The sequence below is a fragment of the Ursus arctos genome, unplaced genomic scaffold, assembly GCF_023065955.2.
Source record: "Ursus arctos isolate Adak ecotype North America unplaced genomic scaffold, UrsArc2.0 scaffold_5, whole genome shotgun sequence".
NCBI classification, from domain to species: domain Eukaryota; kingdom Metazoa; phylum Chordata; class Mammalia; order Carnivora; family Ursidae; genus Ursus; species Ursus arctos.
This window is the reverse complement of record NW_026623067.1, coordinates 63,910,026-64,139,991: the sequence shown is the minus strand read 5'-3', so window position 1 is coordinate 64,139,991 and position 229,966 is coordinate 63,910,026. Positions and strand designations below refer to the sequence as shown.

Here is a 229,966-nt window from a genome sequence, read left to right as displayed (position 1 = left end):
GTACTTAATTTTTTGACTTTCAATTGCTCACTGTTAATATATAGTAGTGTGATTGATTTTAATGTTAACAGTGCATCCTCCATGGTAACCACACTAATTAGTTCTAGCAGCTTTTTTGTAGATTCCTTTGCAAATTGATTGTGAATAGAGCAAGTTTTGCTTTCTCCTTTGTAATCTGTACATCTCTTATCTCTATTTCTTGCCTTATAATACTGGCCAGGACGTATGATGTTAAATAGAAATGCTGAGAACAGACATTCTTTTCTTCTCCAAATTAGGAAAAAGCATTTTGGTCCTTCACCATTAAAAATGATGTTATCAGTCAGTTTTTTATAGCTGTCCTTTATTAATTTAAGGAAATTTTATTATATTCCTAGTTTGTGGAGGGTTTTTTGTTTTGGTAAAGAATGGATGCTGAATTTTGTCAAGTGCATTCTCTGCATCGATTGATATGACCATGTTGTTTTTATAGTCTGTTAAGATGGCAGATTACATTGATTTTCAAAAGTAGTACCAGCCATGCATTCCTGGGATAAATCCCACTCGGCTTTGATGCATTTTGCTTTTATTCAGTTTGCTAATAATTTGTTAAGGATCTTTTTGTTTATGTTCAAGATACTAGTTTTGTCTTTGAAATGTCTTTCTCTGGTTTTGGTACTGGAGTAGTGCTGGCTTTCAAAATGAGTTGGGAAATATCTCTTCCTCTTCGATTTTCTGGTGGGGGTTGTGTAGAATTGATATTATGTTTTCCTTAAATCTGGGCCTGGATTTTCTTTGTTGGAAGGTTTTTAACTACAAGTGTAATACCTTCAAAGGATATAGGTGATTCAGATTATCTGCTTCTTCTCATGTGAGCTTTAGTCATTTATGTCTTTCAAGAAAGTGGTCCATTTAATCTATGTCAAACTTAATGTACAGAGACTTGTTCATAGTTATTTCCATATTATCTACCCTTTTAGTGTTTGTGTGTTCTATACTGCTATTATATCTTTCTAATATTGACATTTTGTGTCTTTTTTCTTTGATCAGTCTGGCTAGAAGTTTATCAGTTTTATTGATCTTTTCATAGAACTAGCTTTCGGTTTCATGAGTTATCTCTATTGTTTCCTTCCTTTTGCTTGCTCTGGGTATTGTTCACTTTTTTTCTAGTTTCTTAAAATGGAAGCTTAGATTATCGATCTATTTATTTTCTAATATAAGCCTTTAATGCTACAAATCTCCCTAAAGGTACTGCTTCAGCAGTTTAGTCACTTCAAAATATTTTCCAATCTCTCTTGGGACTTTGTCTTTGGTCCATGGATTATTTAGAAGTGTGCTATTTAATACCCATATATTTGGGGGAATTCCAGGTATTTTTGTTACTGATTTCTAGCATGATTCCATTTTAATGAGAACATATTTTGTATTCTTTCAATTCTTTTAGATTTGTTAAGGTTTTATGACCAAGGATATGTCTATCATGGCCCATATTACATGTACGCTAGAACAGAAGGTATATTCTGCTATTTTGGGGTGGAATGTTCTATAAAAATCAATTAGATCAAGTTGGCTGCTGATATCATTCAGGCCTCCTATATTCTTACTGATTTCGGAATACTTGTTTTACTGATTCCTGGAAGGAATGTTGAAGCTCACATCTGTATTTGTGGATTTATCTATTTTCTCCTTTCAGTTCTATCAGTTTTTGTTTCATGTATTTTGAAGCTCTGTTGTTGGGCAGCATACAGTTCAGGATTGTTACGTCTTCTGAGTGAATAGACAATTTTGTTATTAAATCACATATTTACTTCTTATACTTGTTAATTTTCTTTGTTCTGAAGTCTATTTTGTCTGATTAATATGGCCACTCCAGAATTCTTTTAGTCTGTGCGTGGTGTATCTTTTTCCATCCTTCTCCTTTCTAGCTACTTATATTATTTAAAGTGGACTTCTTGTAGATAGTATATAATTGGGTCTTTATTTTTAAACAAAATGACAAACTGTCTTTTAATTGGTGTTTCCAGAATATTTCCATTTAATGTAATTGTTGACATGGTTGGACCTATAATTTTATTATTTCTTTGCAGTTTCTCCTTTTTCTTCCTTTCTCTGTTTTTCCTTTTCTGGTTTCTTTAGAATTATTTGAATATATTTTAGTTTTCTATTTTAACTTATCTCTTGGCTATTTAAACTCTATACTTTGCATAATATTTATAATGACTGCTCTAAGGATTAAAACATACTTTAGTTTTATAATCCACTTATTAATATTTAATTATTCCAATAAAATGTAGGATTGTCATATAGGCCCCTTTACATTACACATAATGTTGTAGTTATCATATGTATTACATCTATGTACACTAAAAATCCTACCATTTAATATATTGTTTTCTTGCAACCATTATACATATTTTAAGGAACTCAAGAGGAGTAGAACAGTATTATATTCACCCATGTACTTCTTATTTCTGTTGCTCTTTATTCCTGAAGTTTCAAGTTTCCCTCCTGGATCATTTCCCTTAGACTTGAAGAACTTCCTTTGAAATTTATTTTACAGCAGGTGTATTTGTAACAAATTCTTTTCATTTCCCTTCATCTGAAAAACCTTTATTTTGCCTTCATTATTGAATAATATTTTTTCAAAATATAGAAATCTGGGTTAACATTTTTTTTTCAGCATTTAAAAAATGTTCTAAAAACAAAAAAAGTTGTTCCACTGATTTCTATCCCTTGATTTCTGATGAGAAATCCACAATATTTTGGTCATTTTGCGTCTTATACATAATGTGCCGCTTTCCTCTGACTTCTTCAAAGTTTTTCTTTAATTTTAAGCAGTTTGGCTATGATGCATCTGGGTAGTTTTTTTTTATTTTGGCTTACCTTGTTTGGAATTTATGGAAGTTCTTGAATCTTTAGAATCGTGTTTTTGCCAAGTCATCCTTTATTTCTTTTAATATTTAGTTGCATCAATCTCTTTCTCCTCTCTTTCTTGGACTGCAAACACATGTGTGTTATATACATACACACAGACACAGACACAGACACACACCATATATATATATACATACACACACGCGCGCCAGTGTAGTTAACGTTCAGTGTTCTATTAGTTTCAGGTGCACAATATAGTGATTCAACAATTCTATATATTACTCAGTGCTCACCAAGATAAGTGTAGTTCTCAGTGTACATATCCATTTGGTTCTCCCCCACTCTAAAACATGCTTTATTTTTACTTAGAAATATATTATGTATATATTCCCAGCTAAGTACATAACAATTTATTCCTTTTTTAAAAAAGTTGTGGTAAAATACACGTTAAATTTACCATCTTAATAATTTGTAAGAGTACAGTTCAGTAGTGTTAAACACATTGACATATTTGCACAACCAATATTCAGAACTCTTTATCTTGCAAAATTGAAACTCTATACCCATTAAACAACTTCCCATTCCCCACTGCCCCCATGGTTCTTTCTTATAGCTTCTATTTCTCTACAGAGAATTTCTGCCTTTACATTCATTTCAAGAGTGCTGTCTCTTACTTCTTGGAGTTTGGCTATGCTAGCTGCTTTAAAGTCACTGTCTGGTAAGTCTAACATTTGAGCCATCTTGAGGTTGGCTTTTCTTGCAAGTTGTTGAGATTTTTATATTTTATATGACTTTTTAAAAGATACTAAATGGCAGGGCCAGCACCAGAAGTGGTCTGTTAATTGTCCAGTGCTCTTCGCACTGATCCATGGAACCTTACTTGTATGCACATCGCATTCAGTCTCATTCATATTTTTTTATTTATAAAGATTTCATTTATTTATTTGACAGAGAGAGAGAGAGCACAAGCAGGAGGAGCAGCAGGCAGAGGGAGAAGCAGGCTCCCACTGAGCAAGGAGCCCGATGCAGGGCTTGATCCCAGGACCCTGGGATCATGATATGAGCCAAAGGCAGATGCTTAACCGACTGAGCCACTCAGGCACCCATCATTCATACTGTAATGAATGATCAGGCAAGTCATAATTAGAGGGTTGTCTTTGGAGCCAAAGTAAAAGCTGCTTAGTGCTATTTCTGCATATCATCATTTCAGGTAGAAATCTTGAGCTCAGTGAACAATTTTTCTTTCCTCCTTCTATAATGAATACTAGATGTCATGAAAAATGGTCCTTCTGGTTCCCATTTGGATATTTCTCTTGGTAAAAACAATACTCGGTGATACATACATACACACACACACACACACACACACACACACACACACACACACACCAAGGCAACCAAGATTCAGAGGCTGAATTCCAAGAACCCCTTTCTACCCAAAAGCTGTAAGTTGCTCAGCAAGTTCACTCAATGAGAAGCCAGAGGGAAAGGCATTTTAGGAAAGCAACCATCACAGATGTGAGACAATAAGAAAAGGTAGAGGAATGGCAGCTGGCATGTAAGGGTAATGACCTAGGCAGGAGCAAAGAGCATCACTCATGAGGTTATGAATTATTCACTAAAAGAGGATGAGGGGAAACAGAGAAAGAAGGGATAGACACATTCAGTGGGCATTTTAACCATCAATTCCCACAGCTATGTGCAGAGCAATCTTGCTTCATTAAGTGTGACAGTGCAGAGCTGATGAGGTCTTCTCACTTCTCCTCCACTTTAGGGGGATATGAACACCAGCAGGTGCTGCCATCCCTGTGACAGGAATATATTCTCTTTCATCTAGATATTTAGTCAAAAGCTCAAGGATAACCTGCTCAATCTGTGTAATGGAGCCAAAGAATAAACTGTATATACCAAGTCTTCTAGATCAACTCACACATCTACATTAAAGCAAGGGAATTTAGAACGCAGGTAAAAACCAAAAAGTACTGGACCACTGTAACATTTTCCCAGTTGCGTGATTTGAGAAAATTGTTATTCACTAAGAAGAAAAGACTCTGCCATTTCTGTCCCATCAGGATTTCTTTCTGTAACTACTCAAAAGATTTAATCTTAAATAAGAGTATAAGGATCTATCCTTATTAGTACACTTATTCCCAGTAGTATCTAGTTTTATTCCATTCCCCTAGAAATTGTAAAAAGTTTTTCCATATTACTTTATATACATTTTAACACTAACTCTGCATTCATCATTTAAAGACTTTAACAATTCATAGAAACCCTAAGATTTCATCAAGTTCATTGTATGGTAAATGAAAAAGTACTTCTATTTCTCTATACCAATCAAAAATTTTTATCTTTTAGTTAATTTCCCTTTCAAATTTAAGATGTTACTGAATCTATAGATTGGGCAGAACGTTCTGGAATTCAGGTACTTCACTAACTCAGAAGGGTATGTGGGGCTACGGCTCCAGTGAGGATGAACCAGTAAAGTTCTTTATTTCTAGGCGGCCCAGTGTATTTATATATTGTGCAAACATCCAGCATTTTCAGGAAACCAGATCAATCACCTGTACTGGTGCTAAAAGTTGCATGCAAGCTTGTAGCTCCTTCTGAGTAAAGTGAAGCTGCCATTCTGGACAGAACTGACTGAACAGAGTGGCTGCTTGATCTAAGGGTTGCTGCTTTTCAGGCTAGTCAGCTTGCCCGTGAGGTGGCCCAAGCTGAAACTACCTGAAAGGACTAATCACGACACACTGAGCCAATCAGGTCTGCCTTCCTAGGATGGCTGAAGAACAAAGTAAGTAAGAAACTGGGAGTAGGGACAGAAATGGACATTTCTGGAGAAAAGGCAATAAGTATAAGTGACGGGAAATCAGAGGCCAGAGAAAAGAGATAAAGCAGAGCAGAAAATATGTCAGAAGTAGCGGAAACAAAGACAGAGAAAAGCTGATTCACTGAAATGACTGAACAGCTGTCAAGTAGGAAGAAACAGAAGCCTATTGCTGATGAAGTAACAAATACAAGAAACAGAACTGTATATGCTGTATTCTGAAAATTATTCCAACTTATCATCTTCTATTAGCTCCAGTTAAGCTGCTCTGTTTTCCTCACTTTCCACGTTTCCTTAGGTGTCTTTCTGTTCTTGCAACTTAAAAGAAGAGTCTACCACTATTAACTAAGTTTGCAATTATTCGTTTATGCACAGATCATTAAGTTTATGATAAATTGTTATTCTGAAGGAATCATTTTAATTTCAAAAGATCTTAACTCTGGTTGGGCATTTATGTAACATTTTATTTCTTCGGTTTTGGGGCTAGTAACTTAACTACCTGAATATATTTAGGTGCCTTGAAATTGGCCACCTATACTCACCTGCCACTAATAAATGTATTTTTATATTTAAACCAGATGCCTTGCAGCGTCTGGTACTTACCTCTGTAGAAAAGTTAATATTTTCAGCTTGCTCCTCCTCATAAATAAAGAATTGCTCTTTGTTACTGTAAGAGAACACTAACTCAAAAACTTTTTAATTCAAACCTTCCTCCAAGGTTTCTACTTGACATAGGAGTGATTGTTCTGGGAGCAGTAATACTTCAAGTATAAGTTACACCACTGCCGACCAGCATTAATTTACACTGGGACCTGTTTACCTGTTGCTTACAAGGTGTGAGTCAATTCTTGGGTTAATTTCTGACTAAGGCCATTCTGTTTTTGTACCTACAGTGAAAGAACGTTTTAGAATCTAGCTTGTGTACTGATAGCAAAGCCACTGATTGCTGGAAAACTGTAGTGTTTGAGGTCATAAAACAGAGATGGTGCTTGGGAACACTCTCACTGACCCCATTCCTGATTATTCTATACATTGGTTTGATTACTTAGAATATCACGAAACATTATCAGTATTTGAATGACAGACTACCATTAGAATACCACTATAGCAGAAAGCTTACGAACAGTTTAAGGAATCATGCATGCTCTTTCTAGACACTCCTTTAAACCTCATAACACAAAAACGCAACTTTAAATGTACGCTTTTGCCTTGTACTCTGTTAAAAAGAAACCCAAAGAGTTTGGAGAAGTTAAAGTAATTTGCAAAAGTGGCTTCTTCTGATGAAGAAGAATTTGAGGCATTATGGCCATGCTTCTTGACACTCTTTATTCTTTAAAATAAAGTTTTCTCTCTGTACTTTCTGCTTAATTTTGCTGTGAAACAAAAACTGTGCTCTAAAACTAAAGTCTATTTTAAAAAATGAATCTAGATATAGACCTTACACCCTTCACAAAACTTAACTCAGATGATCATAACCCTAAATGTCAAATGCAAAGCAATACATCTCCCAGAAGAGAAAATCGAGATGATCTTGGTATGCCAACGACTTTTTAGATGTAACACCAAAGGCAGCATTCATGAGGGAAATAGCTGATAAGCTAGACTTCATTAAAATTAAAAACTTCTGCTCTGCAAGACACAATCAAGAGAATGAGAAGACAAGCCACAGACTGGGAGAGAATATTTGCAAAAGACACATCTGATAAAAGGGCTGTTATCCAAAATATGCAAGAACTCTTAGAAGAAAATGAACAACCCAATTAAAAAATGAGCAGAGGGCCTGAACAGACACCCCACCAAAGATATACACGTGGCAAATCAGCATTTGAAAAGACATGCAGCATCCTGTCAGCAGGAAAATTGCGAACTAAACAAAGAGATTCTACTAAATGCCTATTAGAATGGCCAAAATCCAAAATACTGACAACACCAAATGCTGGCAAGGATGCGGAGTAAAAGGAACTCTCGTTCCGTGCTGGGAGCAATGCAAAATGGCACAACCACTTTGGAAAACAGTTTGGCAGTCTACACTGAATATACTCTTACCATATGATCCAGCAATTGCATTTTGGTATTTACCCAAATGAACTGAAAACTATGTCCACACAAAAACATGCGTGTGGATATTTATAGTAGCTTTATTCATCATTGCCAAAATTTGGAAACAATTACAATGTCCTTCAGCAGGTGAATGGGTAAACTGTGGCACACCCAGACAATGAAATATTATTTGGTACTAAAAAGAAATGAGCTGTCAAGCTGTGAAAAACATGGAAGAAACTTAAATACATATTACTAAGTGAGAGAAGCCGATCTGTAAAGGCTGTATGATCTCAATTGTGTAACATTCCGGGGAAGGCAAAACTATGGAGACAGTAAAAAGATCAGTGGTTGCCTGTGGTCAGAGGAGAGGAAGGGTTAAATAGGAGGACTACAGAGGACTTTTTGGGCAGACTTTTGTATGATACTACAATGCTAGATACATGTCATTATGCATTTGTCCAAACCCACAGAGTGTACAACACCAAGAATGAACCCCAAGATATACACTATATGCTTTTGTATGATACTACAATGCTAGATACATGTCATTATGCATTTGTCCAAACCCACAGAGTGTACAACACCAAGAATGAACCCCAAGACATACACTATATGCTTTAACTAAGTGCCAATGTAGGGCCATCAATTGTAACAAACACAGCACTCTGGCAAGGGGTGTTGACAACGGAAGACGTAGTGCTTGGGGGAGGAGCAGAGAGTACAGAGGATCTCTGTACTTCTGCTCAGTGTTGCTGTGAGCCTAAAACTGCTTTAAAAAATAAAGTCTATTTTAAAAATAATAAAGTTCCCTGGGCCCCAAGCCAGCCCTACCGAATCAAATAGAATCTTATAAAGGGGTGAAGATCTAAGGAATATGATTTTTAGCAAATGGTTTTGGAGACAAGATTACTAACATGGTGGGAGAGGTGAGAAAGGAAAAGGGGAGAGAAAAATGGAGAAGAGATGAGGACAGAAATTAACACTGACTGACGTTTCCATGTCCTAACCTTAAAGATTAAGATTCAGTGCAGTGAGAGTGGTGCCTAGAAATATGCATTTGAAAAACTCCTTAGGTGATTCTGATAAAGGGAAGGGCACACCCAATCCAGTGAGGGGGATTCAGGGAAGTGGGGCTTAATAAAAAAGAAGTAAAATGGCATGCAATATTTCTGATGTAGAAATAAACTGTTCTGAATGTCCAAAAAAAAAAAAGAAAAGAAAAAAAAGAGGATATAGTCAAAGGCAATGAAGGGAGTATTTGAGCAAAGGTTAAAAAAACCCAAGAAAAGAGTCTTCCTTCCAAGCTCAATAATTATTTCTGCAAGAAGACAGCCCTGATGTGTGTCTTACACAAAGTCATGTAGGTGCACATTCTTCACCACGATTTCATAGAAACAAGGCAGATGACAAGTAATCTTCAGGAATGTAGTCTCAAAAGTAGACTAGGGGGGTGCCTCGGTGGATCAGTTGGTTAAGTGTCTGACTCTTGATCTCAGGGTTGTAAGATGGAGGCTTGCCTCGGGCTACGCACAGGGAGTCGGCTTGCCATCTCTCTCTCTCCCTCTGCCCCTCTTCCCCTCTCTTCTCTCTCTCTCTTTCTAAAATAGATTACAGAACAAAACTCTAACATGCCAATTATCAGAGAGTCCTATTTTCTAAATGCCACAATACAAAGCATTTACTATAAACAGAAAAAACAAATAAAAATCAGTTCATACAATGAGTAAGAAAAAAATGGATTTTTTAAGATGATATTTAAAATCTATCAAGTAGGTAAAGTTTACCCATGAAGTAGGATCTATAACTGGGGCAACTATATAATGTATTATCTAAAACGGGACATTTGGGACTGAAAGAGACTTCCAGTAACTATGCCAGGAAAACAGGTGTAGACCAAGACTGTCCCAACCAAACCAGAAAGGATATTCCCCTCATGGTAATACTTCTCAGGGCATAATGAACCTAACAATAATCATATATGCTAACTATAAAATGCTCCAAAGAGAATTGACCTTAATTATAAAGTTAGAAATCACAGATGGCATTAATTCAAGTTTCTTTCTCTCTCTACCCATATCCTTGGTAGAGAGCATCAAATAGCACTTTTATAATTACATAGCCCAGCGGTAATTAATATTGATTTTGGAACTTAGTAAAGGTCAACATTAATTTGTGTACCATACTGCATTTCAATCTGGCCTTTACTTTGGAATTCGTTCAGTGGGCACTGTTTCACCAGCCCCATTACCACCCCAACCATGACAACAGGCTCAAACTTGAATAAAATGTCAGAATAAATTTTTTAAAATTTTAAGATGTAGTACACTTTTGTATGGATCTTGACTCCCTAATGAAATGGTATCTTGATTATGAAAAGAGTCTTTTCCTTGAGTTTCTACTCTGAAAGGGTTTGGGTTTTCTTTTCGCTTTCAATAAATAAGTATTGGGGGTGGTCTATAGTATGGCACACTTTCTCCTAAGTGACAGATAAGGCAGAGGAGAGAGAGAGCAAATAATGGTCAATCCAATGAGAAATAGTTTTGCCATTTGTCATCATGGAGAACAATGGCTCACAAACCTGACTGCACATTTGAATTATTTGGGGGAGCTTTAAAAAAGCAACCCCGCAGCTTGCCACATAAAACATTCACAACAGAATTACTCATAAAAGCCAAAAAACGGAAACAACTCAAATGTGCCTCAGCTGATGAACTAACAAATAAAACGAAGTACCTGAAGCAGAGCAGTTTGTAATAACAAAAAAGAATGAAGTCCCCTTACCTGCTACCACATGAATGAAGCCTGAAAACAAAACACTAAATGATAGAAGCCAGACACAAAAGACCGTATAGTGTAATGACTCCATTCAGGTGAAAGGTCCAGAATAGGAAAATCTATAGAGACACAAAGCAGATTAATGGCTGTCTAGGACTACGGATTTGGGGGAGGAATGAAGACAGACTGCTAATGAGCACAGGTTTCTTTTTTAAAGTAATGATAATGTTCTAAAACTGACTGTAATCATCAGGGAAATGCAAATCAAAACCACAGTAAGATATCACTTCACACCTGCTAGAATGGTTATTATCAAAAAGACAAGTAATAACAAGCATTGGTGAGGATGCAGAGTACAGCCATTATGCAAAACAGTGTGGAGGTTCCTCAAAAAATTAAAGACAGAAGTACCATGTGATCCAGCAATTCTACTTCTGCATTTCTATCGAGAGGAAATGAAATTAGTATCTGGAAGACATTAGAACTGCACGCCTCAGTTTGGTTATCTGCAGTATGTACCCAATCAATTGCATTTTTCCTGCCAATCTTCATGGCCTTTGTGCTATCTTCCTAACTGGGACTCTGCCCCAACTTACCCTTCAATGTCTCAGCTACCTGGCCAGGGAGGGGCCTCACTTGGAAATGCAGTTCAGCAGTGCTGGCCTTCTCCTCACCAGGCCTGACCTCTTGCACACTGAATGGCTGGCTGATATCCCGCCTCATGTTAAAGAATCGACCTTGTAATATAGTCCACATTGTCACTTGCCAGACACTGTGTATTGCCACTGCTTGGACACACTGCTTCGGGAGCTCATACCTGTTTACATGCTGACGCTGGCCTGCCCAAGCCAGAGATGGCTCGAAATGTCCCCTTGGACATTACCACTGATTGCTGGTCCCTGCAGCTCCCTCAGGCAGGGGCATGACATTCCTGGATTCATCTCCTTTTCTTGCTGGCCTGCCAGTAAGGTTACGGCACTACCTCCAAAATCTTGTTAGAAAGAATATAAAACATTTATAATCATACAGAGTATTAAAACACTATTTAAGAAGTATTGTTCTTTTTAAAATTTTGATAGTAAATCCCAAGAGTAAACTCTACTGTGAGACATTCTTGAGGATTTCACTGTGTTAGTACTTCTGAAGGGACTGTGGGATCAATCAGGTGGTATACTCTTAACTTCAAAAAGGCTAGGAATCAAGGGGCTACCGCGTGAGTGATTCGAAAATACAGCAACCAACCACCCTTCCGCCTGGGGAGATTACACTGACTCCTGTGTCCAGGGGTCACTCTTAGGACCACTGGAGGAAACAAACTAAAGAAGGAGTTAGAAATCTGTCCGTCAAATGTGGGGAAGACATTTAATGATCAGGAATAACAAATGGGTGCGAAATAGGATGGAGAGCCTTTTTGCAAGATCACAGATCTACAAACAAAACCACACGGTGATGAGAAGTCAGGTTGTAAGTGCTGCTAAAACCTCAGGGATACAGATGAATACATGTCATCCTAACAACGTAGGGAGGGAGTGTGGTTAACTATCAACAAAGCTACATACTTCAATACTGGGGAGGTCATACGTTTTCTATACTGATTAACAGAAATGTCCAAAATAAATGAGCTCAGTTCTGTGTATCTGGTAGGAGCAGCAATCTTGGTTCCATAATTAAACCTAAAAAGTAGCAACTGCCAGACAGTTGAAAAACCCAAAATTCAACAAGGAAAAAAATCATTATTTTTAGCAAGTACTCATGAAATGTTTATTACCTGAATGAATGACAAATAATTTCATCAATAATCTTTAAATTATTTAAAACTGTGAGAGCATTTAACTTTTTCAAATTTCATATGATCTTATTCTTTCTGTGCTCACTTTCTAAAAGCATGATAATCTTTTTCCATTTCTCATCAAAAATTCTTATGCTCACAGTGAATAAACTGGTGGCATTATAAAATTTCTTTAGTTCAAATGAAAAGGTGTATTTCTGCTAGACATCTCACCCAGTTGCAAATTAATCTGAACTGGAAGAAATAAAAATATGAATTAAATTTTTCTATCACTCTCTAAAAGTTTATGTCAGGCTTCATTTAGGAGGTCAGATTTTATATGAATCTTATTATTCATGAAGTTTTCTAACTATGTCGCAGAAGTCTTAATATTCAAAACTGTTTATACTTTTGTAAGTCAGGATGACAGAACCTGGAACAGACCTTCTACACAAAAGGTCTGTTTCCAATGGGAATATACCATAGTTCTGATTTTATGCTCACATCACGCAAAGATAGGCTGTTACTGGAGAGTTGTTTTGTACAGATGGTATTTTTAATCTCCATGTTTTGTCCAAAAATGTCTTCGTTTTAATCAAGAAGAGAAGCCTGGAATTTCTTCCATTTCAAACTCGTCTCTCCATTTCTGTAGGTCTTTTGCATCATTTATCATCCATAACTTTGCAAAACACTTTAGCCTTTTCCTGGAGAGAAAGAAAATACCATTTATTTTACAAATGAAATTGTTGGGGTACAATACATTTCACTGAAAGCTATAAAAGGTCTATGACAGGGGCGCCTGGGTGATGCAGTTGGTTAAGCATCTGACTCTTGGTTTCGACTTGGGTCATGATCTCAGGGTTGTAAGATCGAGTCCCATCTTGGGCTCCGTGCTAGGGGCAGAGTCTGCATGAGATTCTCTCTCCCTCTGCCCCTCCTGCTTGCATGCTCTTTCTCTCTTTCTCAAATAAATAAATCTTTAAAAAAAAAAAAAAAAAGGTCTATGACATTAGAATACCAGGCAGGGCTCTGTGGTTACAAGCTATGTCAGCGTCAGCCTTCTGGTGATGCTGCTGGAATCATGGACTGAAGGTGCTGACTGCCACTACTATCTTCAAGGAGGGGAGAAGCCAGTTCGCTCTCCTTCTAACTCGGGCCAGAGGCTATATGTGCTCACAGGAGGAAAAGTAAAACTGATTGAATAAAGTAAAGCTAGCTAATTAAAGAGCAGAATGCAACATAACCTAGACATATTTTTTCTGTGGAAGACCAACCAATTAAATGTTGAGGGTCTAGAGCCAGAGTGAGTTCAACTAACTGCTTCACCACTGACTAGTTACTGGACCCTGACATCCTGGTCGATTTCCTGCCCTTGTGTGGCCTCATTTTCCCAAACTATGATATGGGGATAACGCCAGTACCGGTATCTCACAAGGTTGTCATAAGGACTGAATTAGTACATGTAAAGTGGTGAGAACAGTAACTGGCACCTGTCTGCCTGGGCTGCTGCAAATGACTGTGTAGACTTGTACAGTAAGCATTCAATAAATACTAGCTGTTATCACAAACCCCCATAAAGGTACAGGATTCCTTTTGGTTTCTTTGATCTTGCCAATGGGACTGATGTGATGAGCACTTTCAGTAAAAGGGTAAAAATAATGAATATAGTGTCCTAATAAATGATCAGATTCTACCCCATTGCAACCTCTTTTGACAATTCTCTGTCTTGTCAAGGTTATAGATTTCAAAATGCCACACGGTAGTTGGAAGAGTTAAAATATTACAACCTGTGAATGTTATTGCTCTTCTATTATATAAGCTATGTAGCAGCAGTAGTATAAACTCCCTTATTTTACTGCCGTCTCGCATATATACATATCCGTTTGTAGTAAAGTTTTTTTTTTTTTTAAAGATTTTATTTATTTATTTGACAGAGATAGAGACAGCCAGCGAGAGAGGGAACACAAGCAGGGGGAGTGGGAGAGGAAGAAGCAGGCTCATAGTGGAGGAGCCTGACGTGGGGCTCGATCCCGTAACGCCGGGATCACGCCCTGAGCCGAAGGCAGACGCTTTAACCGCTGTGCCACCCAGGCGCCCCTGTAGTAAAGTTTTATTCTAGTTTCTCTAGGGAAGAAGAAAAATAATAATAAGATAACAAAAGAGGATTTAAGTTTGTCTTTGGACTTTGTGGAGAACTAAGGGCTTCTCTTTGAACTCTCATAATAAATAATTACTTTTCTAATTTGGCATGGTGGAAATGATCCAAAAGAGAATGCCAACTGAGGAAGCTACATGTCATGCCATTTGCAGTATTCCAGCACTTTGGACTTGGTCAACCACCATTTACCACTGCTAAGTATAGAGTGGCAAGGCAGAACCACAAGAGGAAAGAAATGGAGAAGTTGGTTGCACAACCGTACTTCAGTATACAAGTTGGTAATTGTTTAATTAATATTAGGTATTGCTATTTCAATATTTAAATTTGGTAATGATTTCCAGGACTACGAATTTTTCTTGTAGTATGGTGACCAGCCAAGATTTTCTATTTGACCAACCATCTGTTCCCTCGTGGTCACATGGTTATCAACCAGGGCAGTAATGTCTTGCCCCAGGCATATCAGACTTTCTAGGTAGCACAGGAGTGGGGCAGGAGATGGATGAAGAGCTTATGTCCTTTTATCATATAATCTTGTATTTGGGGGGAAAAAGGCTGTAACTTATTATTTTCTAATATATTTTTCTAGGAATATCTTTCTTCCAAAGTATACCTCAGATAGATATTAAGATCAGTTAATATACTGACTGCATGCTGGCTGTATATCAAGGGTAAAAGAATGCATTCATGTAAGCATTCTAAGTGACAGAGAGAAGGCAGTTTAAAGATTTATTTATTCATTTCAGAGAGAAAGAGTGAGCAAGATGGGGGAGGGGGGAGTGGGAGAGTGAGATGAGTCTTTAAGCAGATTCTTCACTGAGCACGGAGCCCAACAGGGGCCTCAGTCTCACAACCCTGAGATCATGACCTGAGTCGAAACCAAGAGTTGGACGCTTAACTGACTGTGCCACACTGGTGCCCCAATAAAGCTGTTCCTTTCTTTTTTTTTTTTAAGATTTTATTTATTTATGTGACAGAGAGACAGCCAGCGAGAGAGGGAACACAAGCAGGGGGAGTGGGAGAGGAAGAAGCAGGCTCCCAACGGAGGAGCCCGATGTGGGACTCGATCCCGGAATGCCGGGATCATGCCCTGAGCCGAAGGCAGACGCTTAACGACTGCGCTACCCAGGCGCCCCCCCCCTTTTTTTAAAAGTAGACTCCACGCCCAGTTGGAGCCCAACATGGGGATTGAATTCATGACCCTGATATCAAAACCTGAGGTGAGATCAAGAGTCGGGCGCCCAACCAACTGATCTACCCAGGTGCCCCGCAGGTAGTTCAGAATGAAAAATTTGTCACAATCCACAAAAGAAGTGACAGGGGGATGCCGACTACAATTACATCGTTATATAATACTATTATTTTCATTCATGTCCTGACAGAATTCTTATCTTCTGAATGCAATATACGAACAAAGGAAGTACTCTAAAGGTTTTAAATGTCATGGTTTCTTTCAGTAATTAGTTGTATAACTGAATGCTTTAAGCAACTAATGTGTTGGCACACAGGAAGGAGTTAACTTAGTTCTTTAGAAAAATGACTGAAAAACCAATTTAGCAACTTAACAGATAAAGATCTGAGTAGAGAAGGCGGACTAAATTCACATGAGCTTTTCAAAGATCTGTTTTCATTTTATTTTAATTAAATGTTTCAGAATATTTGAAAAAATGCTTAAAGGTAAATCTGACATTCATTTACGTGACACTCCTCTTCCTTGGACAACTTGGAAGGTTTCATTATAAACCAAAAAAGGCAACACAATCATTCTGACCTCTTCATATTTACTAATCCTTCTAACTCTTTTGACTTGCTAGCTGCTTTCGTTAAAATTTCTCCAGGAACATCTGCTAGTTTAGCCACATTTAGTCCATAACTCCTTGCTGCAATTCCTCTGGTTATTTGATAAAGAAAAGTGACAAAATCAGGGACTTGTTCTTCACCTACAAAATAAAAAAAAAAAAAAGAGGAGATAAAGAAAACCATGCCTGCAAGCTCAAAGAAGATTACATAAGACATGTAAGTTCTTACAACTTCATTCAATTAAAATTTACAATCTGAAAAAGAAATACATTGTTCCTAATCACCTCTTAGTTCCATTTATCAATAGTACATATCTAGGAAAAGGGGAAATACTGTTTTGAAAATTTTCTTGCATTTAGGACCTTGTAGCTCATCTAAAAGGGTCTTTTTTGTTTGTTTGTTTGTTTGTTTTAAGATTTTGTTTTTAAGTAATCTCTACGCCCAATGAGGGGTTCAAACTTACAACCCCGAGATCAACTCTGCAGACTGAGCCAGTCACATGCCCCGCCCTACAAGAGTTTTTAACAATGACTTGGTGTAAGGTAAAGATTTGTTTTATGCTGCTTACTAAAAAAATTTCAACTGAACTGCTATTATGAGGGAATGATTCTGATACACAGTATAATACAATTTTTCCTGTAAAAACAGACCAAAAAAGTGTTATTTCAGTGAATGTGCTCACTGAACAGTCTAGTATGTAATACACTCTGTAAAGTAACACACATAAGAGATGTTTCTAAGAATGCTAAAGACAAAACAACAGCAAAAAATGCATAAGGAAATATAACATGTTGCACAGTTTAAATAAAGATATTGAGAAATTCTAGTTTATTAAATGTACTGGATTAACTAAGAGTTCGATATATTCAAGTGGATGCTGTTCAGTTCCCCCCAGCTCCCAATTAGGACTAAAGGGTTTACTGCCTCAGCTGTCAGAAGGTTGTCAGCCCACAATCCTCAGCTGTATCCCCTCTTTGGGAGTCACCTCAACTTAAGAAGAGACCTGCTTCATCTGAGGTCATGTCCTGTCTTGGGCAGCCTGCACCGTGACTGGTTGCTCTGGGAGTTGGTAGGCAGCTTCTAAGATGGCCACCAAAGACCCCTGCCTCCTGATATTCATGCCCTGAGTGTGTGCAGGACCTAGTAACTTGCTTCTAACAAATAAAATACGGCAAAAATGTTTTCTTGTCACTTCTGAGATTAGATTACAAAATACTGTGGCTTCTGTCCTGGGCACTTTCATTTTCTTGCTTATTTGCTCTGAGGGAAGCCAGCTGCCATATTGTGGGCTGCCTTAAGAAGAAGCCCACATGGAAAGAAACTAATGTCTCTGGCCAACAGCCATATGAGTGAACTTGGAAGTAGACATTCTAAAGCTTGCCAGCACCCATGTAAGAGGTCTGGGTAGTAAATTCTCCCCGTGAAACCGTGAGGTGACAACTGACCTATCCAACCTTGACTGTAGCCTTGGGAGAAACCGTGAGGTAAAAGTGGTCATCTAAGCTGCCCCTGTATTCCTGACCCAGAGAAATGATAAGATGATAAGTGTTTGTTGTTTTAAGCTATGTTCGGGGGTAATCTGCTGGGCAACAATAGCTAGCTAATAAAGGGTATAAAGGCCAGGCTCCCTCACCCCAAGCTGAAGTAATTCTGAAAGACCAATCCCATCCTAGAGCTCTCTGTAGGGTTGGCTGAAGCCTTACAACCACAAAACAGCCCCATCGTACCCAGTCCTGCCCTCAGGTGTTGATCATAGGAGCACGCCCAGTCAACACCTGGCACAAAAATCTCAGACTCTGCTTCCTGGCTATCATACAAATACATACATATCAATTAAAAACTTCCAAAGAATTGGGATACAATGAAGTACTATAACAGAAAGACAAAGCTGCATACTGTTTAATCTTTGATAAATCTAAAGCACCTCAGGATTATGCAGCTTTTATTATGAAATTCAATCTCATTACACCGCGTTGCAAAAATACCCAAAAATGAACCAGATTTTTAATAATTTCTGAGATCCCAATAAACTTACTATAAGTTTATCAAGAGCTTTTTCTCATACATTATGTCATTTGATAAATGTATGTGCTTTATTCTTTTATCAGCTCAAAACTAAAAAGCATAACTGAGAAAAAGGGTAATGGAATTTTCTTTAACCTCCCCTAAGAATTCAGCAACAAATAACACCTTTCTAAGGCTGGGTGCTGGAAGTGGGAGGTGGAGAGAATGCTGGCACTCTCAGGAATACAGCCTAAAACTCACATTACAAAGCACTAAGAATACCTTTTGCCTCCAAATAAAACTCCAGGAACATAAAGAACAGGTGAGGAGGTGGGTGGAAAGAGACTAGGAAAGAAGCAAGGAGAAAACAGCGCCTGCTAACCCAGGTAATTTTTTGTTACTCTCTGATGCGCACATGACCAAAAGTGAAGCAAACAGCAGCAGGCAATCAAAAGGGCAAACTCTTCTCATCCTCAAGATAAAAAACAGTCTTTATCACTTCAACTGGCTTAGTTCTAACTGATGTACCTACCTCCAGCCTCTCCTCTCCTTTATAATCTAGCCTCCATGCTGGTCTTTCCAAAAAAAAAAAAAAAAATTCATTCATCTGTCTGTCCATTCATCATCCATCCATCCATCCTTCTATCCTTTTCTGGAAGCCCACTAATGCCACAAAACCCTCTTAGTTAAAATTTGCTTTGCTGATGGCTTTTTTTTTTTCTTTATATATATAACATAGAGTATGTATACATATACATAGCTATAAAATATACAGATATATTTTATAGATATATAATATAAAATATTATACTGCTCTGAATAACTTAACATACCTTAGTAAAACAGTTGCTCAATTTGTCATCATATCCTGGTCTCCATGTAGTACGAATTATGGTAGTTGTCACACCAACAAGGTAAATAATGTGACCATTCTTCTGTAATCACATTAGGGTTTGTTTGTTTTTTTAAGATTTATTTATGTATTTGAGAGAGAGAACTCATGAGCAGGGGGAGGGGCAAAGGGAGAGAGAATCTCAAGCAGACTCACCGCTGAGCGCAGAGCCCGACATGGGACTTGATCCCACCATCCAATGAGATCATGACCTGGGCCGAAACCAAGAGTCGGATGTTCAACTGACTGAGCCACCCAGGCACCCCCTCTCTTTAGGGAGTTTTTAGAGTTATGTTCTACATCAGGACTGTCCTTTGCCTCTCTCAGAGGGGAGAAGGGTAAAGAGTGTGAGCGTGTGTGATGGAAATGTGGCGGCAGACAAAGCCAGACAGGACAGAAGATGGTAAATAAAAGTTCTTGGTGAGGACTTTACTTATAACTTATAACCATTTCCTAGATGGATACTACTGAAAAATTTATATGACGCTGCTTAGAGTCAGAGAAAGTAATAATTCATGTTTCTGCTTGTTACAGGGGAACCTAGCAAAATCTGTTTGAAAGCCAAACTTCTGTAGGCAGTTATTGAAGAAATATGTGCTGATCAAATAGTCTCTGAAGTCACTGTTGGGACTGATTCATAACATTTTAGAGGTGGATGAGGTTAGGTAACTTGTCCAAGATTTTATAGACTGGAATAAAGTACACGTTTCTTACTGCTAGTCCGCTTTATCTACCTCGCCATGGGAAATAACAGAGTATCTTAAAAGCCACCCAAAAGGTCTTTGAGGCGCTTGACTGATGACCTACACAGCGGCCTCTAACTCAAGACAGCAGAGGAGTTAGGTTAAAAGTAATGGATGAAACACAGATGTAGCTGGAACAGCACTGGAAGTAAGAAGACAATGCACCAATGCTTCAAATTCTGAGTGATTATTATTTTCAACCTAAAATTCTAGCCCTAGTGAAATTATAAATCAAGTATGAAGGTATATTGGAGACATTTTCATTCCTGCAAAAATCTCAAAACTTTTACCTCCTTTAGTTGATATTATTAGTAGCCTATTCAAAATCTCCTCCAACCCTAAGAAAACCCTGATTTCATATGGAATTAACTCACTGACCATTTAACTGAGGGGGTAATGTCTTCATACCAAGCTCCAAAAGTTGATCCTGATGAAGCTAGGCTGATCAAAGTCACCCCTGTCATTGTCACTTCTAGCAAATGGTTTAAGAGTGAGCACGGGATTCAATTCTGAAAAGGAGAGGGGACAATGATGACATGCTAGTGAGCATCTAAGAAAAGCTCCCTGGCTCCTAAGAAGAGTCACAGGGAACACTGGTCCCCTTTTTTCCTTTGGACACTGTCAATTCTGGGTTTGACGCATGAAAGAACTGCAGCCACCCTGTCACTAGCCTGATGATGAAGCCAGCAGGGCAGGAAGACAAAGCCTGGAGAAGTGCAAAGAAGAGTAGCTGAAGCCCACTCTTCCTCTGAGGCTCCTGTAATGTGAGATTATTTCTATTCTTAGTGTTGGAGCCCCTGTGAATTCCAGTGTCCTGTTACCTGCAATCAAATGCACAGAAGGCGGGATGAGAGAATCCCAGGATGATGGTAAAGGCCGGTCTCAGGACAACAGCTGTGCAGCAGGCCTAGGGAGCAACCAGTTCAGATGAGCAGGACAAAGGGCTCCAGAGGAATGATTCCAGCAAGGAGAAGTGGAACCAGCAGTTGGATCACGTGGAAAAAAGTCTAGAGAGGTGTTTCACAAAGCTACTGGAGGGTACAGGGAAAGTCAGATATAGACTCAAATAAAAGAATGGAATGAAAACCAGGCAATTATTGCCTTCAAAAACACAGAAAACAAAAAGGTTGCCAAAGAAAGAAAATGCACTTGTCCTCATACCTGGCTCATGATTAAGCAACACTTACTGGCAATAACAGTGAAAACTATGAAGAGGAATGAGGCAGAAGGAACCTGGAATGAGTACACTGGAGATCAGAGCAGGAAAGGCTGAAGACTCCCATCCAGCACAGTGAGAAGCCAAGCAGTAATGTGTCAAGACGCTGAGCTGAGAGATGGGCTTATAAGCATATTCATTAGAGATATGGAAGAAAGCAATGGAAGAGCTGAAACCAGCTGCCTTGGGACCGGATGGGGAAGGGACATGGAGGGAAGGGACAGAAGCAAGGGTCTACTGCCTGCTAGCGTGAGCCTTTTAGCATCATTTAATGTTTAAAATTATGTTCATGAATATAAATTTCAATCAGTAAGATAAAATGCCAGAACGCTTTTAGCGTTCAGTTAGCAGTCAGTTAGCAGTCAGTTAGCAGTCAGTTCACATAAACGCTTATCAGTGACCCTTCCCCTGCTGGTGAACTCTTGTTTATCCCACTGGGTTTTAGCTTATAAGCTCCTCCTGTCACTTTGGACGCAGATTAATGGACATGAAACTGCTTCCATGGGAGAATTTATGATGTGTTTTTCAAGACTACATGGTGGTGAAAGGAAAGGATTGCCTAACATTACATTTATCTCAGGTCCAGTGCTTTGTTTCATTTGGGCCAGCTGCCTGATTTCTTTTTCAGGTCCATCTTTATTACTTTTCCAAAATAAAATTTGGACTCTGGAGTGTCTTGGGTAATGGATTTTCCATTGTAGCACACCAACTGTGTAAACCATCACTGGCCCACAGGCTGGGAGCTTAAAAAAATTACTACTGAACAGGAAAATAAAATTATACTAAAATTGACTATATTACTTACAGCACTTGAATTTATTTCTATTGGCTAATGATGTTCTTTTTTATGAAACGTCTCATTTCTGTGGCTATGGTACGGGGTGGAAAGGCTAGGAAAAATAGTGTAGATCCCACATACCAGTTCTAGCAGTAGGAAAGAACCTGAAAGCACAGTCCAAGATTCTAGGTTCAGTTCAGCCCCCACCCAGGTGGCCCACATGGGAAACCACTTGACCCAATGTTCAGTTTCCTTGTCAAGTTAAGATAAAACGTATGCCCAGTATAGGATACTGGGGATGATATTTAGGGAAATATATCAGACATTTTGAAAGATGACCAATATACTTGACTCTTAGGGCATCCTTCCTGAGATGAATCTAAGAGTAAAATCTATATATCCCCCCTGACCCCATCTTCTTCTTGTAGAAAAATGAGGTAAGAAAGACCAGAGAAGCACTCAGAGATGGCAAAGAGAAATGTAAATTCCACTTGACCCTGAGCTTAGAGAAAATGAATTTGGACAAATGTCATTTATAATCAACATTCACAGCTTTTATTTTTAATAAGCAATAAGTTCACGTATTCATGAATTTTGAGTTATCAAACATGAAAACCAACAACAGTCTAGTTGTACTTACTGCATGTGTGTATTTCATACCTGGATCCTCTTTGCTTTCATCCTCATTCACCAAGAATCCCATGTGATAATTTCCCACCTGTTGTAAGTAACTTTTTTCTAATTCACAAACTGGTGGATAATGGGTGACAAACAGGGTTAAGGATTTCACCTAAAGCAGTAAGACATGACAAACATTATTATATTTTTATTTTATTTATTTTAAAGGATTTATTTATTTATTTGTCAGAGAGAGAGAGAGCACAAGCCGGGGAAGGAGCTGGCAGAGGGAGAAGCAGGCTCCCCCCTGAGCAAGGAGCCGGATCCAGAACTCAATTCCAGGACCCTGGGGTCATGACCTGAGCTGAAGGGAGATGCTTAACCAACTGAGCCACTCACGCGTCCCCGTTATTTTATTTTAAAATTTTCTTTAAACTTTTCTCCAACTTTTGTTTTGAGAAAGTTCAAACCTTCATAAACATTGTAAGAAAAGTACAATGAACATTTGTATATTCTTTACCTAGACAACTGTTACAATTTTGCCATAACACACACGTTCTTTTTTTCCTGAATCATTTGAAAACTGCAGACATGACACTTCATCCCTAAATACCTAAAATTCTATCTCTTAAGAACAAAAACATTCTCCTACTAACCAGAATAAAATTAGTACACTCAAGAAATTTAACAGTGATATATTACTATTACCTAACATTAGTCCACAAATGTCCTTAACTGTCCCAGTAATATACTCTTTATAAATATTTTCTATATTAAAAAAAAAAAATCAAGGATCATGCACTTAGTCATGTCTCTTTAGTCTCCCTCAATCTAGAAGAGTTCCCAGCCTTTCTTTTACGTCTTTTAAGACACTAATGTTTTTGAAATATCCAGGAGTTGTTTTGTATAACATCCCTCCATTCGGATTTGGCTGATTGTTTTCTCCTAATAAGATTAAACCTTATTGCCAGAAATATTACATATTTATGTAGGTGCCATACTCTTTGCAGTACATCATATCAGGAGGCTGATGTCAATTTGGCCCCATTACTGGGAATGCTAAATTTGCTTATTTGGTTTAAGTGAGTGCCCAGATTTCTCTACTATAATGACACCTATGTCCTTTGTAATTAATAACTTGTGCAGTAATACTTGGAGATTGTGTGAATATTCTTTTTTCCAATGATCTTTCATCTTGAAGTTTTGTCATCTATGGATCATCACTGCCTGATGATGTGGTGACCAGTAAATGCTGATTTAAAAAAATTCCCTCCATATTTATTAGTTGGCATTCTGTAAAGAAGAGCTTTCTTTTCTCCCCACCCTAACCCCGCTATTTTAAATTTTATTTTTGTTTTGTTAGTATTAATATGCATTTATGGATTCTTTTATTTTAAAGCATAAGTTATTATGTATTCTAGAAATCCCTAATTTCTTAAATCTTAAAAGAAGCAGATGCCAAATCTTGGCCTAAAAATTAGCAGAAGAGGAGCCTGGGTGGCTCAGTCAGTTAAGCAACCTACTCTTGATTTCAGCTCAGGTCATGATCTCAGGGTCCTGGGATCAAGCCCTGCACTGAGCTCCATGCTCAGCGGGGAGTCTGCTTGAGGAGTCTCTCTCTGGCCCCCTCCTCACTGCTCGCACATTCCCTCTTTCTCAAATAAATAACTTTAAAAAAAAGATAAAAATCAGCAGAAGAGAGTAATTAAATCAGAGAACTTCAGTTTTGATTCATCTGCCATTCACCTCATTAAAAGTCAGAACATGTGCCTTCTCTCCTATAACAATTACAAGAAACCTATTAAGGCAAGATTTCTCTGATGAGCTGCTCTTAGAATCTGCCCTGAAGTATCTTTGGACCAGCTGTCTCCATGATGCCCCTTCCCTGAGCAGACAGGCATTTCCTGCCAGCAGACCTAAGGGTTTGGGTTACAATACTGCTCTCCTCAAGGCTATTTTCAGCTTGCAGCCACAACACAGAGCCTCCCCATTCTTCTGTCTGCTCTCTCTACCCCATCCCAGCAATCAAAGACACCATAAAAGTACAGATTTTCATCCATAAAAAGGGTAGAGATTCCTTGCTCCTGAAGAATCAATCCTCTTCAATGACTTACCTTGAACATACATTTTATTTAAAAATAATACTTTCTTCATTAACATTTAAAACATCAAAAAACTGCTATAGAACCAATGAAAACAGAAGCGACAAATTTAATTCTGTCATAATTTGTTCCTGAGGGTTCTTAGAGGAATCTTTAAAATATTGCCAAACTGCTTTTGGTAGCCAGCCTCCAACATGGCCCCCAAGTTCTTTACCTCCCAATGTTTGTGCTCTTGAGTAATCTCTTCCCACAACGAATCAAGGCTGGCCCTTGGGCACAACAGAATATGATGGCAGTGACAGCGTATGGCTTGTAAAGCTACGTCAGAAAATGCAATTTCTCATAAATGCATAAAATACTTCGGCCTCTTGGAATGGTTCCTCTGGGGAAAGCCAGAAGCCACTCAGATTCAAACAGCCCTATGGAGAGGTGCACAGGGAAAGGAAGTGAGAGTCCTGGCCAACTGCCAGCACTAATTAGCCAGTAGCAGGTGAGCCACATTGGAAGAGGGTCCTCCAGCCTCAGTCAGGCCTTCAGATGATGCCAGCTCTGGCTGATAACTCTACTGCAACCTCAGGAGAGAGCCTGAGCCAAAACCACCCAGCTAAGGTGCTCCCAAATTCCTTACCTCCGGACACCATGAGAGATCTAACAGATGATTACTGTTGTTTTAAGCCATTTAGTCTTGGGGTAATTTGTTATACAGTCATAGTAACTGATAAGCAGCTACAGAGTAGGAACAACGAAATCAAGCTCAGAGGTGGCAAACTCAGTCTGTCATAATTCATTCCTGAAGGCTCTTAAATCAATGTTTAAAATGTGTTTTGGAGGCAGTAACAGGACTTTACTGAACCTGAGATATGCAGTTTCTATAATAATTAAAGAGACGTTCCCGAGCTCTATCTTCTTGCAAATAATTTTTTAAAGAAAAATTAGAAATATTTATTTTAAAGTAGAAAACATGCCATCATTAACTATGTAATCTAACTAAATGTTCAAACAAAAAACTGAGGCCCATAGAAGTTTAAAGAAAAGGGGAGTTATTTTTGCATCCTATGCTGTGCAAAGAAATAAGACTAAAAAATTTGCTTTTATTGGCTATGTAAGGAAGAGAAGAAGAAATGAAAATGGAGGAAAGACACAAAGGAAAGAGTTTTAAAAGTGGAGAACAAAATACAGAAAGAAAAACCAAAGAACAGACAAGGTTTGGGGCAGGTGCCAAGAAGGAGAGACAGAAGAGGAGAGACCAGAATGTACAAAGAGAGAGAGTGTTAAAGGGGAGGGTTTGATGGAGATGACAGGGATGGAGCATTTAACACAAACAAAACTTCGCACCAAGATGCTCAGAACTGCACTCTGGAAAAACCAGATATGCACTGAAAGAGTACACAGAAAGACACAGTCATGAGATCAAAGGCCTTCTATTGAGGTCCTGTAGGATATTGCTGAAAAAAGGATTTCATAGGTAAAAATGGCTCTATCTCCTTTTTGTTCTTTCCTTCTGGACTGGGTTGCAGGGTGGGGGTGTCCCTGCACTTGACTTAGAGTTTGCCAAGGATAATAACAAACTGTTTTGGGGGGGAAACAGTTTCCAGAGAGGCCTTTATCCTACTGACCAGGTTTATTTTGCTTCAGCAAAAGCAAAGACGACACATCAGGGAATTACAGACAGGATTTAGGGCCAATCCATCAAAGTTCAATGTATAGTGTTTTAATAGTCAATTGCAGGTATAGGGTCACTTATAATAAGTAAAGATAATTTTGACTATCTAGAAGCTGAGGCCAGAAAAACAATTTATGTATTATGCACCATTCACATACATAAAGGTGTGCAAGATACTCACATCTCTAATAAAATGCTCGAGTGTAGCATAAGCAATGGCGATTCCATCATGAGTACTCGTCCCTCTTCCCAATTCATCCAAGATAACCAAGGACTGGGATGTTGCTTGTCTTATTATTTCTGCTGTGTCAGTCAGCTCTTCCATAAAGGTACTCTGTCCTTTATATATATTATCTGCAGCACCCATCCTACAAATTAGATGAAGACACCTTGATTTTTCCTCTAAACCTTATTATTCGGAAGCCAAGCATTACTGTAAGAACAATAAAGGATCCCTAAGGGTCTATATACTTTGAGCCAATAATAGCTGAAATCATATTAAACAAAAGAAAACGTGTTGGATATAAAAGAGTGCCTAATGTCAAACTGCACCCTGTAGAAATATTGTGGATAGTCTGAGGTGTTGGACAGAGCTCCCCAAAAGCAGGGAAACCTGTGACCCCCACCTTCTGAGCAATCATTCCAAACCAAAGTTTTGGTATTCACGAGGGAAAATAATGCTTCTCCCTGTTGCTGTGTTTAAAAATCCATGAGTACAAGAAATTTATATAAAGGGTTTTTTTCTAGTATTGCCTTAAGAAGATTCCACAATGCTTTACAAATTACAGGACCATGTTGAAATAATTTATTTATATAGGTTAAAAATTTTTACTAGGATCATAGATGTTTAGTAATCTCAGACACCTAAAACAGGTTCCTAGAGTGGACTTCATGGAACACAGTTCTTAGAGATGTCAAGAAATGAGTACAAAAAGATGTAAAGGGTTTCCTTTCTGTAAGACTTCCCTGATCCTTTAATATGCTACTACACATTGTGCATTTTCTAGAGAAGGGTCTACTATACACTATTTCTCTAAGTCATTTAACTGTGGACCCTAAAACTCCCAGAGCACCTTGTGGCAATAATGGTCTCTACAGAACACATTTGGGAAAATGTCCATTTAGTCCAAAAGGATTCTGGGGGGGGGGGGAGGAGTGTGTTGGGGGAGAATCATTAAGCAATACTCAGTTAATAGCAAAACTCAGAATTCAGGTTTTTGACCCGCTAACCAGCTTTGTGAGTTCTGGTTAACTACTTTCTCAACAAAATACCTTCATCAATGTAGTTTTGCTCTAATAGTTCACATGTGGCCTACAGCAGCATAATGTAACTTTTCTTTCTGGAGAAAGTCATGGTGAAATCCAGCCTTAACCATCTCCAGGCTAGAGCCTTGTACTGGGCGGGGAAGATGGAGTACAATGTTTTTCCCACAGATTGGAAGACCCTTAGGAGAACTACTTCAGGAATCAGTGCCATTTAGAAATGGTATGTAACTCCATCTAGGATAACTCTACCATAGATGGGGTTAGTAAGGTTTCATAGAAAGTGTTTAATTTTATACATTTTAAAATCATTAACTATAAAACATAATTTCTGAAATGTTGCTAACTTATGAGCATTCTGGAGACTTCCTTAAAGTTCAAATATTGTTATTTATATCAACTTTCTATGTTTATTACTATTTTTCCCCACCACAAAGATTGAACTTTCCTATCTCTGAAACCACTCTGAATTCTTTAGAATCATAATGTTTGACCCCCATTTAACGTGGTTGCTTTTACTCCTGACAGGTTGCAAGCTGACAAAAAGAATGAATCTTTAGCTGATAACGAAGTGCTCTGATAAGGCAAACGGTGAGGGGAAGGGTCTTTGATTCTCAAGAATTAGAATAATAAGCAAGCACTAAATAAGATTTAACACAAACTATTAAGTATTACACTTATGTGTTTTCTGGAAACAGTAGGGGTCTGGCTAGAAATTTCATGAACTGTAGGATGCTCTTGGGAAGATATTTTTAGGCAGATACACACATACACATATAAAACATTTAGGATATGACAAGGGAGAGATTTCTTTTTTTTTTTTAAAGATTTTATTTATTTATTCGACAGAGACAGAGACAGCCAGCGAGAGAGGGAACACAAGCAGGGGGAGTGGGAGAGGAAGAAGCAGGCTCCCAGCGGAGGAGCCTGATGTGGGGCTCGATCCCACAACGCCGGGATCACGCCCTGAGCCGAAGGCAGACGCTTAACCGCTGTGCCACCCAGGCGCCCCAAGGGAGAGATTTCTAATCAGTAAGGGAGGAAAGGATGAATGATCAAACCACAAAAACATGCCAGCTAGTTGGTTATTTCAAAAACAAAACAAAATAGAGGTGCCCCTGCTCAAATTACATTCCAAAATAAATTCATGTGGCTTTAAAAGTTTAATGTAATAAAAGAAACCATAAACATACCAAGAGGTATAAACCAGATTTAATGTCTGCATAGGTAGATGGGGGCTTTATAAACCTAGTACCAATACATATGTACAGCAAAAAACACAAAAGAAAAAGTTAAAGGCAAACCACAAACTGACACCAATATTTGCAACATGTATAAAAAAGGGTTAATATTCCTAAAACAAATACTCTCATAAAGCAAAACAAAATGGTGAACATTCCAACAGAGACAGGCAAAGGACAGGAAGAGTCAATTCACGCACACAAAAACTCATGAAAATATTCACATATTATGCAAGTTCAAACAGGAATAAAATGCTACCTTATATATAACAATTAGCAAAGAGATGAAAAAGAATGATGATATCTACCACTGTTGAGAGTGTAGGGAAAAGAGTATTCTTATGTGAGATTGAGAGTTGTTACAATCTCTCAAAACGCAATTTAGTGATGTCTGTCAGAACTCTTTCACAGCCCATAAATTTCACTCAAGGAATTAACACTACGGAAATTATCGCAGAGGTATGAAAAATGCATGTACAAATATATTCCTTAATGTTATCCAGTGAAAAACTGGAAAAATCTAACGCCTAAAGAAAAAAAAAGGGGTGGGGCGCCTGGGTGGCTCAGTCGTTGTGTCTGCCTTCGGCTCAGGTCATGATCCCAGGGTCCTGGGACCCAGCCCTGCATCGAGCTCCCTGCTCAGCAAGAAGCCTGCTTCTCCCTCTCTCACTCCCCCTGCTTGTGTTCCCTCTCTCGCTGTATCTCTCTCTGTCAAATAAATAAAATCTTTGAAAAAAAAAGAGCAATAATACTATGATGGAAAACTCTGCAACCAGTAGAACTGGCAAGTTTGAATTTATGACATTGGAAAATGGTCGCAATATATCTTATGTGAAAACACCAGGTCACCAGAAAGTGTCTAGATTTAGTGGAGGGATGTGCTAGGGCAAGAGGCCAGCCCAACTGCTGAGGAAGCACGTGCCAGTGCTAAGAACACCTGAAGTAGTGTTCCGTTTACACACATGAACAGCATCCAAAATTAAAGAAAAATCTGAGGAGAATTGAAGAAAACCGACAGGATGAAAGAGGAGAACTGAGAACAACCAACAAAACAACTACCGCAGAGGAAATGAATAAAAATATAATTCACTAAACAGAATTAAAACAAACAAAACCTCTATTTGGTATCCTCAGAGAGATTAAGAACACTGCAGCCTTAAAATAAAACAGTCTACCAAAAAAAGGAACAGCTGGAGAACAAAAAATCTTGTAAATTAAAAATATGATCACTGAAAAAATTCACTGTATAGGCGGGATTAAAATTAGATACTGTGGAGGACCAAGATTTAAATCTGAAAGTTAAATTCAAAGAAATCTCTGAGCACAGTAAACAGATCAAGCAATGAAAACACACACAAATAACTGTAACATAGCCAGTTCCCGAGGGTTTAAAGTCCACCCAATAGGAAGTACAGAAGGTAGACACAACAAAAGTAGTAATATCATAGAAGAAATTACTACTACACTGAAATAAGACATGCATCTTTAAATGGAAAGTTTCCACAAAATGCCAAGTAAGATTAATAAGATTAATAAGATGAATAAGAAAAGACTTACAACTATTCACTACATCTCTATCTTTGGGGTAAATACCCAGTAGTGCACTTGCTGGGTCATACGGTAGCTCTATTTTTAATTTTTTAAGGAACCTCCACTGTTTTCCAAAGTGGGTGTACCAGCTTGCATTCCCACCAACAGTGTAAGAGGGATCCCCTTTCTCCGCATCCTCACCAGCATAGATGTGATCCATATATACAAGGGAATATTACTCAGCCATCAGAAAGAATGATTACCCAACATTTGCATCAACACGGATGGGACTGGAGGATATTATGCTAAGTGAAATAAGTCAAGCAGAGAAAGACAATTATCATATGGTTTCACTCATTTGTGGAACATAAGGAATAGCAGGGAGATCATTAGCAGACAGAAGGGAAAAATGAAGCAGGGGAAAACGGAGGGTGAGATGAACCATGAGAGACTATGGACTCTGGGAAACAAACTGAGGGCTTCAGAGGGGAGGGGAGTGGGGGGGATGGGCTACCCCAGTGATGGGTATTAAGGAGGGCAAGTATTGCATGGTGCACTGGGTGTTATACGCAAACAATGAATCATGGAACACTACATCAAAAGCTAACGATGTACTGTATGGTGACTAACATATCATTAAAAAAAAATAGCAGGTACATATTAGACCCTCAGTAAGTACTAGCTGAATATATACTTAGTCCAAGTATTCTGAAAAAACGAAACTTTTATAGCCTAGATTAGTTTGAAGACCCACACTGAATACTTGTTATTAAATATATATGTATATCCATATAATATAGCTATGTTAAAACATTTCTGGATAGAAAATAAAATATTGGAGGTAGAAATTAAAAAAAGACTTTCAACTAGAAACATACCAGTAAAATTTTAGAAATGACAGAAATTTTTTAAAAAATCCTGAACACTTCAGAGAGAGAAAAAAACATTCCTAACAAAAGGATGAAAATAAGATGCCATGAAACTTCATATCTAGAATGAACGCCAAACTAGAAGATAAGGGAGCAACTCCTTTACATTTAGAATCTGGGAGTGTATATTCATTTAAACTTTCAAAACAGGTATGAAGACAAAATAAAGCTTATCTTAGACTTTCAAGAACTCAGAAACTTTGCCACTGTGAGTCCTCACGAATAAACTGCTCAAAAAGAGATAGAGACCAAAAAGGGAAAATAGCATTCGAGAGGAAAACATAAGACAGAGAACAACAGAAGTGAAAAAAGCTAAAAAGTGAGAATTTTAGACTGGGATGCTTAGGAGGGGCCCCTCTGACAGTCTAACACCTTAAGGGTTACACAGTTTTTTTTTTTTTTTAAAGATTTTATTTATTTATTTGACAGAGATAGAGACAGGCAGGGAAAGAGGGAACACAAGCAGGGGGAGTGGGAGAGGAAGAAGCAGGCTCATAGCGGAGGAGCCTGATGTGGGGCTCGATCCCTCAACGCCGGGATCACGCCCTGAGCCGAAGGCAGACGCTTAACCGCCGTGCCACCCAGGCGCCCCAAGGGTTACATACTTTTTAAGCTCTCAAGTGAATGTGGATGTAACATATACACAAATCCTAATAACACAAATGCTGATTATTGGGTCTTTTGTAAACTAGCCTATGAAAAAGAATGAGATAATTATAGCAGGACAGATGCTGATAGCTTTTGGAAAGGTACAAGTAAGAACAGTTTCAAAAATGGGAAGGCTCATGGAGTGATAAATGATTTCTTTGTATTTGTAGCCAGAAGTTCAACAGATACTGTCTCAAGTAAACAAATCTAAAATTAGGGCGAGGAATATTTTAGAGACATTGTAAGGTTAACTACCAGCAGAACACAGGTGGGACCCCTCGGAGCGACTGCTTCGAGTGCACGGGTCTAGGGTTCAGTGCCAGAGGTGTGAGGAGGTCGGGGGGAGCCTTTTAGTTTTCAACCTGTACTGTTTGAGTTCCCTTCTACTGTGACAGGCCTTGCTTCTGTAATGATAGTTTTTTAAAAAAATGTTATGTCATTTTTATTAAAAATTACCTGTGCAGAAAAAAATATAGAAGGTTATCAACACGTTAGAGTTATTGTCTCAGGGTGGGAGAATTACTGGTCATTTAGTGACCCCTTCTCTTCCTCCAAGCACCTAGCAAAACACCTGGTACAAGGATGGAGAATGATAAAAGAATATTAAATCAAGTTTTCTTTCCCAACACCAGTGGATTAAGACATGTAGGAAATATTGGCCTAACATGGCTGCTAACAAGATTCTATGTTTTTTAAGTGTTCATTTCATTACTATCATTGAGGGGCTTTTAGGAGTCAGTTCAAAATAAAATATAGAGTCAATAATTACAGATATATGTATACATACAAGCCGGTAATTTAAATTTACATTTAAAGAAGCAAATCACATTTTATACGATAGAGATGTTCAGAAAGGCAGAATTTTAGTCACTAGAGACAGGTGAATTCTTATTTTAGGCCTTAGGCCTTGAACTTGAACTTTCTATATATCTATCTCTTGGCATTAAAAAATTAGCTGTCACATTGAAAAAGGAAGTTCTGGCCTAGAAGATGGAGTGAAAACTTTTAAAAAGTCATGCAATTTATAAATTATGTTATGTAGCTAAATATGGTAGAAGTAGTAACTTGAGGGAAGAGACCAGTGCTCTAGTCCTGGCTTGGCCACTAAGTACTGTGTCATCTTAGCCAAGTTAGGTAACTTTCCTGTGTGGTCCTAGCTTCCTTATCTGTGAAATGGGGAGGCTGGAATAGTAAATCTCTATGGGCCCATCCTCTTCTCAAGTCCCACAATTTTCACGAATGTGTTCTTTTATGCTCATACTGGCACAGCAGAAAGTCCATTAGATTAAGTTTCAAATTCTGAATATCAACTTCGACTTATTTAACTTGGGCATATCCTTCAATTGAAACTTAACTTTTCAATTAGTTATTCTTCATAGCGGCTGAAGCTCAAATGTGATAATGCGTGTGAGAAAGAGTGAGCATTTTACTGTGTTCTGGGCACTCACCTGAGTGTATTACCCGCATTATTTCACTGATTTCTAACACCACATGAGATAGACCTTTATCCTCATTTACAGACGAGGAAACAGGTTTAGTGACCAAAAGTCATGGAGTCAGGAATCAAATCCAGGTCCGTCCAATGCCAGAATGTACACTCTGATCTCCTTGCTGTACACGTTGTAAAAGGCTGGAAGTATGTGTGGTAGACACACAATAAAGTGACCCCAGTGAACTCTGCATTCTGGTGTTTACCCCCTTGCATGATTCCACCTCCCCTGAGTGTGGGTGGGGCCCGTGACTTGCTTTCAATTAACAGAATACAGCAAAAGTGATGGATTTTACTCCCTAGATTATATGATGTTATATGAGACTGTGTCTTGCTACGAGACTGACACTGGAGACTTTCTCCCTAGCTGGCTTTGAAGAAGCATGCTGCCATACTGTGAGAGGACCATGTGAAAAGGATGTGTGAGTGGTCTCTAGCAACTGAGAGCAGTCCCTAGCCTACAGCCAGCAAGAAACTAGGGAGCTCAGTCCTGTCACCTCAAGGTGAAGGATTCTGCCAACAACCTGAATGAGCTTGCAGGTGGATCCCCCCCAGTTTAGCCTCCAGATGAGAACTCTGCACAGGACCCACCTAAATTATGCCTGAACTCCCAAACCACAGAAACTCTGAAATAATACGGTGTTTCTTTTACCTGTTGAATGTGTGACAATTTGCTACACAACACAGAAAACCAATTAGTACCTTTACTCTGTAAGTATGAAAAATGAGAATTTGGTGTTCTCTTTGGATTCTTCTTACTCTCTTAACCTACAATATCCAGTCCTTAGTACTCTTCTTTCAATCCCACTGACATTTCACTAATTTATAATCTTTGATCTGAGTTATTCTGATAACGTAACTTTTCTATCTTTACTTTCTCTAACACCTATTCTATTTTCCACCTTACCAGCAGACTCCTATTTTAAAATCAACTGAGTCATATTGAAATAAGTATAATAAGTCAGTCACAGAAGAACAAATACTGCCTGACACCACTTATGTGAGGTCTGTAAAATAAACAAACTCAGGGCGCCTGGGTGGCTCAGTCAGTTAAGCGGCTGCCTTCGGCTCATGTCATGATCCAGGAGCCCCAGGATCGAGCCCCACATTGGGCTCCCCAAAAAATCTTTTAAAAAATTAAAATAAAATAATATAAAACTCATAGAAACATAGAAGTAGAATGGGGATTGCCAAGGGCTGGGGTGGGGGTGGGGAAAAAATGGGAGTTGCTAATCAACAGGCATATAGTTTCCATTACACAACTTGACTACGTGATAGAGATCTGCTGCACAACACTGTTCCTATAGTCAACAAACATGTGTTGTACACTTAAAAACTTGTTAAAAAGGTAGATTTCATGTTATCTGTTCTTACAAAGCATTTTTTTAAGATCTATCATAAAAGAAAAATAAGAAGGTGTCCTAAACTGGACAATAGCTTTTTCTGCAATGTCAGTTAACAGTTGATGTTGCATTAATGAATTTAAAAGTTTATATGTACTTTTTTCTTATCTTACTACTAATTACTGAGTTTAATCACGAACAACTGCTGCATATACATACAGACTGAATCCTATCCAAGAGGAGGCAGGACACAATGGCTGAGTGTACGAGTCCCAGTGCGCCATGCTTCAGTTTCCCCATCTGTAAACAGTGACGATAATAGTGCCTGCTTTTCCACTTCTTATGATGGTCATGAGAAATAAACATGTTAATATTTATAATTTTTTAAAAACAAAACAAACTTACAATGGTTTCCTAATGTCTGGAAAATGAAACCCTAAATTCCTAGCATGGTTTACAAGGCCTTCTGAGTCTCTGTCCTTAAACCTCTCTCCAATCTCTTCTCCTTCTACCCAACCCAAATGAGTCAAGAGTAAACAACAACGTCAATGTCCAAACTTAAAGTTAACAAAGGACTGACTGATCATTTGTGGCAAAAGTTGCAAGGAGTGAAAGGATTTAAACTTATATTCTCCTTTGTGCTTCCATATAAATTAGGGTTATCCCTGTACACTGTTGCTGAATTTATTCTAAAATTATAATGATAAATCTAAGGAACATGAGAGAAAGTTAAGTTTTTAATGGATATAAAAATTAATGTTAAATATTTTCATATAAAGCTTATTACAATAATATGGTACCTGGTAATTAAAAACTAGCACACAATTGTGGATATTGCTGCTATGAACACTGGGGTGCAGATGAATGGATAAAGATGTGGTTCATATATACAGTGGAATATTACTCAGCCATCAGAAAGGATGAATACCCACCATTTGTATCAACATGGATGGAACTGGAGGGGATTACGCTAAGTGAAATAAGTCAAGCAGAGAAAGACAATTATCATATGGTTTCACTCATATGTGGAATATAAGGAATAGCATGGAGGGCATTAGGCGAAGGAAGGGAAAAACGAAGGGGGGGAAGTTGGAGGAGGGGACCAAACCATGAGAGACTATGGACTCTGGGAAACAAACGGAGGGTTTCAGAGGCGAGGGGGGTGGGGAGATGGGTTAGCCTGGTGATGGGTATTAAGGAGGGCACATATTGCAATGAGCACTGGGTATTATATGCAAACATAAAAAACTAATGAAGTACTGTATGGTGACTAACATTACATAAAAAAAAAAAAAAAAACTAGCACACAACCTCAACATAATTCACCTGTATTTTCCACTCAGTTTAAAGACACTGCATTTAAAAGAGTAATTCCAATTCTTATGATAACCTATTTCATGTAAAAATGCTTTTCCTATGCTAAATTTTTAGTGGTAAAGTCAAATTCATGCTGATGAAGTGTAATTTTTAAAAATGCTATTTAGTTTCTGCTTATCCAAACTACCCCTGCTAATGTCTTCAAGGCCTTCCTGAGAAGACTAAGAAATCACCCATTCTCCATCCTGACCTTCTTGGATTTTGTCACTGATGATGACCAATTGTTCTTTAATGATCTTAGCATCAAAGCCCAGAGAGCCTCTCAGTCACCTCAGACTCCACACTGAGCATGGAAGCCCAACGTGGGCTCAGTCCCGTGCCCGTGAGATCATGACCTGAGCCAAAATTGGGAGTTGGACGCTTAACTGACTGAGCCACCCAGAAGCCCCCCTCAGTCACCTTTTATCCAAAGCCCTTGCTGCTCTCACTGAATCTGTCCTGTAGGATCTGTTTGCTCACATGAGCTGTAGACACCAAAAGATGATTGCTTCAAACAGATTTACTTTCCCTTCCCCTAGTTTTGTTTTTTTTTCTTCTTTCTATGTCCACATTCCCTACAGAGAACTGGGTCACTTCTTTCTCCAATGGTTCCTTCCACTTTGATAGAAGGTTAGAGCCTGCATGATAGCAAAGAATTTTCCATTAGCAAACCAAGAGAAAGAGTCAAAAAAGTCTTATTGCTGGCCAAGTTGGTAGTAATCATTTTATACTCTCATTTTACAGATGAGGGAAGACACTTCAAACATCAAGTCACTTTCCCAAGGTGACATGGTGAATTCTTGGCAGAGAAGAAAAAAAATACACAGGCCTTCAGATTCCCCGCTTGCAGCTGAATTACCCCAATGTGCCTCATGGTATTACTGGGTTTCTGCCCTTAAGGACAGCAGACCAGATTTCAGGGGATCTTAGATGTACTTTTATTATGCAATGGACCTAACTCTACCCTTAGGCCAATGATTTCTGTATTTCTTTTTAGCTGTTAAATCCCTTGCTCAAATGAAATTTCACAGAGAAACACTACAGATTAGATAAAAGGAATGCTGATTTGGTCACAACATAGCACTGTTAGGCCCCATTTCCTCATTCAGAGGGGGCTCTGGGGGACTCTAAACACCCTGCACAACAGCTTGAAAGCCATTGCCTTAGCAGGCAACACATTTTCTATTACAATTCTATTTTTCCACAGCACATGATGAGAGAGGAACAGTGCTGCCCAGCAGACATTAAAGAAACGCCAGCTTGTTAAACCGTCACTGAGGCTACGAGGGAAGCGTGTGCTTTTAACTGTGGCAAATGTTTACTGATAAAAATATTTTCTGCTAACTCCCTTTAAGAAATATAGTTTATTTTTCCAATAAATTTCAGCACTATAATGATTCCGATGGACACAGAATTTTATAACTAAACACATTTTCCTTTTCACCTTGGTTACTAATAACTAACACTTTATAATAACAAACAGCAACTCTCACTTTCTTATTTCTCCATCCTTACTATCTTATGTTTCTCTCCTTATTTTCTCTTTATTCCAGGGTCTTTAGATACCATTCTACTCTCTTTTTTTTTTATTATCCTGCTATATTGTACATATCCCGAGAAAGCACCAAAAGTAAGTTTTTGAAGCAAGACATTATAAATTAAGAAAAATTTTTATAACTTTTTATTACTTCAACAAGCATTTTACAAGACACAATACTGGACAATGATTCTGAATTTTTTCAAATGTTGAAATATGTTAAGAGATTTAAGGAATCGTAGAGCACATGTAATTATTATTCTGTCTGTATTTATATTCAAAAGTAGTAAAAAATGGAAAATGCATTCTTTAGGTTTCATCTTAGAGTTAGTTTGCTCTGAGTAGGCAGGTTACAGTTATGTGATTAAGAAAAAAAAAATCACTCTGATATTTTTAGGAGTGGCGGTTGACTAATCTTTCTAATCCCCTACTCCCTCCTTGCCTATAACCCTTATATAGGTCAACAAAGCTTAATAAAGCATTAATGGAGAAAAGAAATTAATAGTTTTAAAAATCAGTTTCTAAAATAAAGAACACTTACATGAAAATTTGAACAAGAGTTTGTTTTTATGAGATCTTGATATTTGGAGAGAACGTTCTAGATGTTTTTCAATTGTAGCTAATGGGGTGGGTCTCTGTCCCCTCAAATCACAATTTCTGGGTCTTACACAAGGAAAATGCTAGCATGAGGGGGAAGTACTGCAATTAACAAAGAAAAATGATTTTTCATATTGAATGATCAATACTGGAGCTCAAATATCAAAATTACTGAATAGAGGCAATAATTATTGTATTGCATTAGGATTTTTGGACATACTTGAGCGCTTCAAAAATTGTGGTAAAAATATATATAAATAAAATTTACCATTTAACATTTTCAGGTATACGATTCAGTGGCATTAAGAAGCACATTCAAATGTTGTGTAGCCATCACCGCGATCCATTACCAGATCTTTTCATCATCCCAAAAAAGAAATTCTGTACTCATTAAAAAACAAACTCCCTAGTGTCTCCTTCCCGCCAGTCCATGGTAACCTCTATTCTACTTTCCATCCCTATGAATTTGCCTATTCTAGCCTCCTCAGGTAAGCGGAATACCTTACTTGTCCTCTAAGTGCTCTGTGCAGGAGGAGGACTTCTATGTTAGGTTATTTTGCCTTCTTTTTGAAATTGAAGATGTTCTTACTTACTTCACTTCGTTAAAAAGTTAACAGAATTCTACACAGAATACATGTCTAAGCTTCTTATTTTTTGAATAATATGTAAATGTACACAAGGAAAATAATCTCCTAAGTAACAAAGAACTCTAACTTTTCAGGAGGGTGGTATAAGAAAGAAAAATTTAAAAATTACAGTCCAAGAAAAGAAAAAGCCACAAAAGGATACCAATTACTACAAGATGTGTAGATATTGGACAGTACTTAAAAGGCATTTTTTAAAAAATTGCGTTGCATTTAATTAAACATAAACATTAACCCAGAAATGGAATGAAGTCACCAATGATTTACCACTACATTGTATGCATTTTTAAAAGAACCTGAAAAGCCAAATACCTAAACGATTTCCAGGTGGTAGAATTACAGGTGATTTAAATTTCTTCCTTTTTTGAGCTTTTCTATTTTTAAATTTGCACAGTGAACAAGCATTACAGTGTAATTAGAAAACGTGTTATTTTTAAAAATCACAAATGATACATTTAAGAATACTTTTATTGTACCGTTACTTTAAGACAAGGGAAAAAGAAGGTAATTACCAGGTTAAATAAGCAGCTTTCTTCTAGCAACATCAAAAAACACTTTATTAGCAGCAATAAAATTATTATAAAAGACAAGAAAAAAGTTTCTTTCTTTCATATAATTGTTTCTAACGGTTGCAGTCAGATCACACTACAGTATTTAAAATTAATTTATAAAAGTTGTAACACTGAACTGCATATATAAAACCAAGCAAAAAATACTGTTAGCAATCTTTCAATTTCAATGGAAACACTGCTGAGAATCAAGACAGCAATCCAGGAAAATGCCAAACTTGTGTTGGCTCTCATGAAACCATGTTCACTGCAAGTATCTACAATCACATGCAGGCCACTTATGAAGGACATGGGCATTTTCCTATCAAAGGGAACCCAGGATGTGCTGACTCGGGCAAACTATTCTCTAACACATCTATTAGTCCACTCTGGGGGAAAGTCCCAAGAATTTCAAAGGAAAATAATTAACAGGGCAAATGTTCCTTCCCAACCTTAACTGTATCTGTGAAAGCTACAAATAATTAAGGCCATCAAAAGAAAAAGAAGATTAATCAGTCATCAGGAATAAGATTAATCAGATTAATTAATATGATTAATAGAGGGGAACCTGACATAACCAGAGGGATGCATCCTTATAATTAAACACACATTATGAGCTCAGGCAGGCAAAATCACAATCTCTCTGATTCTGCTGTTCTCTTTGCAAAATGTCAGGAGCTGAAATTGAACAATGGCTCCTAAATCTGGATATGAGGTTCTTAAACAGAGAGTCCAAGAGTCCCCTTCATCACACCAATTACAAAACTATCTCCAGGGGATCTGTGTTCAAGGGAACTGCCGAGGGTCTGCATTTCAAACCAAACCAAATCCTCAGGTGACTGAAGTATTAAATTCATACAACCACTTCCTATCAAAAGATGAAGTGAGGCATCTCCTGTTTGGCAAACACAGCTGTGGGAACTAAATAAACAACAGAGATATTCATAGGCAACACTTCTGATGCCAATAGAATTCGTAACAGCCTACTCATTTAGTAAAATATCACTTATCATGTGGTTTTTAGTGCTGGTATTTACTACCAACTAGAAAACATGCACTGATTCAAGATGTTCTCTTTCTGTCCAAGGAGGATCTATATCTATCTTTATCTATATATAAAATATATATTAGGATATATACATATATATATAAAATATATATTAGGATATATACATATATATAAGTATATACAAATATATATTATATATATTTAACAGAGTACAAATACTCCACAGTAGGTGCTCAATCAATATTTGCTGAATTAAACTAGACTGGGCAAACAAATCAGTAATCATCCGCACAGTCAAAAGCAAATATTTAAAATAAGTTAAGCATTTGAATGCCTGTTACTCTCCAATTCTCTATCAAAATAAACACACTGTTGCCATTTTGAGTACACAGCATTCTTGAAGTGAGGGGGCCATAACAGAGTTTACTTGGGTAACATGGCAAGAAAATTATTAACCAAGGGCCACTTAATGTAAATACCCCTCCTACCAACATTTAATTGACATAAAAGAAGTAAATTATGCTGAGAGAAGCCAATTGTTTTGCTTTTTTCAAACCAGACTTAATAATTCATTGCTTTTCTAAAAATAAGTTTCTAAAAAGCTGAATAAGGTTTAAGTTTGCATTTATCAGGATAATAAACAACAAGTCTTATATTTTAGTGATGCACTCAAACATGTTAATGATCCTTGGAAATATGTGTCTAGAAATATTTCACTGATAAATACATGTATCACAATATACTGATATAAATATCCTAATTAGAGCCACATGTATATGTTTGCCAAAATTCTACTTTTAAAAATAATGTTCTTATTCAGGAAAAGGCTTTTACAAGGTTACAATACCCAGTAAAAAATATTCCTAAAGCCTGTCTGTTCACAGCTTTTCACATATTTATTTATTCCTCTTACAGCACAGCACATGGCACACAGTAGGCACTCAATGACTATTTACAGAATCCATGAATTTAAACCCAGTGTCATAAATGTCCAATCAATAATACAAAAATAACCAATTTAAAGATAAAAGTTTGGAGCCAAATTTTATGCATATATCTCACTCTGCTAGATTTTCAGTATTTCTTCCATTGGGTACAAAAAGGATTTGCAATGATTTAGAATAACAACATATCTATAATGGAAGAATTACAATGAATATGAAACTAAGATCATAAGCCACATAGTAAATCTTCACATTTAAGACAGCACATTTTACATGAGCTTTGAAAATGCTAATTTTGGGGTCTCATCTTAGAGATTCCAATTTAATAGGTCTCTGATACAGAGCTTAGAAAGTTTTAAACGTTTGAAACAAGCATCTCTATGATTCTGAGGCAGCTGTTATTAAGAACCGTATTAGAGAAATACTCCCATGTATGAGAAGGGGAAAACTGAACCAAATTTGTTTCTGCACCTGAGCCTTGAATTTAGCTCTTGCTTTCCTGGCAGCCAAGACAAAAAGGAATTAAAGAGGAAGCAACTATTGGCTCACGAGAGGAGGCCTGGCAGTTTGTCAGAGAAGGCCAATAAATCGCTTCAAATCTTTTTGTAAATAGGCACAGCATGCACATGGAGGGAAAACAATTCCCCAACATTAACAAAAAATGAGTTATCAGATGGCACTTCATGTAAAAGACAGTAAATAATAAAAATGAAAATTTATTTATGAGCAATTCTGAAGACTATATAGAAACATCATCAAATGGGTATGTCTAATTTTATTTTATGTATTTATTTTTGAAACAGAGAAAGCGCACGCACACACATGCAAATGCATGCCCACATGCCTGTGCTAGTGGCGGGGGGTGGGGGGTGTGGGACAGAGAGAGAGGGAGAGAGAATCCTAAGCAGACTCCACACACAGCATGGAGCCGGATGCAGGGCTCTATCTCACGACTATGGGATCATGACCTGAGCCAAAATCAAGAGTCAGATGCTTAGCTGACTGAACCATCCAGACACCCCTAATTTAATTTTAAAGTACAAGTACAAACTTTTACATACTGCTGGCAGCCTCTCTGAAGAACAAGAAAGATGCACATTCCTTACATTCCACAGTCCCACTCCTAGATAATAGCCTGGATTCAGAAAACTCATTCATGTGCACCAGAAGATGTGTGTAAGACAAGTACCAGTACTGTTTGCATTTGCCGCAAATCTGAATCATGTTAAGTATCAATCAAGGAAAATAGATAAACTGTGGTAGGTGCGTACACAATGGAATATCCATAATTACAGCAAAATGAGTAAGCTAGAATTTATGTATCCATGCGGATGAATTTCATAAATATAATACTGGGGGGGGGAGCCACTTGCAGAAAAATACACAGTGCTATGTGATACATATAAAGTGTAAAAGCATACCCAATAACTCTGTGTTGTCTCAAAAACATACCTATGTAGTAAAAATACAGAGAAATGCATGGGATGAAAACTATAGTCAAGAAGGGCAGCTCCTCTAGATGGGGTGGAAGGGAAAAGAATTAGGGAGAATTATGGGTTCAGTAGTATTGGCAATGTTTTATTTCTTTAGTAGGGTGGTAGTTATCTGGGGGATTGTTATATGTCCGAATTATTTCACAATAAACAAATGAAAAATATGAAAGCATAATATCACTCCATATTTTAGTAAGGATCTAGGATATAAATGAATGTGGTCCATGCAGATTCCTTTCCAATTATAACAGGAAGAGAGGGTGAGGACAGAAGAAAAGACAGGGAACGCGGTCCTTATACTAAAGTAGTGCATCCCAGATACAGCCCTCTGGGGTTAGAGATATCTGCATAGCAGATACCTTGCAGCCATTAAGACATGTGAGATTAATCAGCATGAACTGATAGAGAAGTATGTCCCGCAAATATTAGGAAATAAAAGCAAGTTGCATAGCAGTAATGCTTAGTATAAGACCATTTATATAAGAGATTTACATATACTTGTACATTTGTGGAAACTTATACTAAGAACATTAATAGTTGTTGACCTGGGCAGAAGGCAAAAGTTCCACTTTATGCCCTTTATATTATCAAGCTGTTTTCATATTAAGCATTCATAATTTTTAAATTAACTTTTTTTTTTTGTTAAAGATTTTATTTATTTGAGACAGAGAGAAAGAGAGCACAAGCAGGGAGGAGGGTCTGAGGGAGAGGGAGAACCAGACTGTCCGTCGAGCAGGGAGGCTGATGTGGGGCTCGATCCCAAGACCCCAAGATCATGACCTGAACCGCAGGCAGCCACTTAACCGACTGAGCCACTCAGGCACCCCTAAATTAACTTTTATAATTAAACAACTGAGCTCTCCAGCAAGGGCTTGGGGAAATGCTTCTCAACCTCAGCTGTACTTCAAAACCATCTGGATGCTTACATAACTCAACTTTCAGACCCCAGTCCAACTCAGAACCTCTGAGGGTAGGGCCCAAGTATCACTATTTTTTAAAAGCTCCATTACAAAAAAAGTCTAATGGGGGTGCCTCGGTGGCTCAGTGGGTTAAATGTTGGACTCCTGATTTCAGCTCAGGTCATGATCTCAGGGTCGTGAGATTAAGTAAGCCCTATTTGTCTTGGGCTTTGTGCTGGGTGTAGAGCCTGCTTTAAGATCTACTCCCCCCCAGTTCCTCTGCCCCTCCCCACCTTTGTGTGCACATGCACACTCTTTCTGTCTCAAAAAAAAAGTGTAATGTACATTAAGGGTTAAAACTCATTGTTTTAGATGTTACATGTGCAAATGACAATGTGAGTTATGAAAATTAAAGACATTAATCTTGTATACTGATCCAGACAAGAAAACCATCAATGCCTAAAGGAGGAAGAACTAAGGTTATATATGTAGGGTGGGTTAAAAACTTTTTGGAAAAGCTCTGATATACTGAAGTACCTGGGAAGGTTTACACTCAGAACCCCAATTCCATTCTATTGAGTAGGGAAGAAAAATTCGCCCTGGAAAAAAGTGTTCCCAGACAGTGACCGGATAAGCATTTCACTAGACTCCTATAAAACATCTCATTTCGACTGATACCGCCCTTAATTTGAGGTTGTATCTCTGTTACATATTTATTTCAGATTTTTAAAAATATTAATAAGCAGAAGAAAAGAACACTCACCATAATCCCATATCCCTCATGATATTTTGGAATATAAGCCTTCTATTTAGATGATTTTCTCTGCATATATTTACATACATAATTTCTCATACAAAAGTGGAATTATACTGAATGTCAGGCTTTGTAACCAGCTCTTTTTTGTGTATTATAACAAGAATACTCTTTCATGTAATACTGCCTCTGGATGGGCCCATCAGGACCAGGTAACTGTAAAATGTATCCCCAAGTAGCTGAAAAAAACTGACATTTGTGGAGTTAATTCCGAATGAAAACTACTCTACCGAAACAAAGAATTTGGTGTTTGCAAGGTTTACAGCTTAGTTGTTGCATTACGCAGTGACTGGTAATCGGCCCAGCTCCTCAAGCTGCTCCTGGTTCACGAGATAAAGGCACGTTATCACGCCATCAGCACGGAGGGAGAAGCTCATGTGCCACACGAGCACCTTCCAGGCCAGCTACTAGCGGTCTTATTGCTACAAATCGTTGTCTAACACAATCAAGAGGTTTCTTTAAGCTGTTTTGTTTAGCAATTTATTTGTTTTTCTAGGTACTGCGAACTATTTTAAATGAACAAGTTTACCTTTGTGGAAACCTCTGAGACAAATCTGTGGCTTCCCCACCACAGTGTTGGTGATAAATATTTTAAGCTTCATTGCTGGCTCCATTTTAAGCCCTCACCCTCATTTTTACTTATGCTATTTGGAATCTTCTGCAAACCAACACTTAGTTCCTTTCTGGAAGATGGCAGGATAAATATGAATGAACGAGCAAGCAAATAAAGACACATATACAATCACTTCTCCAGCACTGCATGGTCTTACTGCATTGTAATGCCTTGTGGCTCCATGTCCCTTACCACACCCGAGTTTCTGGAGGGCAGGTCAAGTGGTCTCATTTGGCTTTGTATCCCTAAGGCCTAGCATCAAACTCTGACACACGGTAAAGTTTTAAGAAAAATACGCGTTCAGCACACTAGAGTTTTGGCCTCGTTATTGAACGACTGCTCAAGTGTCCTAACGGCCTATAGTTTGTGCTTACAACACAGAAATGTAATGGCCATCTTACAAAGTAGCTTCCTTGCTGTGCTACACGTTACCAGTTAAGATCACTTCCGAAATCAGATCCTCCTCTTGAATTTCTCAGTGTTACTGACAAGCACCACCATTCACTCCTCTTGGTCACCGAGGCCTGATGCCTCCTTGTCTCTAGTTCTTCATCTATCTCTCTTCACCCACTGGAGTTACTAGGGCCTGTCAGTTCCAACCCTGCAACATCTTTCCTCTGCCCCTTGTCCCCTTCCATTTCTATCAGTCTAATTAAGATGCTTAGGACCTCCCCAAGAATTACTGCATGATATCATCCCTTTGAATAGTCTGTCTTTCACAGCATGGCCAGATTAATCTGCCTAGAACCTCAAAGGTAACTCTGATCACATCACTTTCCCACTCCTATGTCTTCAAGGACTTTCCACTGCCCATGGGATTAGCTTCCATTTGCCTGATCTTGACTTAAAGTTCCATTCATTCAAAAGCCCTGTTCTTGAGTATCTGTAATGTATGTACAAGTAGAGAGAGGTCCAGATTTGCCGAGGGAGAAGGGAAATGTACACAACAGGAAACTCATCTTCTGGGACTGGACCACACAACAGTAGAGGTAGACCTGTACATGAAGAGCTATGGAGCTAAAAGTGGTAAGAGCTTTAAAACAAGGCAAATACATGGATAATGGAAGTACAGAGATGAGAAAGAAATTCTGGCTATGGGAATCAAGGAAGACTTCATGAAGGAAGTGGAATTTTAACAAAAAAAAAATTAGCAGAAGTATTTCTGGCAGAGGAAATAATATAAACTGAAAAAAAGACAAATGGGAAAGTACATAATAGCTTCCTGGAATTCAAAAGGAAGTGCTGGGTCGACACATAGGTAGGTAAGGGAAAGAAACCGAAAACAAGACTGAAAACGTTGGAGGTCATCTGGTGGTTCCTGACTGACATGCTTGGACACCTGCATTCACTGTTAGAGGTTTAGCAGCAGAAAGACCTGATCATAGCTGTGCTCAGAGAGGCACCTCACAAAGGCTTGAAAACTGACTGGGGAGAGGAAAAAAGAAAGAGTGAGAGAGCAGAGAACCAGTTTCTGCAATAATATGTAGTAAGTAATGGGTGCCAGGATTAGACGTGAAGCAGGAAAAATGCATCATCATTGGCCAAAGTGTGCTCAGCAATACCCACTGGGGTCAATGCAGTCACACTCATGCATATTTTATCTGTTTCTTTCCTGCTTGACTGAGTTGCTCCTGAGTCCAGATGACACAGGAGGCATCTCAAGTTTAAAGGCCACAACCAGCCAGCCCAGTTAGGCTGCAATGTGTGGCACCTACAGCTGTGGACCCACCACTGCCCAGGCTCGGGGAGCCTCGTCCCAGGTCCCAACCTTGTCCTTTCTATGCTCTCATCAGTCAGAACACGGTGTGTCCGCCTCTGTGGTTCTTGGAGCCAACATCAAGTCCATACTGCTCTACACTTGCCAAGTTTTATCCAACTCTCTACCTCACTCATCTCCTAAACCCAGACACTGGGCACCTCGGAGTACTGCCAGATAACCAGCCAACTTTCCTATGTCCTCACTCTCTTCTCTGCAGGGGCACTCCTTCCCTTTCCTCTCTAGTCCCTCCCTTGCAGCCCTCTCCAAAATCAGCTATTCATTTCCTTGCCTCCTGTGATACCGGATTTTCCTGCTCACCACTCTTACTTCTAGTAATAAAAGCTGCCCCTTTGAGGTTATACCGTTTGACCATAACATCTTCCCTTTGCCCATGTTGTCAGCTATTTAACTTCAAATCACTCCCCCTCATTCATCAAAGTTGTTAACATTTGGTGTGTATTTTCTCCTCTGCCCCAAGAGCCCTGCCAACGCTTCTGGTAGCACTGAGGGGCCGTGTAGCTAAACGAGCCACCACCTAGATCAATCCTAGATCTCCTCTTAGCCACTCTCCTCCTCTATTCTACCTCAGCCATGTGCCAGGGGCACATCCTGGACTTCAGTAGAGACATGAACTGTTTCACCTCAAAAGCTGCCCATTCTGGCTCACACAGCACCTTCACAACTGCTGTTCAAACCCCTCAGGACTCTAGCCCACCTACCACTGTGCCTTCCCCTGGGCCCTCTGCTTTGTTGACATTCCATGGTCCATTATTCCCAACATACACTTGCCAACTTTTTTTTTTTTTTTTAGATTTAAAGATTTTATTTATTTATCTGACAGAGAGAGAGAGAGCAAGTGCACAAGCAGGGAGAGCAGCACGGGGAGAGGGAGAAGCAGAGAAGGGAGCCCAATGTGGGGCTTGATCCCAGGACCTTAAGATCATGACCTGAGCCGAAGGCAGACGCTTAATGGCTGAGCCACCCAGGCGTCCCCACTTGCAAACTCTGAAACTCCCTCTGTTTTTTCATTCACTTCTCTGGAAAAACTCCACCCTTGGAGGGGTTGCAAAAAAGGGTAACACTCTAATTCTATCGTTCCTTCTTTGCTTATTAGCTGGGGTGCTTCTATAATGAGAAACTTCCTCTCATCACCTGTGTGGAAAGGTGGAATAGCTGCTTGATTCTCTATTTATTTTTCAATTTTCATTCTCCAAAGTGATTAATGATTTTTTGCTTTAAGTATCATTATTAACTTACTCTAATGTCCTCCAAGGTAATCAGTGCATTTTTTAAATCATAAATTTATGGATATAACATATCCCCCTGGATATCCCACTGAAACATGTTCAAGTCTACCATTCAAAACAAGACAAGACAAGTCCCTCACCGGATCTCTCACCTCCTCCTCCCAGCCTGGCAACACCTGTACACTCTATTTCTTGACCTTCCACTCATCCTTTACCATCTTTAACTGAAGTATGGTCCCACCACTCCACTGAAATAGCTCTTGCTGGGGCGCCTGGGTGGCACAGTTGGTTGGGCATTTGACAATTGGCTTTGGCTCACATTGTGATCTCAGGGTCATGAGACCAAGCCCCGAATCAGGCTCCATGCTCAGCACAGAGTCTGCTTGAGATTCTCTCTCCCTCTCCCTCCGTCCCTGCCACTCATGCTCTTTCTCTCTTTCTAAAATAGATAAATAAATCTTTTTAAAAAACAAACAAAACAGCTTGTGCTAAGGTCACTAATGACCCCCACTCCGTCAAGATCAAAGTTGACTTTTCAGGTTTCATTTCACCTGACCACTCTGTGCTGCTGGCCACTTCCTTTCCCCTTGGAGGAGTCTTCCCCTGACAATGTAACATCTTGGTTTTTGTCCTCTGGTCGGTTTTCCTAGCTTATCATCTTACTCATCTATGACATGTGGGCAGTCCTAAGGCTCAGTCTTCGAACACTATTTTCTTCACTATACTCTCTGCTGAGATGATCTCACCTACACCCAAGACTTCACTTACCGCTTATGTAAAAATGTCTCACAGCAAATTTATATCATTACCTTTCATCTCTCCCTCTGGACTCTGTATACAACTGTCTATATACAACTGACAGCTCCCCTCAAATGTCTCAGAGTATTTCTACTTACTATGTATAAAAATAAAGTCAGGATCTACGGAAAAAAGAAAATCATCCTCTTCCAGTAAATGCCAGCATTGTCCAACCAGACACACAAACCATTGTCACCTCTGACAACTCCATTTATCTCAGCTGCATATCCCTCCTATCATCAAGCTCTGTTGATTTATTTCCTGAACACCTTTCAAATGTGACTCCTTCCCATTCTAATACTACAAATCTCATCCAAACTACTGATACCTCTCACTAAGACCACTACAGGAGTCTACTGATAAGGTTACTACTGTGTCTTTTCTCCAAACATTCCCTGCATTGTAGTCTCTGCAGTTGTGATCATGCCAAGCCTTGCTTAAAACCCTTCAATGGTTTCCCACGGCTTAGAATAAACTCCCAGCACTCTACACTCTGTGTAATTTACCCCAATCTATTCTTCAGCTTCACGTAGAATAACGCTCCCCTAGAGTCACTCTTCAGTCCCTTATCTATGATTTTCTTTTTTAAATGCTAACGGGCCTCGGCACACATTGTCCCTCTGTCTACAATGCTCTTTCTTCCTTTGCTTAGTTAGCTCACCCTTCAGATAGGCCTGAAGAGTCACTTGCTAAGGGAAGCCTTCCCCAGTCCAGATCATACCCAGTCTCACAGGCTGTCATGGCATCTTGTACACAGCCTTTACAGACTTGTCACAGCTGCAATTTCACATTTTTTTCTTTACAATTTTTTGGGTTAATGCTGATCTTCTCGAGCAGGTAAGTTTTTTTTTTTTTTAATAAAAATTTTTTATTATGTTATTTAGTCACCATACAGTACATCTAGCGGGTAAGTTTTACCAGCACAGAATATGGTTGCATTATAGTCCCAGTGCCTGTCATATATTAGATGCTATGTTAGTACATGTTGGATGAATAAATAAATGAAAATGAATGAATACCCAAATTTCTTTTCCTTTCTTTCTTTTTTTTTTTTTTAGATTTTATTTATTTGTCAGAGAGAGAGAGAGAGCACAAGCAGGGGGAGTGGCAGGCAGAGAGAGAAGCAGGCTCTTGAGCAAGGAGCCTGATGCGGGACAAGATCCCAGGACTCTGGAATCATGACCTGGAGCTGAAGGCAGTTAGTTGCTTAATGGACTAATGCACCCAGGCATCCCTAAATACCCAAATTTCTTGAAATTAGTGTGGTTTGTCCTTTTTCAGAAGGCTTATACTTGCTATCACTGAATGTACTTTATATAAAGTATTGAATGTAAAGGGCACAGGGCAGTCCCTATACATTGATAAAAATGTTTGTTACACTATTATTTTAAATATGTTATTATTATAATAAAGTTTAGCTACTTTTATTATTATCACTGAATACATTTTTTTGTAGGCAAAAACTATTTCCTGATTACCTCTAAATTCATTCCCAAACATCTGCCTAACTCCATGAGGAAAACTAGACAAAAGCAAATCCTTACTTTCTGTTTCCCTTGCAATTACAGCCATGAGACATAGGTGAAATAGGTGAATGAAACATCATTAGTGAAATATTAAGTGGAAATTTTCTGAGAGGCTTCTAAAAAGGTTTTGATTTCCTGGGGGAAAAAAAAGGTGTGGGGGGTGGGAAACTGTGGCATTCTGTCTTCCTTTTTCCTCATGTGATGTGATGTCTGGAGTCACAGCAACTATATTGCAACTATGAGGGTAAGGCCAACAAAACTGCAGAACCACTGAAGCAGCAGCCCATCCCAAGCCTTCTCATTGTAAGAGAAAAGTAAACTCTTACTTTCTTTTCTATTACTTGTATCTAAAAACATCTGTAACTGACATTCTGCTCACTAACAAGATTCTCTTTCAGATAAACCACCTTACTTTGCACAAGAAGTCTTTTTCTCTTTCTTTTTATTTTTCTCTTCTCCTTTTAATCATTTTTCTTTGTTAATTTCTGTCACTCTCCCTAATAATGTAACCAAAATAAAATAACAAGTGTGTGTGTGTATATATATATACACACACATATTTTTTTACAAAATAAAAAAATTAATGACAATTTAAAAAGTAAAGAAAGAGTCCTTAAATTTCTTATACTGAGTTGATCTACAAATATACAGAGATCAAAATAACATCTCTTTGGTGATATGGCATCAAACAGAATTTAGTCTCTTTTGCTTTGCTCACTCTCAGACTAAAAACCAAGCTCTAAGGTAAAGTATTTTAATAATATATTCTGATGTAATTCCAAAGTCAAGTATCATATAAATGTGCAGCTAGACAATAAATCAAACATTTATACACAAAGCTTGAATACACCTATATAGACTATATTTAATTTTTCCAAAAATGTATATGAAAGAAGTATAATAGTTTAAGAACTGATATATCTGAATAAATAGATTAAACTCTGATTTTGCTATTAGTGAGACCAGGATATTTCACCCATATTCCTAATATGACATGCAATTTAGATTTATAAACTAAGGGTAAGACCTAGTTGGTTGTAGGTAATGTTCTTAGAGTAAAAAACAAAAAAACGAACAAACAAAAAAAGAATTAAATTATCTTGAGCCAGTGCCCTTTTCAGTCTGTTCTCAGTCCCCCACCTACAAAACAAGGATAGTGGACTGGTTTCCAGACTGTTCTCCACAGAGCCTATCCAGGCAAGTCTGCAAACCTTCCACTCTGACTCAGGCAGAGCCGATCTGCTTTTATCTGTTTAAATATTCATCTTTTATATAAGATTTTTGTTAAAGTAAGAACTCAGTAACTAAAAATAACTTGAAAATTACTGGACAAAATGCTCTCCTTGGTCTTTTCTGATATTAATATTCATGATGAAATGATTTCTTTAAGCTCCTAAGCTTTAAATATTTTAAGACCAAATCTATTCATCTAAATATGTACACAGAAAGTTCATGTGACAATGTGGGCTTGCTTTATTTTCAGAAATATATTCAAATAGAACTAATGTTTTTACCTCGTGAAAATGCCATCCACGATTCCAATTGTTGCTTCTTCTGCAGGAACGTAGGAGCCAATCTGAGCCATGACAGTAATCAGTGCAACTTGTTTTATGTAGGAGCTCTTTCCACCCATGTTTGGTCCAGTGATTATCATTACTCTCTCTGAATCTCCCTAGAAAATTAAAAAGCAATTTCACTTATTGTACCCAAAGGACTTTTATGTAATATCTATAATTTATTCCATAAATGGGAATGCATTAGGCAAAAGATGGCTTTCTGGTATTTAAATATGTTACCAATTAAGTATCACAAAGGGAAACAGGGCCTCTTTGTCTTCAACCTGAACTGTGCTATTGCAGAACAGTGAATTCTGAGCAACGCACAGGATTGTTTCTGCATATGAAAAAGGAAACAAGAAGAAGCAACCTAAATGAGATAACTACTATGACTTTCTCATTAAATATTCATTAATCTGCCTCTGTGTGTGTTTTATATTGCTTAAATTTAAAATCTATCAATTTCCATTCATCCATCCCCAAACTGCACACATTACATAGCTAATTGCTCAAGGCCCTAATTTGGGTTGGCAGCACAAGAATTTTTTCAGTTACAGATGGACGACTACTAAAGAGGTTTATAATACCAAATTCTAGGTATCAGCTTTATCAGTATTTTCACTGGGATTTCATCAGAGCATGTAAAGGAGGCAGAAAAGCTCAAACACTTGTACTAGTTTAATTTCTAGAACTTGCCTCTATTAACGAATTACAATACTTGCCACATAGAGACTCATCCTAAGGGACATTGTCTGGCTGTAGCCCTCTGCAAAGGGGTGAGCCCGAGGCATCCATGTGCTTTGCTCTGTGAACCCACCACATTGGGCAATACCTGCCAGGTCAAGAGCAGCCACTGTGTAACTCACCAACAGCCTGAGAGGTGACCTCACATGAAAGGGCTTCTGAAATTAATCAAATAATCTCTTGGGGGTTTAAACTGAGTACCATGCAGTGATTCAATCTGGAGGAACACAGAACAAGGCCACAAAGCACTGAGGACCATGAGTAAGAAGTTGTGTGGAAACAAAAGGTATGAAGAAAAATTACATAGAAAGGGAATGAAGGGCGTAGTCAGCAATGAAAAGAGAAAAAGCAGAGGAGAGCCCAGAGGAGGTGAGAAACTTCATGCCAATCATGAGGGTCTCAAATTTAAAATATAAAGTCATACTATTGAGGGGATAAAAAGAAAACCGATTTCATCTCTGAAGTTGTCTTATATCCTAATTAACCAGACATTTCCAATCTCACTAAAGCCAAGCTGTACTAGAGATCTTGCTCTCCCTGTGATTCCTTTCTCTTATGGTTACAGGTAGCTTTAAAATACGTCATATGCCTCCATTACTTGAAGGAACTTGAGTGAATCTATGTTCCTTGGAACAGAAAGAGCCTAGCACAGCGAAAGCAAAGAAAGAAAGTTCGCATGAGGAGAATGATGAAAATAATGATTAAAATAAATTCTCCTACAGAGATTTAAAAATAATAAACCTATTGTAAACAACCAAATATGTGACCTAACCAAACATTTCAAAAATTTAAATAAAATGATCACCTTTTCTAAAATTGGCAAAAATGACACAAGAAATAGGTAATCTGAATAATCCTGTATCTATTAAAGAAATTACATCTGTAATTAAAAGCCCTTCCATAAGAAAAACTCCAAACCCAGATAATTTCTCCACTGATTCCTGCAAACATATAAGAAATAGCACTTATCTTACAAAAACTCTTCTACAGAACGGAACAAGGGCAACTCTTACCAAAACATTTCAAAAATCCAACAAGAATCTTGATACCAAAAACCCGACAAGAACATTACAAGAAAGAAAAATTACAGGCCAATTTCATCCATAAATATATATGTAAAACTCCTTAGAATATTAATATACCAATCCAAAGTCATATAAACATTTGGAGTTTTTGAGGAGTATAAGGTTGGTTTAATATTCAAAGGCCAATCAATGTAATTCGCCATATTAAGAGAATAAAGAAGACAAATCAGATGATGACCTCCAAAGACACAGAGAAAGCATTTGATAAAATTCAGTATCTACTCATTAAAAAAAAAAAAAGGCAAGAAAAGGAAACAAAAGGTACAATTATTGGAAAGAAAATAATACATCTGTCATTATTCCTACATGTCATGATCACATTGCCAGAAAATTTAAAGAAATTATAAAAATTATTATAATTAATAAATGAATTAAAGCAAGGTCTTTGGATATAAAGTCAGTATTCAAAACTCAACTTTATTTCTAGATTTTCGCAAGAAGTAATTGAAAATAGAAAATTCAATGATACAATTTACCACAGTATCAAAAGAAATCAAATACTAGGAATAAATCTAACAAAATGAGCAAGACCTCTACACAGCAAACTACAAAATATTTTTGAAAGAAATTAAAGAACGCCTAATTAAATGAAAGAATATACTATGTTCATGGACTGAAAGGCTCAAAATTATAATGTTACAATAAATAACCTACAAGACCCACAGTGGAATAAAACAGAAACAGACTGGGGCACCTGGGTGGCTCAGTCGATTGAGCATCAAACTTTTGGTTTCAGCTCAGGTCATGATCTCGAGTCTTGAGATCAAGCCCTGTGCGTAGGGCTGTGCGCAGAGTCTGTTTGTCCCTCTCCCTCTGCTTCCACCCGCCCCACTCGCACTCTTTCAAATAAGTAAAATCTTTAAGAAAAAAACCACAGAAACAGATTGATATATATACAATTACTTGATTTATGACAAAGGTGACACTGTAGCACAGTAGACAAAGGATGGTCTTTTCAATAATGGTGCTTGGTCAAAAGGATGTCCATATAGAAAAATAAGAAATCCTGACCCCTAACTTACATCATAAACAATAATCAATTCCAGGTAGATTACAGCTTTGACAGACAAAAAAACAAGATTATTTGACAATAATATATGATCTTGCAGTGGAGAAAGACTTCTTTAACAAATTACAAATCATAATTAACAACAAAGGAAGATTTAGAAGTGGAAGTACTGGGGCGCTTGGGTGGCTCAATCGTTAAGCGTCTGCCTTCAGCTCAGGGTGTGATCCCGGGGTCCTGGGATCATGTCCCTCATCAGGCTCCCTGCTCTGCTGGGAGCCTGCTTTTTACTCTCCCACGCCCCCTGCTTGTGTTCCCTCTCTCGCTGGCTGGCTGTCTCTGTATCAAATAAATAAATAAAATCTTTTAAAAAATAAAAAAATAAAAAATAAAAATGGAAGTACATTGGGTGCCTGGGTAGCTCAGTCAGTTAAGCATCTGCCTTCGGCTTAGGCCATGATCCCAAGGGCCTGGGATCAAGCCTGCTTCTCCTTTTCTCTCTGCCTGTTGCTCTCCCTGTTTGTGCTCTCTGTCAAATAAATAAATAAAATCTTTTTAAAAAATTGAATTAAAATCAAATGCTATTCACCAAAAGAGGCCATTAAGGAAATGAAAAGCTACAGAAGATTATATTATACATTTCTCAAAGACTCAAAACCAGTATACAAAAAAAACTTCTACAAATCAAAAGAAAGATAACCTGAAGAAAAATGGTCAAGAAAACTTTAATAGAACATGAAAAAGAAAATACATAAATGGCTTGGTATAACTCAGCGACAAGATTACAAATAAGCAAAAAAAAAAAGCCATATTCAATAAACCATGATGGGACAATTGGGTACCCATGTAAAAAAAAAATAGAGTTAGGCCTGAATCTCACAGAGGCCCCAAATCAAATCTAGATAAGGGAATTAATTGTGAAAAGCAAACTATATAAACTTATTGAAGAAAACATGGAAGAACAGCTTAATGACATCAAGGTAGAGAATGACTTATTGAATAAGATAGAAAAAGCAACATAAAAAATATAAATCTATAAGGGGAAAGACTAACACATTTGATTAATTTTTTTAAAAATTCTATTACGCCATCAAACACAAAATGAAAAGGTCTAAGATAAAGAAGTAGTACTCCTACATAATAAAAACACCAAAACAATGGAAAAATGGGTAAGGGACATGAATACGATATTTATAGAAAAAGAAACGCTCAAGGCCAAAAACATATCTTTTTTTTTTTTAAAGATTTTATTTATTCATTTGACAGAGAGAGAGACAGCTTTTTTTTTTTAAAGATTTTATTTATTCATTTGACAGAGAGAGAGACAGCTTTTTTTTTTTAAAGATTTTATTTATTCATTTGACAGAGAGAGAGATAGCTATCGAGAGAGGGAACACAAGCAGGGGGAGTGGGAGAGGGAGAAGCAGGCTCCCAGGGGAAGAGCCTGATGTGGGGCTCGATCCCAGGACTCTGGGATCATGCCCTGAGCCGAAGGCAGATGCTTAACGACTGCGCCACCCAGGCGCCCCTCAAAAACATATTCTTAATCAGGAAAAGGAAAATGAAATCCCAGGATTTTTCAAGGGACCTATAAGTTATCCCTAACATTCAAATGAAGGAAACAGTGAACATTTTTGAAGGAATAATTTTTAAAAGACACTTTCACATTCATCATATCATCAAAAGGCTTAAATGTCTACTTCTACAGCATGTTGGAAGTATATGGAGAGCAATTTGGAAATGCCTAGTAAAGACTCTGTATACTGGTCTACATGACCCAGCAATTCCTCTTCTAGGAGTCTACCCTAGAAAAATACACAAGTACTCAGAAAGATATTTATGTTCACTCTAGTACTGTTTGTAGTCATAATAGACAAAAAAAAAAAAAAAAAAGCAATGTAATTGTCTATCATTAGGAAAATGAATAGATCTACTTTGTACAATTATGAGAACAATCATTTACAAAATAGCATATGACAGGTTCAATGTGCCATATTTATATACATTTTAAAAATACACAAAATTATATATTGCTAAAATACAAACATATAAAAGAATAAAAATATGCATAAGGATAACAAGTAACATCAGGATAATAGTTACCAATCAGATAAGGAAGTTAAAGGGGAGGAAAAGGGATAGCAGTTAATTATGCATAACCTTAGCTAGATCTGTAACACTTTATTTACTTTAAATAAATCTAAAATTCATATCACATAAGGTCATTCTCTATGATATCTGAGTGAAGGGTAAATGGGTGTCTGTTACACTGTTTTCTATACTTTTTCATTTGCTTGAAATATTAGGTAGTTAATTTAAATCAATTATCTTAAGATTTATTTCATGAATAATCATCATGAACCATCAAATAACTCTTTATAAATCCATTAATATATTTAGGAAAAATTCACATAACTTCCAAATGACATTTAATTATTTGGACTTCCAGTACATTTACATAAAAATAGAATACTAGATAAGAAACCCCACATAATAGAAAGTAAAAGAATGTAACACAAGGCGGAATAACCCACACAAGGGTTACATGCCATGAGGAAACCCCGAACTGTGAAGGCACTGTTGGTGGAGCTGCCTGAAGTGGAAATTACCAAACCCAAAGAGCAATGTGGGTGGGTGATGGAAGTGCAGAAACAAAAAAAAAAATTTTTTTAATAATTTAGGAAACCTACGAGGAAAAAAATAAAAATATACACCTTTTATCCTGTAGACACCTTATTTCTTCCAATGCCTTGATACTTATTGCTTGATTCAGGGTCTTCAATGGGAATCAAAAATTTGACAGGGTACTGACAGGTCGAGACAGCTTTGGAGGTTTCAGTTTCCTCAATTCTAAAATGAGGGAGTTGCATTAAATGACTTCTCACCCTCAAATTCTATGACCCTCTGAAAAATATTATGTCCAAATTCAGGCATATGACACAGCATGTGGCTCTGGGTTGAATTAAAGAGGGGAAGCTGTGGAATTCCTTTACACAAAGTACCTGGGAAAAATGGTACATAGTGACCCCAGTCAGATGTGTGGTCACTTCTGTGGAAGTGGTCTTTCCAGGCCTATCCAGGATCTGAAGAACTCAGAAAAGAACTAGAAGAAGCTTTAAGGAGTGAAATACTTTCAACTCAACTATTGGTAGGTAATAAAGTGGTTGCTTTGCTAATAAGCACTAATATTTTTACCTGCAATAGGAGATAAATTATATACTGGGCACGCTCTAGTAAATGCAAGTGGGAAAAAAGAGACTATGAAGATTCAGGAGGTATCCTTGATGCGTAAACACCTCTTGTTTCCATCTCTGGTGGGCCACTGCAGTGGATCCTGACTAGTCTCTCTGCTTCTCTGCCCACAGATCATTCTCCACCTTGCAGTCACAGTGACTGTCTTAAAAATTAAAACAGAATTTGCTTCCTGCTAAAAGCCCTCGAATAGCTCCCCACTGTACTGATACTAAAACCCCAACTCCTCGTCATGGCCTAAAGACCATGCCTGTCTGGCCTAATCTCCTCTCACCCTCCAAAGGTTAACTCAGCACTGGCAGGCTAGATTTATGTCTTCTTCCATTCCTGCCTTTGGGCATTTCCACAGCTGTTTCTTCCATCTGGGATGCTCTTCCCTGAGATTAGATCCTTTTTGTCACTGAAGTCCAAATTCAAACATCAGCTCCCAGGAGAGACCTCTTCTGACCACTCAACCTACCTTAAGGCCCTCTAACCTGTCACACTCTATGATGTCAACCCATTTTATTTTCTTTATATCTTTTATCCTTCTCTGAAATTTCCTTAATTTTCTTGTTTACTTAATACCAATGTCACTGCTAGAAAGTAAGCTCCCATGAGAAGAACTATGTCATCTTGTTCACCCCCACTGACTACAACAAGGTCTGGCAAAAAGAAGGCACTTAGTAAGTACTGGTGAGAGGCACTGCAACAGGGATATTCACCACCCTTACGGATCAAAAAATCATTTGCGTTCTCTCTAGAGGTGAGTCAGGAATATGTGACTCCCTTCCCTCTACAGTTCCCAAGATCCTCTACAGTTCCCAAGATGACAGACTAAGTGAGGAAATGATCAAGAAACCTCGTATATCTCATGTATGCATCTACCTTTCAGCATGGACCACACATCAAAAGGTCCCAGATGTGAAAAACACATTAAATCTATCTGGAAAACCAGTTAGGATGAGTAAGCATTCCAACAGAAAAGCCAGAAGCTGAAAGTTGGCAAAAACTACCTTTTTACCCATTCTGGAGCCTACTGAAGTTCCCAGGGATGCATCAAACTGGACAGCCTAGATGACACCCACATCTGTGCCAGGCACTAAGCATGATGCCGCACACAGAACAAGTTCGCAAGAAAACACAGATGGGGCGCCTCGGTGGCTCAGTTGGGTAAGTGTCTGCCTTCAGCCCAGGTCATGGTCCCAGGGTCCCGGGATCGAGCCCTGCATTGGGCTCCCTGCTCAGCGGAGAGTCTGCTTCTCCCTCTCCCTCTGTGCTCTCTCTCTCAAATACATAAATAAAATATTAAAAAGAGAAAGAAAGAAAGAAAGAAAGAAAGAAAGAAAGAAAGAAAGAAAGAAAGAAAGAAAGAAAGGAAGAAACCACGGATGGATGGGTGGATGACAATAAATCAACACTTAAGTATTTCACGAAGGGGACTGTGGACGGCATCTACTGCCTGAATAAACCTTTAGGGAAGCTAGAGTTCGATCTTTAAAGTTTTTATCTTAGTACTGGTGATGTCTATCTAGACAGCGTCAGTCAATAAGATCTTAGTATTACGTACCAAGAATCAAACACTGAATCTAAACCAGTAAGTTTTAAGATAACTAATCAATTTCCACATTGAATGCTGTCTTCTGTGAAAAGAAAAGATAAAAGGCAAATGTGAAGGTGTCATAAGAAAATCACAGCTAACAAGTGCCATGGGTAAGTATGCTCATGCCTGTATAGGCATCACATCATTTTGTTCTCACAACGGTCTCAGGGGGTCATACAAATACTACCGTATTCCCATGCTACGGGAGAGGAAACGGGCTTGGGGAATCTAAGGACCTTGTCCAGTCACATGGAGCTATAAGTAGCAGAACGGGGATGATAAGTGAAGATCATCCCCTGACAGATGTCTCACAGGGGATCCCTGCTCAATGACAGGGAGTCATAGTCACTGCTAGATAGAAGAGCTGCTCTAGTGCAGGGCCAGCATCCGTCGGTCCATCGTGGGGTAGACTACAAGGATGGTCAGCCAGAATATCCCTCAAGTCAGGAGATGCACAGCAAAAAATAAAATAAAATAAAATAAAATAAAATAAAATAAAATAAAATAAAATAAAATAAAAAAATAAAATAAAATAAAATAAAATAAAATAAAATAAAACACTGAAATTGTCACATGTTAATTTCTAAGACTTGGGCATCAGCTAATTTTCTACAAAAAAGCCTTCCTTCCTTGACAGGTACAGATATTGACATCTATCTTCAAAAAAGACTCATGGTAGAACTATTTTTATAATAGTTGCAGACTGCTGAAAAAGTCTGGCAGTTTCAAAGTGTTTTATTCCCTGAAAATGTCAATCAATAACAGGTTACAGTAAGAGACTCCCTAGTGAAAGCCTCCTCCAGAGAAGCTCTTAGCCATCCTTGCACTTTTAACCCAAGGGGAACTACAAACACAAAGGGGGATAATGAGGCTGGAGAGGAGCACAGGCTGTAAGCTGACATGCTAAGGAAAGGGTCCAAAGCCTTCTGATGCCTGGATGCTGTCTAATTTACATTTCACAGAGAGCTAGTTGTTACTCAACCTAAAGCCCTCATTTCGTGGATGAAGAAACTGAAGAGTACAGTGGTTTATCCAAGATGATAATAAAATAACAGCAAACTGAGATTTGAATTCATTCCTCCAAGCAACTCTCCCATTACCTCTGTTACCAACAAGTGGTATGTGATAAGAGTTTCAAAAACAGAACAAAGAAAGTGCTAGGATTAAAGAGGTTCTTTCTTTCTTTCTTTTTTCTTTTTTTTAAAGATTTTATTTATTTATTTGACAGAGGGAGAGATAGCCAGCAAGAGAGGGAACATAAGCAGGGGGAGTGGGAGAGAAAGCAGCAGATTCCCAGTGGAGCAGGGAACCCGATGTGGGGCTCAATCCCAGGACCCTGGGATCACGCCCTCAGCAGAAGGCAGACGCTTAACAACTGAGCCACCCAGGTGCCCCCAAAGAGATTATTTCTTTTTCTTTCTTTTTTTTTTTTTAAGATTTTATTTATTTATTTGACAGAGAGAGAGACAGCCAGCGAGAGAGGGAACACAGGCAGGGGGAGTGGGAGAGGAAGAAGCAGGCTTCCAGCTGAGGAGCCTGATGTGGGGCTCAATCCCAGGACTCTGGGATCACGACCTGAGCTGAAGGCAGACGCTTAACGACTAAGCCACCCAGGCGCCCCAAAAGAGATTATTTCTGGCCAGAGTAATGGTGAAGACTCTGAGGAGGCAGTAATATCTTTTGGGTCGTGAGGGAGGAGTAGGAATTCAATCAATGGAGATGGGTTATAGACAGGAAGACAGAAGAAAGAACATTCTGGGCAGAGACTGCAATATAGGTCAGAACACTTTTAAAAATAATCAGTTATCATACAAAATATGCTTTATCTCACTGTGTCAGAAGCAGGAAGAAATGGGAAGAGAAGTAACAGAAAACAATGTTGAAATGCCACTGATGTTTTCTTTATTTTTTAACAATGTGATTCCATGATCATACTATGTGAAAAATACATTTATAGAAAAATCTATGAGAATAATCCAAGCACGGAATTAAATTAAACTTAATACTCAGACATATTTTTATGGTATGCATTATTGTTAGTCTGCTTGGTAATTACGTACAAAGAGTCAACAGCTTATGAATATTAGTACAATTAGTCTTACTTTTATACAGCCAAAGCAAGCATTTCTGGGGTAGCTAGAAGAATTTGTCTGGGAGAAGGGAGGAAATGGGAAGCTGGTGATCCTTAGTCCCCTCTAGAACTCCCTCACCTTTACCAGTTTCAAGCATCATTCATGTAACAAATATGTGAGCACCTACTATGTGCCACACAGTGCCAGGCACTGAGGTGCTTAAAGCCCCTTCTCAACCACAGCAGAAGGGATCGTGACCGGGATTCTGGTCTCCACCCAGTCCCACTCCACAAGAGCTGGGCTATGGACTTCCCTCGGGCCACAGAGATCCACAGGTTCAAGTACTTCCTGGGAAACTTCTCACTTTGCACATTCAACTCATTTTCTTCCCTTCTACAAATCGAGAAGCTGTCAACCACAGTATTCCCACTCTCTCTCCCAATAAGGAAAATTTATATTATTTACATTAAAAACAAAAAACAGGGACACCTGGGTGGCTCATTTGGGTAAGTGTTTGCCTTTGGCTCAGGGTATGATCCCAGGGTCCTGAGACTGAACCCCACATCAGGCTCCCTACTCAGCAGAGAGTCTGCTACTCCTTCTCCCTGCTGCTCCCCCTGCTTGTGCTCTCATTCTATCTAAATAAATAAACAAATAAGTCTTTAAAAACAAAAAACACAAACTAAAACCCCAACTTCAGTCACTATCAAAAATCCACCCACTAGAAAGTCATTTGGTTAATAAGTAAACAGTTCTAAGAATGTAGTGGATTACAGCAGCGTTTTCCAAGCAGGATGTCCTGGCAGCAGTGGGGGAGAAGCAGGCTCGATCTTAGGACTCCAGGATCATGACCTGAGCCAAAGGCAGACGCTTAACCGACTGAGCCACCTAGGTGTCCCAAACTCTTACCATTTTCAAGGTGTGCTGCAAAGTGAAAAAGACTGAAAAAGCACTGGCTTGCCCTAGAAGACTGTTGTGTTTTGGGAGATGGTTCAAGACCACTCAACTTGGGTAACCTCTGGCATGTCAATTTTCCCATTCTGGGCCTTGTTTCCTCGTAAGTAAGAAGCAGCAGTTACACTAAATGACCCCTAATTCCCCTTCTAGTTCTACAGTATAATTATTTAGTAAATTGTGATATTCCCATATAACTTCCTGAAAAATAACATTTTGTGGGTGAAAAAAAGGCAAAAATTTAAAATGAAATTTGAAGACTGTTCAAGGCTTGTGGGTAATCCTTATTTATTTAACAAATATGATCAGGTGCCTGCTAAGTGTGAGAGAACTGTGAGTGACAGTGGGATTACAACTAAACCAGAGAAGTCTATTCTGTTCTCGTGAAACTCACAGTGCACTGGGAACCACAAACAAAGGCAGTTACAATTTACTGGGTAAGTACTAAAATGGGGAGAAATATGAGTGTTACGGGTAAGTGATGGGGTGCCCAACCAGCACTGGTTAGGAAAGGCTCAGTGCAGAAAGTGACATCCAAGACAAGCCTTCAAGAACAGCAGGAGCTAGAGGGTGGGGTGGGGTGGGTTGTGGGTGTGTGTGAGGCAGGAGTGGATGGTGTGGGGAAAGATGACATTCTAGGCAGAGGGAATACCATCTGCCAAGTCACAGAGGCACAGCAACTTGGGAACTATATGGCTGGAATTTTAAGGATGATTTTAAATGAGAGAGTGTTAGGACAGGTTAGGAAAAGCCCTGTGGCTGTAGACTGGAGAAATGAATTGGAGAGGGGCGAGATGGAGGTGGGAGATCCCGCGCTGCTGAGTCTACAAACATTCAGATTATGTAATGAATCAGAGAAGGAAACAAAAAGAGGATTTAAAAGAGTATTCCTTTAAATTCTGCTTGGAGAAGTCAAACTGAGGTTTCCTAGCAGACGCAACAGAGCAAGGTCCCAGAGGATAGAAAGGAATATACAGTAGCCTCTGGTTATCATTGTAACAAGTGTGATCTTCAGATTAAACTATAACTCTAAATTCTGAACATAAGGTAGGGTAAATACGTTTAAAAGATTCTTTAAAAATTTGGGGCACCTGGGTGGCTCATTCAGTTAAGCGTCTGCCTTCAGCTCAGGTCCTGATCCCAGAGTCCTGAGATCGAGCCCCGTGTCGGGCTCCTTGCTCAAAGGGAGTCTGCTTCTCCCTCCCACTCTGCTGCTTGTGCTCACTCTCTCTTACTCACTCCCTCTCAAATAAGTAAATAAATAACCTTAAAATAAAATTTAAAAAAAGATTCTTAAAAAGTTCTCATTTAAACCTACTTTTAGTGTATCTAGGCCTTCATTGTTAGTGCCTGAGAGGGTCTTTTCATCAGCCTTCTTTACATTTTCATATAATTTCCCTGACAGATCCAGAATCAAAACTCCCGTACATACGTCATGATCATTCTAAAATCCGTAACTTCGGCTCAGACTGCTCTTCTGGTCTTCATATCCATCCACCCACCTTCGCATCAGGATCTCCACCCAATGTACCCCAAACACCTCAAAGTTCATAGTTCCTATTTATCCTTTGCTATATTCTTGCATTCTAGAAAAGCTAATATATAGCAGGTCAATATCCTCTACTTTGAAATGCCTGTTTAAGTTTGGTGCCAATTTTTTCTACCATGTAATCTATTAGTTCATGGCCTTTGTAAGTATTCTATTAGTGTTAATTTAATTGGGTGTGTCTCCCACCAGATTAGGGAGGTATTCTGTCTCTTTCTTCTGTGTAATCTGACCTAAGCACAATACTGAATAAAGTGTGTCAAAATCTCTAACAACAAAATATTCATAAAATAATGCTAATAAAAATTCAAAATAAATGCCAGATTATGAAATGTGAAAAGAAGAGTATTCTTAAAACTGGGAGAAGAAAAGTAGGCAGAAAGTTGGCTTGTTCAGAAGGACTATAATAAGTTCACATAACACAGAATCCAGAAAAGTACACTTACAATCACATGTACAAAAGACCATTTCTTAAAATTACATGATTATCAAAAGCAACAATGTCATTTGACTTTCAGGAAATTATTTTCAGGCTATATTTTATAATTAACATCTATAAAATATTTTAAATTGAGTTTTACATAGTAAGTTCTTTTTCAACACTAATCCTATATATAAATTTATACCCTGCAAAATAGAATGCACTTCACCATAGCAACAGTTCTATATCAACTCCTACTCAAGTTAGAAAAAGCATATGTAAAAGAAATGAATATTCTGGAATATTCTGAAGTGCCTACTGGGAAAAAAAAATCATCCATTTATTTTGTAAAAATTTAAATATAAAAGTTTAATGTTTCCTTAAAACGTTCTTATAATTAGGCAAAAGGCTCTTTTAGTTTCTCAAATTTTGCTTTATTAAATAGTATAATACATTTTTAAAAGAAAGCACAAGAAGAAAGAAATAACGAAAAAATGAAGGAAGAAAAAACCAATGTCAAGGATAACATGCTTGGGATTGAGTTGGTGGGCATGCTGAGGGATGGGAACAGTAACAGGAAATAATATTTAAGTGATTTATAAATAAAATATAAACCAAGGTATCAAATGTTACAACTATATTTCTTTCTCAAGAAAAGCTATACCCCACTGGTATTATGAGAACTGAAAAAGAAATTCTTATGCTCACATAGTCGTCTTTTAAAAACCAATGAAGCATCAGGAAGTGTTAACTTGGCTTGATAAATTGGGTCAATTACAAATTCCCTAATGAGAATGAACAAGTTTATAGACTTTGGGGATCAGATTATATACTACCAACAAATTTATGTGCTCCATCAAAATGCAATATTAAACTAAACATAACTGAAAGCATTTCCTTTCACTCACCACACCTGCGGCCAGCCAAGTTCACCATGTGCACACCTTTGTCACAGCCCAAGAGGGAGTACACTCTGTTATGTTCTCAACTCCCTTGCTGTTCTGGGCTTCCTTTCTCTGACCGAATTTCTTTTTTTTTTAATAATAATTTTTTATTATGTTATATTAGTCACCATACAGTATATCCTTAGTTTTTGATGTAATGTTCCATGATTCGTTATTTGCATATAACACCCAGTGCACCATGCAATATGTGCCCTCCTTAATACCCATCACTGGCCTATCCCAGTCCCCCACCTCCCTCCGCTCTGAAGCCTTCAGTTTGTTTCCCAGAGTCCACAGTCTCTCATGGTTCATTCCCCCTTCTGTTTACCCCCTCTTCATTCTTCCCTTCCTTCTCCTACCAATCTTCTTGCTATTTCTCATGTTCCATAAATGAGTGAAACCATATGATAATTGTCTTTCTCTGCTTGCTTTTTTCTCTGACCTAATTTCTAGCTGTCCCACTACATCCCAATTCTCCCACTGACCTCTGAAAAATTCCCAAATCCTTCTATGTTCCTAATATCCCTGTTTAACATTTCCTCCAAACAGGCTTAAACTGAAACCTAGCTATTGTTCACTTCATTTGGAAGCTGAGCTTTCTACCACATCCTGCCACACATCTCAGAGTTCAGAGGTTCTTTCTTATGTGTTCTCACATGTTTCTTTAGGACCTGACCACCCCCTCTGCTTGTCCTCACTTCAGGCCATCGACAAACTTCCAGGTCACCAGTCTCCATCCCTTGGGATCTCTGACACCTAGAACACCTTCACACTTCCCCTACAAAAGTTCTCTTAGATGATTTCAACATTTATGTGGGTGACTTTTTCCCAGACTCTGTTTCTTAATCTCCTCATCTCCAAAGACCTTCTCCACTCTGCTACCCATCTTCCATGGCCATACTTAGGACTTGCTGTCTCCCAGAAGAGCACAACCTCCGAAATCTTAAAGGCAGGCCTTTCATTCTCTGATACAACAACCTCTCTCACATAACTCCTCCCTACATATTAATTCTCCGATCTCATCATCAGATTATATCACTCAATGTTGACAAAGATGCTCTCACCTTAACCAAACTCTAGTCAGGCTCCTCCTGAGCCCTCTTCACCACTAGGCTTCAACCTCGGCCTATAAAAACCCAGACTTTCAACATAAATGATTTTGTTTACTCCTCCCACTAAGACACCAGAATCAACACTAGCATAGTTTCTTAACAGTTCATGACCATGTTCTTAGGATGATCCCAATCTCATTTTAACTTCCTACCTGAAAAGGTACAAGACTGGCAGGAAAATTTACGGCTTGTTCCAGCCAAAACGTGATGACAGAGAGGCCCCTGAACCTCCTCTTAGAACAATTACTTCAGAAAGCTTACAGTTATAAAGCCTTTCTCTGCCCCTTTAAGGTGTAACTCTTCTACCACCTAGAAGAGGTGAGTCATCTCTTCGAAATGCAAACATTCTAGAAGACAGCTCTCCCTTTCTTTCTACTGCCTGTATGAGGGCATAAGCTCCAGATGCCAGTCAGTAAACCCAGATGGGTTTCACATTAACCAGTCCCGTTTCCTGCTTTTTATAATTTCTACTCCCTTGAATCTGCAAGATACCCCTCCACCTCCCGCCCCATTCGTCCTTCCTAGTCCCTCATTCTCCCTTTAAAACACCCAGTCACCTCTGTACAAACTGAAGTTGAGTTCAGTTCACACTGGACTCTTTTCTTAATTGCAATTACATTATTGAATAAAATCTACGCTTGCACCACTTCAATTAGTGTATGGCTTTATCTTTGACAATGTAACTCTATGTAACATAAACACATACACACAGAGGCAGAGGCACATAAGACACACACTCCACCCCACAAGTTTGCTATTCTTCCCAGCTTCAAACATTCTGTTGCTGGTATTCTCAATCCCTTAGGGAAAAAAAAATCAAAATTCCTTAATATGGCACATGAGCAAACTGGCCTCTTCCTTATTTCTGAACCCTTCTTTCTCTACACTCTATGCTCCACATCACTCAACATCTTTTACTTCCCTGAATTCACCCTGCTCTGCTTCACTCCCAGCCTCTGCCATGCTGGTTGCTTGACCTGGTACACTGCTCTCCACTTCCCTGGCCTACACTGACTCCCTCTTCAGTTAGTATCTCATCCCCAAGAAACCTTCCTCGATGCTCCGTCTACACTAAGTTAGGCTGAACTGCCACATGCTCCCAGGACAACATGGTTTCCTATATCATGTGTTAGAATAGCCTGGCTACCTTCTTGCTTGATCACAGCACCCTTAAGGCAGAGAATAGTTCTGTCTTGCTTACCACTCTCTGTCCTAATACTTGCTTCACTATCTGAAACTAAATAGGAATACAGAATGTGTTAAATGAATAAATTTTTAGGATCATTAATGTTCCATGAGAGAATCCTAGCCCATATGACAAAGTTCTCATCACTGAAATCAGCTGAAGCATCTCCAATTCTTTCACTGAACATTTTAAAATATTGAAAGACAGGACAAAGCATATAATGTTAAAGACTAACAGAAATTTGCAAAAACTATGGTATGATCCTACCCTATCAGCAATATTTGGGCATTTACAAATGAAAAATATTTATAGGGGTTACCTAGGATAACTAATAAAGACTAACCCTTTCATTGCTAAATCCTTCCATCTATAGATAATCTTTCATTGGAAATGACACCAACTCCATACTTCGTGGTAAATATAAAACTACAGCCCAAAATTGCTACATTTAACGCCAAAGTTAAAACCTGAGTCAATTATAAAAATACTTCTTTTGTATTTAAAAGTTTGGATCAATGTTACAATCTTTTACTTATTTACTGGCATCATGTGGTACTTACTGATAAATTCGTACTGTTGGGAACATACTGATCCTGTTCTCCCAGCAACACGTCAATCACAGGGTGCCGGCCATTTTTAATCACAATTTTCCTTTCTTCTTGTAGAGTTGGTCTGCAAAAAGAAGCATATTTCAATTTACTAGGCATGAAAACTTCCTTTAAAAAAACCTCTAAGGTCTAGCATAAAAAAAAGACTTTAAGAATACACACCCAGAATAAGGCTTTGAGTACAAAAGTTAAATTTTAACTGAGATGAGAATTGGGAGGACAATTATTATAATAATAGTGCTCGAAGCACAAACTTTAACAGAGTCTTACAAAGCTCCACTGCTGAAGTCTACTTTATAAGATCCTTTCTTTTCTACTGTTCTCTAATATCAATATTTTCATTATTAAAGTTACAGATCAGATTATTGCCATTTAAGTCATTTTCAGTAATAAGCATAATAAAGGAAGTCTCTGAAAATTATTTCCAGATTTAATTATTAGTAGAAATTATATTATGTGTTGCACTTGGAGATCTAAAATTCTCATATTCTGCTTAACTGAAACATCTTTCTATGGTCTTTGGTATCTTTTACTTTTTTTGATACAAAAATTATTTTTTGCCTTGCTGGTCTTCCTTTTAAAGCTTTTATATTTCTCTGTTTTTATCTACAGCCTTATTTATCAAAACCCCTGTGAGCACTGCCCTCCCCTTATTCTCCTCCCCAGAGATTACCACTGAGCTTAGTGTGGTGTCTACCCTTCCCAACTTTCTTCTCTGCATTTAGGTTTTTACACACTCATTGCACTGGTTTGTGATTTCATTTAAAAAAACAGCAAAGCAAATCAGGATCATACTATAATGTGTTCTTCTACAGCTACATTTGTCCCTGTAATACTCAATACACATTAAAAAAAATAGGTTTCACCATTTACCAATGGACCCTTATATTTTTCTTAATACTTTCAAGTCATTTTACAAATAATTTGCAGAATTGGCAATAAAAGGGATAGTAAAAACAAAACAAAACATAACAAAATCTCATGACAAATTTTAGTAAGAACTTAAACAGAGCAAATCTCAAATTTTTATTCCACATTTCCCTGATCTTAAGGGCTTATATACTCGGAATGGGCAACACACTCTCAATGTAATTAATTGCTCATCAGCTGTCATGCATGCACCCGGACCACAGTCATTCATAAATACCAATTCTGGTTTCAATACATTTCTAAAATGTTCTAGCTTATCATAATTTCTGGTTCTTCTCCCACTTGCATGGACAAAAATGAAATGCTTGAATTTTTTGAAATCTGTGAAAGCTTATCATTTTGTTGAGGAGAGGGCAGCCATTTTCTTTGCTCCACAATTGCAAAACATTTTCAGTTTTATATTTATAAATACCAAGTTAGAATAATCGATCAAATCAGTATTTTTATTTCACATCACCTACTTTCTTTCAATCTCCTCCCTTCAGCACCTGTCCACTTACAAACAGTATCAAGTAAACGAAAGTGCACAAACATCATAAAAGACAAAAGAAGCCACTACATGTCCTTTTAGCAAAGCAGGATGGTTCAGGCTCTTGTCACCAAATATTGCATCATGTGTGCTGCCTTTGGAATAACTAACTGAAGAAGAACACATTTCATTTTGTCCTTATACATTCACACACTGATTCTCGAGTTTGGGAAAATTCATCTAGGATACTGTCACCCGAACATTTATAATCTGAGATTTTGTTTATACAAGAAATTTCATCATCATCAGTAGTATCTAGAGCACTGCTATCTTCCTCTTCACATTCATCTTTTGATTAATCTAATAATTGTGAAATGTCTTCTGTCACTTTTTTCCTCTTTGCTATTATGGGTGAAAAATTTAAAAATTCGTAATTCTCAACTATGCTCAGTGAACGTTAGAAGCAATAGTTATAATGTGCTAAAGTTAATTATTACATTAATAGAAATTAATTAATTATGACTATAACAGTTACAATAACTATTATAGTTAGACTACAACAGTGCTATTTCCGGTCTTTTATAATTTCCTGAAGGACGATGCAGCACTTTGGGCAATACAATTAAAACAACAACGGATGGTGTGGTAGTGATTTTTATCTTATCTTTGCATCATCATCTTCTAGTTTTCTTATATTTAGACTTTTTAGTAGAAATACTCAATAAACAATAATAAAGTAATTTTTAGGATGATGAAATAGCAAGATGTTCCAGATACAGAAAAGATAAAAATCATTAAAGATCCCAAAGTGCATCTCAGATTTATAAAAGGGTCCAATGGACCCACATGGTAAATGCAAGACAAAATTTTATTCTCCTCTAAAAAAAATGAATTGTCTCTTTGTTCTTTAAAAGACCTTTAAGAAACTCAAAAACTGAAATTAGGTCCCATGGACCCTGATGGCATGCTATACTGAAGACTTAGGATCATTTCGTGTCATATCTTCGCATTCTTTTGAAGCTGCTGCATAGATAAGTCAGTTGTTCTCCACTGTGGAACATTCAGACTGTGTCTAGATTTTCACTGTTATAAACAATATTGCAATGAACAATCTTACATATATGTCCATGTGCATACAAACAAATGTTTCTCGACACTAGAGTAAATTCCTGGTGCACTTTCTAATCATTGGGTATGCATACTTTTTATTTTAACATATAGAAATATTATATCAATTTATCTTCCCACCAGCAAGATATGAAAGTTGACTTGTTTCTTCATACCTTCACCTAAAGTAGGTATTATCAAATTTTCTAATTTCTGACAATGTGTTGGGTGAACAGTGTTCTTGAATTGTGTTAACTTGCACTCATTGATTGCTAAGTTCTTTGATTCAGAACTTTCACATGTAAGCACATTTCTGACCTTACTCATAACACTAAGAAATACTACTTCCCTAAATCCTTTTCTTTAAATATATCTGGCTAACTAAATCCCAAGTATGTATACTCACATTTCTCAAAGAAAACAACTAAAGTACCTTCTAAGTACATAATTTAAAACTATCCTTTGGAAAGAGAATTTTAAAACGACAGGAGAAGGACATTTTTTGGATTTCAAAGGTTAATTCTAAAGATAGGATTTTTATCTAGGTGCATTATAAATTTACTATAAAAAATGAAAGCATCTGCAAGTAATATCAGTTTTAAAATAAAATCCTAGGTGCTCTGCCAAGTGAAATCAATAGATCATTACTCATGACACTGATACGATTTCCCAGAAAGGTTTTCACTTTAGAATAAAATTTTGAGTGATTTGTTCTGCTCTAAAATCTACACTGACTTACTCTGTTGCTCTCAAAATTATATAATGACAAAACACTTCCCGGCGGAATGAGACGCAAATCATAATGTGGAAAGATGAGATGATGCACGAGATTAGGACAGTTATAGCAAGAAGGATATGAAAATTATGTTGATGATACGGCATTTAAGAAGAGCTGAGGAAATCTGGATGCTGTCTGGAAAGAATGAAACATTAAACTTGAACAAATTTATTTTATATTTTTGAAATTGCATCTTTCTCCTGTAAATGACTCAGGGAAACAGAACATAATTAGTAAAACAATACAACATCCAGAATAAAAAACGGATAGAAAGACTTAGAATAAGAACTTTTGCCTCAAGGTTAGGCTATGGTGAACAAAATGTCCTAAGAGCATTTAGGAAGAAAAGATGGCGATTACGAAGCCAAAGAATCAATTGGAACTAAGTGCAATAGCTCAAATGCACTCAAGTCTTTAAACAAGCTGGAAATCTCAGGGGGAAAAAAGGTATAAATTTCAGATACCTAAATACTAGCTTAAAATGCATTTTAGTTAAAAGTTTCCTATTTCATGGCTATTTACACTCAATTTTATTTCTGCAAAAAAAAAAAAAAAGAGAGAGAGAGAGAGAGAGAGAGAAGTTGATGATATGCCTAGAACTTTATAACACGATTTTTCATTTTAAAATACTCAGGTGGATTTTTCTTAATATATAGTATCCAATTTGGAAAGTATTTTAGCATGTGAAATATTTCCTAAAGTTATCTTCCTAAAAGAATATGTCATCTGGAACAATTCTACTGAGGATAAATAGGAAAGTTAGATAAAGTACAGAAAACAGCTACCTGATGATATCTGATAACTAACAAGGAAGCAAAGAATTAGCAGGACAGGACCTGGGGCAGGACAGAGACCCAGGGAGTGTGCTTGTTGATTTCTGAGGGAACAGCTGAGGGAAAGCACTATGAACAGTTTGACTCTGGACTGAGACACCAATGGGCTGCACACCAGACAGAGAAACACATTTGAAGTAGTAATGCCAGCCTTTGAATCTCTGAGTCACCTCAAGACCTGATATGGATTAAGTGAGGCCAGATTATTATTAGTGTCTTAAGATGCCTGGTAGAAGCAAATGTGACACTTTCAGGTGAAATACAGTATCAAATTATTTCTATAATGATTCTGCAAATACAATGCCTATAATGTAATCAAGACAACCAGGAATTCAAAAAGATCTAAGAATGGAAATGAACAAAAACAACAGGCAATAAAAACAGACGCACAAGGACTCTAGATATTTGAATTATCAGACACAGACTTTAAGATAACAATGCTTATCATGTCCAAAGAGACAGATAAAATTGAGAACTGGCAGAGAACTGAAAATGATTTTTGAAGAATAAATTACTATGGGTATGAAAGATTCTAATAACCCTTAAGTTTAGATATTTTTATTAAAGATAAATACTTTTTAAAATACTTAATTCTTTCTTATTTTTGAATAAATATGTTTGAATAATATTATCTGCTATTTACTAAGTACTTACCATCTGTCTGGTTCTGCTTAGAAGTTTAATACAGCTTTATCATTTAGTTTGTACAATATCTCGGAGAGGTAGGTACTCTGTTAATGCAGGAACTGAGGGTCAGAGAGGTTAAGTAACTTGCTTAAGGTCAGCTGTCAAATAACCAAGCTAGTATTCAAATCCTTCCTGTCTGATCCAAAGTTTACACTTCAAAGGATATGCCTTAAAAAGAGTTCAAATTTACTTACACAAATCAAGGGGTCTCTTCGTAAATGTACTGGAAAATGCCCAAATAAGGAGAAGCCCCAAAATGAAAAATCTAGGACCAAACTCGTATATTGTAGATACTCAAAACGTTTGTTAAATCTCAGAGGAGTCTGCAAATTAATCAGTTTTATAATGACATAATAAGGGATGTACTTTCACTCCTCAGCGATTTTGCCAAAACTACAGCTCAATAAAGAATACCTACAACTGAAGATTTATTCCATTTATTAATTCATAACTTTACTTCTTACAATTTTATATATGAATACTTGAGATTTAAACAAGCATACACAGCTAATTAGTGACAGAGGATGGGCTAGAACCAGACCTTCTGATATCAAAGCTAGATTCTGGTTATTATAATGCAATGAAAATTACGTATTACTTTAAATTACATATTATGTGTAATACATACGTATTTTAGACTTACAAATAGGTATGTACACACACACAGATATGAAAACTTAACTCTGATGTAATAAAACCACAAACCCACAGACACGTTCTTCTGTTCTCACTAGCTGCAGCAGCAGCGGCAGCAAATGGCAAAAGGCCACCTGAAGAGGTGTAAGAAGAGATAAACCAGGCAGCAGCATTCTTCAGTGGGAAGAGCTCTGTGTGAAAACATCACCAAGTGTACAGATGGTAGCCGATCCTCTGCTTAACTCACAAATCCATTAGGAAAAATCAGCTTCACAAACCTCGTGCACCAAGAAAGAAGTCCTACTAAGATCATAGTACATAAGGAAGAAATCAAGTCAGTGGAAGATAGACTCTCATTCTTCCAGAACTAGATTCAACCAGAGTATATTTACAGGTCTCATTTTTATGGGTGATGAACTGCACAAAAATTTCAAAGCCCTCTGATGTGAAAAGAAACCGAGTAATAACAAAAACGCAAAGAGCCCATTTTAAACAAAAACGTTGTGCACGGCATGGCAGATCACTCCATACATAAATGGACAGCAAAACAAAATGAAACAAAACAGCAAACTAAGTACATTTTTATCTAAAACTGGGGTAGCCAATTCCTGCAACTCTTCTCTCATAAATAAATAAATAAATAAATAAATAAATAAATAAATAAATGCTTTACAAGAAACAAACCATTTTTTAACATTCACTATGTGTATTATGCTAGGTATAAAGAACATATAAAAAACATATTTGGCACAAACTAGAGAGAACATGAAAGAAGTATGAACAGCAGAACATATCCTCTCAGACATAATGAACTCTGTATGCCAAAGCACTGATAGGCAGTATCACTTCTATATTTTCTTTTTAGACCTCACAATAAGCCAGTGAGTTAAATATTCCCTTAAATTTCCTTAAGTACATGAAAAAATAGGCTTTGTGTTACAGAGTGAATGTTTGTGTCTTCCCCAAAATTCATATGAAACCTAATGTGATGGTATTGGGGGTAAGACCGTTGGAAGGTGATTAGTTCACAAGGGCAGAATCCTCGTGAATGGGCTAGTGGTTTTAAAAAAAAGCCCACAGAGAGCAAGACCCCAACTGGGCAATGCTCCCCAGACCCACAGAGCCACCAGCACAAAACTGCAGCCTGGGAGAGCCACAGGAGGGAGCCCAGGCACAGAGCACCAGCAAATGTGGGACTACCAGAAAGAACCACCTCAGGGGTGGGGGCCCAGGCATAGGACCACCAAAGGGGAAATATGGCCTAGAGTTCTGGGGGCCCAACCTTTGCCCCACAAAACTACAGGACAGGACTGTTGCCCCAGTGGGTCTGGAAAGTGGGAATCCCTACCCAGTGGGCCTGGAAAGCAGACTAATGAACCAAAGATTTGGCTCAAACTTGAGGTTTTAAACTTAAGGAAGAGCAATTTGATAGCAATAGAGACACTGCCTTGAAATGGATCACACACTGAGTCTCATCCATATCTGATTTATTTGGCATTTAAATGAGACTTATAATTATAAAGTGAAACATATTACAAAGTGTTCAATCAAAGCTAACAAATGAAAGGATTATGCCTTTAAAAAGTGTCACCCACTAAACTGAAAAACTGAAATATATAACATTCACCTCTAGAGTTACTGTGAGCATCTGCTTTCATTGTATTCAATGACAGAGCAAGAAAGGAATCTGTTCATTTTAAATCAAGCTATAGGAGTATGACGTTCAGCTTTACCAAGAGTCCAACATATTTGCATATTTTAATATTTTATAATAAAAACACTAAAATCAATAGGATAATGCCATCTGACCTAGCATTGAAAAGGAGGGGGGAGTTAAAAAATACACTACCTGCAGTAATGTCCTTGCTTAGCGACCTTGGCCAGGGAGAAAATGCAGTCAACAGTTGCTAGGTGATGTACTGCTTTACACAAGGAGTGATAATGTTCACTGAAATTCCTACAGAAGCAACAACAAAAAGGTGAACATATGGATTTCTTAGACCTGTAAAAGCTGCACAATATGCGATCACTTTATTAGCTAAGATGAGCATAAACAAAATAATCAGGGATACCTGACAGTTAAGAAACGTGGAAATTACTCTGGACAACTTTTCAGTTTAATATAATAACTTGATTACTGAGGCTTTTGTTTCATTTGGATAGAATTACATATATTTAAAATAGCTTCTATATAAGTCTACTATTAATACTGTATTGCATATTTCGTTCGACTATGACATGTCAACTTAGACATAATTAACACAAATGTAGTGATCATTTTCATTCAACTTAAATAACAGGAACTACCCGGATGGGTCAGCTTCCCTTTGTGCTTCTCCTTCATAGCATTATCCAAACTAGGATTAACAGTTTCAGTATCTTTCTCTCACACTGAACTGGAAGGTTCTTGATGGTAGGGTCCATGTTTGTCTGATTTTCCTATCATCATTAGCTCTAACAATCTAGCCCATAACTTTAGTATGCAGTAGACACTGTAATGAATTTCATTAAAGGCAAGCAACGTACTTTTTCCCAGTGATCTTCAGTTATCTTATTAATACATATATAAATTAAATTTTAGATTTATTTTAAAAAACATAATGATCAGTGCCTCGAATCTCTGGCTAATTAAATCACTTGTGATCTAAAGGCTTAAAACACTTCTATTGAAAGACTTACTCAGAAAAAAACATAGAAATGTAGGGAAGTGCTTTCCTTCTTTTTTTTTTTTTAACTTAAATTATTCCCTTATTTCCTTTTTTAAAAAGATTTATTTATTTTAAGAGAGAGAGAGCACAAGCAGGAGGGGCAGGGAGAGAGAGAGACTCAAGCAGACTCCCCATGAGCATGGAGCCTGACGCAGGGCTCAATCTCATGATCCTGAGATCATGACCTGAGCCGACACCAACAGTCAGACGCCCAACCAACTGTGCCACCCAGGCGCCCCAAATTATTCCATTATTTCATATCATAGGTATCCCTTACATCCTTTCAAAGAAGATTCCCGCCCCCCTCCCCAAATAGAGTATTAGGCTGAATTCTTCTCTTAAAAATGATTTCTCGGTTGTACTGTGGGTTTCAGAAACTTTGAGATTTAATCTGTCTGTTTCTTAAATCCAAAAGTTTTAGAATGCTTCCTAGCTTGAAAAGAATATCCAGATTAAGATACTATGTCATCAGTTATTCTTATATTATCACTGTACTGATTTTTTAGAATCTGTAATATGATTTTTCTAGTAATATTGTAAGGTATTCCATGCAAATGACTTTTCCAGATAATAGAAGGAACATTTTAAGTACCAGTCCTATTTTTGTGTTAACTTCATGAATTGAAAAATATATTTATAGTATATTTTACTCTCTGTCTGAATAGACAAAACATAATAAATAGAATTTACCTATTTCTCACTGAATTAAGGTTCATCAAAATATGCAAGAATTCCACTAACAGTGTTAAGAGTCTGCAAAATCCCAAACACAAAGGAGACTGGCCCCTGGCATCAGACAGGCAATGCTCAGTTGCCACCTTAAAGATGACTCCATTTTGAAGATGCTACATGCTACATGGACCTAACATTTCTGAGTGACTGCCCAGTGACATGCCTTGTCATTCCTGGTCTGACTTCAATTTTAGATCTGACTACTGGTTTACCCCTTGGACTGTGTTGTATTCTGCCCCTGTTCTAATTACTGACCCATTTGGTCCTTCCTATCCTGGCACTCTGTTTTGCCAGAGAGTGGCCACATTTGATGTCTCTGCTCTTGTCTCTCTCGAATATGAGTATCAAAGTATCTTTGGCACTAAATACCGGTCATTTTTTTCTTCACCCTCACTCCCTGCTTTCCAGCTCTTGTCCAGGCCACCAAGACCGTAATTAATTTGCTATTATCTGGGAGCCTTAGGTTGAGGGTAACTTATCCCTCATGCTATTCTAGTGTTTGGGATTGAAATGAGGGTACTCTCAGTGGGTACCATTTCAGTTAAAAAAATAAGAAAAAAGAAAAGGCAGAGAAAGATAAGGTGATTCTTTTGATATAATGTTCTTTCTCAAGTCAATTATATAAGAGGTGTGAACAAAATGAAACACTATCATAAACCTTTAAGATCATTATCATAACCTAGGAAGTCTTGTTTGACTTCTTGATCTTTGTCCATTTGCTACACTTTCCCAAATTTCAAAAAGATTATCCATACCTAGAAAAATAACAAGCTAAAAAACAGGCAATTCAAATAACAGTCTGATAAGACTGGTTTATGTCACAACATGCAACTTATTCACTAAGCCACTAACCAATTCAAAGGTGAAGCCAAGGTACTATGATTTAATCTCCTGTGAAAAGATACTGCCACATTCATAGGAAATACAAAGATTAAGATACTTGGGTTCTAAAGCTATTAGGACAATCTACCATCAGATGTTGCCCAAGGATATCTGAAATCAACAAAAAAGGAAAACGGTTTATTTTTTATTTGCAAATTTATTTCTAAAATATTTACTGCATGAGAGACATTATAGTTCAATTTTCAAAAAATCTCCAACTGACAAGATTATTCAACATCCACAGCCCATCTTCTAGGAATACAGAAGACGCATATTTTTTAAGAGAAAATTCCGTTTAGAATTTCTTACAGCCTTGATTTCTTGCAATATTTTTGATCAAAAGTAATATGACTAAGGCATAATGATTAGTATCGCAATAAGAGACAAATACATGTGCATAGCTGATACTCAATCCTCCGATGTCAGTTTCACTGAGGATAATCATTTTTTATTTTATTTATTTTATTTATTTTATTTTTTTAATTTTCTTAAATTATATTCTGTTAGTCACCATACAGTACATCCCTGGTTTCTGATGTAAAGTTCGATGATTCATTAGTTGCGTATAACACCCAGTGCACCATGCAATATGTGCCCTCCTTACTACCCATCACCAGCCGATCCCATTCCCCCACTCCCCTCCCCTCTGAAGCCCTGAGTTTGTTTCTCAGAGTCCATAGTCCCTCATGCTTCATTCCCCCTTCTGATCACCCCCCGTTTCTTTATCCCTTTCTTCCCTTACCGATCTTCCTAGTTCTTATGTTCCATAAATGAGAGAAATCATATGATAATTGTCTTTCTCTGCTTGACTTATTTCACTTAGCATTATCTCCTCCAGTGCCGTCCATGTTGCAGCAAATGTTGAGAACTCGTTCTTTCTGATAGCTGAGTAATATTCCATTGTATATATGGACCACAACTTCTTAATCCAGTCATCTGTTGAAGGGCATCTCGGTTCCTTCCACGATTTAGCTATTGTGGACACTGCTGCTATGAACATTGGGGTGCACATGGCCCTTCTCTTCACTACGTCTGTATCTTTGGGGTAAATACCCAGTAGTGCAATGGCTGGATCATAGGGTAGCTCAATTTTTAACTTTTTAAGGGCCCTCCACACTGTTTTCCAGAGTGGCTGCACCAACTTGCATTCCCACCAACAATGTAGGAGGGATCCCCTTTCTCCACATCCTCTCCAGCAATTGTTGTTTCTTGCCTTGTCCATTTTTGCCATTCTAACCGGCGTAAGGTGGTATCTTAGTGTGGTTTTGATTTGAATTTCCCTGATGGATAATGATTTTGAACATTTTTTCATGTGTCTGTTAGCCATTTGTATGTCATCATTGGAAAAGTGTCTGTTCATATCTTCTGCCCATTTTTTGATTTATTTGTTTCTCACGTATTGAGTTTGAGAAGTTCTTTGTAGATCTTGGATACCAGTCTTTTATCTGTAGTGTCATTTGCAAATATATTCTCCCATTCCGTGGGCTGCCTCTTAGCTTTTTTGACTGTTTCCTTGGCTGTGCAGAAGCTTTTTATCTTGATGAAGTCCCACAAGTTCATTTTTTCTTTTGTTTCTCTTGCCTTTGGAGATGTGTCATGAAAAGGTTGCTTTGGCCGATGTCGTAGAGGTTGCTGCCTATGTTCTCCTCTAGGATTTTGATGGATTCCTGTCTCACATCGAGGTCTTTCATCCATGTGGAGTTTATCTTTGTGTATGGTGTGAGAGAGTGGTCAAGTTTCATTCTTTTGCATGTAGCTGTCCAATTTTCCCAGCACCATTTATTGAAGAGACTGTCTTTTTTCCACCGGATGTTTTTTCCTGCTTTATCAAATATTAGTTGCCCAAAGAGCCAAGGGTCCATTTCTGGGTTCTCTATTCTGTTCCATTGGTCTATGTGTCTGTTTTTGTGCCAGTACCATGCTCTCTGTGATCACAGCTTTGTAGTACAGTTCGAAATCCGGCAACGTGATGCCCCCAGCTTTGTTTTTCCTTTTCAACAGTTCCTTGGCGATTCGGGGCCTTTTTTGGTTCCATACAAATTTGAGGACTATTTGCTCCAGTTCTTTGAAAAATGTCATCGGTATTTTGATCAGGATAGCACTGAAAGTGTAGATTGCTCTGGGTAGCATGGACATTTTGACTATGTTAATTCTTCTGATCCATGAGCATGGAATATTTTTCCATCTTTTTGTGTCTTCCTCAATGTCTTTCAAGAGTGATTTATAGTTTCTAGAATATAGACCCTTGATGTCTCTAGTTAATTCCAAGGTAACGTATGGTTTTTGGTGCTATTGTAAATGGGATGGATTCCCTAATTTCTCTTTCTTCAGTCTCATTATTCGTGTATAGAAATGCGACTGATTTCTGAGCATTTCTTTTGTATCCTGCCACATTACTGAATGGCTCTATAACTTCTAATAGTTCGGGAGTGGATTCTTTTGGGTTTTCCATATAGAGTATCATGTCATCTGCGAAGAAAGACAGTTTGACTTTTTCTTCGCCGATTTGGATACCTTTTATCCTTTTTTGTTGTCTGATTGCTGTTGCAAGGACTTCTAGTACTATATTGAATAATAGTGGCAAGAGTGGGCATCCTTGTCGTGTTCCTGATCTTAAGGGAAAGGCTTCCAGCTTTTCCCCGTTGAGAATGATATTTGCTGTAGGCTTCTCATAGATGGTTTTTATGAGATTGAGGAATGTACCCTCTATCCCTACACTTTGAAGGGTTTTAATCAGGAAAGGATGCTCTATTTTGTCAAATGCTTTTTCTGCACCTATTGAGAGAATCATATGATTTATGAATTTTTCTTTCTGGATAAAATCCAAGACACTGATTGAATTGTGAATGTTGAACCACCCTTGCATCCCAGGGATGAGTACCACTTGGTCATGATGGATAATCCTTTTAATGTACTGTTGGATTCTATTAGCCCGGATCTTGTTGAGGATTTTGGCGTTCATATTCATTAGGGAAATCGGTCTGTAATTCTCCTTTTTGAGGGGCGCCTGGGTGGCACAGCGGTTAAAGCGTCTGCCTTCGGCTCAGGGCGTGATCCCGGCATTCCGGGTTCGAGCCCCACGTCAGGCTCCCCCTCTATGAGCCTGCTTCTTCCTCTCCCACTCCCCCTGCTTGTGTTCCCTCTCTCACTGGCTGTCTCTATCTCTGTCAAATAAATAAATAAATAATCTTTAAAAAAAAAAAAATTCTCCTTTTTGAGGGGGTCTTTGCCCTGTTTGGGGATCAAGATAATATTGGCCTCATAGAATGAGTTTGGTAGCTTTCCTTCTGTTTCTATTTTTTGAAATAGCTTTAGGAGAATAGGTATTATTTCTTCTTTGAATGTTTGGTAGAATTCCCCAGGAAAACCATCCGGGCCTGGAGTTTTGTTTTTTGGAAGGTTGTTTATCACTGACTCAATCACTTCATAATTAATTGGCCTGTTTAAAAAATCAATTTCTTCCTCTTTCAGTCTTGTTAGTTTATAGGTTTCCAGGGAGGCCTCATTTCTTCCAGATTGCTTAATTTATTGGCATAAAGCTGTTGATAAAAGTTTCTAATAATCCTTCCAATTTCATTGGTGTTGGTCATGACCTCTCCTTTTTCATTCATAATTTTATTAATTTGGGTCCTTTCTCTATTCTTTTGGATAAGGCTTGCCAGCGGTCTGTCAATTTTATTCATTCTCTCAAAGAACCAGCTTCTAGTTCTGTGGATCTGCTCTACTGTACTCCTGGTTTCTAATTCATTGATTTCTGCTCTAATCTTGGTCAACTGCTTCCTCGTGTGTGGATTAGGCCTGTCCCTCTGTTGCTGTTCCAGCTTCTTGAGGTGAGAGTATAAAAACTGCATTTTAGATTTTTCTATTCTTTTGAGTGAGGCTTGGATGGCTATGTATTTCCCCCTTAGGACTGCCTTTGCAGTATCCCATAGGTTTTGGACCATTGTGTTTTCATTCTCGTTGGTCTCCATAAGTTGTTTAAATTGATTTTTGATTTCCTGGTTTATCGAATCATCGCTGAGCAGGATGGTTCTTAGTCTCCAAGTGTTTGAGTTTCTTCGAAAGTTTTCCTTGTGGTTGAGTTCCAATTTCAAAGCGTTGTGGTCTGAGAATATGCAGGGAATAATTTCAGTCTTTTGGTATTGGTTGAGACCTGTTTTGTGTCCCAGAACATGGTCTATTCTTGGGAATGTTCCATGGGCATTAGAATAGAATGAGTATTCTTTGGTTCTGGGGTGTAGTGTTCTATATATATCTATAAGGTCCAACTCATCAAGTATGGCATTCAAAGCCTTTGTTTCTTTGTCAATTTTCTTCATGGGAGCTCTACTTCTGATAGTGGAGTGTTGACGTCCCCTACTATTAACGTATTTTTATCTATATGTCTCTTTATTCTGGTTAAGAGTTGGCTTGTGTATCTTGCTGCGCCCCTGTTGGGGGCATATATATTTATAATCGTCATATCCACTTGTTGGATATATCCTTTACGAATAATATAGTCCCCTTCTGTGTCCCTAACTATAGTCTTTAGTTAAAAATCCAATCTGTTTGCTATAAGAATTGCTACCCCAGCTTTCTTTTGAGGTCCGTTGGCACGAAAGATGGCATTCCATCCCTTTACTTTCAGTCTGAATGTACCTTTAGGTTCAAAATGAGTCTCTTGTAGACAGCAAATGGATGGGTCATGTCTATTTATCCAATCTGCAACCCTGTGGTGTTTTATGGGAGCATTTACATTGAGACATTATTGAGAGAGATGATTTTAATGATGCCATGTTGCCAGTAAAGTCTTTGTTTCTATCGATTGTGACTTTCTGTTCTGTATCACTCTTGGGGCCTTTTTACTTTTATAGAACCCCCCTTAATATCTCCTGTAGGGCTGGTTTCGTGGTTACGAAATTGGTCAATGACTGGAGATTCTGTAAGGTCTTTATTTCTCCATCAATTCTGAATGACAGCCTTGCTGGATAAAGGATCCTTGGCTGCATGTTTTTCTCTGAAAGAGTTTAAAAATGTCCCCCCAACCCTTTCTCTCATTCCAGGTCTGTGTAGACAGGTCTGATGTAATTCTGATACCTTTGCCTTGGTACATGAGAAATTTCTTGGCCCTGGCCGCTTTCAATACTGTATCCTTGGATCTAATATTTACGAATTGCACTATGACGTGACGTGGCATAGGTTTGTCGTGGTTGATCTTGGGAGGGGTCCTCTCTGCCTCTTGGACGTGAATGTTTGTTTCCCTTGCTAGATTAGGGAAGTTTGCAGCTACATTTTGTTCAAATATCTCTTCTAGACTTCTGTTTTTCTCACCCCCCTCGGGGATGCCAATGATTCTGACATTGGAATGTTTCATTGAGTCAGTAATCTCCTGTAACCTACATTTATGAGAGTGGATTTTTTTGAGTCTAGATTCCTTTTTAGCTTTCTCCTCTACTAACCCATCCTCCAATTCACTGATACGTTCTTCTGCCTCATTCACCATGGCCATCAGAGCCTCTAGTTTTGACTGCATTTGGCTCATAGAATTTTTAATTGCTTCCAGATTCGCTCTCACCTCCGCCCTTAGAGATTCTATATTCTCATTAACATTTTCGTTAATACTTTTTTCAAGTCTACACATCATCTTGACCATTGTTACTCTGAATTCCATTTCTGATAATTTGGTTATATCCATATGCATTAGTTCTGTGGCAGAGGCCACAGACTCATTGTCTTTTCTTTGCTGGGGGGGGATTTCTCCTTCTCATCATTCTGATGAGGAGAGGTTGTGGGGTCAGAATTTGTCCAGAGCCCAAATTATTGACCAGGACCCAGGCAGTGTGCACTTGTTTTATAGGGATCTTAGGGATGTGGGCTTCTTGAGTTTTTAGCCTGCCTTCTGGGGGAGGAGCCTGCTGCGCCGATACTCAGGCAACCTTTTGGGTAGCGTCTCTGTGTCCCCTATGAGGGGGGATGGGGATGGGCACACTGTGAGCCGGTATTTCCAGGCTTTTGTTCTCTGGCGGCTTTTCCTGGCGGTTTGCTGTGCCTCTTCTGAGAGTCAGAGCAGCAGTGGCCGAATCTCAGCCTCTGTCTCAGAACAGAGGGATCTCGGACCATTCTCCACTGATGTTCTGGCCACTTTAACTCTGTTTCTGTTGGTGCTGCTTAACCCTGCAGCGTCCCGGGATGTGCACCCCACACCTGGCGTCCCAGCCCTCACTTCCAGGGCCGGCATATCTCTGTCCTTTGTGTTTCTAACACCGCCAGCCACCCCGCGCACTCCAGGAGCTCCTGGTCTCATTCTGGTTCCAGTGAGCGCACCGGAGCTCCGTTTCAGTCTGGTGGCGCGTGCTCCCCGGCTCATGGTCTCAGTCTGTTTTCTCGCGGGTGCCCGTCCGTGAGTCCACCTGCTCCCCCGTGCAGGTGGCTACCGCTTCCCGGCGCCCGAACGCGGCGGCTCCCTCCCCCTTCCGTTTATCTTCCAATATCTGTGCGCGCTTTCACGGCTCCCTGCTTTGTACCTCAATACTCATCGCTGGAGATGTTCATTTGTAGAGATCCAGATGTGTCTTCCTGCGTCTCATGCTGATTCAGTGGATGTTCAGGCTGGTCTGGTACCTATCCAACTCGACTCAGGGGACCGGCTGAAAAAGGGGTCCCCTACTCCTCTGCCATCTTAACTCAGAAATCTAATCATTTTTAAAATGACATCATATTTATACCATCTGGCATGGTATGAATATAATAAATATTGTACATAACAATCTATGTTGTTCTCAAGTGGGGTCTCTAGCTGCAAAAGCTCTAGCAAAAATTCAGCCAATATTCTTTTTTTAGATAAAAATATTAATGTATTTTTATTTTGAAGGTAATGTAAGTATATTAAAGACACTTTTGATATCATGTATTTGCAAAGTAAATTAAAATCTCCAGTAATCTCACCATCCATAAATAATTAGTTAATATTTGAGGATATATATATGAAGACATTTCTCCAAAACAGATGTACAAATGACCAATAAGCATACTGAAAATATAATAATGGCATATATATATTTAATCTTTTAAGATAAAAAGATTTAGGGGCATACTGCATGGCTCAGTAGGTTGAGCATCCAACTCTTGGTTTCGGCTCAGGTCATGACCTCATGGGTCATGAAATCAAGCTCCACATAGGGCTCTGCACTCTGTGGGGAGTCTGCTTGGGGATTCTCTCCCTCTGCCCCTTCCCCCACTTGCATATGCATGCGCACTCTCTCAAATAATTTTTTTTAAAAGATAAGAAGATTTATATGCTGTACATGTATGTGAATTTACACAGAACTGCATCATCCTTCAATACTGTTTTGCATCCTTTCTTCACTTAGCAATACAACATAAGTATCATTTTCTTCTGTTACGTTGTACTTAATGTCACCTCACTCAAAGGGGTGATATGATGAGAGGTGAATTCTCCTGGGTTAATTTGGTAGAAGGCAAAGAGCTGATACGGGAAGAATGGTACACAGAAATAGTGGGGTGCTAGAAGAGCACAGAGAAGGGGCAAATCAAAGACACATTCCAAAGGGAAAAGACAAGAATTTGATAAAAGATAAAGGGACAAAAAGGAAGAAAGAATCAAGGGTAATGCCAAAGTTTTTGGCCTAAGAGATCTGAACTTTTTTAGTCTAGAATAATGACAGTGAGAACAGAAACCAGATCTGTAAAGTTTTGTATACTATGAATAGAGCGAATATGTATCATCTCCTCAAATCCCCAGGACCCTAGAATGTGGCCCTTGATGCTTGAAAGGACTAATTTTCATCCAATTTTCATGTCTCAGTGATACTCCTTTTTTTTTTTTTTTTTTTTAAGTAATCTCTGCGCCCAACATGGGGCTCAAACTCACAACCTCAAGATCAAGAGTCGCACGTTCTACCAACTGATCCAGCCAGGTGTCTCTCAGTGATATTTCTAAGGGGAATACTAGGAGAACTAGAGACTCAAGGGCCCCAAAGACCCTTAAAATGGGAAACTTGAAAGTGAATTGGAAAAGAAACTAAATATACCAAGTTTCTATCCCTGGGTCCAAGATTCTGACTTAAGATAACCTCAGAAGATTCAGGATAAGTAAATTAGAATGCGTTTCTAATGCTGTAATTCAAGACTCCTCTGGGCAAAAAAATGGTACCAACAACTACCTTTTAAGAACTGTCAAGTAATATCTTCTTTTTCACTTGCCAGATTGGTTACTTAGCTCCCTAGAGAACCTCACTGAATATTTACTCTAAGTTTTTAAAGATAAAGACTACCAAAGAGGTTTCTGTTTAGAGTGATGTCTATGGGTTCACCACAGGCAGACTCTACAACCTGATGGTAAAGGGCACAACCTACCACCAGATACCCTGCATTGAACCTCGGCTCCAACCCAATGTAGGCAACTTATTCCTTATTTCTGTATCTCAGTGCATTCATTTGTCAATTGGGGGTGATACTATTTCAGTCACAGACTTCTTATGACGAATAATGACATAAGTGCTTAGATGAGTGGCTCATAGCTAAGGACTCAGGAAAGTCAACTGTACACCTCTCTTCCCAGCTTCAGTCCAGCAGTGGCTTGACATCAACCACAGCAGGAGTATTTACACTACAGAAAACACCAAACACCACAAACACTACTACTCTTCCAAAGAACTGGCTGTTAACCTCTTATTTACCAGTACACCACTGACTTAAACTTGTCAATATGAACTCACAACTATTAATAAATCCAGATAAGAAATATTCTTTGAAGCAATAGCAAAGACTCTTCAAAAAAAAAAAAATCTCATAGAAAACAAAGAAGGTCGAGTGCCTGGATAGCTCAGCTGGTCAAGTGTCTGCCTTCGGCTCAATTCATGATCCCAGGGTCCTGGGATCGAGTCCCATTTGGGCTCCCTGCTCATTATGGAGTCCGCTTCTCCCTCTCCCTCTGCCACTTCCCCCTGCCCATGCTCTCTCTCTCACTCAAATAAATAAAATCTTAAAACAAAACAAAAAAGGTGGGGTACTATTCTAGATTCAACTACAAAAGAAACATAATAACAAAATATAACATGTGAAAGTTGATTAGAGCTTTCATTTATAAATAGGGGGGCAGAATTAAAGAAACCCAATATTCCTTAAATTAATAATTTTTCTTAGATGTGATAACGGTTTTAAGATTACATAGTAGAATATCCTTTAGATGTATAGATGTATGCTTAATTAAGTATTTAGGGGTGAAGTGTTATAATGTCTAAATCATACTTTCAAAGGGTTCAGGAAAAAATGTATGAGAGATATAAAACGAATGTGGCAAAATGTTAACACTTGATAAATCTAGGTGAAGAGTATATCAGTATTTATTTCAAATTTCCTATATTTAAAATTCTTTAAAATAAAAAGTTAGGAAGAAAATATTCAGGATGTAAAAAAATAAGAAAAAAAACGAAATGGTGATAATAAAAACAAAACAACTAACCCATTCTTTTCCAACTATGAAAATGTTGACGTTTTATAAGAAAAGTAAAGGAAACCCAAGGTGGCATTTCAAAAAGTGACTCTACCAAACATCCTTAGCAACTAAATATTAGTATGGTAACAATAAAGTATATTAGGTCTCTCATTAAAGACTAAGATGAGCTTACATTTCAATGGATTAAAAATAAAAACAGAGAACACATGTACTCAACTATTTTATGGCAGGTCACAAGCAGTAATCTCTACTTTTCTTTTTGATGGAAAGATTTTCCGGTCTATTTCTCATAGCAAAAAATCAGATTATATTTTTCATTGTAAACTCACTCTAGAAAATCAAGCCATTCAGCACTGCAGTCAAGGACTAGCTGCTCCCGGAGCTGATTCAGATGTCTGTAATTTTCTACAACAAAAGGAGAGTGAAAACGGCTCACAGCTTTTGTGCTAGAAGAGAGGAAGAAACATAAATAGGAAATCAAGGTTACTAAGAAATCACTAATGCCATCACTTCAGAAAATTAAAGTAGTTATTTATTATTCTCTGATGAACCTTGAAAATAAATAGCTGTAAACAGAGAACATTCTTTAATTATGGTGCTGAACTCTATTGATTCCAAAGATCTCTGTTGTAACTAAAGTACTTGGAGTTCATAGGACTTTGTTCAGGAGCTCTAAAATGCATTTCAAATTATATCCATATGGCAAAGTCAAAGTTTAGAATTTCCACTTCATAAGCAGAAAGCTCTTTCTTTAAATTATACTAAATGAAAATGCTTATTAAAAAAAGATCAGAAGCACGTAAGTCCTGACAAAGCTGGACACATTGATGAAAGTCCTATTATTCTTCATGTTTTATACTTTTCCGTATAATTAATGTATTTCAGTGAAAAAAGAAAAATATAAAGAATTACAAAGAACAGCAATGCATTAATTCCAGAGGCAATCAAAGAAGAGGAATGTTTCATGATCTAACTGTAGCTTCACAGTGGCCCCAGATGGGAAGAAATACGACACGCTCCTCCTGTGGGCTCATGTATCATCCCTGCTGCTTCATCAAGAAGCTGCAGAGCACGACAGGGGATGCCATGGGTCCCCAGTTAAAAAATCTGGATCAAGGCTCTAACTCTAACCACTTACTTGCTACCTATGTGACCTTGGGCAAATATAAGTGACCTTCTCTAAATATCCCTTTCCTCACCTGTAAAATGGGAATAGTGATAGTATCCACCTCATAGGTACTGTTGAGAGGATAAGAGTGCTTAGCACAGTATCTATGTCCTATGTCATTAGTACCCAATGTTAAGAGCTGTTGTGTGAAGGTGGTGGTTGCTACTGCTGTTGATGTTACTATTATGATTGGACCTTTGAGAAGAGAAGATCACAGTTGAGTGATAGACAGGTGATGACAGAGTGTAATTTCTGTTCTTTGTTTGCTCCCAAACTCCTGTCACAATTATGTTTAATTTGGCCAGTTATTGGACTCGGGGTGAGACTTTCATATTCAAAATCTGACTATTATTCTAACCTATCCCTGTCAAGGTTCCGATAGCCAAGCGACATACAAAAATAACAATGAACCTCCCCAAAACCATCTTATTTATTCATTCAATTTACGCCATTAAATGTTCAAAAGATCCTGGCACTGATTTACACCTTCCGTGTTGCTTCTGAAATGTCATCTAGATTTCTACGCAAACATATTTATCATAGCTTTTCTTCTGACAAAATTCATTTAGTGAAACATTTCCGCTTCTTAGATAATTAGATGTACAATTTTAAATAATTTCTCTTCATAAAACATACTTCAATTCACGAGCTGTAGGATAGGACAAAAGCAGATAAAGGAAAGAAAGCCTGTGAAGAGAGAAAACAGCCCCTAAAATCAACAATGCTCAAATCTCACCTACAGCTTCTAGTAACACAGGAGAAAAACAAAAAACAAAAAGACAATGGTAACAGAGCTAAAGAAACCCATGATTGTGCCTTCAGAATCCTTTGATAGTGGCAATGGATACTAGTTTTCTTCTTTTAATTAAAGTAATAATAATCATTCACAGATGTCAAAATTTTCTTCTATCCTTAACAGAGTTCCTTCATATAAACACCAGCTACTATACTAGTTCCTCTTTTGTTCACTTAGGCAAACGTAACATTTTCATCTCAAGTTCATGCAAGCATATTAATAACAGGAGCAATAAATACTTCACAAAGAATACTACTCACAGGAGTATGTATTTCGCTAATACCACTTCTTTAAATGAGTCCCCTTTGGGGGATTAATGCCTAATCAAGAAGAAAAGGCAGTCTCAATGTGATTCTCTAATTCTGTTTTTGATTAATGTGTTTTCATCAATTCATAATATAACTTACAAAAAAGAAGCCATAAAGAACTATTATAATTATGTGCTACAGAAAGCACCAAGACTAAAGAAATGCAGAGTTCAGTGAGGCAGATAATGAAATTTCAGCTTCCTAAAAGAAATTTCAGGTATAGCACTCATCAAGAAATTCAAGCAACCAAATTAAAATTATAATTGAACAGTCCCCGATATTTTTTTTCATGTGTTTAAAGTGTAGTCTGAGGTATAAGAATAAAATGGTTATTTACAAAAACAGGAAAACAAATGTATACAAAGGAGATACTCTTTGGAAAAAGTATTTTTAAATAAATGATAAAAAGAATTTAAAATAATTATTTCTTTGGTTAAAAGTTCCATAAGAAAACCAAAGGGAAAGAATTACTTTTTATGTCAAGGACGTGGTTAGCTTCATTCCAGTAGTGTACGGGTATACACATGTCATTATAATTCACATTAATAAGAAAAAATGTAATTTTAAACCCACCTTCCAACCTTAACCCAATCAGTTGGTATACAAGATACAGCAGAATTCTTCATTTCAATCATAAACTAAAAGAAATACAAATAAAAGTTCGATATTTAAATGATTAACCATTATTAAAGCTTCCTCAAAATTGTGTTATAAGTTTAGTAAATACTATTCTAAACATTCAAAATAAATCCAGTATTTTTTAAAAAATATTTCATTTATTTATTTGTCAGAGAGAGAGAGAGAGCATAAGCAGAGGGAGAGGCAGGCAGAGGGAGAAGCAGGCTCTCCACCAAGCAAGAAGCCTGATGTGGGACTCGTTCCCAGGAACCTGGGATCATGACCTGAGCTGAAGGCAGACGCTTAACCTACTGAGCCACCCAGGCGTCCCAAAATCCAGTATTGTTAATAGGAAAGGTCATATATATTCATACAACCAAATATCATTAATTAGGGTTGCAATACTTGGGATAAAGTACAATGTGTATTGAGCAAAGGTTTGTAATAAACATGTAACTTGGCATTTTAATATTTTAACACTGTCATGTGCACTATGAGCAGTGATTTTTCTTTTTTTAACAGCGTCTTTCATTTATTAGTACCCCCTTAAGAATTCTTTTACTCAGTAATAAGACTGAAGTTCTAAGTATATACAATTTTAAAATACCAATTATGATGTGTTATACCAGTTTCAGATGTGGCCCATCCCTTATTTTGAAGAAGAGGACTTATTGTCATAGTTTTTATCCACAGAGCCCAAGTGCTCTAAGAGTATCCTCATGGAAAAGCACTGATTTCTTCAGCTATCAAGGGAAGAAGAGATTTCTTCCCATGAGTGTTTTCTTTAAGTTTTCATTTGTATGAACCATATCTTTAAAGAGCCAACTGTGTTCTGTGAGCAAGGTTTTCTGAAATCAATCAGGAAGCAAGTGAAATCAACTTCTTCTAGTGTGGCCTTTCATTTTTAGCAGTAGTTGTATGCCCTCTCTTCCTCCTGCTCACTCTCCTGTATTGCTTTAATGAAATTTAGTGTTTTAAATGAATAAACACACACTTATTTTATAGAGGAGGAAACGCAGAAGCTCTGTGGCTACCACTAACTTTTTGATGGCTAAGGGAACTTTTTTACATATACCAGTTTTATAACATTTCTGGTATTTATAATATGCATATTATTAATATTGGCCTATCTTTTGAGTTTGTTTATCTATATAGTTTTTACGTTAATTATAATATAGAAATTATTGGTTAATTTTAAGAATTTTCAGCCTCAGAAAAAATTTTGGGACTAATGATGTCTTCTTGTATAGAGAGGAATTAATACAATTTCAAATCTGCCACACAGTTAAACAGTGAAGAGTCAAGAGTCTAAAAAAGTTCCCTTCAGCTACAAAAGTGAGGAAAAAAACCACAAAATAAGTATCATCGACGAGTAAGATAAAAGCACATTAAGACCATGATAAAAAACTCTGCTTAAATATTATTTGTAAATGTCCTAACAGAAAGGCATATTGATCTTTTTATAAAATAATTCTGGGAAGAGCTATGCCTGCAGCGAACAACAAAACGCAGGGCCGCAGTGGCTCACTAATACTTGGAAAGGACAATGTAGACCCATAAAAACACAGAGCTCCACAAGAGTTCCTGTGTAAGGGAAGGTGGAAATTTTGAAAAGAAGCTAAAACTGCCTCAGTGAGATCACAAGGCAGCCAGGTAGGCTGGCTTACTTAAGTAATTTGCCATAACGCCGCATCATGGGGCACTGGATTCAAATTTGCACCTTACACACATCACAAATCGCTCCTAGTCATGGCCCTTTAGAGCACACTGGGAAAGGTTAGGACCATAATGGTTCAATCTGTAAGTATCAAGGGTCTACTCTAAGGACCACAGCTCCTCAAACAAGCCATATGCAGAGTCAATACTCAATGGAAAAGAGGGTGAGAGTTGGGAAGGCCAACATGGACCTCCTGCTTGTTACACCCCTGGGGTTACTTCCTCAAGTTGGTGCTGGACCTTGTGTCCTCTTCTTCTCAGCTGGGGTTTCTGTTCAGAATTGTCATCTACTAGCAGGTTGTTTTTTGTTTTGTTTTTTTTTCTCTTCTACACTGCCTAAGGAACAGGAAATTTTCTCTGCTTCTTTTTACATTCTAAGAATGAGCAGACAAGGCCTTTTAAAAAAGGCCTTTACTGTTACAGAAAAGGAAACTAACTAAAATTGGAAATTAACATATATTTCAGAAATCTTAGAAAATTCTCATAGCACCTTTCCCTGCTCTATAGTTCCTGACTACTGTTTCTCAGGTGTTGATACAAGAAGTATGCCTTGATTTGTTCTAGCAATTTCTCATGTCCTCCTGGGATTCATTTCTATCTTGGTTAAAAGTTAGATACTGTTACTCAAACTACAGCCTGTCATATCACTGGACTCGCATCATTGCTAAGTTTGCTTAATTTACTCCAGAAACTGCTCTCTGTTTTCTCCAATACCACACTTAACCCATTCCTACTCTCCCTCTTTTCTTTCTTCTCTCTCAAGAATTTTCAATTTTTTTTTCTTTAGAAGTAAGATTTAATAGAGAATGCTTTTCACATCTTAAACACACTAAGCAGAATTTGGATGTGCTGCATGCTATGAATTAATAAAAATTTTTTCTAAATATTTCCCCCCAATATTTCTTCCCTTTTCCTTAAGAATAATACTACTTACCAATACTGCCCCAAATCTAAATATCATCCCATATGCACTCCATATTTGATTCAAGCTTAAAAGATGATTCTCCGTATACATAAAATATGAGAAAAACTATCACAGAGGCAGTGAGCTAAGTTTCTGCTTTTGTTATTTTCTTACAAATACTTTCAGAGTCAGAGATAGTAACACACATGGTCAATAAGGCTTATAGTGTTCTAATAAGTACATAAAAACTAGGAACAGAGGTGAAAAAGGAAAGTTGTCAAAAGTATCACTGGCTTGACAATCTATTTATTTTTACCAATAATAAAATCGATGCACTGCGTGGGGCTGCTAGAACGGGTTTTTAAAAAATTATTACAAAGTTATAAAATTTCAGAACAGAAGGGTATAAAATAAGAAGCACATACAAAATAATGGTTTTCCTGCCTTCCTCTCTCACTTCTCAGAGGTAATCATATTTGACGGAGTCTGTTCTTGGTCCTGTAAGTATCGTTAAATAATTTGCTGATACCATTAGTATAAGTTTCTAAAAGAGAATTTGACTATAACAATGCTGAATATCGAGAATTCATTTGTTGTTTGAATAGAATCACTAATTCTCAAAAAATGTTATAAAAGTGATTCTGTATTGATATACTATTCAATTTCTATAGGTTTTTATTTTTATTTAAAAAAAATTTTTTTTAAAGATTTTATTTATTTATTTATTTGAGAGAGAGAGAGAGAGAGACAGCCAGCAAGAGAGGGAACACAAGCAGGGGCAGAGGGAGAGGAAGAAGCAGGCTCCCAGCGGAGCAGGGAGCTTGATGCAGGGCTCGATCCCAGAACCCTGGGATCAGGCCCTGAGCCGAAGGCAGACACTTAACGACTGAGCCACCCAGGCGCCCCTCTATAGGTTTTTAAGAACCAGTAAGAAATCATCCCACAATTAATAACTAAGAAATTTCCTGCCTCACACTCATCACCTTAACTTAATAAAGGTTAAGTAAGGAATAAGATAATTTATATCTCCCTAATTATTTGTAGTCCAATTATTTCATCTCTCTACTGTGCTTTTTCTTAAACTTCACTGCCACATGATTAAAAGAAAAAAAAATCTAATCTACTATCCCTTATGAATTCCTGACCAGTTTTCCCCATTTTCACTGTAAAACTGCCAGCTGGACCCAGGACTATCTTCCCAAGACTTAAGCTTTATTTTATTTTATTTATTTATTTATTTTTTAAGACTTTATTTATTTATGTGACAGAGAGACAACCAGCGAGAGAGGGAACACAGCAGGGGAGTGGGAGAGGAAGAAGCAGGCTCCCAGCGGAGGAGCCCGATGTGGGACTCGATCCCAGAACGCCGGGATCACGCCCTGAGCTGAAGGCAGACGCTTAACGACTACACTACCCAGGCGCCCCCTAAGCTTTATTTTAGTTTGCATAGTATGAGCTCTAAAATGCCTAGGTTTCGTAAAATAAAACCCAAGACGTTGATAATCCCTGTGTTAATATTTGTGAGTAGAGTGAAATAAGGAACTGGTAGAAAGACTGGAGTCAGGGAGGACTGGGCTTCTGACTTAGATAACTCACCTAACTACTCTAACCCTCCCTTAGATTCACTACAAAATAGGAATAACCCCTTTCTGTGTTGTTACAAATGTTAAGTAATATATGTACAGTGCTTAGCACCATGCTGATCAAGTGCTTGACAAATGGTAACTATAGTAACAGTAGAATATGAATAACATTTACATAGTGCTTAATGTATGATTAAAAAGAGTTCCATATATTTTAACTCAATTGGTCTTTGGAGAAGTCTCACCACACAAGTGATTCTGCCTTGGTCACATAGCTTGTAAGTGGGGTAAGTGACACTTACACACCCAGCTTTTTCCTACTGTAACCACTTTTCTACTACGTTTCTTTTATTAATGTTATTAAGCAGTTTTGGTCATCTCATTTTCAACAAATAGCCCAGAATAGTGGTCCTAAGGTCACTTGTTCGCTTTGCAAGGTCCTGACTGCAAAGTGAAACCAAGTGATGTAATTAAGTATTTGGCTCGGAGGGGGCAACTAAGTATAAATATTGTCAAATTATTTTTCTGTTATATAGACTTCTGTGTGGACTACACTGTGAAAGGTCTGCCTGAGTCCAAAAGATTTCATTTGAGGCCAAAAGACAGATTGACTGAATCAATGGTCTATTAAATGGCACAAGATTAATAAATATTTTAATAAAGATTATAATCTGCTGTAGGGTTTCTTATTTCAAATAATTACACAATCAGCAGTCTTTTGATCGAATATATAAAGTAATGCAAATGTTTAAAAATTTTATTTGAAATTAAGCTCTTCCCCACTAGAAAAAATATCTTTTTAAAATCCTGAATAAAATGTTCATCCTGAGGAAATTACTCACAAATTTCCTAATGTGCTACTTTAACGAAGTAGAATTTCTCAAATTCCCTCAGTTAGAATCTCTATATTTTATTAAACATAAGATATAGAAGTAGCGTGCCTCAAGACTCAGAATAAGACCAAAGGATACAACCACATTTAAAAAGCATACGTCCTCCTGATTCTCACTCAGATATTAATACCATCAAACTTTAAACCGAAGTATGCATACCAAAAACCACACTCTGAGCATCACTCACATCATCTTATGGAAGACTCACTAATTGTAGGTTTTCGCTCTAGTTTTTTGGTTTGTTTTTTTCTTGCTATTTGTTCTCTAGCAGCTTCAGAAGGAAGCCCTGCCTTTTTAATCACTGTGTGATCCAATCAACACAGGTGGTTCACTTTGTATTATTTCATTACCTGCAGGCCAGAGATCAAAGACTAACTTCTCTCTCCTGGATTTAGGGTAAATGAATCCTGTAAGTTATTATTTATAAGAGTCACGTTTTCTAGAATACAATTTCAACAAACAATATTAAAACATATGTAATATTAAGTTGCATGATTTTACCAAGACAGTAAATAAACACACAAAATGCTGTTATTAAAATAATTCTTACCAAAACAAAGTATTACATTATATTTCCAAGGAACAAAAGAGAAAATCTGAAAACAAACTTTCATCCTATCCTAGGACTTTTGTTTACATTTTAAAACAGCTTTCCTACTTTGAGATAAACAAACGCAAAATAAAAGTACGTTTGACATTACCTCCTGTCCTGACACTGTCACATATTGTATAGAAGGGTTTTTTAGTATTTTTCGTATTTCTTGCAAATGTATTTGGATCTTGTCAGTAACTTCTTGAATTTCATCCTTCCTCTTTTTTATTAAAGGGAAGTCAGTAAGGTCGTTGAATAATTCAGTTTTATTCCCAGTTCTAAAAAATGAAACAAATGCAAATACATACACTGAAGCATACTACCTATACCAGTTAGCAATTATTTTTCACAGCATGATAAAATACCAAAGGGTTGGCAATCAGGAAAACAAGGCTCTAATTCCAGCTCTGTCACTAAGTATTTATGGTTGGTTTCTTAATTTCTTTGAAGACAGACAAAATTATTTGTCTAAACATCATTTTCATTTTGCAAGTTCATGATTCCCATGGTGAAAATGAGAGATAAAATTAAATATTTGTTTCTCACCTATGCAGAAAATAAACACAGAAGTAAATACTGTCTTTTTTCCCCCTTTTATACAGAGTTCTTTGTGGGATGCACTGTAAAACGACTACTTCATAAAGGATTATTTTGCTTCTGTGGTTTCTAAATATAAGGCAGACTACCACTGGATATCTAGGAAATAAGTGTAAGCTGCCATCTGACTCCCACTTTTGAACCAATAAACTGCTACTACCTGCTCTGCCTGGGCTTTATCTTTTCATCATCTGGTACCTGCAGAAGTACTGTATCTGTCCTAGATACTGAACTGCCTAAGTTTTAGATGGTGGAGGGTTACTTCCAGCTATCATAGACAGCCTTTAGCATCCCACCACTTTTCTAATTTCACATGCAACTTCTACCATTACCGCGAGGGAAGCTTACGATTCGAATCCACACAACAAATGGCAAATCTATTAGTTCCTTCTTTCCAGCAGTGACAGTAATCGAAGAGTCTACTACTTACTTGGCAGCTTGTTCATTAAGTATCCTTAAGTAATGCTCCACTGGACTGAGGAGCTCAGGAATTTCTAAAATAAACGTCTGGAGCAAGTCTGACCGAACGTGGGAATTAACAGCAGGTATCAATGCTTGAAATTCTGACTTCAGGTGATACAGGGTTTTGACAATCAAGAAGAACTCTTGCGTAGAGCACTGAAAAAGAAATATTTTTTAGCTAAATAACATAAGATATATGAACATGAAGTTTAATTAGTGGTCTTTATTTTTTTTTTAATTAATGGTCTTTTTAAAGTTAGAATCAGAAGAAAAGAAAATTTTAATTTACTCTATAAACTAGTTCATTGAAATAAAGTATTGTTCATACCTTCTAAGTGTTAAATCAATAGTTCGAACACTTTATGACATTTTAAAACTCTAAAGAAAATAATTTGGGCCAGGGAGAATAAAGCCAATACTTGTTCAATAATTTTTCGTTTTAAAATATATTGACCATATAGCAAAAATACAGTAAACAATGTCAAAAACAGAAAGGACAATTCTGCGGAAATAGCTGCAAGACATGTGAGAAAAAAATGGCAAAATTCTTCCCAGTATAATGAGCTCTTCTTACAAATCGACCCGGAAAAGATGAATAATCCAAAGAATAATGGCTAAGTGAACTGAATATGCAGCTCATAAAAAAAAAAGAATGTCCAATAAGCACAATTAACCTCACACATAATTATAACAAGCGAATTAAAATGACAAGATAGCATTTGTCATTTACCAGAATGCCAAAGATTTAAAAACCTGATAATAGCTAAGTCACACAGGATATTAAAAAAGACACTTTTATATACAATTAGTAGAGGCATAAGCTCTTTGAAGAGTAAAGTGCATATACCCTTTGACTAAATAATTCCATTCTTAAAAATTAAACAAAAACTATACTTTAACAGGTAGTGAAAAAGTATGTGTATCTGAATTTTTTTTTTAAAGATTTTATTTATTTATCTGACAGAGATAGAGACAGCCAGCGAGAGAGGGAACATAAGCAGGGGGAGTGGGAGAGGAAGAAGCAGGCTCATAGCGGAGGAGCCTGATGTGGGGCTTGATCCCATAACGCCGGGATCACGCCCTGAGCCGAAGGCAGACTCTTAACCACTGTGCCACCCAGGCGCCCCCTGAATATTTATAGTAGCACTACTGGTAATAATATTAAAAAGATGAATAGGAAACAAGTATCTAACAACTGGGATCTTATTAGGAAAAGCTCCTACAACGTAATAGTATTAAACAATTAAAAAATTAAGACATCTGTACATACTGATGTACAGATCAACATGGAACTCCATAATTTCAACATATATTAAATATACATAGAATAAGTTTATACTATATACCATATGTGTATTTATACAGTAAATTTTCATTTTTGATTCTTCATATTATATGCATTATTCTACATAAATTAAAATATAAATAAAAAATATCTGGAAGGGTACACATGTTAACTTATTCTAGTTACCTCTGGGTGGTGTGTATTCAGGGGGAAATTAGAGGAAAACGTGTTATTCTTTCTTTCATACCTTTATATACACTGTTGCAATTTTTAAATATGAACATGAATAATTTTTACTTTTGGAACTTCTGATTAAAAGAATAAGCTGAACGTGTACACCTAAATTTCACACCATCTTGAAACTACAGTCCAAGGCATAAAACCTCAAGAATAACTAGAAGAAAAGACAACAGTAACAATGTCTTAGAAGCTATAAAGTAAATGGATAAGACTTAGAAGATTCAAAATATTAGCATTTTAAGCTGGCTGCAAGGAAAACCAGGACCCAACTTGAGTCACACCAAGAATCCTAAAAGACTCAGAAACCGGTGGCACAAATTATCTTTGGAAGTGGAAGCCGGGGGTGGGTGGGTGGGTGGGTATAACATGGAGGGTTGTAAATCAATTAAGAAGAAATTATCCCTCAATATTCTATTCCTCTCCATGCCACTGAGCAACCACTATTTTCCTACCCAACAAAAAACTAATTTCATCCTCTGGAGAAGGGAAAACATAGAGTACCAACCATCCTGAGGCACAGTGAAAGATGAGAATACCACCAAAAGCAAGCGATTAAAATAAAAGAAAATGGAGATTCCCCATTGCCTCCATCCAGCTCCCAAAACACTGTTAGCCATTCAGGAGGCTAAAAGAGTCCCTGGGGAATCTCACAGGCCCAAGAGGAAAATTCTGAAGATATTAAAGCAGTTCACCCCAAAAATGGATCAGCCAGTATACTATACAGTTCACCTCTTATTATGCAAGCCATGTTCAACTATAGAGACCTTCCTATGAGCATTTTACCTCTCCACTCTTTAAAAACGATCAGGCATAAGATAAAAAATTCTAATGTGAAATGAAAAAGCCAAAACGATCAATCAATCAATCAACAAATACTAGAGGGAACACAGCCTATACCATAGAAGAAAATGTCTTTAAAAAAAGCCAGTATCACTGTTGGTCGGAATGCAAGCTAGTATAGCCACTCTGGAAAACAGTATGGAGGGTCGCAAAAAAGTTGAACATAGAGCTACCCTATTGATCCACCAATTGCATTACTGGGTATTTACCCCAAAGGTACAAATAAACTGATCCAAAGGGGCACCTGCATCCCCATATTTATAGCAGCAATGTCCATAATAGCCAAACTATGGAAAGAGCCCAGATGCCCATTGACAAATGAATGGATAATGAAGATGTGGTATACATATACAATGGAATAAAACTCAGCCATCAAAAAAATGAAATCTTGCCACCTGCAATGACGTGGATGTAACAAGAGGGTATAATGCTAAGCGAAATAAGACAATCACAGAAATACAATTATACGATCTCCCTCATGTGGAATTTAAGAAACAAAACAGGATCATAGGGGAAGGGAGGGAAAAATAAAACAAGACAAAATCAAAGAGGGAGACAAACCATAAGACTCTTAATCATAGGAAACAAACTGAAGGTTGCTGGAGGGGTGGGGGGTGGGGGAATGGGATAACTATGTGATGGACATTAAGTAGGGCACATGATGTAATGAACACTGGGTATTATATAAGACTGATGAATCACTGAACTCAACCTCTGAAACTAATAATAATATATTATATGTCAATTAAATAAAAACACAATAAAAATAAATAAATAAACTTAAAAAACCAATATCCTAAGTTAAAAAGAGAATAAAGCAATCATGAAACAAGAAGGGGATACTCTTTTTTTTTTTAAAGGAACATTCAGAGAACATTATTCATTCAATTCAAATAAAAGAATTGTAAAAAAGAAAGAACCAAAAAATAACTCAGGAAAATCTCCCAGAACTTGGTTGCCAGATTGAAAGGCTCAATACAAGGTATGAAAAAAGAACCAAATCATGGCAAATCATCATGAAATTTCAGAACACTGGATGAAAAGAAAATGTTTCGATTTCTAGAAGGAGAGAAAAAAAATCACATCAAGAATCAGGAATCAGATTACTCAACAAAAACAACAGAAGCTAGAAGACAATGGAATAACATAAACTTCTAAAGGAAAATAATTTATAGCCTAAAATTTTATTCCCAGTCAAACTACCAATCAAATGTGAGTAGAAAACAAGACATTTCCAGGTGTGCCTGGGTGGCTCAGTTTGGTTAAGCATTTGCCTTCTGCTCAGATCATAATCCCAAGGGTCCTGGAATCAATCCCTGTGTTGGGCTCCCTGCTCAGTAGAGAGCCTGCTACTCCCTCTCCCTCTGCCCCTCCCCCTGCACATGCACTCATGCTCTTTCTTTCCCTCTCTCCCTTGCTCCATCTCAAATAAATAAATAAAATCTTCAAAAAAAAATGAAAGAAAGAGAAAAGAAAACAAGACATTTCCAAACATCAACATTTCAAAACATTTGCTGTTGATCCTCGAACAACACAGGTTTGAATAGTGCAGGTCCACTTCTACACAGATTTTTTGGGGTAAATACTACCGTACCGCAAATGTATTTTTCTCCTTTTCAAAAAAAAATTTTTTATATTATGATTTTCTTCACATCTTTTCTCTAGCTTACTTTATTGAAAGAAGATAGCATATAATAAAATATAACACACAAAATATGTTAATCAACTATCATTAAAGCTTCAGGTCAACAGCAGGCTATTAGTAGTTAAGTTCTGGGGGAGTCAAAAGTTATACATAGATTTTCAACTGTACAGGGGTCAATGCCCTTAACTCCTGTGCTGTTCAAGGGAGGTGAGGTCAGCCGTACTACCAATAACCTTTCTCAGGATGCTTCTAGAGAATACACTCTATCAGAATGAAGTAATAAGCCAAAGGAAGACACAGAATTCAGAAAAATTGAACAGAAGATTCAATTCAAGGGAAATAAATCAAAGAAAGTAGCTTCACAACTAGCATAGAGGGCAACCAGTCTAGGTTGGACCAGGTAAAATGAAATAGAATATTTGATGAAAATAAGTACCTGGAGATGAGAAGATGATTTAGGGTTGAGCTAATGTTAAGTACACATAATTAACAATATACATAAAATGAGTTAACACTAAGGACACATTTAGAAAGATTTATTAACTAAAAGGAATGAAGTAAATTATGCAAAACAAAATAAGAAGTTAGGTCCGACTGAATAAACGTTGAATCTAAAGTATATGATAAAGTATCTCTTCCCCAGAGTTAAGATGGTGGAGGAGTAGGGGACCCCTTTTTCAGCCGGTCCCCTGAGTCGAGCTGGATAGGTACCAGACCAGCCTGAACACCCACGGAATCAGCCTGAGACACAGGAAGATACATCTGGATCTCTACAAATGAACATCTCCAGCGATGAGTATTGAGGTACAAAGCGGGGAGCCGTGAAACCGCGCACAGATATCGGAAGATAAACGGAAGGGGGAGGGAGCCGTCGCGTTCGGGCGCCGGGAAGCGGTAGCCACCTGCACGGGGGAGCGGGCGGACTCATGGACGGCAAGCGAGAGAGCGGACTGAGACCATGAGCCGGGAGCGCGCGCCACCAGACTGAAATGGAGCTCCGGTGTGCTCACTGGAACGAGACTGAGACCGGGAGCTCTGGAGTGCAAGGGGGCGGCTGGTGGCTGGTGGCAGTGTTAGAAACACAAAGGACAGAGACGCACCGGCCCTGGAAGTGAGGGCTGGGACGCCGGGTGTGGGGCGCACATCCCAGGACGCTGCAGGGTTGAGCAGCACCAACAGAAACAGAGTTAAAGTGGCCAGAACATCAGTGGAGAACGGTCCGAGATCCCTCTGTTCTGAGACAGAGGCTGAGATTCGGCCACTGCTGCTCTGACTCTCAGAAGAGGCACAGCAAACCGCCAGGAAAAGCCGCCAGAGAACAAAAGCCTGGAAATACCGGCTCACAGTGTGCCCATCACCATCCCCCCTCGCAGGGGACAGAGACTCTACCCAAACAGGGTTGCCTGAGTATCGGCACGGCAGGCCCCTCCCCCAGAAGGCAGGCTGAAAAATCAAGAAGCCCAAATCCCTAAGATCCCTATAAAAAAGTGTGTACTGCATGGGTTCTGGTCAATAATTTGGGCTCTGGACAACCCCACAACCTCTCCTCATCAGAACCATGAGAAGGAGAAATTCCCCCCAGCAAAGAAAAGACAATGAGTCTGTGGCCTCTGCCACAGAACTAATGCATATGGATATAACCAAATTATCAGAAATGGAATTCAGAGTAACAATGGTCAAGATGATGTGTAGACTTGAATAGAATTAACGAAAATGTTAATGAGAATATAGAATCTCTAAGGGCCGAAATGAGAGCGAATCTGGAAGAAATTAAAAATTCTATGAGCCAAATGCAGTCAAAACTAGAGGCTCTGATGGCCATGGTGAATGAGGCAGAAGAACGTATCAGCGAATTGGAGGATGGGTTAGTAGAAGAGAAAGCTAAAATAGAATCTAGACTCAAAAAATCCACTCTCATAAATGTAGGTTACGGGAGATTACTGACTCAATGAAACGTTCCAATGTCAGAATCATTGGCATCCCCGAGGGGGGTGAGAAAAACAGAGGTCTAGAATAGATATTGAACAAATTGTAGCTGAAAACTTCCCTAATCTAGCAAGGGAAACAAACATTCACGTCCAAGAGGCAGAGAGGACCCCTCCCAAGATCAACCACGACAAACCTATGCCACGTCACGTCATAGTGCATATCACAAATATTAGATCCCAGGATACAGTATTGAAAGCGGCCAGGGCAAAGAAATTTCTCACGAACCAAGGCAAAGCTATCAGAATTACGTCAGACCTGTCTACACAGACCTGGAATGAGAGAAAGGGTTGGGGGGGCATTTTTAAACTCTTTCAGAGAAAAAACATGCAGCCAAGGATCCTTTATCCAGCAAGGCTGTCATTCAGAATTGATGGAGAAATAAAGACCTTCCAGAATCTCCAGTCATTGACCAATTTCGTAACCACGAAACCAGCCCTACAGGAGATATTGAGGGGGGTTCTCTAAAAGTAAAAAGGCCCCAAGAGTGATACAGAACAGAAAGTCACAATCGATAGAAACAAAGAATTTACTGACAACACGGCATCATTAAAAAAATATCTCTCAATAATCAGTCTCAATGTAAATGCTCCCATAAAACGCCACAGGGTTGCAGATTGGATAAAAAGACATGACCCATCCATTTGCTGTCTACAAGAGACTCATTTTGAACCTAAAGGTACATTCAGACTGAAAGTAAAGGGATGGAATACCATCTTTCATGCCAATGGACCTCAAAAGAAAGCTGGGGTAGCAATTCTCATAGCAGACAGACTGGATTTTTAACTAAAGACTATAGTTAGAGACACAGAAGGGCACTATATTATTCTTTTTTTTTTTTTTAGATTTATTTATTTATTTATTTGACAGAGAGACAGCCAGTGAGAGAGGGAACACAAGCAGGGGGAGTGGGAGAGGAAGAAGCAGGCTCATAGCGGAGGAGCCTGATGTGGGGCTCAATCCCATAACATCGGGATCACGCCCTGAGCCGAAGGCAGACGCTTAACCGCTGTGCCACCCAGGCGCCCCGGGCACTATATTATTCTTAAAGGATATATCCAACAAGTGGATATGATGATTATAAATATATATGCCCCCAACAGGGGCGCAGCAAGATACACAAGCCAACTCTTATCCAGAATAAAGAGATATATAGATAAAAATACGTTAATAGTAGGGGACCTCAACACTCCACTATCAGAAATAGACAGAGCACCCATGCAGAAAATCGACAAAGAAACAAGGGCTTTGAATGCCATACTCGACGAGTTGGACCTCATTGACATATATAGAACACTACACCCCAGAACCAAAGAATACTCATTCTATTCTAATGCCCATGGAACTTTCTCAAGAATGGACCATGTTCTGGGGCACAAAACAGGTCTCAACCGATACCAAAAGACTGAAATTATTCCCTGCATATTCTCAGACCACAATGCATTGAAATTGGAAGTCAACCACAAGGAAAAACTTGGAAGAAACTCAAACACTTGGAGACTAAGAACCATCCTGCTCAGGAATGATTCGATAAACCAGGAAATCAAAAATCAATTTAAACAATTTATGCAGACCAACGAAAATGAAAACACAACGGTCCAAAACCTATGGGATACTGCAAAGGCAGTCCTAAGGGGGAAATACATAGCCATCCAAGCCTCACTCAAAAGAATAGAAAAATCTAAAATGCAGTTTTTATACTCTCACCTCAAGAAGCTGGAACAGCAACAGAGGGACAGGCCTAATCCACACACAAGGAAGTAGTTGACCAAGATTAGAGCAGAAATCAATGAATTAGAAACCAGGAGTACAGTAGAGCAGATCAACAGAACTAGAAGCTGGTTCTTTGAGAGAATGAATAAAATTGACAGACTGCTGGGAAGACTTATCCAAAAGAATAGAGAAAGGACCCAAATTAATAAAATTATGAATGAAAAAGGAGAGGTCACAACCAATACCAATGAAATTGGAAGGGTTATTAGAAACTTTTATCAACAGCTTTATGCCAATAAATTAAGCAATCTGGAAGAGATGGAGGCCTTCCTGGAAACCTATAAACTACTGAGACTGAAAGAGGAAGAAATTGATTTTTTAAACAGGCCAATTAATTATGAAGTGATTGAGTCAGTGATAAAAAACCTTCCAAAAAACAAAACTCCAGGCCCGGATGATTTTCCTGGGGAATTCTACCAAACATTCAAAGAAGAAATAATACCTATTCTCCTAAAGCTATTTCAAAAAATAGAAACAGAAGGAAAGCTACCAAACTCATTCTATGAGGCCAATATTACCTTGATCCCCAAACCAGGCAAAGACCCCCTCAAAAAGGAGAATTACAGACCGATCTCCCTAATGAATATGGACGCCAAAATCCTCAACAAGATACTTGCTAATAGAATCCAACAGTACATTAAAAGGATTATCCATCATGACCAAGTGGGATTCATACCTGGGATGCAAGCGTGGTTCAATATTCGCAAATCAATCAGCGTCATACATCATATCAACAAGAAAAGACTCAGGAACCATATGTCCTCTCAATCGATGCCGAAAAAGCATTTGACAAAATACAGCATCCTTTCCTGATTAAAACCCTTCAGAGTGTAGGAATAGAAGGTACATTTCTCAATCTCATAAAAGCCATCTATGAAAAGCCTACTGCAAATATTATTCTCAATGGGGAAAAGCTGGAAGCCTTTCCCTTAAGATCAGGAACTCGACAAGGATGCCCACTCTTGCCACTATTATTCAACATAGTACTAGAAGTCCTTGCAACAGCAATCAGACAACAAAAAGGGATCAAAGGTATTCAAATCGGCAAAGAAGAAGTCAAAATGTCTCTCTTCGCAGATGACATGATACTCTATATGGAAAACCCAAAAGAATCCACTCCCAAACTATTAGAAGTTATAGAACCATTCAGTAATGTGGCGGGATACAAAAGCAATGCTCAGAAATCAGTTGCATTTCTATACACGAATAATGAGACTGAAGAAAGAGAAATTAGGGAATCCATCCCATTTACAATAGCACCAAAAACCATACGTTACACCTTGGAATTAACTTAACCAGAGACGTAAAGGACCTATATTCTAGAATCTATAAATCACTCTTGAAAGACATTGAGGAAGACACAAAAAGATGGAAAAATATTCCATGCTCATGGACGGGAAGAATTAACATAGTCAAAATGTCCATGCTACCCAGAGCAATCTACACTTCCAATGCTATCCCGATCAAAATACCGATGACATTTTTCAAAGAACTGGAGCAAATAGTCCTCAAATTATATGGAACCAGAAAAGGCCCCGAATCGCCAAGGAACTGTTGAAAAGGAAAAACAAAGCTGGGGGCATCACAATGCTGGATTTCGAGCTGTACTGATCACAGACAGCATGGTAGTGGCACAAGGGCAGACACATAGACCAATGGAACAGAACAGAGAACCCAGAAATGGACCCTTGGCTCTTTGGGCAACTAATCTTTGATAAAGCTGGAAAAAACATCCGGTGGAAAAAAGACAGTCTCTTCAATAAATGGTGCTGGGAAAATTGGACAACTACATGCAAAAGAATGAAACTTGACCACTCTCTCACACCATACACAAAGATAAACTCCAAATGGATGAAAGACCTCGATGTGAGATAGGAATCCATCAAAATCATAGAGGAAAACATAGGCAGCAACCTGTACGACATCGGCCAAAGCAACCTTTTTCATGACACAGCTCCAAAGGCAAGAGAAACAAAAGATAAAATGAACTTGTGGGGCTTCATCAAGATAAAAATCTTCTGCACAGCCAAGGAGACAGTCAAAAAATCTAAGAGGCAGCCCATGGAATGGGAGAATATATTTGCAAATGACGCTACAAAGACTGGTATCCAAGATCTACAAAGAACTTCTCAAACTCAATACGCGAGAAACAAATAAACAAATCATATAATAATGGTCAGAAGATATGAACAGACACTTTTTCAATGATGACATACAAATGGCTAACAGACACATGAAAAAATGTTCCAAATCATTAGCCATCAGGAAAATTCAAATCAAAACCACACTAAGATACCACCTTACGCCAGTCAGAATGGCAAAAATAGACAAGGCAAGAAACAACAATTGCTGGAGAGGATGTGGAGAAAGGGGATCCCTCCTACATTGTTGGTGGGAATGCAAGTTGGTACAGCCACTCTGGAAAACAGTGTGGAGGTCCCTTAAAAAGTTAAAAATTGAGCTACCCTATGACCCAGCCATTGCACTACTGGGTATTTACCCCAAAGATACAGACGTAGTGAAGAGAAGGGCCATGTGCACCCCAATGTTCATAGCAGCATTGTCCACAATAGCTAAATCGTGGAAGGAACCGAGATGCCCTTCAACAGATGACTGGATTAAGAAGTTGTGGTCCATATATATAATGGAATATTACTCAGCTATCAGAAAGAACGAGTTCTCAACATTTGCTGCAACATGGACGGCATTGGAGGAGATAATGCTAAGTGAAATAAGTCAAGCAGAGAAAGACAATTATCATATGATTTTTCTCATCTATGGAACATAAGAACTAGGAAGATCGGTAGGGGAAGAAAGGGATAAAGAAACGGGGGGTAATCAGAAGGGGGAATGAAGCATGAGAGACTATGGACTCTGAGAAACAAACTGAGGGCTTCAGAGGGGAGGGGGGTAGGGGAATGGGATAGGCTGGTGATGGGTAGTAAGGAGGGCACGTATTGCATGGTGCACTGGGTGTTATACGCAACTAATGAATCATCGAACTTTACATCAGAAACCAGGGATGTACTGTATGGTGACTAATGGAATATAATAAAAAAACATTAAAAAAAAAAACTAATGATGTTCTGTATGGTAACACAACATAGTAAAATTTTTACAGAAAGAAAAAAAAAGTATCTCTTCCCCAGAAAAGTCACCGTATGATGGGAAAGATACATATAGGAAGCTGGATTTTTGTAATCTGGAGCCTAGAAGTTTTTTGGCCAACAGTCAATAGTTAATTATTAAATAGATACATTCTAACAAAAGTGAAAAACGAAAAGTAAACATTTCAATACAACTTTTGATTAATAATCCCATAATTACTGTAATTTGAGACACAAGAAAGGGATTGATTTTTCACCCTCAGATATAAAATTTTAGTCAGCAACAGAAGCAAAGTGAAAACAAAGTGCTTGGCAGTCAAGTTTTAAATGCCCAAGGCAGGTTGTTTTCAAGTTTCTTAAACAAAATAACTTAACAGAATTGCCAGTAAGCTGAAGAGCAGGGTGAAGTAGTAGCTCCTGGAGTCACTCATGTTCAACCCCATTTCCAGCAGCAAATTTCTCTGTGGAAGAGCTTTAGCACACATCCATAAGTGTGGAAACGGGTCATCATGGGACTGGAAGAACTCCAGCCTAAGTTCCATAGTGAGAACGTGGCTTTAGGCTTATACCAGTCTGGCCAAGAAATTATTCTTGTCTACAAAATTCTGGAAACACTCTCCTCTAACATTTACTAAGTGCTATAATCCTTTAAATGTATTCACCAATCTTAGCAGTTATGTATCATTTTCTTACAAAATAGTTCTTGGGCAAAGTTAATATGGGTTTCTAAGACTCACGCTGTTTTCTAAGATTTGAATTTGAAGTTTTACTATAAGATACTAATTTTATATATATATGTTTAGTAAAATACTTTTACTAATAAAGAAATGTTTGTTTTGTTTCAGGGTCGGCCTTCTTGGTATCTTCTATTATCATCGACATGAAAATAACTATTTGTGACTATTCCATGGCACTTTCCACACAGCCATATGGCCTAGGCTTACCATTTCCACAATATCCAAACAGTGTTCCTAACCATTTTATGAATTTTACATAATTGGCACAGTCTGTACCCAGGATATCACTCACCATTTGGTGCATACAGCAGAAGCTTATTTAGAGTAATCTAATGATAAAGAACAGACATGTGTTTGATGGTGTGTTCCAAGAGCCAGCTAACTAATCTATAAAAATTTGGTTTAAAGCATTTAGACTTCCTAGAGTTGGTCTGTTACCAAGTCATTTCTAATCCTCACTTTTCAAATCAATCTTCAGGCACACTTGTGTAAACATTAAAACAGCAATAAGGAACAACTTCTGAGTGAGTCAGAAGTTCCTTCACTAAAGTAGAGTTTGAAACTCTAAAACAAAAGTCATTCTTGGTTACTTTTAAAATGTAATTTTAATTATATGTAAAATCTAAAAAAAAAAAAAAAAAAAAAAAAGGCAAACCCAGAGATGCAGAGAATAGATTTGTGGTTGCCAGAGGTGGGCCGTGGAGGGCAAGTGCATGAAATGGGTGAAGATGATCAAAAGGTACAAACTTCCAATTATAAAATAAATAAATGCTGGAGATGTAATATATAGCATGGAAACTGTAGTTAATAATACTGCATTGTATTCCGAACACTGCTAAGAGAGTATGTCTTTAAAGTTCTCATCATAAGAAAAAGAAGGCTTTGTAAATATGTGTGGTGATGAACATTAATTTGACCTACTGTGATTATTTCTGAATATATACATGTATCAAACCACTGATTATGTGGCACATCACAATACATACATACATACAATGCTATATGTCAATTATATCTCATTTTAAAAAAAGAATTAGATTCTGACTTTTATCAGAGTTTTAGAACTTTTGTAAATACACAAATCTTCTGAATTGAAAACATCAAAGTAAAGTTTAAAAAGAGGAAGCAAAGCACAACAGAAATCACAGCACCATGGAAAGATGCTTCTGTCTTGATGCCATGGATACTCTGACTCAGCTCTTTTAGTCAGGAATTAATAATCTTCTCAGCTTTGTCCCTATTTTTTCTTGAGAAAAACAAAAATCTTTAACGACTATCAGCGAATCCTTTCAAGCAGTGAAGACAAGGTGCTTGGAGACCTACTGCCTGATGAAGGGTAATATGCACTGATTGTCAGGCACCGCACCAGTGATACAACCTAACAAATGGTTTGACATCCACTCTGTAACCTCAAAAATGTCAACCATAAAACTTTCAGCTACACTAGGTTCCCCCCTTATCTATGGGGGATATGTTCCAAGACCTCCAGTGGATACCTGAAACCACAGATAGTACCTAACCCCATATGTACTGTTTTTTCCTACACGTACATACCTATGATAAAGTTTAATTGATCAACTAGGCACCGTCAGAGACGCACAATAATAATCAAGTAGAACAATTACAACGATATACTGTAATAAGCTATATGAACGTGGTTTCTCTCTGTCAAAATATAGTATACTGTACTCACCCTTCTTCTTATGTGAGATGATAAAATACCTAGTGATGAGATGAAGTGAGGCGAATGTTGTAGGCACTGTGACACAGAGTTACGCTATTACTGACCTTGTGACAATATATATCGGAAGGTGACCACCTACTTCTGGACTGCTGTTGATGGCGGGTAACTGGAACCGCAGATAACGGGGCGGTACGGTATCAGGACAACCTCTGTTACTGCCAGCAAAACACCACAAGGGCACCAACTCCTGGTACAAAAGACTCCACTGACCCCGTAACCAACTCATGCATTCTTCCTGAGGGATTAGTATTTCCCAATTCTGGCTTATTCTTTGTTTTCAAATTTAGCTGAAGCATATGGAGCAGTTACATAAGTCCTCTTGGGCACTGCAAGTATTCTCAGAAGCAGTACTTATCGTTCCAGTAAAACTTTGTGGGGGAAAGGACTAAAAAAAGTAAAGACTAATGAAAAATTGGTCACAACTAAAATGTGGGCACATAAAAATTGTTCTACAATAAAATTATTACATTGGCAAGGATTTACATTTGGGCAGAAAATAAAGATGGCTTATGTCAGGATAACCAGGAAAAAAATGTAATGGTAGTCAAAACTACTACATCAAAAATGGTCACGTCCCAAGTGTACCACTAAAAACCTAGTATAGGACCCTGGTTTAAAGACTAATTCTGTCCCTTACTAACACAAGCTACTAACTCTCTTCTCAGCATCATCATTTTATCCAAGGTAATGAAAACCACTAAAAACCTAGTATAGGACCCTGGTTTAAAGACTAATTCTGTCCCTTACTAACAAGCTACTAACTATCTTCTCAGCATCATCATTTTATCCAAGGTAATATAAAGCAGTATACACAGTCCCCCCACCCACCTCCCCTTTGGTAACCATCAGTTTGCTCTCTCTAATTAAGAGTCTCCTTGGGGCACCTGAGCGGCTCAGACAGTTAAGTGTCTGCCTTCAGCCCAAGTTATCATCTCAGGGTCCTGCTCAGCAGAGAGTCTGCTTCTCCCTCTCCCTCTGTCCCTGCACCCCACATGTGCTCTCTCTCAAATAAATAAATAAATAAATAAATAATTAAAATCCTTTAAAAAGAGTCTCTTTCATGGTTTGCTCACTCTTTTTTCCCCCAATGCTCATTTGTTTTGCTTCTTAAATTCTACATGAGTGAAATCATATGGTTATTTGTCTTTTCTGACTTTTTTCATTTAGCATAATATTCTCTAGGCTCCATCCACAACCTTACAAATGACAAGATTTTGTTCTTTTTTATGGCCAAGTAATATTCCTCCCCCCCCGTGTGTGTGTGTGTGTGTGTGTATCCATTGTGTGTGTATATATACATATTACATATTCTTTACCAATTCATCAGTTGATGGACATTTCATCAGTGGTTTTTTTTTTTTAAGACTTTATTTATTTATTTGACAGAGATAGAGACAACCAGCGAGAGAAGGAACACAAGCAGGGGGAGTGGGAGAGGAAGAAGCAGGCTCCTAGTGGAGGAGCCTGACGTGGGGCTCGATCCCGTAACGCCGGGATCACGCCCTGAGCCGAAGGCAGACGCTTAACCGCTGTGCCACCCAGGCGCCCCTCATCAGTGTTTTATAGTTTTCAGAGTACAGGTGTTTCACCTCTTTGGTTAGGTTTATTTCTAGGTATCACATTATTTTTTGGTGCAATTGTAAATGGAACTGTTTTCTTTCTTTTTTTTTTTTTTAGTGATTTTTTATTATATTATGTTAGTCGCCATACAGTACATCCCCGGTTTCCGATGTAGGGCTCAATGATTCATTAGTTGTGTATAACACCCAGTGCACCATGCAATACGTGCCTTCCTTACTACCCATCACCAGTCTATCCCATTCCCCCACCCCCCTCCCCTCTGAGGCCCTCAGTTTGTTTCTCATAGTCCATAGTCTCTCATGTTTCATTCCCCCTTCTGATTACCCCCCCTTTCTTTATCCCTTTCTTCCCCTTCTGATCATCCTAGTTCTTATGAGGAACTGTTTTCTTAATTTCTCTTTCTGCTGCCTCATTATTGGTATATATAAATGCAATAGATTTCTGTACATTGATTTTGTATCATGGGACTTAACTCTTTATCAGTTCTAGCAGTTTTTTGGTGGAGTCTTTAGGGTTTTCTATATGGAGTATCACGTCATGTGCAAATAGGGAAAGTTATACTTCTTCCTTACCCATTTGGATGCCTTTGATTTCTTTTTGTCTTCTGATTGCTGTGGCTAGGACTTCCAGTACTATGGTGAATAAAAGCCGTGAGTGGACATCCTTGTCTTATTCCCGACCTTACTCTTACTTTTTCCCCTTTAAGGATGTTAGCTGTAGGTTTTTCATATATGCCCTTTATAATGTTGAGGTATGTTCCCTCTAAACCTACTTTGTTGAAGGTTTTTATCATAAATGGATGCTGCACTTTGCCAAAAGCTTTTTCTGCATCTATTGAAATGATCACATGATTCTTCTCCTTTCTCTTAATGATATGATGTATCATGTTGATTTAAGAATACTGAACACCAACCTTGCAGCCCAGGAATAAATCCCACTTGATCGTGATGAATGATTTCTTTTAATGTATGGTTGGATTTAGTTTGCGAGTATTTTGTTGGGATTTTTTGTACCTATGTTCATCAGGGATATTGGCCTAGAGATCTCTTTTTCAGTGGTGTCTTTATCCGATTTTGGTATCAGGGTAATGCTGGCCTCAGAACAAATTTGGAAGTTTCCCTTCCTTTTCTATTTTTTGGAATAGTTTGAGAAGATCAGGTATTAACTCTTCTTTAAATGTTTAGGAGAATTCACCCGTGAAGCCATCTGATCCTGGACTTTTGTTTGTTGGGAGATTTTTGATTACTGAATCAATTCAATTTCTTTGTAGTTATTGGTGTGTTCAAGTTTTCTTTTTCTCCTTGTTTCAGTTTTGGTAGTTTATATATTTCTAGGAATTTATCCATTTCTTCCAGGTTGTCCAGTTTGTTGGCATATAGTTTATAATATTCTCTTATGATTGTTGGTATTTCTGTGGTGTTGGTTGTTATTTCTCCTCTCTCATTTGTGATTTTATTTGAGTCCTTTCTTTTTTTCTTGGTAAGTCTGGCTAGAGGTTTATCAATTCTATTAATTTTTTTCAAAGAACCAGCTTCTGTTTTCACTGATCTGTTCTATTGCTTTTTTTAGTTTCCATATCATTTATTCCTGCTCTGATCTTTATTTCCTTCCTTCTCCTCATTTTAGATTTTGTTTGTTCTTTTTCTAGCTCCTTTAGGAGTAAGGTTAGGTTGTTTATTTGAGATTTGTCTTGCTTCTTGAGGTAGGCGCCTGTATTGCTATAAACTTCCCTCTTATGACTGCCTCTGCTGTGTCGTAAAGGTTTTGGACCATCATGTTTTCATTTGCATTTGTTTCCATGTAGTTTTTTCTTTCTCCTTTGATTTCCTGGTTGATCCACCATTCATCATTTAGTAGCATGTTGTTTAACCTCCTTGTATTTGTGGTCTTTCGAGATTTTTTTCTTGTAGTTGACTCCCAATTTCATAGTGTTGTGGTCAGAAAAGATGCATGGTATGACTTCGATCCTCTCAAATTTGCTGAGGTTTGTTTTGTGGGCTAATACATGATCTATTCTGGAGAATGTTATGTGTGCACTTGAAAAGAATGTGTATTCTGTTGGTTTAGGATGGAATGTTCTGAATTTATCTGTTAAGTCCATCTGGTCCAATGTGCCATTCAAAGCCACTGTTTCCTTGATTTTCTGTTTAGACGATCTGTGCATTGATCTATTATTGTATTATTATCAATTAGTTCCTCTATGTTGGCTATTAACTGTTTATGTATTTGGGTGCTATCTTGGTTGCATACATATTTACAATTGTTATAACTTCTTTTTGTATTGTCCCCTTTATTATTATTTAGTGCCCTTCTTTGTCTGTTACAGTTTTTGTTTTAAAGTCCAGTTTGTCCAATATAAATATTGCTACCCTGGCTTTCTTTGGACATCCATTTGCATGGTAGATGTCTCTCTATCCCCTCACTTTTAATCTGCTGGTGTCTTGAGGTCTAAGATGAGTCTCTCGTAGGCAGCATAGACATGGGTCTTGTTTGTTTATTCATTCTGTCACCCTATGTCTTTTGATTGGAGTGTTTAGTGCATTTACATTCCAAGTAATTATTAATAGAGATGTATTTATTGCCAATTTATTACTTGTTTTGTGGTTGTTACTGAAGACTTTCTCTGATCTTTTCTTTCTCTCTTTCATGTTTTGCTGATTTTCTCTGGTGATACATTTAGATTTCTTTCTCTTTATTCTTTACAAGTTTACTACTGATTTTTAATATATGGTTACCATTAGGTCTGTATCTAACCTCTTCTGCACGTAACAGTCTATATTAAGGTGATGGTTGTTTAAGTTGGAACCCATTCTTTTCTCCTCTCCTCCCCATGTTTTAGGTATATGTTATTATATTTACATCCTTTTTTGTGTGTGAGTTCCTTGACTGATTTTTTACCAAAATATTCATTTTTACTGCTTTTGGATTTTCTACCTTTATACTTCACTTTTGGTCTCTTCTTTCCACTCTAGCTCACCTTTAATAGTTCTGGCAGCACTGGTTCAGTGGCCATGAACTCCTTTTAGTTTCTGTTTGTCTGGGAAACTATCTCTCCTTCTATTCTGCATGATAGCCTTGCTGGATAGAGTATTCTTGGCTGCAGATTTTTTCTCATTATGCACTTTCAGTATATCGCACCACTCCTTTCTGATTTGCAAAGTTTCTGTTGAAAAAAATCTCCTGCTAGCCTCATGGGAAAATCCTCTCTTGTTATTATTATGACAAACTGTAAAGCTTAAGTGATAAAAATCAAAATAATGCTTTTTACTTAGCTTCAATACCAAACTCATTTGCATATTGATACCGCCACAGATACATTAGCAGATTTTCCCTTTGGATAAGTCAAATAAGAAGTTGTTCTGGGGTCAAAAGAAATAAGGCATTTCTTTTTAAAAATGGCTAGTCTAGGGGTGCCTGGGTGGCACAGTCAGTTAAGTGTTGGACTCTTGGTTTCAGCTCAGGTCATGACTTCAGGATTGTGGGATTGAGCCCCACTCCCGGATCTGTGCTCGGCAGAGTCAACTAGGGATTCTCTCTCCCCTCTTCCACTGCCCCTCCGCCCTCACCCCCCCATGCACACATGTGCATGCACGTGCACTTTCTCTCTCTCAAATAATTAAATAAATTTTTTAAAAAAATGGCTAGTCTAAGAAATCTCCTGTTCTGATGATGGTCCACTTTTTGAGGATGAAACATGAGAATATCCTGTATTATAACAGAAGGGCCTCTATGTCTTGCTGTAGTTAACAGAAATGGGCAAACTTTACTTTTTACAATGAAAAAAACTGGAATAACTTTAATTTGTGCAATTAAATGTTCTAACAATTCTCTCATGTTATCCATAAGATTTCACAAAATAATAACATTGATAAAGCTCTGAGGTGCTTTCCTTTAATACTTGGTGTCCTCATGCTGAAGAACATTAACAGTTTTAATAGATTTGATTTCTATCACACTTACTTTTTTGTGATAAATGCTGCAGAGTCCTCTCTCTATATCAGGCAGTTTACGCAGATGATTTTCTATCTGACTAAACACACTGGATTCTGAATGGAGCACTTCAGATACAGCATCTAGTCGAGCATTTATCTCCCTGTGAGAACAGAGTAGTAACAATTATAAGATATGCTAGGATTTCAGAATATAGACATTTCCACTCGTATGCCCAGCACTGTGACAACAGCTACTTAGAAAAACATAAAGAGACTCCTCCTCCATACCTCTGACCCTTCCCAACCTCCATCATTTGAATCAAAGAGCAGGTACCATACACTGAAAGCCATTAGCTAGGTGGAGCAGACACTGGCTCATTAGATTTTCCGTTCCTCTCGGGCAAACACAGATGACACTTCCCAGTTTCCCTCTGCAATTAGGTATAGCCATGTACCTATTGATTTAGCCACTTCTGGCTCTGGCCCATAAAAACCTCCTGTGTGATCTTGCACATCTGCTCTTTCCCCAGCTGAATGCTGGGCCCAGAACAATCCTGCAAGCCACCTGAAGACTCTCTCAGCCTGGGTCTGTTATTGGAGCAGAAAACCCATCACTCCCACACTTGCTACCAGCTGGACTTTACATTAGCAAGAAATAAACTTTTATTGTATTTAAACTACTAGATTGAGGATTTATTTGCTACAACTGCTTGTTTTACTTTGGCTAACATAATAGGTCTACAATGGGCAACTGAGTTTTCTAGTCTAACTGAAATGACTGATCATCTCAGTCAAAAACCAATTCATTCAGTCAGCCAACTACTTTGAAAGAAGACTTCGTAGTGGTGGCTGAATTGATCACCCGTTCGACTAAAGTGCAATTAGGCATACCGAGCCTGAGCAAAGACTCAGGGCAGTAACAGAACATACAAAAGATAAGACATCAGGAGACAGGGGAGACCAGAGTTGCAGGACTTCATCAGTGGCCACACCCTAAGTGATGGGTGGGCCACTTGGGAGGAAATGGTGAGGCTGTCAGCTTAAAATGGAAACCTGATTGACTAAATGTGCCCTAAACGGCATGTGGCCCATGTAGTACCTATAAATGCCAAAGGCCCACACTAGGTGTAATGGCCATATGTGGTATTAAAGACCAAGACAAGTAAACATACCTAGTAGACAGTGAGCCCTCAGTAAATGTTCTTTTGAGTGAATGAAAGAATGAGCAAGCAAGCAAATGAAAAAATGAACTGACACTTAGGGCCAAAGGGAAACATGAGCTACTGAATACACATTTGTCTAACTAAGTTCTGTTGATATCACACACACCGACATAAAGCCTCAGAATCCTGCCTAGATGACTGTTAAACTGAGTACTTCCCAATTCATTAAGTGCTTTTCTCTTTATTGTCCTTCAAACCACTCTGTGAGGTCATGCCTGTTTACAACATGCAAACTAACTTGCTTTCACTTTTCTCTGGCTCATACTCTACTACATAGAACAGGCATTTGGTTCAGCATGACACAGAACACACCCAAGCTTTGTAGACATACACACTGGTTCCTCCATTCTCAGTGGGGTGGCCTCTTAAATCAATCCATTTCTTTCCAGCTCTACTACCATTACACTAGTTTAAGTAAAAATCATTTCTCACACAGACTACAAAGAGCCTCCTAACTTTCCTCCATCCACTTCTGTCCCTTTTGCCAATCCAGTCTCCACACTGTAGCCTGAGCAGTCTTCTAAATCTGTTCACGTCTTACCTCTGCTTTCAGCTCATCAATGACTTGCTAATAATCTTCGACACAAATCCAGATTCCCTCACTGACCGACAAGACAACTGGTCCCTGCTTACCTCTCAAGTCTCAATTCAGGCCTCTGCCACTCTCTTCCTCTCACTTTAAGTTTCAGTTAGACTGAACTTGTTCCATGTTTTGGTCACTCCAAGTTCTCCGACATCAGGGCCTCCTTATTTGCTGCTCACTCTACCTTCAAGACTCTCTTCTGCTTTCCTACTACCTATCAGCTCCGCTTTGTTTGGCAAACGCCTACTCACCCTTCTTCTGAAAGGGCTTTTTGGACTCACCAGACCAGATTTAATCCTCTGCCATCCTTTTCCACACAACCCTCTATTGTCTTTCCATAGTGGAAATCGTAATTGTATTTACTTCTCTGTCTTTTCTGCTGGACTGTAAGCTCAGTGACAATAGGGATCATTTCTTCATTCCCATAGTTCTGGGATCACAATATGTGTTCAATAAGTAGTTCTTGAATTCAATTCAGCTCAATTCCAAAGACTACATATAAAGTAAATCAAGATGAGGTGAAAAAAATAAAAAATTAAATTTTCTTTGCATAGGATTGTTGTGATAAAATAAATCAATGTTTTACCCTAACGTTTACCCAAAATGCTATACAAATATAAAGTTTTATTTTAATAACTCACTCCTGCATAAATGAAAGATAACACCAATTGGAACAGACTAGGTTGATGCTACAGATGGTATGAGGACAGATAAAATAATACCATCTGTGAACGTATAAGACAGCCTACAAAGATAGCTGCTCTCTCAAAATTATAAAGGTTGTTGGAGATATGCAAAGATAAAAGCAAAAGAGGTTAATAAAAGCCTAAGTCATATTTATGAAATCTTCCAGAAGATTTTTTTAAAATAGACAGAAAACTATAAATTTCTTAGAAAGAGATGAAAAAGGTTGTGCTAAGTTGGTCTGCAATCTGGAAAAATACAAAGGTACTGGCTTTTTATTTTAACCTAATGACAGCACAGGCAAAAGCATATTTACTATGAATCATTTTGGTTTTAACCCAGCCTTCATTGGTTAGGGAAGTAATAGCTAAGAAGTTAAAAAAATTGGGCAGGTAACCTGAGTTAAAATCCAGCCTCTGCCATTTACCAGTTATTTAGTCTTGCCCTAGTTTCTCCATCTATAAAATGGGAATAATAATGGTCTCTAACTGAGAGCTGTTACAAGAATGCAATGAAATAATGCATGGTAAGCAATACAGTGCCTGGTACCTAGTAACTACTCAATACAGATTAGCTGTTAACCGTGATCTTTATTTGCTTATATAATTTGTTGTTAGATACCACAAAGAACACACTGAGCGGGGGAAATAGCATCCAAAATATAAATGTGTGTAGAGTTGTAAAACAGAGACACGAAAAAATATATATTTGTGCAAGGTGAACAAGGAAGAATCACACAAGAAAAGCTAGTCCTGGGATCTCAAGTGCCAAATCTGACTGGTAGCGGTGACCTGAAGTACTGTGTTGAGATTGGTTAGTAGGCTGCACTGGGAATACCAGAACGCATTACAGGTGTTTAAAACAGGCAGGAAGAGAGTGAAACGGTGTGTGGCACTGCTTACCACAAACTTCTCACCACTGGGGGAGCTGTAGTTCTACTTTTATCTCCTGCCTGTAGATCAGAATGCAAAGTGGTAAAATGACTTCTAATCAAGTTTTTAAAAAAGTTTGCATATCTTGGAACTGTTCTTTACTTAGCAGCAGTAAAAAGACTTCCCAAATAACTCTAATAAAACAGTATGTCAGATTACCAAAAGAGAGAAAAATTATTTTGGTGCAATCAATGAGAGAGATTCAGTGATCACGACAGTCAACAAAACAAGAAGGAGCACTGTCAAAGAAAAAAAAAGAAAAGAAAAGAAAAGAAAAGGAAAGGAAAGAAAAGAAAAGAAAAGAAAGTAGCACTATCACCTAGATGATGGTGAATTTGTGTCAAGATGCCCTATAGTATTCTACAGTGGATCTCACAGCACGACACATTCCAAACAAAGGAAAGGAAGGCACCTGACTCATTTCATTCCATATGACAAAAAACAATGGACCTGAGGTCTTTCAATGACAAAGATTCTTCTTTACCACCAAAGACCCAAGGACTAAAAGTGGGTGTCACTGGAGTCCTTCACATTTGAAGATGAATTGGGTGATGACGCCAGTCTCTGTTGTGTGTGGCTGTCACTCAGGAACACAGTACGTAACCTACAGCTGTTGCCATTGTAAGGACATGTGATGAAGTCTGTACCTCCTGGTTGCTATTGTGGAGATGCCTCTGTAATTCTAACATAAGGTTACTTGTGGGGTGGGGGGGCTAAAATACAAACTACTGAGGAGAGGTGGTTTTTGTTGTGTGTGTTTGTTCTGACTTTTCACTGAACAGTCTGCTCTAAAGTTGTTTGTGTTTGTTCTGACTTTTCACTGAAAGGTTTGCTCTAAAGAGTTGTTTGTGTTTTTTCTGACTTTTCACTGAAAGGTTTGCTCTGAAGAGTTGTTTGTGTTTGTTCTGACTTTTCACTGAAAGGTTTGCTTTAAAGACATGATACAAAATGAGTAATTAAATTCAGACATTACCATGCTGGCCGTGCAATATGGCTCAACTACCTACCTACACAGCTTTCTAATAGAAACATGAGAGGGCCTATGACTACTTGGATCTCCCTAGCGTCACACAACATCATTTGCTGGTTCATTTAATGAACAATTACCGAGTGCTTACAAAAGTAACGACTGAAGAAGTGGCATAGGAAGATGTATGGGAAGATGGAGGCTGAAAGTGTGAGTGTGACAGCAGGAGCTAAGCAGCCAGGCAGTGAATGGTCATGTGAGGAATGTGGGCCACACAGGAGCTTGGACTTTCTCCTGAGAATAATGGGAGCCAATGGCTAACCTTTGAAAGGCCAGAGGACAGTGCTAGGAAGACTCCAAGGGAGGGATTTGATGATCTGAACTTGGGTAAAGGAAAGAGGGATGAAAAGGCACATAGTTTTAAGAGATATTAAGAAGGTCAAGTTAACAGGAGTTGTGACAGATTAGATAAGGCAAGGAAAGAGGGGGAAGAAGGAATAGCTTGAGTAAGGAGATGCGCTACGAGTCATCCAAAAATATCACTATTTTATTTATTTAGAAATTACATTCTAAGGAGCTATTCTGAATATGTACCTTGTTGCAAATTATAAATCACCCAACAAACTTTTGAGGATTTTTATTACTCCTGTTCTAGTGACACATCATTTTAGGAATAGACAACAATTCACCCTTTTTGGAATATTAAACAGAACAATTTAATGACAGCTACCCTCCATTACAGAACATAAACGTCAGTCTTTGAACACAGCATAATATGATTTTTGCTTTTGGTAATGGTAAGAACCAGTACTTTCAGACCATCATTCTAATGAGGACAATTTAAAAAGCTAAATGAAACATAAAAACATGTTCATAAAAGTATCAAGAACTAAGAAAATGGTAAGGAATAAGTACACCAAAATCTAAAAGAAAACAAGAACCCAGAGGAGTAATCCAGCAGTCAAAGCCACTTTTGTACTGAAGACACCTGCTGAAAAATGGGCGAGCCTCACAGTGAAGATGACCTTGCAGCCTAGGTCAGCATCATGTGGACGGACGAAAACACACCAAACGCTGAACTTGAATTAAAATGGTCCCAGAATGGTCATGCCACCAAACACCTGGCAGAAGCAAACAAACGGCTCTCACCTAATTCTTAAAATAAACTGCCAAAGAATATAATCATCAGTACACAAAGATAATCAAGCATGAAAAGCAACTAGTTGAGTAAGAATCAATAGAAACAAGAGACAACAGGAACAGACACACAAACTACAAAGCTTGGGGCAGGGAAAGGGGGGGTTAAATGAAAAAACCACCAAAACGAAAACTCAATAAATCCAAAAGAAATTCATGAAATAGAAGAAATTCTCATCCTAATAAAGGATTGCCAAAGGACAATCTCTTTGAATACTGTCTCTCTCCCTATTCTAATTTTCCTCTGGAAATCTGAAGAGGATTATGTTAGACTACCTAATTCTCTTTTTGTGTTTCAGTTTCTTATATTTTTTATCATATTGTCTCTCTGTGCTGTGCTCCAGGTAACTTCTTCAGCTATTGCCCTGCACTCTAGTTATGTGCTGCACCTATTCCTGTGTAACCCACCCACTGCTTCTAGAAGTTGTATGTGGTTCTTTTTAAAAAACAACCTACTCTCCTTTGATGGCATTTTTGTTTTGTGCTCATATTTTTCATTCTTTTTTGTATTTCTTTTAACTTTAACTTCTTTTAACTTTTTGTATTTATCTTCATAATCCTATTATCTGAATGTCTTGGGATTCTAATTCTGCTGTTTATAACTTCTCCTCACATTCACGGTTACTTGTTTCCCTGTCTTTTCTAGTTGTGGTTTGTGAGCTTATGGTAGAGTTTTCTCTCTGGGATTCCTAGGAGGTCTGGACCAAGAGTGTATCCCTTCAGGGAGGATTTGCATTTGCTTCTGCTAGGAACCCTGAGGCATGGGAACCATTTAAAACAACTTTCACAAGTTGGAAATTGCCAGACCATGCAGACAGTATAAATTGGAATAGCAAACCTGAGTGACGGTGAGCCTGTGGTTAAGAATTCTTGGCAAATTTTCCCTCTGTAAAGACTAGGCCAAGACGAATGTATTTCCTTGTCCCCCCTCTTTAATGAGATTACGATCCTTTGAGGGTCTCACATTACTACAGGCTCCCTAACTTAGACACAAAGCCTTCACTCCAGTTTCCCACAAGGCTTTTTAAAACCCAATCCTTTTGATTACCAGTGTCTGCAGAGACCTCTTGGGGCAACGGCAGCAGCAAAATCAACTCCCAGTTCCAGCTCCTTCTTTAATCTGTTCCCTCAGTTTTTCCCCTTATCATTATTATTATTTAACAAGTTCAGCTATGTCCGAAAATCATGTTTTATGTTTTATATAGCATATCTAGTTATTTCATATAGGGAAGTATTTTGATGACATTACAGCCACAGGAAATGAAGTCCTCCCACAGCATTTCGAGGAGATATATTCTGAAAATCCCCATCAGTAAAGGCACAAAGAGAGAAAAATAAAGCCGGAAGAGCCAAGAAGAAAAAGATCTCCAATTCTTCCTCCTCGCTCACTCCTGTATAGCTTCTCAGCACAAAGGAAAACTGCCATTTACTGCTGGACATATGAACCAGTTTAGACCTCCCTATAGGCCTGATTACTAGAGAACAAAGCAGAGACCAGCTGCAGGTTCCTGGATATAGGCATCCCAAGAGACACTGGTTCCTCCATATGCACTAAGTCAGGGCAGATGTTTGGATAACAGGTGATTGGGGTCACTTTTTTCTTGGCAGCAGCGGTTTCTGCTCATACATTCACACACACAGCAAAGGCAGACAGACAGGGGTCAACACCAACCAATCTCCGCTCTCAGCTATGCCCACCTACTGCTCTTCATTTCCATTTATGAGCAGTATTGTGTCCCACTGGGCCAAGGAAAATCACAGTCACCCAAGGTGAACACTGTATTGGCAGGTTCTCAGAACATGGGAAACCACAAAGAATAAGGAGGGCCTCCCAATGTAGCTCAGCGCAACAAGTTCTGGGAGTTTAAAATGGCATTTAGTTTTGTTAATATAAATGAAACGGTAAATGTTGGAAATACATAACATTTTATTACTTTGTCATTGAGGACAGAGTTATGAATTAGAAATAAGCCATTAATACTCCAAACATATGAGTTTACCAAAACGAAAGTCATTTAATTACTCAAGAGTATGAACTATCACTAGAATGTACTAGTGCTTTAGAAAATTACACAAAAATGTAATCAATAGTCAGGGATCTATTTCCTAACGACAACAATTTTCAGTTTTGCTACTAATTTCAATGATTTATGTTACTTAAATACCAAGAATAACCTTAGCATGCTTAATTCTCTTTAACAGTTTTCTAAAAATCTAATTTGAATTCAAAAAGTACTCTTCATTTGCTCTAATTGTGCTACTGAACTATACAGTGTGTAACAGGTAAGAATTTTATCTTAGATACAAAAGCTTTCCCTTTCCACATCTCCTCCTCACCAGATTAAACCTTGACCAGATTAGATTAGAAACTCCTTGAGAGTAGGAACGTCTTATCACTGAGACAGAATAATACAAAATTTAAAGTAACTATCTTATACTATATTAAGGGAAAGAATCGAAGAGTATTGTGTATATTATGCCCCCATCCATGTAAAAAGGGAGGGAGGACTATATATTCATATTTATTTATTTGCTTTTTAAAACAGGAAGTCTCTGAAAAGATACACAAGAAAATAACAACCATGATTATCCAATAGGAACTGAGCAGATGCAGGGCAGGGATGAGAGGCACACATTTCACTATATATATTTTTACTTTTTTTTTTTTTTTTAAGATTTTATGTATTTATTTGAGAGAGACAGAACACAAGCAGGAGGAGGGGCAGAGGGAGAGGGAGAAGCAGACTCCCCACTGAGCAGGGAGCCACAAAGCGAGGCTTGATCCCAGCATGCTGGGATCACGAACCCAGGATACCAGTATCACGACTAGAGCCAAAGGCAGACGCTTAACCAACTGAGCCACCCAGGTGCCCCTCTTTTTCCATTTTTAAGCTCTGCAACTATGTGAAGGTACTGCCTACTGAGAAATTTAAATAAGTTAATCATTTAAATGCGTGAAAAAAAAAAAAGTACAACACAGTTGAAACAACAATACAAACTTAAAGGAAAAATAGCCCATCTCTGGCCATTGACTGCTAGGTATTCATTAAATATGTCTTCTTTGGCCTTGACAAACATTTGTTAATCTCCCTTGCAGTTAAGTGAGATCATCAGAACGAGTTCCAGTCAATGACATGTGAACAGAAATGATATTTGCTGCTACTACAAGACCTGGTAAACCAAAAATACGTCCTCCATGCTCTGTCCCCTTTCTCTGGCTGGATGTCAATGCCTGGGCTGACCTCAGAAATCACATGTGTAAGACTGAATACCCTGTGGAGTTCCTAAATGCCCATGTGATGAGTTCCAGCCCACCCTCAATATGGCAAGACCATGGATTGTTTATGCAAAGAAGATAAAGAAGAGATCAATTTCACTGTTAGAGCTGCCAAACTGCGTGGTGTTTTGTTGTTGTTGTTAAGCAGTTCCTCCAACCAATGCACCACCTTCAGTGTTAACAAACACGTTAGCATGTACTTAGCCAATCAGAACATGAGGCTGAGCTTCCTAAGGTCCCAGGACGTAGTCAGGTTTAGAGCATTAATAAGAAAGGCTGTGATTCAAGCCCAACCACACAAAATGACAGAGCTCAATTGCTAATGGTTACATCATTCTGAGAGGGGACTAACAAAAACACTACCTACTCCCCAGTGTTCCTTGCAAATTCTCCTCACAATCCTGACTGCAGGCAAAAGATACAACACAGGCAAGTACCAGATTCAGGAGACCTGACCAGACAGATGCGGGACACCTGACGGCAGCACACAGCCTCTGCCCTGTCATCACAGGAAACCTCCAGCTGGGTCATCTGACCACTGTGTTCATTTTAAGGGCTGTTATCATATTCTAATGTAAGACTAGATAACAATTTATTTTTCTACCCCCTATTAATAATTTCTACCCCCTAGGTTGCTTCCAGTTTTTTGGTCACAAATCATAACTAATTATAAAGACCACAGCTGTTTTCCTGAACCACATCACTGATGCTAGGAACCAGAGCTAGGGATTATAGTTCCCACTTTACAGGTAAAGAAATGGAGGGTGTAATAAAATTCTTAACTTGTACAAAGTGACACAACTGAGTGAGGGAAGCAGAACTAGAGGTCAAGTCCCAATAAGTCCCCAAGTATGCTTCTAGATGGGCCCTATGTGCTAGCTGGATGATCTTGGACAATTAACCCGAGTCTTGGTAGTCCACATCTATAAAATGAAGTAATAACTATCTCTGAGGATACGTAGAAGAATTAATAGACATATCACAGACTCAAAAAACGCAGCACAGCAGACATCAGTTTTCTGTACTGCCATTTTCTGTCCACTCCCATACAGGACCCATCTACAGAGTAACACATCTTACTTCTTAGCCCTCAGCCCTCTCCCTTCCCACCATGGCTACTTTTCTCTCCTCAACCCTTAGATCTGGACCTCTGCTCCTTTCTACCTAAACATTTCCCTTACTCCTTTTTTTCCCACATACAAATGTCTCTTTCTGATCCCTAAAATCAACCTAACATTTTGTATAAATACTTCACCTGGACAGATCCAGACTAGAATGTTTTTCAAAGTAAGACCGATGGATGACTTTTCAGAGTACTGTACTTCAGGCACAAAATTGCAAAACGTTTGCAACTTACAAAATTTCAATGATTCTTTACGACATCACTTCAGATGTTGAATAAATGTGTAATACATTTAAATGATAATCAAAACACTGTTTCCATCCAAGAGATGAATATATTCAATCTGCTGTGCCAAAAGGAGGAAAGATGAAATTATTGAGCCTACCTGTTATGCGTTGATTGTATCAACAAAAAAATACATGTTGGAGACCTAATCCCCCATGCCTCAGAATTTGGCCTTAGTTGGAATCAGGGTAATTGTAGATGTAACTAGTTAAGACGAGGTCATACTGGAATATGGGAGGCTCCCAATCCAATACGATTACATCCTTATTGAAAGAATGTCATGTGAACAGATATGCACACAGGAAGAACACCATGTGAATGTGAAAACAGAAAAGAGATGCATCTACCAGCCAAGTGATACCAAAGATTGCCAGCAAACTACTAGAAGCTAGGAGTGAGGCATGGAACAGCTTCTCCCTCTGAGAACTCAGAAAGAACCGTGAGACAAACGTGTGTTTTTTAAGCTATCCAGTTTGTGATACATTTTTACTCCCAGCAAATTAACACACTATCTAATTCACCCATTATGGAATTCAAATTACATAGGCATGGCCTTAAAAGAGTCATAGGAAAATCATAGTACATCCAAATATTTCTGAGCAAAAAAATTCCAATTTAGATGTGTTCAGAGCTGTGAGTTAGATCTTTTTACACGGTACTTAAAACCAGCTATGCCTAAGGTGGGAAGATGGCCCCATCCCATCACCCAACCTGGCTTCCTTTACTAAGTCACATGACTTACGCCAAGGAACTTCTATTTACTACTAATTCCACTGAGAGTGGACAAGAATGCAAGATACTGCCAAACCATTTCTTCCACTGTTAGGTGTTAATGTTTTCATTCCTCACCAAGCAATTTTTCCACTAAAACAAGGAATCATATAAAGGAAAACTGCTTATAAGGTGCTTTTAAAATCAAGGAGTTTTCTTAGAAAAATAAACTTCTCTCGGGGCGCCTGGGTGGCACAGCGGTTAAGCGTCTGCCTTCGGCTCAGGGCGTGATCCCGGCGTTATGGGATCGAGCCCCACGTCAGGCTCCTCCACTAGGAGCCTGCTTCTTCCTCTCCCACTCCCCCTGCTTGTGCTCCCTCTCTCGCTGGCTGTCTCTCTCTGTCAAATAAATAAATAAAATCTTTTAAAAAATAAATAAATAAATAAATAAATAAACTTCTCTCACAGAGGTGTACCTTTATTTTCAAAGCCCACTTAGAACTCTAAGATTTTCAAATGGATTCATTTGTTCATAATTTCTTCATCATCTATTACATTCAAAGCACTGTGAGCCCCCAATTCATTCTGCGTGGGTTGGTGAAGGAAGGGTAAGGTGCTGAACAAAATTGAGGGGAGTTAACTTTCTCCAAAGGACGAAAGGAGAAAAAGGACAAATTCTCAAAGGAGATAGCTGAGTCAGGTCCTGAATGACTCACTATTTTAATAATTCATTCAATAAATATTGAATACTTGTTATAAATGAAACACAATTTAGTGAGAGATAGATATTAAACAAACAGAAAAAACAAACATGCTAAGTCCTATATGCTAATGGAAAATGATACAAGGAACATAATTTACATTAGGCAGTCAGAGAAAATCACTCTGAAGAAATGACACTTTAAAGGTGAGACTTAAAAGAGAAGACAGCCACGTGAAGATTGAAGAGAAAAAGAACATTCTAGGTAGAGAGCCACGCAAATGCAAAACCACAAGATGAGAAAAAGCTTTGGGATGCTCAGGAACCAAAGAAAGGCCAGAGTGACCAGAAGATGACGAATGTGTGAATGCAGGGGAGAGTCAGACAGAAGAGCCATGAGAAAGAATTTTAACTTTATGTGAAGCACAAGCCAATGGAGAGATTAAGGCAGGAGAGAAGCATGATATAGTCTTTATCTTGAAAAAGAGTTGAGTTAGGAGGATACTACAGCTGTCCAAGTGAGAACCAATGTAGTGTAGACCAGGGTGATGGACATGGCAAAATATGCACAGACTCTGGATATATTTTAGAGCTAAAGGCAACAGGACTTAGTATTAGATTGGACACGGTTATCAAACAGGAAATGTCCAGGAAAACTTCCAGGTTTCTGGTCTAAGCAACTTGTTTGGTGGAAGTGTTGATTCCTGGAATGGGGAAACCAGAAGGACGAACAGGGTTGAATACATGAAGTTTGAGATGTCTGTGATACACCTATGTGTTTATGAATCTAAGCTGAATGTATAAGCCTGGGGAATAGGAAAGGGTAAAGATCAGAGATACAAATTTGGGAGTCACTGACATTTTGATATGTACAGTGATGCGAACAGGTATGTTCATAGGCATAGGGGTAGGAGACAGTGAGAAGAGAAGAGGCAGCCATGTAAATTAAAATTTTTATTTCTACTGTTAAATTTGTTTTCTATAACTAGGATTAATTTGAGATAAACTCAGTAGACCATATTGTATGCTCTGTAGGAGCTGAATCATGTAATCTCTTGGGATCGTACTTTAATTTACATGAAAAAGTCTGCTACTGGCTCTGTTTCTGCTGAGTATTTCGACCAAGCAAATAAATATAAGAAGTCCTATGGATGCTTAGGTAGATGTCTTTCCACACTTTCTGCAGAAAGCCATCTTTCCTACTTTTGTTCCACAAGGCATTCTTACCTCATTTCAGTACTGAACCAAGGAGACACAGTTGACCATTGAACAATGTGGGGATCAGGGATGCCCCTCCCCCACCACAATCAAAAATCTGAGTATAACTTTTAACTCCCCCAAAACTTAACTACTAATAGCCTACTGCTGATCAGAAGCCTGATAACATAGCCAATTAACATGTACTTTATATATGTATCATACACTGTATTCTCATAACAAAAGAAGCTACAGGAAAGAAAAGGTTAAGAAAATCTTAAGGAAACACATTTACAGGACTGTACTGTATCAGAAAAAATCCACATATAAGTGGACCTGCACAGTTCAAACCCGGGTTGTTCAAGAATGTCTTCTTTACCCAGTCAGTTTCCCCTGTCCAAAGGTCTTTACGGTCTAGAAGAAAAACCCGCTAAACCCTTGAAGTGATTTGGTAATGACCACCATCATAACAGTGTCTTAAGCTTATTACTAGCACTAACAATATGTGCTATCCTTGCTGAAGACGACTATTTACTAAGCTCAGAGTAATATGCAGCCAAGAGTGAGGCTCCTGTGTAGTTCAAAAGCTACAATGTACAGAAGGCCCCCAGTACATAGCTTGCCATGTAATAAAGAGCTCAAAAGTGGTAGCTAGGGTTCCTGTCTCATCTCATCCCTTTGGGTAACCCTGTGAGAGGTAGTTTACTGTTTCAAAGGCGAGAACATGGCATGGAGAGGCGGATACACGAGACAGGACACGGGACCCAAGGACCTAGTGACCAGTGGACAGAGCTGACACACAGCAGTTCTAACACCACACCACACTCTCTGGTCTCTCTATTTAGGAAGCAGTTCAGAATGGCTAAGTGCCTGCTCGGCTCTGGAGTCAATGCTGTTTTTAAATTTGGGCTCTCCCAGCTGTGAAACATTGAGCAAGTTACTGAAACTCTGAATCTCTTTACTCATCTCAAGGACCTACCTCAGAGGATGCTTTTGAGTATTAAAGAGTGGTACATAGTAAGAACGCAATAAATAACAGCCCTCATTTTTTCAGTGAATATTAATGGGGCTCCTACTAAGTCACAGGCACTGTTCTAGGTTGGAGCCTCCAAGTTTATCTGCATATCAGAATCCTCTGGAGAGCATTCAGAAAGTCCAACTCCCAGGCCACACTGGAGACTGATTAAATCACACTCTCTGGGGGTTTAGACACAGGCATCAGTATCTGTGAAGCCTCCCAAGGACTGCAGGGGCAGACAAGCTTGGAAACAGCTGCATTTTAGGCACTAGATTCAGCTACCTTCCCTGAAGGCGCCCTTAGTTTGTTTATCTACTGTCCCAAACATCTCACACCTGACCGTCTTTTAGATCCCTACTGTTCCGGCTTTGGCTCAGGTCCTCAGAACCTCTCCATGAACTTGCTAACTTGCCCACTCCACCACCACTTTGTTCCCTCCCACATACAAGCCCAGCTCTGATCCTAGCACTCCCGTGCTTAGAATCATTGGATTAACTTTCCCTGGCTACCAACTCAGGCTAGCCTTCAAAGCTCTCTACCAAAGGCAGAGCCCCAGCTCTTCAACCCCTTCCTCCCTACTCTCTTATGCTACCGATGACCCAAACTAACTGGATAACTCACTTTCCCTGGACACATCCCAATGTCTTCCAATCTGCAAGCCTACTCATTCTTGGGGACAAGGAAAACATCTTCACGATACTAGAGAAAGTATTGCCAGATACAAAATAAAATCTACTCCAATTTAAAATTCTGCTTTTTTTTAAGTTTATTTATTTTTAGTAATCTACATCCAATGTGGAGCTCAAACTCACGACCCCGAGATCAAGAGTTGCTGCTCCTGGGACTCAGCCAGCCAGGTGCCCCTAAAATTCTGTTCTTATAACTATGGTAATCTTGGTTTTAAGGAGGCTAACATACATTTAATTTCATAACTTTATATAATTTCAGATTAAACACACAAAAAGAATTCTCGTTACCTTAGTTTAAGGAGTGGCTGAGTCACCCACTTCTTTAATTTCCGTCTCCCAAATGAAGTTTTAGTATGGTCTAAGACCCAAAGTAAACTTCCCTTGGTTTTCATGTCAGTCTAAGAAAAACCAGAAGAAAAGTTTTATTAACTGGACATTGTATTTGTACCAAAACTGCTAGCTGCTCATGTGCCTTAATTTTTCCATATACCCCAATTTTAAATGTGACAGATGCCTATCATAACGTATGGCTCACACAGGTGTTCATTTAATGTTTGACGAACACATCTACATATGAACACACACACACAATATAAAGTATTGATATTTGCACAGAAAAGGGACAGTCTATGTGCAGTTTTGGTTAACTAAGAATATTCAGAAATCTTTTAAAATATATGCTTGTCCTAAGCATCTTAAAAATATAGAGTTTTCTGCCTTGGGAAGTACAGTGAAGATAATTTAACTTCCTTTGGCAATTCAGTATCCTCCACAGCCTCAGACTTCTACAGACTGATGCTCCCGTGAAAACACTGAACAAGTAGAAGGTACTGGAGATGGAACTAAACTTGAACTGCACTCTAGGAATTCACCCTGGAAAGATTTTATTTTAGTCCGCTTTATTAAATCCTCAGTAAAAAATTATCGATCTATGCTTTGCTACTTCAAAGTTGAATGACTAAAAAAAAAAATTAACTAGAGATGATAGTTAATTTTAACCAAGGTTTCACTGCATTATAAAATGTCAATTAATAGGTTTAAACCTATGTCTTCAGGGTCTGCCTATGAGCTCTTCTTTATGCAAGAAATGTCCTTTTCTTCCTACTACTTACTTCCTATCAGGCAATGTATACTGAGTTGATGAGAAAGATCTGAGGGAAAAATTCTCAATTTCCGGATAATGTAATGACAAGATCAAAATGTTATGGAATTAAAGTAAGGTGGACTCTAGTATACAAGGATAGCTTGGAAGAGGAAGAAACTACATGAGAGAAACTAGTTAGTAATATACAAATCTAGGAGTCAGGAAAATAAATTCAGCATTTACTTTTAATTCACAACAGTAATATATATTTCTGAAGAGCTTTAAACTATTTAACTCAGATGGTTTAGCTTTTCAACTACTTAAATGATTTAGAATTGCTTTTTATTTCTATGGCTTTGTTATGAACATTATAGAAGATCTTATTTCTGAGTGATAATTTAATAAACGAAAGCAATCAATTTAACGTCTCCATTATCTTCCTAATTCATCAATAAAGGGCAAATAAATAATGATGGAAGTCTGTGAAGTGAAATTTATGCATCTTACAATCTAACTGAATATCACAGTTACTTGTTTTATATGCTGGATAATAAGACTGAAGACTTTCAAGAAAAGTTAAGCGTATGTAGAAAAAATATAATCAGACAAAAAATCCACTTTATATTAATTTTCAAAGATGACGCCTTTCCAAATATTTGATACAGAAATTATCAAGATGGGAATGTCACTTCAATAATTAAAAAAGGACAGCTCTACAGCCCCCAAGGTAACCCCCAGGGAAGTATTTCATATATTTGATTCTCAAAAAAATGGGTCCTGCAGTTATCAATTAAAAGACAGATGATGGGCAGAGTGATCAGTTAAAGACAATATTCTAGTTCTCACGTGCACACTTAAGAACAGACTGCGACCTTATTCCAATTTTTTTTCAAAACCATTCTGAATCAATTAGCCTTTATGTTTACCTGACCTGATTCTGTAGGATTTCAAGATTCCTTAATGTTGTTCCATTAATTGTCATAAATTCCATTTCACCAGACAACTGTTTAAAATTCCTGTAAAAGAATGAAATTGAGCCATGACATAAGTCCATAAAGAAATGTTAAAAGCTAAAACTAAATATTCAATACCATTATGACAAAAATGAGTTCTTTGATAGAAAATCAAATTAAAAGGAGCAAAACAAGTATTCACTGGGATACTGTCTTCCATTAATGCTGGTGCCATTAAACAGACTGATGCAAAAGGATAGTTGTCTCACACCATAAACAAGCACAAGGAAGTAAATGGTACCAACATCTCTTTTTTACATTTCCAGGAATAGAACCAAACATAGTCTTTTATCATCAGCAGAGCATGTGGTGGTGTCTTCAGGAAAAGCTATGCAATTAGCTAGAAAAATATGTCAAGATATTTTAAAACGTCCTCCTTATTCTTTAGCATGAGATCATCCTGATAAACCCTTTAACAGCTTTTAATCAACATTCTGATATGTACAACAAATGGTATTGACTCTATAATTAACAACACACATTAATGGAGCTAATGTTTTAGTGGAGTATAAAAATGAAAAAGTAGCAAAAATTATTTCCTTAAACTCAAAGAGTTCACAGTCTATGCCCCTAAAACTAACCCAAATGAGATTAAAGTTCAATAAATTTCAAATAGACTTGAATATTGTGTTGCGATGATTAATAAGTGTATGCACAATTCCAATGCTGTCCTTACCAGTCTTTCATGTTAAAAGTATATTAATCAATGCATTACTAACGCAGTAATTCAATTTCCTTTATGTTTCTATCAACAGCTCTTACAGATTTTATAGCTTATTTTTAAAGGCAAGAAAAATAATGGCAAGTCACTAAGCCATTTGGAGGAAAAGCATGAATGTTTGCATTATAAACTACTAAACTTCTCACGTGGCTGTGGTAAGATCTAAATATAATCCAGGTTCCTAAGCCAGTTATGGAAACAAGGCTTCATCCAGGAGTCTGGAGCCTAAAGTCAGAGCCAGTGCTCACTGAGAAATGCCCTTCTCTCCAAGATGACTCCCCCAACTAAAACTCCAGGGCCCTGAAAAAAAAAGTACCTTCCAGCATATTAGGAATATTGCCAAGTAAGAACTGTCCTTTAGCAGCATGATGTCTCTGACAGGTTTGATGTAGCTGCCATGATAACCTGTTAATGATTTTGAGAGAGAAGCAACTCCAACGCTGATTGACAGCAGGTGTGTGCAGCTCTTTCACTCCTTCTTATAGCAGTTAACTTAATTTGCTTTGTATTACAGCAATTTCATGTTCTTCTGCTATCCACATTAACAGAGCTAAGTTCCTGGAAGGCAAGAGTTATTTATGTCATGCATTTTGTAGCACTCGTTGAGCCTAGCAGAACACAGATGCTCAAGAGATGTCCTCCATCTTCCTATGGGGAAGCCACTTCGGGTTGGTTGCTTGGTTTCCTTTGAGTCCTAAAATCCAGAGATGTCCATAGAACACCCAAGACAAGAATAAAATGTAAAACGTTATTTTCAGGAAGAAACAATTAGGCAGTGATTTTCTGTGTAGCTGACAGGTGTTCACACACCTTTATGGTCAAAGATGCAAGTTAGAAGAATTGACAGCCTGGACTCGAGCTGATGTCCAGCCAGTTCCCAAGTGTTGAGGCAGAAGTCCTCGCCTGTTCCTGACAGTTAGGCTGAACCTACACCCTAGCAGTGATTAACACATGAGTATGTTAATCAAAATCAAACACAGACTCTACAGGGATGTTCATCTGGTTTGAGAGAAAGACTAATCAAGAACCCATAATCCCATGGCCTTTTCTAAAAACATTTCAGTTAGCTGTCTTCATCTCCCATGAACAGCAGAGCTGTAACACAAATCGGTGGCATTTAAGATCTGTGGACTATCCAGAAATACTGTTCAATTGGCTTTACCCTCACAAGAACTAGTAAATCCAACAGTCCCTACGCTGAAGAATGGGGTTTTAGGTTTAGGTTTCTGAAAGCATCCTTGTTCCACCAATTAGTTGAGAGTTTTGCCACCTAATTCCAACTAAAAGTGAAATCCTGCTATTATGCCTCACATGAACCTCTGAAATAAGGTGCTGTCAGAACATTAAAAAAAAGAATTGGAATTTTATGGAGCTTACAGAAGAGTTAACAGGAGCTTAAAGAAAGTTAACAAGAGTTACCTTTCCCCTTTTGTGCCTGCTTGCTAAAAAGTACATGTGTGGCAGAATTTGGTTTGGACTAACACACAACCTCGTATAGACAGCACTGAGGGAGGAGTCTTAGAGCCCTCACCTATATTTTTACTGGATACAATTACTGGATATCTACAATACCAAAAAGAACCCAATAAACTGAACAACCAAACTGTCTTAAGTTAGCTCACAAAACTAGATCTTTAGAGAAAAAACTATAGGTTCCTTTATTAGCAGTATTAATAAGTTGCGCATGTAGTTTATTTTGTTTTAGTTTTTTTCCCTTACTAAACAAGTCCCCTGGATCTCAAAGTAGACATAGTGAGAAGAAAAGAGTTTATTTAAAACTGACATCTGCATTGATTTTAATAAAAAAGATCAACCACTGGGCAATATTAAATTGGAATGATTCCTATGGAACAATAATTATCAAGCAACATAAGAACTAAATATGCTTTCTTTTTTTTTTTTTTCAAAGATTTTACTTATTTATTTGACAGAGAGAAAGTGAGAGAGCACAAGCAGCGGACAGCAGTAGAGGGAGAGGGAGAGGGAGAAGCAGAATCCCCGCTGAGCGGGAAGCCCAACTCTGTGCTCTATTCCAGACCCTGAGATCATGACCTGAGCTGAAGGCAGACACTCAACCATCAGAGCCACCCAGGCACCCCAAGAACTAAATATGCTTTTGGGTTTCCCCATACTTGGTTGATAGTGTATTCTGGAGTTGGGACTCTTCTTCCCAAATACAAAAGAAATTTCCTTCTCTCAGTGCCTATTTCCATTAGGAATTAGATGTTTTTTTGAACTCAGGGTTGTATCTGCCAGCATCCTTAAGAATTCAACAGCATATGATCACTCATCTGAAATACTCAAGCAATTCTAAATTATTTATCCTTCTGGAAAAAGCCAAACTTTATATGCTTTGAAATGAACCTCATAAACAATGCCTGGCTAGAATTCATACTGTGTGAACCTGGATGAAAATCCTACAAGTAACATGGGAAAATACTTCATTAATATTTCAGACAACAAAAAATACAAATGCTTTTTTTTTTTCCCCTCAAGTTTTATAACGGGAGGAAAATGTCCTTGCTGAAAACTTGTCAGCAAAATTTAAGATTCTATATCATTCCTACTCTAGTTTTTTTAAAAAGTGAAAACCAGTCTTTCTGATTTAGAGAGAGGCAGTCAAAGGTGCAGATCTTATCTGAAAGACCAACCCCTTACAAAGACCCTATTTAAATATAATTTGAAAATTGAAACAGGCAAAAAAACCCACCCAACTACCACGTTACATGTGAAATCTATAGCAGAAAACAGTTCTCTAGGTACAGTTTTCAGAATTCAGACACTCGCCATTTGTCAAAACTTTTCACGGTTAATTTAACTTATGAGTTACAAATTATGTATTACAAAACTTGTTTTATTGTAGATTCACTTCTAATTGATTTGTAACTAAACAAAATGACCATCTTTACATTCCTAACAGCTGCCAAGAGGAAAATAATAAGAAAGGTATATAATGAGTCCCCACAGTGATTCTCTGGAGGACACACAGGACTCTGAATATAGCGGTACTCACAGCTATGATTTATTATAGTGAAAGGATACAAAGCAAAATCAGAAAAGGGAAAAGATACATAAGGCAAAGTCTGGAGGAAACTAAGCGGAAGCTTCTAAGAGCCCTCTCCTGGTGGAGTCACACGGGGTGTGCTTAATTTCTTCAGCTGTGCGTTGTGATGACATGTGTGAAATGTCCACCAGAGAAGCACATTAGAGACTTGGCACCTAGGGTTTGTACTGGAAGCTGGTCACACACGCATCTTCTCCCTTACATGTACCAAAATTACAGCTCCCAGAAACAAGCAAGTAGTTAGCATCAACCATGTTCTTTGCCAAGTTGAGGGAGAGTGAGCCAGCCATTCTTATCAGAAAATGCTGGATACTTTCCCAGATTAAAGGTCAAGCTTGCAAGTAGATCTTTCTAAGGATGGTTGTCTCATTGGGTCTGCTATGTTAACCATTATTTTTGCACATTTCTTTTCAAATTCTAGTTCTCTTCAAGTATATATGCTATGTTTATTCACTTCAATATCCCTTCTAGTTTACTCTTCACTCCTAAAGTGATCTTTTTCTTGAATACACAGTTCATTCTTCAATCCTATCATCTCATTTCAAAGCTTTCCTATTTCTCATTCTCATTTGTTCTTTCACCCCCAGTATCATTTTCTTAATGTCTTTTAGCTCATTTTGAAGAGGCAGGTTACAGTTTTTATTTCATTTGTGGGCACCTTTCCGGCATGCATTCATTTTCTCTAAGGACGTTATCTGGCTCCTTATTGTGTTTCTTCTTATAATTTTGTATAAGATTTGAATTTGGTTCTTTTTCTTTTAATTATAAGTGAAATTAATTTTCTGGAAGCTTTAGAACACAGGCATTGTTCTGGATAGCTGCTGTGACCTCACACATCTCCTTCTGTTGTTTATGTGTGATGTTCAATTATGGTACCTGACTTCTGTTTTCACTCATAAAAGATTAAATGCACGAGAACTGCCGTCTAACCATAAATGATTAGAAAACTGGACAATTTTTTTTTTAACTGTTGTCAGGTATTAGACATCAGACAGCACAGAACTGTGATCTCTGAGAGGAGAAAATAAATGAGGTAAATTATGACTGACTCTTTGGAGAGACCAAGGAAACTAGAATTTGTGAGACAGAAAGCCAGAGATGACAGAGCTGCACACAGAAGAGAGCTCCAAAGATTTGCAGAAGGATCCCCTCAAGACTGGCCAGGTACTGATCCTTAAAGGTGTGGGGGAACCTCCATGAGGTCAGAGAAAGAGCCACAAGAAAACACTAGGTCAAACAATAACCAAGGTTCACACAGGGACTTGTACTGGAAAAAACAAGCAAGCAAGCAAGCAAACACTATTCTTTCCACCACTGAATGCTCTAACACCCTTGTTGGAAATCAATTGACAAAACATGAATAGTTTATTTCTGGACTCTCAATTCTATTTCACTCATCTGTAGGTCCGTCTTTATGCCAGTGCCACACTGTCTCGGCTACTGCTGCCTTGCAGCAAGTTTTCAAACGGGAATGTGAACCTTCTAATTTTGTTATTCTTTTTTTTAATAATAATTTTTTATTATGTTATGTTAGTTACCATACAGTATATCCTTAGTTTTTGATGTAATGCTCCATGATTCATTATTTGCGTATAACACCCAGTGCACCATGCAATACGTGCCGTCCTTACTACCAATGAGAGACTGTGGACTCAGGGAAACAAACTAAGGGCTTCAGAGGGGAGGGGGGCTAGGGTTAGGGATAGGCCAGTGATGGGTGATATTCTTTTTCAAAATTCTTATAGCTATTCTTCGGCCCTTGAGTTTTCATAAAATTTTAGGATCAGTTTGTCAGTTTTGCAAAAAAACCAAGCTGGGATTTTGATACAATTATACTGACTCTGTAGGTCAATTTGGGGAATACTGCCATCTTAGTTAAGATTAAGTCTGCTGATCCACTAACCTAGGAAGCCTTTCCACTTATTCAAGTCTTCTTTTAATTTCTTTCAACAGTGTTCTATAGTTTTCAGAATACAGGTTTTCTATTTCTTTGGTTAAATGAATTAAATATTTTATTCTTTTTGATGCTATTGTAAATGAAATTCTTTTCTTATTTTCATTTTTGGATTCTTCATTGCAAGGTTATAGATACACAGTTGATTTTGATTTTGGTATATTGATCTCATACCCTGCAACCTCATGAACTCATTTTACATGCTTTAATCGTTTTTTTCGTGAATTCTTTAGGATTTTCTATACATATTTTCACGTTCACTGCAATAGCAGAATTTTACTTCTTCCTTTACAATTTGGATGCCTTTTACTTTATTTTCTTGCCTAATTGTCTTGACTAGATTTTCTAGGACAATATGCAACAAAAGTGGGAAAACACTGCTTCTTCTTATTCCTGTTCTTAGAGTGGAAGCATTCATTCTTTCCCCCATTAAGTATGATGTTAGAGTCTGAGGTTTTCACTGATGGCCATTATCAGGGTAAGGACATTCCTTTCTAGCTCTAGTTTGTTGACTGTTTTTATCATGAAAGGGAGCTTTAACTGGCTGTTGAGATGCTCCTGTAGTTTTTAATCTCTTATTATACTGATACAATATATTACATTAAATGACTTTCAATTTGTTAGACCAAACCTATAGTCCTAGAATAAATCCCATAGTCATGATATATAATCCTTTATATTGTTGGATTCCATTTGCTCGTATTTTTTGAGGGTTTTTATGTCCATATTCATGTTAGTCTGTAGTTTCTTCTCTTGTGGTGTCTTTAATGTGATTTTGGACTATTGAATTTGGGGCTAAATAATTATTTTTTGTAAAGGGATATTCTGTGAATTTTAGGATATTCAGCTGCATCTCTGGTCTCTACCCATTAGAGGTCATTAAAATAATTATAAAATTCACTTTCACTAGTGAAAGTAAACACTCTATGTTATCTTTCTGTTATAATAAGTTTTCTAAGAAAAAGCTCTTACAGTTTCCCTTGGATGGATTTTGTCAATCTTTTCTAAATTTCCAAAACCCATGTGAAGTTCTGACCACAGCAATCTTAATAAAACGTCCTCTGAAATGACAAAAGCCCTCATTTCCAACACCAACAAAAATGCCAATTTCTTTAAAACTTCATAAATCTGGGAATCAGGCTAATTCTGTCATGATGACTAATATCCCTTACATTCTATTTATTCTATTATACCATTTTGCTCTGGAACAAACCTACTTAAACTCTCAAGAGAAACTTGGAACCTCAAAATCTGACCTAATAAAACCTCAATCCATTCTTGAGAATACCTAAAATATGCATTTTCTCTAATAACCTAAAATTCTATTGTAAAGGTGCACTTTTAAATAAATGCATATCAAGATTTTTATGAAATATACAAAAGTTTTTGTGTAAGCATTTGCCATACGAGGCAACTAAGTTTTTCCCCATTAACACAGCTCTTCAAGTAAATCTAATCATACTCATGCTGATGAACTTTTAAAGTAATATAACTGAATTCTAAATACACGAGAAGAACATTGTTGTTTTCCAAAGTAATCACTTTGAACGCAACATGCTTTTTCCAAAATATAACTGTGGAATTACTCTTCTGGAATTATCTTCAAAGTCGAATCACATCCCATCCATATAACATCACTCACATTTCATGTTTAAGCAAAACAACATTACCAGTTTGATCACCACATTTATTTATTAATCTTGGCTCCCAAGGACATTTTGGCAATTTCCAAACAAGTACAATCACAGGATAAAGAATTCCTTCCTTCTCTCCTTTTCTTCCATTAATGCTATATTTACTGACTCCCTGCTTGGTGCTGGGTAAATGCTGGGTGATAAAAATTTATACCATATGAGGATGTTTTACTATGGATCTCCATCTTTGTCTCTGGCTCTATGGCAATGACAAGAGGGGATCACCCAACCAGCAGATTAGACACATACTAAGTCATCAGCAGATTCAGTTCCCTGACCACTGCCCACCACCACCATCAAACACAAAATGAGAAGAGTTCAGCTTCACATAATTTATCAAGTTAGGTAATTTAAAAATAAACTAGTTTAATTTCAGTACAAATAAACATATTTTACTATTCAGCATTATTTTTACTTTGAATATAAGGAGGACGCAATAATGTTTTCAGAGCCAAATTCATCTACTTCTATATACATCAGAGCCTGATTTTTTTTAAAGTTTTTCTATTCCAAAATTAATACTTCATTCCTTGGTGATACGGGAACAGAAACAAGTCTTAATGGGCAAGCTATAGTCACCAATTCTACCTCACTCAGAGGCGCTCCCTATCATGAAGAAGAAAGAAGTCAAATGGTAGTCAGTTTGCCATCCTTTCTTCATGGGGCTCCAACACAGTCAACCATATGGATCAATACCTGCAATAAGTCTCCTATTATTGGAGCTTGAAGTGCAACCTGATGAGGTATAATACCAGGCTGATACTTTTTAATTAAACATTTCAGTCATACTAAAATACATATAAATATAGTATCCAAGTTAAAAAATAAAACATCAACTAGAATTCCCTTGTGCCATTTCCCTCACCAACCTTCATTGCTTCTCCTCCTTCTCCACTGGAAGAAATCACTCTTCTGAATTTGTTGTTCATCATTTCCATGTAAGTTTTATATCTTCCCTATATATGCATGTATTCATCAGCAATATTCCTAAGCACTACTTAAACAGTGACTTTTTTACATGTTTCTAACTTCATATAATGGCGTGTACCATGTGTCCTTCAGTAATTTGGTTTCTGGCTCAATATAATGTTAATATAATTTTTAAAATATTGATACATGTAACTCCAGTCCATTTATTTTCATTGCTATATAACATTACACTGCAGGAATATAACACAATAAATCCGCTCTCCTGTTGATGGATATTTAGACTGATTTTGAACAGGACAAAACTGCTTCCAGAGAAACGATGTTCTGTTCTATCCTAAATACTACGCACAAGGGACCTTTCTTGTCCCTCCCCAACACCCCCAAACAAGTACCACCTCTTTGTACCCCAACTCATGTTCAACCATTTTAGTGAAATAGCTCTTCTCTGTCCACCCAACTCTGCACAACAGAAGAAGCTTACTTATCAAGCATCAAAATGGTAAAGGTTAATTCTTCACAGAGCCAAAGCCCAGGGGCTGGTGAAGGTGAAATACAGAAAGGCAAGGAAGTTGTCCCACTACCTTTTATTATTCCACTGGTTTTTAAACTAACATCTTCCTAGAATGGCAACTGCGAGTTTTAAATCTCTGAACTCCACAAAGTTAATCACTCTTTTAAAAAGCTATGTTAGTAGCTATCTTCTTCATCTCCAACTTTATGGTCTATGAAATAAGAACTGAAACCAGGAATAAGAAGTTTTATGAATGCTTCTTAATACCACTTTCTAACTCCACTTAATACTACTTGCCAATTAACTGTGCTTTAGTATTCAGTATATTAAATAGCACAAATTGACAGAATTCGTAAGGATTCTATAAATATTTTTATATTAATATTTTTCACATGAACATACCAGTTCTTTCTTGCCCCCAAACAGAATTTTCTATAAGGGCACCTGCGTGGCTGAGTAAGTTAAGCGGCCGATTCTTAATTTCTGCTCAGGACATATTCTCGAGATCCTGGGATAAAGCCCCACCATCGTGCTCAGTGGAAGTCTGCTTGAGGATTCACTATTCTCTCTCTCCTTCTCCCTCTGTCCCTCCCCAGTGCTTGTGCTCTCTCTAAAATAAATAAATCTTAAAAAAAAAATATTCTATCAATAGTAGGTGCACTTGTCTGAGTACAGTACTTATCAAATTCAATATAAGAAATACTTTTATAGACTGAATTATGGAGAGAATGAATTACACTCTAAGGCTGGACTTATTATATTCAGTCATCTGGTTTAATGTTGACACACATTAGAAAACAGAAGATAACTTTCTGTCAGCCAATAGTCAAAGAAAAAGGCAGTAATGTCAAATTTCTCAGATGCTCTTATTTCTAAATGAACCCATGTGAACTTCAAGCCAAAAGAAAACAAGAATTTCTTTTTAAAGGAAATTTTTAAAATATAACTCTAGCCCTTTTTTTTTTTTTTTATTTTTGAGAAATCACTTACTTGGGCTGGGAAAGCACCTTTTCCAAGTTAAATTCTTTGAGGTATCTTATTATGGCAGCCAAAGAGCAAATCACAGGCTTCTCCAAGTTAATGATGCCAGAAAAACTTTGAGAAGCTAAAAAACAGAATATATAGTTTCATTAAAGTTATTGCTGACCATTATTAAAAACGAACTTTAAGTTAAGTGAAACTTAGTTTATGGTTACTGAAATAATAATTTAGACAATACCTCCTAAAATTGCCTTTTGGAAAAATGTAGAAGATTACAAGTACCCAGGTCATGGAAAAATGGGCATTTTCTGAGGTGAAATAAGCCCATTTTGGGAGAGCAAGAGAACAACTTTTTCAAATATAAAATGCCCATCCCCTTTGATCCAGAAGTACTCTAAAATGCATGTCAAAGATGTGTATACAAGAAGTGAGCTGAAAACCTTTTGTAATAGTAAAATCTACAGACAACCTAAGTGAACATCAGGAGAGTACTAGTTAAATAAATTTTGGTAAGTCCAGATTATTTTGCATCTACTAACAGACACAGAAAACTCTCCACAATATACTGCTGAGTGAGGGTGAAAAAAAGTTGTACAATCATTCTTATCTCTCAGCAGGAATACTGCTTACCATCTGGTCTCCCAGCTTCATCCCTGTGCCCTACAGGGTATTCTCAACAGAGCAGCCAGAAGAATCCTTTTAAAAATGTACATCAGACCATTAGACTACTTTGCTTATAAAAATCCTCCAACATCCCCAACTCATTGAGAGAAGCAGCTCAAGTCCTGACAGGGGTCTTTAAGGCCCTACAACCTGCCTTCCAGCTCCCCTTTATCTCTGAGCTCACCTCCTCATTCTCTCCCTTACTTTGTTCTAGCACCCAGGCTCCTTTTATTCCTTAAACATGCCAGGCACTTAGATATGTCGTACTTACTGGTGTCTCTGCCTAAAACACTGTTCCTTCACCTGTGTGTATGGCTTTACCCCAACACTCCTTCAGTCTTCATTCAAATCTTTGCTCAAGTGCCATTTTCTCAGTGAGGCCTTACTTCACCACCCTATTAGAAAGTTCTCCCACTTCCCTGCCTTATTTTCTTCATAACACTTACCACTTTCAAACACACTAACTTGTTTTATTGTATGTATCTTCCCCTTTGAATGTGAACTCCAGCAGGGCAGGAATCTTTGTCTTTTTTATTCCTTATTGTATGTGTGATGCCTTGCATAATAGGCAGTCAATAAAAATTAGTTGAAAGAATAAATCCAAGTTATATGAAGTATACAGAATTATATGTGTATACTTATTTGTATGGATTTGTACCTATAAAAACTCTTAAAGATTTGGGGGGAGGGACTTTTTTTTCCTTATGCACAACTCTGTTTGGACCTTTTTTTGCAATAGCCATTTATTACTTTCAGAAATTAAAAAAATTACAAAATATCCTCTATACATCAGTGATACTAAGTACATTAATTTCTATTGTGGCTTTTTATAAAACCAAGGTGTAAAGAAAGAGTTAACAAAACTCTTCCCCCTTCTGAGAATTTCACCTTTAACTTTGTAGCTCTTTTCCCCAGGAAACCTGATAAAAATGAAGTGCCAATGTGTTATGAGGTAACATTGTATATGGTAAGAATGACCTGAAACTAGTAAACTGCATCTGAACTAAGAAGAATTATAAACACCTAATTCTAGAGAGGTTGGCCTTCTCTGAGTACATGGACTCTATGCCTGGGTAGATTCTGATGAGTATCTCCTGTCTTTGCAGCTGAATTGTCACTTGGCAGGGGGTGAAGGTGGGGGGAAACCGCTGGCACAATGACTTACACTCGCTCTCAAGGGCTCTACGCTCGCTCTCAAGGGCTCTACGGGGCTACAAACCCTGTGGACTATTCCCACTAACAGGAACAAGTGCCCCCCACTGGCAAGCTGGTTTCCTATCCCATACACTTCTAAATGAATGTGATGTCAAAGTGGCTTATGGTAGTCTTGTCTTTACTTGAGCGTAAGACAACAATCCCTTGGTGACATCGCAGAATGTGTCAGAATGGGTTACCCTCTCAGACACTCAATTCAACTGGACACCGGGAGATTAAAAGGGATGGGGACAAAAGTGCTAACAAGACACTGGTGCCTGTGAGGGAGCCAAGGTGAGACTGATCTATCCATGGTCTAACGGTGAAAGCCTTGTAGCATGTGATAAGATATACAAATGAACCTTAACAGAGTAAGCTGGACCAGCGGGAAGGAGGGGTACAGACTAAGTCAAGCACTGATACCTGGTTGAGGACATGGAGATTAGATGGTTACTTAACATATTAATACCCTGTCATTAATGTTCTGGTATTTAAATTACGGCAAGCAATCTAACAAAATACTAGCCTTTATCAGGAGATTCATCCAAATACTCTATTAAATTGCAAAGAAAATAATGGGCCATTTTGTAAGAGAGGCAAAGGAAGGTTGGCCTGTAACTTACACTCTAATGAATATGTCAAAAACATCAAGTTACTAGATGGTCATAATGACAAAGGAAGAAGATGCAAGGTGTTTTTGATGAGTGCAAGAAAAGTGAACTCTTGCCTCTACTTCTGCCAGTTATTTATTGGTAACTGCCTAGTTTTCATTAAATTGAAAGTCAAACTTACATCTTTATCCAAATCGCAACTCAGTTAATTTGAGGACATTAAGGCTAACACATACAAAATATTTACCTTGGATGTCAACTGCATCTTTTGCATAAAACTCTGTAACTGCCTGGAAAGCATGGCTGTATTCAAAATACACGTTATCCATCCGTTCTACTCGAATTCTGTCATCCCGCACACTAAAAGAAAAAAAAATGAAGATTTCAAAGATAATTATTCATAATCTTGAACTATCTATATTTAGGCCTTGGCCTGACCAAAAAAAGAAATTCATTCTTTATTCTCCCCCAAGTTGGAAAAAAAAGAGAAAGATTTCAAATTTCCTTGTCAAAAGGCCCCATTTCATAAAAGGTCCCATTTCATAAAATATAATTACAACTTTTACCACTGCGATTATCAAGAACTCACTGAAATTAAAGTCAATTACTTTGATAAATACAAAAGGGAGAAAACTGGAAAAGCATCATTTTAATTTAATCACATCATTTGTTTAAATACTCTACCAATAAAATACATCTTTCTCTGAAATGGCATCTTTTTGTTAAGTCCACTTCTACCACAGTCCCCACTGAAACACAGTAAATTCCCCCTAGGTCAAATCTCACTATTTAAAGTAGTTCTACAGTCTCTTTAAAACTGCATGCATGAGCGTGTGGGTGTGGGTGTGTGTGCGCACGTGTGCGCACGCACGCCTGTGTGAAATTAAGTAAGTACATAAACAAAACCGTATCATCCATGCTGGGTAGTACGTTTTCTCTCTCATTTTCTGTTTCACTTGGCTCCCCATTTCCCCTGCCCCCCTCTCCTTCCCTATGACCTCACTCCCAAGCCATGTTAACAGCCCAGAACAAATCCTTATTTTTTTCATGTTCATATGTTCGTACACAAGCATATATCACATACATATATATGTATATATGTATACACACACACACTCATACATGTCCTTGTTTTATAGAAATGGGATGACTTCATATAAACTTTTCTGCATCTTATTTTCTTCATAAACAGTAACTCTTGGAAATTCCTCCACATAAAGTGATCTACCTACAACTAATTGTTTTTAATGGCTGAAAAATATTTCATAGTATGTAAAAGCCGTAATTTATTCAACCGTTTCTTTATTATTGGATATTCACTTGATGTTAACACCTGTTGCATGTTGCTTTAGAACATTTTTATCTAAAAAAATAGAACATTACATTAAATAATTAATAAAACACTGCACACATCCCTCATCAGTCACATTCATCTCTACCATCTGAAAAAGTAAACACTATCTCTAATTTGGTGTATAGTATTACTACATATGTATTTATACTTTGCAATATACTTTAGCACCTTTATACAACATGCTGTTTTATTTCATGTTTTAAACTTTACGTAAGTGGTACTTTATTACACCCATCCTCCTATACCTTGCTTTTGCACTCAGTATTATAAGATTTATACATGAAGACAGATAAGCCTCTCTTAATTTTCAAGTACTGCTAAGTATTCCATTACTTCTTATGTTTTTTAATGAATTTTTAAGATTTGCTTTTCAAGTTAAATTCACCTGAATTTATTTTGGGGGATGGTATGAAGTTAGAAACAGTTTGACTTTCCATATGATTATCACTTAAAGATTAAAGCACCATTTATAGAACATTCCATCTTTTCCTACCACTTCATACTGCTGCCTCCAATGCATATCATATTTCTACATATGTGTGACTTTGTTACTGGCTTCTCTATCCTGTTCCACTGATCTTTTTGTATATCTCTGTATTGGGACTACAGTATCTTAATGCCCATGGTTTGGTATCAGTATCTGTGGCCGGGCCCCTACACCTTGCTTTTCAAGACTGTCTTGACTAGTCATGGGCCTTTGGCTTTCTTTATAAATTTCAGGTTCATCTTGTCAAATTAATAAAAACCTAATATTATTAGGATTTTGATTGGATATAAGTGAATTAATTTGGAGAAAAATAACTTAATAAATCAAGATATCCTATTGCTAAAGATAGTACAATTTTTCTGTCTTTTATATGTAATAATATTCTTTAATTTTCTCCATGTTTTATATTCCTTGGTTGTACTCACTCTTAGGTATATTTTAAACTACTACTACTGTGAAGGGAAACATATTTACTAGAGGGTTATCATGGTATACAGAACCTATCGATTTATATATGTAGCAACTGTACTGAATACTCCAATTTCTTGGGTTGTATTGTCTGTGTATGCATTAATATCACCTGGGGAAAAAAAGGTATTTTTATCTCTCCCTCCCTCCCTATTCTTTTCTTGTTCCTATCTCATTACACTACTGGCTAAGACCTTCGGGTTGTGTTGAACAAAGGTATTGCTAATAGGCATCCTTTGTCTTCTCACTGACAATAATAGGGAGGCTTCTACAGTTTTACTCTTAAGCATGAGGCTTGCTATAGGTTTTGGAATAAATGACTTACTGGCCTAAGGTTTGGTAAGTTTCCCAGTTAGGGGGGAAAAACGTCTTTAGTCATAAAGGATGACTGAATCTTAACCTAATGTTCTTTCTACATGTGTTAAAATGATCACATGGCTTTTATCTCACTTAATTTCTTAATATAGTATTCGTAGTTTTTGATGCTGAATAATCCTTGCATTCCTGGGATATATCATACTTGTCATGATGTTCTCTGTTGCTTAAAGTTATGAGCTTAATTTCTTAGTGTTTTGTTTTGTTTCCCCAGAAAACCTGTGCCAGCATACCTAGCTCCAAAGGCTTTTTCTGTTCTACTAGAAGACGAGGCTAGCATAAGCTGATTCAGGAAGAAATCTAAGAGGGAGGATTTTCTCCCATCTGTAGCGCTAAAGAAGGATTTTTTTCACCTTAATCCACCAGAGAGAGAGTATCAGACTAACTATTACAAATCTCTTATCAATTTTTATCTTCCTGTAGACTCCCTTAATACCTGGATTTTTAGAAGCCTGTAGCAAAGTTATTATTTAGCAACTCAAAAAGCAGCGAGCAACCTTACATGAGCTCCACAGTGATTTTGTACAAATTCCTAGAATGAACACAAGAGGCAGGTGGTTACTCAATTACTGTTCTAATTAACATTTTGTTTGATAAGCAGATAAGGATTTAGAAACCCATTAAATTTGATAAAAATGGGCTTGTCAGTTATCCTTGAGGCTTTCATGGAAGCCTTACAAGAGCGTTAAACTCATCGTTCCGCAATCTGTATATTGAACATCTTCATGCAAACATTTTTTCCACAAACTGGTCGGAGTTACAGAATCTGTGTTTTGCCAGATTTCTTAATCGAAGAAAGTTACGGTAAATTAAATCACTATCTTTGAAACAAATGTCTACTTGAAACACTGTGTACATAATGAGTAATATCCAACCAGAAATTTGTCAAACTGGATTTCAGTAAAACTTCTGCATGAGCCACAGAACTGTCCATCTTGCTTTCCTGGAGCTAGTCATGGAAGACCTGCAGCCCAATCGCCAGCAACATACATTAAAAGCATAGATCCCATGCCCTAAATGTGTTAAATCTGAATTCACAGGAGTTAAGGGAGAGGGGGTATTTTCATTTTCAACAGGGTTTTCAGAATGATTCACAGGCAAAATGCAGACTGAAATCAGTAGTCCGCAGGAACTATATGGCAGTCCCTGCAGGACCAGAGTACAAAGAGGAAATGGAAATCTTCTCCAACAATAGTCTATGTTTCAGCTGCTCTGTCAGAGGAGGACAGTAGGTACCTTTCCACCAAAACAATTAAGGAAGTCAACTGTGGTCACGTAACTGACCTGAGGCTAAAAAATTCTAAAAACACCCTCCCTTTCCCAATCTCTACAGAGGCTGTTTGTGGCCTGGGCTGAAGCCTCCTGAATGGAAAGGAGGCTGAACAGAGTCTATGCTCCTCCCTGGGCCTGGCCAGGGTGGTGACTCCCCTTCTGTGCTGGATGGGAGTGTGGTCAAAACAGGAGTCTCAGAGTCATTACAAGGGGTATGTGAAGCTGGACTGTTTTAAATTAAAACTTCTAATTTTAAAAAATCCTTTTCATATGTAACATGCCTTTCTGTTGCCAAATACATTGTTTTGGAAAAATTAAATGGTGATAAAACTCTCAACAAGTATGGAACCCACACTAAAATAAAGGAACTTCAGACCCAATAATATCTTTTAATGTCAACTTGAACATAAAACTGATGACTCTCTGGTGTTGAGTAACAGACCACCTACAAAGATCTTGATCTAACGTTCAATTGTGACCAAACAAATGTCAGCTTACCAATTTTATGATCTATGCTAACTTTAGAAACCATAATTTTTATAGACAAAAAGAGCCTTGTAAAAGGCTGACAATCTGCTATAGGAAAACTCACAAAGCCTCTTCTGACAGCGTTCTTACTGATAATAAAAATACTGATTGAGTTCCAAGCTTCCCGGCTGAGTGATTAATTCTCTCCTCTGAGGATAGAATCTAAGAGAGATCCAGAGTGAATAAAACAGGCCATGTAATAGAGTTACAATGTCTCTATATTAGAATTAGTATGAGATTCATTAATTTTATCACCACGTATAGTAAGGATCTATAGGAAGACTAATATTAAGAGCATGATGCGAAATTAAAATTATGATGACAACCATTACCAGACAAATATCAGAATAACTAGCCACAAAAACAGCAAGGAAAAAGGCCACATAAAGATTCTTCACAAGATATAAAAACAGAATAAAATGATGTGGACAAACTAATATAAAATATATCTGCCCAAACAACAAATGCAAATGGGGGTCAACTTACTTATTAAAAGAGAGCTGATCTCAGATTGGATTACAAAGGGGAAAAAAAAAACCTCTGTGCTACAAACAAGAGTAAAACTTACAAGAAAGTAATTCAGAAAGGTTAGAAATAGTGCGCCGGGGTGGCTCAGTCGTTAAGCGTCTGCCTTCAGCTCAGGTCATGATCCCAGGGTCCTCGGATCAAGTCCCACATCAGGTTCCCTGCTCAGCGGGAAGCCTGCTTCTCCCTCTTCTACTCCCCCTGTTTGTGTACCCTCTCTTGCTGTCTTTCTCTGTCAAATAAATAAATACAACTTTAAAAAAAAAAAAAGGTTCTAGACTTAAAAAAAAAGGTTAAAAATAAAAGGATAGCTGAAAAAATAATTTGTCTAGATGGATATACTAGTCAAATGTAAATAAAAAGAAAGTACTGAACAAGATTTTATTATCAGGGAAGACAGAATTCAGGACAAAAAAAATTAAATAAGAAAAAAGAGGTGCTTCATACTAATAAAAAGGATGAGATGAAAGTCTTTTCACTCCACATCCTTAAGATACTCTTACATTTTTGAACCTCTAAAATATACTACCTCTTCAAAAAATAAAATTGTTTATTAGAAAAGAGCAAGAGAAAGAGAAGGAAAGAGTAGATTACAGAATTTATGGAGGAGCTGCCAGGAGATGTTCATCCATTTCCCTGGACTTGAACCTGGGAGTCTGGGAGTCCAGGAGTACAGGGACCAAGTGGCTGGAGCCATCCTGCCACCTAGTGGAACATGAGATGAAAGTGAACACAAGGAGGAGAGACAAAGGATCCTAAGTCCAGCCACACCTGATTCTAGCCTACCTTCCAGCTTTTCACTTACATGAAATTCACTTACATGAATTCAAAAAATTCAGTAAGAGCTCACTGCAAAATGAGGGATTTTCAAAATGACAAAAGTAACCTTTTGCTGCCCAGAGACGGAAGTAGACACGATGACACAGATAGCTTCTAAGAAAGTTGGCAACCTCTCCCCAAGGCCACATGGCCAAGAGGGAACTGAGGCAAGGAAGACCCAAAGTTTGATTTTAGCTGGTAAGTCTGCTTTAGGTGAGACACGCAGAGTACAAGTCAGAGATTCTGGAGACCAGGAGGACCCTCCTCCCAGGACTAAAAACTAAAAGGAGATTTAGGGCCCCTGCAGGATTAGAGAGAGCAGAAGTAAACACATCAGACCCAGCCACAGAAGACTGGCTATTGGGGAGTGAGAGGGAGGACTGAGAAATTCCTCCCTCCCTGTGCAAGCTCCTTGAGTTCTCAGAACAGAGGCCCAGGGCCCAGGAACTAAACAAGGTCTGTATGCAGGGTGGCTGCGCCCTTCAGAAGAAGAAAAGTGTGAAAAGGTTTTACCTTAATGTAAGAATTCTGTACTGCGTAATTCATGTCTTTCTAAAACTTTCTCTAGCCTTTTCTCCACTTTTGGTTTTACATTTTCTTCTTTTATAGTGATTGTTACTTTTTTTTTCCTTTTAGATAAAGCTGCATCAAAAAGTCACCAATCTGTCTCGGCAAACCTGACAGAAGAGTACTTCTCTCCGCAATGAGGTGAGAAAAGCTAAGAGGATTAGAGTACCCGGAACTTGGGAAACCAAAGGGAAAGGGAAGCGTGAAGGGGAAGGGAATGGAGGCAGAAAAACCCTAAAGGCCTCAAGAAGCCATTTATTTCTGCCCAGAGTCATGACCTCCCAGCTCATCTCCTCTGACCCTGGAAATCTCTAAAGATGAATTCTCTTGAACAACATTTGAAAACCTCCATCCTTGCTTAAACTTTCACCTCATCGCAGACATGGGTCTTTTTAACACCCATCTCCACATACCATACCCCAGCCGTTTGCGCACATTCTCATACAGAAATGGGCCAAGACTCACCTCTTCTAAGACGCTTTCCCAGAAGAAGAACCTCATGCTAGGAAGGCCTGCGCTTTCTACCAGACACATGGACTGCGGTTTGTAAAGTAATAGCTTTAGAAAGAAAGCCACTTTGTTTTAAACACACATGCTTTTTGTTAGAAACTTTACTGCCAGAGATAGAAATACAAACTGTAAAATGCATTATAAAGGAATGAAAATTTCATGAAATATTAACCAAAACAGTATGTCAACTATGCTATAAAACATGACTCCTTTTTAAGTCCAGAAACAGCGGTGAAGGAAGGGAATGGTTGCTTCCTTGCGTGTTTTTCCTGAGAGGCCATGTAACATAGTGGTTGAAAGCATGTGCTTCAGAGCCAGGAAGCCTGGACCAAATCCCAGTCCTGCTACTTACCAGTTGTAGAACCCTAGACCTAACATCTCTTTGCCTCAGCTTCCTCATCTATAAAATCTGTATTAAAAGAACAGCAGCTCCCTCACAGGGTGTCTGTGCAGATCAAATCAGTCAGTAAATATAAAGTGCTTAGAACAGTGTCTAAAACATATTGTTAGCTACTGCTACCATAATTACTACTATCACGGCTACTTAAGAATGAGAGAAAGGAGTAGTCGTGTACTCAAAGGAAAAGGGATAAAAGGGAGAGAGCTTTAGAACAGATGTAACTGGGCAGGATAGCCACAAAGTAAAAAACATGTCAGCAGAAAGGAATATTCTCCGTAGCTACCAAGAGCACCTTTTTCACTCCAAGGGAACAGAGGTGAAGAGGGGAAAAGCTCATGTGTGATTTCAGAAACCACTGGACCTCCCCCCGCAATACCATCTCACCCATTTCTGATGCTTGAAAGGGTTTTAAATAGTGCAAAGCATTTTCAGGTCACAAGAAACAAGCTATTCTACACTTAAATGGCAGCCTTCAAAGACAAGAAAACAAAAAGGTGTAGAAAGTCTTACCTATACTCAGGTTATTTTTTAAAGTTAAACATAAGAAAAATTAACAACAGAAGTTACTAAGTTCTAAAATTGATTACTTAAGACGGTACCACTTGTGCAATACTTATTGATGTGCTTTCCTGGCTGTTCCACAAGCGCTTTAGCTTCATTTTTCTCACACAAGACAAAAACACATGTACATACACGCGGTCGTCTATTTTATATTCACCTCTAATTGGGTCTATTAGGGAGAAGCTGGCAGAGTGGGTTTCTAGAGCTCCCATCCCATCCACTCTAAGTCTCTAAAATGTAAATAACTTTTGAGACCAAAAAACAAAACGAAGCACCACACTTTTTTAAAATGACATCCTAGAAAATTACTGTCTAAAATATCTACTTTAAGAACGTAAAAATCTAGGTCACTTTTCAAAGTTAAATTCAAAATAAAGCCTTTGGCAGCAACGTAATTTAATGTGGATAGAAGAGTCTTTTCAGCTACTGACATGAAAACAACTGGTAACTACGTGGAAAAAAGGAACTCCAATCCCTATACTATGCCCCAAAATTAAATCAAAATACTTAACAGAGCCAAAAGTAAAAATTAAAACTATAAAACTTGTAGCAGAAAACATAAAAAAAATCTTCATAACCTTGAAATAGGCAAAGATTCCTTAGGTCACAAAAAGCACTAACCGTAAAAGAAGAAATTGACAAACATGATTTTCATCAAAAAAAACCATCTGTTTTTCTAAAGTCATCAAGAAAATTAAAAGGCAAGCTACAGACTGGGAGAAAATATTCATTATACATATACCTAACAGAGGATTTTTATTCAGAATGCAGAAAGAATTCTAATTCTTATAGCTCAATCAGAAAAGCAATCCTTGGGGCGCCTGGGTGGCACAGTGGTTGGGCGTCTGCCTTTGGCTCAGGGCGTGATCCCGGCGATCTGGGATCGAGCCCCACATCAGGCTCTTCTGCTATGAGCCTGCTTCTTCCTCTCCCACTCCCCCTGCTTGTGTTCCCTCTCTCGCTGGCTGTCTCTATCTCTGTTGAATAAATAAATAAAATCTTTAAAAAAAAAAAAGAAAAGAAAAGAAAAGCAATCCAATTTCTTTAAATGGGCAAATAATAATAATAATATACGAATAGTCAGTAAGTACATGAAAACATTGGTCATCAAAAAAAAAAAAAAAAAATTAAACCCAAATGAGTCACCACTTCATACTAACTGTAACAGTTAAATTTAAAAGACTGGCAATACTAAGAGTTGGCAAAGATACAGAGCAACTACAACTTTCTTCCCTGGTGGTGGGAGTATATAACTGGGGAACTACTTTGAAAAATAGTTGGGCTGTCTCCTATACAGTCAAGTACATATTTACCATACAGTCCAGCAATTCCACTCCCCTAGGTATTCACCCAAAAGAAAAACATGTCCATGAAAAAACTAGTACACAAACGTTCTTGGCAGCTTTACCAAATATAGGCAAAACCACAAATGTTCAGCAAGTGAATGGATGAATATATTTTGGTATACTCATACAAAGCAATATTACTGAACAATTTTTAAAAACCTACTGATACACAGCAACATGGGTGAATTTCATAGGCATTATGCTAAAAGAAGCTGGACATAAAAGTACATGATTCCACTGATGTGAAATTCTAAGACAGCCTAATCGGATCAGTCTTCATGTAGACTAGGATGACGAGGCGCGAGTAAATGACTGCAAACAGGCACAGGGAACTTTCTGGGAATATGGAAATGCTCTACATCTTAATTGGGGGGCATCTATATTGATGTATATATTTTTCAAAACTGATTTGACTCATACACTCAAAATGTGTAAATCTTAGTGCATGTAAATTATACTTGATTAAAGTTTATTAAAAATAAAGCTTTTATAATTTATAACTGAATATATAATTTATAACTGAAAATTTTCTACTAAAAAACTGAACAATTACACTAACAAATTCCTGTGCAAATGTGTTTTTTTTTTGTCAAGGTTTATTTACTTATTAGAGAGAGAGAGTGAAAAGGAAAGAGAGAGCTCGTTAGCCTGGGGAGGGGCAGAGGGAGAGAATCTCAAGCAGATTCTGTGCTAAGCACGGAGCCCAAAGTGGGTCTCCATCTCATGACCCTGAGATCATGACCTGAGCTAAAATCAAGAGACGGACCGACTAAGCCACCCAGGCACCCCTCAAATACATATTTCAAATACATTTCTGGGGTAAGATTCTAGTACTTATTCAGCAAAAAGCAATGGTGTGGAGAAGTACCTCACTCTGAAAGAAAAATATTTAACTTCAAAAAGTACATCCAAATTTACATGCTTTAAGATGATCATAATTTAAATATTATCCACTATTTTTTATAATAATTTTTATTATGTTATGTTAGTCACCATACAGTATCCTTAGTTTTTGATGTAGTGATCATTCATTATTTGCGTATAACACCCAGTGCACCATGAAATATGTGCCACTATTTTGTATACAATCATCTTAACACAAGGTAGACCCTTTTTAAAAAAATAATTTATGCTTCCTGTGCTTAAAAAAATGTTTTTAATCACAAATATCACAAAATCATTACATGACATTGTATTTGCCTTTGAGAAAAAGCACACACACAAAAAAAAAAACAACAAAAAACAAAAAAAAACTACTTTCCTCAGAACTCTATAGTCTTACATAATCTTGAACATGACTATCAGCATTAAAACATTCTTAGATCAGTGGAAATTCATCTCATTTTTTCATGCATGATTAAAAGCATTTTCTCAGCAACAGACACAAAATCAAGACTATTTCACTCAGATCATATGCCTTTTGAGTTCACTAACAAGCTCAAGTCTGTCTCAGACAACCTAAAGTAACTAATCTTCCTAAACTGTTTTTCTCTATAAATACTAACTCTGATATTATGCCCAGAAAGAGCTGTTCAAAAAACAACAAAACAAAACAAAACAAAAACAAAATCAACAAATTGACTACCTGGAATTCATAATACAATGAATAAAAAATTATAAACAAATAATACGTCAGTTAACTGGTATTTCCTTTTTCACTCAAGTCAACAAATCTTCACTGTGTAAATACTATAGGAAAAGAAAAAAGAAAAAAGTTCCCTGACCTGTATTACGGGTTGAATTCTGTCCCCTTAAAAATTCATATGTGGAAGTCCTAGCCACCAGCACCTCAGAATATGACCTTATTTGGAAATAAGGTCCTTACAGAGATAATCCAGTTAAAGTGAGGTCCATAGGCTGGGCCTTAGTTCAGTAGGACTAGTGTCCTTACAAAAAAGCAAAATTTGAACATAAAGACATACACAGAAGAAAAAACAATAGAAAGAAACAGAGGAAGAAGTTAACTGTCTATAAGCCAAGGAAAGAAACCTGGAAGATCCTTCCCTCACAGCCCTTGGAAGGAGCCAACCCTGGTGACACCATGACTGAGGACTTCTGTCCTCCAGAACTGCGAAACAATACATTTCTGTTTGTTAAGCCACCCAGTCTGTGATACTTCGTTACGGCAGCCCTAGCAAACTAATTTACTCCAGTAAAAGGCTCAGCATGTATTTAGAGAGGGTTATAAACAAATCACAGGAATACCAAACAGACTGAGAGAAATGCTGTGGAGGTATCTGCCAAGTTCAAGAGTGTGAATATTCCCACCATGGCTGGTTTTAAGCTACCAGTACTTTAACCACCTGACAGCAAATTCCCGGAAATACAACAATCCATCCTCAAAGCTACTACAAGCCAGCTCCAGCACAGACCAAAAATGCAGGCATCAGTATTTAACATCCTCAGGCGATTCCAATTACAGCCAAGGTTAGACCGACAACTAAAAATTGCAGGGCAGCTTCATAAAAGCAGCAAGACTGTTCGGATACAGAAAATTTTACGATAGATGTGGGAAAAACACACTGCACAATCTAAGAATAGCTTAAGAATGGTAGAAAAATAAGTGATGAATGAAAAATAAGAGCTAATATTTACTGAATACCATGCTCTAAGGACTGCTTTAAGTCCATTACATGTATTAACTAATTTAATCCTCCCTACAACTTTATGAGGTACTCGTATTGCTATACACCTGTTTTTGAATAAGGAAACTGAGCCACAATAATGTTAAGAGCCACAGCTAAAAAGTGAGGAAGCTGGGATTCAAATGCAGGGTGTCCGGTGCCAGAGTCAGCACCCAGACCACTGCTCTGCGCCATCTGTCACTGTACCTGACATGCTGAGAACATGCCAAGAGCCTGGTGGAGCTAAGGCCCAGAGACAGGGACAAGAGACCAGGAGAAAGTATGCCATTCTTCTGGCCTCAGGTATAGGTTACCTTATACAAGTGATGGGTTTGCATATCAAACTCTTGTAAAATGAATCAATTTAACCATCCTGCATGACTTGTTATTTAAATGCATCAAATCAAATTAGAATTTAAAATACCTAAAAGTCTGCAAGTGAAAATCTAAAATAAAATCACCATTTCCTATCTGTCTTGTGTCCAATTCCTGATTTTTACATATAAGGACTGCTTAGCGGGCAAAAAGCACCTGTAATCACTCAGGAGCAATCAGCATGGCCTAGAGCCTCTGAGGTTAAAAGCAGGAAAATCATACAGATTTCCTAAGCCATAAAGAGAATTCCAGGGGCACTTGGGTGGCTCAGTCAGTTAAGCGTCTGCCTTCAGCTCAGGTCATGATCCCGGGGTCCTGGGATCAAGCCCCGTGTTGGGGGTCCCTGCTCAATGGGGAGCCTGCTTCTCCCTCTCCCTCTCCCTCTGCCCCTCCCCCTGCTCATGCTCTCTCTCCAGCTCTCTCAAATAAATAAAATCTTTAAAAACAGAGAGAATTCCCGAAGATGAGGCTGCACTCACTAAGCTCCCTGAGCACAGGCAAGCAGAAAAAGCATAAATTTTCCACTTTTGAAGTTAGAATAAAGACACCCACAAACACTTCACATCACCACAGCACCAGGGAACTAATGAATTCCACCGTTGTTGTCTACATTTAGCCAGCATTTAACGCTGGAATCATACTTTTAAAAAATCACTCTGCATCTATGTGTTTGCAGAGCATTGTAAAAGATCAGCACTTTGACAGAGGTAGTATTTTGCTATATAGGATAATGACAGGAGTGAATAAAACACATTCTCCCTGAAGTAAAATCTTTGCATTGTTAGTAGAGAAAGAAAGATAAAGTGGAAGGAAATATGCAAGCAGGAAGCAAGATAGAAGCTTCTCTCCTTCTAAGAGCGTATGCTTCAATGTGCACAGGCCCAAGGAACTAACCTAAGGAAGCCCTTTCCTCACAGAAGGTTAAGGAGAGGCTAAGCTCTGTCTCTCTGTAGCTATAAGTAGGTGGGAAGGAGGCAGAATATGACAATCAACCCGCAGGCCGAGCTGTTCTCACTGTTCTCTGGAAGGTAGTAGAAATAGGATTTCATTATGTATGGGTGGGCAATCTCTTGTCTTACTCAATTCAATCACCCACAGATAAACTTTGTGACATCCGGGGGCTGATAGTTAAGAGTTATATAAAAAAACTGTAAAGTATACTTACCTATAAGGTAATTCATACATAAATGATACCCTGACTTAGCAACTAGAAACTGCTCAGACTTAAAAAGGGCAGTTATCACTTGATTAAGCACTTCCAAACTTCCAATATTTCAGTCAGAACCACAACTAATATTTATATTCCTATTTGCAAGAAAAGTTATGTCCGCTTAAACAGTATTAAATACCTGTCATTTTCCAGTTACTCTGAAAAATGAGGAAGAAGAAACTCATTATCCAAGAAAGAGACAGCGGTCTGACTTAATTCCTGAAAATAGCTACCCATGAACAAAAGGTTAAGAACATTTTGTGTCATTATCCAGAACCCACACATAATGATAGTGCATTACTCTGCTACTGTAACAAACTGCTACAAACTTGTGGCTTAAAACAACAGACACTTATTATCTCACGGTTAGGTCAGAATTCTGACACTGGTCTCACTGGGCAGGGCTACGTTCCTTTCTGCACATTCCAGGTGAAAATCAGGTTCCTCATCTTTTCCAGCTTCTAGAGGCAGGCTATGTTCCCTTGGCTCATGGCATCTTCCTCTGTCTCAAAGCCAGGGTTATGTGTCAAATACTCACATCACACATCACTCTGACCCCCTCTACCTCCCTCTTTTACATTTAAAGGACTCCTGTGATTAACTGGGCCCATCTGGATAATTCAGGGCACTCTCGCCATCTTAAAGTTATTTGGGTAGCAACCTTAATTCCCCCTTACCATGTAACCTGACATACGCACAGGTTCCAGGAATTGGGACATGGATATCTTTGGGTGGGCCATCATTCTGCCTTCCACAAAGAGACAGATACACATATACATATATACATGACAGTTACTTGACCACTAATGCCTGTTTCCACATTTATAAAAATTTAGTTTATACAATATATAGTTACTATATAATGGTAGTAACGAATTCAAAGGGCTATTGTGAAGATTACATGAGTTAATAACAGTAGTGATCAGAGAATATACCTAATACATAGGAAGAGATTCATTAACCTTTTTTTTTTTTTTTTTTTTTTTTTACAAATTCTTATTTCATCTTTGTTTACACTCTTCTCTCACTGTGGAATGCTGTTCCCAGCACTGTCCAGTTAAGTGCTACCTATCAGTCTAGGCCCTCTCTTACATAAAGTTTCCCTACACTCTGTCCAACTGCATTGTCTGATACATAGCTACTCATCACATGTGGCCGGCTACTGAGCCCCTGAAATGTCGCTAGTCAGAACAGAGATGTGCTGCTCACTGTAAAACACATACTAGATTTTGAAAACTTAGTGTGTAAAAAGGAATGTAAAGAATTAATGTATAAAAAAGAAAGTAAAAAAATTACATGTTGGAATGACGGGACAAAAAAAATTACATGTTGGACATGCTGAATTACATAAATATACTATCAAAATTAAATTCATTTGTCTCTTTTATTTTTTAATGTGGCTACCAGAAAAATTAAAATTACATATGTGTATTCAATGGTATTGTAATAACAGTATCACATGGTGACAGATGGTAGCTCCATTTGTGGTCAGCAAAGCATAATGTATAGACTTGTGGAATCACTATGTTGTACACCTGAAACTAATGTAATGTTGTGTATCAACTATACTTCCATAAGAAAATAAACAATGTAACAAGTGACTCACATTTGTGGATCACATTATATATCTACCAAGTAGCGCTGCCGAGTCCCTCCCTCTCATGTACTCCAGCAGTATTCACATGCTGTATCAGTCTGCTCTGTATTGGAGCCATCTGTGTATGTGCTCGCTCCCCAAACAGATTAGTAGCCCTTACCGGGCAAAGGTAATGGATCTTTCCATCTCAATGAGATTCGTGATAATTATACAATAAATGTTTGTGAAGCTGAATGAAAAGGGAAACATTCAGTTAATGTGTTATTTGTATACATTATTTTACTGTTAACAGGAATGACCAGAAGTCAGTATGTCACGCTTTGAAGCAACTTTTTCTTGGGTTAAAGACAGGATTAGGATGTATAGCAAATGGAAAAGGTTTCATTAAACTTAGCTTATTACATACAACGCATTCATCAATCTTCCACTCTATACTATCTCAACTCGTTCTTTAAAGTGGTCATTGCAGCCCATAAAATTGTTTTCATGATTCACTAATGACTTGTGACCACAGTTCAAAAAGCACTGCCATGATGGGTCAGGTGCAGGCCTTCCTGGGTAGACACAAAGCACCTAACGGCACGCACCTGATGTCAATGGCCCCACTAGGTAAGGACTAATCCTGTGGATGGTCACGGTCCAACATGGCCATCAGGGAAGGAATACAGATCCACTCATGCACTCCCCCCTCTACCAGCCTTCCTATCAAGGTTGAGGCAACCCATAACTACATGGTGTGTTCAGGGTTCACTTCCACTCCCATGAGATACCGAGCCCAGCTTAGCCTGACCAAGAAGAGTTGGTCAGAGCTGAAGGTACAAAAAGAAAGAGTTCAAGATAACACTGAGGGAAAGAGTCCCAAGAACTTTTCAGTTTTCTAAATTGTTGGGGTGTATGAGAGCTCCCAACAAACCTGAGGAAACATCGTCAACCTCAGTATTATGTATATTAAGTCAAATTATATATGAAATTAAATACCAAACAGAAGACAGAGGGAGGGGTAATAGAGAGAGGGAGGAAGAGAGAGGGATGAAAATTGGTAGAAGGAAAAAACACAGCAGGACTTCACAGACTTTTATGGCTCTAGAGATCAAAACTTGAGCTAGTGGTTAAAAAGACCCCACAAAAAAAGAGAAAGGGAGAGAGAAGAAAGTGCTGGTCTGAAAATAAGAGATAAGAGAATAATCTCAGAGTAATCAAGAAAAATAATGGAAATTAGTAAGAAATCTCTTTTCAGTGGGGAGGTCTGACAGAAAGGAGTCATTGAAAAGACTAATGGATAAGTCTGAGTCTACAAAGGCTTAGACATAAGCAGGCCCAGAGAGGCTGTGAACCAAGCTAGCCTCAAGGTTTTTTTATTTAAAACATAGTGAAAGGACACTTGGCTACAAGGAAAGAAAGTAAAAGGAATCTCTTTCTGAGCTATGAAGAGGGAAAGGGAAGAAAGAAATAACTGAAGAGATCCTATGGACAGATGGCTACCTGTATTAAGAGTTCAATTATGGAGATATTTGTATTTTTAGATTGCCATTAAGTTGTATTTTAACGACAGCAGAAGCAACAAATAGGACTGGGGAGCTAGTGGGCTTGCCACTTACTACGTCAGTGATCTTGTAACTTCAGAATAAAATGCTTTCATTAGGAGACTTTATGAAATTAAGTCTTCAACCTCAACTGAATAGGTATACTTACAAAAATCATATAGAAGTAGTAAAACAATTAGGCATATCTCACACAATGCTTTCGAACTTTCTGTTCATGCAGTCTGGCCCCAGGTTGGGGATTTTCTGTACTAATTAGTTATGTCAGTCCTCCACTCTTCAAATGTTGTTTCTTCCTACTCAACTACTATCAGTAAGCCTATTATATGTACACTCCATTTATACTTTTCAAGTAAAGACATTCCTGTGGAGTTACACTCAATGAAAATGCACAAAGGCTTAGAATTTAGATATACCCTAAACACGCTTGTATAATAACAATCACGTATTAATTTACCATGTTTTAAAATCTGGATTTTCACATATAAGAACACACCCATTTCATATATATTAAGCACACCCATTAAAAGTGCTGGCTACATATATTCAAAACTATCGGTTGGGGATGTAATGTACACCACTGTGACTATAGTTAATGATACTGTATTACATATTGAAAGTTGTTAAGAGAGTAGATCTTAAAAGTCCTCATCGTAAAAAAAAAAAATTGTGTAACTATGCATGGTGATGGATGCTAACTAGCCTTACTTATTGTGGTGATCATTTCACAATATAAATAAATATCAAATCAGTGTTGTACATCTGAAACTAATATAATGATTTACTTCAATTATACCTCAATAAAAACAAAATTAACAAAATAATATAAATCTTAAATACAAAAACAATTATTTCTTATTAAGATCACAAGGAAAAAATCTTATTAAAATTTCTTTTGTATTTGGTTTTTAAAAAGAAAAACATGAACTACTGAAAATACAATGGCATTTCTACCAGGAATTAGTATTTTTTTTTAAATTAATATAAAACAGATTTTTATTACTAAGAAAACTTCCTCTTTAAATGCTTTCCTAAAGACGTTTTCTTCTGGTGTATGAGATTTTTTTTTTCTGCTACTTAATCTACTACCATCTGCAATTTTTTTTTTTTTTTAGATTTTTTATTTATTTATGTGACAGACAGAGAGACAGCCAGCAAGAGAGGGAACACAAGCAGGGGGGGTGGGAGAGGAAGAAGCAGGCTTCCAGAAAAGGAGCCTGATGTGGGGCTAGATCCCAGAATGCTGGGATCACGCCCTGAGCCAAAGGCAGATGCTTAACAACTGAGCCACCCAGGCGCCCCCCATCTGCAATTTTTTAATTCTGAATTTTCTAAATAGTAAAGTGAAATTATTATATAATAAATGATGAAATAGAATGACAAAGGAGTCAACTTTATATTTATCTCCTACTCTAGAATTAAGGAATGAGGAAGATGAGGAAGATGAAAAAGACAGAATAGAAAGAAAGAAGAAAAAAGATTTCCTATGAGTACAATTCAGAAAAGGTTTCATATGCCAGAAATGAGGTTAGGACCTTGTTATCATCAACATCAGTCTTTAAAATATTACGTAATTCCTTGTCAGGGATCACTTAGCCATGTAGATTCCGTGAGTATTTACTGTAAGGGAATGTCCATGGAAATGTAAAGAAGCTTAAATAAACTACTTTAAAGTGACTTTTTTTTTCTATTTTAAAGACTAAAAACAATAGGAAAAAAATGATAGGGAATTAATATAGTCTTTCCAAAGGAAGTAAATGAGTTGGCTCCATCCATACCACTTATATATACATTTATCATCACACATATGTATGAATTCCCGGCTACCACAACAATCCCTGAATATTTATAAAACCTAAATCATTTTTCCTAAGAAAAACACATAGGAAATATCCATTTCTCTCCTTATCCCAAAAGTCACTTGTTTAATCATTCACTGATCATTTATTAAGTACCTACTATATGCAAGCCACTATGACAGTTACTGGGGACACAAAAGATCATTATGATATAGTCTCTGCCACCAGCCAGTCTTCCTCACAGGAAATTCTTTATCTAACCCTTCCATGATACTACTTTCTCTCTTGGTTCTTTTTCACTTTACACAACGTTTCTTTCCAAACCCCACATCTTCCTGTCTCAGGCTGCCATGTCCACCCTGGCAGACCAAACTCATTTCTGTTCCCTAAGAAAACCACACTGTACTACACCCCCATGACAGCCTGGCTGTCATTTTTCAAGTCTCAGTTCTGGCCTATTCTTCTGGGAAGCCTCACCTAACTCCTTCTGCAAAGCTTGATGTCCTCATGCTACCAGTCACTCTATCGGACCTTAACAATCAGCGCTTTCATTATAATTATTTATTTCCGAGACTACCACCCTTCTAGACTGTAAGAATCAGGAAAGAAGGATCTTGTTCACTTTTGTATCTTCACTATCTAATAATGAACTTGACACACAGCAAGCACTCAATAAATGTTTTTAAGAATGAATGAATATATAATAATGCATAACTTAAAGGATATATCAATAAATTGAGAATCTATTGGAAATATCTATCAATACAGATATCAATAAGATAATACAGATAAGAAAAGAATAATCACTTGGAATTTACTGCTAGCTAAATTAGTAACAGGAACTTGAAGGCAGAATAAAATATCTTAATTAGAAAGGTAAGCTATTGGAATGCCTGGGTGGCTCAGTCCATCTGACTCTTGATTTTGGCTCGAGCCATGATCTCAATGTCCTGGGACTGGGCCCTGCACTGGGCTCCACACTCAGTGGGGAGTATGCTTCTCTCCCTCTCCCCCTCACCCCACTCATACCCGCACCCGCATTCTCTCTCAAATAAATACACAAAGCTTTAAAAAAATAAAAAAGGTAAGCTATTATGAAAAATGGAGAGTAATCCATATTCAGGAGTTTAAGTGAACTTACTAGGCCTCAAATTCATCATCTGTATTTCCCTAAAACCCTGGTTTGAATCTTTTTTTCATTCAAGCAATGGTCCCATTTATATTAGATTTAGCTCAAACACACATAATCGAAATGACAAGAAACAGATAAATGTGACATATACTGCCCTTACGATGTGTTCCAGCACATTTCCCTAAACTTAAGTTACATCCCCTCCACCTTCAATAATACTACATCTATAAGCATCACCACTACAACCCAAGAACTTCTGTTAAACCAACCCTTATTTTTAATTCAAATATCAAATTAAGAATCTGTCTACACCATAAAAATTTATAAAATCACAGGTTTGATTCACTAATTACATGTTTTTAATATACCTCTTTCCATTATTTAGTTCTTATCTTTTAATAAAGTTTTAATAAAGGGTCCTGGGATCGAGCCCCGCATCAGGCTCCCTCCTCTGCTGGGAGCCTACTTCTTCCTCTCCCACTCCCCCTGCTTGTGTTCCCTCTCACTGTGTCTCTCTCTTCAAATAAATAAATAAAATCTTTTAAAAAAATAAATAAACTTTAAAAATAAATAAAATAGGTATTTTTTTACTTTTATAAAAAAAAAACCTGTACTACCTCTATAATTTAACAAATTTTAAAGAAGAAAATTCTAACACAAAATAAATAAGTCAAGGGGCCAAAATGGAGAAACATCAAAATAAACCACAAATTCTCTGTGCTAGTGCCTAGCATCCTCCATAAACAGCTGCAGTCTTCCCCCTCCCTCCCATCCTTAAACACACTGCCATACAGCAAACATTTCACTGAGCGGTTCTCAAGGGCTAGATTCTGTCCCAGGACACTCTGCCCATACACACAGAACACTCTAGGCAACCCTGTCCTGTGTTCACACTCCCTTACATGCCCTCACCCTACCCAGCCTCACCTTCCCACTAAATATAGGGACTTTATGGTTTGTATCGCATGCCAGCCAGTGTTGATAATGCCACATTTACTTGGATAAAAGTCCAAGAAACTGAGCTTATTAAACTCTCTAAGAACAAACTGGAAGACTGCAATCATTAAATTCAGACCATCAAGTACTGGCCACTTAACATTTCCGCGTGTGAGGAGCACTTCCTCTTAACCAAGTTAATCAGTAATACCTGTCTAGTTTTTTCCTTTCCTCCTTCAAAAAGATTTGATACTTTTGACATAATGCTAAACTCGACTAATGACACCATAAAAAAGTTGGACTTTGGCCCTAACAGATACCTAGTTTACATAACAATTCCTCTGATAATTATGTACATAGTTTCACAGCAATACTTTCATTTTGATACTGAAACTACAAAACATTTTCCAATAAAAATTTGAAAATCAAACTACAAGAACACCAAGTGGCAGTCAATCTCTAACAGAAATTAATTTAACAAAAGAGAAACACAAAATTAAAGCACTGCAAATGTGGATAAATGACATTCAGACAGTATAAATCTCCATTATAAACAATCAAGTCAGATAAAGATTTTGGTTAAACATTAGAAGACTTAAGGCCCTCTGTGGACACAAAGACATAATGTATTTTTCTTTCTAACACTGGAAGTATCCACAGCAGAAGTCATTCTTATTCCCCAACATCAAGATGTGAATGTTTTCTTCAAATCTACAACATAAACATCTATCTTTCAGTAAATGCTAATATGTTTAAGCATTTATTTCATAAGCCAAATTGCTTCAATCACTGTATTACTGAAAGACATTCTTTTATTAAGAAGAATAAATGATAAGTGATATCAACTGGTTAGGATTAATTTATAATCAACTATCTTTCTCAATATCGTGCATCTTCAGAAAATTTTAAGTCAATACTGTTTAAGTTAACACATACCATTGGCCACCATTTGCAACAAATAAATTTTAACTACACATCGCTACCTTGCCCTGGCTCTTGATCCCCTTTTCTGTTTCTTTCTATTTTTCTTCCTTCTACTCCTAACTATGATATCCATTAAACTCCCTAGTCTTATTCTTTTCCCTATTAGGGAATCATTAATTTTTTTAAAGTTCAATTTTCCTGTCTTAGGTAGTAGACTCGCCTCTTCTCTTCCGTCATGCCATTCTTTTACCCAGAAACCTTACTGACTTCCATTAGGATTCCAGACCCCTTTGCTGGATTTTAGGGTCCTTTACCTTTTATTTCTCCATTCTCAATATTAAAGTTCACTTCCAATTAGAAAAGTCTCCCCTCTGTCTTCACACCTCCTCTTAATATTTCCAGCCTAAGTGCCTCAGAACTCGTACTGTTTACATACACACACAGCCCACCCCTCCCTCCTCCACCACCAATTCAAAGCCTCCCAATCCTGCCAATGAGCATCGTCTGCTCTGTTCATCTGATTTGCTTCAAATACCAGTTTCTTTGGGAACTAGTAAACATAGACTAATATTTATTGTTTTCTATAGTTTTCCTCTCAACCAGTTTTAACATATAACATTCTCTAAGCTAAAGTGATCTTAACTGCAGCTAATCATCCCTTTCCTTTTGTTTCTTTCTATATACTCTTACCACAAATGGGAAGGGTAATAAAATATAGTAAAAATGGTTTCATAAGATCCAAACTGAAGCTATATAAACACATTTTACATAAATAAATAATTAACCTAAGAAAAACTGGTTATCACTATTTAGAAACAATTTTATCTTAGTAGCATCTTTGACTAATATGTAGTTATCCGTAATTACCATAAGATACAAAGTAAGTAAGTCTACTTGGCGATATAAAAATAAATGTGAAAGATCCAATAGTCTTTAAATGATAATCCACAGAATAGAAAATCCTTTGGAGACCTCTTGTGGCCAAAGAATACAAAAAAACTTAATACTTTAAAATGTACATTCCATAATTCCAAGTTATTCTTCTGCCTTTTCCCACACAGCTTTATTACTTCTTAAATATTAATAAAATAACAACCAGCAACTGACAAAAACTACTCTTTTTACCTTCAGATTTACAGCAGAAGAAAAAGAGGGGATGCTAAGTCTGAGACAAGGGAATCTACTTATCATTGTTTAAAACAGACAAGAATCCATCAAAAATAAAACCTTTCTCCTTGAAATTTCAAGGCTATATGTTTTACTGGTAGTAAATATGGAAAAAAATTTTTGCAAAGCTATGTTGTTCATACCTAATTAAAAGCACTTCCTATCCTCGTTGTTGATTTTTTCTTTTTTTTTTTTTAATATAGTTGCGATTTGTATCTCAGGTTGATGAAGGCTGAGTTTTATGAATGCTAAAACGGACCCACTAGCATTCACGAGGGAAATCAAGGTAGGACCACACCTCACACAGTGAAAGTACAATAAAGAAAAAGTAAACAGCTAAATGCTAAAAATTAGATAAAATTTTAAAGAAAATTAAATTGAATAAAATACAGATGATTACAGAAGTAGCTTCAGAATGGGGACAGATATAAGTACAAAAATAAAGGAACGCTACTGTAAGCTGGACAACTTGTTTGATCCAGACAGTCTACTAAAAACACATAGAAATCGTGAATTAAAATATAATCAAAAGTGTTTCAGGGCACCTGGGTGGCTCAGTTGGTTAGGTGGTCTCCCTTTGGCTCAGGTCATGTGGGATAGAGCCCCATGTTGGGATCCCTGCTCATCGGGGAGCTTTCTCCCTCTGCCTCTGCCTGCTGCTCCCCCTGCTTGTGCCCTCTGTCAAATAAATAAATAAAATTTTTTAAAAAATGTTTCTTAAACAGTCAAAAAACAACAACAACAAAAACGAGGAACTCCCCAAGGGCCAAAAAACAAAAACAATAGGAGAGACATTTGTTTCAGACAGCTGTAGGTGGGAGATAACACCAAAAAGGACCATGTACAGGGAGCAGAATTAGAAGGAATTCCAGAAGAGAACAGGGCAGAGGCAATATTTAAAAAGATAATGGCTGACAGGAACAACAATAAAATAATTGATAATAGAGAGAACACTTTTCCCCTACAGAGAGCTTCCTATGCCAGCCACTATTGCAAACATTTTACCTATATTAATTTATTTAGCCCTCACAACAATCCTATGAGGTAATAAGCAGTCTTATTATCCCTATTTTAAAGAAAAGGAAACTGAAGGACAACACAGTTGAGCACCAAAAGTGGGGAAGAGCCAATCGTCCAACCCAAATCTCATGTCACAAGGCCACAATGTTTGACTGCATGACTTCCGAATCTCTAGCACTCCATTCTGTCCATATATAAAGCTTAGCTTTAGACACCCACAGGAATGCAGATTAACTTTTGACTTTGCTTAATCTGGTATGTAATAAAAATTACATGTGCTCAATAAAAACGGGAAAAATTACATATTCTCAATGCTAAAGCAAAGAAATATAAATTAAAACAAGACAAAGGCAGCCATCAAATTTGGAAAAACTCACATATGACACCCAAACTATCTTTAGTATGCCAAATGGCTTTTGAATCTCATTTGATGAATAAACATTAAGGAATATCACAGGCAATGCTGTTCGCCAGCAAAAAAATTCATTTTTGGCAATATCTTTGTGGAATATTTTCCTCTTTCATTTAATTTTTGTCTTTATTATTTTGCAAAAAAAGAAGTGGAAATCAGAAAAACGGAAGTGTTGCTGCTTGAGTTAAGACGGCAGAATAGCAGGGGGACCCTGAACTTGCCTCATCCCTTGAATACAGCTAGATCAACATCAAATCATTTGGAACAACTAGGAAACTGATCTGATTAAGAAAACAGTCTGCACAATTGGAAGGAGAGAATGTGGCAGATGCGAGGTTCTGAAACGTGAACTGGGGGAAAAGCCGCACTGATGTGAAGTGGAGGAAGCCCTTTCCCTGGAGCGAAATCAGGGAGAGAGGGAGAGTAGGAAAGAGGAGGACAGAGAGCAGCACATAGGGTTCACACAAGACAGCGCAGGGTGGGGATCCCCTGGGTCACACAGGGAACGAACACTCCCCTTCTTGGAGGACATTTAGAGGAGGGCATTTTGCCTCTCCAAGGACAAAAGGCCCACCAAGCACCACTGAGCAGCCATTCAACAGCAGGCCATGGCAGCAAGTGCAGAGGACACATCACCCGGTCACAGCTTTTCATTTTGCTTCATCATAGGTTCCAGGCAGCTACACAGGCATGCAACTGCTTTTCTGGGACAGAATGGTGACAGGCACAGCACTGCAAGGCTCTCTTCGGGGGAGGGGAGCAGGTCCACGCTTTGCCAAGTCCTTTAACATTTGGAGTTCTGAATCACAGCCATTGGCCAGAGATAAAACACCGGAGAACTGTGGGGCCAGGCATGCCCACAGCAGGGCACGGACAGGTGGAGAGCAGGGATCGGAGGAAAGCCTGGGACACAGGAGGGGAGATTACAACAATCCTGTGATCTCGCTTTTTCTGTGAGGACCTCCTGAACAACAGCAGCTGTGAGTTCCCTTTCCCAGGGACAAGACGGCAGGGTGATGCCATCTTCCACTCTCCCCCACCCCCCAACCAGCACTGTTGAACCTGAGAGAGAAACACAGCACCTCCGGTGGAGGCTGGAGTCGCTTACACCAAACCCTGTCTGTCTGCTCCTGCAGGCACTTTTTTACTAGGGCAGGTCTGACTGTGAGCCGGTGCAGCAGGCCTCTCCCTCAGAAGAGCAACACAGGCCCCTGCATGTAGCAAATCTACTGATCACAGAGCCCTCCAAAGAGTCAGCTTCAGTTCTGGTAGAAAAAGGACCAGGCTATTATTATTATTTTTTTTAACTTCTCTTTTCTTTGGAATGAGGCTTATAAGTTTTTTGTGTGTTGGTTGGTTGGTTTCCTTATCTTTTGGATCATGTTTTTTTTCTTTCTTTTCTTTTTTCCTTCTTACTTTTTCTTTAGAACCAGGCTTATAGTTTTTTGTTTGTCTGTTTGCTTTTTTGTTCCTTTTCCTTTTTTCTTGGATCAGACTTTTTTATCTTTTTCTTCTTCTTTTTTTTTTTTAATCAGGCTTATCTTAAACAAATCAAAGCATAACTGGTTAAAGGCCCAAACACTCCCCACTACAAGCAAGGAGGAACTCTGTAGAGGACTGACTTGTGGGAAAGAGCAACCACAACGCAACAGTAGAGTGCACATAGCATCCACCACAAACGCTTCCTGAAGTGCCAGGCCTGAGATACTGAAGGACCCATTCTTAATGTACTATTACTCTCAGGAGCAGGAAACATACCAAGCTTTCATAAAACACAAAAGACAGAAGCCCAGACATACTTACAAGACAGAGAAATTCTCCCCAAAAGAAAGATCAAAAAGAAATCAAAGCCAGGGATTTCCTCAAAACAGATATAAGCAATATATCTGAACAACAGAAGAATACTAGTTGGGCTAGTATTCTAAAAGACCTAAAAACTAGTTAGGCTGAAATAAAAAATGCTATAACTGAGATGCAAAACCAAATGAATGTAATCACAACAAGGATGGAAGAAGCAGAGGACAGACCAGGAGATACAAAAGATGAAATAATGGAAAATAATGAAGCCGAAAAGAAGAGGGAAAGAAAACTATTAGACTGCAAATACAGACTTAGGGAACACAGCAGTTCCACAAAGCACAATAATATCTGTATCATAGGAGTCCCAGAAGAAGAGTGGTGAAAAGGAGGCAGAAGGTTTATTTGAACAAATTAAAGCTGAGAACTTTCATAATCTAGGGAAGGAAACAGGCATTCAAGTCCAAGAGGCACAGAGAACTCCCCTCAAAATCAACAAAAACAGGTCAACACCAAGACCTATCATAGTGAAACTTGCAAAATACAAAGATAAAAAGAGAATTCTACAAGCAGCTAGGGACAAAAGGTCCACAACCTACAAGGGTAAACACATAAGATTAGCAGCAGAGCTGTCCACAGAAACTTGGCAGGCCAGATGAGAATGGCATGATACATTCAACCTGCTGAATGGGAAAAGCATGCAGCCAAGAACACTTTATCCAGCAAGGCTGTCATTCAGAATAGAGAGAGAGATAAAAAGTTTCCAAGAGTGCTCGCTTCGGCAGCACATATACTAAAATTGGAAGGATACAGAGAAGATTAGCGTGGTCCCTGCACAAGGATGACACGCAAATTCGTGAAGCGTCCCATATTTTTTAATCTAGCAAAGGAAACAAGGATTCGTGACCAAGAAGCAGAGAGGACCCCTCCCGAGGTCAACCACGACAAACCTACGCCACATCACGTCATACTGCATTCGCAAATATTAGATCCAAGGACAAAGAACTGAAAGCGGCCAGGGCGAAGAAATTTCTCACGTACAGATGCAAAAATATCAGAATAACGTAAGACCTCTCTACACAGACCTGGAAAGAGAGGAAGGGTTGGCACGGTATTTTTAAGGCTCTATCCGAGAAAAACATGCAGCCAAGGATCCTTTATCCAGCAAGGCTGTCATTCAGAATTGATGGAGAGATAAGGACCTTCCAGGATCGGCAGAAACTGACCAAATTCATAACCACGAAACCAGCCCTACAGGAGATATTAAGGGGGGTTCTATAAAAGTAAAAAGGCCCCAAGAGTGATACAGAACAGAAATTTACAGTCCATTGAAACAAAGACTTTACAGGCAACATGACATCATTAAAATCATCTCTCTCAATAATCACTCTCAATGTGAATGGCCTAAATGCTCCCATAAACGCCACAGGGTTGCAGAATGGATAAAAAGACATGACCCATCCATTTGCTGTCTACAAGAGACTCATCTTGAACCTAAAGATACACCCAGATTGAAAGTGAAGGGATGGAAAACCATTTTTCATGCCAATGGACCTCAAAAGAAAGCTGGGGTAGCAATTCTCATATCAGAAAGATTAGATTTTAAACTAAAGACTGTCATTAGAGATACAGAAGGACACTATATTATTCTTAAAGAATGTATCCAACAAGTGGATATGACAATTATAAATATCTCTGCCCCCAACAGGGGAGCAGCAAGATACACAAGCCAACTCTTAACCAGAATAAAGAGACATATAGATAAAAATATGTTAATAGTAGGGGACCTCAATACTCCACTATCAGCAATAGACAGATCACCTAAGCAGAAAATCAACAAAGAAACAAGAGTTGTGAATGACATACTAGACCAGATGGACCTCATAGATTTATACAGAACACTACACCCCAGAACAACAGAATACTCATTGTTTTCGAATGCACATGGAACTTTCTCCAAAATAGACCATATACTGTGTAACAAAACAGGTCTCAACTGATACCAAAAGACTGAAATTATTCCCTGCATATTCTCAGACCACAATGCTTTGAAATTGGAACTCAATCACAAGGAAAAATTTGGAAGAAACTCAAACACTTGGAAACTAAGAACCACCCTGCTCAAGAATGATTGGGTAAACCAGGAAATTAAAAATCAATTTAAGCAATTTATGGAGACCAATGAGAATGAAAACACAATGGTCCAAAACCTATGGGACACCGCAAAGGCGGTCCTAAGGGGAAAATACATAGCCATCCAAACCTCACTCAAAAGAATAGAAAAATCTAAAATGCAGTTTTTATATTCTCACTGCAAGAAGCTGGAGCTGGAATAGAAGAACAGGTTTAACCCATGCACGAGAAAGCATTTGATCAAGATTAGAGCAGAGATCAATGAATTAGAAACCAGGAACACAGTAGAGCAGATCAAGAGAACTAGAAGCGGGTTCTTTGAAAGAATAAATAAGATCGATAAGCCACTGGCAAGACTTATTCAAAAGAATAGAGAAAGGACCCAAATTAATAAAATTATGAATGAAAGGGGAGAGGTCACAACCAACACCAATGAAATAGGAAGGATCATTAGAAACTTTTATCAACAGCTTTATGCCAATAAATTAAACAACGTGGAAGAAATGGATGCCTTCCTGGAAACCTATAAACTACCAAGACTGAAACAGGAAGAAATTGATTTTTTAAACAGACCGATTAACTATGAAGAGATTGAAGCAGTGATCAAAAACCTCCCCAAAAACAAGAGTCCAGGGCCTGACGGATTCCCGGGGAATTCTACCAAACATTTAAAGAAGAAATAATACCTATTCTCCTGAAGCTGTTTCAAAAAATAGAAACAGAAGGAAAACGACCAAACTCATTCTATGAGGCCAGTATTACCTTGATCCCCAAACCAGGCAAAGACCCCATCAAAAAGGAGAATTACAGACCGATATCCCTGATGAATATGGATGCCAAAATTCTCAACAAGATCCTAGCTAACAGGATAGAACAGTACATTAAATGGATCATCCATCATGACCAAGTGGGATTCATCCCTGGGATGCAAGGGTGCTTCAACATTCGCAAATCGATCAGCGTGATAGATCATACCAACAAGAAAAGAGTCAAGAACCACATGATCCTCTCAATTGATGCAGAAAAAGCATTTGACAAAATACAGCATCCTTTCCTGATTAAAACGCTTCAGAGTGTAGGGATAGAGGGCACATTCCTCAATTTCATAAAAACCATCTATGAAAAGCCTACAGCAAATATCATTCTCAATGGGGAAAAGCTGGAAGACTTTCCCTTAAGATCAGGAACACGACAAGGATGCCCACTCTCGCCATTATTATTCAACATAGTACTAGAAGTCCTTGAAACAGCAATCAGACAACAAAAAGGGATAAAAGGTATCCAAATCAGCAAAGAGGAAGTCAAACTGTCTCTCTTCACAGATGACATGATACTCTATATGGAAAACCCAAGATTCCACCCTCAAACTACTAGAAGTTATAAAGCAATTCAGTAATGTGGCGGGATACAAAATCAATGCTCAGAAATCAGTTGCATTTCTATACACGAACAATGAGACTGAAGAAAGAGAAATTAGGGAATCCATTCCATTTACAATAGCACCAAAAATCATACATTATCTCAGAATTAACTTAACCAGAGACATAAAGGATCTATATTCTAGAAACTACAAATCACTCTTGAAAGACATTGAAGAAGATACAAAAAGATGGAAAAATATTCCATGCTCATGGATCAGAAGAATTAACATAGTTAAAATATCTGTGCTACCCAGAGCAATCTACACTTTCAATGCCATCCCGATCAAAATACCAATGACATTATTCAAAGAACTGGAACAAATAGTCCTTAAATTTGTATGGAACCAGAAAAGGCCCCAAATCGCCAAGGAACTGTTGAAAAGGAAAAACAAAGCTGGGGGCGTCACGTTGCCGGATTTCAAGCTACACTACAAAGCTGTGATCACAAAGACAGCATGGTACTGGCACAAAAACAGACACATAGACCAATGGAACAGAATAGAGAACCCAGAAATGGACCCTCGGCTCTTTGGGCAACTAATCTTTGATAAAGCAGGAAAAAACATCCAGTGGAAAAAAAGACAGTCTCTTCAATAAATGGTGCTGGGAAAACTGGACAGCTACATGCAAAAGAATGAAACTTGACCACTCTCTCACACCATACACAAAGATAAACTCCAAATGGATGAAAGACCTCGATGTGAGACAGGAATCCATCAAAATCCTAGAGGAGAACATAGGCAGCAACCTCTTTGACATCGGTCACAGCAACTTTTTTCATGACACATCTCCAAAGGCAAGAGAAACAAAAGATAAAATGAACTTGTGGGACTTCATCAAGATAAAAAGCTTCTGCACAGCCAAGGAAACAGTCAAAAAAACTAACAGGCAGCCCACGGAATGGGAGAAAATATTTGCAAATGACACTACAGATAAAAGACTGGTATCCAAGATCTACAAAGAACTTCTCAAACTCAATACATGGGAAACAAATAAAATCAAAAAATGGGCAGAAGATATGAACAGACACTTTTCCAATGAAGACATACAAATAGCTAACAGACACATGAAAAAATGTTCAAAATCATTAGCCATCAGGAAAATTCAAATCAAAACCACATTGAGATACCACCTTACACCACTTAGAATGGCAAAAACTGACAAGGCAGGAAACAACAAATGTTGGAGAGGATGCAGAGAAAGGGGATCCCTCCTACATTGTTGATGGGAATGCAAGTTGGTACAAGCACTTTGGAAAACAGTGTGGAGGTCCCTTAAAAAGTTAAAAATTGAGCTACCTGATGATCCAGCAATTGCACTTCTGGGTATTTACCCCTAAGATACAGACGTAGTGAAGAGAAGGGCCATATGCACCCCAATGTTCATAGCAGCATTGTCCACAATAGCTAAATTGTGGAAGGAGCCAAGATGCCCTTCAACAGATGACTGGATTAAGAAGATGTGGTCCATATATACAATGGAATATTACTCAGCCATCAAAAAGAACGATTTCTCAACATTTGCTGCAACATGGACAGCACTGGAGGAGATAATGCTAAGCGAAATAAGTCAAGCAGAGAAAGACAATTATCATATGGTTTCACTCATTTATGGAACATAAGAAGTAGGAAGATCGGTAGGAGAAGAAAGGGAAGAAGAAAGGGGGGGTAAACAGAAAGGGGAATGAAGCATGAGGGACTATGGACTCTGGAAAACAAACTGAGGGCTTCAGAGGGGAGGGGGGTGGGAGAATGGAATAGGCTGGCGATGGGTAGTAAGGAGGGCACGTACTGCATGGTGCATTGGGTGTTATACGCAAGTAATGAATCATGGAACTTAACATCAGAAACTAGGGATGTACTGTATGGTGACTAACATAATATAATAAAAAATTATTATTAAAAAAATGTTTCCAAGACAAGCAAAAACCAAAGGAGTTCATGAACACTAAAACAGCCCTATAAGAAATATTTGACCCTTTGAGCAGGAAAGGGACTAAAACCAACAAAGAAGAGAAAAGAACAGAGACAATCTACAGGAACAGTGACTTTACAAGAAATAAAATGACACTAAATTTGTATCTATTAATAATTGCTCTGAATGTAAATGGACTAAACGCTCCAATCAAAAGAGACAGGTATCAGAATGGATTTAAAAAAAAAAAAAAAAAGCCCATCAATATGCAGCTTACAGGAGACTCATTTTAGACCCAAAGAAAAATGGAAATGTTGATTCAATTGACTAACTTTAGTCTCAGTTACACCTAAGTCAATCAAATATACATGCAGTTATAAAGAAAAATGAAAACCAGACACAAAATATTGGAAATAGTTTTAGAAGACTAGGTCTTCAAGAGCAGCACCCCTTATTAGTCTACTGTCTCATTTTTAATTACTCAAGTTTTAACTCACTGTCGGAAAAGGATGATAAAAATAAGGGGACTTGATGCAGCATCTTTCATCTGTCTAACTGGCAGAGATTGTTTAAATGATCCAATGTTAGCAAGGTTCAAGCAACTATCCTATTTGGTAGTAGTATAAGTATAAACTGATATGACCAATTCCAGCAAGCAACCAAGAGCTTTATAAGTGTTTTATGTCTGTGACCCAGTAATTCCACTTTTAGGAATTTAGCTTAAGGAAATAATCAGAAATGCACACAAATATTTCTATGCATGGATACTTATCACAGCAATATTTGTAAAACTAAAAAATGAATGCAACAACAAAAGGGGAATGGATAAATTATCCATTTACATGACTGAATGATATGTAGTCATTTGTTTTCACTGACTACCCACTGACAAATTAATAGATGAAATGATGTCCTCTAGAATTTGCTTCAAATAAATAATTCAAGTGAGGGGGAGTAGGGATATGCATGAAATGAAATTGGCTGAGTTGAGCAATGTTTAAGCTGGTTGATGGATTCATGGGGGTTCACTGCACTATTCTGTATAATTTGTGTATGTTTAAAATCTTCCATAATAAAATAAAATAAAAATTTCCACAAAAAAGTATGGGGAATTTTAGGTTAAAAAACAGGACACAAAACTGATTTGGCAACATGAATCCAAGTTCATAAACCAAAAAAGGTGATATATATACATAGAAATAACATACCAAAACATTTAAGAGTAAGTATTTCTGTGTTACAGGATTTGACTTATTTTTAGCTCTTCGTTTTTTTGGTAACACCCAATTTTTCCTAAATGATCATGGATTAGTATTATAACCATTATGAAAGCTACTTAGAAAGAAGTTCAATTCCAATGAAAACAGAACACTCTTAACTCGAAGAATAAAAAAAATAGATGGAACTTCACTTAATTAGTTTGATTTTCTAACTGATCTATCAACCTACTAAATAACAATCTTTATGGGCTCTCCTGCCTAGTCTAAAGTCCAAATTCCTCAATATATAATCCTCTCCATTGGAGCCCCACTTTCCAGTTTCTTTTTCCCCCAACACCCCTCCAGGTAGCAGTATGGAACGGTCCTGACAAGGTGTTTGTCACGTTATACGTCAGGCTTTGTGAATCCAGTTTGGTACGTACACATCTGCTTCTCTCGCTGGATTATAAACTCTGCCAGACATAGACCACAACCACATCCTCTTCTGTATGGCAGTGCCTACAGATCCAATAAAATTCCTAGACATAGCCATAAATTAAAACTGGCAGCACAGATAAAACATTTTCAAGTTTATTTAATCTTTATAAGAAATGAACTCTAGGGGCACCTGGGTGGCATAGCGGTTGAGCGTCTGCCTTCAGCTCAGGGCGTGATCCCGGCGTTATGGGATCGAGCCCCACATCAGGCTCCTCTGCTATGAGCCTGCTTCTTCCTCTCCCACTCCCCCTGCTTGTGTTCCCTCTCTCGCTGGCTGTCTCTATCTCTGTCAAATAAATAAATAAAATCTTTAAAAAAGAAAAAAAGAAAAAGAAATGAACTCTAAATTATCTCCAGAAACTGAAGATTAATTACCAAATAATAATAACCCCTTTAAAAGTCCTACATTAGACTGTTTTTATTTTTAATAAAAAAATTTTATTTTTAATAAAATAAATAATATTTTAATTTTATTTTTCTTGTTTGAAACTTCCACAACTACTGTTAGAATATTTTTCCTTTTTTTTTTTTAGATTTTATTATTTGACAGAGACAGCCAGCGAGAGAGGGAACACAAGCAGGGGGAGTGGGAGAGGAGGAGCCTGATGTGGGGCTCGATCCCAGAACACTGGGATCACGCCCTGAGCCTAAGACAGATGCTTAACGACTGCGCCACCCAGGCGCCCCCTAAGTAAAAACTTTTTAACTACCTTAGTAAGTTTAGTAAGTACCAGTTTGGGAATTAAATCTGACTTTCAATATCAGTATTATTTTCCAGTGATGGGGATCTTACCTAGCAGCTGTGGCTCTGTGGATGAGCGCCTCTGTTTGCTCTGACAAGTGTGAGGGAAGCAGCAGCTCCACCGGCTGCAGGCACAGTATCCGAGTTTCTAGCTCCAAACGGGAGGCAGAGTCCTGAAAACTATCAAACACGACTTCACCTGTGGCAGGCTGCACTCCCTGAAAACAAAAACACTATGTCACAGACAAAATATTTTTCCCAAGTATAACCTTGACACATTACTCTTTTTCAGATTTTATTTATTTATTTATTTGATGGGGTGGGGCGGGGGGGGGGGAGCACAAACAAAGGGAGTGGCAGGAAAAGGGGGAGGGAGAAGCAGACTCCCGCTAAGCAGGGAACCAGATGCAGGGATTGATCCCACGACCCTGGGATCATGATCCGAGCTGAAGGCAGATGCTCAACCAACTGAGCCACCCAGGTGCCCCTAACCTTGACACATTATAAACAAACACAGAAACAGTAAAAAGGATGTACTGTTTAATATGTAGTCCATCTCTAGTGTTTGAAAACCTGTGTATTCTCCAAAATTCTTATGTAGGAAGTCAGACTCACCAATACCTAAGCTATGCAAGATGGGATTTTAGAGACACTCTAAGTCTTGAATCCAACAAAGCTGACAGAATCACTCTGACAAGTCCCAAAACCCTCAGTTTCCTCCTCTTGAAGTAGGAATAAACCAGCCTACTTTAATCTTCAGATTACTGCAAGGGTCAAATTATAAAACAAGCGTGAATGCTTTATAAACTATACAGTACTGTAAAATTAGCAGCTGTCATCACTGGAAGTAATATGTTCCTAGTAATGTGGCCATCAAAGTAGTAGTAAATTTCTATTTCGTTATATAAAATTAATCAATAAAAGTATAATTTTTGCAAAGACAAAACAGATATAACAAATTCTGAATGAATCCCAAGTACAGAATTCATCCAGGGAAATAACCATGAAAAGTAAAAGCTACCCCCTATCATCCTAAGCCATAGCAAAGACAAGCTAGAAAAAATCACGGTTTAGAAGAGGCTTTGAAAAGTTAAGCAATCTCGCAAGGCTGCAGGGCAATAAGGTGGTGGAGCCAAGGGGATATGGCCCCACTCCATAGGCCACACTCTTGTCCCCTGCTGATGCTTAAGCAATGCATGGCACTAGTTACCGACAGTATTAGCTACACTCATCCCTACACTCAAAGACTGCCAACAGAAAGTCAACTGACACAGCCTCTTGGGAAAACAGCATGGAATTTTCTCAGCAAGTCGTGAATATCCACACTCACAGCTCAGCAAATCCTCCCCTCGGTATGTATACCACAAGGCATGCACAAAAAGGTTTCTAACAGCATTCTCTGTACAACCGAAAACTAAAAAGAACCCACATGATCATCAAGAGGAGAATGAATAAAGTATAAATCCTAAAATGAAACACAACAAAGCAACGACAATGAAAACACAATTACAGTAACATAGGTAAATAAATCTCATACACAAATAGAAGTCTGTATACAAAAGAAGCAAGATCCAAAAAGAAACACACAACGCTGCAATGATGCACCTGTTTTATGAATTTTTTCTTTTGACTATTCTACAATTTTTTGAATTCCCTCATTTTTGGCTCAAGGAACTTCCTTAATTCTAGCAGAGAGGCCTTCTCTAGTGCCCAGATAGCTGGACTATAGGTATATTAATATACATAAGTAAATTTACTTCCCAATCTACAAACCAAACATTTACAAAAGCTAGCTACAGAAGTTCAAGTAACGAATTTATCAGCCCAATTCCCTTTTGCCTTTTTTAAATCAGAGAAATGGTCTATATTATAACTCCCCCAACATCTATTATGATGTGATATGCGACACTAAGAAACCCAAAGTTAGTCTTTATAAAACTGTGCGCTGCCCAGAGTGAAGGTATAGGGCCTAATTAGCAGTACTATCAACACTAAAACCTTTGATTTTACACTGCCACTATCCAGAAGATAACACCTAGGCAGTGACAGAGGAACATGTGACATTCATCACAACAGGGAAAAACCCAGCAAGAATAGTACTGAGGGGGGAAAAAGAAGAGATCCACTGCAGTCAAACTGAGTTTGAGGAGTGAGGACAAATTCTGAGTGCAGTGCCCAGCAAAAAGGTGGATGCAGGAGGCTGGAGCTCAGGAGAGAGGTGCAGCCTGGGCCCAGAGCTTTGGATGTCTTCAGCCCAAAAGCGGCCACTGAGGACAAGAATAAGACCCAAGAAAACACGCAAGAGGCATTTCTCATTTTCTCATATCCCAATTCATACACAATGGTTAACAATGGCAGCAAGCACTAAGCACTAAGGAGGAATTGTATACTATCAACTCTGTTCTTTAGACTGAGGTTAGGGTAAATATAAAATAGCACGTACACATGTTAAAGCTTAAAAACAATTAACCTTACTATTTGTAAACAGATCCAATTTGCCTGCGGCTAGATAAAAGGCACTTCTCAAGGATTAAAAAAAATCATAATTTAGAGCCACCCAACAGTAATGCTAACTCCCTGAGACAAAGGTTTATTGGCTAAGCAAATGTCAAGTTAGCACAGTTATCCAACCAGAATAAGGTTTTAAAAAGTAATTTGGAGGGGCGCCTGGGTAGCGCAGTCATTAAAGCGTCTGCCTTCGGCTCAGGGCGTGATCCTGGCGTTCTGGGATCGAGTCCCACATCGGGCTCCTCCACTGGGAGCCTGCTTCTTCCTCTCCCACTCCCCCTGCTGTGTTCCCTCTCTTGCTGGCTGTCTCTCTGTCACATAAATAAATCAAATCTTTAAAAAAAAAAAAAAAGTAATTTGGAGACATCTGGGTTGTAAGAATTTTTGTTGATATTGCAGCTGATTGCAAAAGTTAAAAAAACAGAGAATTAGCTGTTACTTAGGCAAGGAGTCCTACTTTGGCTTCACCTACAACGGAATGGGGAAGTCTAATAGTTCTGAACGGCACTAAAAAGTTTAAGGTTTTGAGCAGAGTTCAGGTAGGTCTGTAAATGGGCAAATTTATTCACAAATTGCTAGAGGGCAAAATCAATAAAACTATGATTCACAAATTGTACTTCTCTAGAAGAATGACTATAAGTATTCCTATTAGCCAAGTATCATTTCCCCTAATTATTCCCTTTCCTCCAAATCTATATACAACAATCCCATCATCATGTTTAATTTCAAATCCCTAGAGGAAATTTGTAAAACCCTTTACTATCTGTGGATGTGTTGGGTTAGTGTTTTATTCTGCTGTTTCTTATCCATACCCACGCCTATCGCTGTGTCCATCTTGAACCCTAAACTCATAGAGCACATGGACAGAAACTACCTGGATGTCTCCATAGCACAAGAGTGCCAAGTAGCCATATGAGAACATTTTAACTAGTGATTTAACATATAAAATTATAAGGAAAATGTTTTTCTAGTACAATTACTTAAGGGCATACTTCATCAGATAGTCTCATTGTAAACCATACATGAGTACTCACAGAGATACCATGAACATCTATCATCCGTCTTTACCTACAAAGTACTCACCACGATTCCAATGAAAATGTTCCCCTTTTTTTTGTCCTTAATATTTTCCTTAATTTCACAGATACACAGAAGAAAGCTGGTAGAACTATCAGTGATTATCTCATCAACATTTACAGCATCATCCACCTTGACTAAAGGGTTCACATGTAATAATCATTAAAGAAAATTATATGCTACATTCTCGTATTAACTGCTTTCTCCTTTAAAATAATGGTTCATTTTCCCAGACATTTTTGCTCTGCGCAAAATCTTCCATACACCCTTCATTCTTCTGATTTACTCTGATCATAGCTACATGCCTTATCTTCCCTAAGATATGAGGCTTGTAAGGACAGACAACTATTATCTTTTCACTTCCCAAAGGGCCTAGGAGAGTAGCCTCGTGGAAGCTCAAATATTAATCTTCTTTACTTGGATAATGCTAAGACTTGAATCTTTAACAATCCCATAATGCTTAATTCCACAACTCAAAGTATGAATACACTAAAATAGTGTGAATTACTTTCCTCCTTTAAAGTGCCTAAAGCTCTCAAAAATAGCAAGAGAATTTTTAAAACACATGAAAAAAGAAAACCAAAGAAAACAGAAATATAATGCGTGTATGTGTGTATGTATTTGTAGTGAGCCTGTTAATTAAATTCTCAGGGATAAATGCTGATTTGGAACGTTTTCAGAAGTCAATCAGAAAACCACCGACGCAGGCATCAGCAGGTAAGAGCTATAGCAACAGCAAAAGAGAAGCAGGGAGGTGTACCGGTTTAGGAGCAGGCTTCAATAAAAGACTCAAGTTCAGGCAAAAGAAGTGATAAAATTACCAGGTTCTTACAGCCTGATCAGCTTAGAACAGCACAGAACTGTTAATGGTTTGGGGTCTTCTCTGAGTAATAGCTATTCCTATTCATGGTATTATTAGAACAAAATGGTCTTCATAATTTGGGTAGAAGCTAAGCAGGTTTCTAAAAAAGCTGGTTTATAATAAACTATAAAAGAAATATTGCTTTCACACAGTATCTTTTAAGACCTTATCCCTACATTTTTTTTTATTCTGAGACCTGACCCCATCACATAGAAAACATTTTAAAATGCACTTTTGTCCCATTTCATATACAGTTATTTAGGTTTTTTTTATTTTTATTTTTTTTAGAGGTGGGGGTGGCAGGGGGAGGAGAGAGGGAATCTTAAGCAGGCTCCAAGGCCAACACAGAGCCTGACACAGGGCTCAATTTCACGACCTGAGATCATGACCTAAGCCTAAATCAAGAATCAGATGCTTAAACGACTGAGCCACCCAGGTGCCCCTGGTTTTTAAAAAATAGAATTTTATGATTTTGCTATTAGAATCATTTTGCTTCAAGTAATTCATTTGAATTTATGAATAACCATAAAATTGGGGAGCAATCACTGTGCACACTGAGGAGTCTTACACAGCGTGAAAGCTTCACCTACAACCTATTTTCAAAAATAATAAAATTTTGGGGGTGCCTGGGTGGTGTAGTGGGTTAAGCATCCAACTCTTGATTTCAGCTCAGGTCATGATCTAAGGGTCATGAGATAGAGCCCCATGTCGGGCTATGTGCTCAGCACGGAGTCTGCGTAAGACTCTCTCTCCTCTGCCCCTCCCCCCAGCTCTCTTTCTAAAAAAATTATAAGAAATAAAAATAAAAAATAAATAAATTTTTTTTGAAGCTAACAATTAATGAGGATGACCCACTATTATCCTTATAAGCAGTTAACTCTGTGCTAACTTTGTAGTTTTCTTTTCACATCCTGAAGTTAGTAAGCTGTTTCTTCGGGTCTTACATCAGGAAGGTCCAGAGGAGCCTATAGGCCCTAAGCACCTACCCGTTGCCCAGTCTAAGGAAGATGCAACTCAAATCAGTTGCCGACCAGCTATGATCTTTCACCAGGCTCTCTTTTTTTGCTCTTCAAGTATGATAACTCTCCTTTCATAACTGCATTTGAAAATGCTTTTTTTCCAGCCACTACCAACACTTCCCTCTTCACTAGTGCACCAATCAAATGTCAAGGTAACCCGAACGCCTCTTCTCATCAGAAAGGTACCCATTCCAAGAAGAGTTAAATGAAAATGTTATTTAAAACAAAGCCTTTGTAACATTTAAGGAAAAAAATTCCTATTCGAAAAGGATATCTTCTCCAATAAGTGTAGATTTCGTATAAAGAGCAGTCAATTTCCGGGAAAACAGGGAACTTCTGTTGTCCCCGACGGCCTTTAATGCTGCAGTTTCCGTCTGCTTCACGACTCCCACCTTCAACAAAAATAAATACTGAATATCAAACCTGATGGAAATTGTTTCAAAGAAACACATTTGAAGACTTTAAAAGGTTCATTTTGAAACATGTAAAATAAACACACGTGTTCACAAGGTCCAGATGTAGGGCTTAAGTAGTAAGCATTCAAGGAGCTTGTAAGTATGGATAAATCACTAAGAAACACTCTCTAGCACAGAGGGGCTTTTTTAGTTTACCTTAAAATTCTAGTACACTAAAATCTCATGAAGAAATAATGCTAATAATTGTGACACACTTTCATTTCCCAAAGGCCCAATTCCAATTACAACCTACCACCTTACAGAACATGTTTTCACTCTCCGGAAGGGAATCCAATCCCCCGTTTGTGCAAGTCAAAGCCAAAGCTGACCTTATATCCCTTTGCCACGAGGCGGCGTACGTGAACAAACAGTCTGTGAGTAGGTATGCTTGCTGTCATAAAGTTGTGATCTAAATGGCAATAAATATTGAGCTCCCGGGCTGCAATCTAAAAAATTTAAAAAGAGAGTTATCAATAAATTTCTCTTTCAAGAGTCTCTATGTGGTGTTCGCTCACTTTGCTAAAAATCCATCAAGGTATACACTTAAGATCTGTACACTTCTCTGTGTGGTATATCAATAAAAAGTTTAAAAGACATTCCCCATGTAGAAGCCTATCATTTAATCTATTTTTGGCAGTTCCCATGACCTAACCTCAGGGCCAACGTCTGTATCTATAAACGACATGGAAAAATATGACAGGTCTTCTATGCCCCTAGATCTATCAAAACCTTAAAGTGCTGAGCTTTCCCTGCACAAGGACTATTTAATGCACAGAGTGTGAGACTATAAGAGTAAGAATTTGCAACAAAGCACATGCAAATACTGAAAATTAGGAGATACTACCATACATAAATTCTGAAGCTACTTGAACAGAGGGCATCTTTGAGGAAGTGAGAAGAGAACCCCCTGGTCCAGTTAGCTAATGCACAATGCATAAAAAAATGCTGGAATGCAGAACCGGGCAACACCACCTAACTCCCAGCTACCTTCTGGAAAGCACGATGGCTCAGATATTGCCTACTGGAGTCATGGAACTCTCATTCCAACATTCTCACTCCCCTGCCCTACCCATCTCTGAACTGTATTAGTTCCTCACTGAAGGGCCAGAAGACATCAGCCTTTACTGCAGTAAGGCTAAATTTACCACTAGACCTGGAGAGAAGGGGAGAGAACGACATTTCCTTTTACCCCTTTACCTATATGATGCCAACTATGTATCTGTTCCTGTCCTCAGGAAACATGCTGACTCTGCTTCAAAGTCTACCTTCACAACACCAAACACAGCATGATACCACCTAAAGACTACCACTTTCATGCCACAACAGGATTTTAAAAACCGGAAGAAAAGCTGGCTAAGTCTTTACTTCCCATCCATGACGTAAATGCTAGCTGTGCCGCTTCATCACTCTCTGATGACGTCTGATGTCTGATGATATAGACCTAAAATTGTGGCATCATCACAATCACGCAGGACTCCAACAGAACATTATCAGCAATGCCTTCCCTAAACCTGCCCACTAAATACTCATATTCACTTCCAACCTTAACTTCGGCCTACATCAAATACTTCAAAATTAAATACAATATCAACTTAGCCTAACAGAGCAAGATGACTGACATACAAAGAGACTGTAAGACTTCAAACACCTTCTGCAGGTGCTGGAAGTTGATGTGCTCTTCCACTGGGATGTAACTACCTTTCAAGCTATCAAAATTTATAAACTCAGAGTAAACAGGCCATCTGAAAATTTTTTCCTACTTGAGTCTTCATCAGGAAACATAAATATTCACATGATTATGGTTCATTCACTATCTGATTCATCCAATCGCCTTGCAATGGATGAAAGTTACCGGATAAGAACCATGAGAATAGGCATGACATTCCATAAGGGGTCCCCCACTGGCCTAGCACTCCCCAAGTTCATCTGTGCTTATTTATAGTTTTTACTTTAAATGACAGCATTTTAAAAGGCAACTGATCAGGGGCGCCTGGGTGGCACAGTGGTTAAGCATCTGCCTTCGGCTCAGGGCGTGATCCCAGCGTTGTGGGATCGAGCCCCACATCAGGCTCCTCCGCTATGAGCCTGCTTCTTCCCCTCCCACTCCCCCTGCTTGTGTTCCCTCTCTCGCTGGCTGTCTCTATCTCTGTCAAATAAATAAATCTTTAAAAAAAAAAAAAAAGGCAACTGATCACACTGGCTCTCTTATAAAGTCATAAAATGAAACCAAAAACTCGGAAAATATTTAAGGCTGGACAAGAGAAACATGAAACGGTGTTTGAAAAAATAGCTTACCTCTGCATCTTCCCCAAAGAATCTATATTTATATCCACATTCCACACACAAAATTGCATCTTTCTGCTGCTGCTTCAGTTCTATGTATTGTAATTCTAAAGGTGTATAGATGCTTTTGGTCCGTTTGTTAGATGGTTTAGGATCAGAAGTTTTCTGTAAATTGTCATTCCCCGTGTGTGATGATCCAAAAGGACTGAGATCAGAAAGTGCCTTATCCTGGCAACCGAAAGATTTTCATAGTTTAAAAAGTATTAACCGTAATAATAGTTTTCAGAAAGAGAGAGAATGCAAATTTGGCACAAACCTAACAATTGGTGAATCTAAGTGAAAGTTTACAGGAATACATAGTATATCCAGGTAAACATTTTTGCAGGTTTGAAATTTTTTTCAGAGTCAAAGACTTAAAAAAAAAAAAAAAAAAGCCAAACTAAACTATTGTATAATTATTTAAGCAAATTTTAAAAGCCTAAACACTTTAAAGTTTTATACACCTCCTTTTAAATTTTATTTTATTAAATCTATCGTAATTAACATTTTTCCTTTCCTTAATTATTCCTAGATGTGTAAGGCACAAAAAGTGAGCAGGCATGAATGTCTCTCTCTCAACAGTAGGTAAAACCACTTTCAATAAGCATGACATCAGCTAAACCTACACTTAATGTTTCAAATTTCCAAACGCAGTCTAAAAGACAGTACATTCCACAAATCTTGATTACAAGAAAGAAGCATGATTTTTTTTGGTAAAGAGATATGACAGAGCTTTCGCAAAGTATAAAGCACAAGGTCATATTTCAACATTACTATTCCTGCTAGCCTTCCCTGCAGGTGTGAAAACCATAACTAATTCCAATTTAAAGCTTTGGGCAAATTCCTTGCTTGTGAGACTTATTTATATAAAAAGTAAAATGAGACAAATTTGTAGGATAAATCCGACTCCTAGCTGTCACGGTGTCACTGCCATCACCTAAAAATTTATTAGCTACGCCTTGAATTAAAAATATGGCCTAAAAGGGGTGCCTGGGTGGTTCAGTCAGTTAAGCATCTGCCTTTGGCTCAGGTCATAACCTCAGGGTCCTGGGACTGAGCTCCCTGCTCCATGGGGAGTCTTCTTCTCCCTCTCCCTCTGCTGTTCCCCCTGCCCACTTGTGCTCTCTGGCTCACTCTGTCAAATAAATAAACAAAATCTTCAAAAAAAATAGAGAGAGATAGCCTAAAAGACTAGTGATCAGGGGTGTCTGGCTGGCTCAGTGAGAAAACCGTGCAATTCCTGGTCTTGTGGTCATGGGTTCGAACCCCATGTTGGGTGTAAAGATTACTAAAAAAATAAATAAATAATCTTTAAAAGACTAATGATCTGGGGTGCCTGGGTGGCTCAGTCGTTTCAGCGTCTGACTCTTGATTTCGGCTCAGGTCATGATCTCAGGGTCCTGGGAGGGAGCCCTGCATGGGGCTCTGGGCTCTGCACTCGGCAGAGAGTCTGCCTAAGACTCTCTCTTTCCCTCTCCCTCTGCCCCTCCCCCACTCAAATAAATAAATCTTAAAAAAAAAAAAGACTAGCGATCAGCAGGGGAAGAGAAGAAAAAAAAAGAAATGTCCTATATGGCCAAAGGAGAGGACCTTGGTCCAAGGGAAAACCCAGCAACACGTACTTTACAGTTGTGTTTAAAAATCTGGCTTAGCTGAGGGGTGCCTAGGTGGCTCAGATGGTTAAGCATCTGCCTTCAGCAGGTCATGATCTCCAGGTCCTGGGACTGAACCCCATGTCAGGCTTCCTGCTCAGCAGGGAGCCTGCTTCTCCCCCTGCCTGCCACTCCCCCTGCTTGTGCTCTCTCTCTCAAGTGAATAAAATCTTAAAAAAAAAAAAAATTTGGCCTAGCTGAAATAGTAAGTAGAGATGTAAATTATGTGAATAGTGTAGCCCAGCAAATTTCCAAAGATCAGCAATGAGATGTGAGGTGTGGGGAGGTGGTGCAACAGAAAAGCAGGTAAATGTATCAGATGAGAGAATACATTTGCTTTTAACTTTGATGGATCTCATTTGTTTCCATGCCTTTTATGTAAAATCCAGGAATACTACATATTGTAACACTTAATCCATACTTGAAGAAAATACATTACCTAGGGGGGAAAAAGTTCTTACTTTATGCTTTACTCACATATGGAATGAGAGTAGGCATGCAGAAAAAAATGTATACTAACAAGTCAATCTGAATATTTGAGTATTAAGCTTTTTTTTTTTAACCATTTGGGTGGAAATACTTCCCAGAATGTTAAAATGGGAATTTCAAAACCTATCAAGACTTATGGGGTTGTTGACTCCCACACTAATGATACTAGACATTAGACCCTGGCCATTTAATTTCACTTAGCAGCTTTTTATCAGTCATCTGTGTCCTTCCATGCCATCAGTCAGCTATCTCCTGTAATGATGTCCATGTACTACACTTCTAGGTGTCCCTTTTAACTGGTGACTTCTAATGTGCTGTGAATCAGAAATACCAAAGTGGTCATTTTATGTATAAAGGAATAGTAAACTAGCTTTCATGAAGCCCTAGGATAAACTCTCCAATTAATAAAGTGAGCTTTAACAGACAAACGTTTTGATATCTCTATTTTATGACCACCACACTCAGGTGAATGGTTTCTAAGTATTAAAAGAGATTAAAAATAAAAACAAAAACATCTTTTTTCCTGATGACCTACGATAAGTCAATGGATCTCAGCTGGAGGAAGGAGGAGTTCACAAACCTGGATTTTGTGGGAAGGAGTATAAACTTCTGAAAATTACATACAAAATTATGTTGGTGTGCGTATTTTTCTGATTAAAAACCCACAGCTTTCGGTCCATAGCTTTTTAAAAATTCATAGCTTTTCATTTAAATGACTCAAAAAAAAAAAAAGGGAACGATTTCTCTAATTCAATGGCTCTCAACCATGGCTACACATTAAAATGAGGGCTTTTAAACAACATTCATACTCAGTTCCTTGCAAAGTATGATTCTGAAGAAAAGTTTTTGTTATCAGTTTAAGTTCTCCAGGTGATTCTAATTTAAAGCAGGGCTGAGAACCACTGCTCTGAATTGTAGATGTTAATGACGGAACAAAAGTTAAATTCCCTGATTTTGCAATGCTGAAAAACATTAATATATCATATAACAGTGGAAGTAAAGAGCCATATATATTCGGTTTGCCTTCAAACTTATTTTATATCACCAAGTTTTCAACTAAAAGCCTCAAAACCCATATATGCTGTCTACGACTTTCCATCATGGTAACTGTAAGGAGGATTATAAAACTTGTGCTTGTATTCATTTGTAAGAATCCCCCCAAGCCAATGATTCCTAACCCAGGCTATACATCAGAATCACCTGGGAGGCTTTTGTTTTGTTCTGTTTTAATACAAACCAATTCTTCCCTCGTGAATACACAGTAAATCAGAATCTCCCTGGACTTAAAAAAATAAATAAGCTAAAATGCAAAAGCTCCCGCAGCTAATTTGGATGATTAGCCGAGTTTAGGAACCACTACCTTGTGTGAACCCACAGAACCTAATGGCACCTCAGAACCTACTGATCTGAGAAACTGGATATTCATCTACAGAACACATACCTTTTGACTAATACGAGATTTGGAATCTTCGCAAGAAACTGCCTTCTTTGCACGTAGATGATTGATATCGTCAAAATCAGTACATTTTGGTAGAACTGCAAATCTCTTCTGAGGAGGTTCTGTCTGGACTCTCTTTTGAGGAAGGGCAGAATCGCAGCAGAATTCTTTCAATTTTTCCAGAGACTTTAAAACACTCTTGGTCCTCAGAGATTTCTTTGGCTCTAAGTTAGCAAATCAGAAGAAAATATAACAATGGTATTTTGTTCTCATTATGTCAATTCATAAGCAAGGTAAGATTTTTAAAGAGGGAGCTTCTCACTAAAGCAATGACTCTAACTACAAAGTGATAAGGAAATAAAGAAACATTTGTGTTTAGGGTAAAGACAGCATACTGAAACACACATGTAATTTCACTTGGTCCTAAAACCCCATTACAAACTACAGTAGGGTTTTTTTCTTTTTCTTTTTTTTTTTTTTTTTTAGATATAAGCACATAAGGAGAAAAGGAGGTGACAGGTGAAACAAAAAATCTGAAAGTAGAAGGAAAAATAGGTGAATAATAACCAATTTAGCACACCTGAAAACTAAATTCTAAACCAGTAGTGAAGAAAACGAAGAACCAATACCATTTACAACACAAAATGCTTAAGGCTGAGAAATCAGGACAGCGGTAGAATAGGTAATAAAGGGAGGTTCTGAAATAAAGACGACTGGTTCAAAACAAGTTGATCCCTAGACCCCTAAACCACTCCAAGCTCAAGGGCCAGCTGTGCTTCCTCCACCTCAGCAGAGAACTGGAGGTTTCTCTGGAAAAAGACACGCATAGCTTAGATGGAGTACTGTGCCTGAGCCAGAGGAATAATGGGAATAGGGGCTTACTATAGACTGAGAAACCCGGCGTCTTCCTCATGAGCTCTCAGAGCACAGGCAGCCAGAGCTCCCCGCTCCAGCCAGAGCAGGGAAGACTCCAGACGAGGGAAACTGATCAGCTTAATGGAAAAGACCTAGAGATACTGACCCCAGGGCTTCACCAAGGAGGGCAGATAACCACCCTGCCCCAATATACCCGCTTTCCTGCCTCCACAGCTTTACTCAACGCTATTCTTTTTCCCTGAAACGTCCTTTACCCCAATTTCCATGTCAAAAATCAAACTCATTCTTCAAGACCCCTTTCAAAACTACTTTTCCATGAAACTCTTGCTAACTCCCCTGGCTTAAAATCATCTTTTGTCTGTGTTCCTATAACAAGATCACATTTCTCCACGGCAGTTATCAGAGTCTGCCCTCTGGCAATTATTCATAAGCAAGCAATCCATAAAAGAAAGAAAACTATCATTTACTGTCTACTATCTACTATATGCCGGAATACATTATTTTTCACTTTAGGATAATACTATTAGGCACTATTAAATATAATGAAAAAGGACTGCTTTTATCACCTTTTACCTTTCCTATTAAAGCAAAGAAAACAAAACAAAACAAAACTCTGAGGGCAAGAGTTGTGTTTTGTCCATTCCTAAGAGTTCAAAACTTTTCATAGTTATATTTAATTATATATTTTTATACTTACATTTAAACCTCTTTTCACATGTAAATTGTACCTTATCTCCAGCTAATCTTGTAGCTGGAATAATGTGTATCTGAATCTCTTTCAAATTACTCTCCCCTCTTCAAAAGTATTCTATAGGTGTGTATACTATACAAGGACTTCCCTCCTATGGATATTAAAACACTTTCCCGGGATGGGGGTAGTTTACAAATCTTGGGATTGTACTCATAAAAGTCTGAATTTGTTTATACAACATTACAATAATGCTTGCTTAAGTAGCACTATACTATAAGCATTAAGATAATGAATATTTGTATTTATCAAAATACTTCTGAGATAGTTCTATATTATGTTTATCTGTAACTCAAGAATATTAATGACATAAAAAGTCGACTCTGAATTTTGACCCATGTAGGAGATTTCTATCAAAGAAGGCCAAATATACATATATCCCATCCCATTTGCTCTTCCTACAATGTGATATCAACACTCCTACACTGAGAGGTGGGATCGATGTTCCCTCCCTTTGAACAAAGGCAGACCTTGTAACTAACTCGACCAACAGCGCAAGTTATGTTACCTTCTGAAGCTAGATCTTAAGAGTCAATATAGCTTCTGTCTTACTCTCAGGGTGCTCATCCTTGGAGACTCAAGCTATGAGGAAATCAAACTAGCTCACAGAGAAAGACCAGTGGTGTGCTGGATAAAGCCAGTTGATATTGGCTTACTAGAGGCAACTGTTAAAACTTTAAGAATTTTGGGGGTGCCTGGGTGGCTCAGTCGTTAAGCGTCTGCCTTTGGCTCAGGGCGTGATCCCAGAGTCCTGGGATCGAGCCCCACATCAGGCTCATCCGCTGGGAGCCTGCTTCTTCCTCTCCTGCTCCCCCTGCCTGTGTTCCCTCTCTCGCTGGCTGTCTCTCTCTCTGTCGAATAAATAAATAAAATCTTAAAAAAAAAAAAAAAAACTTTAAGAATTTTGTGAGCCAGTTGTCAAACACAGCCATGATTACAAATTAGATTACGTAAACTTACAATCAAATTGTATTAAAAACAAAGGCAATACTCAAACCTCATCATTTTTTAAAACTGTTACTACATTTCACTATTACCTATGTCTTTTTATTTTATTACCTATGTTCTAGAGGTTGTTAATGTCCATTTTTTTCCACGTGGCAGAAATACTATATAATAATATGCTACTGCTACTGTGCATTCCTTTCCCAACTCTAGAAAAATCAAACCCTAGGGACAGAACTAACCTTCTCTTCCAAAATTTAAAAACAATCCTTAAAAAGATCAAACTGAACCACAAAGAATTTAACTGCATGCCAGAACAAAGTCCAACATTCTTTAAGGAAACACAAAACCCAACACGTAATAACACAGAATTCAAAGTACCTATGATCCAAACAATTACTTACTAGACATGAAAAAAGCAGGAAGGAACAGTCAAGAGATACAGACCCAGAAATGACAGAGATGAGAGAATTACCAGATATGGACATGAAAACATATTATAAATATGTTCCACATAACCAAAATGTAAAGAAAAACACGAACATAAAGAGAAGCAAAATGGAAGATTTGGATTTTGGGGTTTTGTTTTTGGTAACAGCTTTACTGAGATATAATTCACAGAGAGAAAAAGGTGATTTCTTTTAAAAGAACAAAGTAGAACTTCTAAAGATGAAATGTATAATACCTGAGATGAACATTTTACTGAATGAGATTTATGGCCAATATAAGGACCACAGAAAAAAAGATCGCTGACTTTGAAAATGTAGCAGGAGAACTGATTCAAAATGAAGCACAAGGAGAAATAAGACTGGAAAACAAATGAAGGGGGCTGCACTGACAGCTGCTCCTTTCCCTTTCTCCTGAGCACCATTATTAAGAAGTCACAAAAAGTCTTACTTCAAAACATTCTAAGTCAATTGCCTTCTTGACAAAAGTAAAGGGTATTATCAGATTTATTATTCTCTTTAAGCACACATCTCCATTTCTAGAGTTATTTCATACTAAGGCTTTCATGTTGACCCTAAATCTAAAGTTTACCTTTTGGGGAAGGATAGATATCTTACATGCCTGATCCACTGAATTGAGACTTTTTTTTTTGCTTTCCTTTTATCTCATTCTCTCCCTAATTTTCTGGGAATAATGAAGAAAGAAGCATTTTCTGTTATCCCTTCTAACAAATTCTCTGAAGAACTAAACAACTATAAATCCATCTATAAATCCAACACCACCTCTAGAAATCCACGAGCTCAGGAATGGTGGTTTTATCCAAAGACTTCCAGCATACAGAAAGAGCACTTCCATGCTAAAAAAGGACAGGGCAGATTTACATGCCTGACATTGAAAACTGTTCAAAACATTCTGTTAAGTAGAAAGTGATAACTGTGAATTAGTCCATACAGTATAATACAACTTACAAAATACAGTTGACCCTTAAACAACACGGTTTAAACTACACGGGTCCACTTACTTGGGGATTTTTTTTCAATAAATACAGTAAGCTACTGCAAATGTATTTTCTCTTCCTTATGATTTTAACATTTTCTTTCCTCTAGCTTACTTCATTGTAAAAATATGGTATATAATATATATAACATACAAAATACATGTTAATCAACTATTTATGTTATCAGCATGGTTTCCTATCAATAGTAGGCTATTAGGGGGCACCTGGGTGGCACAGCGGTTAAGCGTCTGCCTTCGGCTCAGGGCGTGATCCCGGCGTTCTGGGATCGAGCCCCACATCAGGCTCCTCCGCTATGAGCCTGCTTCTTCCTCTCCCACTCCCCCTGCTTGTGTTCCCTCTCTCGCTGGCTGTCTCTCTCTGTCAAATAAATAAATAAAATCTTTAAAAAAAAAAAAAAAATAGTAGGCTATTAGTAGTTAAGTTTTGGGGAGTCAGAAAGTTCTACATGGATTTTCAACTGTGCAGGGCATCAGTGCCCCTCACCCCCATGTTATTCAAGGGCCAGCTCTATTATTACAAAGTAATTTGTGGGTCTTTGTGTGTACATACAGATGTGTATAAACAGAGAAACCTGGAAAAATATTCAGTAGCTAAATTTAGCTAAACCTAAAATTACCAAAAGGCCTCACAAAAAGGGAAGGATTATGGGGTCTTTCATTGTCTATCTTCTACATTTCTGTACTGTTTGAAATTTTTATAACAAGAATGTTTTACTTTATAATCAAGATGAAAATTAGCTATGAGGCATTAAAGAAAAAATGGGGAGAACTACAGCCAAATTGCAGAACTCCAGCTCTACGTCCTCAACCCCAAACCCCTACTCACACCACCACTTATGGAAGGGCCACTCTACTCAAGCCCAGTGGGGACCTTTCTCCATAAAGGAAAAAAATGGCACAACTCTCCGATAACCTCTTCCGCTCTCTAGAGAACAGTATCAGTGCCACGACTAGTGAGAATGAACGATCATTGCCCTAAGACTCACCAGAGTTCCCAGACATTATTGAATCACTTCTTCCTTCCTTTTCTTGGACTTTCTTTGCTTTCTTTTGAACAGGCCCATCACTCTCCAGTGGTCTCTTTTTATTGCTGCCAATTTCTGCAACCTATATTAGAAAATGATGTGTTATCTCTTATCTCAAAACTTGATGTATGCGAAATAATTTAAACCTTACTTCTGAATTACAAGGTGCTTGCCATCCACTCTTTTTGGAATCATCTACCTTCGCCCTAAAAGACCTCTACGTAAATTCTCCTTACTGTCATGAAAGACAAGGTGCAGACTGGAGGTCATGAGCCTCAGCACTTCAAGCCCTGCTGGCACTAATCAGAACCAAGGCTAACACCTTTCTTTACTCAATCAGCCTTTACCTATCTCAGATTCTAAAACCTGAGTCACCCTACTTACCCATGTTAAATAAAATACCTTTTAAAAAAATATTCATTTAGGAAAGGTGAAATTAGATACATAATAAAAGAACACTATCATTTTTGAAATGTTAATGTTAATTGTAATTTAACTGTTTCATGTTCAAACTTGGCTTATGTTCACCACCAAAAATACCACAAGATTATAAACTATGTACTGGCAGGAATCCTGTCAATAATTAAGTCCTTCACAGAATACCCTCTAAACGGGAAGTGTAAGGGTGCCCGGGTGGTTCAGTCGGTTAAGGGTCTGCCTTCAGCATAGGGCATGATCCCAGGGTCCTGGGATCGAGTTTATCAGGCTCCCTGCTCCTCCAGGAGTCTGCTTCTCCCTCTACCCTAACCCCCCCCCCACTTGTGTTCTCTCTCAAATAAATAAAATCTTTTTTAAAAATCAAAAACAGGAGAGGAGAAATCACTCTATGGAAGAAATATAAATGAAGGGAGCAAGACTTTGACGTAGCTAAGCTGTCATCCATATTAAAACTTGGAGGGTGGCTAACAGTCTGCAATCCCTTTCCACAGTTGTGTGGGTTTTTTAAATATTTTATTTATTTGTCAGAGAGGTCAAAAGCAGCGGGAGCAGCAGGCAGAGGGAGAAGCAGGCTTAAGAAGACGCTTAATCGGGGGCGCCTGGGTAGTGCAGTCGTTAAGCGTCTAGCCTTTGGCTCCGGGCGTGATCCTGGGGATCCGGGATCGAGTCCCACATCGGGCTCCTCCGCTGGGAGCCTGCTTCTTCCTCTCTCACTCCCCTGCTGTGTTCCCTCTCTCGCTGGCTGTCTCTCTGTCACATAAATAAATAAAATCTTTAAAAAAAAAAAAAAAAAGACGCTTAATCGAGTGAGTCACCCAGGCGACCCAACACATCCTCAGTTTAAAAAATATTGTACCAGGGAGCCCCAGTGAGCGCTCAACCTTAGACTTTCCCAGATGGCAGTGTCCCTGGTAAAAACAAACTAATTTTACTCAGTTGAACGGTGGCAAGCAACAGAAAGGTTTCAATGACTAACCATTCACATCTGCACCACTTTAAACTTAATCCAGACCAACTGTTATCAAATTTTACAATCTGAACTACAAGGGTAGTCACTGAGGAACTGCACAGTATGACTGCTTTTACCCTAGTCGCTTGAAATATTAATCACGGCTTGCTGCATGCTTAAAAACTAGAGACTTAGCGGCAATTTTCTTCCAGTCACCTAACCAAGCATATATAAATCAGGTAAATACTTTCAATCCAGATTTTTAAAAAAAAAAAAAAAGGCGGGGACGTAGAATGCCCACAAGCCCCCACCCTCATCAGAACGGAGGTCAGGAGACCTGAGTTCCTGTTTCGGGTCAGCCATTAAGAACCTGCGTGATTTTGGCCTCAAGTGTGTTGTAATACAAGTGGAAACTGCAACGTTTTAACCGCGCCCAGGACGGAGGCCGGCCTGGCTTTTCCCGCCTTCTCCTTTCTGAGCCCCTCCCCTATCTCTTCTGGTCCGCTCATCTCGCCGATTCTCGCGGACTGTCCCTGCCTCCTTCCGCTCTACCCAGAAGCACCGTTCCCGCCCATCTTGCCCTGCCCCATCTCCCCGCTGGCCCCGCCCCGTCTTGGACCAAACCCACCACGTGCGGCGGCAACTGAGGAGGGAAGGTGGACGCTAGGGGCGCTGCGGAGTCAGAGTCAGGGTCAGGGTTGGCCTTCTCGGCTGCACCCGTCGGGCAGGAGGTAGAATTCAGGCTTCCCGTTGACTGGAAGAATCGGCTCAAAACCGCTTGCCCTGCAGGGGCTGGGCCGCTGGCAGCGGCACGACCAGAGGCAAGCTTCCGGCTCGACATCGCAGGGCGCAGAGTGACACCACCCGTGCAGGGCCCAGCCGGGAGCGCGAGCCCGCGCCCGCAAGTCCCCGGCGTCTGCGGGCGCGAGCACGTCACGACCCTGCAGTGCGCCGGGATGGGGGGCGGAGTCTCGGCTGCACAAATAAGATCGAGGAGGCGGGGTGGCTGCAATTTCGCGCCAAGCTCGCTGGGGGAAATCCCGGTTTGGTGAGCTTGGGAGGTGTTCGCAGCTGCTGTCATGGTTCGTACGCTAAACTGCATAGCCGCTGTGTCCCAGAACATGGGCATCGGCAAGAACGGGGACCTGCCCTGGCCCCCGCTCAGGTACCTGCCGGGTAGGGGATAGATTGCGTTTGGGGGAGCTGGCGCGGGCTGCCTTTGATCGCGGCACTAGGGCGGGGTCGCGCAGACACTTGGCGGCGGGAGGAGGGGGTCGGACTTGGGACCCGAGCTGACGGGAGCTGGGCCTGGGCTTACATCCGCCATCAGGAGCCAGGAGGCCAAGTTATTGATTTCCGTCCTGCTCCTGCTGCCCGGCGAGGACTTTTCCCTCGCGGGGCCCCGCCTCAGAACAACGTCCCGGTCCCAGAGACCCCCACTCCACCTCCCCAGCGCAGTGTCTGTGGGTCGCGTTAGAGCTAGAGCCCGCGGGAGAATGTTCTGAGTAACGCTGTTTGTCTAACTTGTAGGAATGAATTCAAGTTTTTCCAAAGAATGACCACAACCTCCTCAGTAGAAGGTAATGTGGGATTTTTAGGAGATTGAGGTTTGGGAAACTTGCTGAGTAAGCTTACCAGTACAGATTTTACTTAAATGAAAGGTTGTGCGTGTTAATCTGGGACCTTTTTGTCTTACTACTCATTTGTATGCAATTCCCACGGTTTGTCACACCTTTAAAAAAAAAAAAAGTTCTTGGAAATTTTATGTGTGCAGGCGTACAGTTGAGGTATGGGCAGAATTAGCAGCTACCTAGCTGCAGGTTTAGGTAAAGATTAGAACACGAAAAGGATATAAGAGGAGGCCTTTGCCATAGCCCCTGCAGGAAATCTCAGGGCCTTAAGGAGGGCAGTGGAGAGGAGAAAAGTACAGAAAACAGTTCCATGATATTGGATGTGGAGATAAGGCAGGTGAAGGGGATGCAGGAAGGGATCCAGATGAACTCTCAGATACTCAGTTGGATGACAGTCGAATAATCCTGGGTGGGGTGGAGAATAGTGTGCAGTTGTAATAGTGATAATTTTGAGGTTTGGAGGTTTTGTGGGATATCCAGGATAATTTCAGGTACAGGGAAGTGGAGGAGTTGAGCCACTGGAGAGAAGAGGACAACCAAGGAAAAGAATGTGGTGGTGGAATACCCGTTTAAAACCTAAGAGACATGGGGCACCTGAGTGGCTCAGTCCTTAAGCATCTGCCTTTGGTTCAGGTCATGATCCTGGCGTTCTGGGATCTAGCCCCGCATTGGGCTCCCTGCTCCGTGGGAAGCCTGCTTCTCCCTCTCCCACTCCCCCTGCTTATGTTCCCTCTCTCACTGTCTCTCTCTCTGTCAAATAAATAAATAAAATCTTTAAAAATAAATAAATAAAACTTAAGAGACAGTGTATGTGTTTGGTCATAGGAGAAGGACTAGCAGAGTAAAAGGGAGATAGTAAGTCAGAAGCAGATGCAGCATAACTTTAACAGGACAGCGCCCTTGGACCTGGCGCTTGGGTTACTGGTAGAGACAAGGTAGCAATAGCTTGAAGCTTAAGGAATTGACATGAACCACTCCTTAAAATCCGAAGTATGGTCTAGTAATAGGAAAAGCATTCAACGCCTGGCCTGTTTGCTGGTTTTCAGTAAATACAGTACTTCTTGGATGAGTGGATGGAAGGGTACCAAAGGTGTTTTGACTTTTTTGCCTTTTTCTTTTGCTTCCCCCCCCCCCCCCGCCCCCGCAATGTCTCCCTGTGCGTTTCACTTCTCACGTTCACCTTAGTTGTTAGGCCAGGTCTGTACCATTTCTCTCATCAGAATTCCTCACCTAATGGCTGTGTTGTTTTTGATAATTGATATCTCCTTACTAACACCTAAAGCTCTGTCTGAAGATATAGTGCATAGGGGGCACCATGAATAATTGGGGTTTTAATTCTTTGAGGAAAAAACTTTTCTTAACATTCGGAGGTAATATATGGTTATGAGTAATGAAGCAAAATACAGAAAAATGCTTAGCCTTACTACTTGTATTTTGTAAATGTTAGTATTTTTATTAAAATAAAATCAAACTAATGATGATTCTTTAAAACAGACACATGCACGTCTTTTGATAGCCTCTCAGAACATATCAAGAATTATAGAAATGTGTATATTCCTTTGATCCAGATATCTGACTCCCAAGATTTTTTCCTAAGTAATTAAGCCAAAAATGGAAGCTTTGTGTATAATAAAGTTTCTATAGAAGCATTATACTTGAAAGATAGAAGCACAATTGAAAGTGTTTAGCTCTTTAATTTAGAGTGGAATATTAAGCACTTATCTTTAAAAGTATGACTATTAATATAAATCTACAAAGTATATAAATATGAATAATACTATCAGATCAAACAGTTAAGTAGGACTTATTAGATCTTCTAAGTCCTCAATCCCCACAGTAACCCTAGAAGTAGGAACTACTGTTATCTCCATTTTATTATTAAGGAAAGTAAGACACAGAAGATTAATATGACTTGTCTAGTAGATGACTGAATACACTGAACTTGAGCACTTTACCCCAGAATCTTGGCTCTTCACTATTATACATGATTGCAGTTGATTAAAACTAAATATTGTATATGTATTGGATAACACCATAGGGGAAAATAGTTACTATATTTAGGAAATGGTGATAAATGTAAATTTTAGTAAGCCTGTTTTAAATTTCAATTTTTAATGCAGATCCACTAGATGTCACTATGACAATCATCTCTCTCTATATATGTGTGAATATATGAAAATATATATACTCCCAAAATATTCTTTTTATGTGATTTTTCTAGGGAAACAGAATTTGGTGATTATGGGTAGGAAGACATGGTTCTCTATTCCTGAGAAGAATCGACCTTTAAAGGACAGAATTAATTTAGTTCTCAGCAGAGACCTCAAGTAAGTACTATAACAAATTCACCACAAGAAAATCATGTTCCATCTGTTATGGTGGAGGTCAGTGTATGACAAAATAATTTAAATACAGCATTATTGATCAAGCTTCCTAATATCATAAAGATGATTTACAGAAAATGAGTAAGCAGTTATTTATCCCACATGACAGTAACTCACTCTGCTACTTAAGGGATTGATTTCATCACTGTGAAAAGTTAGATTAAATCTCACTGTGGTAACATATTTGCCAGTTTCCTTAAACTGTTACTCAGTAGGCTCAAGTATCATTCGTACAATATAGTTAATAATTTTTTTCTAGTTTCACATATGTTTTGGGATTTGCCAAGATTAAGTGGTTTATCCCCTTTCTGGACCCTGCCCTCAATGTAATAAGATAGAAATTTTAGAATGGGCTAAAAATCAGTCATAATCTTGTGCCGTATTCCTAGTTTACCACAACACCCAAATAATATTTTATACCTGTATTCTTTACCCAGTGTCTACAGGTAAAAAATTTGAAAGTATTGAGGTGAAGTCAACCTAGGGATCCTAGAGAGAAAGGAGTGTCTCCACTTGACCTCTGCTAGGAATTTTCCTGTCCTCCAGTCTAACATTGGAGTAGATAGTTGCTGATGCTTGCAAATGCCCTGGGGACTTCATTGCAAGGAATTAGCTTACACATTTGTGGGTGCTGGCTAGACAAGTCCAAAACTCTGTGGGGCAGGCCATCGGGAAGGGCACGCTGGAACTTTCCATCAGGGCTGAAGTTGCTGACTGCAGGTAAAATTTCTTCTTCAGGGAAGCCCAGATCTGCTCTTAAGGACTTAAAACTGATTGAATCCAGCCCACCAGATTGAAGGCATCTAATTATCAACTTTAATCACTTCTATAATATACCTTCACACCAACACCTAGATTGGTGTCTGAATAAACAAGGACTATAGCCCAACCAAGTGAACACCTCAGAGACCATCACATCATGGGAAGGAAAAAACCATAGGCTAAGGGGGTTCAGGCTTGTATAGATTTTCTCCCAAATCCCTCCTAGAATGGCATAGGTAAAAACGTGAAAGAAAGTCTACCAGAATATTTGCATTGAGCACCTTTGGGTGATGAAGAATATGTTGATGTGCATCTTGCCATCCGCCTCAGTCTTCATACTGTTCTCCTTTGGTTGCTAAGATATTCTGATTATCTCTTTACTTGGTAGAATCCAAATTCACAGACTGTATTGCCATTCTCAGAGACTCTTTAGTAACATATTCTTGAACACTACTCAAGTTTATTTATGGCTAGCTTGAGCTAAAACAAACATAAAGAAATCTCAGTGGGGGACATACTCAGTTGAGCCGGCAAATCTCCTTAAATGATGAGTCTAATTTCTTCTTTATAACCCCCCTGTGGTGTATGTAATTGTGTTTGGTTGTTTTCTTATGTGTTTATATATAACATTCGTTGCTGTGTTTTGCTTGTTTTTTTTTAAGGCAGAAAATTTCAAAAGTCCTTATTATCAAGGAAATAAGGATATCAGTTACGAAAACGTCTTAGAATTTATTTTTTGCCCTTCCTTCTGGTTCCCTACTTGAGGGTCAATTACACACATAACCTGAGCATCTGCTGTGTGCCAGACAGTGCCAGATTTACTCATGTAATCACCATAACTCGTTTATAGCAATCTTTCAGAAATACTCAATTTTTCACCACTGCCCTCCTAAGTAAGACAAAACTGAATCCTTAAGGTAATCCCAAAATTTGCTGCCAGATACTAATTATTTTAGTTAACTAGTTCCTTAAAGGGTAGGGAGAAAATGCTTTTCCAAAGCTATCTAGACAATCAAGTTTTGGCTTGAAATATTATGCAGCCACATTTGAAAAACAGATTGACATTTTCTCAAAATGTTAAACATAGAGTTATCATATGACCCAGCAGTTCTACCTCTTGGTTTATGAAATGAAGGAAAAATAAAAACATATGACCACACAACAACAAATGTTCATAGCAGCCATACATAATAGCCAAAAAGTAGAAACATCCCAGATGTCCATCAACTGATGAATGGATAAACAAAGTAGCCTATATCCATACAATGGAATATTATTCCACAATAAAAAGAAGAACAGATATATGCTATAACATGGATAAAGTTTGAAAACAGTATGCTGAGTGAAAAAAGCCAGAAACAAAAGGCTCTGTAACCACTGGCTACTTAACTTCTCAGCCTCAATATCATCTATAAAGAAGAATAAAAGTACTTACATAGGACTGCTGGTCACATTAAGTAGTGTGATGCATGTAAAGCACTCCCTGATCCCACTATTTGGGACAGCAACTGGGCACTGAATAAATGTTACATGTTTTCTTTCTACTGTAACTATCCATCAGGTAAAAAGCAGCCTCTTTTGAACAGGGCTTTTAAAGAGAAGGCTAGAGGGGCCCCTGAGTGGCTTAGTTGGTTAAGCGTCTGCCTTCTGCTCAGGTCATGATCCCAGAGTCCTGGGATCGAGCCCTGCATTGCTTCTCCCTCTCTCTCCATCCCTCCCCCTGCTCTTTCTCTCTCTCTCTCTCAAATAAATAGAATCTTTAAAAAAAAAAAGAGAGAGAGAAGGATGGAAGTATCACTGGAGTGCCTATGATGTGTATTATCTTTCTCTTAATCCTCATGCCAACTCTCAGAGAATTCAAGACTCTTTCTTAAATTTGGAACAAGATATCAAGCGTGTCCACATTTCTTGACTGTATACAACCACATACCAACTCTCTCTTGTCAGGGAATGCAATCTCTGTTAGCTTGAGATACATATAGGGGGAAATTTAGCAATGAAATAAGTCACAATATTGAGTGCTTGCTATATTCTGTTTACTGTGTTAGTTTCTAGGATTTGTGCTTTCACACAATGAACACTGTGGGCTAATGAGCTCAAACATTGGCTCAACTCTTTGCTTATTTTTTCTACCCATCTTGAATCAAGGGTTTCCTGTGAAACTTATTCCTAAACTGCTAAATAGAAACATTTTGCAGAAGCATTTCCTCCATGTCTGTGATAACTAAAATGTGAAACAAATCCTTTGTTTTCCTCTTCCAGACTCACTACAAAAGGGCAAAGAAGTAGTCTTCCCCTTAAGCGCTTGCACCATTTCAAGCCATTGTTCCACAACCTACACAAAGTGTTTACCCTGTTAATTTGAAGTCCACACCAACCATTTATACCACCTTCTAATTTATTTTGCTATAACCCAACAACTCCTAGGACGCCTCTTCCAGTTCTCCTCATATCTCAGTTCCTAAGTCACAATTTTCCATTTTACCCTAACTCCTGTCATCATTCCTGATTTTAGCATCCTCCATTGCTAAAACCACCTTGACTCAATTTCAGGCATTCTAGACTTTATTAGCTAGAATATCTTCTCCCCAAGTTTAAATCTGTTTCTTACTCAGTTCTGCCCCTACACAGCCTCATCCAGCCTAGTCGCTGAGCTGCCCTGAAGTCTTAAGAGAATCCCTTGGCTCACTTAACCTCACCCTGGCCTCCATATCATTTCTAGCTTTTAGTCAAAATATGTTCTTTGTGCTCTTAACTCCTTTAGAGATGACAAAGAATGAAATAAGTAAAATATCTGTCAAGGAGGTGAGGGAGGAGGCAGCCGAGAGAATGAATAGTCTCCATTAGCTCTTGATTAATCATTGTTATAACTAGCAGTTCAAAAGCAGTTATATAATTTTTTAAAGCATCAGTCTAAGAACTTGACATTGAATTATAATTTCTGTTCTCTAATTACAGTGGAAGCCAAATTCTAATGTTTCTTCATTTATAAAGGGAATTAGAGCCCTCCCCCCACCAACAACCACCCCAAAAAAATAGGTGTGGAGATAGGAAGAGATTAAGCTGAAGATCTAATCCTGAAATTAATTAACTTTTCCTCCTTTGGATTTTTTTAAATTTATTGGGGCAGTGGGGGGCAGAGGAGGAGAGAGAATCCCAAGTAGGCTTCATGCCCAGTACAGAGTCCAATGCAGGGCTTGATCCCACAACCCTGAGGTCATGACCTGAGTTGAAATCAAGAGTCAGACATTTGGATGCTTAACCAACTGAGCCACCCAGGTGCCCCTCCTTTGGATTTTTAATTACAAAAAATAACGTGCTCATTTATTAATACTTCATCCATCTGTACATGTTTGAAACATGAAAAATCTTTTACTCATTCCCCATTCATCACATGTTAAGAGTTTGAAAATCATTCCAGGGTCTCCTGGGTGGCTCAGTCGGTTGAGCATCTGATCCTTGATTTTGGCTCAGGGTCATGAGATCGAGCCCCACATCAGGCTCTGATCTGAGCTTCAAGCCTGCCTAAGATTCTCTCTCTCCCTCTTCCTCTGCCCCAACCCCTCACCCCCACACTCATGAGTGCACTCTCTCTAAAAAAAAGAAAAAGAAAAAAAAATCATTCCATACTACAGTCGTTCAAACAGACTACTCTTTCTGACGTTTTATAATGAACCTTTCAAACATACAGAAAAGAACCTTACAGTAAACACCTGTATACTCACCACATACATTCTACCGTGACCATTTTGCTATGCTTGTTTTACCATCCATCCATACATCAATTGGTCTTGTTTTTTTCACGCATTTCAGAGTAACTTGTAGACGTTAGTGTGTTTTCCCTTAAATACTTTAGCATACATATGATTAACTAAGGTTCAATATTTCATTAGCTTTATTCTTTTGAAATGAATATATACAGTGAAATGTACAAGTCTAAAATGTACTTTTGCTAAGTTTTGACAAATGTATGCACCTATATAATCTCACATGAAACATAAAGAACATAACCATAACCCTTCAAAAGTTCCCTTAAAGATTCTTCCCAGTGAATCTTTAACCCCATCCCTCCAGAGACAACTACTCTTGTGATTTTCTTCCACCATAAATATCACAAGATACCAGAAGTGTTTCTGTTTTTTGATTTATTGTGGACCCTACGTACACAAATGTGGTTTCAATTATCGGTCATAGGTCATATTGATGTAAAAGTGTTTTTTGTGGAAAGGATTCATATTTATGATGATTTTCGTTTTATAATTAATTGACTAATGAGTAGGTTTTATAGAAATTATTTATAATTTTTTTAACCTCAGGGAACCTCCACAAGGAGCTCATTTTCTTGGCAAAAGTCTGGATGATGCCTTAAAACTTATTGAGCAACCAGAATTAGCAAATAAAGTGGACATGGTTTGGATAGTGGGAGGCAGTTCTGTTTATAAGGTAAGTAAAATTATAAGGAAATGTTCTACCCCACTTCCCTTCAGCTTCCCTGCCATCTGAACTTTAAAAAAATTAAGCCGTGAGCAAAGGGAGCATATTATCCCCACTGTTAGCTAGACATATTGTCAATTTGAATTATTCATTTTAGATACTATCATGAAAACTAAATAAAAATATAAAAGTGAGTTTTTAAGCCTGTTCCAGTTTATTTTCAATTCAAAATAGTTGATGTTTCTAATTTAAAAACATTCTAAATCCTTCTCTTAGAATCATTCTTGCATTGCACTGTTTTCTACTCCCTGGATGTGCCTTGATTTACTGAATTATTCCCTTTTATTAAGGATATGTATGTCCTCATTGATAAAGGGATGGGGCTCTCAGTTGCTGTATACTGACTAGATATATATGAATTTGTTAAAAGCAGAAAACTTTCCCTTAATTTTTATATAATATGAGAGCATGGGAAAAGTATATGATTTCATAATATAAGGAAAAACAGGTAAAAGAGAAAATACCCTTACTCTTTTTTTTTTTTTTTTTTTTTACAGTTATCATGCCATGAATTTATAGGGAGTGGGTTCCAGCAGCTCAGGCTCCATTCCGCTGGTTCCCACAAAGTGTGTGTCCCTGGGTGTGGCAGGCTGGTGCTTCAGTTGAACCCACGTACCTTTCTCGTGGGCTTCCTTCTTTACCTGATCGTTTTCTTTCACACACTTCAGGAAGTTCTCTCAGCTCTTGAGTGCTTAATATGCTGAATATGTACATTAGGTCTCTTGGCAAGAATCGTGCCCTTCAGTGGTTTGTTTACAACAGTGCCAACAGCATGCGGTACCCTTGGAGACTCTCCCAGTTTTGCAATGGTAGCATTTGTGGGGCATTCCTTTTGGAACAGTGCCCTTCCCTTGATGTCCCCAATATCACTTTTCTTGTAGATTCACATATATGTGGCCAAAGGAACAACTCCATGTTTTCTAAAAGGCCTAGAGAACATTTAAACTCAACTCTCATAATTACTGATAATGATTAGTCCCATTCTCAAAATAACTAAGACATACTTTGCTGGACCTCAAAGTAAAGAATAGGATATTTAAGTAGTAGGCTTTGGAGTTAACAAGTTATGTAGCGTGTCTCTAATATCTAGTACAAACTCGACTGTATAATTAAACAGAAATCTTAGAGTTTCTATTTCTTTTGACAGATAAATTAGGAAATTGATGCCTATTGTGTTTTTTCAAAGGAAGCCATGAACAAACCAGGCCATCTTAGACTATTTGTGACAAGGATTATGCAGGAATTTGAAAGTGACACATTTTTTCCAGAAATTGATTTGGACAAATACAAACTTCTGCCAGAGTAAGTAAAATGTTACTAATTTGTCTGAAGCACTTTTGGATTTCCTGCTTAAGAATTATAAAAAGAGTAATACTCTTCATATTGAATTTGGAGTAGTTATGTTTTTTGTAGACAAATACTTTAGGAATTTTTGGAAATCTGCTTTAACAAACTTGGTAATGTTTATGTTTTAATCGTCTTGCTGAAATCTAGAGAGTAGTTCATTCTACGAAATCTGTGCTTAGCATCAGACAATGTCTTAGGCACTGGGGAAACAGTGCTTACCAAGACAGATGTGCTATCACTGCTCTCCAAGATTAGATTCTTTGTAATAGAGGAGGAAGGGAGCAAATGATAAACAGTGCCTAAACAGTGCTAAAGTGATAAACAGTGCTGTATGGAGAATTGAAATATTGTGACGTGTTAAATACTGTATTGTCTGAGAAGTCCTCTCTGAAGAATGGTATCTATGCTGAAATCTAAATGGCAAGAAGCCAGCCATGCAAAGAGCAACAAGAGCATTCCAGAAACCAGAAATAGTGTAGACACCAGACGGCAGGAACAAGCATGGTGTGTTCCGTGACCCTGAAAGCCACTGTGAGCACTGTAAGCAAGGAGGAGGCCAGAAGGGGTCAGACTAGATGCAGGTTTAGAGGGTTTGAATAGAGAAAGCGTGGTATTGCTCCAGCTGTTTGTGAAGGGACGGGAGGGGACAAGAGTGGACAAGAGTGAAGCTGGGAGACCAGCTGGCTGCGAGTGTTGAGGTGAAGGAGTAAGGGATTTGGAGAGCAGTGGTGAAGATCGAAAGAAGTTATACTTGTTTTACTGGAGTTGTGATTTTAGCATGAAACTCCCTGATTTTGAAAACTAGCATTTTAGTTTAAAAGCACTTTTCATACTTCAATTTAAAAAAAATTTAAAAAGCACTTTTCAGCTCTTGGCTATGGAAAGTTAAAGATTAATTGTATCCACACTTTCAGACTAGGTTTTAACACATTCTTTCAAATATTCTCAGTTAAATCCAGTCATAATTAAGTGTGAGATTGTTTTGGGAAATACCTCCTAAAAGAACATTCAGAGTCAAGTCTGAATAAGTGGATGGCCAAGCTTTAAAGTAATAGTCTATAGAGTAATAGGTAATAATCAAGAATCTAATAAAGTGTGGACTGATTTCCTTGGGCTTTTAACTAGCTCTAAAGAAAACTGAAAATTTTAAGAACTCTAAAAGTTTTCTAAACAGCTAAAGTACAGGCTTTTGCTTAGTCTCCCAAGGTGACCCCGCAGAAAAATCACACCTACTGATTTTGTATGTATTTATGAAAAAAGTTGTATTTCTTTGTCACATCTTCTATATTTTTTCTTATACTGCTTAGGTTGCTGATTCTCACATTATGTGAATATTGATCTCTGCTGTCCCTCGTTCCTATCTTTGCTGCTAACAAAAAGAAAAAATTACTTTGTGAATTTCCCTTTCCAAATCCTATTGCTCTCCATCAGACCTCTTTCCAAAACTGACCCTCTGGGATCCTTGATAACTTAAAATATTTTACTTCCATTCTGGCTCTTGGCTCTTAGAAATGAAAAATTTAACATCTTTACTGAGTGATGATTCACACATCACACCATTCACCCATTGAAAGTATATAATTCAGTGGTTTTAGTGTATTCACGGAGTTATGAAACCATTACTATAGAGATCCCTTTGAAGAATTTTGCTATCTAAGCAGTACTTATTTTTCTAAACTGTGAACGTGTAATGTCTTTCTACTTATTTAGGTCTTCTTTAATTTCTTTCAGCAGTGCTTTGTACCTTTCACTATACAAGTATTGCACTTCATTGTTAAATTTATTCTTATGTATTTTATTCTTTTTGATGTTATTATAAATGGAGCTGTTTTCATTTTATTTTGTTCGTTGGTAATACATAGATATACAATGAATACATAGATATACAATAGATTTTTGTTTACTGATCTTGTATCCTACAACCTTGCTGAACTCATTTATTCTAATGTTAGTGAATGCCTTAGGATTTTCTATATGCAGGATATATCATTTACAAATAGAGGTAGTTTTACTTATTCCTAATCTGCATTTTTAAAATTTCTTTTTCCTACCTAATTGCTCTGGCTAGAACCTCCAGTTCAGTTATGAATAGAAGTGGCAAGGGTAAGACGTCCTTGTCTTGCTCCTGCTCTTGAAGGGAAAGCATTCAGTCTTTTACCATTAAGTGTATTAGCTGTGGGCTTTTCATACATGCCATTTATCACATTGAGGAAGATCTCTTCTTTTTCTACCTCATTGAGTATTTTTATCATGAGGAAGTGTTGGATTTTGTCAAATGCTTTTTCTGAGTCTATTGAGATAATCATATGGTCTTTGTCTTTAAAAGGTTATTAATATGGTATGTTACATTGATTTTCATGTTAAACTATTCTTGCATTTCTGGGATAAATCCATTTGGTAGTAATGTACAGTCCTTTCTATATGTTCCTGGATTCAGTTTGCTAATATTTTGTTGAGGATTTTTACATTTATATTGGTCTGTAGTTTTTCTTTTTCTGTAATGTCTTCACCTGGTTTCGGTGTCAGAAGAATGCCGGCCTCACAGAATAAGTTGGGAAATGGTCTTTTTCCTCTTCTATTTTTTTTGGAAGAGTTTTTGAAGGATTGGTATTGGTTCCTCTTTAAATGTCTTAGAAAACTTTTTTAACATTTGTGGGGGACGGAGGGAGAAAGAGAATCCCAAGCAGACTTCGCGCTCAACACGGAGCCCGACATGGGGCTCTGTCTCATGACTCTGAGATCATGACCTGAGCCAAAAACCAAGAGTTGAATGCTTAACTGACTGTGCCACCCAGGCGCCCCTAGAAAATGTTAATTGTGGGTATATTCAGATAGGAAATTGCTATCCAAAGCCAAAATCCAAAGAAATTGCTCCAAAATGGACATTCTAAGCAAGGCTATGAAAGAAAATGAAAAGTCTTTTTTCATTACATCATTTGATGGTTATCTTACTTTCAAGCCTGTACCAACATAATAACAGCCTCTTTAACATGAGGTGGAAGGAATCCCCTAAGGGTAAATCTGGAGTAGGTCAGTCTTTCATGAAGTAGAGAAAAAGGAAACCTTGAAAGACAAAGGAAATATATACCTTGTCCCTGAAAATCTGTAATGTTGCTCAGTTCTTGAGCTGCTTTCTCTCCAAATCTCTGTATACTGAGGAACTTAGAATTGCTCCCTGCTGTCCAGAAATTATTTTCTAGCCCCCCTTCTTCTTTCACCCACAGCTACACTTCGGTTAGAACCCCATTATCCCTATTAGTGGGCCTCTTGTGGTTACATAAGTTTCAGTTCAAACACAGTTACCTTTTATTAACACCATACTTGCTGGTAATAAAAGCAATAGTAAAAGGAAATAAAGATGAGGGGACTGTTGTAAAGTGAGAAGAGAATAAAATTAGAAGTTAGGTGAAACCGCAAGGGGTAGAAACGTAAAAGCAGAAATTAGTCTTAACAAAGTAAGGTTTGACTTTGTGTCTGCCTTTTTCCCCCATGGGTCTTGTCTGTGCAACTCCTTTTTTCTTCTTTTTTGATGACAGCACCATGCCAGCCTGTCCTCTAAGGCTCTGCCCTCATTCATCTTGCCTGGAAGAAATCTTTCTGCCTCAGGCTATTTCACACTAGGCTCCATCCAAACCAGCAGACCCAAATATTTTCTACCAGCAGTTTTCTGCTTAATGAGCCCCAAACAGGTTTTTCCTTCTAGTTAACAACCTTCCGTGTAACCATACAGTCAAAGAGGATAAAGACCAGAAGAGGCTTTGAAATAGTAGTTGGCTCCAGAGCTGGGACAGATGTCCATTATCAGTGGACAACTCGAGGAAGGTTTTTGGCTGACGTTTCCTCTTCTGTTCCCATTACTTCCTGACCGTTCAGCAGGATCCTTATTCATGTTGTTTGTGTGTCTCCTGAGCCTGTGCTTGCTATAGAGCCTTCAGTTTATTCTAGTTGTGAGTTGTTTCTTATAGATAACTGTCTTAAGAACTCTATTTACCTCTTTCTTAGACTTTACATTAAATCATCTCTGTAATATTCTCATGATGCTTTGTCATTTCAGATCTTATGTCTTTTCATATTCATCGGACTCCTTACTGCTTGAAGATTCTAGAGGGGGATCGCTTTCTGGGTGATTCATAACAAATAGGGGGTATTTCCAAATCCTGTTAGGCTTAAACTCAGAGTTCATATGTGGCTCCTCGGCAGTTGGGGAGTATGGTGGTGGGGTAGTTAGGATCGTTATTAAAACGGACTGAATATGTGACTATTGTGAAAAGTAAAATTAATGTTAAGCAGAAATGAATTTCAGATTCACAGAGCAGATTAACATTAATACGGTGGCTAGTGACCATATCCAGCCAATAGCATAGTATTTCTAAGTTATTATTATTCATGGTTTTAGAAATAATTTTGGTACTTTGCTTTTATCTTATTAACTGAGAATCTTGATACTCTTGAGAATTTTACACACACACACACAAATGTCACTTCTGGTGACTCATTCCAAAGAAACTAAAGTTACGGTTAAACGTTGGCCTCATAAAATCATTTCTTTAAAAAAGGAAAAATGCTATATTGCTATTAAGAGTGGAACAGAAACAGCTCAGAAAATGGTTAGTAAATAGAAACATAGCTTCTTCCTCTGAAATGTAAGTTTTTCAAGAAAAAACAGCTTTTTCATTTCCTTATACATTATTATGCTGTTACTTTGTCTCTAATTATATTTTATATCACATGGCATCACCTCTCATTAGTCAACAAAAGCTCAATACCTGTTATTACTCAGCATTGTATTGGATATCAAAAGAGATTTAATTTTTTCCTGTATTCTTGCTGCAGTGAGTTTACAAAATATACGGATGAAACAAACTAATGATATTAAAGGGTAACATTTGTAGAGCACTTAATCTAATGAACTCAGTGCTGAATTATTCATAAGGACAAAGCCTGTGTTGAAAACTAAGTGTCACACAGCAGAACCAGAGGCAAACACTAGTCTGAGTAAAGCAGGTGTTCCTGGGCCACATGGGTGGCTCAGTTGGTTAGGCGTCTGCCTTCAGCTCGGGTCATGGTCCCAGGTCCTGGGATCGAGCCCCATTATCAGGATCCTTGCTAAGCAGGAAGCCTGCTTCTCCCTGTCCTTCCCTCTTGTGCTCTCTCTCACTATCTCTGTCACTCTCTCTTTCTCAAATAAATACGTAAAATCTTTAAAAAAAAAAAAAAAAAAAAAAAAAAAAGCAGGTGTTCCTCCCCCTACCCGGAGCATATTGGGGATGTAGCCCGCACAATACTGAGGAAGTACAAGATTTGGGTTGGAGATAGGAGTGGTCAATACTGCCTTCAAACGGAGGACCTTGGTTTTGTGTTTTTTGCTGATGGTGGGGGTTTTTTTCAGGGGGGCAAAAATTTATTGCGGTGAGAATACATGAAATCTACTCTCAACAAAATTTTAATTATAAAATACAGTGTTGTTAGCTATAGGCACACTGTTGCACAGTACATTTCTAGAACTTAATCATCTTGCACAACAGGCTTTCTTCCCTTTGAACAACAACTCCGTTTCCCCCTTCCCCCAACCCCTGTCACCCACCCTTCTACTCTCTGTTCTTATTGGTGTGACCATTTTAGATACTGCAGTATTGGTCCCTCTGTGACCAGCTTATTTCACGTAGCCTAATGTCCTCCAAGTTCAACATGTCGCTTCATGCAGCAGGATTTCCTTCTTTTTTGAGGCTGAATAATATTCTATTGTATATATAGACCACATTTTCTTTATCCATTCATCTGTTGATGGGCATTTAGGTTGCTTAGCTGTTGTGAATTAGGCTGCAGTGAATATGGCAGGGCATATATCTCTTTGAGATCCTGATTTATTATGGAAAAAACCCCCAAGAGATAACAAGTGCTGGTGAGGAGGTAGAGAAGTTGAAACTCTTATACGTGTTGGTGGGAATGTAAAATGGTGGAGCTACTATGGAAAACAGTAAGGAGATTCCTCCAAAAATTAAAAAAAAATTACCATATGATCCAGCAATTCCATTTCTTGGTATATACCCAAAGGACAGCCTGGGTTTTGAATTGGAAGGTGGAGGGAACACAGAGCTAAGTGAGAGTTAGAAAATCCCAGATGAACAGTGATGCCACTAAAAGAATTGCAATAAGCCACACACTGGGAAATGGAGAGTCTAGCACCACGCAGGACGTATAACTTCAGTTCTGTTCTAGGCAGCTGAAGGTTGTATTTTGTTTTTCCTCTGCTCACATGAGAAATTTGATACCAAGTGTAAGATTTGCAAAATGTTATTAAGCAATTTCATACTAGCTGATTGGTAGTAGAAAGATAAAAGAGAAACTGCTGACAGTGGTTAGTTTTGGACAGAAGAAGTAAGAGTCAGAAGGAAAGGAGAAATTGCACTTTTCGTTTTCTAACTTTCTATACAGTTTGAAAGTGTGTCTTTCTGTTCCCATGTGTAGTGTACTTGTATAATACCCAATTTCACAGTGGCTTACCATTGTGTAGAACAAAAGGAAGGGAAAACTTTTATTTACCTTATGCACTATTGATGCCTTTTGCCTGAGAGTCAGGGAAGCTATCTTTTTAATTGACACATTATGCATATTTTTCTTTTACAGATACCCAGGTGTTCCTTCTGATGTCCAGGAGGAGAAAGGCATTAAGTACAAATTTGAAGTATATGAGAAGAACGATTAATGCAAAGATGTTTTCTGATTTATTTCAAATTAGTTGTTCCCCCTTCCCTCCAAACAATTATATATTTTAATATTAGAAAAAAAGACTTGTTGACTTTAGATCGATAATTACTTCTAAGCAAGAGATTTTATTAATCTTAATTAGGCTATAGTTAAGATTAATCTTAACTAGGCCACGTCAGATACCATTTGTGGAACATTTCTTACTGTAACTGTATGTTGCCATCAAGGACCAGCACCTGCCTAGGGTAGCATATCTACCAAGAGCCTACGTGAGACGGCCCCCCGATAGCATCAGTTGAAATCAGGACTTACAAAGATAGGACTAGAGAGATGTGTCCGAAGTTCAGAAATGGATTATAAATAGAAGAGCTAGAACTCAGATATTTAAAGAAAATTAGATCAAAATAGGACCTTTGAGTTCTCTATGCATATCACTCAGACAGGAAATCTGGTAAGTTGAGAACTCTGATATGCTCCATAGGGATAGTGAAGAGGCAGGTAGGACACTACCTTTTGGAAGGTTAAAAGAGAAGGTCTCAGACCTCTAAAAACTCTGTTTCCGATCTTCAGTGAGAGTCCATAGGATGTTAAAATGACAGAAGAATAGCCTGTTCTATACAAAAAAAGAGTAATCTAATAACAAGCATATGGCTAAAACTAGAAATTAAAAAGGGAATGAATTGAAAATGAATAAAGCTAGAAACCAAAATTACAAAGATAGAAACTAAATTAAACTTTACTGAATTAAAAAATGAAAATTAAAACACACTTTACCCGTCATGTTAGCAAAGATGTGGACTGTTAAGTATCCAAAGAAATAGCATTTTATGCCTTGTAAATTAATACAAACTTTTTAGAGTTTAAGTTAGCAATATCAATTAAAATTCAAAATATTCTGGGTTTGGGCCCAGAGCTTCCACTTCCAGAAATTAATCCTGAATAAAGAGATGGACCCAAGAGTATTTGTTGCACCACTTTTTTAAAACTTGGAAACAGCCCAAGTGACAATCAATAAAGAAAATAACCAACCAATATGTCTATAAAATTTAACATGGTCTGTAGCAGTTAAAAAGAATAAGATACTGATAGGAAAATGCCAAAGACTACTGAATAAAAGAAGCACATTGTGTACAATACCTAAAATTTTTAATAAGTGTGTATAGTATGTGTAGGACAATGTGTGCTGTAAACAGTCGAGAGTATCAGAGTTGGGTGTGTTATTTTATGCATTAAATATGCCTATTGAGATTAGATATTTTTTGAAGCACTGTATGTTTGTTTTTATGAACAATTAAGATAGTAATTGAGCCCTTTATGTTCAGGGGTCACACAACATTCCAAAGACTGATCGCTAGGGAACCATCGGGCTTTCTCTCGTGGTCCCTTGTTTGTTCATCTTTCAAGACAGAAAATCAAGTCTTTTTCCAGGTTGATTTATGAAATAGCACTGCAAAGTGATGATAATTTGAGGCCAAAATGTAAATAATATAACATGCACATGCGTTCTAAATATTCAGGTTAGCCCATTTTGTTTCTGTGAGGCTTAAATTATGTACCATAACTCACGTCCTAACAGTTTTTCAAAATGTCATCCCCATCATACCTGCATGAGGTCCCAGAATCTGCAGTACAGGGGCACTTGGGAGGCTCGGTCTGTTGAGCATCCAATTCTTGATTTCGGCACAGGTCATGATCTCAGGGTCGTGAGATCAAGCCCCAAGTCTGGCTCTGCCGAGCATGAAGCCTGCTTAAAATTCTCTCTTCCTCTCCCTCTGTCCCTCCCCCTCCACTTGCTCTCCCTCTCTAAAAAAAGAAGAACCTGCAGTGCAAACCAGCACCCCAGATGATTCTGCAACCTACCCAAGGATGTACATCACTGACTAGGAGTGCTTCTGTCCTCTAAGGAAGAAAAAACCTGAACTTGTATTTCCTATCACAAGCACATCTAAGTAAAGCAAAGTAGAAATATGAGTGAATTATAAATCAACATGTATGGGATTGGAGAAAGTAAAACTGTAAAGATTAGACGTGTGCGTTGATCTATTTTAAGAAGTAAAGATTTTCATTTATTAAATATGTAATAAAAATACATACGAAAATAATGGCCGTAGCTCAAAGAGGTACATAGCACACGCAAGAACAGGTGTCCTTTAACAAGATTTTTTTTTTATACTTAGTAAACTAAAAACTGTACAGGAAATGACCAAATTAGGTAACATGACTTTGTGAGGGAAAAGTTGGCCAGCCAGCTGCTGCAAAGGTTAAGAAAAATAATGATTTCTGAAAGATTGAAACTTGTGATCAAGGGTGTTCCAGTTGGGGCAAAAAAGAAATACATAATTAAATGAGTATGAGGAAATTGAATTAGAGATTGTAATGAAAGGTACTGCCCACAAAAGGGATAGAGCCTCTGACGAAAGAGGAAAGAAGTCCTACCATCTGTGTAGATGGTGCTGTTCCTGTGGCCTGTGTGCAGCGGTGAAACTCCACTGGTGACCATTTCTAATTGTTTGCTCCTGCCATTCCTGTTCCCCAGGAGACCTCGTGTGGGCCAGGAAGTTTATATTGACATTTCTGTTAAATCTCTTTATTCTTGGAACAAAAAAAGAGAACAAATCGCGTTGTGTGGTATTTCAAATAACTTCGCAGTCAGTAATCAAACTAAATGTGAAATTTATTATTGGATGGCAAATTTTAGGTGGCCTGTAGTTCTTCGCCCCCAGGGCAATAGGACACAAACCCTGAGGGAACAGAGGGTTAGTTTGCAAGAAGATTTAATGATGTTGGAACTCAGGAAAAAGCGCAGAGTAGAGAATTTCTACTGCACCTAGCCAGGCAAAATCATCTGGGAAGGCATCCTGAGCGAGACTGCCCCTTTTTCCAGCCTCTGGTCATAGCCCCCTACAAAGGGCCAACGTTTTGCCTACAGGGTGGTTTGTGACTGCCAGTCCTCTTTGATAGGTGAATTATCAAATCTTAAACTCGGGGGTTTCCCCCTAGCATTTTATTTTGAATTCTTTCAAGCACACAGAGAAGTTGAGAGAATCGTTAGGGACTAGGGACTCATTTACCCATCACCTAGACTCTCATTGCTAACACTTCCCTATCTCCGCTTTACCACACACTTAGCCAGCCATCCACCCATCAGCTTGCACATCGGCAATGACAGTTCAGTATTTGTTTACATTCGGGGAGGGTAAAATTCACGTGCGGAAAGGCAGATCTTAAGTGTAGCATTGTACAGGTTTTAATAAACCCACGTGCCTGCCTCTGTGACCTAAACCTCTGTCCATTACCCCAGAAAACTCCTTCATACCCCTAGTCAATCCCCGCCCCCAAAAGCAAGTGCTACTGTGGGTTTTTTTCCTGTTGTAGATTATTTTTGCCTGTTTCTGAGCTTCATATGAATGGAATCGCATAGGATGCATGCTTTGGTCCGGCTTATTTCACTCAGCATCATTTATTTGAGTCACCCATGTGGATACATGCATCACCGGTCTGTTCCTTTTCATAACTGAGCAGCATTCCATTGTATAACTGCACCACCATTTGTTTATCCGTTCTCCTATTGATGGACATGTGGACTCAAAGTGGGGCTTGAGCTTCGTATTGAAGGATCTGGAGAGGTGGTGAGGACTGAGGGTCAGGAGGAAGGCAGATATATGCTCCAGGCGGAGGAAATCCATGAAGAAACTTCATCTCCAGATTCCAAAACCCAGGACAGGGAAGGTGTCATCAGGCCCCGGCTCCATCAAGTGCCAGGCACCTGCTTCATCTCTGAGGCACTTCTCAATTTGTTCTTTTTCTTTGTGTGTGTGAGTTTAAAGAATTAGTTATTTTAGAGAGCAGGAGCAGGAGAAGAAAGAATCCCAAGCAGACTCCGAGCTGAGCGCAGAGCCCGACTGGAGGCTCCATCTCATGACCCTGTGATCATGACCTGAGCCGAAACTCAGAGTCGGACTCTTAACTGACTGAGCCACCCAGACGCCCCTGCTCTCTCTTTTTCATAACCGTATCCAATTTAGGTCTTTATTTTCTCTCACTTGGACTGTTGCGATAATCGAAGTTGGTGGTTTTTCATCTCTGACCTCCCTCCCAAATAAACTATCATAAACATGGCCACCAGGCAATCTCTGAACCGCATCTCTGATTATGCCACTGTCTCACCTCCCTCCTGCTGACCCAACTAAGACCAAATGCCACCTTGGCCTTTAGGGTCCTCTGCAGATAGCATTGATCAACCTTTTCAGACTTGTTACCTAAACTTTCTACTCCCTACGTATTACACACAAGCCACAGGAATAAAAGATTTTGCTACTATGATAGCACTGTATGGGGACAGATGGTAGCTATACTTGTGATGAGCATAGCATAATGTATAGACTTGTTGAGTCACTATGCTGTACACATAGTACATTGGGTGTCAACTATACTTCAAAAAATATACTACATATGTTTAATGATTACATTATATATTTTATTTATAATATATATTTAAATTATATTATTAAATATATTCTATATTAATATAATTAAATATATTTTTATAGTATATAAAAATATACTAATGTAACATTGGGTGTCAACTCTACTTCGATAAAAAAAAGAATTATCTAGATCTTTCACAAGGAAAAAAAAGAAAAAAAGAAGAAACGGGAAAAAAAATTGGGGGAAGCAAAAGTCAAGTTTTGAGTCTGGTATCTGTCTCTTTTGCCTTATGGATGTGGCAGAGCCTGGCCAGCGGTTTACCAAACCTGTTTCCTCTTCCTTCTGATCTACAACTAGACTACATTTCCCAGGCTCCTAGCATTAGTGTGTAGTTATGTGACAAAGTTTTGGTCAGTGGAATGTGGGAAAAAGTGGTGTGTGCCCCTTCCCAGCTTGCCCTCTCTTCTAGACCTCCTCCCACTTGTGATCCTCCATGTCCTTTCCTTTTGGGCAACAACCTTGGAAATCCCTAGTTGAAGACAGAAGCCCCAAGGTGGAAGGAGCCTGGATCTGGTTCATCCAGATTGAACGGTTCTGAATTTCTAGCTTAAAAACTTTCAGCTATTACTCGAGTGCATACATGTCATTGTATCGGTCAGGATTTTCCATAGAAAGAAAAACAATAAATATATATTAAGAGATTAATTTTAAGGAATTGACTCATGCAGGCATGAGGGCTGGCAAGTCTGAAATCTGTAGGTCAGGCCAGCGGGCTGGAAATTCAGCCAGGAGTTGATATTGGAGTCTTGAGACAATTTCCTTTCTGGAAAACCTATTCTTGCTCTCGATTAGATTGGGCCAGTTGTCAAGGGTACTATCCTTTACTTAAGGTCAACTGATTGGAGGTGTTAACTATACTAACAAAATACCTTCACAGCGACACCTACCTATATATCTTGCGATTAAATCACCAAGTAGTACAGCCTAGTCAAGTAAACACAGAAAAGGAACCATCCCAGTAATGAAAGTAATCGAAAAAATAATTGTGCTATATGCCTCCTTGGAGTTATTTTCTTTTCACATCAGAAAATTTTTTGAAGAAAGGCAACAGTCTCTTAAGCAGTAAATGTCACATTTGCGGGTCTATCAGAATGCTTTTTCTTAAAGAGTGTGTAGTTCAGTCTGAGCCGAATGTCAATCCCAGTGGAAGTTCTTTATTTATAATTGGATCTTAATTGTCTCCTTCTTCATAGTTCAGTGATTTTTCAAGCTTAGATTAAAAATGAAAGTTGAAGTCTAACTTTTAAGATTGTCTCCCCCATGCTCCTGAAAATCCAGCTCCAATAGGACATCTCACTCTTGTTTTTTTATCAGTGCCTCCAGGTATCTGCAGCTTCAAAAAGCATTTCTTTGGCAAATCTAATCTGAAAATATTCAAAGTGCTGGCCTTCACTTCTGCAAAGTTTTGACCATAATGTACATTAAGCGAAATTTCTCAAAATCTGTTTCTTTTCATAGCCTGTGGCTTGTGAGTGATTTCTGGGAAATGCTGCTTATAAGATAAACTCTTCCAGTCAGTTTCAAAAGGTGACCCCAGCTATGTAATCGTCAAGGAGAGGCATCTCTGCAGAGAAATGAGGGGGTGAGCAAGCCCCTCTGGGCCCACCATTCTCATTGCCCGGAGTCGTAAACCTGCCCGTTCAGCGCTTGAAAAGCACTGCCTGCCAGGAGCATCAGAGAGCTGCTGCCCTCACAAGCAGGTGCGTGGGGTGCAACACGGGGAGCTTCAACATTTTATATGTTAACTTTTCAATACAATTTCTAAAGCTGGGGAAGAGGGCAGGAAAACACCCAGGCTTCATCCCAGTCAGCCCTCAGATCTGTCCTTGAGTCATTCTGCTAAGTGGTGCTGGGTAATTGTCTCACTGGAGACCTGCAAAACAGCTCGTGGGAAAGAACGATTTGCACCTGGAACACATTCATTAGCTTGTGTGTCAAAAGGCCACACATGGATAGAAACCAAGATCTTGGCATTCTTTGCACGCAGCCTTGAGACTTGAAGGGCAGAAGCCCACGTGCTCAAGTGGCCGCCTGTTTTCCTCTCAGGGCCCCACCTGCCCCACAAGCCTGGTGGCAGGTGGAGGTGGTTGGGGGGGGGGGGGCGGCCGGAACTCCTGGGGATTTGTGTTAAAAAAGAGCCGAAGAATTCTCCGCTGGGAACTTGCTTCTTCCTCTCCCACTCCCCCTGCTTGTGTTCCCTCTCTCGCTGGCTGTCTCTCTCTGTTAAATAAATAAAAATCTTTAAAAAAAAAAAAAAAAAAGAGCCGAAGAAGGCAGACGCCTTGTACAAATAAGTACCCCGTTAAAGGCCTATTTTCGGTTTCTTGGGACTCTCCTACTGGTCTAGCTTAAATTGAGAGGGGATTTGGTTTGCCTCACTGGCTGTTTCCGCCCACTCATATTCACAATCACAGCTTTTCTCATTGTCATTAAAATACATTTAATATGCACCAATATGCATGGCCCTCTGCTAAAATATGCACAAAGACAATGTCCCTAAGTTCTGGAATAGTAGAAAGAGCACTGAGCTCAGAGAGAAGGCCTGGGTTTCAATCCTGGGTCCACCTAGGAACATTCATTAAAAACCTCAGCGGCAAGGAATAAACCCTCACTGGAATTACCTTGGGTAATTCAGAGTGGTGCCTGTAAAGACACATACAGATTGAAACGGGAATGTGAAGGCCATTGGGAAGGAGCGGGGGGCTCTGCTGGTTGTCAGTTTGGGTTTCTTTCCTGCTGTGTCCGATTTGCATTGTGTAGCCCTTGTAACTCCAGCCTGCCATCTCCAAAGGCTTCTGGTGGGGATCCCACTACTAACTCACCTTCTCTGCTGCTTTTCTTATTTTTTAAAATATTTTCTTTTTAAGTAATCTCTACACCTAACATGGGGCTCGAACTCACAACCCTGAGATCAAGAGTTGCGTGCTCCTCCAACTGAGGCAGCCGGGTGCCCCTCTTCTCTGTTTTCCTAAATCAAATTCTCAAGCTGTAATATGATTGTCCCACCTCATCTTTTAAAGTCAGGCCTTCTAATAGCCCAATAAGGATTGGCTGCTTATGGGACAAAGGCCCTTCCCTGGTCAACCAAGTGCATTGAGCAGGCACTCTGAGGCTCGACTTGTCCAACGCTTGCGCAGATTACTTAACCTCCCCAAGACCCCGGTTCTTCCATGATATTATGATGGCGTATCTGTCCCAGCCCACAGAGTTACCATTCATGCACTCAGAAATTATTAATTGAACTTCTCTATACTTTCCAGGTACTGTGCTCAGCAGTGGGGATACAGGCATGAACAAAACTGATACACATCAGCCTGTGTGAACTTTATGGTCCAGGACCAAGCAAGATCGTATCTGTGAAATCACAGCCCCTACCCTCCCACCTGCAGCCCCATGCAGACCCAGTTTTGATTCCTTCCTTCATTCTTTCATTCATTAAAAAATTCTTAAGCATCTCCATAAGTCACATCAGCACTTGGAATCCAAAGATAAATAAGACATGGTTTCAGATCTCAAGGCGCTCATGGTTCATTTGAGAAACAAACATGCAAGCAAACGGTGATGGTGCAAAAGCACAAATTAGCAGGTAGGGGAGATGTGGGAAAGGAAACATCAGGAGGCTTCTCAGAGGAGGTGACACCTGACCTGAGATTTCAAGGATGGAAAGGAATTTTTGTCAGGTGTTCAACCAGTGGAGAGGGTATAGGGTGGGGAAGGACTATGGATATTCCAAGCAAAGAAAATAACATGCAAAGTAACGAAGTTGTGGAGATTATGGAGAGTTCCAAAAATAGAAACACTCTAGAATTGCTAGAACATCAAGTTTAAGAAGTATGGCAAGAGGCCAAATCATCACATAGAATCTTGGATGCCTTGCTATGTAGTTTAATTTTACCTCATGCCCCATGGGGAGTCTCCCCATGGGGAGAATTTAGAGTAGTGGACTCATCTCAGTAATTAATCTGAATCACCTAAGATTTACTTTTTACAATGAGCATGATAGAGGACAGAGGAAGTCTGGACTGGAAAGGGGCGACCGGAGGCAGCAAGGCAGTAGACACAGATACAACAGTCTCAAGGAGGGATTACAAAGACCTGAGCTGATGAGGCAGTAGTGGGTAGGAGAGTAGGTGAGCATCTCCAGAGGATTTTAGAAGGTAGAATGGACAGAACTTGGTGATTGTTTTGTCAAGCAATCCATCAATACCCTTGGAAGTAGCAAGAGAAAGGATGAGAGGATCACTCCCAAGTTTCAAGCCTGAGACCCTAGAGGGAGAGGGATGCCAAACCCCAGCGAGGGGGCTCAGAAAGGAAGCAAGCAGGGAGACACGGATTTGGGCAGGTGGAGTTGGAAGTGCCTCTGGACTGTGCAGGATGGTGCGTGGCTCTGCAGCTGGGTTTGCAAGCCTGTCACTCAACACTGGAGGCCGCATGGAGGTCTAGACATGGAGACGTCACAGTGTGGAAGCCTCTGAGATGACGGGGCCTAGAAGGTGCAGTGTGAGAGTGAAAGGGACTCACTGTAATCCGAAGAAACCCCACCCTCCCTAAAACAAGCTACTCACTCCCACGTAGGAGTATAAAGGCAGAAACAGAATAAATCATTATTCCCTGACAAGGTTGACAAGGTTTAGAGGTAGTTTGCCTTAACTAAGAGTCTGATCTGGCCCTGGATTAGGATAAGCTGTAGTTTCAAAGTTTGGAAGGTAGGGAGGGCGCACTAGGGGTGGGTGTTCTCTGAAAGGCTCAGTAATGGGCTCCATGAGGCTCTGGCCCGATCCCCAACTCCTACGGCTCTGCCTAGTAATATACTTGGCTATCCCCATTGTGGACACAAGAGGCTGCACTGGGAAACACTCGTTCTGGAAGAGGATTAAGAGGGAGGAAAGCATGAATTTATGGGCCAGCTGAAAGGAAAGATGTCAACCAAGCAGAGACTGAAGACAAGTGAGAAAGGTAAATGATGGAGATGGAGAACACCCCCGAGGGCTCCAGAGCAGAGAGGAAGGCTCTGCTCTTGGAGAGGAGGTGCAAGGAACAAGCAATCAGGAGGGTGGCTCACCCCACAGAGGAGGTGAAGGGAAAGGAAATCTGGGGTGGAAACAAAGATATTCACACCTGAAGCTTAAATCCCTGTGAATATAGAGAAGAGGAGCAAGGCCTTCTGAGGACAGGGAGCACATGCTTACGTAGCGTGGGTCCAGCACAGGCCACAAGGTGGCGTGGAGCTGTCCAGGGACCACAGATACATGAAGAACAAACCAGCTCTATTTACCGTATTCACAGTGACGTGTATACAGTATCTGTCAAGGTTCTATTTGGGGATGAAAGTGGACATCTCATGTATTCCAGCTTTTCAGTAGAAAAAGACCCAGGGAGAGTCATTTCTCTTTTGATGAATTCAGATTAATTCATAGAGGGTACTCAGAAAAAACACAGAGATTGAGGTTTGGGCAAGCAAGTACATTTTTTAAAAAGTTTCAGTCTCCCTAATATATAAAAAGTACTGAGGGATAGAGAAGAAAATAGCTGATAGAAAAATGGCCAAAAAACGAGGTCACGGAAAAAGACACAAATGGCCCTTAAACATATGAAAAGCTGCTTACACCATGAAAAATAAGAGCTATGTCAAAACTGCACTGTACAACTGAATCGGAATTAACACAGGCCTCCAGAACCAAATTTCCATTTACTAGAAATACAGAGGATACAGGAACAAGTCGAATAGTACCATCCTAAAAGCAGAATGTTGGACAATTTTTAGGAAAACTAGACTGAACCCTAAAAAATGTCAATGCCATAAACTAGAAATGACCCCAATGCCCATCCACAGTGGCGTGGATACATTTTGGTAAATCATACAACGGAATGCTCTACAATAAGAATAAATGAATGTCAACTATGCATAACAGAGGAGACAAGCTTCACAAATAGAATGTTGAGTAAAAGAAACAGAAACAGCAGAATTAAGACGCTAAAGTTCATTTTACATAAAGTTCATAAACAGGCAAAACTAATCTATGGTGTTGGAAGTCAGGATCATGGTTACACTTAGCGGGACAGTGATGGGAAAAAAGCAGGGATTGCTCAATTTGGGAAAATTTGGAGTTATAAACTTTGGGTTCGTTTATATTTCTTTTTTTTTTTTTTTTTTATTCGACAGAGATAGAGACAGCCAGCGAGAGAGGGAACACAAGCAGGGGGAGTGGGAGAGGAAGAAGCAGGCTCACAGCGGAGGAGCCTGATGTGGGGCTCGATCCCATAACGCCGGGATCACACCCTGAGCCGAAGGCAGGCGCTTAACCGCTGTGCCACCCAGGCGCCCCTCGTTTATATTTCTTTTAAAACATTTGTATTGTGGGGTAACATACAGTGACATGAATAAAGTACAGTAATCGTAATGTAGACCATTAGATGGATTTTTAGACTTATATGCACCCTGTAACCACCACCCACATCAAGATATAAAACATTTTCGGCATCTCAGAAAGTTCCATGATAACCCTTCCCAGTCTACATCACACACACACACACACACACACACACACACACACATTATTCTAATTCCCATTTCATTTGATTAATTTTTCTGGTGAACTTCATTTGACTTCTGTGTCTGACTTTTTTGGTGTCCAACCTTTTTTGCTCAGCATAGTGGCTGTGACATTCATCTTTACTGCTGCGTGTATCAATAGTGGTTTTTGAATTGTATAGTAGTCCATTGTATGAATATAGCACATTATATTTTCTATTCTGTCAGTGGATATTTGGGTTTTTTTTCTAGTTTGGCACTATGAATGATTCCTGTACATACCTTTGGTGGGCACAGATGCTCTAGAGGGACTTGCTGAGTGACTGGGCAGGCATACACTTAGCTTTAGTAGAGGATGCCAAACACTTTTCCAAAGTGCTTGTACCAACTTTACTTTCACCAGCAATATATGCAGAATTCAATAGTTCCATAATCTCAACTCTTGGATTTGTCATAAACTCTTGGATTTTAATTTTAGCCATTCTGATGAGTGCATAATGGTATTTCATTGTGGTTTTAATTTCTATTTCTCATATAACCAATGATGTTGAACTCCTTTCCATATGTTTATCAGTCATTTGGGAATAATTTTTTATAGAATGATTGTTAATGCTTTAGCCCATTTTTTTAATTTCATTTTTTAATTTACATATAATGTATTTTTGTTTCAGGGGTACAGGTCAGTGACTCATCAGTCTTACATAACACCCAGCACTCACCACAACACATACCGTCCCCAATGTCCATCACCCAGTCACCCCATTCCCCCATCCCCCTCCCCTCCAGTAACCCTCAGTTTGTTTCCTATGATTAAGAGCCTCTTACAGTTTGTCTCCCTCTCTGGTTTAGTCTTGTTTCATTTTTTCCTCTCTTCCCCTATGATCCTCTGCCTTGTTTCTTAAATTCCGAATACCAGTGAGATCATATGATAATTGTCTTTTTCAGATTGACTTATTTCACTTAGCGTAATACCCTCTAGTTCCATCCACGTTGTTGCAAATGGCAAGATTTCGTTCTTTTTGATGGCTGAGTAATATTCCTGTGTGTGTGTGTGTGTGTGTGTGTGTGTGTGTGTGTGTGTGTGTGTGTATGCCACATCTTCTTTATCCATTCATCTGTTGATGGACATTTGGGCTCTTTACATGGTTTGGCTCTTGTGGACACTGCTGCTATGAACATTGGGGTGCAGGTGCCCCTTAGGATCACTACATTTGTATCCTCTGGGTAAATACCCAGTAGTGCAATTGCTGGGTCATATGGTAGCTCTATTTTCAACTTTTTGAGGAACCTCCATACTGTTTTCCAGAGTGGCTGCACCAGCTTGCATTCCCACCAACAGAGTAAGAAGGTGCCCCTTTCTCTGCATCCTCACCAACATCTGTCATTTCCTGACTTGTTAATTCTAGCCATTCTGACTGGTCCGGGGTGGTATCTCATTGTGGTTTTGATTTGTATTTCCCTGATGCCAAGTGACGTGGAGCACTTTTTCATGTGTCTGTTGGCTTTTGCCCATTTTTTTAAGCTTCAGTTGTTTTTATTTTTATTCTTTATTTTTGGTGATTTGTAGTTCCATATGTTCTGGATATCTGAGAACTTTGTCAAATACAAGTGCTGAAGCTAACTTCTCAATCTGCGGCTTTCTTTTACTTTCCTAATTGTGTCTTCTTGTGAACAGACGTTCTTTATTTTAATGAAGTTCAATTACCAGGGTTTTTTCTTCTTTTACGGTTAATGCTTTTTGTTTACTGTTTCAGAAACGTTTGCCTCTCTATGTTCATGGAGACCCCTTCCTCTGTTCTCTCTTAGAGACTGTATTGTTGCACTTCACGCGTCCAGGTCGACGATCCACCTGAAATTAATTGTTTATATGATGTGAGATGGGATCAAGTTTCCTTTTTTTTCCTACAGGAATACCCCACTGCTCCAAGGCCATCTATGAAAAGATTATACTTCCCCCATTGGATTGCAGTGGTGCTTTTATCATATATCAAGTGACAATATATGCTTGCTTATATTTCTAGACTCTGTTTTATTGCATTGAACTATTTGTCTTTCCTTAAATAATACCATACCATCATGATTATTCCAGCTTTATTGTCAGCCTTGAAATCTTACAGTATAAATCCTCCAAATTTGTTCTTATTCAACATCGCCTTGCCTGATGGTTGACAGTTCCACATAAATTTTAGAATCACCTTGTCAATTTCCACAGAAATACCTGCTGTGACTTTGATTGGAATTATCATGAATCTAAAGATTAATTTTTTAAAGGTAATGTCTTTCCATTTATTTAGGTCTTTTCTAATTTCTCTCATCAGCATTTTATAATTTTCAGTGTAGAGGAGAGGTCTTACACATCTTTTGTTGGGTTTGCTTCTGGAAATTTGCTGCTTTGTCATGGTTTTATAATTGATATTTTTCACATTTCATTTTCATTTTTTATTGCTAGTATATAAAAATGATTTCTGCAAAATGACCTTATATCAAGAGATGTTGCTGAATTTTTTATTCTAACGATTTACAGATTCGTTGGGGTTTTCTTTGTAGATACACCATCATGTCATCTGTAAAGACAGTTTCCTTTCTTCCTTTATAATCTTTAGACTCATTATTTCTTTTTCTTCCTTATAATGCTGGCTACCATTTCCAATGATTTTTGTACTTTTCTGTATGTACAATATAATTCAAAAAAATTTTTTTTAATTTGGTGGCATAACTGAGTTAGACGAAGGGATGAAAGTGACATAACCAAATGTAATGCATGAAACCTGCCTGAATCTTGGTTTTCAAAGATTTATAAAAGGGGTATTTGGGGAAATCTGAACCTGATCTGAATACTAAATGATTGAATGGAATTATTGTTAATTTTCTGAAAGTAATTGTTATTTTTCTTGAAAATAGTATTATAGTTATACAGAAATCTGCTATTCTTAGGAGATAAATGAGTATATAGACGGTAATGTTAACCATGACAAGTATTTTTAAATAGTTCAACAAAAATGTGTGTGCGTGTGTGTGTGTGTGTGTGTGTGTGTGTAGAAAGAGAGAAGGCAGATTTGGCAAAAAGTAAACAATTCTTAAGTCTAAATAGAGAATTGTGGTGCACAGGCTTAAAGTGACTCCTGTGATCCCCGCCTTGTGGTGTTCATGCTCTTTTGTGACTTATCCTTGAGTGTGAGCAGACATATGACTTGCTTCTAGACAATAAAATATGGCAAAGGTGACGGATGTGAATGTTTACGCACATGATTATGTAATTAAATTACATAAGACTGTGGCTTCTGTCTGAGCGGAGTCCCCCTAGCCCTTGCTACGTTTGAGGAGGTAACTGGCCGTGTTGGAGAACCCCAATGACAAGGAACTGTAGTGGCCTCTGGGAGCCGAGGATGGCTTCCAGCTGATAGCTAGCAAGAAATCAAAGCCCTCTAGGCGCCTGGGTGGCTCAGTTGGTTAAGTATCTGCCTTCGGCTCAGGTCATGATCCCAGGGTCCTGGGACCGAGTCCCACATCGGGCTCCCTGCTCAGCAGAGAGCCTGCTTCTCCCTCTCCCTCTATGCTCCCCTCACTCGTGTTCTCACCCACTCTGCTTTCTCTCTCTCTCTCAAATAAATAAATAAAATCTTTAAAAAAAAAGAAATCAAAGCCCTCAAAGAACTGAAGTCTGCCAACAACCTAAGTGAACTTAGAAACAGATCCTTTCCCAGTCAAGTCTCAGATGAGACCAAAGCCCTGCCGGACAGACACCCTGTGCAGCCTTCTGAGACACTAAGAACACGACCCAGCTAAGCCATGCCCAGGACCCTGACTCACAGAAATCATCAGATAACAAATATGTGTTGTTTTAAGCTGCTGAGTGTGTGACAATACTTCTGTGCAGCAACAGAAAACCAATACAATTAATAATTGTATGTGTCAACTTAACTGGGCCAGGAGGTGTCCTGGGCCAGACCTGGTGTCTGGTCAAACATTACTCTGGATGTTTCTGTGAGGGTGTTTTTGGATGAGATTAGCATTTAAACAGCTAGACAGTTTACCCCCCTCCCAAGTGTGTGGGTCTCATCCAATCAGTTGAAGGCCTGGTAGAATGAAAGGTTGATCTTGCCCCAGGTAAGAGAAACTTCTTCCAGCCTGAGTGGCTTCAAAAGTGTAATATCAGCTTTTGTTGCTGCCTTCAGATTTGAACTGAAATATTGGTTCTTCCTGGATCTCAAGCATTCTGGCCTTTGAACAAGGGCTCCACCATCAGCTCTCCCGGGTTTCAGGCATTGGGGATATATAAGGATATACAGATGTCACGGCAATATTCTTCTCAACTTTTCTACATGTTTGAAAATATTCAAAATAAAAATTGGCAAAAATGTTCTAAAGTCAGGAAATGTCAGGAGACAGTTTAAAGATGGCTGCCACTATACTTTCTCTCTTATTCTCAGCCTCCC

The 229,966-nt window shown here is 38.3% G+C and overlaps 2 protein-coding genes and 1 non-coding gene across 10 annotated transcripts; 2 read left to right on the top strand and 1 right to left on the bottom strand.

Annotated features, from left to right (window-relative positions):
- Positions 1-3,065: 3,065 nt before the first annotated feature.
- MSH3 (mutS homolog 3) lies at positions 3,066-198,115 on the bottom strand. Of its 8 annotated transcripts, XR_006409517.3 has the most exons (26): positions 197,813-198,025; positions 195,759-195,879; positions 190,743-190,963; positions 187,134-187,349; positions 185,168-185,284; positions 184,658-184,775; positions 182,509-182,654; positions 178,969-179,135; positions 145,512-145,624; positions 142,806-142,920; positions 132,860-132,944; positions 131,133-131,242; positions 116,287-116,419; positions 97,357-97,544; positions 96,439-96,607; positions 90,597-90,661; positions 88,081-88,197; positions 75,822-75,929; positions 68,485-68,596; positions 51,979-52,136; positions 26,419-26,605; positions 22,515-22,644; positions 16,193-16,361; positions 12,771-12,970; positions 11,316-11,489; positions 3,066-10,617 (listed from the first exon to the last, which is right to left on the bottom strand). XR_006409517.3 is itself a non-coding variant. In XM_026498701.4 (24 exons), exons 1-24 carry the CDS (start codon positions 198,023-198,025, stop codon positions 12,862-12,864), a joined length of 3,384 nt encoding a protein of 1,127 aa, XP_026354486.4. In that variant the 5' UTR covers positions 198,026-198,115; the 3' UTR covers positions 12,235-12,861. The 8 variants fall into 8 exon arrangements, 5 of the variants coding, with proteins under 5 accessions (XP_026354486.4, XP_026354485.4, XP_057163317.1 ...); XR_006409516.3 differs by having other exon boundaries at positions 3,066-11,489; XR_008957583.1 differs by lacking the exon at positions 75,822-75,929.
- On the top strand, positions 171,780-171,886 carry LOC113255391 (U6 spliceosomal RNA). Its single transcript, XR_003316270.2, has one exon. It is a non-coding gene; the product is annotated as a U6 spliceosomal RNA (small nuclear RNA).
- Positions 198,059-215,763, top strand: DHFR (dihydrofolate reductase). The gene is made up of 6 exons (XM_026498705.4): positions 198,059-198,349; positions 198,715-198,764; positions 201,037-201,142; positions 206,278-206,404; positions 207,642-207,757; positions 214,430-215,763. Exons 1-6 carry the CDS (start codon positions 198,264-198,266, stop codon positions 214,506-214,508), a joined length of 564 nt encoding a protein of 187 aa, XP_026354490.1. The 5' UTR covers positions 198,059-198,263; the 3' UTR covers positions 214,509-215,763.
- Positions 215,764-229,966: the final 14,203 nt, after the last annotated feature.

Excerpts from the sequence above, each read along its gene's own strand:
- MSH3 (XM_026498700.4), bottom strand. The coding sequence starts at position 198,025 with ATGTCGAGCCGGAAGCTTGCCTCTGGTCGTGCCGCTGCCAGCGGCCCA. Across the intron at positions 190,964-195,758 it reads AATAATGTCTGGGAACTCTG|AGCCAAAGAAATCTCTGAGG; the intron begins GTGAGTCTTAGG and ends TTGCTAACTTAG. Across the intron at positions 185,285-187,133 it reads TCTTTGGGGAAGATGCAGAG|ATTGCAGCCCGGGAGCTCAA; the intron begins GTAAGCTATTTT and ends TAAATTTTTTAG.
- DHFR (XM_026498705.4), top strand. The coding sequence starts at position 198,264 with ATGGTTCGTACGCTAAACTGCATAGCCGCTGTGTCCCAGAACATGGGC. Across the intron at positions 198,350-198,714 it reads CTGCCCTGGCCCCCGCTCAG|GAATGAATTCAAGTTTTTCC; the intron begins GTACCTGCCGGG and ends TCTAACTTGTAG. Across the intron at positions 201,143-206,277 it reads GTTCTCAGCAGAGACCTCAA|GGAACCTCCACAAGGAGCTC; the intron begins GTAAGTACTATA and ends TTTTAACCTCAG.